This window comes from Parambassis ranga, chromosome 3, assembly GCF_900634625.1.
Source record: "Parambassis ranga chromosome 3, fParRan2.1, whole genome shotgun sequence".
Classification (NCBI taxonomy): Eukaryota; Metazoa; Chordata; class Actinopteri; family Ambassidae; genus Parambassis; species Parambassis ranga.
In genome coordinates this window covers 12,652,861-12,862,119 of record NC_041024.1, presented here as the reverse complement: position 1 = coordinate 12,862,119, position 209,259 = coordinate 12,652,861, and the positions used below count along the sequence as shown (strand labels likewise).

Here is a 209,259-nt window from a genome sequence, read left to right as displayed (position 1 = left end):
ATCAACAAAGAAAAATGCAGCTTTAGTAAATCCCCTTTGAGGTGTTGGAGTGGCACTGGCTTCCACTCTCCCACTGGGCTTGCCTAGAGTGGACGTTTGGTGGTGAGGCGGGTCTCTGGGTGTGACCTGTCTAACAGGCTGCCTCTGTATGCATGGACACATAGACTGTGTGTGTTTCCTTCTTTCAAAGTATTTTGTTAAGTGTCTAACACATGTCTAACATGTGATCAGTCTGTACAACACAGTGAAATAATCCCAGCTGTAATAAATATTTTCTGTGAAGAAAACCATGCAGTGAAAACACGTCCTAATATTATAAGTAACACTGACAAATGGAGAACAACTATGATGTTTAAATAAGTGATTGATGATTAACTTGTATGTGTGGCTGTGATGTTTTGTCGCCACCTAGTGTACAGTAAATGACAAAGCAGCTAAGGCTTATATACCTACTTTAGGACTTGCAAATACATGACACATGTGTCTTGTATTACAATTAAAGTCAACTTGTGATTTTTGTGTCCATAATCCAATTAATTAGATTTGTATATTTTGCAAAAAACTAATTAAGCAAAAAATACGGTGAAAAATTAAAGCTGCAAGCAGCATTGCGGGCCCTCGCGCACCTTGCGATCCGCAGGGTCATCGCAGTCTTCTCTCCTATGCTCTCGTCTCCTATACTGTCCTGTGCTATGCTCTCCTCCTCTCATTTCCACAGATATACAACAAACACATGTTTACAACCCAACTTTCCTGCTACCAGTAGGTGGCGCTATGACCGAATCATCCTATTAGAGGCCACTCCCCTGCCACACGGTAATACTTTTGAAAGAGTGTTGGAATGCGTCTATTCCCTATGGTGTCCTGAGTGGACACAGTGAATTTCAGCTCAATTGCATGAAGTTTGTTATGCGTGAAAAGTTTTGAAGCAGGGTCACAAATAGGCAAAAAATGGCCACAAAAGTCAAAATGGCGGACTTCCTGTTGGGTTTGGAGGAGGGGTCCAAGAGACTTTTTTGTGCGTCTTGGGGTGATACACATGTGTGCCAATTTTCATGATCCTGTGTCAAACTGGCCAGCGGGGCTACGCGTTAGGGCAAAAAATACAGGGAGTTCATTTGTAATGGCGAATGGTCAACTTTGAGGCCACGCCCCCACCACACCTTCAGACTTTTGTAAGAGTTTTGGAATGCGTCTATTCCCTATGGTGTCCTGAGTGGACACAGTGATTTTCAGCTTGATTGGATGAAGTATGCGAGGCGTGAAAAGTTTTGTAGCAGGGTCACAAATCGCCAAACATTCAACAGAAATTTCAAAATGGCGGACTTCCTGTTTGGGTTTGGAGGGGGGGGTCCAAGAACTTTTTTTGTGCGTCTTGGGGTGGATAAACATGTGTTCGCCAATTTTCGATGACCATACTCAAACCAGGTCCACAGGGGCAGGCTAGAAAAAACCTATGAATGAAACACAACATTTTTGTGTAGCCAGTAGGTGTGCGCTTCTGTCAAGCTCTCAATTTGTTGTAATTAGATGTGTGTAGGGTGCAGACTTGATCTTTACAGTGACATTCGTACGCTCGCGACAGGAAAACAAGACGTTCTAGAGACTTTCTGTGTCGCTCAGAAATGGTCCAACTTTGCGGGCCACGGCCCCGGCCACCCCGTCAGACTTTTGTAAGAGGTTTTGGAATGCGTCTATTTCCCTATGGTGTCCTGAGTGGACACAGGCGAATTTCAGCTCAATCCGATGACGTATGCGAGGCGTGAAAAGTTTGGCAGCAGGGTCACACCTCGCCAAAAATGGCCACAAACCTTCAAATGGCGGACTTCCTGTTGGGTTTGGAGGGGGGGTCCAAGAGACTTTTTTGTGCGTCTTGAGGCGATACATATGTGTGCCAATTTTCATAATCCTGTGTCAAACCGGCCAGAGGGGCTACGCGTTGGGGGCGCTATAGAGCCATTTTTATATGTGCATTTCAAAAGTCAGCTGTCACTCTCTCATGGGAGTTGTAGTCCATGGGTGGTGAACGCTAATTACAAACGGAATGTATCAGTGTTTATTAACATGTATAGAAGTGAATGTCCATTTAGCCGAGAATCTGGGCAGAATACTTCTGTGTCCTGTTTGTGATTTCCATAAAGTTCTCTGAAAGAAAGTCTCGGTACAGTTGAACCGTGGAGCCCGGAAGTAGGGCGGGACCTCGGCTCTTTATAAACATGGCCGTTAAGTCCTCTACAGCGTCAGGTACTGCGTTTGGCTGAATTAGTGAGACTTTGAGGAAGTCATTGAGGGTAACTAATACAGTAACAGGTGTAAAGAAAATGTAGACACGCAGTTGACGCGTCTAAATTTCTTTGTAGTTTTATTTCTGCGTTGGAACGACATTCATGAACTTCATGTAGTACTTTATGCTAGCTAGCTATACAAGCTAACGCCGACGTTAACTTCTGTCAACTTTTTCAACCAGCTAGCGTAATCTGCTACTTGACTGCTTATCGAAATGGAGGACTGCCGTCGCTCGGTCAGACTCGGTCGATGAATATTTTACACACGGACGGTCTGGATTTACTCAGCTAAGGACTGACCTAAACTTTATTTAAGGCTTCCTTTTGGAGTGTTTTTCCCCACTGGCAGCAGCATCGCCAGGCGCCCGTTCAGCGACCACCCAAAGGACGGACATAAACAATGTTTTCTGGCAAACCCATGAAACCAACCTTTAAATGCTATCTTCCTCCAGTACAGGTATGTATTTGCATCAGATAAATGGGCATAGCATGCTTTCTACAGTGGATGGCCAGGAAGCAGTTACATTTTTCTTGATTTTAGATTTCTTTCTGCTTAGATAGCTGCACTTCTCTGTTTGAAGCTTCAAAGATAATGTCAGGTGAAAATTAGGTGGCTAAATTTAATGACATTTTTCTGCGTTTGTACATTTGTACACAAATGAACCTTTACAGTATTTAATTATTAGTCAAATTGATGAATTTGTCACCATACTGTCACTATAGGAAATGTAGCATCTTTACTGATTGCATGGCCTTCTGTTTGCCTTATGTTGCCTACAGTTGTTTGCACTTCCCCAGACACTGAGTGAAAAGATTTGCTTTCATGCTGAATGGTAGTGGAACCTAAATAAAACCAGTGTTTGTATGGGGAAGTTTGTATTTTTAGATTTTTAGATTTCAAGTATAATAGGATTGCCTACATGCCAATAGAGCAGCCATGGTTGAATCCAAGGTGTGTTGGGAATATTAAGGCCCTTTTCTATGTCTGTTCTTTGTTTAACTGGTATTTATGTTACTGTATTTGTGTTTTTCCTGAGTTACAACTCATGGACACGTTTGAGTGACGTTGCCATAATTCATTAACCACGTGACAACCTATTGTATAAATAAATATTTTTTGTTTCTTTTAGACTGATCGAAAAACTATTGACCCACCTATTAAAAAGTTGGAACCTAACTTACTGCTAGGTAAGTGTTTATTCCCCATTTTGCAAAATATATTGTATGTATCAGTTATAACATGGGTTGTGTGTTGGATCTAAGCTGGGACAATAACCAGATGAAAGGCCAAACATAAATGGAAAGTTGACTGGTTGAGCATACAACCGCAAAACAGAATTTAGTTCCTCTTTTAATATAGCAGAACTTCAGCAGACTCATTGCTTTAATTTTCTAAATCTGTCATCACCAAAATGTGGCGGGTGCTTTTACAGGCAGCATTTTCCTTGGTTGTTTTCTGATCACACCTTCTTAGGAAAGAGCTTCATAACATCTCAGTTCATTTTGATTCAAAGGCGAAATCAAATCCCTGTAACTTGTGCCAGCTGTTGCATGTTTTATTAGAAGGACAAGTATAGGTAGTTCCTTACTGAAACAACAGGAAGGCCTTCATTTCAGTGACTTTAATGGTTTATGTGAGCAGTACTATTGTGAACCTCATGGGAGTGGCTTGACATTCCCATTTCAGTTTTGCTCATAACTTACTTGCAAACATGCTGTTCTTGTAATTTAGTCAAACAGCACTGTTTCAGTTCACATTACTATTTTGGTTTCTGTCATTTCATGACCAGGTTCTTTTAAACTGCACAGTCTCAGCTAGCTCCTCTGTGGCTGAGCTTTGAAGTGAATGTTGTGTCTGCAGGACTCCACCCCGCTGCCCCACTTTTCCCCTTTTAAAAATTTGTGGGGCAACTTTTTATAGCCGGATTCTTGTCTACGCCTTAATCGGTTTGTGATCATGTGAAGGGGCATAGGTCATGTTGCTCATAAAAGATAGTAAAGTATATAAAAAGCTGCCTCGTTAGGCTAAAGCTGGAATAAACACTATAATGTGACTTGCATGTGGCACAAATGAAGGTGGTTGCCATCCTTCTATTTACAGACATCTTGACGGTGTGTGGGGCCTTTTGGCTTTTAGATTCAGTTTTTTTTTTTTTTAACGGGTTAGCGTTTGGTTTTGCAGCACATGTAAAGAGATATGTAGATAAGTCATTGCAACTTCCTACTTGGTTGTTAACAATCATAAGCATAGTAAGCTTATCAATTCTGTTTATGATGCCTGTGTAGTGTTTTTATTATTTACTTTACCAGCAGGTAAAAGGATGTAGGAATTTTAGTGAAAGAAACAAAACACAAGTTAGACGAGTTAAACTTGTTTTTGAATAAAGCTGGTTTGAATGTAGATGTCAGATGTGTGAGGACTTTGACACCTGTACAGTTGTAAAGATGGTACTGAAGTTTTTACTGTGTCATTTATTTTCTATATGTATCATATGTAACTGTAGTGGCTATATGTTTTACACATTCTTTTTCTTCAGGGGAGATAGTAGTGAATGAGGTGAACTTTGTGAGGAAATGCATCAGCACTGAAAGCAACCAGGATGATCTTTGGGGGAAGTTGATATGCACCAACTTTAAGGTCTCCTTCATTCCTCAAGATGCCCCTCCTAAGCAGGTATTTGATGGGTTTCTTTTGTAACAAAGAGTATAATGTTGCTTTAATGCTGTCCACTATATGTAAAAAAAACATTCTCCTTCACATTTTAAAAAGTGAAAAAAAATAATTTTAATCAGCATACTACTTGAATGGAACATGTATTTCACAGTCTTGTTAGCATGCTTGATGCATCTGGCAAAGAGGAAGGAAAACTACTTTCCTGCGCCACATTGTCAGTGACGACAAGCAAGAAGCGAGAGAAGTGACGTCATTTCCACCCATGTAGCAGATTGTTGACATGATAACAGAGCAGAGCTTGATCATTGCTCAGTTTGTGAAACTTAATGCAATCTATGAAACCATTTTAAAAAAGTTTTCTGTGAGCTATGAGAGTAATGCAATCTCCACAAGATGTCAAACAGACTTTAATTTATTGTGTCCATGTTTTTGTCTGTGCTGCAGAAATCCCAATTATCCCACCTCCTGCTTGGAGAACATGACATCCCTCTCACCTGTCTAGAGCAAGTAGTAACAGGTACTCTATCATTGTTTGCTGGTTTCTTTTTGCCATGGCACACATACAGACTTCCACATGTGGAGGTCTTGTTACCAGGACCCAAGATGCCAGAAGGCCCCAAACAATTTTTAAGTCTTACGCCCAACCAAGTGATTTTGCAAGAGTGATCAGAATTCATGTTGGATGGGCACAGTCTGCTCCTTATTAATCTTTGACAGCTAGGGTGAATGGTGTTGTTTTACATGGTCAGCAATCTGATAACACGTGATGTCACAGCAGTGTTTAGTTGCAGTGCAGTCTGGTTTAGGATTAGCATTGTTTATATATCTCATTGCTGTCGATTGCTGACACTGCAAGGGCAACTGCCCGGAGCAAGGTTAGTTGTGTTACAGAGTAAAAGCATGAGGTTTTGTTCTACCCAGCATGCACTAAACCAGTTTGATCTGGCCTGCTAAAGACAAGTGTTGCAAAAATAGTGCATGCATCAAGAAATAAATAACAAATTATGTCCGGTTAACAATAAAATGAAAATGTCAGCATTCTAGCATTAAGAGACTAGTTAACAGCATACATGTACAGAAGATAATGACATTACTGCAGCAGTTTTTGTTGGATATTTGATTTGTGTGTGTTTGTTCCTCTCAGTGAATGATACAAAGGGGAAGAAGAAAGTTTTGGGTTCAAACCAGAAGCTGAAATTCAACCCTACTGAGCTCATCCTGTATTGCAAAGACTTGCGCGTCATAAGGTTCTGTTTTGATGAAGCTGGCCCTGAGAGTGCCAAAAAGGTGAGTGACTTCACAAGGGTGCTTTTAGCTAAGGTTGGCTATTTACAATAGTGGTCAATTTTCTCTCTAGAGAAAGGAAGAAGTAGTAAGTGAATGGATAGTATTCATTAAAGGATATTATGAACCTGTCCTTCAGTCTTGACCTTTAGATATTTTTTAATATGTCAGACCTCCCAAAAGCTGATTCCTCCGAATTAATCATTCCCCTTCCCCCTGCCTAGTCACTGCTGACTAAAACTTTTTCCTCAACTCTTGAACTCACTGCACACCCAGTTGCATTGCTGGGACCACTTCCTCAAGGACAAGGATATTTACATCATACAACTGAAGTGGCCAACTTTTCAAACAACAAGATGCTTAGAACTTAGGAAACATAATTTGATCTTTGATTGTATATATATATATATAAACAAAATATAAAACGGAAGTTACCACCTTGGTGTCAGTATGCCGGGTTTTTAGGTTTTACCTAACCACCTTTAATTACAGGCAAAGGTTAAATTTGTGTGGACACAGTTACATGTCTGATGTCATTTACGTTTGTGTAAATTTTGGAACAAGACATACACCACATGTGGCTAATACTGTAGTATGGCACTGTATGGACTGGGGACAAGTCACTATTGTGCATATAATCATCAAAATTGCAGTTCTTAGCTGTATATAACATAGAGTAACATATGAAAGGTGAATTATATAGATGACAAAAAATAGAATGTGACCACATGAGCTTATTTATGGACACTATGTATGTAATTAGAGTGTGAACCCTAAGAGTTTTTTTTCTTTCTCTGTGACATATGGAATTATGCCAGCCTATAATAGCTTATTTTGCCATAGGAAATTATAGACCTGGGAGCAGCCTTTCTACACACACACACACATACACACTTTTTTTCTGTGTCCTCTTGTGTTATTCACAGCTTCACTGCTGAATGGACTGCTTTGTGTGACTTGAGTAGAACCACCGAGAGATTCAGGCCTGGAAGGCTGCAGCAGTACGCTGTCTGTCAGGAATTTGCTTTCCCAGGTTTTGTTTGTGTTGTAATGATTAGAGAATGTGTCCCTGACATCAGCACTCAGCAGTCAAACTGAACTCAAGTTGTGGTTCCACTATTCAATTGTAAAAGCACCTTTCCTCCGTTTAATTTAGGTTTGCCTTGCTATTGCCCACTATTGCCATCCAGCTGATCTTCAGCTGCTGTTTGGATTTGAGTATCAAGGACGGCGATACCATGAATCAAAAGGTACTCTTACGACTATCTAATCTGTCATTTAAAGTTCAGGAGTGTGTTTTCCAAAAGTGACAAACACTGTCCATATTTCCAGGTGACTGGTTCAATGGCTCCACCCCAAGAGGCGGCTTACAGACCCCGATCTTTGATCGTCCATCTGACTGGGATCGGGAGATCAAGAGAACGGGTGCATCTGAGTGGAGGGTGTGCTCCATCAATGAGGGCTATGCCATTTCACCAAGGTTGAATTACTGTACCTCCTGCAGTTGTCCTCAGCCTATAGCTTATAAACACTGAAGTATTTTTGACGTGGCACTTTATTTACTTTGTGTTCATTGTAATGACGTGCTTGTCAAGGGGAAAAAAGAATCACGCATGTTTTGGACAATACATGCTATTCATCTGAGTGCAGTGCTGACATCACAGTGGTTTTCAATGAGAGGATTGTAACTTGTCAATAGACTCAAAAGCTTGCTCCACACTGTACCCACTGCATAGGCTGAAACAATATTTACAGTATTCTGATTCATGCTGTGTGATTTAACAAATCAAATAACACCTCAGTGCAAAAAGTACTCGGCTTAAATATGTGCTTGGGACAGACTTATAGTGCCATTAATCCAGCATTGTGGATCATTGGCATATTAGGATGGACATGGTCAATTGATACAATGTGTACCGTAAATAGTACAGCCTCTCTGCTGTAGGTGTCAGTGACAGACTATATGTTGTGGAAACATAAAAAACATTTTAGATGTGATTTGTAAAAACTTGTGTGTTTTTAATGCTGTCTTGTATTTGATTCTTTGTGACAACACTCTTTTTAATTTTAGTCTTCCAGAGTACATTGTGGTTCCGGTTTCTCTAGCAGATCAAGATCTAAAGCAGTACTCAATATTCTACAGTGATAAACGCATCCCTGTGAGTATCTCCATTAATGTGTGCTCTTTCTTTATCATCTATAACGGGACTATAACAACTTATAACTTGTTTTATTGGCAAACTAAAAGCTATTATCTGGTTTCAAATAGGATTAATTTAATTGACCTAAACATCCTTTTACATCCGTCTCTAATTATGTGTATCATTCTTTGTAGCTGTGGTGTTGGAATCACCCCAATGGGAGTGCTCTTGTCCGCATGGCCAGCATAATTGATCCATTACAGCAGAGGAAGATTGAGCAGCGGTAATTAAATGTGTTGTTTGTACCGTCTCCTTTACATTCAGGGTTCAAAGACAGCTGGCAAATGTTCAGCTGCAGCAGTTCAATATAAAAGTGATGAAGTGTGTCAGAGTTAAAAAGAAATCATAACCTATGAATTTGTTGTAGGATCTTCAGTGCCATCACAAAAAGCCACCCACAGCGCAGTGAAGTCTTCAGGTCAGATCTGGACAAAAGTCTGCCTAATATCCAGGACATCCAGAGCGCTTTTGTTAAAGTCCGTCAGATTTGTGTTCTAGGTAAGCTAGTCTGAAACTTTTAACAGAAACCCTTAACCTCTCTGCACCTCATTGCACATTACTGTGTGAATGTTCTGTAAATTCTGTAACTGTACGAGCATTTAACCACTGTAACTGTGCAGATCCCTTTGAAGAGTCTGAGGAGAGGTGGCTGTCATCCATTGAAAACTCAAGATGGCTGGAGTATGTCAGGTATGTAAACACGATGACCACATGGTGGTAATGGGCAGACCTTGAAATGTTTGGCAAGCCTACACTTTAATCATGTCACCATCATAGTTCCATCTTATTACACGTTACCTAGCAAGACATTTTGTATTGTAAAGATACAGAGAATTCAGTAATGTTACGTTTTATGTCCACATGACGTTATGAATATTCAAAGTCACTTAACGTGTGTTGTTTCTGTGATCCAAGGGCCTTTTTGAAGCTCTCAGCTGAGATCGTGTACCATCTGGATGGAAAGACTTCTTCAGTCATAATCCAAGGTGAACTCTCTTTGGTCACACATCTTTAACGGTCAACAGCGAGATTTTTTTATTTCATCTATTGTACATAATATCATACCAGACATTAAAAGTAAAGTTCACTTACAGAGATTCTAAATATTAGTTGTCAACTCTGGAAAACACTTTTCTGTTTGTTCTTTTGTACAGAGGAAGAAGACAGAGACTTAAACTGTGTAGTATCCTCACTGGTGCAGCTCATGTTGGACCCTCACTATCGCAGCATCTTAGGCTTCCAAAGCTTGGTGCAGAAGGAGTGGGTGATGGCAGGCCATCGCTTCCTGGATAGATGCAACCACTTGAAGAAGAACGACAAAGAAGAAGTATGTGTCTAACTCGAATAAATCTAACTATAAGGAAGAAGAGCTGAGATCATATATCATATAATTCATGTGTTTTTTTCTGTTTCTTTCTGTTGTCTTGTCCAGTCCCCACTGTTCATGCTGTTCCTGGACTGTGTGTGGCAGATGATGAACCAGTACCCAGCAGCATTTGAGTTCACAGAGACCTATCTGACAGTACTCAGTGATAGCATGTGGATCCCTCTGTTCAGTACTTTCCTTTTCAGTTCTCCTAAACAGCGAGCTCAGCATTTGATGGTGAGGAATGGATATTGGTTGTATATTTGGCCTTAAACAGGGACATTTTAACATAGAATCGCTGACCAATGCTGTTTTATATCTGCCAGCAAGAGAGAGCACAGATAGAATAGCATTAAGTTTCTAAATTTGTAAAAAGCAGACTATGGCAGTTCATTTTTTGCTGCATAATGTATTGGCTTCATGTGTACAGTGACATTAATGATGTATTGTCCACAGGACTTTGCCAAGAATAAGGCCATCCCTCAAGGAGAGAACCCGGCTGTGTATTTCCCTCCTGTGTGGGAGTGGTCGCAGCAGTTCTCCATCAAAGATCAAACCCTCTTCAATAACCCCATGTATGTGGGCAAAGGAGCTGCTTGTGTTCAGAATGGGGAAGTGAAAACCTTCAGACGCACCAAGGTTTGTACAACACTGACCTTTACACCACCTCTGTGTATGCTTTTGTTTTTTTACTACTAATATCTTAAAATAATTTATTACCAACTTGTTAGTTTGTTTACAGTCATTTTAAAATCGGTTTAGTCACTCACTATGAAGACCTAAGCTGCGAACTTGGAAAGAGTGTGCTACTACCTGCTACATAGAGGCTTTAATGTATCAAGTTAAAATAATTGAATCCTGTGTGCTCCCCTCCAGCAGAAAACTTACAGCTCTACATTGCGAGGAACACCTGCATCTGTGCGTAATGGAACGAGGGGTGGGGAGGATGTGCTGCCCCGGCGGGGCTCTCTGGTGTCAGAGCTGAAGCCTGATTTCTCACCCGTCAAAGATGAAAGCCCATCCGAGCGCTTCTTCAGAGACTGGTTCTCTCGACCTACAGACCAGCAGGGTGTCCTGATTCCCCTGCTCATGCCCTCACACATGGCTCTCTGGAAACTCTTCTTTCTTCGTTGGGTTCCTGAGGCCTGCATTCCCAGAGGAGGCCCCATCACCACCTTCCATAAGCTCTCTAAACTGGTTGATGAAATTGAGATACTGCAGAACCAGCTCAGGCAGTATAAGGGGCCTAGTCCAGGCAACACACCACTCCCAAGCCCAAGTGGGCCTCCTTCAGACCAAAGGAGGATGTATTTTAGGGCCAATTCTCTAGATGACCCCACCACACCACCAGATTTCTTTACCTCCACTTTTCCTTTCACTCCAGTGGGAAACCTGTGCCGCCGCAGTGTCTATGGGACTCCCATTAGCAAATTTCTGAATGGAGCAAGAATCTGGCTCTCAACTGAGACTTTAGCTGACAGTGTCTGAATATACAGCGCTTTAGGGCTCGCTTTTTCTGAGCCGAGTGCAGGTTTTTGTAACAACTAATCAACTTATTTTCTATTACCTCTTTAATACAAGGAAGAAAACAAACAGAAAAATGCCATTTTGGACTTTAGATTAAAATATTTATAAGCTAGAATTTGCACCATTGATGCTGCATGCAAATCTAGGGTAATTTCTAATCTGAGGCATCATGTGTATGAATACATCATCATCTATGTTCTTTACAGTTGAGTTATTCATATTCTTTAAAGCACACTTATTGGCCAGTGAGTTCTTACTGTGAGGTCTCCTGACTGTGAAGATCAATATTTTTTTATGATGTATTTTATTTTTGTTTCTTTCTCAGGCTTTAGTTAAGCTAACTGGTTTTTGCTGAGCTTACTGTGTATCCCACACAGAAAGTGCTTTTTTTTTAAGATTTTAAAATCGAGTTGAAGTTGGGAGCACCTTTCTAAGATTTATCTGCAACGCACTGCGTGTTTCAAAGCAATAATTAAACTGTTGTGTGGCAGTGTTATCAGTTAAGTTGTCATTTCTCTTAATTCTCATTGGCCAGCAAGGGTTTTCTACTAAATTGGAATAATGGTATTAAAAATAAGAAAATGCCCATTTTTATTGCAGCAGCAATGATGCATTTCACTGAACACTGATATTAAAGTCTTCTAGGAAATTCATTTAAAGATATACAGAAATAATTTACTTTTTTGATTATAGTTTAGAAAGAGGAACAGAAAATAACACTGCTAACAAGTATTTTACTATGTGGTTAAAACAGGAGTTGGCCTGGTTGAATGTAACTTTTTTTTTTTTTTTTTGCACAAACCTACTGCTGTTTGCTTTACACAAGTGCCCATAATTTTATGGTTGTTTTGGGGGGTGTGCTATAAGTAGTAAATGGTGTAGTTTCAGGGTCTAACTATAGATTTACTCTATTTTTCAATCAGCCATAAGGGCCTATATTTGGAATATGTAGGTGATACTGAGGGGAAGTGCACCTGTGAGGACTTCTGTGGTAGACATTGTCTCTTCTCTTTTGAAGAGGTTTATATTAGTAGCTTCTCTAGAGGCCTTCTGGTAAGGCACAGAGGAGAGACTCTAACCAGTAACTGAATGGGAAAATATTAATAAAGGGACATCTAGATACTTTGACTCAAACCAGTCCTTAGTTTAGAACACAGTGAATCAGGTGTCGTTAGCCTTAGCTGCTGATCTAATGACAGCAACAGTTCAAAGAAAGCATTGATCTGGATAATGTCTTTGATTTCTTAAAGCATATATATATATGTATATATATATATAATGTGTATATATATATATATATGTATATATATATATAATATATATGTATATATATATATATTTGTATATATGTATGTGTGTATATATATATATATATATATATATATATATATATATATATATATATATACAAATATATATATATATATATATAGTTCATCATAATTGTCTAGAAGACTTGGAGTTACTGTACACTTAGGTAGGAATTTAGCAAGATTCCTATGCACAGATGCTCCAATGTTCACTCTCTGTTCTCTATTAGCTGAACTAGGGACTGGTTGGAGACATCTGGGGGATCAGTCCCTCAAAACAGCTAAAAATTAATCACTGTAATATTTTAATGTCTTAAATGGCAACTCAGCATTTATCATTGAACCCTTTGTTTTTCTGTATATAAAACCACTGGACAAACCTCATGGCTGTCCTACTTATGTAAAGGAGCATCCGTCATGTGATGCTGGAGTGACCAGTTACCAATAATGTAGGGTGTATTCTTAAACCTTTGGCAATAACTAGTTCAGGTGTTAGTGGAGTGTGTATAATGTGAGTGCAGACCTGCTCTCCTAAATGCTATTAATTGCACATTTTGCTCAGTATGTAGGATAGATTGTTTTAAGGCTGATTGTTGAATATAATTTTGGCAAATATTATAAATACTGTATATGCTTGAAATCCAATTAATATTTTGATTACTGGTACTTAATAGCTTTTATCCTTGATTTAGTCTTAATTGTATGGAGACGTATTTATATGCTCTGTGTTTTCCACTAATTCATGATGCTCTATTTGTATGATGACTGTGCTCCCTCTGTGGCACAGTTTGATATTGATTAGCAGCAGATGTATTTATTCTCTTATGCAAATGTTCTCTAAGAGGGATGTGATTTCTAATGCACACCCTCTGTGCCTTTTTGGGAAGATTGACATTTTTTAACTATATTTTAATGTTGACCTATTTTAGTTTATAAGACTTATTTTTACCAATTATGTAAATTTAGTTAAATTCAAAGGTACTGCACTGAAGCTGTTTTTGTTAACAGAAAACAAGGCTCAAATGTGTACCGATAACCAATCATTACATTAGTTTTCAAATGATGTTGTGTTGTTTTTTGTATACTTCACCACATATAAACCATGTTTTCCCACCAAACAGTTAGAACTGATGAAGCTGCTTGGATGAGCAGTGAAACATCTTTCTGTTTCTCAAAGATTTCCAGTACCAGACAGGTTTATGTTCAGTTATCATTATGCGTGTTTTTTAATAACATATTTCCTCTTAAAATGATTGAATTCCTGTAAAATGTAGTCATGGCTCTATTAGCTATTGACATATCTACTTAATCTGGATGATAAGGAAGAGGAGAAAGTGCCACAGTAAGTGAAGGATGATTTTTAAATGCTCAATGATATGCACAAGTAAGGCTTGTGAACAATATAAATGTCTTATTACATGGGTAGTTTTGTATACACTACAGTTTTGATTGAGCAGAGATAATGCAGGGTCAACCATGCACGAAGATGAACATTAGTAAACCGCACATCTATTTTTTTGTATTTTCCATTACTGTAACAACAGTTACTGCAGCTGCAGTATGGAATTTGTTCTTTTAAAGAAAATGTTCCTTTTCTGTTCACGTTTCATCAAGAACAATACGTGATAAAACTAGTGTATCTTTCTTGTATTTACATGTAAGTTAAATGAAACTTAAAATTAAAAACAAAAAAGTAAGTAGTTTGTTGGACATTCGTGCGCACAAGAAAAAAAACAGGAAATTGAATAAACGTGGTGACGTCATAGGTGAGCGCCTCTGCTGGCCTTCGAAATGGGCTTGACTCCTTAGCCTTGGTTTCTTCAATTGTCTCATATCAACTTTTACACATATAGAAACGCCCGTTCGCGATGACATTTGGAGGTACGTGTACTGAACGAAACGAAGCAGAGGCTTTCTGCTTACTGCCATATTAGGTGTGAACAAACGTGAGTAGAGCAGGACTGAGTCAATTCATGTAGCTAGGTGTAGCTGTTTTAGCCGCGTTAGCTAACTAGCATGAATCTCTGGGATTGTGCCCAGTGATAAATTATAGCGATAACCAAATAGCTTCATGTAAGATTAGCTGTAGTGTGAACATACTATCTACATTTAGTACGTAACAGTTATATGTCATTCTGTCGCTAATTTGTGAAAACTATAACTACAAGAAGCTAGCTAACTTTAGCTAAGTCAGCCATCAGCTAACGGTAAACATAGTTATCCGCAAGTGTAGCGGCATCAGGAAGAAAACTCTTACATGTTACTAAATTGTCAAGCAGGCGTTTCCAGCTGGCAATATTGAGAGGTTTTGTTTTAGGCAGCATCTTCACACAGATTTCTGGATAACTAAGCTGAGAGATATCAGGAACTCACTGGACTAATGGACTCATTTTAAAGACAGGAGCTTTGCAAAGCTAGAAAGATGATAATCTAATCAATATCCTCATTGAAAGCTTAATACTTATCAAAATATCTTGTTTGAATCCAGCTGTGTATGAATACGTAAGAGTACAAACACATATTTTAGTGAAGAGTTGGAATAAGCTAAATATAAATGTGATACTTAGTGAGTGAAGGCATTTACTATTCTGACGTAAAACCAACGTATATCACTGTCAAAATGGGACCTCTGTACATAAAAGGTGAAGTGTTTGAATGAGGGGTGTGCATAACAGTTTACATGTTACTCTATATTTTGATTTATGCAATGTTCCATATAGTGTTACACAGCATGAGTATAAACGTAATGTAGTGAATGTAAAGACCTACACAAAGTTAAAAAAAACAGTGACCATACTTAATTGATTTTACTATCACAGCTGTAATGAAGCAGTTTTTACCAAAGTATCATTGGTAGAGAGGTTTGACTCTGTCAAATAGATGCCACTGTCATGGAAAAGTGGTTGTTGCTCAGGGTAACCTCGCTTAAATTTATCACAAAAGCTTTGTCTCATCTGAAGGTGGCACATATTAATGATCTAAGCAACATGTCTTTTGTCATCTTCTGTTCTTTCAGGTGAATTGTCAGATGAAGTCAGCCAGGTGATTTCTGAACTGGTTCCTGTGCAGGCTGACTGGCTTGCAAGTTTCAGTTCCTGTGCAGTACAGTAAAGCCGCTTGCTTGGTCAGAGGATTGCAATGAAACCAGCTCAGGAGCGCAACCAGGAGTGCCTGCCTCCTAAGAAGAGGGACCTCCCACTTAATAACAGCAGTGGAGCTGGTGGCACAGGGGGAGGTGGGGCTGCAATAGGAAGTGGTGGCAGTGCTGGAGGTGGTATCGGAGAAGATGAGGCGGTTTCCATTCAGAACTCTGCAGCCACTGACAGTCAGGGAGGGACCCAATCTGGAGAGTGGCTTCGAGCTCAACCTGGGCTTCATTATGGAGTGGAAAATGTTGATGGCATACCAGCAGTTCCCGTTGATCAATACAGTATGCTATACAAAGTGGCACTTCCATCTGTTACCTACTCACCTACCAGTCTTCACCCAGTGTTAAGCCACATTTCTCCAGCCTATACTGTACATTCTCCTCTCCTACAGCATCCAGGCCTTCCCTATCCTCCTCTTGGATATGCACAGATCCCTCATTCATCTCTTCAATTTGTTAGCTCTCCTTATGCAGCGGTACCTTATGCTCTACCCCCTGGCTTTGTTCCGGGTTCATTAATTTCTCCCTCAGGCTCCATTCCTCAGCCACACGCTGTGTCCCACCTGGTTCCCTATCCATCAGTCATACAGGAAGGGGTGGTTTCCCCACCTCCCCAGGGTCAGGTATCTGCTCATACCTTTGCCAAAGTTGCAGCTTCCAGTGGTGTCCCACTGATGCTGTCTTCAGAGCAAGCTGCCCAGCAGCACCTTGGTACTGTTGGAGTCCTGCCTGCAGCAGAGCTCAGCTCTCGAGGGATGCCAGTCTTCTACCCCCCTCAGGGCGCCAGGGCTGCCACTTCCATCAGGGACTGCCACGGTTTACAGCAAGAGAATGAACCAGAGATAAATGGGCGGGATAAGGAGCAGGGAGCTCGGGATGTTGTACAAGACTCTGTCTATATTGCCAGAAATGCACGTCTGCAGCAGGAAGCATCTAGCTCTGCAGTACAGGAACACACCCAAGATAAAGTCCAGCAGAGCCGAAGGTTGGAAGAGAGAAGTTCACCTGGTCAGCGCAGCACTCCAGACAGCGACCTAGAGGTAAAATAGCTTCCTAATGGTTTTCTCTTAGCAGCATATATGCATGCAAATGTTCTGCAGTTTAAGCTTGTCTTATAATATACCTATAGTATGTCTCTGTGTACACTTTCTCTTTGCAGCATTTCAGCAAAATGAAAGACAAAAACTAAGCTAATTTGAGATTTCCCTTATTGTGTGCTGTGGGTCTGTAGGTGTTTGGGCAATCACTCAGACTCTGAGGTGTGACTTTGCCATTGCTTTGCCTTTTATGGTTGTATTAAGATGCTTAGTGAAGCCCTCAGTGATGGGTCTCTCTCTCTCTCTCCTGAGTTTAGTTGAGAAAATCATTTTGTCTTCAATTTGAATGTACTTGTAATTTGAAAGTAATATGTAACGTCTTGTTCTGTGAGACTCAACAAAAGTAAAATGTATCAGCCTAACATTTGCCTTCTTGTTCAACTTCAAGGTGCAGCAAGTAGTTGGTCGCTTGGTGACCTCTAGCCAACATGGGGTGCGGAAAGAGGTCTCCTTTGCTCCCTTGAACCTCTCTCAGGGTGGCCAAAGGGCCAGAGATGCCCATGGAGAGAGCACAGGTGTAATTTCTGGCCGGACTGCATACACGGCTCAGCCAGGAAGTTACAGTGATCACAGACTAACCGGTCTTCAGCAGCAAACAGGACAACCAGGCCATGCTGTCATGCTTGCCAACGGGCAACCAGTTCTTATTCCCCTGGAGTATCATTCTCAGCATCAGCCCCAGCCACCACAGCAACACTACCCAGGACAGGCTAATGACGCCTCAGCCAGCCATGCCTCTACCACCATGGTTTCCACTAACCCAAGCTTTAAAGCCTCTGAATCTTCAGCCAGAGTGTGCCTCCCCGAAAGGGCAGAGCCAACCACAGCTCATCAGCAACTTGCCTTGCAGCCTCCGGTGCAACCTACAGCAGATGTGACTCAGGCCTTAGCTTCAAGTCTCACTCCTGCCCCTGCTTCCTGCAACCCATCACACTTCATGAAGGGGGCAATTATTCAGCTGGCTACTGGGGAGCTGAAGCGTGTGGAGGATTTGCAGACTCAGGATTTTGTGCGTAGCGCTGAGGTGAGTGGAGGGCTTAAAATTGATTCTAGCCTGGTAATGGACATCCGTGCCAGCCAGCAGAGGCCAGGTCTTGTGTCACTTCATTTTACTGTGGGGGAGCAGCAGAGCAAAGTGACCATCGATGTACCCCCAGAGCATCCCTTTTTTGTGTTTGGTCAGGGGTGGTCATCTTGCAGCCCTGAACGTACAGCCCAGCTCTATGGCTTAGCCTGCCATCATTTACAAGTGGGAGACATGTGTGTGTCCATCACCTTGCAGCAGCAGCTTCAGCCACAGCAGCAGAAACAGCCACAGCACCATCATTCACAACAGCAACAACAACAGAACTTGTCCAGGACTCTGAACAAAGCCAGTACTGCATCAGGACCTGGTCACCAGCTCATGGGGCCTCCTGCCCCTCAGCAGGCACGGCCTCAGTCTCATTTTAGGATGGATCGCATTCACAGAGAAAGACAGAGGGATGGAGAGAAAGATGTGGTTGATAGGGAGGAAGCTGCACATTTAGGGATCGTTGGACACACTGAATCACCCATCAGACCAAGTAGGACCTTATCAGAACATCCAAGAAGTCAGAGCAGTTACCACTTGCACTCTGAAGGCTCTGCTTTTGTGGAGGCAGGGATGGGAGCAATGCAGGCTGCACTAGGTGCCTCTCAGAGGCGCTGGTCCTCACCTGGCCTCCAAAGATACAGTGTGAAGGGAGATGAAGGGCCACGCCCCCAGATAATCACCTCCGGCCACACAAGACCTTCTTTCATTCCCCAGGAGGTCAAACTGTCCATTGAGGGGCGCTCCAATGCAGGGAAGTAGCATCTCATTTGGTAGCAACTTTAGAAGAGACTGCCATAAGTAAGAATGAGTCTGACAGAAAGGAAAAAAGAGTGCGAATGTAGCCTCAGAATGTTTGAGATTTTGCACACCTAAAATTTACAAGTGTAAAAGTTGTGGTTTGGGTTGGCTCAGCCAAAGGATACACAGCTTTAATTTCCCAGCCAGCTGAGGTCTGTCAGGGAGGTTAAAAGCTGAGTAGAAAGCATGTAGCTGATGAAATGCCTACCATAGTCCTTACACACTGCATTTCTCTTCCTCCCTCCTTTGTCTCCACTTCCTCATAACCATTCTTGGAGGTTACCATCGCATTCAAAACACTCTTCCTTTTTGAGCAAACCGTCTCTTTGGAAGACTTCAGACTACAAAAATATGTGTGTAGCACAGCGAAACTACCAACTGTGCTGGATCTGATGTGTTAAACAGATCATAGCCTTTGATCTTTTTATCTCCTCTACTCCTAAGATCCTGTTTCCATCAAAAACATGTACCTAAAAAAGAGTGGAAGAGCTGACGTCTGCGGCTCCTGTGGTGATGTTGGCACAGTTCACGCTCACTGTCGGTGTATGTTATATTATGCTTCTCCGACAGAAGGCTAAAACCTCCTTTGTCAGCACACATACTCTCCACTCGTCTTCATTTTCAGCAGGCCGGTCTGGAGAGATCGGGACACTCTCAGGCCAGGTGCAGCAAGTTCTACTTGTCTTACAATCAAATAGTGATAACTCAATCAGTTTGTTCAGCAATCAGTTGCCTCTTTTCAAACATTTTTGATTTCATTATGCTCTCAATTATGGTTGAGAGTCCTAATACATTCACATAAATGGTGCAGTTTGTAATGATGTTTTGTTCTCTGATACATTTTTGCATTCCAGTATCATCAGTGAGAATATTACTCCCCCCATATGGAGCGATGCCATCCCTCTCCTCCTTTTACCTCACAGCTGTCCTGAGCAGAGTGGTGAATTTCTGTGCAGTTTATCAGTCTGAATAATTACGGGCACACCGGGTAGCCATCATTAAAAGCCACCTGTGGAAATGAATCAGAGACATTAACCCTGTCACGTCACTAGCTGAACTCAGAGGAACAAATATTTGAGGGAAACCCTGTGCAGCAATGACAAGGTGTTATTTCTGTTCTAATTGTGAGTTGGTCTTTGTTCACTTACCAAATGAAAGCAATAGTTCTGCTAACAGTGTGTACTGCACTCCCCCAGGAATCTGTCATATAGCCCATTAATAATGCATTTAAGGTGTGACATCTCCCCCCTCAGATTAACCTGCTTCTCAGCTCACTGATACCTCCCCTTTTATGGATTTACTGACGTGCATCTCCAAAGAAGGCCTGACTAAAGTTCTGATCATTATCAATTTTTTCAAAGTTCAGTCGATTGTATTTGTTCTACAGTATCCAGTGGATCTTAAGATTGTTTTTGTTGCACATAGCATGTTGCTCATTTGTTTCACACTGACCTTGAAACATAGAAAACACAATACAGTAGTTTTTTTTTTTTGATGAAGGGAATATGTTGTGAAGTATTGTTGTTGAGATTTTGTGGAGAAAGAGGAAAAAAACTGACTTGCATTTCTAACTCTGTTTACAAATTAGCCAAGATGAATGCTGCAGTTTCTTCCTTCTGATATATTTTTTATCTGTCACTGGGAAAACAAATCCAAAAAGGGTGAAGAAAAATAAGTGCAATTAGACCACACATAAATTCATTCAGAGGTTTATAATCAGATAACATTCCTCATGAAAACATTCCCATTGAAAAGCGAATGGCACAGTAACCTCTGCCATAGGTCTGTGTGCATCTAAACATTTGATCACTTTTAAATATTTCATGCATTTTCTGCTAAATCGACATTGACTGAGTGTGTAGAGTGTCCGTGCTGGTGCTGTGTTTGCAAACCTTCAGACTAGCTGGTCCACAACAGGCCCAGGCACTCCTCTCTGTGCACCCTCTACCAGCCAAGAAAATGGGCCAATCAGCTTCTCATTACTAAAAGAGCTTTAAAGGTGAGGGTCACAGTTTAAAGTCTGTCTTAAAAACAGTTCTCTTAGGCATGTGAAGAACTTTTTGTTGCTCCAGTCCATAGTGGCTGTATAAAGATAGTTTGGTCTAAGAGATATTGGGGGTGGGGTGGGGATGGGTGTGTGTGTGTGTATTAGCAATGTATTAAGTCAAGACTTGAACAGTTATTTTTACTAAAGGGTAACTCCTCATTTTGCCATCAGATGCTCACACATTTTGTCATGGTGCAAGCAATATACATAATTCCTGAAATATTTCGTGTAGTCTTGGCATTCTCTATGCAGTAAACTCAGTATTGTACCCTTCATTGTCTTAAGTACGGCTCTCTGAAGCAGCAGGGCAGGTCAGCTGGTGCAGCCATTTTATGCTGATGTCAGGTTATCGGATTTTCTGCTTTAAATTACAGTTTTTATTGGAGTTCAAAGCAGTGTGTTTGCTTTGCCACTTTCTATTTTCTGCTCAGTGACAGACCAGAAGTCTTTTTGTCTTTTACGATGCCATAGAGGCGAAGCCAAATCTCTCAAAGGAGTGTCGCTCAAAGTTTGAGATGTTTGTCCAGCGTTCTTTTTTTTGTTTTTTTTTTGGCACGATTGCCAAGCCACTGGTGTTTTTAGGGCAAGATACGTTTTTTTTTTTTTTTTTTGATGGGATTTAAAATGGTGCGTGTAAGCAGTGCCACCTGCGACTATACCTCCTGTTAATTCTCACAGCAAGACCATCCTGTGCTACCATGAGCCTGTTTGTGTTTTGCCCTCTCCTTTGAGAAGTGCACGTGTGTTGCAGGAAAGTTCTGCTAGAACCAGGATGTCTAATGAGTTATTTTCACATCACTGATAGTCTGTTGCTGTACGTAATTGCACTAAACGCCCTCCTTTTACAGTGTTTTAAAAATGAAATCTGTTGGTAAATTGAAGAGTTTCAAAATGTAAAAGCACACACAGAATCATGGAAAAATCACAGGTTGTGTGTTTCTGTAGATAGATGTATTTTTTTGTATAGATAGCTTTGATGCTTGTTGATAATGCCTTAAATTCTGCTTTGTACAATGTGTGAAACTGAAATAATGGAGTAATGTTTCTGGTAGACTTGGTGTTCCCTGTTCAGGGTGTACAAGAGCAAATCAGAAAGCCTTGACGCTCTTGATGTGCTTATTGAGCAGAAATTCATCTTTAGATGGATGGATCTCTTCAAGGTGGAAATGTTTGTTTTTCTGTTCCGTTATGTTTCTAATATTTCACACTTAACATTTAGTTCTGGTTTCAGTGTGTGGGATAGAGCCTCATCTCTGCACTTTTTATTTTACAACACAATGCAAAGAGTGTCAAGAGCTCAGAGCAGTCCATTAATTCTGATCCTGCAGAGACAGATTGACATGCACAGATCCGTTTGTTTTTTTTATTGTTGTTGTTGCACACCAGCTGTAGTTTTATTTTCTCCCTAGAATTAATGGATTCAGTTTGGTGTCTTGTGCTCTGTCTACACAGTAGTAGGTGTGTTTGGAGAAATGGAAGCAGACAGGCAGGCTACATGACTCTGATAGCTTTCCTTCGATGGTAACGTGATGGTTTATTATGTTGTTGTGACGTTGCTAGTGGGGACTTTTTGTGAACTACTTCCTGTTGATCCAGTATTGAACTGCAATGGTGAATTTTTAGGACGGTTTTTGGCGATGCTGATGTGGAATGAAATCAGGAGAAATGGTTAAAAGTTTTAAAGAAGTCTGTGTTTTTCCAGATTTGATATTGTACTTTCTTTCTGCACAAGGTGACACTGCTTTTTATGTGACGTGTAACTATCTAAAAACAAAAAACAGCATCTTTTTTTAAATGCCTAAATCTGCAAAATATATGCAATTATGTAAATGTAACATTCAATCCTCAAGCATAATCCAGGTTGTATGAACTTTGTATAGTGAGTTTTAATATCGTATGGCCGTACCAATACGTATTGATCTTTATCAGAAGCCTTAGAGTTGTTGACCCAAAGTGCTCCCTTAGAATACCCTACACCTACCTGACTTTAACAAAGCATTAATATCTCTATTTTGTTGCATTTTTATTTGTACCCTTTTTGAATACAATAGATTTGTACTGTATATTTGTACCTCTCTGTGAACTACTTAGGGCGGTTTTTGTTTTCTTTGTTTTGCTGTTTTAATTCTATGTACTTTAAGGACACAAAGATATTGTATTTTTATTGTTACAGCTAACTTGGAGACATTGCATTTATCATGTTTGTTAAGTAAACACAATATAATATATATAAATATATATACAAATATAAATATAAACAATTATCCAACTTGTGTGGTGTGTTTTTTTGTAAAGATGTATTTAACTTGATCTAAAACTTGGATGAAGGAAGAATTCAGAATCTGCTGATTGATCTGAACATATTGAAAGAGTGCAATACTTCTTCGTTGTGGGACAAATAAAGGTTCTTAATCTAATCTAAGGTTCACAGAGATCCATCATCAGACATAATATGTCTAATATCGTTTTGGAATGTGGGTTTTTATTAATTAGTGGTTTCTACAAATTGTGTTATAGCTAAGAAAGAGCCCTTCATTTTTACAGAGGAAGAGGAGTTTCTTACGTGGAGCCTGGCATGTTTTGCTGCCATGAGTCAGCTGTAGATTAGCTGAAGAGGACAGTTGATGGAAAAAGGGCTGCTATATACAGGCTCACCTCTAGATGCTACTAAGACTCTGCTTCTAAACCACTTAGATTTTACAGTTTGTGCTTTCTCAAACACATAATTTAAGTATCAAATATAACGTCTGTAATGTCTGTACTTTTAAAGGGAAAATACTGAAATACTGTCAGTGAATCAAAAATAACTATTTAAAAAAAGACCCAAACAAGAGGGACGCTGACATTATAATAAATTCAATGTTTATTTTCCACATTCTTTACCAGGTTTTATCATGGTCTGTACATCTGTTAATCCAGTAACAGAAGATGGCATCCTCAAAGTGCCATCCAGTCAGAATGCATTGATATTACAGCTAGCATGTTGTTAGCATTTTTAGCTCATTCATTTGGCCTTGTTCAGAAAGACTTGTTTTGTAAACATAGACATTAGAGGAAAATCCTGATGGAATTAATATAGTAGAAAGGCCAACATTTGGAACATCGTTCTGATTAAACTGTAAAAAACAGGCAGGCATAAACTAACAACATTTGAACACAAGCTCATATTGAACCATTCTAGGACAAGTGCAGTTTCACAACATGCAGTGCTTTACTTAATCCAAACTGAGTACTGCTCATATAGACCAGTGTCACTTCAGAGTCCACAGTACTTCCTTTGCAATAGTGTCCGAGATGCTGAAGTTTTGTAGCATTATTCCACTGTAAGGGGTCACAGCTATTTTCAAAGAACAACTTCTGAGAATACCCAGTATTCATAGTCTAAGAGAGGAGGAGAGAAACAAATGACACCTGAAGCCTTTGCTGAGAACATTGATCTGCCCTTGGTAGAGAGTGTCATGAAGCAGATGGCAGTGAGACCCTGTTGCTTTATGTGCTGAACTTGGAAGAGAAAACACCTCAGAAGACAAAGCGTCTCAAAGAAAGTTGTACAACTGTCCCCGTAACATCACGTCACGGGTCTTTACATGAACCATATGGAGCAGGGTGTTGTATTGAGGCTCTGAGCCCTCTCACTGAGTAAAATTGCCTGAGAAGCTCTTTACTTTGAAGTCTGTTGAAAGTTGCATTCTGCATAGTTTCAGTGAAAAGTGAATTCATTTCTCTTAATAAAAACAAATCTGTTGCATAGAGGTTTGATGCACTCCTAGAAAAGTCTCTGAGGATGAAACCCTATATACATAAACAGTTTTTTTTCCTTTCAAGTTGAATTTGCTGTAACAATATACAACAACTGGGTAGGTTGACTCTCATCTAGGAGTGACTCAAACAGAACCACTTGACCGATATTTCTGAAACTGCTCATTTGACAATGTTTTGCATGTGGAGAAGCAAAGACAAGATAAACTGGAGGTAATGTTACAGGCAGGAAATTAAACAAGGGATAGTCCAAACATGGCCTCAAACAGTAAAACAGCTTTATGCAAAAAAAAAAAAACTCCAAACACTTTCACAAAAAAATATCTTCACAAATATCATATTGCATAAATATGTGCTGGAATGAGGTTAATGATTCAATAAAAATCTCCTGTTATGGGCTGTAGGCGACATGAAATTAGCCCCAGTGCTCAGTCACGGATGATTGAAGCAAATAAAATTGAACAAAAAACATATTTTTTGTCTTAAAATAACACCAACTCAGCAGATACTGTGGAGCTGATTTGCAGATATATATAAATATATGTGTAAATATTTAAAAACCTCGATAAGTGGTACACATTTTGAGGGTACTTAGCCTTACAAAGCATGTGAATGCTACACAAATTGCACCAAGCAGAGGTTGCATCATCTTTAATAATAACAACCCACCTAAATGTTTTAACTTATTCATAAACAATAAAACAAATGCATCTTTGTGGGCAGAATTCAAGTAACATGACAAATTCTGAGGTCAACAGGTAACATATTAGGTACTGGTTCATTGGAACCACTTAATGGAACATTTTTGCACAATATTCCTCAACGTAATGAGCCCAGAAATGTGTAAGAGGTAACTAATGTATTGTACAGTACAATAACAGCAGCACAGACAGTTTTTTAATGAGCCAGAAAACAGCTCTGTAACAGAAAGTTTAAAAAAAAAAAAGACAATTGGCAAAAATATTTTCGGAGTGTAAAGAAAAAGAGATAAACATCTTGGCAAAGAGAATGAACAGAGGCGGATACATTAAGATGTACAATTAAGGAGACGTGAGGAATGTTGCTCAACACTGGGCGTGTTCAATAGGACAAACATTCAGAGTTTATCTGCTAAGAAGCATATTAATAAAATGCTCCATAATCAAAGTGGAACCAGCGCATTTGTAAATCCGGTGAATGTTTGTGTCCTATTAAAGTGCCATGATGATAAACACAAACATAAACTGTGGGAAAACAACCTGCATCCTCTGTAGTCGTGTACAGTACGTATAGAGCTTTGGAAGCTTGGGAGTTGGAACGCAGTAAGCCACAGGACAGAGGGCGCCCTCCATGGCACCAGCTGAGGTAGTAGTTTGACATGAACTTCCCAGGGACCCACGGGAGGCAGCTTGAAGAGAGAGGTGTAGCTACCGGTTAATCCGAGTCACTGGGCTGGTGGAGTGGACCAGAAAGGAGGAGACTATGGCTACAAAGTCCCCACTCCCCATCACTGAAGGTCCATGTGCAAAAGATTTTTTTTTTCCTCAAAGGAAGTGTAACTGCTCCTACTAGAATGAACTGTGTTAAAATCTGCCGACGAACAGATAAATCTCTTTACAACATGCTCTTATGTCATCATCCATACAATATGAAACATTCTCCACCCTGTCCCCAAGGTTTGTCACTGCAATAAATTAGAAACTGAAGGAGTACGTTTTGTATTTAACAAAGCAGTTTGTGTGTGAAGCTGTTCCACACTGGAAATTCACTGAGACCCGGGCAGTCTGATGATGCAGTGCAGAGGTTAATAATGCTGCCTGAAGCCAGGTGGCTCCCCTCACCAGTGACCTGGTCCAATTAGGGCAGTTTCATGAACAGGCCATTATCGATGGAAGGGACCGGCATAGGGCAGGGGAACTGAAATAGACTCATGTCTGCTGTGAGGGCGGCCATTGCAGCAGGATCATGCTCTATCTGTGTCCTCAGAGCAGGGTCGATCTTCTCCAGGCGTCGTTTGATCCTCTTTGCCTCCCTCTCACGGAGCAGCCTGGCTTGCCTCTTCTCTGGTGTCTCATTGGCCCTCTTTAAACGCATGGCCTCTCTGTCTCTCTGCAGTCTGCGTGCCCGCTGATCCTCCGTCTCCTGCATCCTCTGCATGCGCTTGGCCTCGCGGTCCCGCAACCTTCTCAGTTCCCTCTCCTCGTCTGTCTCGCATGCCCGCTTGTTCTTCTTAGCTGTGCGCTCACGCTCTAAACGATGCAGACGAGCCTCCAAGGGTTCATTTTTCCTACGCAGAGCCCATTTTCGCATCGGTGACTTGGCCTCCACTAACTGCTGATAGGCCATGCAGCTGTTGCACACCAGCAGCACTCCGGCAGGATAGACCGGCATGGGGCTCAGGATGTCAGGGATAGGAGGAAGGCTTGAAGAAGAGGAGTTGAGAGCATCAGGGATGGATGCAAGTGATGGCCCATCAGAGAGGAGACTGTCAGGCAGTGAAGGAAAGGAGGGTCCTTGGTCAGTGCCTGTGCATGGTCCTGGTCCTGAGCACGGTCCAGATCCCAGGCCTGGACCATGACATGGTCTGGGTCCTTGACACTGGTTCGACATGTGGCCCGGTCCTTGGCAGGTACGTTGGACTTGACATAGGCTGGGGCTAAGTTCAGACGCTTGACATGAGCGAGTACTCTGACATGAACTGGGGCTGGGGCCTGGTCCATGGCAGGACTGAGAGCCAGCACCGGGGCTGCTCATTGGGCTGCTGGACAGGGAGTGGGACATGGAACAGCTGTCCCTTCCACCAATGATATCCATCCTGGATGTGTCAAGGACATCTTTAAGCTTCTCCCTAACACAAGAGACACAGATAAATCAGCTTGGAGAAAGTGAAGCAACCTTGGTTCATGACTGCAGATGTTCATGAGTCAAATCTGGAATACAATATATGCTTGATAATAACAACGATTTTAGCTGTTTCAATCAGTCTGCCACAAAATAGCCAGTATTGTTGCTTTGTACAGGAAACCATAACATCCAAACTGCAACCTTGTTCAGTGGGTTACATAATGTAGACAGCCAGCTCTAGTTTCATCTGTCAAGCTGCTGTAAATGTAAATGTAGTCCAAATAGGAAAATAATGACTCATTTCCAAAATTATTTTGATACAGAGATAAGGTAGTGTGTCACATGACAGATGACAGAGAAGTGTAGCATGCTGTACAGAGGATGTGGCTGGTAACTGTTGCATCTTTTCTTTCTCAGCGGTGTTAATATGTACATGTTTATGCTGTTACATGTGCTGCCGTTTCTCCTCTCTGCTTTGTTATGGCTTCTCGGTTTTTTCTTGTACTGTGTATCCTGACCTTGCCGGTGCTCTTTAAATTTAAAATGTAATGGTTGTTGCTAAGCAACATGCAAGTTTTACATTAAATCTGTCACTTCTGTTCTAATTTTATTCATCGTTCATATTCTGCATTCTAACCAATGTGTTTGAATGTGCTGTATTAAAAACATATTTACACCTGTACAATGCACACATGTGTTCATGCATTGTTGAGGGATTAAACAGCATCATATAGAACATACTGTCATCAGCCTTGTTAGTATACAAGAATCTGTATGCAGGCCACTGTCCTTTTAGATACTGATGAGGAGCTAGATGTAAAACAACAGTAATCGAGTAATCCACCCATAAGTACTTGGAAGCAAGTACTTGGACCACACCCATCTTGAAACATGCCCGTCATCCCAATCTCAACTACACACCTGTTTTGTTGTAGTGCTGTTGACACAATCTGTCCACAGACAGACAAACAGATACATGTACACCTGCCAAACTACATGTGGTTGTTCCAGGGCCACATTTTTTCATAATGACACACTCACACAGACACAGACAGCTCTTTTTCTACCTGATAATACTATAATAATACTAATGCTGACATGACTTAAACAAGAGATATTTTGGGGCCATTATGATGATCAATATAAGCAACAACAACACTTCTATCACATCTGCATACTCAATAAAGAAAGTCTGCGGTAAAGAGCTGAAGATGAGCAGAACCTGTTAAAGTTGTTGGTGTCTGTGAAGCGTGCACCACAGACAGCGCAGTTGGAGAGGCGGTCCTCGGAGTGGATGAGAAGATGCCGTCCAAGTGAGCCAGGGGAACTCAGGGCTCGCCCACACACTGGGCACACATAGCTCTTGGTGTTGCTCATCATAGTTGTGTGCTGTGAAAGACGGCAGAACAAGAAAAGAAAACACACTCACAAAGATGACAACTGTCTGCTCGGTGGTGCAGTCCGTTCTCAAAATTGAGAAAAGGACTGAACAGATCTAAATTACAATGGTGTCAATAATCACAATAATTAAGGGGCTTTTTGATTGATGGAAAGTGTAACAACACACACTCAATGCCACAGCTACACCCATACGTTTTGGTGATGGTTTTATGCAAAGCATATGTATGCTATAAGGGTGTTGAGTTGGCCTGAGTGATTCAGCTGCCAAGAACTGCTTTTGCAATTAAATTCTGCAGCAAAATCAATTAACACTGTTTGTCCGTACAATCCAAACAAGACAAAACTGTAATTGTCCCAGAAGCACAAACTGACAGACATTTGAAAATATCCAAACAATGCTAATGTACATTCTGCATTTGCAATGCTGATGCATTGAAGGTAAATCCCACTGATTTATACCTTCTCCACCAAAAATCAGCTTTTCAGTATAGTGCTGGTTCTGAATGAATGTATGACTTTTTGCCAAAAAATACTGCAATAAAGTCTATGTCTGAGGGCAGGTGAGACAATGTGAGACAATGTTCCTGGTACCTGGTAGACATGTGAGATGAGCTTCTCAGGGCTGCTGAAATCCAGCGTGCAGAGAGGACAAACAAAGTTGTTACCGTGGTCTGCTCCTTCCTCACTCTCCTGAAGGAAAGAGCAATACAAAAATATTTTAGCGAAGCTAGAGTGGCTTATCCACAGCACACCTCCACCAAAACATCCCTGCAATCTTATCTTCAACTCACACCGTCATGCCTGGATGGCAAATAGTATTTATACAATCAAAAATACCCGCACTTGCAGAAGAATCACTGTCACTAGTGTAATTTTCTGAATGTGCCGAACTGAAGTACTTTCACATGTTTCCATTAGTAGCATATTCTCATGTGTGTGGTGATTTGTTGACTGTACGACTGAGAAGCTTCAGTGACTCATTTACAGTGACACGGTGCTGTGTGCTGTCATAGATGTGACTCAAACACAAGCTGAAACACAGAACATTTTCAAGCAGAAGGGCCATGCACAAAACGTATTGGCTGATACCAAATGAAGTGCTCAACACTTTTGTTGTTGTCTACTGTACAGGCAGTACTCCAAGCAATTAAAGACTGTATAAAGATATCATAAAGATGTCTCACCTCTTTGACTCCCGCTCCTTGTAGGCGGCACTGTGTTCTCTTGGTGGTCATGTGGTCGTCAGCAGAGCCGTTGGAGGACGAGTCTCCACCGTGGTTGTCTGGGTCACTATCGCTGTCTTCTATGGAGGCAAACACAGCCCTATCAATACAGACAGACAACAGAACACAGAGCAGGGCTTACTCTCACTAACACCCGTCAGTCCGAGGACGTTCCTATAGAGTCCATCCTGTCCTCCCTGTCCCGCCCCTCCATCCTGTACCTGAGAGGCTATCCTGCCCTTGGGTTTCCTGGGAGTTGTTGCTGCAGCATTCACTGTCTTCTGTGAACTCATCCCTGCCGTCCATGTTAATAGTGTGCTGAAGTCCTGCAATGCCTGAAGTGTGAAATGGCCCTGGAGGTTGAGACAAAAAAAGACTTCAGTAGTCAGTACAATGTGCGTTTCCAATTAACTAGGAGGCTCATTTATGCAAGCTACACCTATAACGTACAAGTTCAACACTAGTGGTGAGGGAGGAAACAATACAGGAACTCTTTGTATTGTTCACAGAAAATATTTGTATTGTGTAAAGACACAATGTTACTTTTACAGCTATATAAAGTAACATGGGCAATAGTGTAAGGAAATAAATCTGTATACACCACTAAGACTGCCGATATACTTATTTAGTCTCGAGTTAAACATGTCTGTCAGCTGGCACTTTTTAACCCATACACTGTCCACCATATCAGTGACTTATCTCCATAGCAACATAGAAAAAGCATCTGCTCTTCTAGCATACCACAAAAAGGTATTCAAACTAATGCCTGCACCTATAGCTGAGGTTTTGTTTTGTTTATGGTAATACTCTTATACTCTTCATTTTAGGATGCTACAGAATGCCTATCAGGGCCACTTAGCCTGAACATTTTGCAATTCGATGAAGCACAAAATGGTGGAGAGTATTATAGTGCAAATAACCCACCAGTGTAAAACCTATGATCTAACAAACAATCAAATCAATGCCGTCCCAGGGTGTAAATTATTGATACAATTCTACATTTTCCCTAGACTTATAGGATCCACTGAAGAGACAGACAATGAGGCTCTTGGTTTCACGAGAACAATCGCACATAATGCACACTAAGCCAGCAAAGCCAGTCCACTGTCATATATGCATGCGAATTAACTTCATTTGCATCCCAACCCCCACTTTTTCACACACATATACACTCACATAGATAAATGTTAGCTGTTCCAACAGCCATGCTGCAGTCCCACGGGGGAAGCAGCCTGCACTCCTTTCCTCTAGCTAACTGCCTAGCTACCCAGTGTGTTTCTCTCTCTCTCTCTCTCTCTCTCTCTCTCTCTCAGAGTACCACCCACACACTGAACAGCCTGGATCGCCCTCTGTCCTCCATGCTTACATGTAGCTCTACTTCCATATCTATACCATCAGCTCTGTGGGGGAGGATAAAGCTTCAAATCATGACAGCTCATATGTGGCTCATTCCATGTGATGCCACTCTTTTGTGTAGCCCTTTAGGTTGCATGATGCATTACAATCACTTTTCCTTCTTATTGCACTTGACCTGGCAAGTCGTATTAAACTGCTAGCTCTGCTTCATTGGAGACAGTTTTGTTAAATGTTTCTCTGGCGTTGACACATTTGAATTTAATTTTAGATAGCTAAAATTAATGAAAATTTCAAATCCAATTTTCTTCGCTTGTGCGCCCTCTCACCATTAACACAGATCAGAGATGGCTGATGACTTCAGTTACCTGAGACTGACAGAAGTAATTACAGCCCTCATCACAATCCTGAGCTATTGCACACACACACACACTCTTTCTGTCACTCTCTGTGCCTGAGGAAAACAGAAGTATAGTATCTCGAGGTTTGTCATCTTGCTTTTTGACTACTTGTGAGAAGTTGGTATGTGAACAGAGTTTGGGCACTTTTCCCAAAGAAATCCAAGCACTCATTAGCAGTGGTGGAGTGGGCTGGAGTATTGAACTATGAACTACTACAACAAGCTGGCTTCTCGGCACATAGCCAATGATTGATGTGCGAGAGATACCCATCCCCCCACTGCTAGGGCTCTGTCTGTACATCTGTCTCTCCTTGCTCCCTCACTCTCTCCCCCCCTCTTCCCTCCCTCAGTCTCTCTGCCACACTGTGATGTTATCTCTGAGTCTGTGTGTCTGTAGGCAGGAGGTGACGCAGTGTCTGACTGAATCCAGACAAAGAGACAAACTCATCAGCCAACAGACACACAGAAGAGGGAGAGGGGAGGAGTGCTGCTGGTCGGTGGTGGTGGTGGTGGAGGGGTAGCACGCAAAACAAAACAGACAAAAGACAGAATGCCAAAACTCTACTCAAACACCAAGCAATGGGGGTCCTGTTGAATTTAAAAGACCCCGCCTTCTCCTTTCAGCAGTGGTCCCCTCCAAAACACACACATGCAGACACACAACACTGTCTGAATCTGCAGGAAGTACTGGGGCCCCTGTCTTCCATCCACACACACAGAGGACAGAGAGGATGGTGAGACAGACATGTGATCAATTCTCACTCTGGTTAACTGGTGACTGAATACTACAGAAAAAAAGTTAATTAAACATTTATATAAAGTTAGATTGTCTCTGGGTAGTTGGCACCTGCCTTCAAATTTACATGCACAAAAAAGTCCCATTTACATACACTGGGATTTTGATCTGGCCACAAAACTACAGTGTTGACTTAACGTCACACAACATTCACATAATCAGGAACTAGAGACAATCTTGCCATTTTTTTCACCACACCCATGTTTAAACTCAGCAATTACAAGTACACAGCATATGGAGTTTGTGATTGACACAATCTGTCCACACACAGACAGACAGACAAATAAACACCTGTCAAAGTACTCAGGACCATCTTAGGGCTAGTTCCTGCTTAAGTAGGACCACATTTTACAGTGACACACACACGGTGAAAACAATACCAGCTATTCTATCACAGCTAGTAAATATTATATGTTTTTACAGCCAATTTGGAGATTTATTATGAGGAGTTACAAATATATCAAACAAGAAATTGTGGGAATGGAAGGAATGTGGAACAGAGGCCCTCAGTTTGAGTCCGACACACATCTACAAGGATTTGGGACTTTATCTTACACAGCTGTGACACAGTCCACTGTCACCAGACATATAAACACCTGACTATCCTCTCAAAAACAACTTTACACTGTTTTCCACTACAGCAGGTATTTCCAGGTATCTCTATTTTGCAAACAGAGGCAAATTCAATACCAGCAACACGGTCTTGGCTGGTACACCAAGGTACTGCTGGACACGCGTACACATCTTTCTTTGAAAAACAATGGTAAAAACTTGCAAAGCAAGGTATAACAAAGTCTATTTAAACACACTTTTCACACCAAGATATATATATATCTTGGTGTGAAAGAGTTGGTGTGAAAGATTCATTTTATAGTTAATGTATTGTGTATTCGCTGTCACCTGAAAGACATATACCCCTGAGAAAGCCGCAGAAAGCATGCACTAACAACAACCATAATTACATTTTATATTATGCAGTTTTTTTAGTGTTATTATCATGTTATTATCAAGCAGGAAGCACACACACAGCTAGTCAGACGGCACTGTTGTATCATTGTCTAGAATTCCCTCTGTGTGTGTGTATGTGTGTGTCAGCCTCCCTGCCTGTCAGACTGTCTCCCTGCCTGTCTGGTCTGTCAGTCTGTCTGTCTGGTCTGACCCTCTCATGGGGGACTGCTCTGTGCATACAATTCATACCTCACAAGAAAAGACAGGTTAAAAACAATGAAGGCAAAGTCAGTGTACAAACCACAGAGCTTGAACTCACACTCCAGTGACACAACAGGAGGTTTGCCTTGTCAGTCTAAAAAATGTTGTGGCATTTTCACAGCATGAAGTGCACAAACATATGCTATTAGAGCATTGTCTTAGGACCACCTGAGGGTTTGCTCTGCTCCCACTCTGGACTCTTAGAAGTGTTCCAGGACAACAAATTAGCTCATTAGCTCACAGGGATTTGCAGCCACAAGTCAGAGATGTATTTCCACAGCAGTTTAAACAAACTATGTTAGAAAGGAGAGCTGCCACATGCACTGCTTCATTAGATTACACAGTGCAATCCCCTTCAATGGTCACAAACTTGTTGAAGTGGTTCACTATCACCAACAAAGAGCTCCAGCTGGATGGTCAGATGACAAGCCCCATCAGTGTCTCCCCAAAACTCAGATATCACTTGTTCTGTCTTAGACTCCAAACTTCAAAAATATTCAACTTTTAAACAGAAACATGCAGCAAACGTCAGAGTTAACACTAACAGAAACCAGATATGCAGTTTTTCAGATGATATTTTTAAATAAAAGACCTGTATTAATGACTTATTAACTATGGTAATAATTACTCCCTAATAAAGAAACACAGATGGCTAAATTTATTATACATAGAAAAGAAGAAACGCTGGTGTCCCAGTTTCTGTATAGTTGCAGTTAGACTAGTTTTAGTATCACTAAGTTGAGCTTCTTTTGTCGATCTGATCACAAACCTCCAAGTGCAAAAGAGATTTTTAAATGACATGAGAGAAGATGACGATTATACTTCACCACTACACAATTAGTGATTTCTGTTTTTTTTATACCTCAGACACTATGTCTCGCTCTCATGCAAGCTAAATTGTATTGTCAAAATCAAAAAAATAGAATTAAATAAATAGATATTTAAGTGTCAGTTGCTAACTATACAACAGAGAATGTGATGGCATGTAGCTATATCAACATGAACCTGTGATTTACTTACAAGGTGTAATATCAGTGAGGTAATACTGTACATTTATGTAACTATAGACACAATATTTCCTGTTGACCATCCAAAGTGTAGATGGGTGAGGACGTGATGTGTATAAACAATCAATGAAACATTATTAGACAATACCTGGTATACCTACAGTTAACTTTGAAGGGATTGGTCTGTTTTCGCCTGGACATATTATTGCCCACTCCCGATAAAAAAAAAAACAAAAAACAAAACAAACAAACTGCAATTTCCTAACCCTGGGCGGTGACCCTGAAGGTGTCCAGGTGTATTCCGCACTGAGGGGACAGATGATGAACAGAATAAGAAAAACGATCTGCTCGCTCAGCAGAATCGGGACCGTTTACGAAGATAAAAAAAAAGAATAATCACAAGCGGGTACATGTAAGAATCACATTCTTGCAGTCTTTAAATAAACAAAAAACAAAAAACGCCCCGTATCCAGCTGATCAGGGGGTTTTAAACGATGTCCAGACCCGACCTGAGAGACGCCGAGCAGCCCCGAGCTGCTCCGATCAAGAGCCGCTGGCACCGTGCGCTCACTGCAGCGATGCACGGGCTCAGCTGATCACTAACGTAAAAGCTATGAAGCCACGCCGCACAGCATTGTGGGATGTTACAGGGACGGCGAGGACTACTGCTCTGCTTCATGCCAATGATGCTACGTTCAAGTCATGCGGGGGAAAAACGAATACTGACACACATTCTGTCCCTCAGAGCGATGAGGGAAATAGAAATATATGTACTGAAAATGTGACAAACTAAATAATAAAATATACTAATGTGTTGGAATATTTAGTTGAAGGAGCGGATGTTAGGCTACGATGGAGCACATCGATAAGATTTTATTATTATTATCCTGCACAATTATTCTAGTCTCAAGTAAATATTGTTTTATTTATATGAATGTAAACAAATCACAAATACCAAATATAAAAATAAATATAAATACAAAATACTATGACGTTCATTTATTTTAACATACACGTTTCCCTCCTTCGGGAATTTATTTTCAGTATTTGGCTATTTTTTTAATTGACTGACCACACTATTAATTTACACTTGACAGCGCTCTCTGGTGGACATATTATGCAATGCAACACTAAAGTGTGAACTACCTGGCCAAAGTTTCATTAAACAAGACTGATTTTTAAAAAGGCTTGTTCTTAAAAAATAACAAAGAACGCCATTGTAAACATAAGACAACAATAAATGTCTATTAAATAGCTGCATTAGAGTATTACAGTACAAAAATCAAAATAGGATATAGTTTTAGAGACAGGTATGTCCACTTGGTCACATTCATCTATAACCATAAGCATGTTCAGCACTATAGGAAGATTTTAGAACAAATGTTTTAATAAGGGTGACACCACCTTTTAAAGTTGACGTAATGCACCACACCGAAAGAAAGTTTTACACAGGATCATTATCTGGACACCTTTTCGTAGGTGTGCTGTTTGTTCATTCAGATGATAAGCCTGCTGGCCTGTAGGCAAGTCAAACATATAACAAAGTGGCCTGAAAGGTGTGGACTGGTAGTTCTTGTTAAATTATGCAACATTTAAATAAAGGCTGAAAACATAATATTATGTGATTGATAGACCATAACATCTTCCATTATATTACTCCTTCAATGTAGAGTCTGCCCTGTGGTTTGGATTAAGACTTAACCTGATGCTTTACTGATGGCTAATAAACTATTAATCAATGATGGAACATTACACAGTACCGACACTAGGTGGTGCTACAAACCACTGAGCAGCTAATGTCATAACATTGCATCTAGTCGTCATCACTGACTGCCACGAGTAAACTGACCGCAGCACGACATTGACGGAGTAAAAATGTACTCTTCCGCAAGGTTAAGCGAAAATATGCTATCCCAACAGAATAACCTCGTCATGTCATGTAATTCGTGTTATTGTATAATACGCGACCCACTAAATGCATTAATGTGTAAACCAAAGGACACTATGGATCTTTTACCTAATCACTGAAAAATGATGATCTCGTTAGCTAACGTTACTAAGCCCATCGTTAGCCCTTTATAGTCAATGCAAAAACCAGAGACGAACAAGCTAGCTGGATTAGTAAATAAATATAATAAATACTAAGAATACAGCCACCTAGCTATATCCGTCATGATTATAAAGACGTAATTCTGTAATTACCCATGGCGTCCAGTGAATACTGGCATATCAGGTGGGAGTCTCCGGCAGAGGCTGGGATGAAGTCCTCCGGTAGGAGCTAACGTTACTGTACGCTGATGATAAACGTAAGCTGTGTCCGCGCTTCTTTCACAAACCTCTGGGATATGTCAGTGTAACCCTCCGCCTGCGGTAGTTGTGCTGAGGCTGGAGTAGCCACCATTTTGCATGTCTAGTGTGTTCCTCCCTCCATTGCTAATAGAGACGATTCCAGTCATTTTCTGGCATCATTACGGCTAGTAAGTACATTTTAAGAATAATATCTCGGCAGAAATAAGTGAAAATTGTTTTACGCATGAGTGATTACATGTGGTTTGATTGTATCTACGTTGACAACTCTCACTGTGGCGCTGCATAGGAAGTCGCAGCCCTCAGTGCACCGGGGTTGTGCCTGTCAGCAGCTAAGCTAGCTAGCATAGTTAGCATGCCATATAGCTGTAGCCTTGCTGACAACCTGCAGGGCTAAGGATGTGCAGCTCTATCGTCTTGTATTTGGCGTTCTTGTCATTAAGTCATAATTATCGTGACAACACACAGTGTCCGTATATATTGTATATATTTCTAGCCAGGTGGCACAAGCTGCATTAACAATTAATTTAGTTAGTATTCGGAATAGGTAATACATGCATGTAAGCTAGCTAACGCCACAGAGGACTCGCTAGCTTGATAATCCAAAAGCTTTAAGAAGGCCTAAACTGCATCATGTCCTGATCAATCGGCGATCAGTCAGGTGTAACGGCCTTATATCTAATTTCGACATTATTATGTAACGCTGCAAATATAACCCCTAATTTATTAGCATGATCTCAGCCAAGGTGAAGCTACCGCTGTAATGTCAACATAATATCTTGCCGATTCTCTAAAGATAGTAGTGTATACTTGAGTTAGCTCGCTGTTAGCTTGCCTTTGATGGGTGTGATTTGCGTTATCTAAGTAACCCTAAGAATATGACGTATGCTACGTGTGTATCAATTAAACTAGACATTCTAAATTTTGACAAATTGTAAACATTTCAGGCCTAAGTCATCGGTGCATTTAGATATCCAGGAAGCTAACGACAGCTAGCTTGGTTTGCTGAGGACGTGGACTTGGGTCTGTTAATATCTTGAAGCAGTTTGTGATGATGACAGCGACTTACTTAAAAAGAGGACACTGAGATACTTGCTTTTTACTAGTACCTATGTTCTATGTAAGTGAATAACGTTTTAATAGAACAATTAGCAGGCAATGTTAAGGAAGTCGGTTGTAAGTAGGAAGTGAGCGAAAAAGCGTGACGCACAGTATGGGTCATTTATATGCATATTTGTCAGTCATTTTTCATTGAATGGCCCTGTGTCCTGTATGTTCAATCTAACTCGCTAGTTCTGCTGCTCTGTGGTGCAGGGATAGCAAGTTCTCCTCAGGTCTTACTGCTCCAGTGATTCTGTTGCCAATAGTTGAACAATGGTCTAGACAGAATACAAGTATTGTTTTGTCTCCTGTTTATCTTTCTTTGCTGGAGTAATGGCAGGGATGGGTTGTGGGGCATGTGCTTTTGATGAATCAGAAAGTTGACAAGTGCATTCTTATCAATCACACTGTCATATGTTTTTCTCTGAAATACATTCAGCTGTTTTGACTACACAAGACTACACATACCATTATGTTATTGGACTTTTTTGTCCATTTTTTTCATACGATTGTGTTCTGTTGGCCAGAAATGACTTAAATAAACTACCAATCTTAATGACTATGAATGTGGAAGAGTTTTCTCATGTCAACAGGTTGGTTGGTGTCTAATTACCCTTAGTTTTGCCGCAATCCATTGGAGACCTGTTAGGCGACTCAAGAGCCCCTACAGTTGAAAATTAACTCGAAAACGACTGTTTGCTGTCCCACTGGCTTTGACATACCCGCAGTAATGTGACATGCATTCAACTATGCCTTCCATCGAATCTAATAGATAGATCTTTGTGATCAGAGGGAGTTGCAGTAATTAACAGTGTCCTGTCCATTAAATGACTAATGTGCCTGAACACAATAATGTAGCAAATGTTTTGATCTACCTGTAAACTTACAGATGTTTGAAAAGCAGAAAACCTCTTATATGAAAAGCCATAGGGGAGGTTGTGTGGGAGGCTGCTGTTACAGATGTGCAACCTCTATCAAATAAATATGCTGTACTGGTTCTGGACTTATTGTAGTCTATAGTAAGTTGATAATAATTTAAAACACGTATAAGCTGATCCAGTTCTGAGTTGATTGAAGTTGTACTCTTGTCGTCTCTTGTTACTTGAGTTTGCGCTTTAGTGGTGTGTTCTGTGGTGTTATTGATTATAAGTAGCTATATAGAGCTGATGGTAAAAGACGGAATAAGGTAGTCTGTTCTGATAGTGTTTATAGACACTATATGATTTTTTTTTTGTTTCTGCATAAAAGGTAGGACTGGACAATACATGTGGGGTTTCAGTCCTAACCAAACAGCAGCATGTGGAAATCTGATGTGGAACCCTATTTATCTATTGATATTTCTTGTCTGATGTCTCGGTTGACAGGTGGACTGGTCTCTCTGGTAAATGGGGGAGTGGCATGCTCTCTGCTTGTTGTTGGTTGTTAGGCTCTGAAAGCTAATCTAGGCTGTAGGTCTCCAAATCCCATAGGAGGAAATGCTTGTTTCACAGTGGGTGCTAAATACACCTGTAGAAAAAACACACGTGAATGAAACATTGTGCAGGTGAGGACAGATTTGTTCTGTGCCAGAAGCTGTTGCACCAAAACTACTGAATACACTAATCCTTTTCCAATAAATGCAAAAAAAGCAACCACAGTTATGGACATTAAAACTCTGCTGAATATTGATTGTAGAAGAATGTGTTGTTAAATTGGAGCTGTAATGTAATCAGCTCTCAGCAGAGGCTGGATTTTCTTTCTTTAATGTGGACACATTTTATTACAAGCACAGCATGAGGTGGGGGGGGGTTGATTTATAGCGCCCAACAGTAGGTCCATTCAGCTCAGGTCATTTAAATGGTGTTAGGACAGATAGTATTTTTGGGCCTTATTAAAGTTCGGCCTAGCCTGACCACCCTCCACATTCTTCTTTGATCACAGCGAGTTCTTATGTTCTCCACGAGCCACCACCTCATTCAACAAAGGACGTCCTTATTCCCCCTTTGTCTGGATCCTTACTTTCCTCTGTGGAGTGGAATCATTTCATAAACTCCCTTTGATCTTCTCAGATATAGATAATACTGAATGTTTAGAGGGTTTCTTCTTTGGCCATTCAGGTAGAAATACAAGTCTAACAATGACTCATACATGTTGTTTTTCTGAACAAGTATTGTCTTATTTTTTGTTATAGTAATAATAGAATTTGTACCTCTGGCCCTGCTTCACTATAAAGGATGTCTTGTGTGAAAGTGTGACAGCAGCTTGACAGGGCAGCTTTGACTCCTGCTACAAGTGTATGTTCCCTGTTGTATTTGTTTTGGATGATACATAGAAACACAAGAATTTAGTCTCACAATTAAGTGGGTACTTATAAATATTTAAATGTCTTCTCATAGCTCGTGCGCTCCTAGAAGCTCCACTAAGAGGAATTGAATTTCACCTGCTATTCTTCTTTGTCTCTCCACTTTTAATGCTTTTTTAAATTATGGGTCAATGTTTTTCAGTGAACTGAGTCTGATTATTGAAAAATACAAAGTACTTTTTTTCCAGTTACCCTGAATAAAATGTAATGACACGTTGACATGTTTTAAAGACATAATGTAGCAGTTTAAAAGTTTTATTTTTCACATTGAGAGGATGACTAGTCTAGTCTTCTAGCAAACCTTGAAGCATTTGATACTAAACTGTTGTTTGTTTTTTGTCTTTGTCTCTTCCAGAGAATGCCAGCTCCGATCAGACTGCGGGAGCTGATCCGGACTATCCGGACAGCACGAACCCAGGCAGAGGAGCGTGAGATGATCCAGAAAGAGTGTGCTGCTATCCGCTCGTCCTTTAGAGAGGAAGACAATACATACCGTTGCAGAAATGTGGCAAAGCTACTTTATATGCACATGTTGGGCTACCCGGCACACTTCGGGCAGGTATGTTTGCTAATGGATGACTGGGTGGGCAAAACGTATGGAAGCTATTTAGATTTCTAGTTGCTCATACTCCTTGATCATGTTGTGACATACTGACTTCTTTTGTAGCTGGAGTGTCTGAAGTTGATTGCATCCCAGAAGTTCACTGACAAACGAATAGGTTATTTGGGAGCTATGCTGCTGCTGGACGAGAGGCAGGATGTCCACTTACTAATGACAAATTGCATTAAGAAGTAAGTTGATTGCCTTGCTGTTCCTTATTGGTCTTTGTCTCATAATTCTATCCTTCTTCATACCTTTGTGTTTCCCTGGTTTATTTGACTCTTTTCTCCCACACCAGTGATTTGAATCACAGCACACAATACGTCCAGGGACTGGCACTGTGTACTTTAGGCTGCATGGGGTCCTCAGAAATGTGCCGCGACCTGGCAGGGGAGGTAGAGAAGCTGCTGAAAACGTCCAACTCCTACTTGAGGAAAAAGGTAAGCCTGGCCGTGATGTTTTGACTACATAACAACTTCATTTTTATTATTTAACACGGAAAGTAAGGGTGTGTACTGAATAGTTACACTAAACTCCCAGAACAACATTCGGTGTTAAACATTAAGGCATTGTCTTATTTCAATATTTGCTGATAGGCAGCGCTGTGTGCAGTTCACGTCATCAGAAAGGTGCCAGAACTCATGGAAATGTTCCTTCCAGCCACAAAAAACCTGCTGAGCGAGAAGAACCATGGTAAGTGTCAATAGTTTGTCTGGATGCAGTTGCTGGCTCATTTTGGGGGGGGGGGGGGCATCCTACAAAAAAGGCAGACTTGGTCCTATTTCCTGACATTCATAGTGCGTTGCTCAGATCAGCTGGGCTGCTGATGTCCTTTGCAGAGGAGAGTGGAATTAATGAGTCTGTCATAAACTCCAGGACCTGTGTCCCCCCCACATATGGAGTATCAGCCCAAGGAAAAGATGTTTGGTAACAGGGCTGAAACATGCTGGTATTTTCTGACACTGTTGCAATGCAGTAATAAGTGCTTTAACTAAGGAAGACAGACACATTTATTTCCCTTTATTCTTAGAGATATACTCATTGTTTACCCAGCAGTAATCAACATGCAATTATAATAATATATATTATACCTAAGCAACATGTAACCTGGTCGAGAGTGTCATCTCTTTCTGCCTTTCAGCATTTGTCTTTATAGTATGATATACTTTGCTTACATCTTTGTTCAAAGCTTATACACAGCTTTTACTTGTTAGGCAAAAGTTGAGCCTGGCTCAACATATTAAATGCACCAATGGTCACATCATTGAGAGATTACTTTACAATGCTAGGGCTAATTTTTTTAGTTAAACTGAAAAAATGTAAAGACAGAATTCTAAACCTTTTAAGTGCTTTTCTGGATCTGAATGGGGGTTACAGATGAGCAAAGCAGAGCTGTTTTTGGCACATTCAAAGCAATTCAATGTTATTTTTTCTGTTTTCGCAGGTGTTCTCCACACATCCGTTGTCCTCCTCACTGAGATGTGTGAAAGAAGTCCTGACATGCTGGCCCACTTCAGAAAGGTACAAACGGATTCTCACCATAAGGAGCTTAATGTGATTACTTATGCATTTGTCTTAAGCTCACGTCACATTTCATTCTCCTTTTGGGTGCACATTTTCTTTTGTTATAGCTAAGTTAGACAAATATGTTAACTTTGTTTGAGGTTTGGACTGCACTACAGGTTTCCTCTACTTTCAAACGTATATCTTTGTCTCCTACCGCTGTCTTTTCCTCTTGTATTTCAACTGCTGCTCTACCTCTCCCTTTTTATAGGTGTTGTAAAAGTATGCCAGAAGCACCACTCCTCATGCTCATGTTCTGAACATTATTTTAAGCTCTTTGAAAGTGAATGATTTCCAGTTTCCCCTCCCTAACATCTACCTCATATTTTTTCTGTCATTTGTCTTTGTTACAATTCCTGCATTGTGTTAGAATGAGAAGGTAAGAGTACATTCTGATCTCATAGCTGGTGCATGCTGTAAATAGTAATCACTCCTCACAGTCACTTCAGATGTAACCAGATTTGTGTTGAGTACTGTCATGTTGTAATTTAATTTCGTCTTTTAATTTTGTTAACTTGTACAGTGATCATCAATCTGTCAGTGTTTTTGAATATTATACAAGATTTTTTGGTCCATTTTTTGTCAGATGTATTTCTCACTATTGTTTTGAATGTCATTATTTGCCTAATGTGCAATTCATTTGGTCACTGTCTATTCAAAAGCAGATATGTGGGAGTGTTTGGGCCACTGCAGTTGTCCCTAGACACAGATGATTTTCATTACGTTTGTGTCACTGACAGAGCGAGGCTTACTTATTATATCAGTAACTGTGAGGTGTATGTAGTTGTAGAGAGGTGGCGTTGGGTTTTGAGAAGGACTTTGGCAAAACTAACACTGGGACTGTTAAGAAAAGACTTTGAAGGTTTATATGTATTCTTCTTTTTGGGGTTGCTTCTTTGTTGGCGTATCCACTGCAGGGAGGATTTATATCAGTTTCACCTCTGAGCATTCTGTAAAGTGATCTGGTTTGGAGTGTGTTCAGTCTGGTGAAACAGCAACTCAAAGCAAGCTGAAAACAAAAGTGCAAGAAATAGAGCTTCTAACAACCTTATAACATTTTTCCCTTACCTCTGCAAGTTTTTAGTAGGTGAGTTAATCATTATTACATGTATGAATATCCAACACCCAGGTTAGCATGCTCCCTGCTGTTTGTCTGTGTATTTTTTTTTGGCTAAACGCACCAAAGAACCATCACTGGACAGGGTGCATCAGAGTGAAAAGCAATACCCAGTCCTCTATTTTAACACCTAATACAATGTCAAGGTGTTTACCAAAAAGTAGCATCCCTTTAAGGCAAGATTTTGATGCCCTGCATTAGAAAGCAATAAGAGACTGAATCCATATAGGAATGAATATTAATTATTGTGACAAGAACATGAGTCACTATATAAATCTGTATATTTAGCAATGTCCAGAAATGACAGAAGATTGTGCAGATTCTTCTCTCAAAGCCAAATGTTCTAACCTAACGTTTGCTTAATCAACATTTTGATTTTACTACCTCAAAAGTGATACCTGAATAAATATGTGTCCCTCCATTAAATAATGTTAAATAAATGTTGATGAGGAAAAGCAGAACATGTATGTTTCACGTAGTGTTTGTGACACCTCTTCTTTTTTCCTTGTTGGTCTTTTTGTAGCTGGTTCCACAGTTGGTGCGAATCCTGAAGAACCTAATAATGTCTGGATACTCTCCTGAGCATGATGTGTCCGGGATAAGTGACCCTTTTCTGCAGGTAATTCTCCAGTTTTTTCTTTGTTGATGTGAGTAACCCCTACTATAAGTGCAGATTTTATTTATTGCCTCTGTTGCACAGGACAGAAAAATCAATAGAAACACACAGATATAAAACTATTCTGTGCAACATCACACCTACAGTTAAAGCATCTAATGTTTGCCAGTGGAAAAAATAACCAAAAATAACCGACAGCAGGTCAGCAGCAAGCAAGGGGTTGGACAAGAGAAACCTGAATTTACTTTGCTGTTTCTATGGTTTAGGTGCGGATATTGAGACTACTGCGGATTTTAGGCAAAAGTGACGATGACTCCAGTGAAGCAATGAATGACATTCTTGCACAGGTCAGATTTAAAAATGAGCGCTGCTTTGACATAACACTTCATGGGTTAAGTTTTATTCTGTCAAACTCATCATATTTATGCTTGCAGGTGGCAACAAACACAGAGACAAGTAAAAATGTTGGCAATGCAATCTTGTACGAGACTGTGCTGACCATCATGGACATCAAGTCAGAAAGTGGACTAAGGGTGAGTTATTTTATTGTAAGAAGAGTTTGATAAGAAAAGTCAACATCTTGTTAATCCCGCATAAATGTTTTCTTTTTTTCTCTCAGGTTTTGGCCATTAACATTCTAGGTCGCTTTCTTCTTAACAATGACAAAAATATAAGGTAATTGATCCCCCAACTGTACTTGTCTGACCTTGCAGGCGCTGAGGAATCCAGAGTGTTATGAGTTCCTGATGATTTGCCTTTATGAAACTATTTCAGATATGTGGCATTGACATCCCTACTAAAGACGGTACAAACAGACCACAATGCAGTGCAGAGGCATCGGAGCACCATCGTGGATTGTTTAAAAGACTTGGATGTGTCCATCAAGAGGTGATTCACAGTGCTCATTTTACATTTAACTGCAGTTTCATCTGTCCGTATTATTTAGCCAGGCTGTGTCTGATCTCATTTTTTTGTTGCTGTGAAGACGTGCAATGGAGCTGAGCTTTGCTCTGGTGAATGGCAACAACATTAGAGGCATGATGAAAGAGCTGCTGTACTTCCTGGACTCCTGTGACCCGGAATTTAAAGCCGACTGCGCATCAGGAGTGTTTCTAGCCGCAGAGAAGTATGATACACGCACTTCACCACATGTTACAGCAGAACTCAGCTGCATTAATCACATGTGCTGTCTAACCTCATCATGTTTAAGGTTATAAAAGATTTCAGATTTTTAATGTTCCTTTTCTTCTGTGCTTCAAGCATTATGGGTCTATGATAACAAACCTTATCTGATCCATTAGGAATCCAGACTAAATGTCAATAGGCAATAAACACCACAACACTGAAATGCTGCGTGATGATAAAATGAGTGATCCATCGTCTGACAGACTTTGCTGACACCATTTATTTTCTGACAGCATTCGTCTCCACGCTGTATACTGTGTATATAAGTTTATGTGTCAACAGTTTGAATCCTATGCTAGTGCTAATCTGTATTTGTTTCGTTACAGGTATGCTCCCTCAAAAAGATGGCACATAGACACCATTATGCGAGTCCTGACAACTGTAAGTATATACAACAAATCACCCCCCCCCCCCCCTTTGCTGCAGAAATGCAAATCTATATAATATTCCTCATGCTTACAGGCAGGGAGCTATGTGCGGGATGATTCAGTTCCCAACCTCATCCAGCTCATTACCAACAGTGTGGAGATGCATGCCTATACAGTGCAGAGACTTTACAAAGCCCTGCTGGATGACATCTCACAGGTCAGAGCAGTGCTGCTTTCATTAATGAAAACACTTCTGACTTGCTTAAGAATGCAGGAAAGGCTGACATGTATTTCCACTTTGTTCTGTAGCAACCTCTAGTACAGGTAGCGTCCTGGTGCATAGGAGAGTACGGAGACCTGCTAGTGTCTGGGCAGTGTGAAGAGGAAGAGCCCATCCAGGTACACTAGGAAGAATCCCAGCCAAACACAGCATTCAAACAAACTTAAGAGAAACACAGAGTCATCACATGCTGTCTTTTGTATCTTACTATTAAATGAAGGTGACTGAGGATGAAGTTCTGGATGTGTTGGAAGGCCTCTTGGTGTCAAACTTATCAACACCTGTGACACGGGGATATTCCCTTACTGCTATCATGAAGCTGTCTACTCGCTTCAGCAGTGTAAAGTAAGTCTGATTTTATAAAGTACATCTGGCAAGATGGTACTTTGCACAGTAACCACTAACATGTGACTATGATTAATGTGTCATGAGAAGCTAAAGCAGATTGTGTGCATGACAAGGTGGTACAAACATAAAATATGTTGGCCTGCATGGAACAATCTGTAAGTGAGTGTAAATATTTTATGACAAAACATAGTTATCTGAAGAAGCATCTTCAGTTTTGTTCCTCTGTTTTTACAATGGACACACGTCTTCTCTGCATTTAACTTATCTATGGTACACACACAAAAAGCAGTGGGAAGCTGCTTAAGCTATTGCAGCAACCATTGTATAGTAGGGGTTTAGTGCTTTTCTCATGGGCACTTCAGCTATTAAAGTTAAGGACTGGTCTGTGACCCATTGGTCTCAAGTCTGCCTTGGATTAAGTCACACTTAATTAGGTTATTATCAGTAAAATAAATACTGAAATCAATATGATTTTCAACAATCATATACTGCATATAACCATAGCCAGTGTTTCATTTCTCTAACCTGTAAACCTGCACGAACGTTCCGTTTTCAGCCGAATCAAGAAGGTGGTTTCGATATATGGCAGCAGCATTGATGTGGAGCTTCAGCAGAGGGCTGTGGAGTACAATGCGCTTTTCAAGAAATATGACCACATGAGGTGAAACCACATTAGAATCTAACAGAAAATTGGCATCATAGAACACAGAGTATATTCGATCAAAAAAAAGGGTGGTTGAGTTTTGTCCATTTTTCTTGTCCTTGCCTGTCCCTTGACAATAGGCCAGCACTCCTAGAGCGAATGCCTATTATGGAGAAAACTGCTACTAATGGTCCCACAGAGATTGTACAGACGAACGGGGAGACGGAGCCCTCTGTTGTGGAACCAAAACATCCACCACCTGTCACCCAGCCAACCAGCCAGGTGAGGGCGGCTTTGACGTCTTTATTGTGAAGAACATACATTGTTGTAGTTAGGTAACAAGCTTAAAGATTAGTAGGCACATGACACATTATATATTTTGTTACATAAAATCACTGCACTTGGTTATCCTAATAATAATTTTTAATGATATTTATTTTTTTATTTTTGTTGTATTGCTGTTATTCAATTGTGTTTACACTATACACACACATGCTGACGCACAATACACACTAAAGTTTGACTTGCTGTCCTTATTTTGTAGGCTAATGATTTGTTAGACTTACTGGGTGGTAACGATGTGGTGCCAGTAATTCAGACCACGATGCCCACCAAGCCTGCCTCAGCTGGAGGAGAGCTGCTTGACCTGCTGGGTGACCTCTCATTAAGTGGTAGGGTGCCTGTTTGAGTCTTTCTGTTACTCCTTTTAGAGTAAGGCTACTGTTTGCCAGCCGTGTGAATGTGATGTCCAGTGTGTTCCCAAATTATTATTTGTCATTGTGTGAATAATGACCTGGTACGACCAGTACTGTTTCATTATTTTCTGAAAATATTCAGTATTGTCTTAAGTTTATTGACATAATAAAATGAAACAAATGAATGGAGATACATGGATTAATTCATTCATGTTGTCCTTGCGTGCCCTTGTGTTGCTGTCCCCATCCCAGGTGGCCCAGCCCCTGCTCCTGCTCCCTCAGTACCCTCTTCCCAACCCTCTTTCCTCTTGGATGGCCTCTCCTCACAGCCCCTTTTTAATGATATTGCAGCTGCAGGTGAGAGTCTGTTGCTCCACCTTAACCATCATGTAGAATTGTTGCACTTGGTCTCCAGTGAAATGCTGAATCATCTGCTCCTCTGAAATTTCTATACAGGCATTCCTCCTATGACGGCGTATAACAAGAATGGCCTGAAAATAGAATTCACATTTGAAAGAGCCAACCCCAACCCAAACATCGCTGTCATCACCATCCATGCATCCAACTCAACAGAGGCAGACATGACTGACTTTGTTTTTCAGGCTGCAGTACCAAAGGTTAGCACACACAACATGACAGTTGTATGGCTTAAATATGAAGCATTTGTGCTGATGTGTACTTCGGTTTCACTCTGGTTTTACTCAGCAGATTTAATAGATATAGTGGGTTAGTCTGGTGTTTTCTATTATAAGTGATACCTTTACCTAGCAATGCTTAATCAGTTATTTGGCACAAGTACCAATTCCTTTTTATGTTTTTATGTGCTGCATTTATTTACTTACTACAGTATTTGGTAAGTTGAAATAAAGTCACTTGTTTCTACACAATATCAGACACATTTTAGGGCTGCTGAGCGCTAATTTCTAACTGGGCCAGATTTTACTGGGCAGCCTACAACTACACCCAGTGGCTCCACCCTGAGTCGATGTTTGGCCTGACATAAAGATGAGATAAGTTGTGGTGGCCTACTGGCCGCAATGTTGCAGTTTACTATGTCACCTGTTACCTGTTGAGTAGAATTATCGAGGTGCCATTTAACCTTAACACCTGTCAGTGGAAGTCGGTGCCCAAAAAAATCCGAGCATCCCATTTTAAACTGCTGTAACGACCCCATTTCTCTGTGGGTGTCATTAAGTTTTCATCTAACACAGTGTCCTCTATTTGTCTGTCAGACATTCCAGCTGCAGCTCCTCTCCCCTAGCAGTAACATTGTCCCAGCGATCAACCAGGGAACTGTCACGCAGGTCATTAGAGTCCTCAACCCACAGAAGGTGAGTTTGTCCTTTGCAGATTCGAATTGATCATATTTTTATTCCTTACTGCACCCTTGGCACACATTTAAGACATATACGATGTGTGAAAGTTTCCCATTTTATAAACATGAACATCCTCACAAAATTACAGCAACAGCTACGAATGAGGATCAAGCTGACGTACACCCACAAAGGCTCGGCTGTGCAAGACCTGGCTGAGGTTAATAACTTCCCCCCTCAATCCTGGCAGTGATGAGCTCCTCCTATTGCTCTTAAAAGCCCCACCAAGGGAACTATGAAAACGATTTTCCTTTCACCTCCCACCTTTCTTCCAACGGATCCCCCTGTGACGTCACTGCAGACCGCTGCCCTCAAGTTGCATGGGAAGCAGCAGAGCACTGAACACAGGAGACAAATACAGATGTTACGAAGACCCTGTTGACTACCAACATCACATACATAATTGGGAAAACATATCAATCAATGAACTTTTCTCTTTTTCTTTCTTAATTGGTTTCCACAATCTATTTGCTTAGCTGAACTATGTTCACCCTCTGCCCATCACCCACAGAAGCACATATGCACACCATTCACTGTGGTACACTATACCTCTCCAGCAGAGGAGTGTTGCCCTCTATGAGCACTGCAGTAACAATAGTGTCATTTTAAAATGCAGTTGAAACACTTTTCTCCCTTGATGTTAATGATTGGCTTTGCATTCAGATTGGTTTCATATATATGAATTATCAGTCCTTACAATGGCAGCAGAAAAAAAAAGCTCTGGAAGGTCTCTTTAGTGGAGTTATAATCTTGTTGAATCATCCACATCATAAATGATATAACTTATCAGAGTTGTATTCATTTTGAATTACATTAATTTGCTTAAAGCATGTTTGAGCATTGTTAAGATCACAATCACACCTGGACTTGAGCTTGAAGGGGATTTTCTCATTCTGGCAGTAGGCCTCTTTATCCTATGTTTCTATAGGAAGTTGTCTACATTTGTTTTGTCATGGTGATAAGAACATGGAACAGATCCCACTTTTCATCACCTTTCTGGCTACTTTCAGTGAACATGCTCAGATTTCCCCACGGCACTCATCTCATCTGTAGTGAAGCAACAGCTTTTAGATCTGTATAAATAAATAAAATGGTTATTTGCATAGTTTGTTTATTCATTAGGATGGAGATAATCCAGGACTGACATTTATCTGAAAACAGGTTGATCGCATTTGTGTTAAGAGATCTGTGTTTTTAACACTTCTGCATCTGTGTCCTCAGTGTAGCTAGTTACATTTTGGATTTGTTTAACCTGGTTGCATTTGGTCACCATGCACATACATGTAAATTAAGCTTGTTATGAATGTAGTTACATGCACTGAATGCTTCTTCCCCTCCTCCCCCTCTACAATTACTTTCTTCCTTTTCATGTCTCCTCTGATGGGGACGCTCATCTTATTGGCACTATTTTTGTGAAAGTATGTTTTATTTCTGCAGTGATTTGACTTAATTTATGCCTGATATCAAAGTGATGTGCCTTTCTGACTTAGCTAGATAAAAGCCCCTGAACCGTTGAGTTCTGTATGAGCTTCATTTGTAAGTCTACCTGTGTGATGATTGTGCTTTCAGTCTGAGGGAAAAGGTCTTTGTAGAGAAAAAAAAAAAGAACTGGTATGGCACTTCATTTAATTTTACCTTTTTCCACTTCAGTCACCTACACAATACTGGCCTACTTGTATATTCACAACAATGTGTTTTGTTTTGACCAAAACATGAAGTACAGCTACATGATCCTCGTGTCTTTACAGTTGGCAGATTTTCATTAAATCAACTAAAACTGATAGATCATGGCAGCTAAAAAATAAAAAATCATTAATAGACTGGCATTCAAGTTTGATACCCCCCCCCCCCCCCCCAAAAAAAAACAAAAAAACAAAAAAGCATGCATCCATAAATGCTGAAATGTGAGTCGCTCGGTGAGGTAATGGGACGGGCTGTTCTCTGGTGACTGCGTGTGATGATTTGATTTCTCTTTCTCTTGTCTTCCCCAAATCAGAATTCTGACCGTGCTGTCGGGGGACGGTAACTTTAATACCTCACAATGTTCTCTCTTTGTGTTAACTTTCTGTGGCAGTAGTTTGACCGCTTTTGTTTAGTCATGATGAATTGCAATCAAGGGGGATTATCTGCATGAGAAAGACTAACAGTAGTTTGTACATCTCATTACTAAACAACCTTAAGCAGCGCTGTAATGCTGTGCTGAGATCCTCAGATGTTCAATCAGGCTGTATAAGTCTTTTCACTATGCTTCACTATCTTCTAACTTCTGTGACCAAATCAGAGAGACTATTAGCTTTGGAAATATTTTTGAGCTATGATATGTGTATATGGAGAAAATTATTTCAGTTTAACATTTTTTTTTCTGTTGTTGACAAATGCTATATTGGCTTTTTTTTCTGTACATATTGAGGGCTTTTACAATTTTTGTCTCTTGTACTATCTTTCATCCTTTTTTTAGATACCATTTTCTAAAACAAAATCCAATTATTCACAATGTATATTGTCTAAATAGATTTAGTCGGCATCGGTCTAAGAAGACTTCCCTGTATCATCACACGTTCATTGTAAAAGATATATATGATCTGCTGCCTGTACATTGTATATAGTTGTAAAACAAACGAACGCTGATCAGATTAAATAAAACCCACATGAAGACTTAAAAGATTAGCTAGAAAGTATAACTGTATGCATATATGTACAAAAAAATCTTAAAAGGATGCAATTGAGCTGCATTTGATTTACTATTTGTCATACTTCTTTCATGATCAGACGAGTCATCTCTGCTTCTACAGAGATGGTTGGCGAGTCAGTGGGCTGCTTGGTTCCTTTGGATGTTGGAATAAGGGTTGAATCTGTCTAAACAGATGTTGAATAATGTACTGTACTACTGAGTAACCTAAGCACAGTGCTGCACGGCAGCAGAAGTGACACCTCGCTACATCTGCTTTCCCGTATCCCCCCCCCCCCTTCTCCCCCTCCTCCCCCCTAGCAGCTTTCATGCCAAGATGCAACTCTTCCTTCTGGCCTTACGTACACTCTTGACAATTCACTTCTATTAAACTCTCTTCAACCTATACGTTGTTTTGTGAAATCATGCGCCTTGATTTTGGTGTGTTTGCTTTCTGAGTTGCCTGGTTACCCTTTGTCTTTCTGCCTGCAGTGCAGCACCTTCCTAAAAACATAACCTCTTAAACAGCGACGGAAGGTTACTACACTTGCACACCTGAATTCTCCCCACATAACGGCCCAAAGATTGAAAGTGATAAAGATGGTTTTTCAGGAAATTATCTAGATTTGTGTGTGTGTTTTCACATGTCTGTCTCTGGGTCTGAAGTGCATTCTTCTGGTTTCCTTCCTTTCATGTAGTAATGTTTTGCTTACGTTTTATGTATGTCTATATGACACAACCTTAAATTAACTCTTGGTTGTCATGTGACATTGAAATACGACCTGACATTTCTGTGCATCATGGTAGGATATGAGGGAAGAAGGCAACTGATGGAGTATTTTTCTGTTAGCGCCTTTACATTTAGTTCTGCTTTACCAGTACCAAAACTCACCTGGTGGGGGAGGGGGGACTAAGTCAGTGCTACTCGCTCATCACCACAAGGGGGAGCTGTGCAAACTGGAAAGCTATCAGGTATCAATTACCTGCTCCTGAATGTGTTTGGTTTTGTGTTGTTTGTATTGTCTTATTCAACCGGCATGTACCCCTGTTATCCACATTAAATCATTTCAGTAATTGATGCCATTAAAAATGTAAAAATGGAAATGAACCCAACATATAAGTGCTGTGGACACTGTAACTTAAAATGAAGAAAAGAAACAGAAAGCAGCGTGGTGCTTTGGTGATCTGTGTGTGTGAGAGAGTAAGTTGTCATGCTTGACAGCGTGACGGTGTGCAACATGTCTTTTATCTACATAGGACATGATTTTGTTTGGCTGCAGTTTCATCTTTCAGCTTCTGAGCTGCATGTGAAAATGAGTGTAAATAATGTCATTTCTACTGCTGAGCCGAGACTCTTTTTTTGAAATGCAAGGAAAAATGATCAGTTCTGTCACGCCACCTTCATGGGTCAGTACTAACATGTACAATTAGAGAAGTGCTCACAAAACTATCATCATACTTTTCATATTTCTCAGAGGGTGATGAAAGTCTGACATTTGGATCAATTAGGTGATTTTTTTTTCTGTTGGTATGAATTCAGTGTGTAAAGGGCTTGGAAGAGCATCTGGATTGCCACCATGTTCACTTTCCCTGTTAAAATAAAAAAAAAATATGCATCCATCTTAAAAATCTGTAACTCCCCACCCACCCTCATCCCTCCCCTTCCTCACACCAGACCTGCTCTGACTCTACACAAAATGCTATCTGACTTGTTGGGGGAGGGAGAAGGCATGAGGTTCACTTTCCAGTCAAAGTTTGATTTGATGAACTGTTTCCCCAGTTCCAGGGCTTCAAGGTGAGTGTGAATGTTAGACTGAACATATGAAATGATGATTAAAGATGAGCAGTTGTAAACTATTAAATGGGATATTTTCAATTTATGCTGTGTATTCTTGTCTTTGGGTTGGAGAAAACGATCAAGCGAATAAAAAGACAAATAAAACACTAGTTGCTATGGTAGTTTCTTTTCTTGGTTTGAGTTGTGCAAAAAAAAGGATACTTTGGGTTTTTCAGTAAAAAGCAGAGTGCAAATAGTTAATTTATTTGGTTAATTCAGTTTTGATGACATATTTGGAAGCACAGTCTCTTTTGATCTTTTAGAATTTTAATGCAGCACACCATTTCGAATGATCAAATGACCATGTCTTCCAGACTTGCTCATTTTATTCAGGCAATTTTGCATTTTATGTAATATTTAATATACAATAAGTCTTAAGATTTATATTTATTTTGCTGTGACAGTGTCTATGTGTTAAGAAGTAAATTGAATGAATCTAATGAATTGATTATATTAAGTGCTAACCTTGAACATGGAGAGACAAACTTTGACCACACTGTGTTATTTAGCTGCTTCACTCTCAGGCTCTGCTCTGCCCCCTCTTACCTTACAATGACTCCAGGTGAGTAAGCATTATTCTGTACTTAATCAATTAACCAGTATTTATCAGTTTAATTGGAAGAATAACAGGACATTGGACCATGAAATGATGACAGAGCGTCTCCCAGTGATCAGTGATTATTTTATTTGGCTGATTTATTTGAGGAGAACAGGCTAATATTAGATGAAATATTAAGACATACTGAAGCCTTTATTTTTAGGCCATAAAATACAAACCCCACGTACACGTTTCATGCGTGGAAGGCTTCTAAAACTTGCCTCCTGTGTTGTACTAATATGAAGCCTCTCCTTTCTGGAAAAAAGGACCAATGGCTGCTGAATTTTGAATATGCTGAACCCGCCCACTTAATGTTTATTGATCAGCTCCGGCAGGCCCGTCTGACAGCAGTCAGATTAGTCGGGATATGGCGTCGCTGCACCGACACAGGATGCGTTTTCACCTCTCCGTGGGAATTTGCGAGTCGCGCACCGGGACGGCGCTCCGTTTTCCTCGCTGTTAGGCGGAATCATACATGGCGATGGAGGACGAGGATAACAACGCAGCGGTGGCTGCGACTAACATCCGAACGGGCATCAAGAAAGGAGGTGATGTCGGAGATAACGGGGCTTGCATAGACAGGCAACCGGACACGGTGGTCCACCAGGCGGGGCTGAATCAGACTGCAGGTCGCGGCAGCCGCAGTGGTCCCGGTGCTCCCGCTGCAACGGGGATCCGAGTGCTAAAGGCAGGTCATAACGACAGGATGCATCCCCTGGTGATGGAGAGGGTGATTCAGACAGGACACTAGTGCTCCACTCATATCTGTGCTACAAGGTTTACGTTGCAGTAGGTTGATCAAAGGAGGGCAGAGTGAAGGAGTTCAGTTAGGATGCGTTTAGACTTAAAGTGATTGACATTTTGTCATTGATTGATCTGTGGATGGTTGATGTTCAGGAGAGAATGTAGCCTACCAGAGCCAATTAATAGCAACAGACCACACACACACACACATTGGCTGTCAGAGTGTATAGGGAGGCCCACTGCTGAACAGTTTCTATGACATTTTAAGGCAAGACACATAATTTGTAATAACATACAAGTCCCATCAGGGACACACGGACACAGCTTCTACTGTCAGCGTGTCACTCTGTTACTGTATTTGAAAATAAAATAGGTATTTAAAATAGGTTATTTAATGCCATGTATTTTTATATCAATATTTCAGTTTAAATCATATTCTAGTTATCGTGGACAGCTGAGGGGCCACTCCTCATTCCTGCCTCGTTCAACATAAATAACTAATCTGCTTTTTTTTGAATCAGTGAGGAAAGGCTCTCAGATTTGTTTGTTAAATAGGATCACACATATATACTGTGCTTTAGTTCTCTCTGATTCAGACCTGCTTCACATTCACACAGTGACACACATATGCACACCAGGGAGGTGCCCAGAACATCAGTACCAGCCTGCTGAGTGTTTCCACCGTCGCTGTTCACTGCTTTAGTCAGACACACCATGACAACAGCTGATAAGAAGCAGGAAAGCAGGAATTTGATCTCTTTTTTTAACAGGTGTCATTTAACCTGTTCATCTCAGTCACACATCTCAGCAATGCTGCTGCACCAGCCGTGACCTGTTTCAGAAGTGAAAGTGAAGGTTTACTTTCGACTTTGGCCATAGGAGCTGATCAATGTGTCTCTGAAAATGTGGACTAGCAGGATAGGGGAGGGATTTATTAAGAGCCAGGGGCACACAATAACACCAGCATGTCATTGTTATCATCTGATAATATATATATATATATATATATAGTTCAGGATAGTCTCTGATGGGTTTGTAAATAATGAAGAGAATCCAGGTGTTGACTGGCAGCACAGATGTTGGGTGGAGATGAACCCACACACAGCATGTCAGTGAAGGTGGGCTCTGTAGAACATTCTGAACCACCTTCAAGCTCTTTAGGTGTCCCTGGACTGCTTTGCGGAAATGTGTCAGATTACAATCTGTGTGTTAAAAAGGACTCTTTCTGTGTCAGCAGCGGAACATGAAGCGGAATGGAAGCCGCGGCTGTGTGACGAGAAAGACCCGATTTGGTTCACGAGAGCGGGACTGGCTGAAGGGGGACACCCAGCGGGGCTGTGTGTGTCTGTATGGGGGGACGGTAGACCCGCAGCCGCCTGCCTCTGGCCCACAGGCCTCCTCCACTCCTCAGAATGACCTGCAGTTAGTACTCTGCTCCACTAGTACCACTGTGGAGGAGCTTTGTGCTCAAAGGGACGGACAGGGACTCTATGTCCAGCTGTATGGAGACCTGGTCAGGTAAGTGGACACAATATCATCATATTAACACAAGTCATCCAAAAGTGCATCTAAGTGTTAAAATGCTGAGGGTTGCTTTAGTAGCTAGAAGATGTGGCACATCTTCTCCGAATCCTAGGTAGTGGGAGTCTTTGGGGTTATGGATTAACGAGGGTCACTGAGGTCAGCACTTAGGATCATTAGCTCTATTTTTGACAATAACAATGGGGCTGTTTACTGAGAGCATTCTTGTAAGAGTGGAGGCTTGTGTGGATCTTAAGATTGCATAGCAAGTGGCTGATAGGTGCTGTCGAAGACCTCCGCCTCTGTTTAATGATGGCTGTTCCAGTTTGACAAAGAGTTCCTTGTCCTTCAGATGTACAGTATATGGAGTCTACTTCTCTTTCTCTGTAAAAAAGAAACAGCAACAGCATGTCACCTTCAACAAGCTCTTCCCTCCGCTGCATAAGACTTTACTGTATGTATACTGAAATAGCAAATGCCCCGTTGATTATCTGTGAAAGGATAAGAGGCTGGTTCACTGATCCGTGACCAGGAAGGAATCTGCTCCTCCAACCTATGTTAGAAAGAAGAGCCTAAAATAAGAGCTCAGCTGTACATCTCACTGACTTAAAGCCTGCTCTGGGTGTCCTTTTTTTTTTTTTTATAAATGACGTACCAGCGAAAATGCTAATACATTTAGTGGATAATTGTGAGCAGTTAATCATTAACAGGTGGAGGATCACACCACAGACTTGCTGCATATACTGTGCTTGAAACTTCATAGGCTGGTAGCTAGTAGGAGCATATAAAACATCCTTATACTTCTGCTGTGTGGAAGCTGCAGGCACTGCAAACTAGTAATAAATGAAGGCTTTTGATAAGCCTGCGGATTGTTCAGCAGTACAACAGATAAATTGCAGTCTGCCAGTGAGCGAGACCAGGTGGATTTAAATTCAATATTAAAGCCTTCAGCTTTCAACGTCACACTATTGGCTGCTTGAGAGAAAAACATGGAGCTCATACAATAAAGGCGAGTCTAGATTAAATAAAAAGTGCTATGTTTGTAAATCATTTTTCGTATAATCTCTTCTCAGATAATTCTCACAGTATTTACTGTGATTGATTAGCTGCAGGTTCTAAGTTAAACACACAAAGCTGTTGACAGCAGAGAGCTATACACTGAGGAGGGATTTGTGAGTATGCTGGAAGGCATGGATGTTTTTTTTTTTTAGTGAGTTTCTTTTTATAGCTTGTAGTAATGTGCTGGTTACAGGAAGATGTGGTCTGACTTCTTTCCTGTTTGTATTTTTATTCTCCTTTTAAGATAAATTTACAGATGCAGTGGAGTTGATTGGGGACATCCATCCCTCCATTCATCCATTTTTGAACCACTTATCCCACTCAGTGTCACAGTGCCAGCAGGGTGAGCCAAGCAGTCCACTGATCTTTTTTTCCCAGCAACAGGCTCTTCCTTTAGGGAGCCTTAAGTGCTCCCAGGACAGACGGGATATGTAATCCCTCCAATGTGTTTGGGGTATGCCCGGAGTTTCCACCCAGCTTGTCTTGCCCAGAACACTTCCACAGGGAGGCTCCCAGACATCTCAACTGGCTCTTCTCAGGGGAGTCTGATACCACAGGCCTCCTAAAGGGACACAGAGCTCCTTGCTCAGATAAACACAAGTGACCCTCAGTCAGGTACAGGTCAAATAAGTGATGTACGACTAATAGTCTAAATAACAAGCCAACGATGTTGTCCAGGCTGGTGCTGTTAGCCAGATTTCCTTTGAATAAACCCCACCCTTCTCTGTCTTATGGCTGGATAAAATATCTCCAGTAAATCACGGCTCCATGTCCATCGTTTGCTGCATAACTTACCTTCCCCCATGAGGATGGATGAATCTGCTGGCTGCTGTTTGACAGAGAATCAGCTTCTTGCTTTATTGCCCAAGGTTGGAGGATTTGTAAATCAATGAGGCATAGCGGTGCTAAGTGTGAATGGTCAGCAGAGACTGTCAGTCATCCTCCTGCTGCCTGCTGGGAGCTGCTTAAATCCTGCTTTGAGGTGTTTAGACCGCAGCTGCCCAAAATCAACTAACATGATCCTGCAAATCAGACAGTACAGGCTTACAGGAGGGAGGGTAGTTTTTGGATTATGTACTATGATCACTGTTTGTTACCTCAGAGTGTTTGTACAATTACAAGATGTAAGTGCATCCGTTGTAGAGTTAAGATCTAAGCTTTTATTGTGTTTGTTTTGCTGATGTGCACTCAGACTTCTGTTTTAACGGGTGTTTAATTACAGATGCCAGATTTCAGGTTGGCATTCGTTCTGCTTGGTATAAGTGATCACTGTTAGTCAACTGAAATGAATTATTCAGCTACTTAGTAGACCTTTTTATTCATGTGTTCCTGCAGGAGGTTGGATCCCTCCGAGCGTCCACTCCAGATGGTGTATGACTACCTTGCATCCATGGGTTACGCAGATCCTGTACGAGTGCAGCAGGAGGCCGCCAACTCAGACCTCAGCTGTTTGATCCGTTTCTACAGTGGTGAGTTCTCAGCCACATTAACCTCCAGTGTTCCTGGTGTCTTCTTCTAAAAATCGACAGCTAAACAGCAGCTAAAACCAGAAATCACTCTCTCTTTGGATCCTGGTGTGTTTAAAGTGCACACCATACAGTGCAAGAATGGATGTGTGTGTGTGATAAACCTACCTGAATGTGTCTGAGTACAGTTCACATGCTGTAACCCAGCAGACATCCCTAGCCTTCTACATTTGAGGCTCTGCCTGGTCTAATGATACAGCAGCAGCAATTAAGGGCTGCGATTAAGGGTAAATGGTGAACGATGCTCTGTAATGCGTTTCCACTTAACAAACCAGCTGATGTTCCTGCTGAGTCAGTGGAAAGCCTCGTTCTTGAGGTTAGAACTGCTCACAGGCCTGCTGTGACTGAGAAAGAGCAAGGCTGAGTGCACCACAACATAAAGGCCTCACATGTATTATTCCACATCAAGAAACACACTGCTGTCATACTGACTCTGGTGATGGCCGGCCTTGATGTGATTTGTTGGCGTGAATGAGAAACCTTGTTATATAAGTACACATCATTATTTACGTCTTGGTATGTATCACTCAGAAGAACATTTGATCTATATGCAGCCTTCATATTGTGTATATCAGTCTTTAACTGATGTTTGTTTGTATAGCTGAAAGATCCCAAGCTCACTGTGGCCTCCCTTTCCCACTCCCTGTGTGTCCGGTGGCCAACTGTTGTCTGCCTCTTGCCAGCATAAGAACTGGTCAGATCTTGGCTACTATGAGCAGTCAGGCCACATTGGTCTAGAGTCTAGCCAGACCCCCTTGGAGACTTCCTGCCTTCTTTTGTTGTCTCATGGGAAAAGAGGACCGGTGACCAGGCATGACTGGTATTCAAGCCCTCTTAATGCCCTTAGCTGGACATTAAGAGGGCTCGATTTGGCCATTTGATGCCTGTAGAACTGGTATAGTTGGCAGGGTGCTGCGGTTGGTGTTCAATTATCTCGCCGTGTTCACACACCGTTCTCATGCTGTTGTTCAGGAGTTTTTATTGAGACACTCATGGAGCCGGAAAACAATTCCACAAATAGTTGTCATTTAGAAATTACAGTGTCGAAATCAACATGAGATGGAAGCTTCATAAAATGGTCCCTCTGTATCTCCTCAGCTCTCCAGCTTCACCAGGCATTGTTTGGCTGCACCGGGTAACCCTGTTTTTTTTTCATTCCCACCCACAGTAACCATGTAGGTGGTTTGTGTGTGTATTGTTGAAACTGACTGTACAACAACTGCTTGTTCTAGACTCTTTAGCCAGGTGTTAGCATGCGTACAGCTGTTGCTACGGGTAATGATCAGGCCCAGGAAGACTGTGGGCCACAGTGATACACTACACAGCCACCCAGTGTTAGAGTGCTGTATTGACTCCACAGTCATGTATTTGTAAAGTTGACTAAAGAATATATAGATTTTTTGGATACTTTTGTTTTAATGTGCTAAATATTTCTGTTGGCATCACAACCTTATGGTAGCATACATCTCTAATGGAAGGCCTTTGTGTTCTGTGCTGATGAGCAGAATTTGCATATCCATGCCAGAGGTTTACAGTCTTTTTTTTACTTTAAAGCCACTGTGATGTTTCAAAGTGCATTGCTGCAGGTCATTTGGTAAACTTCACCATTGTTCAGGAAACTCTAATCTAAAAGCTTTTCTACCCTCCTACACACATGCACACCCTTCTACTGCTGTGCACACATGAAATTAAAACAAACAAGTACAAGGGAGTAAACATTACTAAACAGTGACTTAATAAAAAAAATGCTCCTAATGAAAACAGGCATGGAGACCTGAGGGCCAGCGGTCTTTTGTGTCTGTCCATGCAGCTGCAGCACAGATGAAGCCTGCTGTAAGCTCTGGCGCTCGGCCCCTGGGCCGCGCTCCACCTCCGCCTGGGCGATTTCTTACATCTTTGAGCTCTAAGACCTGAAGCTGCTGTGCACAGTTCAGGCCGGCTGTCGGGGTCAGAGCAGGAGGAAATAAGTCATGAGCAAGCACTGTGATCTCGTCTAATAAGTTATTGATTTGACTGGTGCTGATTTACCAACGGAAATTAAACCGTAAGAAAAAGTTGTGGACAGCTGTGACGACAGAGACGCTGAACTAATGTCTGAAGGCCAAAAAAAATCATCATCAGTTTTAAGACTTAAATTACCATAAATAATCAAGCACAAGGTTAGGTTCTTCATTTGATGGTTAAAAGGAGGAGGGAGTTGTTATATACAAGCAAAGAAAAGAGGCAGTCAGACTGAGATTTAGGGGGAAAATTAAACTGTATTCTTCAGATCCGAGCTTCCAGAGAATTGCCTGCAGCTACAAGGCTCTGCAGAGAGCTGTGGTTTCCTGCCAGCTCCTTCGAATATACTGTTTCTGTGATGGAGCTCTGTTTCTTCCAAGGATTTCCTCTTTTCCAGTTTGAACCTGCACACCGTCTCTCGCCCACAGCTTACACCTGCACCATATCGACTATTTTACTGGTCAGTTTCTGTCCATTCTGTCATGCCAGCAAAAGAAGTGTTATTCTTCCATGTTTTCTGCACAGTGCTCACTTGCTATATTTGATATCAAGACTTAAATTGTTGCACAAAGTGTTAAGGAGAGTTTTTTTTTCTTTTTAATAATAGAGGTAAACACGGACCACCAAGAGGAGGCATCTGGGTGGTGGGTTGAATTTGAATTTGCTGCCAAAAAGAGCTTGCTGTTCTGAGTCAAATCAGACTGTGTTTCCGCCTCCACTGACCCCCTACTGCATGCTAATGCAATCTATGCAATCTTGAGCAAGACAGAAAAGCTCTGGGATACAGGGAGTATTGTATTCAAGTGAGAGCTAGACTGTTACCATGAAAGCATCCAATGTGAGTAAAAACAGATTCAAAGAATGACTAACAATGTCTTTATTGGGAAATACAAACTAAAACTTCTGCAGAGAAGTGATAAAAATTTACACAATGTCTCATTTCAGGTATTTTTAGTCACTAAGTCTGTTAAGAATTTGAGGTAAGGTCATCATATAAAGATAACAGGCTTATCTGCAGAACATTCATTTGCTCTGAAGAAGTTATAAACCCTTAGAGTCAGAATAGTGTGCTGCCTCTTTCTGATAGAGCATGCTGACATTGACAGTGAATGCTGTACATTATATATGCTCTCATCCAATACAGCTGTTCTGAATTATGGTGTGCTCAGATGATTAGTAGTTATATAAAGCATAGGATTTCAGAGCTCATGGTAATGCCCTCAGATTTCAGCAGTACAGAACAGAAAACATTGTTGTAAGGCATCAAATGTCCGGCAGCTCTGTCTTGTGTCAGTCCCTTTCTCTGGTCTAACCTGAGCAGAATTTAACCTGTGGAGGCCTCATTGCTCATCTGACCAGTGAAATGAGATGTCACTGTGTTTGCAGGGTGAAGGCCACAGCTCCAGAAAGGAGTGGAGAGATCACACCTTTGACTTTCTGATCTGCCACTTGTCACACTGGCCCTGAGGTTTGGCAGCCTCCTCTCAGGAGGGGGTTGATGATTAGATCAGTGGATGCAGCATGACATGTCTGTGGCCCTGCTGCTTTGAGAAAACAGTGTTGCACAATGTGTGTCACTAAACCCCTCTGGAGCCACTGGGAGTGGTCAACATTATTTGTCATCATCGGGACAGAGTTGACTTGGCTGGCCCTCAGCAGAGCGGTGGGAAATTTGCATTAGACCGTGTGGAGGTTTACAAACTCAAACTGGACTTTGGTTTTGTGAACAACCCGTTTCCCTAGCAACTAGCTGGCCTTGAGGGATAATATGTTTGTTTTAGAAGTTACCTTTTTATGGCTGGGACTTGTTTGATGTTGTGTAAAAAGGCCAATGATTTTCAAATAGGAGTGAATATAAAAGTCCATAAAAAGTTATGTGTGAAATATCTTTATACTCACACCATGAATGTGCATAAACAACACCTTGCCTGCAGATGGTTGTTGTGATGGTTCTTTGTTGGGAGATGGAGACTCTGTGTGTTTCCATTGTTCTGTCATCTTACAGGATCCAGGTTTCATCCATGAAACGTCTTTTGGGATTTGCCTTGAAAATAGCTGTTGACATGTTGCGGCAAATCATCTTTCAGATCTACATAGACACACTCCTAGGAGATACCAGTTTGGTGGCGATGTGACGTTGTGTTATTCATCAATGTGTGAAGACAGTGTTCATATTATAACATGATATCAGCAGCCCAGGAGGACATGGACATGCACTTCTAATTAGTCTTTGACACAAGATTTTTTGCATAATCACTTTCTCATGTAATGAGAGCCTCGCTGTCATGTACCTTAATGATCACTCCCCATAAATACGTGCTAAATCTGGCAAAGAAACATGAATAATGAATGCTGTGTCTCATGTTTTTTGTGACATGATTATGTGATATTAAAAGCTATATAAGAAAAGAGCTAGTAGATAAAGAAATGTTTTTTCTTTCTCAGCCAATGCACTGGTCTACAATCCAGCTGTTTCCCCCTGTAGTTCCCTTCTGGTGAGGTTTTCTGCCTCTCTGAGTGAGGGAACGCAATGTATCAAGAACTTCTATTGATCTGTCAGCAACCCAATTTGTTGTCAGAAGCGCTTGGCTTGTTCATGATCCATTTTCCTGGCAAAGAAAAACACGAGGAGGCTTTTATTTCATTTGAACGCCCTTGTAAAGTACAAGGGGCGGCGGAGAGGAAGAATTAGTTAGATAGAAAGAGAGGAAGAGCAGATTGCAGGTGAGAACCTTTGAGTGGGAGGCAGCATAAGTTGGTTTGAGGAAAATTTAACAACAGAGGACAGGAGGCTGAGGCCTGTGTCTCCTCTGTGCTTATTTGACCTGCCATTAACCTGAGTGTACTTGAAGCCTGGCAGAGACAGCAGCACTGCTGTCTGCTCTGTCCTTCAGACATGGCCAGCTAAGGCTGCCTGCTGTGCAACTTGGCATAATTAAGTTGAACAGAGTAAAGTTAAATGTGACAAAACTCTGACTCATTCATCAGTATGACTTATATGGCTTGCAATATTGAGAGAAAACATAGACACTGGCTGAATGTCAGGACTCCAATATGGTTCTAATAGATTTTTAATAAGGGGGATTAAAAGATAAGCTAAGATGATATTCATGATTTTGCACTCAGATGTACAGTACATGAGATAGCAGGGCAGTGTCCATCCTAAATACTGATGTAAGACCATTTCCTGGAATTACTGCACTGATCTATAGGTGATATCATACTGACCTAAGACTGTCTACATGACTTCATTTTCTGGAAACTTCTTCTTGTGTGTAACTGCAGAACATTTGCCATTAATTAGCTGCATTTGTTTATCACAGCATGGGTGGGGGTCCTAGTACATTAGCTCTCTGCCTGTAGATCTGCACTAACCCTCTCCGTGTGTGGCCTTTTCTTTCCAGAGCGTCCGGTGAATGCAGACCAGCAGGAGCGGACCTTGTTGAAAGGTGTGTTCAGCGTCAGGAAGGGCAAGACTCAGCTGCACAAGTGGGCAGAGCGGCAGGTCATTCTCTGTGGCACCTGTTTAATTGTGGCCTCTGTGAAAGACAGCTTGACTGGGAAGATGCACATCTTGCCCCTGGTGGGAGGGAAGGTGAGAGTTAAGAGTATTCAGGGGATGTTCCCCCTTTCACTTTGTGTTGTTGTAGACACTCAAAAACAGCACATCTGGGATGAACAGCTGGATGAAGTGTAATAAGGTCAGGATGCTATGCTAGATATGCTGTAAGCAAACTTTATCACATACACTGACACGCCTGCCTTAATATTACAAAAATGAATTGTTCCTTTGCCTAATTGTAACTGTCTTTGTGTTCAGGTGGAAGAGGTGAAGCGGAGACAGCACTGTCTGATGTTCAGCTCAGCTGGATCACAGGCCCAGACATACTTTGTTAACTTTGATACACTGGCAGACTACCAGCGATGGCATCGGCAGGCCTCAAAAGTAAGCACGTGTCACCGTGTGTTCATTACACTGCAGCAGTTTGTTTGCTTCCAGCTGGTCCCTCTGGACTTGTACTTAAATCAGTGATCCTGCACCAGAACTCATGTTGACTCGTCCAGTCTGTCATTGTCTGATCAGATCCACAGAGGAATACAGTGTTGGCTATTAAGTGAACAGCATACTTTTTTTTACTTCAATTAGAGGAAGTGTCCTGTGAGTTTTTCTTAAAATAAAGCCCTCAGCTTCAGAGATTTTCTGTGGATTAGAGGAGGCTAAATGACCCATGCATTTGTGTTTTAGACGCTGTGTGAATTGCCAATTCCTGCCAGCTCTTCTCAAATCATTGTGTCTGTACTCTTGTCAATAATATCCTAATTAATGGCGGTTGTGCCACAGCTTCTTCCTGGAGCTGAGCAACCTCTGTGAGAGCCTCTACAGAGGCAGCACACAATTTGCCATGGAACAAGAAAGCCAACAGAAAAAAATGAAAATCCAATTAGTTTCAGATTCATGCTAAGTCCAGGATCTCTTTCTACCATGGTGGCATGGATTACTGGGTTAGAGCAGCACTGTATTTAGGCAGAGAGTTAGACTAGAGGTTTCTATGGAGACTGCGGATGATGACTGATGAAGGTTTTTTTGGTGGATTTGGGCCAGTGTTTATGCTACACTGCATAAATCGTGAATGTGTGTGTGTGTGTGAGGGACTCAGCAATTGCATTTGTGCTTGGACAATGAGCATGCAGGATGAGGCTAAATACTGGACTGTAGTGGTGTAGGATGACAACATTTATCTATGTAGTTTAGTTACATTTTTTAACTAATTAAGTCACAGATTTGAGTCCTTTACTACAAATATTGTTTGTCAGTTGCTGCATTATCTCTCATATTATCTTATGAATAAACATGCATACATCCTGTTTATGTTCTTATGAACTGCATTCATGAAATATAAGCAGCTCTTATTCATAATTAACTAGTGTAATTTTGCAAAATTAAGTGGAGAAAAAACAAGAACACGATGACATCAAATATCTCCAGTCAGTATTTATACTGTGCTGGGTACTCAAGTTTGTGAACAATGCAAAAGTAGATCAGTTCCCCTTTGGGAAATGATCTAACTTAATTGATTAAAACCTAAGGTGAACCACATTAACTAATAAAGACATTTCTTTACAATCAAGATGTTTATTTACAAAGCAAATTACCTTTCTTTTTCTCCACTATTCTTTTTTATCACCTTCCCTCACATCACTCATTTACTCTTTTTAAAAGAGGACTGTTGTAAGTGGCTAGCAGATGAGTTGCTGTGTGCTTGATGAGCTGTTTTGTCTTTGTCGTTTCTAAAAAAGCAGTGATGTGATGTCATGCTCTGCTGAGCAGTCGGCCCATTTTCTGAGTTGCTGCACACTGTGTAAGGCCTGCAGTTAATGGAGGAGACGGCCTTCAGACTAGACTGGATGAGCTCTGTTAGGGAGCCTGCACTGATGGCTAGCCCATAAACAATCATCTCTGAGATGATGGAGGGTCTGCAACGCTGTGGAAACAAATGCTCAGCAGATAGATAGATAGATAGATAGATAGATAGATAGATAGATAGATAGATAGATAGATAGATAGATAGATAGATAGATAGATAGATAGATAGATAGATAGATAGATAGATAGATCTTGTTGGAGATATATATGGAGATACCTCTACTATCTGCTGGCACTATTTAAGTATGAATGTGGGTTGAGCTGCTGAATTAACCCTCAGGAGTTGTAGATCTGAGTTTTAGAAAATTCTCCTGACAACTGTTCCTGTTATTGCAACGCAGCTGAAAACAGTGTTATTCAGGCCGTGGTTTGTTGTTAGTGCATCATAGCAGCAGGTCTCAGGTGTGCGCTGCCAGTTGCATGTTGTGATACTGACAAGCCGAACACAACATAGTAGCACTCTGGCTTCTTTTCTTGACTTGCTGTGTGCCTGTGTGTGTAGGTGGTATCTCAGACAGTAAGCCTGGTGGACCTGTCCTGTTACAGTCTGGAAGCAGTGCCTGAGTATTTGTTTTACAGCCAGGACATCACCCACCTCAACCTGCGGCACAACTTCATGAGCCTGCAGGGACCTGGAGGCCTGCTCAACCTCCCCAGGTGATTACTCACACATGCGAGTGTTGAAAGGATGTACAGCATGAACATTTGGAAAACTTGAGTAGATTATCTTCCCCAAATGTTGTTCATGACTGTGTATGTAATGAGGGTTCTCATAATACTGACCTCTCAGTGCAAGCATGCACAAACAATGCTATCACTGTGTTTTTGCATTGTGACTGTGCTGCATCGTAGTGGAGGTACTGCTGTGTGCAGTTACATTAAATATTTTAAAGTAAAGCAAGAAGATCATATGTTTTATACCTGTTCTTACCGTTCTGACCTGCTGCTCTCTATCCTCAGGTTTTCCCAGCTGAAGAGCTTGAATTTATCTCATAACCGTTTGGGTGTGTTCCCTGAATGTGTGTGTGAGATCCTCACCCTGACTGAACTCAACCTCTCCTGTAACAGTCTCCACACCATCCCTGTGCAGATAGGGAATCTTCAAAGGTGTGGCACACACACATGCAGCACACATCATCAGGCGCACACAACACATACATACATGTGCACAAATAGCACCTAAACAAAGAATGAATATTATTTATATTAGTTTTAAAGGTAGATCCAATGGAAATGACATAATTTAGCTTAGAGATATATTAATGTTAGAAATATTTATTTATAGTTTTGTCTTATTTCATCTTTATTGAACTTTTTGGGTGCCCACAAAATGCAGAAACTTTTGTTTTGTCCTGTTTATTGTATGACATTGCTCAGTAAACATTGGCAATAGCTACACATGGATGCTGTCCTAGCAGATGCTTTTGTCTGCTCTCTGAAATAAAAGAAAGAAAAACATGCCTGTTTTGTCCCCTTTTCATCTCGCAGCCTGCAGACGCTGTCTTTGGACGGAAACCACCTCAGCTCCTTGCCTGAAGAGCTGGGTGGCCTGTTTCAGCTCAACAGCCTGGGGCTCTCCTTCAACAACTTCACTCACATCCCTGCTGTGCTGGAAAGACTGACTGCAGTGGACAAGCTGGCTATGGCTGGGAACAGAGTGGAGAGTGTGGAGTTGTGTGCTCTGGTCAGAATGAGCCACCTGAAATGCATCGACCTCCGGTAAGACAGGCAACAAGCTGCTGTCATCCTCTGCACAGCCATCATTGAGAGAAAGATAAATGTTGTGACACAAAAACTTCTGCCATTCCTGCTGTCCTCATCACACAGCATTTATTTATAGATGCTAGATTTAGCTTTGAATTTCTTTTACTGCATTTTTCTGCTCCACACCTGGAAGCTGCCCAGAGTCATACTGTAGCTCTGCTGGCCTCTTAGCAGCTCCACAGGAACAGCTGGGTCCTCACCGTCTTAACACAAGGGGAACTGTGTGGCAGGTTATGCAGAATAGGAATATGAAATCTCTACTCACTGATTATTTTTTACTGGTCTGTAGATCAAATCACTGCTGCAACCACAGCCAAATGGGAACTCAACCTTGGGCGTAAAGTTGTGGTTTGGCAATAGGAGACTATATTTATAAGGACAAGGTGCATCTGTGGTGGATTAGTGGCTTGGCAGCTCTTGTAAAAGAGGAGTTGTTGTTTATTAACACGATGGATTGGATCGCAGAGAGCCTTGATCTCAGCACAGTGCTTGACCAGAGAATTTCACTCCTCTCCGTTTGACTTTATAAGGTCATCATGTGTATTTCGTAGTAGTTTTCATTCTCAGAATGATTTAGACTGATAACTGAGAGGCTTGAAACAGCTTCTTATCATACAGTTATTTTGTGAAACGGGATATATGGCAGTAAAATAATAAAACAAGAGTCAAATGAACATAAAAAGGGTGCTTCTAATAAAGCCAAGAAAGATTGGTGTGGTTCACAGATGAAGTGATTGCCTCTATTTTCTGGGGTTTAAAAGGAGTGCTGCCTGGAATATGGTCATAATGTTAGAGGGGTTTCCCATGCTTTCTGGAGGTCAGGGAAGAGCTCTGTGTGCATCACACCCACTGGATTTTAACGACAGTACTGAAAAATAATTGTTAGATTGTATTAAAGTGACTCATCCTGCCTGAGGTCAAACCTTAATCTCACTGACTACCATCGCTTAAATTTAGCATTCAATTGTGTACTTTATTCTTAATCAAATGCTTTTTTCCTCTGCTGAAGTGATAATAATCACCAACATGTAAACCTTGTTGTCTGTGTCAGGCTGAATGGGCTGCGATGTGTGAAAAGCGAGAGTCTAGAGGCAGTGAGCCAGGTGACCCAGCTGGACGTACGGGACAATCGCTTGGACTCATTAGACCTGAGCTCCGTCTGCAACCTGGAGACCCTGTACTGCCAGCGCAACCAGCTGGGGACTCTCACACTCAGCGGCTTCACACTGCGCATGCTTCATGCCAGCAGCAACCGTGAGTCAAATAGAGCATCAACTCACTGCTTTAATTGCTTCACTGGTCACTTGTCTGGATGCACAGGCCATTCCTCTCTAATGATGAGCACACATAGAAAGGATGCAGATGTTCAGTGGATGATTGCTGCTTATTATCTGCCCGCAGGCCTTACAACAGTCAACATCTATCCAGTCCCTAATCAGCTGACACACATGGACCTATCACAGTGAGTTCTGGCTGGGAATAAGAAGCCATTGTGCTCTCTGATATGTTAAAAGAGACCATGATGACTAAAATGAGCATCCTTATCTTTCTGCACAGTTTCTGCAGCTGTATATTAAAATACTGAACTTAAAATCAGTAAACAATCCCCAGAATGATCTTTACAGTATCTGCTTGCTTATGTCAACTCTGCTCAGTTTAAGTGTGTGTGTGTCTTCCCCTGTGTGTGACTGTGTGTGTTGAGACAGGAACCTGTTGGAGTATCTTCCAGACTGGGTGTGTGACTGCAGAAAAATTGAGATGCTGGATGTCACACACAACCTCCTATCCGAGCTTCCTTCCAGGTCATAATCACATTTTTTGTCACTAATTCTAAACGTTAGCTTTTCAAAAGGTTTTTTTTATATATCTATGCTAAATAGTAGTCATATTCATGATGTTAACTAAGGCTGTGTCTGTGTCTTTTGGTTACAACAATACATCAGATTGCTATGATGTATTGCTTGCCCTCAGCAAAGGAATTTATGCTATTTGACATAGTGGAAAAAAAGCTTTAGTAAATAAGACGATATCCCTCTGCCCCCTGTGCCCACTCTCTAAATAAAAAGCCTCTGTGCTCTGATCTTTCTCACACACACAGTGGTAAGTTATTTCTTTCCTTCTGAGAATCGTTCTCTGTAATGTCTCTTTTCTTCTCCAACAGACTGCTCAACAGCTTGAGTTTAAGGAAGCTGCTGACAGGGGACAATCGTTTGCAGAGAGTGCCTGATTTACTTGACCACGTCCCTCTGGAAGCCCTAGACCTTCAGCACAACAAGCTAGCTGAGCTTCCAGAGAGTCTCTTTTACAAGGCCTTAAAGTGGGTCTCTGTTCTTTACAGTTTCTTTATTCCTATAAGCTATTTGTGCTGCTCTCTTCTCCTGCCGTGATGTTGCAGTGGATTTATTGTGTTATTGTACCACAGCTCATCATTTTGGGAATGAAGTGTGGATTGTATGAAGGAACTGTGGTTGAGATCAATGGAGCATTTCCAGACCGTAACTGGAGCTTCATTAGGTCTCCTGTTTCCTGTGTGGTAAATCACTTAACACCCATTAGCAGATCAAAAGCACTTTACTGTCTCTAATGCTGAGGCATAATGCCAGTGACTTCTTTCTTCATAATGGGCTTCCTGGTATGTCAAACAGCCGCACAACTTACAAGTGAAAGTGGCTGCACTCAGGACTGATGGAGACATATTTGTACAGCAGGCGGCACCAGGCCTGTAAGATGTCTTGCAGTGTTTATGAGCTGCTCGTGTCTTATCGCGCTGCACTAATGCGTGACACTGTTAAACAACAGCGTGACAAGGTTCATCCCTAATTGGGTCAGAGGAACTGGTTTTATTGCTGTTCAGTGTGTGATAGGCACAGAGAATGGCTTAACAACTGCAATTACACATGACATAATTACAGTTGTTAGGTCTGCAAGCAGGGGGAGGGGGACAATATGTAAATCATGCTCCACTTGCAAGGATAAATTAACTCTATGTGTGTTTATTCACTTTAAAGAAATGACAGGAACAAAAATGAATATTAAAAAAGCCTCTTTAGCTCAGACCAGTTTTAATAATGGTGCATTTCCAGTCAACTTATTCGCTTGCAGGGAAGGTGGGATTCTATTTTAATCCAACTGTAAGGCGTCATTTATAAGCATAAGCAAATATTTGGCAAGAGGGTTAAAAATAATATGTCATTTTTTATCTGTCTTCCCACACAGCCTGAAATACTTAAATGTGTCAGCCAATGTCCTGGAAAGCATTCCTCCCAGCAGCCAATCAGAGGAGAGCCTCAGCACACTCCAGGAGCTCTACCTGACAGGGAACAATCTGAACGAGAACTGTGGTGCTGTACTGGTTGGCCATCAGAACCTGCGGGTCCTTCACATCGCCTACAATCAGCTGCTGTCGTTCCCTGCCAGGTGCATCTCCGTAGCTTTACTGTCACGTAACCGCTTCCAAGTTTACAAGTGGTTAATGTTCTAGCCTTTTTATGTTTACCTCAATCATTAACAATACTTTATTAGCATGCACGTAATGTATAGTAATTACTTTAGTCGTTTTTAGCTGTTTAAATGTGTGTCACTCCTTCTTTTTTGCTTGTTTACTTCACTTAATGTATAATGTTTGTGTGCCTGCAGTAAGCTGAGCAAGCTGGAACTGCTGGAGGAGCTTAATTTAAGCGGCAACAAGCTAAAGACTATCCCCTCCACTGTGTCCAGCTGTAAGAGACTGCACACCCTCATAGCACACTCGAATCACATTACTGTCTTCCCAGAGATCCTCAACCTGCCTGAGATCAAGGTTAGACCTGTTCTGGTTTTATTTCATCACCTGACCGGGGTATTTAACAGGTGAATATCCATCCAACATGTTTGTTTTTTTGTGTTTCTTCAGCTTGTAGATCTAAGCTGCAACGAGCTGACTGAGATCCAGCTGCCTGACTCCTTGCCCGCCACTCTACAAGAGCTGGACCTGACAGGAAACAGCAGCCTGATGCTGGAACACAAAACCCTGAATCTGTTCAGGTGAGTCACAGCATCCACTGCTGTTTAAAATAGTTACAGGTAACTCATGTAAATTGGTGAAGTGTTACAATACCATCTCCTCTCCTGACTGGATGCAGTATATTTCTGTTCCCTTTCTTTAGTCACATCACCACCTTGAAATTAGACCAGAAATCCACCACTACAGCCGGAGACTCACTCAGTGCCTCTCCTCCATGGACTCATGGTTACTCTGAAATGAGTGGCCAAAGGAACAAGTATGTTCTCACTTGTATGTTTTCTCTTTCCATTATCCCTCTCTGTGTCCTCTCTTCTGTCACCTTAAATCCACCTTAAACATGAAAATGAAAAACTAATCTGTAAGACTTTTCAGTAAGAGATTTTCATACGAATCTGACTTGTATATGACTTTGTATATGTGTAGCAATTGTCGGGGTGAAAATCCCCTTGTTTCCTTCTGATCACCCCCTGAATTAGTTTGTAAGGAAGGAGCGGATAAATTCTGGTCTCAAAATTATAATTTATTAAACAATGAGGCAAATTCTGAGTCGCAGAGCTCTGGGTTGTTGCACACACAGAACCAAACAAGAACAACACAAGAACAGGACAACCAACAAGAACAAACAACCACACAGCAACAACGAACAATGCAACAACCACTGGACATGGAATTCACACATTGATATACCCCATGGGCGTTCCTGCCTGCCGGCCCACAGGGGCATCTACCGCCCCCCTGCAGACCCTGGTTCATACAGCAACTAGACCATTAGTGTTTACTGCCAAATAAGGTAAAACTCCAATTCCTTAAATCTCATAGGTTGTGAGTCCGATCTGGGGGTGACCATAAACTGGGCACTCAGGAGAAAAACACATTCCTTTAGAATCTGGCTTTTATCAGGTCAAAGGTGCTGCTGTCCTTAGTCTGAATTTATGACCATCTCGTACCAACCGGAGCTCTCTCCAGAGTGCAGAAAAACAACTGATCTCATCTGCCACAGCCTGAACTGCAGAAAACAACGTTATATGACATACTATGAAATTACTTATTAATACATTCAGTATCCGCAAATTACTTTGATTTTCTATAAAATTTCCTAACACATAAACACTTATGAAAATCACATTATTAAGCGATAAACACATATAAACATGAATACTTATATATCTGAACACACTGCATGTTAACACCATGCAGAATAAATTCTTTCACCCAACAATTCCCTCTTTTGAGCTCTTATAAGAGCTCACAACAAATCTTCCTCGTCGTCACCTGGCACGGGCACCTCTGCTGCCAGCAGAGGCATCTGATATGAAGGAGAATGAAAACCTGAATCCTTCTTTTCAATTGCTGACACAATTAACCTGTAACCTAAACAGTGCACACAGGGAATATAACAACAACAACCACATGTAGTCAAAATACCCAAGAATGCTGCAAAAGAAGTGATTAGTGACATACCATACTACCACCTTCCAGGGTCCCAGCACCCTAATCAGCCAGTCGTCCAGGGGGTTATCTATCCCTGAGTGCTCATGCAACATACTGGAAAGAGTTCTCAAACCTTCTAAAGCTTTAGTGACCTTACCGTCGGGAGCAGTGTTATTGGGAATGAAAGTACAACACATTTCATCAAACATAGCACATACACCTCCTTTCTCTGCCAATAACATATCCAAAGTCATCCGAAATCAAATCCCCATGCATCGTCTGGATATAATGGGGCAGGTTCAGTGTACAGGTGGGGCCTCGCTGATGCACAGGCAACTCAACCTGACATATTTTGCTCCCTCACCTGTTTTACCATCCATCTGAACCAAATATTATCATCCTCATATCCAGTAGATAACGTTAATACATCGAACGGGGTAAGTTTAGTGTAATCATGGACTACAATGTCGGGTTAGGAGTCCCAACATTGGCCAGGCACTCCGGAAGATTTAACATAAGGGTTGTGGTCCAGGCCAGTAATTGATAACATAATGGGATTCTGCATGCAGCTCCAATCTCTTTGTATATGGAAATACCCACTGAACAAGATCCGCCCGCCTGAGGTGGTTTTAGCTTTTTTAGGTGCCCAATTTGTGTGCTGCCACCCCAATCCACAAACTTCTCCATACTGTCTCCACGACACATTATGTCCCCCGCATGATTACTGCGCACAAATCAAAGATAAAAGAGAACTCTGAACCCTTATAGTAGTCTAACTCTATACCTCCCCTGTTTCTCACACATACATCTCCTCCTGTCCCTGGTGCTCTCCTCACCCTGCGTGTGCTGGGCCCTGGATTTGACATACCATTGGATCCTGGAAAACTGACAAAATAAGTACACACGAAATTATGTTACACAGAAAAAGTCAAAGATACACTAACTACAGACATGAAAACACAAGCTCCCAACACCCTCCAGTTACCCCACAGTCCCATCTTGTCAGCCGGAGTCTTCTTGACACAGGAACTAGAACCTCTGCTCCTGAAACTTTAGACCTTCCTCTCGACAGCTGACCTTACTGATGACTGTGGTTCGTTTCCTGGTGGGGTGATGCGCTTAACTTCGCCTATCACCCTTAGTTGGAGTGATGCGCTTAACTTCGCCTATCACTCTTAGTCCCACGCTGATCCTGATGATTGCTCATGTATGTGTATTCACCGTCTCATCCTCTTCAACCACGTAGGGTAGACTACCTACTGGTCACACTCCTGGTTTCAGGGGATTATTCTGCCCCTTTCATTTTCTCCTCCTCCTGCTGCTGCTGGATGTCGCTCAGCGTTCTCCCTGGTTCTGTAGCTGGGGTGCACTGGCTCCAGTGATACCAGGTGTCTCCTTTGCCTTTCAGCCGCACAGCATGGGATGTCCTCCGTACCACCTGATATGGTCCCGTCCACCTAGGCTCCGACCACTTTCTCTTTATCACCTTCAGGAGGACCCACTCGGCTGTGTGTGGCTCCTTCTGGACTCTCCATCTCTCCTTTCTCCTTTAATACAAATACTAACACCAAAGCTTTAAATTCATTATATTATGGTTTATATTAATACCATACTGCATACTTCTTCAGTCTCAGCCGGCCAGCTGGTCCAGGAAACTGTCGACCTGTAAGAAGCTCATGGGGTGTACATTATATGGCGTTATTAACAGAACATCAATACAATAGACAATACTTGAACCCATATAAATTTGGTCTGTGCACAGATTTTAGCCAATTTTTGTTTTAGGTTGTAGTTTCATCCTTTCCACTTTTCCCTGTAACTGTGGTTGATATACTGCACCATACCTATGTTTTAGGCCTAAAGTCTGCTCCACCTTTTCCAAGTCTAAACTCTTAAAATGAGATCCATTCTGGGAATCCATGCTGTGGAATGTAATAGTTAATCAAACAGTTTATCATCCGGTTTAAAACTCAAATACATTAATACTTGTCTCACCCTCTTTTTTCTGAAACAGAACACCATTCACAGCTCCACCTGTTTCAGAAACATCAAGATATAAAGGAACTAAGTGATCTAGGAGAACCAGATCATTATGGAAGTTGAGACAATGAAAGAGACAAGAGTACAGGAGGCACAAAACCTACATCAGTAAATGATGAAGACCAGATGTTATGTGGTAGTGTGGCTAACATCTCCTGAGCCTTATTATGCCTCTACTGTATGAATGGCAACCTAATAAGCTTTAAAGGATGAAGAATTCTAAACACCTATCCTCTGTGCCTATTCATTAGAAATAGCTTTACATTTCCTAACCATGGAGCCTAATTCTATAATATTATGTGTGGTACAATGACTAAGCAAACAAGTGGCACACTATTATGTGCGATTTTGAGCCATTTAAAACTGTTCTGGTGTTAACTATACGTCAGCAGCTACTCCCTCCTCAGTCACAAACAATTTATCTGCTGTGATGGACCAATGTAGTCCCTCTCATTAAGAGGTAGAACCTCTCGTGATAGAAGAGATCCTCACACCTGTCATAGAAGAGAATAACCTACAGGGATCAGTGGACAGCCTATAGAGTCAGAAAGACATTATCCAGGGTTTCCACAGCTGGAATAGACTGAGGAGACTGCCCCCTTAAGGAGACTCAGGTAAAAACGAGTCCAGCAGATATCTTCACAAGACATCTGTATCGTAGTGGTTCTCATCAGCCACTGTCCAGCTACTCCAACACTCTGGGAGCATAAAAAGTCTGTCCAGTAAGAAAAGTCACCATTAATCCATCTGGGGAGCACATAATGGAGGTTCCAGTTTTGATCAACAAGTCTCTGCCCATCAAATTCACTGGTGATGAGCTGGAGCGAATGAAACAATGTCTGTGGTGCTGCTAACACAGTTTCACAAGTTCTGTGAATGGCAAAGGTTTCCCAAAAGAAGCCAACCGACGAAATGATTTGAGATGCCGGTGTGATCTTTGACAGCCATTTCCCTGGGGAGGATACCAGGGAGCCCCTTGAGGTCACTGACGGGGCTGCTTGTAGGGTCAGTCTCTTTCCCAGTGGCCAGGTTTTCCACAATAGAAGCAGTCACCTCCACTCAAACCGCTGTATCCACCCTTTCCATGCCCCCCTCCCCCACGGCCACCCTCTTTTCCCCTCCAGTTACCTCCTCTATGATATTGACCCCACCCACCTTGATAGTGGGGGCGGGTGACCCAAGATGGGGTTAAATACATATCAAGATTTCCCACAACTGGGGACTGTGGCTGAGGTGGGGGAGCAGGCTGAGGCTGAACCACCCTCTGTGATGCAGGGGTGTATTTCTTCATTTTCCTCTGATATGCTGCTTTCTTTCTAGCTTGAGCTAACTGCAGCTTTAATAATTGTGTCTGCAGCCTTTTCATCTCCATGGTCTCTGTGTCTGTGTGTAGATTCATATGGTGTACAACATGTCTCTCCCAAGCAACAGAATCACTTCCTGGTAAATCAGGGTCATTTTTCAGGGCCTGCTGAAGCAACAGGGGAAGCCCCTCCTCTGTTGCCTGTCTGTACCAGTGCTGCTGGGCACCAGGTTGACTAGAGTTCACTCCTGTCTGTCTGTCTGTTACTCGCCCCCTCCCATCAGGGACAGTCATGATGGGGTACATCCCAGGAAGTGGGGTCTGAGGCGAAGCAGAAGCTACAGCAGAGGCTGGTGAATAGGGAGGCGGTATCTCCGCCCCCTGAATTCCCTCGCTCTCTACTTCCTGTTTAATGTCAGTGGTACTACCAGACTCCTCACAATCATCGTCTATGCAGCACAGATATGCCTGATATAGAATCTTACGTCTCTCCTCATCAGCCTGCACTGCCTCCTTCAACTCAACTGTCTCTAACACTAATAATCTAATAATCTCCTCCTTTCTCTCTCTCTCTAGTTTAACTTTATTCTCCACTGTTGCAATCACACTTTTTAGTGGCTTTTTATCATCTCCTTTCACTCCCTGCTCTGTCATTGCTGTACACACTGCTGCTTCCATCTTAGCTGCAGCCTTCTGTTGTCCCTCTGGTCCTGCCTGTCCGCAGCAATGGCTCAACATTTTACTCATCTGTTCATCAATTGTCTTCCACGTAGACATGATTACCACTCACCAAATCCTTCTTGCGTACCTGCTGTATGTTAAAAATGTACCTTCTATATGTGCCTTATTCTATCCCTCACTGTGACTCTGGCAACAGAGTCACACACCTTCACTTAAACACACTTTCACACACACAGACACTCATTCAACCTGCAACACACACACTTAGGCCTACTCACACACACTCACTTCTCCGACGGCACGGAGTAAACACCTTTCCTCGACGGCGCAAGGTCAAAACAATTAAACACAATTTTCAATACATAAAACACAACTTAAACAATAGGCTATATATTTTCTTCTCTTTTCTCTTTTCTCGTGATCCTTTTTTTTGTCTTTATTATTTTGTGATCACTGTGACACTTTTCCTCTGTGTGACCCTTTTTTTTTATTTTTTAAGCTTTAGGCGGTCATCACTGTCGTTTCAGGGGTCATCAAATCCCACGGGCTTTCAACCGAGCTTTATCTATATTTGCGTCCAAATATAGCGGGGGATGCCACTCCCAATGACATAACGCTCATTCACGTTATTGTATTAACCCTTTTTTTATTCTTTTTATTTTTAATTGGTTAATATCTCTCTCAGTGTCACTTTTCCTTTTTCTCTTTTACTTCATCTCATTTTCTCTTTTACTTCATCTCATTTTCTTTACTTCATCTCATTTTCTTTTACTTCATCTCATTTTACTTCACTTATTAAGACTTACAATCTGCCTCTTACAATTTGAACTCTAAAACACCGTACCCATCCCAGTGACTACTTAATTTAGATTGTCCAATGTGCAGAATTTTGATTAAACAGGTATCTGCTTACCTTGTTATTATTGGCCAGCCAGTAGTCACTCCGTCAGGCAAGATGTCATTTGACCCACACTCCTTTCGTGTCCCTGTTCGGGCGCCAAATTGTCGGGGTGAAAATCCCCTTGTTTCCTTCTGATCACCCCCTGAATTAGTTTGTAAGGAAGGAGCGGATAAATTCTGGTCTCAAAATTATAATTTATTAAACAATGAGGCAAATTCTGAGTCGCAGAGCTCTGGGTTGTTGCACACACAGAACCAAACAAGAACAACACAAGAACAGGACAACCAACAAGAACAAACAACCACACAGCAACAACGAACAATGCAACAACCACTGGACATGGAATTCACACATTGATATACCCCATGGGCGTTCCTGCCTGCCGGCCCACAGGGGCATCTACCGCCCCCCTGCAGACCCTGGTTCATACAGCAACTAGACCATTAGTGTTTACTGCCAAATAAGGTAAAACTCCAATTCCTTAAATCTCATAGGTTGTGAGTCCGATCTGGGGGTGACCATAAACTGGGCACTCAGGAGAAAAACACATTCCTTTAGAATCTGGCTTTTATCAGGTCAAAGGTGCTGCTGTCCTTAGTCTGAATTTATGACCATCTCGTACCAACCGGAGCTCTCTCCAGAGTGCAGAAAAACAACTGATCTCATCTGCCACAGCCTGAACTGCAGAAAACAACGTTATATGACATACTATGAAATTACTTATTAATACATTCAGTATCCGCAAATTACTTTGATTTTCTATAAAATTTCCTAACACATAAACACTTATGAAAATCACATTATTAAGCGATAAACACATATAAACATGAATACTTATATATCTGAACACACTGCATGTTAACACCATGCAGAATAAATTCTTTCACCCAACACTGTGCAGTGCATTATAAGTGGGACTAATATTTGGAAACATTAGTCTAGTAATCTGTGCTTGGAGGAACTAAGATGTTATGAAGAGGCATAAAGAATACATTAGCAATTTAACATAATGAAAAGCAGTGGCCTCAGTACAGTCAGTGGTTTTGAAGCCTTAAGGCCTGTAACAGTGTTGTGTGCATCACTGTTTGTACGCCTAGCTGCTCCTCCAGGGTCATGGCCCCCACAGGGACCCACACAGCAGCATCTGTTTTCACCTGTCACCCCTTGCTGTTTCCCTGCAGCATGGCATGCTGAAGTATGTATGAGGTGTACACAAGATGCCGAGTTACCTGTTTGTTAATGTGGCTGTGTTGTTGGGGACAGGTTGTGCGTGTCTTTGCTGGCTGTAGACCGGTTTGGGGACAGCGTGGAAGCATGCTATGGTATTTTTGATGGCGACCGCAATGAGGAAGTGCCTCGGCTGTTGCAGTGCACCATGGGAGATGTGCTATGTGAGGAGCTGCAGCACTCCAGCGTTGACAGCGTATACATGTGCAACACTTTCATCACCTCACACAGGTAAGACAGGTTTTTATAGTGTTACTTGAATGTGATTCTTTATTTTTGCCTCTTGGTGTTGAACTCTGTTATTGTGGGACAGGAAACTTGGAATGGCTGGCCAGAAGCTGGGTGCTTCTGCTTTGCTGTGTTATATCCACCGTGAGACTTCAGATCCAGGAGGTTACTTTAGCCTCACAGTAGCCAACGTGGGCACCTGCCAAGCTGTGCTGTGCCGGGATGGACGACCTGTACCTCTCTCTAAGGTTTACAGTTTGGAGAACTGCACCGAGGAGATGGAGAGGGTTAAACTCAATAAAGCCATTATTACCGAGGTAATACACAACTACTAATGTGTGTCTGGAGCCAAAAATTCTGTTAATATGCCACTTTGTATGCATCCATACTTCTAATGGTTCTTCTGTCTTATAGGATAACAAAGTGAGTGGAGTGACATGCTGCTCCCGCCTGCTGGGCTGTTCTTATTTATCTCCCTGGGTGCTTCCAAAGCCTTGGGTGCACACTGAGCCACTCTGTTCCCAAGATGAGTTCTTGATCCTGGGAAATCGAGCCCTGTTTGAACGGGTGTCCTACCAGGAGGCTGTGTGCACTGTTAAAGCCATGCAGGATCCACGAGCTGCTGCTAAGAAGCTGTGTTCACTTGCTCAGAGCTACGGTTGCAAGGACAACATCGGAGCTGTGGTGGTGTCCCTGCGTATTGGAGAGGACAGTTGCACTTGTGAGCCTCCGGTCTCCACCACTGAAGCACGTGGTCCCCCTCCTGCCCCTGTGCCTGTGTCTTTGACCCCGGGCCCCACTGAGCCGGCCAACCTCTCATCCAGCAGCGGTATTGTCACTGAGTTCAGCAGTGAGACGTCAGCATCAGAGGTGGGCAGTGAGGCAGGGTCCACTGCCTCGGATGAACACACATCTTCTGGCTCTGCATCCCGACCAGAGAGACGCTGTAGCCTACACCCTGCTACTACACTGTGTGGGATCATGGTGCCGGGCTCAGTCGGCACAGGAACCCACCCAGGCCTTTTCCAGCGGCAGCCCTCCTGTGCTGCATTCTCAAGTAACCAGTCTGACAATGGATTGGACAGTGATGATGAAGCCCCGCTCGAGGGTGTTATCTCCAATGGTAGCAAATTAGAGGTGGAGGTAGACATTCACTGCTGTGCTTTCCAACTGCGGTCAGGGGCCCCTGAGAGCCCCAAAAACTTGGATCTTGAAAAGCGCGGCTCTGACTATTCCAACGGCAAAACGTACGGACGGAACAGCGTGGTGGTTTCTGCTACAAATGGCTGCTTGCTAGCTGTATGTGGGAGAGAGATTGCTGACCTTAAGAAGTCGCCTTCCACATCCAGTCTGTTTGGGAAGAAGCTGCCCAACGGCTCTGTGGTAGCCCCGGAGGACAGTCATAATCTTATTGAGGTTGCCCTTGAGGCTCCTAAGAAAAAGTCTGGCTACTTTACTGCCCCAGCACAGCAGGACCCAGAGGACCAGCTGATTGTGCCTCCCAGTCTGGAGCAGGAAGTCAGAGAGCAGCTAAGAGGCCAGAGCCCTCTAGTCTCAGGCCCCTCTGTACCATCCACACCCACCACCTTAAAGGAACCTGTGTGGGATCACCCACACCCTCCTGCATTTGCCTCCACCCTGGTCCCAGGTCCAGGCCCAGCATCCATCTTGCAACAGGAAGTCTATGATACTGCCCTCTAGAAGGGGACACAACGCAGTGCCATGTGGCTGTAATTCTGTCTTTGTGCCATTATGGTGAAGAAGAAGGTTTTCTCTCATACATGTGGGATATTCCAGTTCAAGTTGCCATTAAGATTTTGGTGAGGGCACATCACACCTGTGGGAGCTTCATATTCTCTAAACAGTAATGCGGTGCCATTGTGGTAAACAGGTACAAAGATTCCAGTTCATAACATGATGTTATGAAAGAACAGCTGGCTATCATTGGCAAGACCCAGCCTGAGCTGAAATGGGATACCTCGTGTGTTTGAACATGTCAGCAGCATTTCCCTTTACTTGGAAAATCAAGCAATCAGGAGGTGTGTGTAAGAGATCGTGTCAAATCCTCTCCAGGGGCTGTGTGGTCTCTTAGGTCTTCGAGAGAGGCCTGATGACTGAAACTTGAAAAAGTGCCTACTACAGACAACACAGCGTTGAACTCCCCACATCCAGGCTGTGTTAGGAGGAGGGACAGCGTCTCCATGAGACTGACACTGGCACAGCTTCTGCCCTCCTCCTCTACCTGTGGCTTATAGAAGGACCCCGAACAGTATAAAAGCTTGTAAGAGCGTGGAACTTAAAGATGTGAAGACTGCATTTACATTTCCAGAGATGGGTTTTATTTTTATTACATTCCCACACATTATGTATAGAGTCTACTATATAGTATAAGTCAGTTTAGAACACAATCATTACCTGCAGCCAGCTGCTGTAGCGTGCTTGAGCGGCTGACATCAAGATATTGCTATTTAAAGCAATGTATTATCAGAGCATTGAACTGTACAGAGCTGGTGTGACTTAGAGTTCAAAAAATGTTAGAACAGTATAATCTGTGGCAGTGCATGATCAAAGGACCTCCTTCAAACCTTATTCATAGGAGATTAATTTGAATTTAGTCAGCTTCATGGTCTCTAGTTCACTAAAGATTCCTCTAATTTCCACTTGAACAAATCAGTCAGAGCACAACACTGTAAAGTATTACATGGTGATACTGTCAATAATTGAAGAATATAAACAGTATTCATCCCCACTGATACTGAGATTGATACATTTTAGTCTAATCAAAGACAGTGCTAGTTATTTACATTGATGAACATCAGTCCCTGCAGGCAGATGTTTTATCTCATACCACGAAGTGATGTTCAGGGCCCATTGAAAACAGGACTGAAAGCTATATGTCTGACATTATAGCTGATACCAGGGGCCTGTTCCATAAAATTATAATACTGCTATTAAAAGCATCAGTCAGTGGTTCTTAAGTGGTTCCATAAAAATACATGAACAGAATTTATTTAAATTAATTGAGCATAAAGGCACATGGATTTAGATTCTGTATTTCTTGCCGTAATTTAGTCATTTTTTTTGTTATGGAACTCATGCTGGGCAACACCAGACTAAGCATTGCAGTTAGCAAGAGCAAGAGCTGAAGCAGTGTTCAATTTAATTTGTGGACAAAGTGGAATATTTAGTAAATCCCCTTTATGGAACAGGCCTTTGGTGGTTGTCCAAGTGGTTATTAAGTTATCTGAGTCACAAAGACAGACAGTTGAGACGATTACCTTTTTCAGCTGTATCATCACTTTCTTTTCTTTTTCTTTACTTTTTGTATCTCAGCAACAATACATCATTATTTGAATTATCAGGTAAATGTTATGCTGCCCTAAACCTCCCCACCTTGTGCCAAAAGAGAAAGCAGCTCTGCAGGGCTGCTGGTGTTATAAGAAGGCCAAAGTTGCTCATGTCCTTGATTACAACATGATATGTACTTTTTGGTTGGTAGTGTTGCAGTTTTGGGACCTTTTTATGTGTTTCCCTTTAGCCTTAAAGTTAGGTTTGTGCCAGTGGTCTTAAAAAGGCTGTTTTTCCCCACCTTGAATGAGTGACAAGTCAGTGATGAAGCCTTAAAACGCAGTGTGAGTGTGGATGTGTTCCTCTTTGCCATTTTTCTTTCTTTGGCTCTTGAAAGGAGTAAACACTGTTAAAAGCACTTTGTGGATAGAAAATAGTGATATTCAGAGTTATGTACTATATTTGAGTTTATAATACGACATAGTGATCAACATGGTAAGCTAGCTTCCCTCAGGCCAACACACCAACACCTGCAAATGAATACAGTGACAACAAAATGACGGCAGTTTCATTTGCAACCTTTCAATAATACTTCCTACTTACTTTGTTTCATCTAAATTTCATAAATATTCAACTTCCACATCACAAATATAAGCTTTCTTATCTGAATAACATCATCCTCCAACTTTATTCTATATGAATGTGAATTGTAGAAGTTGGAAATGAGGAAATATTTATTGGATCTTTGCTCTAAAATTATAAAGGTGGAGCTGCACTTTATGATAATCATTTTAGTTTGAGTCACATTTGTTGATGTCTGAATATGCCAAACACACAGGACTCTGGTGGGCTTGAGTGCATCCTATCAGAACACACACACACGGTGTCAGATATGTGGACTGACAGCAGTGGAGGGGCGCTGCCACATGGGGAGTAATGACAGATTATGATTGTGAATAAAATGTGAAATGTTTTGCAATGTCACAGAGGAGAAACTGAACTTTCTTTAAGATAGAGTTCTTCACAAGAGACCTTTGGAATTCCCTTGTAAAATATGCAAAGTGTCAAATGTATATAGTATATATCTGTATATCAGAGCTTCATTTTTCCATCACTTTGAGAATACTGTCTCTCAATATGTCTGAAAATGAATATTGACTGGTGTGTGTACGTATGATGTGTGTAGGGGTTGTGTTTGTAAGTTGCATTGATCTGACGTGGTTGCTTCCTTTAGTAGTGTAGTTCCATTGGGTTTGTTCCCAGTGCTCAAATCAGACTGGGTGCACTGTGCTGCACTGCTCCTCAGACCTGCTGGGTTTCACTTTCTACACAGTCCGTTCACATCCTGTCCTGTCCCTCGTACATGTCCAGCTTGAACTGTACCGGATCTATCAGTAGAGTAACTGGTGTGCGTGTACATATGCAGGCTGTATGCATAGGAAGTGAAGGAGGTTGGAGCACAGGGTCCAGGGCATTGGCTTCAGATATTCCCTTTAATTTGTGAGTGGAAGGAGCTCATAGATAGATAGATACATAGATAGATACATAGATACCACCAAAGTAGAGAGGGTGTACATTTGAGTAGAAACAAGCGTCAGTGCTTTTTCTGCTGATTCATTTAGTAACTGTAAGGGATCTTTTTTTCCTGTTTGCACAACCTAACAAGCTCCCTGTACAACAACAATATGTTGCAAAATGTCTGTGTTTGTGTGTAGTCCAGAGCTTTAGTGCACACATACAGTAAGTGTATGCATGCCTGTGTGAATAATGGATTGACTGTAATTCTGTGTGTGATTAGTGAATGAAACTGATGCTCCAGTTGTTTAACATGTGACCAAAGTAGCCATGGTTTAATCTCACCATTCCTTTCTGTATATTTTTTTTTCGTTTGTTTTCAAGAAATGTTTAAATTTTATTTTTTTCTCAATGCCAAGAAGCTGATGTTTATTTTTGTACCTTGTTGTTTCATGCAAAGTTTATATTTCCCTCTACGCTACAGAATGATAAGTGATTGGGATTCTACAGAAAACTGTCACTCATTATGGTACTATTTAAGGTACTAACTATACCTGTATTTAATGTTAAAAGCATGCCCTAAATATAAGAAAACATACAATACATACAAAATGTGATTTATTTGTACAAAATTGAGCATATCTAATATTTTTAGGTTTTATTATAGCATGCAGATTACTGCTGAAATTTAGTTTCTTGTTGAATGATTATAAGAAAATGAATTATTTAGGAACAGAACTAACAATGAGCACTTTGGCTTCGGACAGAACTATATGCCCTTGAGAGTGGACGATGGTCATTATTTTATTTTAAATGCTGCTATCTTTAGTTTTCAGACAAGCTGTTTTTTAAGCCAAGTAGCAATAAAACTTTTTACTGTGAATTTTTTTGTCCAGTGTCCATTTTACTTATAAAGGGTCAGAGATGCAATGCTGTCCACTATTGTGGAAATGTGTACCATAACAAGAGTGTTTACATGCACAGTGTCCTAGGTATGTGTTGCACATGTAGAAATCATCTTCCTGGTTCAGGTCTTATCACTGTTTGAGGAACCTGGAATGCTATCTAGAGTACTCAAATAGAATACAGTGAACATTTTCTATAGCTGGATATACAGGATCCTCGTGATCTACGTGAACACCATATCATTTGATTTAATGCATGATGAGACACATAATCAGTGATGTGCATCTGTAAAGATGATCCAGTTCATGGTGAGTCAAACAGCTGAAAAACAAAAGGCAGCTGAACTGGTTTGAGTTACTGTAAAGTAACTTTTTGATAGACTCAGTGCTGCCTGCATGTATGTCAGTCACAGATTGTTTGGTTTAAATTCATAAACACAGCAGATGCCATCTATTGGTGAAGTTTAGAATGACATGCTAAAATTAAATAGTTTCATTTCTGAGTGAGTCAGTGAGCTCAGAATAATTGACAGAGAATAAAGGTTCGACTTTTATTACTTTAAAAGGTTGTGCATTTTGTGTTGTGATATTTCTTATAGTAGTGTGATACTACTACTGCAACAAACATTTTCTGCTAAAATGAAGTTGAAATTACTTATAAAAATAAAGTATTATTTTTTTTTTATTGCATCTCTGTTTATACAGAATGTGACAAACACAGTAAATGTTTATATAAAAAGGAAAATCAGTAGGAAAAAATACTGTAAACTTCATAATAAAAGTGACTAAAAAACAATAAAAATTGGAAAACAAAGTTCATACACAGTGTGAAACACCGCTGCCACAGGATTCCCACTTCTGTAAGTAAAGCCATCTTAAAAATGATCATCCTCGTTTCTCTGTTGTTTCTTCAGCTCCCGCACTGACCTAAAAGCTTTTACAGCTAACACTGCACCAGCGATGAAAACAAACACACCCATCACCCCAAAGAGGCCTCCTGCGATGTCTGCCCCATGAAACTGGCACTCGAAGCCTTTGTGCCCTTTGCTCTTGTACATCTGCTCCCTTTCCTTGCAGATGGGGCTGTTGTAGGTTTCCTGCAGTTTAATAAAGTAGAAGGCAAGTGCAGGGATGTAACCAAGCCCGATCAGGAAATTCAGCAGGGCTTCCCCTAGTAGCACAGGAGGCAGGCGGTATGGCACTCTGAAGATCCCCAAGGCAAGCATGGCACAGGCGTAGGCCATTAACACCCCACCAGCAGCCATGGTGAAGACGTACGGAGGCCGCTTGAGCTGGTGGAATTGCAGGTCGAGCTCCTTCACTCGGTCTGCATCGGCTCCAGTGAAGGCGTTGGCTCCACCGTAGTAATAATAGTAGAGTCCGCCGAGGCTAGCTAGGTCACGGTAACCACCATCATTGCTGTATGGCACTCCGGCACAGATGATTAGGAGCAGATTTACAAACAGCTCCATCAGCTGGCAGAGACCTGGGAAACATGACAGAGTCCAAACAATGAGTGATTACCTGAATGAAATGAAATGTGATGTAAAACATTACATTATACAGCACAGTATATATAGAAATACATATCTCTGCGGTATCTATGAGCTGTAATTACAACCAGTACTTATTAAAAGAATAAATATACTTGCCTCTGCTCGTTAAGATGTATCTGAAATTGTAGAGAGCTTGTCTGTTCTGTTGCTCATAATACTCTCTCTCAGAGTGATATGTTGACGTCTCTCTGGACCTATAAAGAATATTTTTGAGATAAAATAATTTATTTAAATATGTAATTTTACATAAATATGTTGTGTAACAGTGCTATAAGTGGTCTTCAGTCACACAGTGAGTGCAGACTGTACTTATGCTCTCTTACAGTCTGGAGGGTCCTTCATGGTCGTGGTCTCTGTAAGCAGGTGGCTGCTTATGAGAGGCTGTTGTCATGTCCCTCTGTCTGCTTTCTTGTGGCCTCCTGTCACCGGCAGAGCCCCTCTCATCCTCACCCCTTGGCTTTTGGTTGCGGCCCCTCTGGCTGTCATACTGAGCGCCGTCCCCGTTGTATGGATATTGTGGATCCCTGCTCTTGTGATCCGTGTACACCTCACTCCTCTGATGGTGTCTTCCCCTCTCTGGCATCTTCCTCTGCCTGCAAAAGGAGATTATGGACAGGAATCCTATTACAGAGACAAAGTGGATAGTTGGCTTGTGTAGGCGTACAAGCTTAGGTTCAAGCCACTCCAAACACTAAAGCAGCATGGAGGATTATTTGATGAAGATTACGGGTTGGGTGAGGTAATGGATCACAGAGGCTCCTTCATTGATGAAGTGGCTAGTAAAGCATAAGGTGGTGATCATTTGAGACCTATTCCCAATTAAAAACGCCATAAACACTTCATGTCAGTGTTATTTCTATACGAGCCAGAAACATAGTAAGTGCCTCATAAATAAAACAGTCCGGTTTAACAACTAAAAAAAATTATCCCGTTTATAAAGAGGAAAGAGTTGGAGACTCTTGAACGATAAAAAGCTACGGTAATTCGTACCTTTAAAATGTGTACTCCGTGTGATTGTTTTCGTTTACACCGAGAAAACTACAACCCACTTTCTGCCTGAACTAACTTCCTGTTTCAAACTTCCTGCTTTACCCACCTGTGTGGAGCCACGCCCACTGTGAGCTCTGTTGTCCTGTGGTGTGTTTAAAGCAGGCCATTTGACTGTAGCCTAACAGTGTGTTTACTGTATACTATTGCACATATTTAATAAGCATGTAGTGTTTATTACAAAACTGATATATGCAGCAACATTGTTTGACTGTTTTGAGTCAGAAAATCGCACGCTCATTGCCTCATCAATAACTTTATGTATAAACCGTAAAGGAAACAATGGGTTTTGACTATAAACTCAACTTTTAAACAAGATTATGCAGTAACCCGGAGGAGAACGCACGCGGTCACGCTTCAATCAAACACTCGTGGCAATAATTCACATTCATTTCAGCATTTCCGGTGTGGCACAAAAACTTTTCAATATAAATGTCACATCGTGAAAAGTCCATGTTTTGTTGCTCTGTGATTTCATTTAAAAGTACTTTTTTCACTTCTATAATTAATGTATAATTTTGAATAGATCGAAAATGGATATAGGGGATTTTGTTTTTCAAAATACATTTGCAGCAGCTTATGAATTCCACTAAAACTTTGTGTTCACTTGACTTTTTCTAATTAAATTTCACCCTTTTTAGTGGGGGTGGGGGATGACTATTACAGGGCACAAGACAGTCGAGTCTGGTGTTTTTAATCTGATCCTAAAGTCATTTTTTTGTAATACGTCAAACACTGCACTTGTGTCAGGTTATATTTAAAGTTACAATAAATACTCTGACCGTGATTAATACACTCGTTTGCCCTGCAGATGAGATGTGTCCACGTCACATGAGGGAACTTCACGGTCTATCAAGGGGAGTAGTTGGAGACTCTTATTGTGAAATCCTGGAGCCAGTCGTCACCGGAAGCATTATACGTTACTCCTCGAACTCACGCTGCCACTACAACCGACCGCGCGCTGGTTTGGCTAGCAAGCAAGGAAGATGCTAGACGGAAATGGCGGTGACGGCAAGGCGAGCAGCATGAAGTGCTGATGCATTACATGGAGCTAAACTTTCGACTGCCAGGACATCGATGGGCAAATGACAATGTTGTCGAAATAGACCACCTTTTGTAGCTGCCATCACAAACCTGTAACCCCTTCCCGGGAGAATTTTCGTCTTGTCAGCAGAGGAGAGAAAATCTCACCGGGAGCATGGCTTCTTACAGCAACCAGGTAGCTAAGCTAGTTGGCTAACATTAGCCTGCAAAACAACTCCTGCTGAACGCACAGTAACCGTTATATATAGAGTCACGGCCGACCTTCGGTTGCACTAAATTTTGACCGAAACTAGAACTACGATATACTAACATTTTGCTTAGTTACGTGTTGTTATGTGAAACATCTAACTTGTCGTGTCATTGGAAAATGTAAGTACTGAAAAGTGCTTGCTAATGCCCCCCCAAGCCTCATTGAAACACCACCAGCATGGTAGCTAACAGGCCCCGTGTTCCTCCATTCAAATGAGCCAATGCAACTCTCTGCTGAAGTTCCTCGGGGTATGACAGCTACTTTTATCTAATTGAGACGAAATCGTGCTTAATATGTTGTCAGTGACACTTCGGCATGAAAACCCACAAGTGTCATGTGTAATTTCTCAGAGAAAAGTGACCGAAAAGTGCTGCGTGCATGCATGGCCCACCTGCTCAGTTGCGGCGGGCCTTCTCCGATACCATATTTTTGTAACTGGTCATAGCGGTGAATTAGTTTTGCTCTGGATAGTTAAAGAGCATAATGGTGTGTTTGTAGAGCATTTTGCATGTGACTTTTTGTCATTTATAAGTAGTTCATAGATGGAATATAACAGTTTTGTGCTATTCGTTTAGCTTTTAGCAAGCTAACAGCTTTGCACGGGGTTGCTTAGACTTAACTGTCAGTACGCTGGCTGGTTAGCTAAATAGGAATGCGACAGTGTGGGCCTTCGTTGACAACGAGGATTTATTAGGCAGGGAATCGGTTAAAAACAGGATCGACGTGTTATAGTGCTTTGTATATGGTGCCAAACGGCCAGCCAGGGTGACTTAGTCTAAATTGTTTTAGCAAGTTTGGTATTTCCGTGGAAGCTAGCTGTCATGAGGGAAGGCCCAATTTTAAGGTCTAGCTGTGTATGCAGACATGCCAGTTCTGAAGATTCTATTATTTGACAGAAATAAAGCCTGTAGACAATAAAGGTACTCGACAAATAGATGCTTTAAAATGGCTTATGTGGATTGAGGCCAAACCTCTGACTGACAGCTAACGAACATGGCTAACAACTAAAGGAAGGAAAATCTCCTGAAGACTTAATTCTGCATGCTTTCACACTTCTTCCTGCCTCACTACTGAGCGTTTTTATTGGCTCACTGTTCAGCAAATTGAAAGCTCAAGTGGACAAATTTTTCGGCTTATTTCATACAAAGAATATTTGGCCAGTTGAATGAATAATTAAACATGAATGTGTCTTTACATGATGGCACAGTTTATTGTTGCATTTTATTTGAATGGCATAGAATAAACAGAAAACCACAAAAATGTTTTTAACGTGCTGTTACACATGGATCCATTTTTATCACACATTGTGAATTAGTTTGAGTAGATGAATGGAAATTTTGCTTTTGTATTGACTTCTCTCTGTGGGAAATATGTAGCTGAGTGGGGTAAAGTAAAATCATTATAACAAATATCATTTTATTTGTTTAAATATCACAATAGCTGCCAGAACAAGATGAACTCACAGTAAAAAGGATATGAGCAGAAACTCAGCAAACAGGTCGTTCTGGAAATGATTATCAGTGGGGTGTATCTGCATGTTCAAAGGTTTGTATCAGCATCTGTAGGCAATATTCTGCAAATGTTAAGTTATCTTGTGAATGAATTATCCAGGAAAAGCGACATCTAAGACTACTAAGCCACATTTGTTTATTTAGTTTTTCTTTAATTGGTAAAGTTCAACCATGTCTGTGAAATTCTTAGATACAAGAAGTTTTGGTTGTTTTAGTTTGCTCAGTTTCTGTTCAGTGACATCATTGAGATCAGGAGCACTAATCTCCATTTACTGCACTAAAAGTTGCAGTAAACGTCAATATGTTTCATCATCCTAAAAGACATAAAAGGGTCTTAAGAAAAAAAATGCCAGATTAAATCCTAAGGGGTTTGGTAGTTGAAACACACACACACAAAATTGTTGCCAACCACTGCCCATGTATGAAGTAGGTAGGATTTTCTATTAATGTAATGCTGTGAAAAGCGTCCTTACTAATACATACCATTTAAGTCTAGGCATCTAGACTTAAATAAGATGTTTTGTCTTGTAAATAAACATCACTTTGCACTTTAGGTAACTTATTTATATTTGAACATAGCAGCTGTGATATTTATATTTATTTAATCCAATCAGTAAAGCAATATAAACAAGGAGCGTTTTTGTCGAGTCATCACATTGATGTGTACTCTTCAGAGATTAAAATTGCACTTAGAGGCATTATGTTCTGATCTTTGTAGTTGCCTTGTGGAACTGAAAGATAGTACTGCAATATAGTTGCTTTTGTAATGTCTCTTTCACATCTTCTCAAAGCACAAGTACGCAAGCTGAACAAACGATATGGTAACGTTTTTGGCTAAGTCATGCTGCATTTAAATGTTAATGTTTTCTGTTGGAATTTGTGCAGATATTTAAAATTCTATCAGTTCCTTGGTATTATGTATTTTTAACACCTTTGTTGTCATCCACTTGCACAGACATCATCAGCTGATATAGTGCTGCAATAATGATTGTGTTATTGAAGGGTTTATAGAAACTTATGCTGGTGTCAAAAATTGTGATAAGCTCATCTTTGTTTTTTTTGTTTGTTGTCTGACCAGCTCTCTAATTCTGGAAGTTACTAGAAGATAACAGAAAATTGTTAACCGACTGCTTTTTGCAGCTCTCCACAACATTGATTATGCCACACTGGGATGGTCCTTTGAGCTACCATATTTAGTCTATTGTCATAAGTGAGGGTCGAATCAGTCTTTAAAAGGCTTTGCAGTATAGCAAAGTAAAATTGATTCAGGAATTCTCTAAAACTGAAAGTGTTGCTAGGCAGTGGCAGCTCTGTTTTTATAGTACTTAACATGGAATAAATGAAGGTTTGATTACAGGGAACAAGAGGAGAGTCGGTCTAAATAGTGCTTGTCTGTATTAATTGTGTTTGGGATAAGTAATATCAGGTGGTGCAAGATTAAATTGTCATTACAATGCCATTATTTTATTTTCCAGGTCCAGCATTCATTGCTACCAACGAATTACATGCTGTTTATTTGATCAGCAGATGCTGTGTTTCTAAAGGCAACTTGTCTTTAACACAATAAATGGAAGTAATTCTTTTGAGTCACACTACTCTATGCTCATGGCTTTTTGATATTATTTGATATATTTTGAATTATGATATCACCATATTACTACATCATGCTGATATGCAGGCTCTGGCATGCTCCACAGATTCATTGACAACTACTGTGACCTTATTTGTAGAGTGGTGCTGCAGCTTTTTCAGGCTTAGTCAAGTTGTCCATTAATAACTCTGCATACCAGTTTAAGAGAAGCACAGACTGTCTACTCTGGTATGGCTGGAATGGATTGTTTGAACAACAACACTTTAGGGCTCTAGTAGTAAAGTCTTTTTCCTTTGATTAACTTGATATGATAGAAATTTGCTTGTCAGTTTAAGAAATTAAAGGATTGGGCTGACTCATTGCTCATATTGTTTTTACATTTTGCAAACCATGTGTGATTGAAGTTTTCATTTACTTTTTAACTGGTTTACATCTGTTGATACTGGTAGTTACAGGTAAAAATCTCAGACAAATAAGTATCATGTATACCACAATCACTCCACCATCCTGTTGTGCATCATCATACTTGAATTTGTAGCATCACTAAAAGTGAGCAGTGAATCATTGTAGTTCTCTTCCAGCCCTGTTCAAGGCCCTTCCTGTAACCCTGCTGTTGTGGGTGTGTGCACGCACATGTGTGTGGTGTCGTCATTAAACCAAGCTGAAATCATACAGATGGCTAATTTGTAGTAATCCACAGTCCAAACGGACAGCAAGGGAAGCTTAGTGTGGTACGTGTGGCACGCCTGCAGAAAGAAGCAAAGGGACATTCTTTCTGTTGTGATTGTATTAGCCATCCTGAGGCCATTGGATTATGGGTGGCTGTTTGTCGCTTGTAGTGCCATTTCAGCAATGTGGGCCCTCGTGTGGGGCCTCGTTTGCAGAGTTACATATGCTAGAGCTGCACTTTCTTTTCTATGTGCCGACCTTTTAGCGTTCCACTGTTTATTGTGGTGGGAGGATTAACGGCGTGGCTAGTGAGTTCATTTCACCTTTTCTCAGTTCCATGTTTTCCAGGCACATGTGGACTCTTAGGTGATACAGTACAAGGATGAAGCAGAATCTTCAATGGTCTACAAGTGTAACAATTTTATTTAATGTATAAAAATGTTGTCCTTTAGTAGTGATAACAAAAAACATGTCATACATTTTTATTAATGGTGTGTAGTTGGAGTGGAAAAGTGCTATTTTTCAGTAGCTCTTATGGTGTCAGTGGCAGAATGTTTTAGGAGTGTAACCTGATTGATGTTATCACTTTAATCTGAAATTCTAATTTGAAGGTGAGGTTAAAAAAAGCACTAGTTAGTTGTTTTGAATTACTGTACAGGTTGTATATCACTTAAAGGTATTGACAATGAGTTAAAGACTCATTAAATACAGTCGTAGCAGATATCAATGACATCATCACCCTCATTCACTGTATAATCTTTAGATTTTTATGTGTGTGTTTATTGTTTTGTCAGGAGCTGATTAAATGGATAACTGGGTAAAAGTTAATTATAGCCAGAAAGCAGCTTATGCCCACACAAATGCAGCCCAAATGAGTGTTAAAGGTTTGATGAGTGGGCCAATTGAGTCAGGACAGTTCAGGTGGTTTTCTGTGGTTTATTATCAGGATAAGTATTCAGTTTGGTATTTAATCATATTCACATAAATATATGTTTCAAACAAAGTTCCTTTTAGCCATTTGTGTTTGTGGTTTATGTGTAACACTGCATGACTCATCACTTCAGGTTGTGTGTTACCTTTGCACAAGCTAACATTGCAGTATTGGCTGGCTGATAAGACTCGTGTAAGAGACCCCGGTGTTTCCCCTGTCTGTGTGCACGCGCATTGGGCCGCAGACAGCAGCAGTGAATTGTGAATGCATGACCATGTAGAGACAGAAATGACATGCTGCCATGCAAATAAGATAAATAACATAACATATAACATAAGGCTATTTAGTTTGTTTGATAGAAGGACAAGGTACAGGCCTGTTCTACAGGAAAGGTAACCTTAAATGACTTCTGTTATGATCTGGCGCTACATATTAAATAAAATCAGCTTGACCTTCTTGGGGCGGCGGGCCTCCCCCCTGATATAATGGTAGGGGAAACACTGGACCTAGCACACAGATATCAAATGACAGCACCTTTTGAGTGTGTTCCAGGTTTGAGGTGGAAGGACCTGTCCTATTACCTTGTGCACATAAGACTTTCCTCTTTTAATATCTTTTGATATCAAGTTTTGATTTCTTTTTGTTATGTGAGGTAGTTCAAGTTTCCAAATGTTGCATTTCTCATCTCAGGAAAACATATTTTGAGAGAAATACATATTACAGCAGTGTCTGTCTTTATAACTAATGGTTACTTTGATTTCTCCTTACAGTACATCTTCGGGGAATTCAGCCCTGATGAGATCAATCAGTTTTTTGTGACTCCACGATGTTATGTTGAGGTAAGAAGATGGATTAGACAGAATTGATAGTAGGGGGTTATGCATTAGTAAATCATTTAATTAAATTGAAGAAGAGCCACCATGGGTGACTGAGGTAGTGCCTGAGTTCTGGTGGCCTCTACTGGTCAGCAAGATAATTTGCAAGAAGTTCAGATGAAGTGTCATTAAAATATTTTGCCATTTGTCCAAGCATACTTCTTAGAGTCTTTTATCTTGTCTCAAATGTGGTGGAATTTTAAAATGTTACTTACAAGTTTGTTTTGTTGTTACAGCTTCCTCCGTTCAATGACAAAGTACCATGCGTCAGTCAGTCTTCTGGTATGTGTTTTTCTTTTCTCTTTAAATGTTTTTAGCATCAACATCACCTATGCTATCTCAGTTATCTTCTGCTTGAGATCAAGTAATTTTCAAAGCTGGTAAAAATGTAAGATTGAAGCCCAGGCTTAGCTGATCATATGGCTGGCAAACATGTTTTTTTCCATTATGTTTTCTTCATATAGTAAATACTGTTTTTTTTGCATACAAGGCAGTTTACATTAGTTCATTAAGAAGACCATTGTTATTCTGTTTTTCTGGGCCATCTGCTAAAAAGATTTTATAGCAGCCACCTTTCTTTTAAATGGTTCCAATTTGCTCTTGACATTTGCCTTACTTTGATTTGTATTGACTATTTAGGAAGTTACTGCACTCCTGCTGTACCTTATATAATGGAGTCTATGGGACTGCAGGTTTGCGGTGAGTTGAGGAGTCTGACATCCTGTGGCTTGACTAGCTGTTGTACGTTTGCTGTAAAACTGAAAATCCAGGTCTTAAAACTGGTGGCTTTCTAAACTTTTGCGCCTGTATTCTTTCTCTTGCCTGTTGGTTAAAGCTGTAGAGCTTTGCATGCTCAAGATACTGTCAAGTATCTTAACTTCTCTTGCATTTAATGCATTTTCACTACTGCAGGGCTCCAAGTTGAGTTGAAATTGGATTGAATTTTCTTCTGATTTAACAATCACAGCTTCTTTACTAAAGGCATAGTGACGGTTGTGGTTGCTAACGTGTGTACATGTTTTTTATTTCTTTACATTGTTGAGGCTTTACTGTTTAATGCATTTATAGTAATGAAGTGAGGTTTCAGTTGACACTAACAGAATTTCCTCTAATCTCAGTAGAGGATGTAACTGTTGTTTTAATGCCCTTTAACACCTGCAGAAAATCAGGGTTTACAGTTTGAGTGACCAGTTTGCTGTGTTATTAAGAGTCACTTGGATGATTTTTCTGATTTGCACTTACTAATGTTTCCTTTTTATTCACCTTTGCGCTTTTCACTACATAATTTATAATTACAGCTTTTATTCAATACTGCCTAACAAATTATTGATAATGTTTTGTAACTATTTTCAATATTAAGTACATTTTGTATTTAAAAGGTGCAGTATATTTGTTCTGTTCATTAGAAATCAAGACATTTATCAGTCCTGTGCAGCTGTCTTCTGTCTTTGTGCCCTATGTTGCTTTTCTTTAATCTGTTATTGGGAGTTAATGTAATTATAGGCAGTAACCTTTATTAAATTAACTGTAAAGCTTTTTTCATATTTTAGATTTTGTATCAGTCAAGGCAGGGACAATATTCATGAAGGGCTTCATACACTTGAGCCACAGCTTTCCAAGCTTGGTGATTTTATGATTGACTGCACCTTGTTAAAAAATTCAAATCATTATCATTTGTTATGGAATATCTACCCCAAGACTATATTAGGCCTAATTTTGTTAAATCACCCCACTTGTGGGATTCAGATAAGCCCAAAAGGAATGTGGTTTTGGATAGACCAAAGAGTAGTTGTCAAAAATAGGTCCAGTGGAATTCCTTGTCTTTATGTTGGTAAGTTTGATCCTGTCAGAGCTCCCACGACCCCCTTGAATGCCCCAGTTCTCTATCAGGACGTAAAATGCATCTTGTGAGACTTATATTTTATATAGGCCTTAGGCTGTAAATTACAGATGTTACTCTGTATAACTGATTAAAATGTTTTCTGCAGCAGAAGACTTTCAGCACATTGAGTTTGGCGTTGATGAGGTGATGGATTCCAAGTCTGTTGGGGTAAAAGATTCTTTATACAAAGTGTCAAGCACCCTCAACCCACAGGCTCCAGAGTTCATCCTGGGCTGTCAACCGGCACAGAAGACTCAACAGGCAGCCCCACCAGCAGCTGATGTCCCTGATGGAACCCACTTCAACTCGCTGGATGGTCCTGACTCAGAGGCTTCAGTCCTGGACAATCACCAGGCTTGCCAGGAAATGGACGGACTTCCTGGCAGCCTGGGGCAGCGGGAGAGAAAGAAAAAGAAAAAGCGCCCGCCGGGGTATTACAACTACCTGGACCCATCAACTGGCAGCAACAACACCAGCGTGGCAGATGGGCCGCCTGTGACAGCACTGGTGAATGGACATGCACTCAGTGGCCCACACCACAGTACTGAGGATGTGGACAGTAAGGCATTGTCAGGGGCTGAACTTTCCACCCCTGGATCTGTCTCCACAGCAACACCAACAGCTGCTGTGGCGCAAGCCAAGTTTGGCCCCACATCCACTGCCAATCAGAGGACTTGTGATAGCCCTGATGACTCTTCTTCGGACTTAACAAGTGGCGCTGCCTCTTTATCAGGTGGCAACAATGCAACTTCCTGTTCTTCATCCTCCTCTCAAAGCAGAGGGATGACAGAGGGATCAAGGACTGCAGACCAGCAGCCAGATCATTTGGCACCACAGAGCCCTGAACTTTCTGATACTGCACACAGCCCTCGCTCTAAATCACCGCTTCCTTCTTCAGCTGCTGTGGCCACTCCCTCTGTCACCACTTCCATTACAACTACTGAACTAGACAGACAGGAGGTAGCAGACAGTGGGGTGGCCAATGGCTTAGCTGAGCCTAATACTTCTATCAGTGCAGATGGATACAAAGAAGACTGTGAGAGTGGGGACCCCGCTCAGCAGGTCACCCCAGACTCTGTTATCCAGCCGGTAGTGACAGAGCAGGCACATTCGCCTGCCATTCCAGCTGCACCTACTGCCAATCTTCCCAAATCCTGGGCAAGCCTCTTTCACAACTCCAAGCCTCTGCCTGGGGGCCCTCAGGCCTTTGTGGAGGTCAAGAATGTTGTGGAAGTTGCATCTCCCCCACTCTCTATGCCAGAGCAGCCTGAGAAACTTGGGGAGGTAAAAGAAGGCCCTGTCCACGTATCGGAGGATCCTATGGCCCCTAAACTTGCAGGTATTATATGAAGAACACTCATTGCATACCTTCTTAAGAACAGCCTGTTGTAAATGTTTTATGCTGTGTTTTGCAAGAAGTGTGTATCTGCTCCACTTGGTGGCAGTGTTGAGTTTACCTGCTGCTACTCATATTTTTAATTGAGCGTGTGCTTTTAAACATTTGATATTTAAGGAGGGACAAACCTTAATATTTTGCTCACTATAATCCAAAATTGTCAGTACATGAAGGGTAGGGCTGCTTGTTAACATCTTGCTACAAAATAAGTTTATAGGCATTCCATAAATAGAACACTAGATGGTGGTACTACACCTACAATAACTGACTTAAGATATTAAGTCATCAGTTACACTTGGTCCCTTTTCCTAGCAGGCCCCACATCTTGTGAGCAAAGGAATGGTCCTACAAACAATTGCACATGTGGGTGTCTCTCAAAACATCTTCTGTTTTGTGTTAGAAGCATCATCTTTCCTCTTTCAAAGGAAATGTGGACCTAATAGCCTGACACAAACATTACGGCATCAGCTTTTATCAAGGTATTAACAACATCATTGCAGCTAAGTTCAGAAAGTACTTTCATTGATCAGGTCAGCCTAGTTTGGCTTGTGTGTTAGAATTTTCAGACTGGTGCTAGGTGAATAATGTTGTGTAGCTTTATTTAGATGAATCTGGTTAGACCTAATGTATGTACACATTTGGGCTGGAATGTGGAAACTTGACAGACACTGATTTAGGTGTTATTTTGGCAGCAATCCTGAAAGTGCACAGTGTTGTTCTTTTTGCCAGCTCATATGTGTAACTGGAATGGCAAAGGTTTCATTTTGTAAAAACAATGGGTTCCCCTTGAAATGGAAATTGTAACTTCCACATGCAAATGCACCAGAAAACCTTGTGGATGTATTTGTATCTGAAACACAGCCCTGTTCTGAAAGAACATTGTTTCCTTAGCTTGGCAGACATCAGTCTATACCAAATATTTTGAAACACTGCAAACTCTAAACGTTTTTTCTACAGGAGAGGAGTGCAGCATGGCAAGAATATAGACTGTAATTGTTAATGCAATTACAGACAGATGGAAATGTAGCCCCACTGTTGCATACTGTTGGTTCCCAAGCAGTATTATTTCAATGTGTTTATGTGATGGTGTTGAGCTTGGATAGGTTCATTTGAACTCAAAAGAAACCAGCTTACTTTGAAATACATCAACATGGAGCCACAGACGAGCTGTTTGTATAGTCTATAAAACGTATTGATTTACTGTAAATGGAACAGTCCAGTCCATCCTAGCCACTACAGTTTTTTTTATTTACACAAAACTTCTGTTTAATGTGAATGAGCTGCTAACTTAAGCCTGGTTTACATTTCTACATTCGACTGCATTCAGGTTTCCAGTGTATGAGTTTAAAAAAAAAAAAAAACTTTTTCACTTTTCTCCAAAACCACATTTTAGTTAGAATACATAACACCTGCTTGACAAGAAGTTGATCACTGCAGTTACAAATGAAAAATGGGTCTTGGGAAAGAATGACTGGTACAAAGTGAGCTTTTTTGATAATCCAGAGTCATTTCAGTTAAATTGCTTATGCAAGTACATGTATGGATTTGTCTTGGTTATGTTTTTATGAATCATTTATATAAAACTGTGTCCACGTTACCATGGGAGCTGTGTTTCTGAATGACAGTCTCCCTTCCTAGGCGTGGTACAAAAAGATCTTTTTTTTATTGACAGTCTCTTGTGTTGTTGTCACTAGAGACAGAAATAGAAGAAAGAACATTTGTTGTGTTCAAATGAAATTGTACTTGTTATTCAGCCGTGAGTTTACTTTATAATGGTAAACACAATGTCTGTATGACTTAAAGTATGTACCTTTTAAAATGACGCTCATTGTTTGCTGCGGTTGTGCAGGACTACCTTTTTAAAGACTGTTGTGTTTGTTTGAATCCCTAGAACTTATTGAGAATGTGAAGTTGATACATAAACCAGTGTCTTTGCAGCCGAGAGGACTGATCAACAAGGGGAACTGGTGCTATATCAACGCTGTATCCTTTCACTGCTTTTTGCTGAACAAACAAAGGGCTACCTCCAATTAGAAGTTATTCAGATATAGAAATTTACAGCAGCTCGTCAAATGCTTCTCCTACATGTGGTTGTCCTCCCTGACCCTAAACGCTCAGACTCTACAGGCCCTGATTGCGTGCCCTCCCATGTATCACCTGATGAAGTCCATTCCTCTGCATAATGAAACACAGAGACCATGCACCTCCACACCCATGATTGATAACTTGTAAGTAGCTTTTCCACAGGCTGGTGTCAGTTTTATATAATATATCATAACACATCACCATTGTGTTTTTTTAATGTCTCTGGCAGTGTAAGGCTTATGAATGAGTTCAACAATATGCCTCTGCCATCAAAAACCAAACAAGGTAAGCTGCTGGGTAAGCTGACCAAAGACACTTGGTAGGATTTGTATGTTAGCCTCACTGATGAATTGTCTTTGTATTCACAGCTGTTGGTGAAAAGAAAGACATTCGAACTGGTGTACCTTTTGAACCAACGTACATTTATAGACTTCTCACACTCATCAAATCAAGTCTTTCAGAGAAGGTAAGCTGCAAAGCATTGCACATTCACTGTGAGGCAATGCGTCATTGTGGTTGGTGTTTTTTAATGATCACACTTTGAATACATTTCTTCAGGAACAGACAGTGCTTGTGGGAGTTTTGAAATGTGTTCATTTAGAAGTGGGCCACTCTTCTGGATAATATTTCATGTGTTACACATGCTGACTCAATTCTGATTTAGTTTTAAAACGGGAAATGCTCCTTAGAATACTTTGATATTTAATGAGGCTTAATAATATCCTGTCCCACTGTGTACATGCCTCCTTGTCTGTTTACCTCAGTCAATGACTGTGTGCACATAAAGCATGTTTTATTTGATGGTAGGCAGTCTTGCTAGTGTGTATTCAATTGGTGCCCTGCGTGTTTTGCTCTCAGGGTCGACAAGAGGATGCAGAGGAGTATCTTGGATTCACACTCAATGGATTACATGAGGAGATGCTGGCATTGAAAAAACTAATCTCGCCTCAGGAAGAGAGTAAGCAACTTTCACTAATGATATAGTCACCCATTATAATGCCATCCACATATGCTGACATTTTAAAATGTGCTAAAGGCACCTTGGTGCATCGTAGTCCTGTGACCTCTGAAGTGTCTTTTCCTGTCTTTTGTTGAACAGAAGCTTCCACACCTAATGGACCAGAGTCCCAGGCTGGCGTGGAGGACGATGTTGCTGATAAGGATGAGGGTAGTGAAGATGAGTGGGAGCAAGTCGGTCCCCGAAACAAGACTTCCATCACTCGACAGGCTGACTTTGTCCGTACACCCATCACTGATATCTTTGGCGGCCACATCAGGTATGTTGACAATGATTTAAAAGTAGTAAATATATCCAACTAAGAGTAGTAATTGTAGCAGTATGCAGTATGGTCTGGCTGTGCAGCTCAGAGGCTTTGACCTCTGTTCATGGTAGATTAGTCTGCCGCCTCCAGCTTTCTCTAGCAAGCACCACAGTACTTCAGAATAACAGGCGCTGTCGGTCAGTTGTGGTTAGAAGTCCTGACGGCAAGACGTGGGGCATCCATCCACAAACAAAGCTCTTAACTTTCAGACAAATTGGAAAGTTGAGGACCTGTGTGGCTGCAGCCTGCCTAAATAATATGTTCTGTGAGGGTTCTGGTCTGGCACAGTCCTGATGTACACTGGTTGCACACTGTCTTAAAGGATTATTTTCTCAGAAATTGTTGTGCCCAGAGAGAAATGGAATATAGGAGTGTGTGTTTACAGAGCGGTGTGTACACCCACTGAGCTTGGCTTTAACCCATGACTTTCTTAGACGCACCTCACAGTAATTGATTTGTCTTGGAATTCCAGCAGTAAATACTAATGCTAAAGAATAGTTTTGCCTGAATTTACAGTTATACACCAGCTATCACAAGCAGTCCTTTCTGCTTTTCATCTTATTTTTCTTCATATGTTAAAATCAACATAAGTTGATGTAGATTCTGTCATCCAGCTCATACTCATTCAGAAGGTTGAAGCAAGGCAGCTGGACTGAATTTTTTTCCATTGGCTCCAGTTGCTTCAACCATCTGAATGCCCTTGGAATAAGAAATAAACTGCAGTTATTTAATGTTTTACTGATGGACTGTTTATCAAAATAGTATTTATCAAACCCTGTCTAGAGAACAGGTCTAAGTCACCAACTCTTACAGATATAATTTAAAAACTCTTGTGTTGTTTATCTCAGATCGGTGGTGTATCAACAAAACTCTAAAGAGTCAGCCACTCTTCAGCCTTTCTTCACCCTGCAGCTGGACATACAGTCAGACAAGATCCGCACAGTCCAGGAGGCTCTGGAGACCTTGGTGGCTCGAGAGTCTGTCCAGGGCTACACTTCTAAAACTAAACAGGAGGTACAGACCACACATTCAAGCTTTAGTTTAGATCATGTGCATTACTGCAAAATTATGAAGTATTAATCATGTATTGTTTTGACTCACTGTATTTAAAGATAGAATTTATTTGGGGAAATTACTTGAAGACAATAGAGAGACATGTATGCACTGGTGGTTAATTAACAAAGTTCAAGAACTGCACATTATAAAATGCATAAATCTTGTAATATTTTCTGGTCTCAAGACTAAAGAAAACAGAAAAATGTGCAGTCTTTGAGCATTGACATTTGAGTTGGAAAAACTGGTGCAGGGAATGTCCGCACTACAGCTGGGTTTTTTATTAGAAAGAACTATCATTTTGTTTTGTCATTTTAGAGACTGTAAACATTTAGTTCATGTTGTCTCCTTAGCCTTTAAAGCCAGTGTAAGCAGTGTAGTGTTTTATGAGTTTTAAGAGCTCAGCAAGCTCTTGTATTTCCAGCAAATTGGTACCTTTTGTTCTGTGCTTGTTTTCTTCTTTCCTGTTCTGATTAGAAGAGTTTCATTGGGTTTTTACAAGCAAATCTACCATTCACAATTAAGTTTTAAGTAGTTTTTGATTTTAAAAGTACAACACATTCTCTCACTGCATATCTTTCTTTTTTACCACCTCACCTTCAGATCGAGATAAGTCGGAGGGTAACTCTAGAAGAGCTTCCCCCTGTGCTGGTGCTCCATCTCAAGAGATTTGTTTTTGAAAAGACTGGAGGCTGCCAGAAACTGACCAAGAACATTGATTACCCTGTTGACCTGGAAATCAGCAAAGGTATGGCTGGATATATCTGTGTTGTACTCAGTTCTGGGCCCCCAGAGGATCCTCTCTGCTGTTTGGTCATTTAAGTATTTGAAAAAGGGTTGTTCTCAAGGGTGATCTGCTCTGACCGGGGGTGATGCATGTAAATGTCACCTCTTTAATGTAGTAATTACATAACATTGTTGGGCATAGCTGAAGTAAGGGAGCTGCAGACTTCCTACAAGGAATTAAGTTGAGAATTGAGAATTCTGCTGCAGTGAGCTGTGCGTCTTTTTTTTTTTTAATGTAATGTTTTTTAAAGTTATGATGTGGCTTCAGTTTCAGCAGCTGCTGTTTTTTTTTTTTAAAACTAGCACTTTTCATATTATTCATTTTGTACAAACATTGCTCAACCTCAATGTGACTAATGTTCCCAACTGACTCTGTCTCTCCTGCTGTTAAGCTAAGCACAGGAAACGTCAACATGAAATAAATTATTTTAATCTCTTGCATTTTATGCTACGTACATTTTAACAAGCAAACAGGGAAACATACTGAGGTACATGCTAAATTAAAGCAATGCCCTGAAACATCTTGGTCTAATGTGTGGATTTTTCTTTCAGATCTCTTATCCTCTGGAGTGCGAAGTAAAGTTTTGAAAGGCCAAAGAACTTACAGGCTCTTTGCAGGTGCGTTTGTTGTTGTTTTTTTTATAAATGGGTCACATTATCACATCTGCTGCAGAGCTGGTAATTTTGCCTTATTGGGGACTGTGGGAATTGTTTGTTGACGATGACTTATTTCTGACATTCAGGAAAATAACACGGGTAAAAATGTTTGTCCTGTTGTTTGTTGATCCTATATACTTGTGCTTGATGTGGTTCTTTTGTTTTACCACGAGAAGTTTTCAAGCTGTTATTTACATCTAAGTATAAGCCAAATTATATCAAGGAATGTTTATTAAAACAGACACATTTTGATTTGGGAATAAAGTAATTCTGATTCTGAAAAACAAAAAGTAATGCTGACTCTGCAGTGGTGAGCTTTGAAGTCATGGATGCGAAATAGCTTTTAAATAAAATATTCCATCTTGTTCTAATGTGTTTTTTTTTTCTCCCCCTGTATTGCCACTTCTACAGTTGTCTATCACCATGGAAACAGTGCGACAGGCGGTCATTACACCACGGATGTCTTCCACATTGGTCTTAACGGCTGGCTGCGCATTGATGACCAGGCAGTGAAGGTTATCAACCAGCCACAGGTGGTGAAGCAGACTGCAGAGCGCACTGCCTACCTGCTGTACTACCGCCGCGTTGACCTGCTGTAGACACACACACAAACATGAACATACACACAAATATACACACACAGAACATACATGCTCAAAATGCACTCGTTGACCGTACATACACTCATGACACAAACACACCCAAACTAATGAACATGAACACTGCCCAACACTTGTTCTCTTGCAAGATTTTCCTCTTCTTCCCTTCTGTCTCTGCTTTCCTGAGAACCAGCTTTTCCAACACCTTTTTTCCTTGTCTCCTTTTTTTGCCCTTTTCGGAAGAAGAGAAGCAAGCTGCATTCACAAAGTTTTCCCTGTGACTGCTCTCTCTTCTCTGTGCACCACTGCTGTTTTTTTCCTTTGTTTTACTTTCAAAGCAGCAAGGAAGGACTGTTGAATAGACAGAGGTGGGGTTGGGGTTAGAGTTTAGGACCTGAGACTCACCTCTGACTGAGTCCACAGCTTAGCGAACAGTGGACTCAGTCGCACAGAAAGAACTGTATACCACAGGCTGCAAGTGGAACTGCTGGGGCAACTTTCTTGTTTCAAAAGCCCTTTTTTAAGGAAATGACCTAGAAATATCAGTGTTTGCCTTTTAGTAAAGGAACCTAATGAATTTGCAGCAGTTTGAAAAGCCTGTTATTTGCCCTTGTGCATTGAAAAGGCCCAGCACCAGCATTATCATGAGTCTCTCCTCCCAAGGCCAGATTGTTTTCTTCTTTGCCACCACCAACTCCTCTTTGTCCATTTCCTCACTTTTACGATGCTTTTAAATACAAGTACAATATAAGTACAACTTGAGCCATCAGAAACAGGAAAAAAAAACGATGGTGGTACATTGAATGGAAACTGAACAGCTTCCTGGTTTTGAGAGATTCTTGTTACGGTATTTGGGTTTAGATTTAGAAAGACTCTCTTAAAAAAACATTAATGCGCTTTAGAATTTAATAACAAATAAGCTTTTGTGCACAAAGTATCAACTGATTGATGATTACAATATGACAGGCAAATGCATATTTTACAAATATTTAGATTTAAATGTAAAAAAAAAGAGAAAAAAAGAAAAATTCAGAGATTTAGCTGACTGATGACTCATTTGGGTTCTAAAGGACTGTGCCAGTTTTTAGACTCAGTTCTTGCACTGGAAAGGAGGTGGCAACAAATCAAGACAGATTCCACTGCAAAACCTGCCTTTGTACATTTCCTTCTCTATCCATTCATTTGTTATTGTCTTTTCCTGTCTAAAGGTTCCACCTGTGTATTGGTGGCTTATCAGTGTAGTTCTGAGCCACACCACCCCTCTTAACCCCCCAACTCAGCAGAAACGGGGGCTGCCTTAGGTTCAGTGTGTGATGTTTTTTTTCCACTCAAGTGTACGAGTCTAACCTTAATCAGGCAGCAACTGCTAAAGTGTAATGTCTGTGATGAGTTAAGGGAATGTACCGGACACCTCTGTATTTACTCGTGGTTCAGCGTTTTCCTTCCGGTCGAGGGAAACTGGAGTGTTGAGGGGGATGTGGGACTACATCTGTGCTAAGCTTCGAGATCCTGGACATGCGCACAAAAGGCAATAGTGTTTGCTTTTGTTAAAGAGAAATGATTTTTGGATCATTCATTGATTGTGATGATTTTTGTTTTGCGTTACTAAAAGATTTTTTTTTCTTCTTTTTTGTCATTGATCATGTATTGGATGTCCTAATGCTCTCGCTCCCTTCAGAAAAAAAAATGCTTGCATTTGAATTGGTGTTTGAAAAGAAATTACACAGGCTAAAGCACAACAACAAATAAAATTGAACTAGTTCTTTGCTTGACATTTATTTCCATTTCGTCGTTTTTTTTCTTTTGACAGTTCTCTCAAGCCACCCATTTCATTCCAATCATTAATTCCAGACTCTCAGTATTAACACTTAGGCTCAAGTATTCTTACACAGTTTTGATCCAAAATGTCTTCTTTTTTGTGTCTCATACCTGTTGAGTTATCAGAATGCACAGGTAAGGAGGGCAGGCATATTTTTCTGCTTTGGTTGAAAGAAAAGCTGGAATGTAAAAACATTTCCTGTATTTTAAAAGTGATGTGTAGACTCAAGTCAATCTAACACGTCACCTAAAGAAGATGTTTTTCAAAGTTACATATTAGATTTAGCATTTCTTTAAGGATCATTATGTGGTGTCATGTTATCTGACGTTCCTTAAAGGTTTCAGAGTCAGAGACCTTTCCCAGATAAACCAAAGGAAAACTTTATATAGGCCCTGCTGCCTTTCATTTAGCTTATATCATCACTTGATTTTTGCCTTTTCCATCAGAGATCTTGTTGCCATGTCTCATCACAGTCTTCAGCTCATCACACACAGGCATGCCGTTTAGACAGTCAATCTTTTCACAACACTTATGGTTGTGCTATTGTGACATTGTTGATTTGCAATCCCCCTCCCCCCAACCTGGATCAGACACCTTGAGCTTTCTGTTGTACAGTTTTATCTCAGTCTGATGGCTGGTCAAGACATGTGCTGGTGAAAATGCTTCGATAATGTGTTTTTCTTTTCAGTATGTGCTCCTAACACAAATGTCTGCTGGAAACTGTTGGGATATTGACCTAAAACTCTATAGGCTACAGTCTTTAATTTTAAGCCTCCAGCGTTCTATTTTTGTTTATTGTTCAAAATAAAGGATTGTGCAAAAAGCAGTTTGCTAAACAACTATAGTCCAAAGACTACCTGGCTTTCTTAAAACACTACGGCAGCCTCTACACCGTCAACTGGCCTACAGAACAATGTGCACAATAAACCAAAACAACAAAACGATCTGCAGAGTCTTGGTCTACCACATGTGCCTAATTGGTCTCTTCTTCCTGTATCTCAACATATAGTATGTGTAGTATTTGTAGTATGTTACCTCCTGCTGTGGTCGCGCTGGCTGCCTCGGTGCCCGCAATGCTCTTAAGGGCTGAGGCTGAACTCGCCTCAGTTTGGTTTAATGGGAAGCAGGCCCGTCATTGAAAAATTTGCCATGTAAGGTTTTTCAGTATTCCTTACTATTTATTCCTTCCTTAATATAGCTCGGCCTTCCACTGAAATGTGGCTTTTCTCTAAAACATACAATCAAGCATATTATTTTCCTTGTTAATGTCTGAAGGCAACTACAAGAACTCGGCTTTTACAGGCCTGCAAGAAAATTACATGTTGGGACACCTACTGATAGACCACCTATACTCACAAGTGTCCCTTTCAGCCATGCTTAGAGATGATGTTGGATGTGTGTGTGTTGGCCTGCTGCTTTTTAAGGGTTTGAGTGGTTTGTGGACACTGTCTTTCAACATAAGCCAGTCATTTTAACGGTCTTAGTATTGCAGCACAAACAAGAGCATCTGCTCATGGATTCGATTTGGTAATGCATGTTATTTAATGCTGGTGAGACATTAAGGTCGTTCACACATTTAGTACCAAAATGATTTCAGAGTGGAGATCAACAGCCCAAAACAGAGTGCTGCTCTCTATGGGCTACAAAGTTAAAACACATGTAGGGGCAGATGAGAACAATAAAACCTTGTCACATCTCTGTTCCACATACAACTCTAACCCTTTAAACTGCGGTGAGTCATGTGTTTTAATAAAAGGCAGGCAGCCATTCAAGCCCACTACTCAAACAGCAACCACAACGGCAAACATGCGTTGTGATGGTGTGATTATGTAAAGGTACCAACTGATCCTGCATTAAACCCAAGCATCAGTAAATTAGTGCAAATAAAGCTGATACACACAGGATCAGCATACGTGGGTAGTTGTCAGATTGTTTTAAAGTAAAAAAGTATTGGGTAGCAACATTTTTTATCATTTTTTCTTATTAGAACATTTATTGAACTACCACCCTGTGAGGAATTAACAGGAAAAATACTATTTAATGAGCAAATGCCAACAGAAGACAGAAAACATCAATTTATCTTCCATAATGTGATATTTACAGCATGTCCTTGAACTGAATCATGATGGTAATCAGTTGGATTCCCACAATGCCACAAGCCTTTCTAAAATCTTCTTCTACTTAGGCAAATGTACAAAAGAAAGAACCAATATTTGTCTGAAATAGGGTGAAAAGTAACAAAAATATATTTGTATGATTTCCAACACTGCTCAGAATCATCTTCCCAATGTCTAACATACAAATTGTGGTTTGCGGTGGATTTCCTTTTATTTGTTAAACTTTACAGTACATATGCAGCTCATGCATGGACATAGAAGGGTTGTATATGACTTACAGAAAAACATTTTGCTGCCTCTATATAAAATAAAATCTTCACTTATGGTGGTTTTCCTTTTATTATGATAGCTCTCCCACATTAATGACTTCCTAAAAGTACGTTACAGACACTTTCCAGGTTGACAAAGCAGTGTTTCTGCCCCGGCTCTTGCAGTTTCTTTGTGAGTCACCTGACCTTGAAGCAGGTACATGAAGTACTGCTGTGTGCCCTGCTGGTGCCAGTCCTCCGTTAAAGATGTTACAAACCACTAAGTCTTCAGGATCCTCTACACTGTGTTTTTTTACTTCCATTTGACTCATCTGGCCTTCTTCACCCGTTTGGAAGGGTTCTGTGCATTCCCTGTTCCATCGTGATCCACCCGCCGGTTTGTTTTTATAATCAACCTCACACACCATATGGTCTCTTCATTTAGTCTCCGCCGGTTTTTCCCCCTGCATCTCATTTTCGTGTGTCTTGTTTAGAGGTCCCCTTGTGCTCCTCGCACAGTTTCTAAGGAAAGTAAACATTATGGCAACCAGAGTTTCAAGGACCTCCACGAGCCCCCCTGTCCAAACAAACCAGCTCTGAGAGAGCGGCGTGTGTGGTGGATGGTGCTTCCTCTTGATCTTTACAAGAAAAACTTGTGCCCCCACCTGCTAAATATTATATAATGTTAAAAGTAAACAAGAGAGGGATGTTTGTGTTGTGTAATCCATCTGTTGTCTTCATCTGACACTAATGTAGAATGTGGTAGATTTCCAGTTTCCATTTGGCCTGGGATGAAATTATAAATCAGTGTTGATGCAGCAGAGTAATGAGTAACAGTTCTAAGAAGAGGTTGCTCCACTTGGGACTTTACTAATGTTTGTCAAAAACTGACTGGGAGATTTGATCTCTTGTCAAAAAGAAAGTTGCTGGTTAGAATTTACATGGAAATGATACGTTTCTGTCCTATTAAACAATAAAGCAATGGATATTTTGAATATTATTTGCATTATAATAATGAGATCAAATAAAAAGTGTTCTCAAGATCGACCTGCTGTTAGACAATCAGAGGTCTGGATGATGTTACATCAGATATACAGAATATGACCAAGACAGAGCATGGATACACCGAGTTTGTAAACATACTTACGTCAACACAAAGACATAAGAAGTCATATAATAATATGTGTGATATTTCATTATTTCCCACATGTGGATGAGTTTATGTTAATGTGAGGTGATATGTAACATTGGTTTCAACCAGCTTTAAAAGTATCAGGATCCCATTGAACAGTTGTGTAAGTGGTTGGAAGAAGATGAACAGGGTGTGCATCAGTCTGGATTGGAGTATTTTTTCAGTGAAGACTTCTCTAATATCCCCTAATGACAAACTGCAGCAGGCTTGTCATGTCGAGGAGGATGGATGTTAGCTGTGGTTCTAGAGCTCTAGTTGTTGACACTATACACCCATCGTGCCACAGCTTAAGCTTCTAACTCTTCTCAGAAAGATCATAGACATCCTCATTGGCCTCTCTGCTGGATGTTTAAGAAAGAAGCCTGATGCATGATGGGCCAGACTTCCTGTTAAACAAGTATTTGTTTTACTGAGTCCAAGCTGGCAGAGTCTTTGTGGGAAGAAGGTCTGTCTGAGGGTTCAGTTTGCTGGCATTCCTCCCGGGTGGCAGTGCTCTTGTAAATGTCTGAGATGTCTCAGACAGAAATCATGCACATGATAGAATAATATGTGAGCTATTTGGGTCACTACACAGCAAGCCCTCTGCAGGTTCAGTAAGGAGATACGACGGTGACACACGATGAACCCTGTTTTCAGAGCAGGGGAGCCTGTAAGGCCCAGGGTCATAGGAGGAGTGATTTCCTTAGATTCACCAAGTGAAATTACAGTCATGTACACAATGGAATTTCCTTACACTCACTGATAAGTTTGTGTTTCATTAAGTATTAAGTATTATCCTGGGATTTATGCTATAGTGTCTTCTTTGAACGTTGGCACACCTGTGAGGGTGATCTCAGGTTTTCAGCAGTTTTAAACTGAAGTGGAAGAGTGTAAATGATCCTGAAGCCAGTGGCCACATAAAGAATCAGTAGTATGGAATATGATAAGGGCCTATAATGGACTGATGGATCTTTTATTTTTCACAAATTAGGAACACTTATAACTCTGTCCAAAGAATACATAGGCTATAAGATCATATATCAATAATGTCCACGATTGACACCCTGTTACTTCAGAGACACGTTCTTGATTTATGGAATGACATGAAGTTCCATTTTATGATCATTACGTCTCTTTTTTTGTCAGTAAGTTCTCCCCGTTGAATGCCTTCCCATCCACTGCTGCCCTGTTCCGGCTCTGGAGATACATATCTGGGTAATAACTGTCACCCAGACGTGATTCAAATACGCTGATCTAAGTGCCTGCCGCTGAGTCCTCTGACAGTGCGCTGATTTACAGTATTTGTAGTTTTCCTCCTGACATTAGGCTGCTCGTCAGTCTGCGCACTCGGCGCGCAGCGTGCCAAGAACATAGCCTACTTCTTCAGGGAGGCAGGCAGGCGAGTGGTGGGGGTGGGGAGGGGGAGACAGTAATTTTTTCCTTTGGTCCTGAGGGGTCTCCTTCTCTATATAAGGCACTGAGAGTTGCTCAGGAGTTACACTGTTCCTGTGTGCTTCAGGAACACCGCCAAGCAGCAGCAGCAGCAGCAGCCTGGACCTCTCGTAAGGGAATAATCCTGCTCTCCAGCGCGCAGAGGAAGCCGCTCCGAAATATTCAAGCAACTGGATACAAATTCAAGAAAGGCAGAGGTGAGAGAGAAAGTAATGATTTTGAGAGTGTTGCATGGCCTGTACAGCTACTGTGATTTCTAATTCAGGGATTCAACCTGCATAAATACTGCCTGACCGATTTAACCAGAATGACCAAATAAACAGTAAGAACAATGATGTGTTACTTATTGGACAAAGAGTAAGAAAAAGAGGCTGCTGGAAAGACACTGCCATTCATTGTCTGCACACTCACTGAGTGTGTCAATGAGAGCAGCAGCAGCAGCAACATGAAGGAAAATACTGTGCAGGAGCCTTATGAGCGAAAAGCATTTGAAAATTCAGTGCAAAATATTTGAATTTAACTATAATAAAGTCAAAAAGCCGTCCACATGTTTTATAACCTAGTTGTAAACCATAAAAAAGGAGCAAGTAGCCATTGATGAGTTCAAAGAGCTGTAAAAATGTGTGTAAATGAGAGTATCAACACTGAGGCGTGGGTTGGTGTTTACATCCACCCTCATGTTGGGGTGGTGAGGAGGTCAGACTGAAGCCCAGCAGTGACGGAGAGGACCCAGTTCCCAGAGACAAGATGTGGAAATGTGCATGTGCCCAGGCTTTCTGCTCTGTCTGTCACTCTGGTATAAAATTCATGACAGCCATGAGAAGGGCCCAGACTGAGAAAGTGGTAGAGGTTCAGTGTGAAGACGGGGCAGAGGGGAAAGGAGCAGGGTGTGGTGCCTGGGCTGCCCGCTGGCTTACAGTGCCCAGAGCTGGCACAGCATGTTGACACAGAGCCTGTGCCAGACCTCAAGCTGCCTTTTCAGCCAAAGGGAAAGAGGTGAAGGGATTCCAGGATAAGAGCAACCGGTGCAAGTTAGAGCTTGGTTTGTTTATTCTTTCATCTCTGATCACACTGACTGACTGCTCCTTATAAAAGTTTGTGATATTTGTTTTAGCATTAATCATGGACGTCCACTCTCTTGCTTGTTGCTTTTCAGAGGTAGGGTCAGATAGAGAGTCAGTTACAGATGTGTCAGGAATGAAGTGTTTTACTAAAGTCAGTTCAGCAGGGTGAAAGCTTGTCTCCGTCCTCAGTGTCTGTCCCTGCGTCTCTGAGTGAGACAAAGATGGAAACATAGGAGCTACTTCTCAATATAATGTAAAGGCTGAGATGCAACAAGTGTTCCACATAAAGAAACCATCCGTCAGACAAAGAAGCTGTGAAGGTTTTATATGAGGAGGACAGAATATTGGAAACACCTTTCCGTGTAATAGCAGCCAGTTCAGTGTGGGTTTCTATGACGATGATGATGATCACATGAATGGCAGCTGATCATGAACATCCAGGACTTTTTAAAGGAAGGATGTGTTGCGTTGGATTGCATCAGAATATTATTGCAACTATTAAACACTTTTTAAAAGTCACTAAGGGCAAAAAAAAGCAAAAGCAGAAGAGACACCTTTGAGCCAGAGGAAGAATAAAGAGCTACACATTTAAGGTCATATTTTTTATACCAGTTTTTAAAAAAGAAAAGCAGGTTTAATGAGAAGTTTTGCCGGGCAGTGGTTTCTATGTTTTTGTGTGTGTGATGATAAATAATGTGTTAGCCTGTATTTTGTAATCTGTACTCTGCTTTGTTGACTCACATGGTGACGACAGATTCATTGAACATTTCCTCCCTGCAGGCTGTATCTGGGACTCACACGCTGCTGTCTACTGCCTTAAAGTACAACCCAAACAGCTAAGGAGTAAGAATGACCTGCGCCACCATGACCTGGCTCATCATCCTCTCCCTGGTGTGCATCAGGGACTCGGCTTCCCTCTTCCTGCCCGACTCCAAGGAGCTTAGGCAGCTGCTGAGCCGCTTTGAAGAGGAAGCAGACCAAGGCGGCACCAGTAACACAGCTGGCAACCGGACCCGCCGAGCCATCCGCTGGTCGGACCGCGAGGAGATCCTCCAGCTGCACAACAAGCTGAGGGGCCAAGTTTATCCTACTGCCTCAAACATGGAGTACATGGTGAGACATGTCCCATTACTTAATCACCAGAGATAATCAACTTTAATTTCTGGCTTCACCTCACACAGATCTTTTTTTAATGTGTCAGCAACAATGAGGACTGAAATGAGGCTGGTAATTAGGGCTTAAGGTTTTATTCTCCCTAGAAAAGTGGCGTTGCTGTAATAAAAACAATCCTTTCTCTCTGCTGGAAACATGCAGTCACGATGCTGAGCTGTTGCCAGCTTTCTGTGCCGCTCTTTTACAGGGAGAATAATAATGCTGACTCTGTCTACCTGCAAACATGCTGAAGGAGTGAAGGAGGGGCTGGGTCAGAGGAGGACACAGAGAAAAAGGCTAGAAAGGGAAAATTAAGGGATTACGTGGCATGTTAATGGGTAAAGTAGGAGAGGGATTATTGTCGGGACACACAGAAGGTTATTGAAATCCACGTGGTCCATAAAGTTGAAAGAAGCAGTGGTGTGTGTCTGTGTGTCTCTGGAGTGCGGTTATAGTGTGGAGGAAAGTCTCTGAAATTCCAGTGGACAGGCAGAGTGTGTGTTTGTGTTGGTGTATGAGTGTTTGGGGTTACAGTGGTGTCTGTGTGTGCATGTTTAAGCGACCACCAGAAGGCTGGAAATTTACTGAGGGGATGTACTTCGAGGGGCCACGCTGTATGCAGCCCTCACTCCCTTCGTAGCGACCCCCCTCCGCAGTGGGAGTCAGGTGTCTTCTCTGCTTTCCACCCTCCTCTCCATCGCTGTAAAGAATCCCACTCAGGAAATGTGGATAATTCAGCTGTGATTGCTGGAGATTTGTAGTGGACCAGGGCCAGGCGCCAGCAGCTCCGCTCAAATGTCACCATCTAAGGTTTAATGCTTTACTTGTGTGCAGCTCAGTTTCTGCTCAGGGGGAAGGAAGGAAGTGCAAGAGCAGAAGCCTTGAACAGGTTGAGGTCACTCATTTTCTGAGTCAGAACGTGACGTGGATTTTTACAGCATACAGCAGGTGACTGTTGAAACATCCCTCTAATATGTGTGTGTGCAGGTGTGGGATGATGAGTTGGAGCGGTCTGCTACTCACTGGGCAGAGGAGTGTCAGTGGGACCATGGACCACACGACCTGCTTATGTCTATTGGACAGAACCTGGCAGTCCACTGGGGCAGGTAAGATGTCATAACACACACATGACAGTTTGTTAAAAAAATTATAAACACTATGTAGTTACAAACATGGCACATTTCACCTCAGGTTCCAACTTTCCAGTTTTTGAGTGTTATGCTATGATATCCAGGCTTAAGTGGTGAAAACAGCAGATGTTCTAACACAGATGGGCTGCCTGTGTTGCAGTCATCAGCTGTGGCAGCAGGAAACATGCACTGCACCACTAAATAAATCTCACTCTGCATGAAGAATAAGGGTGCTATCCAGTGTTATTGTACTTTTTTTGTAGGAATATGTGTGTACAAAGACATCCCACAGTAGGCCTGTGTGTGTTTAACAGCGTATGGCAATCGCAGCAGGTGCCCTTCCAGGAATCTGCTCTCATTCTCACAGTCCTCCCTCCCTCCCTCTTCCCCTTCTTTTCTTCCTGTGCCAGCAAACCCTGACGTGGAGTCATTTTTTTCCATTCCCCCTCCACTCTCCATTTATAAGCTCAGCACTTTTCAATACCGTAAAAAGAGATGTTTATAATAAGAGCTAGAACTAATTTGTAGTGCTGTGGAGTCCATGTTTAGGTTTGCTCTGATTCTTTTTTTTTAACCTGATTTGATTTCCTCTGTTATGAAGGGAACAGACTCTGTGCCAGGTCAAAATCAGACTCATCCTTTGAGGACTGTGGGGGGAGGAGCAGGTCTCATGCAGTTTTTCTCAAGTTGGGCCAAAGCACCTGGCAGCTCCCTGGTTTTGCCCCTGGTACCTGGATGGCCTGTGACTGAGCCTACTGTTTGTCTCTCTGTGTGGGTCTTTCAGGTACCGCTCACCTGCCTTCCATGTCCAGACCTGGTATGATGAGGTGAAAGACTACACCTACCCCTACCCACATGAGTGCAATCCCTGGTGTCCAGAACGCTGTTCCGGCCCCATGTGCACCCACTACACCCAGGTGAGAATAAAAAAAAGATCAACTAACTCCACACTGGGAATCTGTACCTGAACGTCAGTGGCCAAGAGGACTGAAGACATGTTTTACAAGGAAGAAAAATGCTTGAATGTCTGGTTTCAGGGCAGCGTGTGTTTTGAAATCTTTTTGTCAACTCAGTACCAACCTGAAGAAGCTGTCTGCAATGAGTATTGATTGCATAACCTGATCAAATATTGCTTGAAGCTAGCTTTGTGAGGGGACAGTACAAAGTCATTATTCATTCTCTCCCCGAGAGCAGTAAGAAATCATTTCAAGGAGCCAAAAATAGGTGAGCTGGCTTCCTCTTCCCAAAGACTTTACTTTGTAGCAGTTGAGATGAGTTTACAGAAACATCCAGACTCCTCCCTGTGCCTTCACCCTGAAACCTGATCACTGCCATCTGGTAGTCATTTCCAGGCACACCAGACATCCCTCACTGCTCTGACCTGGATTCTTTTGAAGATGCTGCAGAGAGAGGAGACAGTGCCAAATCTGAGCATCATCACTTCGTCTCTGCCTTTCATTTGCTCTAAGTGCTGATGTATCTGCCATCCAGGTAGTCAAACACCGTAACCAGCAATGATTGCATTGTGCTGGACTATCGGCACTAAGCACACATCAGTCTAAGTGCTGACTCACTGCTTCCAGTGGCCTCTGAGCAGGAAAAAAAATTCCTGAGGAGGAGGAGTGTATGTTTGGGAGGAATTCGTGGAGGCGTTTTGGAATATGTTGCGTTCTATTCCCTGTCAAATGGCACATCACTCATCTGTAACACCGCTGCAGCAGCTATTGGTTTAATTAGCCGTTTTATTTTACCTTGGACAGTTGTGAGTCTATGCTGACTCCTGCTTTTTTACGTTTTTAAATCTGTCATTTATTGCACTGCTAACTGGATGACGACAGTACTCGGGATTGTGTCACAGAGGGCAAACTGGGTTCACATGACAAGCACATGACTGGGGCAGAAAAACACACCAGGCACTCCTAGAAATCCCAGTGGCCCCATTAATTATAAATGCCAATTTAGGTGCTTCCTCTGGAATGACTGGTTAAACCATGAGCTGTGAGAAAAGCAAGGCAAGAAATCTAGGCTACAAGTTCAATAGTTTACTGTGTCCATTCAAATAAATAAAACATTTATTTATTTTTGTCTTCACAGCTGGTCTGGGCGACCACTAGCCGAGTGGGCTGCGCTGTCCATGTATGTCCGAGGATGAACGTGTGGGGAGAAATATGGGAGAACGCTGTTTACCTGGTGTGCAACTATTCCCCAAAGTAAGATCAGTCCTCCACGTTCCACCATTCTTCAACACCTCTGGTCTCTGGACTCTTGTTTACATTCCTCCTCCTGCTACAGTGTGTGTTCCTGATATAGCTGTACTGCAGATATGTAGCTGTATTTGCTCGAGATGTTTGCATGACATATTGTTGCCATTAAAATTCCTCCAAGAAATAATAATAAAAAAATAATAATGAAGCATGGGCAAAGAAAATAAGAGCAGAGAAGGCGTTTGTTTTCCAGGCAGCCCACAGGATGTAATGGCCTGAGAGACAACGAGCAGTGGTTTTATGAGTTTGTGAGACTAATGACTTTTAGGAGTGTTGACCATGGGCAGAGAGGGCTGAAGTAATTACAAGGCCATGAGCCAAGTGAAGGTTGATGGCTGATGATTCATTTCCACCTTAGTCAAATTGTCCATTGTGCACTGTTTCTGCAGGGGCAACTGGATTGGAGAAGCTCCGTACCAGCATGGTCGGCCTTGTTCTCAGTGCCCTCCAAGCTATGGAGGAGGATGTAGAAATAACCTGTGCTACAAAGGTGAACAACCTCCCACTGTCTTCAGCCATTTATTTTCATACTCTAAACATATTGCCATGAACTCAAACTCTGTCCATTCATAGACTCTCAGCACTCAGAATCTGAGGATATGAATGAGGTGGAGAAGCCTCAGGTTCCACTGCCGCCTCGCACCACCGCCAAACCTGCACCCAAACCTAAACCATTCGCTCCGAAGAAACCCGTCTCCAAACCCTCCACTCCTAAACCAGCAACTCCCAGGGCTCCATCTTCAAAAACTCCCAGCAACACATTCCTTGGTAGCTACAGGAAGGATTAAAAGTAGCTTTCATGTTTTGGAGTTTTTCTTATTTTGCTGTGTTGTTCTTGCAGCTCACAACATCAAGTGTGAAACCAGACTACGAGATAAGTGTAGAGGAGCAACCTGCAACAGGTCAGGTGATTTCCAGACTTAATATAAATGTATTTTCGGGATGTCTTATCGGCTCAGCCAGGTCTCACTTTCTGACTTTGCAGATACAACTGTCCTGCTAATTGCCTGAATAAAAAAGGGAAAGTGTGGGGAACAGGCTCTTATGATGTGGTGCGTACATCCAACATGAAACATCACACAGCATATGTAAAGCAACTTTATAATTAAACATTCAGTTTCATTTCTTCAGCTATCGAGTATTTGCCGAGCTGCCATCCATGCTGGTGCCATCAACAACAATGGAGGAACAGTCGACATCACACGGGCGGACAGGTTTCCTTTCTTTGTCAGATCCATCAAAAGTGGCATCGAGTCAATGAGGTAGATTTCCCCGCTCTTTTTTCTGATGCAGCGTTTTACATTTTCCTGCTCCTGTGACCAACGTTTTGGGTTTTCCTGTTTTATGACTTCTTTTACAGTAAATATAAGCCCAGCAATGCCTTTTCGGTGGCCAGGGTGGAAGGTTAGTGAAGGAGATATGAATCATGATTCCCTAAAGTTTGATGCAGCGCACAGTCACTGTTTTCTTCTTCTCTCACTGTGTCTCAGAATTCACAGCTGATTGCTACACCACTGTGGCTGAAATCTGCCCCTTCAAAAAACCCTACTCACACTGTCCAAGGTGATTTTAATCAATTTTCTAAGATGTAAATATGATTTGTCTCTGGTTATTTGACTCTTATCTGTTGCTTCGCAGAGTCTTCTGTCCAGCCAGCTGTAAGACTCAGCCTTCTTACTGGTCACCAGTTATTGGAAACAACATCTACACAGATGTGAGTAATAGAAATGTTCTTTTTGTATCTTCTGAATGAACTTTGGTGTGAAGTGATCATAAATCACAGTGGAGGTCTTCCAGGTCTTTGCTAATTCCTTTATTTATCTAGGTGCCTTTAGTTCAGACAGAATGGAAAAGCTATCTGGACCTGTTACATGGTTGCATGGAAAGCAGCTGAATCATAATAATGGAGAATGGGAGTTAAGCTGCAGGCTGTCAGTGTTAACTGGTAGCTGGTTTCGATCATCACACTCGCTGTGAGTTAGTCTCTGAAATGTTATCAGCAAACTCAACTCATGTGGAAGTTTTAGACTTCAGTTCAGGTTGGGTTTATGGAGCTTTGCCTCGGATGACAGTGACCCCCCGATGACTTCCAGCTGAGCACCGCCCCCCTGTGACAGAATTGTTTTTCAGACACATGAAGTGTTTCCATAGTGTTGTGGAGGCTGGATGTGACATAAACTGTGGGGTGTATGGACAGTGTGATCCGTGTTTAGACTGAAAATGAATGATTCCACTCCAGACTGTTGATAAGAGCTTATGGTCTGTTGAGCTGCAGCCAGGGTCCAGCTCTGACAGCCTCCTTGTATGAGTCTGCTTTTGAGCAATAAAAAAAGTATTTTGTACTTGTCCTGTAAAATTTTTGTTTGCTCTTCACAGAACTCCAGCATTTGTAAAGCAGCCATCCATGCAGGGGTAATCAAAGCAGACGGCGGGTTAGTTGATGTTCTGCCGCTGGACAAGAGAAAGAACTACAATGGAGTCCTGAAAAATGGCATCCAGTCTGAAAGGTACTGCACATGTATTTATGAACAAGTGTTTTTACTGGGTTATGCTTTCCAGATCAGGACCGGTCCGTTATGGCTACAGGTCTCTGTTGCACGGTGAACGGTTGCAGCTTTTGAATTCCAGACATGTATGGTTTTTTTTATTTTTAGATTTGGCTCCTTGAAGTCTAGCTGTACAGTATTTTTGTGTGACAACTTCTAAGCAACAATTTGTTTGGCATCTGAGAAACTGCCAAGCCTCCCTACTTGTAAAGTGAGATATCAGTAAGTATTAAGGTATTTAAGGGAGTATGTTCAACAACATATGTTAGTACAACAGTATTAGCTCAGCCCTGAACCACGTCACTGGAAAAATCCCAGCAACTGATCTGAAATGATAGATGGGGAGCAGGACCTGTAGCATTAATTAAAAGCAGCATTCAATCTGTAATGAGAGCACTGTCTATCAGCAAGAGGGAAGTCTAGCAGATCCATGCAGGTAGTTTCTGCTCTTATCTTTTAACACCTATAAAAAATATTCATGGAAGTTGTCCCCAGAGGTAAAGCCACACAAAAAGTGTTCCACACCTTTATTAAATGCTAAACAAGTCATGACATATGATGATGGTTGTGCACAGAGCAGGAAATGTTACCATTAAATGCTAATTGAGGAGGATTTTGCTTTTTGATAACTGTAAATATGGATAAAAATGAAGCTTTTAGCTTTGTAGAGAAATAACATCAAAGTCTGCCTAAAAGGCATGTTGGCAAAGTGTGGTATAGAAAACCCTGAGACACAATTGAAATGAAAACATAAAGCTTGTAGTAAGATTTATACAAATATATCTAGGATGTTTGAGTATTCACTATATGCTATCGTGATTTATATCCACTGTAATGCTGCTTGTAGCTTCTTTGCATGCACACCATGTTTCTCAAATCACTCTCACGTCTGTGGCCAGCTGCAATGGACTAAGCTCAGGCAAGGAAGCCCATGCGGTCAGTTCTGCTGGCATATAGGGTTGTAAGAGTAATGGTGTGGTTTGGTGTGTGGATGGCCCACACATGGGATCTTTGCTTACTTTACCCAGGCATTTCAATTGAGTGTGCAAAGTGCTGACTGGCCAAAAACAATCTAGGTCTGATCCTATGAAATCTAATGCAGAGCAGTGAGGGCCTCACTCAGGGCATTGGGATAAGAGGTCAATAAATGACTGAGAGAGAGAGAGAGAGAGAGAGAGTTGGTGCCATGTGCCAACATCATGGCAGGCCGGGCAGTTTGGATTGCACTCTGTTGCTGGGGAAGTAATCACAGCCTATCCAATTACTCGAGGATGGAAATGCTGTCAACCACTTAGTGCTTTTCTGTGCAAACAATTATCTGCGATCGGATACCAATCACACCAGCCTATCATGATTATTGATCATGGCAGACTGTCAAGGTCTCTCTACTAATGAACTAATTACAGCCATCAAGTTTAACACGCGCGGAAAAGTTAGTCTCAGACATGCGGCAGGAGTGAGTCATCCTGCCAACGTGCCATTGGTGGATGTTTTTTTTCCAAAAGTATCGTGAGCACAGTCAACTTTTCGCAGTAAGAAAAAGGCAAAGGCTTGTTAAATTTCTATAGAAAGTGGCAATATCACTCTGAAATTATGGAAGTAACGAACCATATTACTCAAGCATGATAGCATCTGTAGTAGTACCTGTAATTTGTTGTCTGTAATCTCTGTTTGCAGTAAAAGCAACACAGAGGGAGGCTCCTTCCGACTCTTCCCTGTGAGGGAGTGAGACTTGGGTTTGGACATCTGAAGACCAACAGAGACACCTCAGCTGCCCTTGAAGAGCAGGGAGTGCCCACAGGTTGGATACCATGGCTGTTCATCTGTCTCTGTGCCTTCAGTGGGCTCAGAGCGTCCCTGCAGATCGATTCCTCTCAGTAAATCTAATATCCTCCAATCATCCAGTACTCTGATGGGGCTCTTCCCATCTTTTTTTTTAAAATACATAATCTGTAAATGCAGACTTGTTTATATATTTTATGTTGCATTGAACAGCTGGTGCTGGAAGTTTTGAGTTAGACAGAAAGTATTATGTTTACATTGATGATCCTAATACAAATATAAGTTGTTTTCATACACAGGAATGTATACTGATCACACTGTATTTAATCATTGTGTACAGAAATTATGATATTTTGTTTGTTGAGTCCAATACATTGCGCTTCCATTCAGATTCTTTATTATTTTTCAGATAGCCCTTTTTTTCGCTCCTAAACATTTAGACGGTGAAGCCATATCAAAGTCTAAATTGTATTTACAAGTTAACTGGAGCAGTAAGTAAGTCATGGGGCAGACACAGAGGAGAAGAAGCGGTGTGGGAAATGAAAGTGTACACAGGCAGCAGGCGCTGCTGGAGGGGAATCATGGTGTTTCCTTTAAGAGGACCTGTGAGTTACTTCAGTGCCAGGCATGTGTAGGTGATCAGGTGAAGGGGAGCTGGTGGAGCGTTGTGGATTTGTTGTGGATTTAGATATGTTTATAACTATAAGCAGTAATATCCCATTTTATATTTATTATGCTTAGTGCTTTCCTTGTTTCTTGATTTCTCTCATCTTGGTTCTTTGTCTGATGAAATCTGCCTCCTTCCCACCTAAGACAGTTGAATGTGTTGCATGTTTCAGGTTTAGAAGGAGACTTTTGTTTTTGTTTAGAGACTAAACCACATTATAATGAGTGTCAGTGTGTTCAACAGACAGCAGCTAATGCACGTTGGAACAGATGACATCATGCACAACACACATAAATAATGTCTTTCAGCAGAGTGAGGCCTAATACATAATACATTTTTCTCCCTTCACCTGTCCTCATGTAGGTCTGGACTTTTCCACTGTGTTCGTTAAATGCACAGAAACAAATGGTTGTCGTCTTCTAACCTTGGTTTTCTCAAGGTTACAGAACTCAGTCAAGACAAAGTGTATGTACTCGAGTATGTTCCATCCTTCTATCTCTTTATTCTACCTCAGTCCTATCGCTACGCAGAACACTTCGGTCTTTTCTATTTGGGAATAAATTTTGTAAAGTTATGGGAACTGTAAATATTTGTTTAGTATTTCAATGCTCCTTTATGTAGTAAGGTTATACTTAAAATGTGTGAATTTGTTTAATTTGTCTTGGTCATTTTTTTATACAGGTGTAGGTCCTATATATATTTTTTGCACAATTTGAAAATAAAATACATCTAAAAATGACCACTGTTGATGTTTTTTTTCCATCAAAGTCTTAAAGCAACTAAATAATATCCAGGAATATGTTACTCCAAATCTATTGTATAGCATAAGCTATACGTATATAAGTGAACCAAATCCAGCGTTTCATTCTTACTTGTGTGAGTTCATGACTTCCTGACCAAAGACATTCTTAAGTCATATCCACAGAACAAACCTCAGTGTAAGAAGATCTCATAACTGTATTAAATCTGCTCTGACCAGAACATCAGGCTAAAATCTGTGTGATGTGAATTATGAATGAATTTTATACTTAGGCCACCCAGGCTGCGTCCGTTATCTTTGGAAGAATATCACTGACCATGTTCATAACCTGGCTCTGCTTCTTGTGGGCACACACATGCCAAATAAAGTGGAACAACAAACAGTGGCGATCACTCATTTTCAAGGACCACATGCACGATCTGCCAACACATGCAGGATGAGAGAGACAGAAATCCACAGTGAACATGTCATGACCTCATAATCTTCCATTTTACACCTTCAGACTCAATTTGTTGCATCTGAATGAGATGATAATACCTCTTCGTGTGTCAAATATAGCAAATGTCTCAATTGCTTGAACTCTAAGGAAAAGGTGTGGTTGGGGTCACTGGGAAGAGGAAGCAGACTGGCAGAGGAGGTCTGTTGCAACATTGAAAGCACTAATAACTGTTCATACCTCCAAGGCTTCTATTAGAGGCAGATGTTCAGTTTCAGTTAAGCCCTGGTTGGACAGGGCTCTGGCCATCTTGCTGATAAACAGCTGCAACTGGCTTGTGTGATGACTGTTTTATTCTCATTGTCAGTGGGGATAAAGATTTGTACTCACCCTGTAAATCCCCTGGCTGCTTAGAGAAAAAGCTCAGGGGCCCAATCCAACTTTAGGTTTACTTGTCCTTAAATGTGCTTTACACAACGGAATATACAGCTGCATGGATAATAGCAGGAAGGATTCATGTGTTCGCTGTTATTGTCATGAAAGCCTCTGGAGGCTGGATAACAAGTTATTAAGACAACCTGTGCACTGATGACTTGTTTTACACTTAGCACGTTTTCCTCATGCACAGCTGCTCATGGGATGAATTATTATATAACTCACATTTATGCTGTGCATAATTAAGGGCAGAGCTGCTTTGAGTGACAGGTGGGTACAGAGGCCAACATGTTTAAATACCCAGACATATAGAACAAATAAACACGATCACAGACTGGTACATATGTCATGATTTGGTTATTTGTGGTTTGGGTGACTCTCTTGTTTTTCTGATTTCATTCTTAGTTTTCTGGTTATTTTTAGGTTTTCTGGAGTTCCCTGTGTTGTCCTGTTTCTGGCTGTCTTTGTGAAGTTACTTTGGTTCTGTCCTGTTTCCTGCTTTATTTTGAAAGTCCTGTCTCCCTTGTGTGTGTCCATGTGTTTTACTTCCCCTGTTTGCCCGCCTTGGTGAGTGTTTGCCACACCCTAATGTGTTTCACCTGCGTCTTGTTCATTTGTCTATTTAAGCCCTGTGTTCCCCTTTGTCGGTGCTAGATCGTCTTGTCACCTTTCCTTTCTCCTGAGGTGTTTTTTGGTTTATTTGTTACTTGGGTTTTACTTAGGTTAGTTTGATAATTTTTTGGTAATAAACTTCACCTGGTGAGCTAAATCCTGCTTGCACCTGAGTGCTAATTCAACACTTTCTGACAATATAAAAAAATCATCTATTGATTAGTTATTATTACATTGTAATTACATCTTACAATCACATATTCAAGGACTTGACCACTTTGAGTGACAACATCACAAGCTGCCTCCTTACACAACTTCTCACAACTGTTCTCTACCTCTTTGCCTGTATTTGGATTAACTTTGACTTAGGCTGACTGGAAGGTTTGTACTTCTTTACTTTACGATCAATGCCTCATCTTTGTAATCAATTCATAATTTGTTGTTTCACTGTCAATGCTCACTTTGACAGCCTCTTGTGCTTTACTTACAAGTCAAAACGTCTGCCATGAAATAAGGTCTATTGATCCTGCCAAAACATATTCAAAAACAGTTTTATCACCTGTTGTTCCTTTCCCTGAAAAATCCCACACAGGTACAGACACTCGTAATGGATCCTTATGAACTCTATTGGAACATTTTGGTGAAATATCTCATACATTTGGTGCAGGAGATGAGTTCTGGTGACAACAGTAATCCCTTTACGTTTCCTCAAGCAGCAGTTTGACATTTGTGGTTTTGGTTCTTCGACTCAGTCTTTAAATCTTGTTGAAAGATCGGCGCCACATTTTACAGAGGCATTCATGGTTCTTAATGGTTTCTAATGAGGTTGACGATGCCCTGCCTTTTGGATGACATTTGTGGTTTTGAGACAGCTTTGACTCAATCCTGCACAAGTTGTTGTCTCCATCCAGTGAGCAGGGTGATGCAGAGAGATGGCAGTCCTGGAATCAGGCAGGAGGTTAACTATGACTTTTTTAAAATATTAATTTACTGGATGAAGTCAGAGTAACATATACTGTCGATGTGCCCATATATAATTTCCCATGGTTCTACTGTGAGAGCCGTGTGTGTGGCCATGCTAACAGCATTTACCAGAAATGAACGTTGGGGATTTTTTTATTGGGGTTTTGGAAGGTACTGTAGGATGAGAACTTATTTCTCATGTATATACTAGACAGGACCTCCAGACGAGTTTTTGATCACTGGAGAAAAAAAATAAGTAGCAGAGCACAAATTATATGATTGGGATGCTATTTTTTCTGGTTAGAGGGGCCTGATAGGGTTTCAGGGAGTCAGTTGGGACAGGCTGGTTTTTGTGGAAGAATTTTAGATTTAGAGATACTTAAATGGAATTGAATGCATATTGTTCCAAAAGACATGAAACAGAGATGTGGCTGACATTATGGCAGGATTGTGTCTGGCTTGCTTGCTCATCATGAGAATTCTCTAAGAGTTGTTGATACAAACGGAAAATAAAGACTTCAAAAAGGTCGTCCATCTAAAACATTTGGAGCAGATTTGGCATTGATAGACTGAAACGTCTTCTAACATAATTTCTTGAATATTTATTGTAATCTAAAGGTCATAGTGCAAACAAGGGCTAGGTCCATGAGTTCTTCTTCTTCAGTCGTTTATCTTCGCTACTTTTGATCAGGTTCTACATATGTTAATAATAAGTGTCTTCTGTCAGGTAGGATTCAAGGTTTTACTTTTTTAAGGCTCTTTTTTTCTTATTGCGTTTTAAGTGACATCATTCAGTGTTAAATCCGCCAAGACACTGAAGGAAATTCATGTGATGACGCTCTACTAAGTAATGAATCCCCATTGCTGTTTGGTTTGGTTTGGTCTTCTTTGTTTTTACTCAGCATGAGAGCCACCGCAGTGAATCCCTGGCTGCCGTCCCGCAGGGATCGGTTTGAATTGTGGCCCAGAAGGAGGCAATACCAAGCAAGAGAACAAAGGCTGTTTGTCGGAGAGATGATGAGGAATCTGTGGTGATGGTGTGTAGTCAACCAGTGGGGACTGGAACAGCCTGGGTAAATCTATAGGCCCCACATATTAGTCTGAAATGATAAGACCTCAGCGGTCTCTGTGCTGACAGTCACACAGATGTGACGCACTTCATTCTGGGAAGAGTTTGCTAAGGTTTCAAAGCCCAGTGATCAAACATGGATGTGTGCACATGCAGTATGCCTCACTCCATAGTCAGTGTTTTGTGGTGTAAACCATAATCCATGTTGTTTGGAAGAGATAATTTTGTCCATCTGACGATTAGGATGATTGAAGTCGTTCTGTCAGTAAGAAACCAGATGAGTGTTGTGTTGCTTAAATACAGAAGGTCATGTGATGTTCAGACATGTTTTAGTAGATGGATTTGTGATGCGTGGCCCAATATTTACCACATGGGTATTTTAGTTTTTATTTTAAATGTATCTTTATATGGTTAATTTTCAGGTCTGGCAGAAATTACTTTTTTAATCTTCAGCCTTCCAAAACCTGACGACTTTAAGAATATCTCAGAGCTATAATTTTCCACTGTTGCTTCTCACTATGACCTTGTTGTAAATGTGGGTAGAAGACCTCCTCCTCATGACTCCTCGGAGGATTCCCATTAGTCCAGTTTAATAATGGGTTCACGAAACACTGCAAACTGTTACATAAAGCTGCTGTCAGTAAAGCAGTCTAAAGATAGAGAGCCTCGTTATAGATGTTAAGACAAAGGACTCACTCATACCCCAGTTTTGTTTTTCCAGAATCACACAGCAGAGCTAACACATAATCACATACACACAAGTAATGGATGGCTGCTTCTTTTGTGCCTCCTCTGCTGCTCATTGCCCTGCTTGGTGAACATATGAATTCAATGCATAGCAGAAGTCGGCACTTTGTTCCGCCAGACAAGTGGAAAGTGAGGCTGAAGCAAACAAGGCTTGAGGTCCAGTGTTATTGTCTGTTTAAATAGTTTAATCCTCAAAGGATTTGTATAACGACATGACCACTGTACCACAGAAGAAGAGGAGCTAAAATGTTTTGGTCGGTTTAAAGTTTTGTTTCTGTGAGAGTTTTTGGTTAAAGCCTTGGCCTTCTATGGACTCAGTCTGATAGAGATTAAAACCGGGTGAAACAACGCCGCTACATGATCTAAGTGTGACGTTTGTGGATGGTGTCTCATCTACTGTACCAACCTAGCTAGCTGTTGCTGCTGTTGGCTTCTGTCCCATAACAGTAAATATACAGGAATACACACCAGTAGCATCGTCCCTATTTAATCTCTTCAGCATATATACCTTAAATCTTACCACCATATCTTGCTCAGGTTGTCACTTTGGGCCTGTTTACCTTGACATTTGCCTTTTCTTGCCCCTCTTTCTGATTCACTCGCCTCTTTCTAGGTCATATCTTTCATTTTCTATGGATGTAAAATGATCCTTTAAGACAGAAAGTTGAATTAAGTAGAAAAGAATTAAATGCTTCTAAAAGTAGCTCATACAGTTGAATGTTTTTCACCAAAAATCTAACATGTTAACATGGTAAAGCCTGATTGTTTCCAGCTGCTCTTACAGTGTGTTTTGTTATCTATGTTACATAACGCTGCTGCCTCCCATCCTGCATGTCACATGCTGCAGAGTAAATTGTGTGTTGGATTGTAGAAGAGCTAATAAATCAACTTTTTAGCACTCCTCGTCACCCTCAGACTGTATTCAAGAGGGGAAGACAAAAACTGTCTCTGTCTCAGCTAGATATGGAAAACATCTCCAGAATCACTTGACCTTTGAAATTCCGAGAAAATGGATTTTCTACCTGTAACTGCTAAAGTCAATGCAGCAGCTATTAATTATTGGGCACTCAATGGAGCGCACAGCGCAGATGTGGCGCATCCATCACACACATGGAGAAGCAAGAAGGAGTTAGAATTTGTTATATAAGAGAGTGAGAGAGAGAGAGAGGTAGAGAGAGATGTCCTGTGCATACAGTAAATTGAACATCAATGTCATTTGAGATATGGTAAAAAATTCAGATCATCAGCTCTCTGTTACAGCTCTGTCATGAATAGTTGAGATTCTGTTGTGTCTGCAGTCTGGAGTGTCAACATATATCATTGATCCACAAATCATGACTTTGTTGCGCATGAAAATCCCCAGACATTGTTGTAGGGACTTACAGTTGTCAGGTGTTGTTCCATAGAAAACAGTTCCCACACAAAATATTTACTGATGGAGTCAGTTGTGATGCATGCAAAGGACTATCATTTTACAAACAAAATCCTCCACAGCTGCAACATTGTAAATAAGGTCATTTGCCAGGCTGCGTTGGCTCTCACAGGGCCTCACTGAATCATCAGCATCTCCATGAATGTCTCAAGGACACTTTTCCCATGTTACTAATGTCAGCGGGCCATCCGCTCTAACGTGGCGCTGACTTCTCATGCCAAGATAAATGTCAGCATGGGCCTTGCTGCCCAAGTCCCAGCTTGTGGTGCTGAGTTTGTTGTACTAGATTCTGAAAATCCTGTCTAAGCTGCCTTTTGTGAGGTGATACTGTAGGGGCTCTGGGAAAGGTTTGGTTCCCAGACAGAAAAGGCAAAGTTGTGTGTTGGTGGCCTTTTCCATGAGTAGTTTAAACAGCTGATCGGCGGGTGCTGCAAAGAAATTGCTCTGTTTTTTAACTCTTATGTTAATAATGCATTTAAAATTCACAGATTTTATCGCACTCCAGAACAAGTTTGTGGGTCACTGTCAGTTTTTAGGGTCATTGAGATTGCATTGAAGTTTACACATTAGGTTCAGACGGCTGTGATGTGTGTTGTATTTGCTTTTGTCGCGTAATTATGCAAGATTTAGTATGAACAGGTTTCACTCTGCAGGAATGTTTCTCTAGCTGTATCTGGACTTCATTTGACATCCACTGTTTCTTGTTAAGACAGCCATCCAGTGTGTTATCATGGTATAAAACATAAACCAGAAGTGTTTCTTTTTCCCCTTCTATAATTTATAGTCACTAATTATGATAGTGGGTGGATGGCTGTGTTTGTAAGTGCAGTTATATTTGAAATCAGATTCAGACACAGACACAGTCTAAAGGGGAGAAATGAGGAGGAAAAAAAATGTGTGTCTGTCCACGAACCATAAATTATATTATGGGAGTGGTGGTTGGACGTTGACGTCTGGGCTAACCAACTTACTCACTCATTGTGGCGCTGTCTCTTTGGAGTAAGTGCTAAGCACTAAGAGGAGATAAATGTGCTGACACGAGCTTGAAGCCATCCTGACACGCCTGCTGACGCACATCAACTTCAAACCAGTGGATGCCGCTTCAGTCAAGCTGCTTTTGTGGAGCTACTCATCCTAAAATATGGATGTCCCTGTAGAGGGATCCATCCAGTGTGTTTGTCACAGATTCTGAGATGGGTTTAGGACATTCAGTCTGTGTTTGCATGCCTCCATAGCCCCCCTTCAGAACCAAGAGTTTCTGGTTTCTGATTCAGGTGAAGGTCTGGAGGTTTTACATAAACATCTATACAGGAAAGACATCAACATGCCTGAATGAAGAAATATGGGTTTAGAAATGAGCTGAGAGGAGATGTGAAGCTGACAAATTGTTGAGTCCAGAAACCATCTGATCCCCATCTGTACACTGTTCTCAGAAACTTGAACACTTCGGTCTGAGATACAGTATATAAAACCTGCCAAAGGCTATGCTCTGTGAAAGACTTGGAAAATACTGACAGTCCAGAGGCTGTAATCACAGGGTTTAAATCAATAGAATGATAAACTCAGACTTTTGTTACTGCTGACTCTTGTTGTAGTTCTTACAAATTGAAAGGTTGTGTTGTTACCAGGAAGGGCAGAAGAGAAACTTCTTCTTTTTCTTCACAATATAATGCACATACCCAAACGTGTTCTTTTCAGTCTGCAAGTTCTACATCAACCCCCTTGTCATGACACATTTTAGAGGGAAGACACCAGCCTGGCTAACATTAGATCAGTATTTCAGTCTTTTAAAATGTAATGTGAGCCTATTTCTTCAGCATAAACATAACCTTGTGTCTTTTTTGGAGGATGTATCATTGACCATATGTGGTGTTTAATCGCGAGGACATGTCAATAAGAGAGTTCTCTATATACGTTCTCCCTCTCTAATGCCATCAGGTATACTGACCCACAGTCTTTGAACTGTTGACCTGTCCATGTCAGGAAGCTTCTGTCCTTCTTTTGAAAACACACCAGCTCTAGCTGAAAAAGCCAGGGAATAAAAGAACCTGTTGCAAACTTCCTTCAAGATATTTCTCTCTGGCATGAGTCTTAAGAACATATCAAGAATCAAAGCTCCCACCAAGGGGAAATTAACCAAATGTACTGGCATTGGACCAAGGCAGAGGTCGAGTGGAGGGTCGGTACATGGAGACGTGAAGGCCAAATTCTCAGCAGAGGATGATAAAAACTGATAAGGCTCAGGAGGACAATATACTTGGGAGGTCTGGGGACAGAAGTCGGACGTGACATAATAATCCTTACTTAATATGGTTGTAGTTCTCTGTAATGCCACTGTGTTAGCAACAGATTAAAGCCTGTGATCACAGCTTCTGATCGAAGTTTGTTTATCTGGACTGTCAGTATTTTCCACGTCTAGCAAAGAGCATAGCCATTGTCAGGTTTTATATACTGTGAAGTATGGATTAAAAAAAGGCAGTAACAGTACTACACATGCCACTTCGGCACACTGATGATGAACACATTCATGAACACATGGACAGTGTCTGTCATCATCTTCCTGCATTTATCTTTCCACTGCTCCACAGCTGTGAGTCCTTCCCGGGAAAAGGAACATAACTTCTATTCGGTGCTGGCAGCTCGAGCGCTATTGTGGATACTGCTGTCCTGGATGTACTCTGTCACAGTACAATCGATCACCGGCGACACTGACTCTCTGAAGTGGTTTTGTAACACAGCAGTAAGGGCAGCAACAGAACTGTTCTTTAGTGTGACTCAGGTCCAGATAACACATCATTTCTTTGGGTCACAAATGTGTTTTTTCAAACCAAGAACATGCTCATTATCACCATTGTGGACATGTTTGACTCGACTGCCAACTGCAAGACGCTGAAATAATAAAATAAATGAAAAGTAAAGCAGGGTGAGTAACCGACAGTAAAAATGGCTGACATGAATTCAAAACAAAATTTAAAAGTAGCAATATGTCCAATCCAAATCCAGTAGTCCTTAAACAAATATGGCTATAAAATGTGTTTGAAGATGATGCATGAAAGATGACTCATTCTGAAGGCTTAAGCTCCTGGAAGGTCCCTCGCGTTGAGGCCTGCATGGAAAAAAACATCTGATTGACAAAAACACAGCGTCGTGGAATGTTTTGTTCCACGCTGGAAATAAAATGTCAATTTCTATATGAGACACATGATGTACAGAAAGTTACTGCAAATACCAAATTTAGTTAGCACATGTTAGCACATGCAGATAAATGTGTTTTTTGTTATTTTTATCTTCTGAAATCTCGCTTTCTTGCTAAAGGTCAAACACATGTTTTCAGATTTTAGCCAGATGTAGCTCCAGGTTCAAAAAAGTGCCAGACAGGATTAAGGTGAAGTGTGCTGCAGTCTGTAAAGCCTTACTTTTCTTCTGTTTTGCTTGTTAAGTGTCCAAATCAATGCTAACCATCTAATGTTGGCATCAGTAAGTGTTGAAAGGAGGCAGGCGGTTGAGTCAGGTTGTATACTGTCTGTGTTTGTATAAGGACAGAGTTATCAGAGGTGAGCCAGATTCAGAGGTACTGTAGGTCTTTTCTTTTTTCAGACACAGAAAGGTTCACTGAAAATTTGATATGGTCGAATGATAATTAGTTTAATTGATTAATGAATTGCAAAGGATTTAAGAATATGGCAATATCAAAAATATTCTAAGAGGAGGATAAGTAGGAAGCTATTCACGTGTCGTTTATCCCCCCACAGATTTGATAATCCTCTGTTTCAATGTGATGAAAAAACACTGTGCTGCTCATTTGACTCCCTCTCCCTGCTCTCTATCTGAGCCTGGACCACAACATTTTAATCCTCACTGTCATGTGTGACATTCAACAAATCTGCTGCCAGCAACCACACTGGAAACCAAGATATAAATTTAAATGATGCACTGCGTTGGGAACTGGAAGATGTTACACACGTATATACACGTGTATAATCAGAATTGTGCCTTTTTTTTAGTTATTGCATTTGTTGCTGTGTTTTTCCCAGTGTGCTCCTCAGCAGTGGAAAAACCCAAACTCTAAAGGGGCCATGGTTCCGTGGTTGGCTCTCACTGCAGTTGCTCTGTGTATCTACAGTATGTAAGCAGGTGCTTCCAGAGCGCTGCTGCATCATGGTGGCCAACAGGCCTCTCACCAAACATCTACTTTTACTCTCTCTCTCTCTCTCTCTCTCTCTCTCTCTCTCAGTGTGTGTGGATTGGCCTGCTTCCGATGTACAATCAAGTGGATTGTGGCCAAAATACAGCATTGTGGATCTGTTGGAAGGTATACAGAGGAGAAACTTTACACACATCTGTGCCTTGTCCTAGTAAACACAGCTGTTCCTGCGTCCCCACGTCAACCGCCTCTGTCTGAACTCTTTTGCCCAAGGTTCCCCCAGCCAAACAAACCATGCAGGTCAACACAGCGGCAGTGGCCAACATTTTTGCTGAACTAGGCTAAACAAGCATAGAGGCTACTCTGGTGAGTTCAACGAGGTTTGTGCCTGATATGTTTCTTTATATTATATTATATCTCCTCATAACATGATTAATTGTAGAAATGTCAAGCTTTGGAGTTTTATTAGTGTAGTTGTTTCTCCTGAGGGGACATTTTGGAAGGTCACAGGTCCCAGATTTAATGATTACACCTGGACCTAGCTGCTATGAGCAGTTATTTAGAGTGACCTGTAAGATCTCAGGTTATTACAGCGACATAACTCATACCTTCAGATCACACATGTTGAATGATGAATGACAAGGTTGAAGGTTGTGTCTGTCACAGGAAGGCTGTGTGTCCTGAGCTGGTTTTGTTGTACAGTAAGATGTGGTGATCCCTTTGAGCTTATTATAACTTTGTGAAACTTTACAGATTTGACATCTCATGAAAGAGGGCTTGAATGTTTATTTAGTACAGTGTATACTGCATTTGAGACCACAGAGCTTGTCTACATTCAGTAAAAAGGCTTTATAGTTGCTCTTAATAGCTCACTGTTCTAAGAGCCTGAATGTGCAGTGACACTGCAGTGTGTGTCTGTCTTTTTAGTGGTGCACAGTTTATTGGATTGTACAGTACACTTAAGTTTCTGAGAGTACCCGAAACAGCCATTTTGTTCTCGCTTGCTTTAAAGTCTGTAAGCCTGCAGACAATATGAACTGAGGGCACCTGTCTTTTGTTTGGATTTTCCTTCCAGAGCGAAGGGTATAAAAACGGCTCCATTGTCTCCTCAACAGGATGATTTGTTGGGCCTGACAGCAGATCTTATCTTGCCTGAGTTTTTTCTGCCTCAGCAGAAATGACTTGTACTTCAAAAGGCCATTTCTTTTCTTGAGAGTTTTTCTTTTTAGAACTATTTCGTCTCTGAGTTGAACATCCACAAGTTCAAACTTGAAGTGTTGCCTCTCCTTGCAGGATGCCTGATTGAAATTCATACCACGGCGAGAGCAGCCCTCTGCACGGCTATATTTAGATAGAGTGGTTCCTAGTTATAAATCCAAAACACAAAGAAGACCGCTGTCTGTCTCTGCTACCTGAGAGGGCAGGAAAAACTTCTGGACGGAGACCTCAGTAGCCTGACTGCAAAGAAAGACAAAGAAGTGTTACAGGATGAACATGAATTTATTATCTATCATAAGCTTATGTAGAAAGTCACGGTCGATACATGATGATGATATATCAAAACACCAACTGTACATATATTCATTGGCCAAAATAAACTGACTGGGGGAAAAAAGGAAAAACAGAAAGGCGCTCTTGGAAAAAAATGCTGAAAATTCCTTCTTAAGCCCTTTTAATATGAGTAAAATGATGTCCAGCAACATCATTCTGAAAGCAGGCAGACAGCCCACAAGATGGTTATTAAGTTTTACAATCTGTCTGTGTAACATTTTGAATCTTGGAAAATAGCAACAAGGTGCACTCATGTACTGTCGGTAAAATATTTTCCATTGTTATTGTGAGCTGTGGCAGTCTTCATAATCCTGCTCTTACCACAACAGTCTCTTATAGTCTTTTATTCTATTTTCAGTATGTTTACAGATGTGGCCGAAGTAATCTGTGGGATGTTTACCATTCTTGTTTTCATGTGATCAGAAGAAGTTCAGAACTTTTATTTTGGCTTCAATACGCAGTTTCAACACTTGGACTGCTTTGATTTGAACAGCTTTTGATTTGATGATGTCAGTGTTTCCACGCAGTCATAATCAAAAATTGTCGTGGCATAACCCTTCTTACCCTTCACTTGGGAGTATCAGGTGTTTGGATGATATTTATACATGAAGACATGGTTGAAGCAGAACAGGACAGTTTGTGATGCAGAAAAGGGGATTTTTTTTGAAAGAGTTTGTCCACAAAAACAACATCAGTTCATACAAAAATCCCCTGACTCCGATGTGTGGAGGATGACACAGACAGTGTTCAGCTTTTGACACGGATCACTGTGCTCCGTGCTGAGCTCCACAGATCAATAGGCTGCCTCACAGCAGGCCCCTGGGAAGGAAACTGACATCACAGCAGAATCACTGCTGAACCTTCTGTCACAAACAGTTAAACCTGAGAGCCCACTTTCAGCTATCTCATGTTTCTATTTAAAAGCCTAATTAAGTGCCTGAGTAGATGTGAGTGAGTAAGCATGTTCTGTTCTGTGATCTGAGGAATGTCTGATAAGTGTAAGGGCAATGACATCTTTAATACAGTGTCTAATTTACTTTGCCCAAAATCAAACTGCACAGACTTCAATCACAGAATAAGTCTTTGTGTATTTGACTGCACTCAGTGCTGTAGATCTCTTGTTATATATCATTTTTTAATGAACCTTGGCCTGAGATGTCACATCATGCTGTGTTTACAGAAGGAATGTGCATCTGCACACACACTCACTCATGTGTTCGTTTCCAGGTTTGCTCCAACAGGATGAAATATCTAACTTTATGGTCCTCCCACTGCTGCTGATGGTGAAATCAGGTCAACACACACAGTAAATCTCAGGATGATGGCCAATTAGTTCATTGACTTTTCATTCAGGGAAACCTTGAGGAAAAGGGCAAGTTGTAATGCATCAGTTGAGGAAGCAGATTTGCACCTCCTGACTGTGTGGCTGAAATACATTTGTTTACAATGGCCTGTTGTCTTTTTGTAGCCATTGCTATAGGCCCAATTCTGATCACTGAGAGAGCCACTGCCAAATTAACCCTGATTTCTTTGCTAAATAGCCATATACATGATTGGGAGTATGTGTCCCAAATTAATCCGACCTTTCATGTCACCATGTTAAAAAAATTATAATGCCCAGCAAAATTTTAGTAGTAGTAGTAGTAGCAGTGTATGTAGAGTATTAAAGCCACCACAGAGAACTGGGGCTGTCGGTGGCTATAAGTCAAAATATATTTTGTTGGTAGATGTGTTTGCATTTTGTGAGCATTTTAAAACCTAATTGACACAGTCAGCTCCATGCTGTCCTCCTCCACTGTGTCTCACTCTCTCTCTTTGCTGTATGTCTTCATTGTGAGGAGCTGGGCTGCTGTATGTATGAGCCAGCTTCACTGTATGTGGAGCGTAGGCACACAAACGCATGCTGTCAGGAAAATGTAAACTTTCCAAAGATGTCCAGCTTTTCTTCTTCTCTCATTACACTGAACCACATAATGTTATGGGATTATATAATGGTTTATGTAACATCAGGGACTCCTGCACTGATTAGATTCAGGCTGTCACAGACCTGTTAGTGCCTCAAATGGAAAAACATGTCACTATTTGACTAAACTAATTTAGTACTGTTTATGAAATCTCAGTCTTTAGAACAGAGGACTTAACAACCGGTGCTTTGTTTATATCTGAGTTTGGTTGTTCGTGGCTTCAGGGGAGAGTGAAGGATGGAGGAGTGGGTTCTCTGTTTTTGTAGCAATTCAGTAATTAAGATATGAAAACAAAGAGAGGAAAGGGGGGTATTAGGAATAACACCCTGTTGCCATCAAGTAATGGTGAGTCATTGGAGCACCTTTTTGCTTCTGTACCAGTGTTCCCCCCTCATTACTCATCATGTCAGACCATCACAACCAAGCAAGTGTTCTAGCATGTAGTGTTTTTAAAGGCCTTTATCATGAGGTCACAAAAAATGTTTACATAGTTTACAATAATGTTTTCAATTCTTCTATCTTCAGAAGTGATTGATGTTTTACTCTTATTTTATTTACAAAGAAACGTTTGCTTCACATGAATGACAAAATGTTTCAGAACATGCTTTTGCTGCCCTCTACTGACAAATATTGGGTTTTACACTCTGAAAGCCAGACCTACTAAAGTGTGTCAGGAAGTGTTGTGCTCTGAAGCCAGTTGGATTGGATTTGAAGCCAGATGTGCATTCTGTTCATTTAACAAGCTTCTTCTTGGTTTAGTTGTTAAAGCGTTTCTCATGGGGACAGGTGTCTCCGGTATGCAGTGGGCACACTGGCAGGTTCTGTGTGTGTGTGTGTCTGTGTACACCTCAGTGCCAGTCTGTGTGGGCAGCATGGAGGCTACACGAAGATGCTGTGTGAGACAGACAGACATCAGCCTCGGCATTTGGCACATACAAGTATTTGTTACTTTGTTTGAAGGTGCCGCTGTTCTGTTGCAAGGCACATGTTCAACACTGCTGTGATTGGTTGATTTGTGAATGCTCAAGTGCTGAAATGTGAGAGATGACAGAGGAGAAGTTAGAAGGTGAAGTCCTCAGGTCATTTTGCTGGTCTGGAGTCAGGTCGTCGCCTAAAAGGAGGGAAGAAACTTGAGGTGGCAGCAAAGAAAGATAGCAAAATGATGATTTTGCTGGATTTACCTGTACTCAGTCCTTGTCCTGTTTTGGTTCCCTCCCCTAGCAGCATCTCCTGCAGCAGGCTGTCCATTCTGGCCTCACCCAGCAGCTGTGCTAATTGGAGAGACTCCACCATCTGCCAGGCCACACTCTGCAGGGGAGGCAGGATCAGCAGGAGCTCTCCAAACCTTCCTCGCTGCTCACAGGTTGCTTCTTCTAGCAGAACATGGGCCTGGAAACGCAGACGTCGAACCACCTGAGGACTCTCCAGCCCTAGACAGTCTGCAAAAGATGGTAATGCATACTGTTGCAATCAGGTTTTATAAAGATATATTGTTTACGTATACAGAATGTATACAGAAGAACACAATGTTGCTTTTTTTTCTAGAAAGTAAATTAACATTTGACTATGCTCTTCGCTGAACAGAGTAGATTTAGAGGTGAATCTACTACAGCACGCCTCAGATAAATGGACCTTTAAGGTCAGCAGGCAGCCACCTGTGCCTGTACTAACTTCAAAGAAGATCTCCACACTCCAACACACTAAAGCCAGACCACACAGACTAAACTATAGATGAAAAAAAGATGTAGGATAATAAACAGTTCCAAAAGAACATACATAAAACTGTTATTCTTTGTCTGGTACAAAGAAAAAGGTCAAATAGCGACTGAGTGAACCGACCTGGGGCAAAAAAGACAATGGCTCTGAGGCAAGCAAACTCTGTGTCTGTGACATGCAGCTCTCTGAGGGGTTTGACCAGCTCCTCCTGGATCCTGAAAGCCACTCTGGACATCTCCACATCAGCAGATCTCAGTGGGATCACAAAGTCATTGCCTGCTCAGTGAACACACACATATCCAGTCAGATGTTTGTAGATTACTGGAGGTGCGTAGAGGTGGAAATAAATACCTAGAAGAATGATATTGTTGTATGGCAGTGAGCGTCTTGCTGCCCCTAAAATGAGATGCTCTGCTGAGTGGGCTCGAAGCAGGGTTACCTGTAAAGACAGACATGAGACAGACATGATACAGACATAGGACAGACATGAGGCAGCTTCTTGATGAATTCATCCCCCTTCATACCCTGTCATCTAGTGGGAGGCTGGAAAACTCAGGGATGTGTTTTGCCCACTCCACCAGCAGGAGGAGTTGCTGCTTCATGGACTCAAACACGTTTCCAACACAGGCTGTCTTCTTGGTGTTGATGTCCTGATATCCAGGTGAGAGCAGCACTGGGAACTAAGAACAACAAAGTATAAGGTAAGTTCACAGTGAGCTCAGGTGATGCGGCAACCTGGAAATGAACCTCAGACAGGTCATGAGAGTGTGTGCAGCTACTGGGAGATAAATAGAGGGAAGAGGAAGGTGATGATGCTGCTGGGTGCATGAGTGAGTGAAAGCAAGACAAGACAGGCAGGCGGGTCTTTTTAACGTTTTTATGGATCAGTGGAAAACAATGGTGGAGGAACAGCATCTAATTTATCCATTTCTATTCATTTTTTTCATGTAACAGGTATCTGGTTCTTATTATGCTTTTCAAGGTCAGAATGCACAATCCCAGGCATGGTGGTGCAATTAATGGGCCATGATTAGACGAGGTCCCTCTGCAATTTTGTCATTTCTGGGAAGTAACTGAATCCTCTGACCTTACTCCACATGGGTTCCAGAAACACAGAGGGCACAGAATGCAGTCTGATCTGAGATGTTAAGGAGTGTGTGTGCGCGTGTGTGTGTTTTACCTGTTGCACACTGGCTCCTGCCTGCAGCAGCACACTGATGCTCAGAGTCCCTGCTGTCTGTCCCTTAGCTCTCTGAGTGTTGATGCAGTCTCTCTCATTCTGAACAGCTGGAGATTAAAGAGGGGAGAGAGCCATCAGAGACATTTCTGTGCCAGGATCAGACTTGCACCAAATAAATCCATAATGAAACAAATAGCTGTAGCTACATTTGAATACAAAATATTTCAGAATTATGTACACAAATAAAAAGACAGGTAGTTTATTTTACTGAATGATTGTAATCCTGTGAGTATTTGACATGCTTCCTGTGTTAGCTGCATGCCTCAGACTGATTCAACTACAGCCTGACAAAGTCAGACAGCATGTCAAGTGTCGGATTAATCAGCCATCAGAAACCAGTCAGGAGAGTGTTAATCAAAGTCCCTCTGTCATGGTCCTGCATGAAAATGTCACAAGCCAATCTTCTTTCTGTTTGATGCTCTCTGAGCTTAAGTATAAAATGGAGTCCTGTGTAATTTTGTGCTGCTGCTTCTGCTGTATTTAATTTGAAGGTGACATCACAGCATGTTATGCCAAATTAAATTTGTATCCCTGGTATTCACTGCAGAGGTTTGTGATCTGTGTAAAATGTAGAGCAAATATTTGCCCACGATCAGGCATGTTAATTATTTATGTTTGGAGACTCAAGGCTTCTGATTGCATCTCTTCCTCCCCGAGTCAATGGAAGATAAGGTCCACAGTACACATGCTGGACATAAACACTGACACAGTTTTAATATTGACACTGGCACTACTTTTTCTTTATTGATCGCCTGCTTTAAGTACACAAACATGAAGACGTTTTTTATATCTGGACCATTTGTGGTTTGATTTGTTTTCCAAACTTCTCCATGTGTTCTTGATTGTGATTTTACACACCAAGTTTCTACAGTAGCTCAGAATGTTACAGTTAAACTGTGATGTCTCTTTTTGCATTGACATGGTGGCTCTTCATGGTTCTCCTACAGGTTTGGTTGCAATCTTCAAAGTGAGTGCTCCTTTAAACATAAAATCTGAAAACAGCTCTGACCTTCTTTTCTCATTCCAGCCTTGAAACACTTGCGCAGTCTGCAGTACCGACACTGGTTCCTTTTGTCTTTGTCGACAATACACTGCTGGTCAAACCTGAAATATTGTATATTATGTTTTAAAACTTTGTTAAGACAGTTGTGTAGACAAAAGGTTAGACCCTGCTTTATTCCTCACATTTTTCTTCCTAACCCTGCCATACACCGATGACCTGATTATCCACAACCTCTCACCCACTGACAGATGGGACAGGCTCCTGTCCCCCTGCAGCACTGTGCAGAGTGGGTTGAGACACAGAATGAATTGATGTTTTTTCTTCCTTTCTTTTTTTCCCCAAAACATGGTGGTGTCTACATTACCCACAATTCAACTATTGTTAGTCTCGGTCATTGTTGGACATCATTGTGTTATGATTGGAGCAGCTAATGAAGCTTTGCTTGGGTAAAGTTAAAGGGAGAAGAGGACTGCAGAAGTTTGGTAATCTCTCTTCTTACTAACTCAAAATGCAGAATGCATCATTGTCTTTTTCAAAATGTAATCTTCCAGTGACATCCATTGCAGCAATTTTCACTCAATTCATAACTACTTCCCAGAGCTGGATGTGTAAAAATAGTGAAGCCTCCCTTTAAAATGAGTTGCCACATGTTGAATATTCTGAGATATAGAAAATATATCTGTCTCTCTACTCTGCAAGTTTGAACTTGTTGCCATGGTTCAATCAGAATAAAGTATAAAGATCTTCCAGCTCTGATTTAGAGTCCACTCTATAGGTTATTATCTCCATGCCCGGACTAGTCCCAGCGACTCTGACCTTCTGTCTTCTTTTCTGTTGCAGGGTGCAGGGTTTCTTTTACATTATGTTTCACACTAAGCTAACACCACAGAATAACTTCTCACTTGAACAAAGACTTTTTTCCTCTAGTTCTGTGTTTTTGCTCCCCATTAGTATCATGTATAACAAAGATATTGTAATATATTGATGGATATTAAGACACAAAATGAATGCACTGAGGAGGATGTGTTAATAAACTCACCTACAGTTGTATGAGTGATTGTTTCGAATGCTCCTCCTGAAAAAGCCCTTACAGCCATCGCAGCTGAACGCACCATAATGTTTACCTGTGGCTCTGTCTGCACAGATGGAACACTGAGGCTTGCCTCCATCGGGCTGTGACAGTGATGAGATGGGCGCCACCACTGCTGAATCTGCCGATTAAAAAGGGAACAATGTCTGATAAAGTGCAGTATACAGTGAGCATGCTTAAGGGGAAATGGGAACTTTTATTGTGTAGCTAATAAGAAAATATGTCACAGATTTAGATCAGCTTTGTGAAGAGCCAACAGAAATGTATGAGCCCTTTGATTCTACTCAGAATCACGTGGGCACTGTTTGACAAATCAGTCAGGAGCTGTGTGTTCATAATAGAAGCAGAGTTATCAATCCTCTGTGTGAATGGCACTGACCTTTGATGAGCACTGCTGGTTATTACCCAAGAGGAAAAGGAAAATCCACATTTAATTAAAGCAGTTAGAGGTCAGTGGCAAACCAAAGTGCACGATTCTCCTCTGGCTTATTTCACATCAACCATCCAGACTCTAAACTGCCAGTGTTTGATCGCTACAAAATCTTGGTGTTCAGTTTCTGTGCTGACGCACATACTGCACAGACCCCCAGGCCATATTCATAAATTGCACTTTTAGTTTTGGGCATATGAAGCAGCTAGGGATTACAATTTAACAAGGAAAAATGCTTTTTTTTGTGGTCAAAGATCATTTAGATTGAATTAAGAGATTAGATTACATTTGCGTGTGGATTTGAAGAGCAGTCTGGTGGCGAGGAAATGCCGGATTCTCCTCAGCAGAAGCTTAATTAGAATGATGACTGAGGGTGAGGGAAGATTATGGTGGGAATTTGACCAGAATGTAATCTGATGTAGGCCTGAAGTTATTAGCTGAACTACAGAAGCATGTATTTGTTCAAATTTATACAATCAGTTCTCAGATTTGAGCAGTAGGAGCCTTTGAAAAGGTGACAGGTAGATATAAAATAATCAGTGCATACACCAGAATGGTTAGATGAAGTCGTCATACCTGTTGTAGTTGTTTGTAGCGGTATCAGCATCATGTTGTTTAGCTGAGTCTCTGTGTTGCCATGATTGGACTCCAAATGCAGGATATTTCCAGTGAGCCTCATGTTTCTGATGAAACTGAGGTCAGTTAAGATCTTCCAGTCTCTGTCCTTCTCCCCCTTTTTTAGCAGCTTTTGTTTTTGTTGTCTTGATCCGGTAATCTCCCTCAAAAATCACTTCTAACATTTGTGGCGGTGTGTTTAAAAAGCGTGCTTTGCGAGGGCCCTCTCCTTTGACTTCTTAACACTGTAATCTAACCCACTGTGTGTTTACTTTTTTCTTATCAGCAAAGCATATAAAGGGGAAAGTTCAGAGACAGATAAACTAGATTCACTGTGAGGAACACTGTTATACGATCTGTGAAAAAGATTTGTTAGCACCACTTTTCTTTAATTATAAGAAGATAAATGTGATCAAAAAAGTCAATAAAGTCCAAAAGTTTCATGCTGGGATGTCTTTTATTGAAATTACATGGCATTTTTTTGTGTCTTGGACAATCAATGGGGCACAGTGCACAAACACACAGAGTAGGAGGGCTGTTGACATGGTGCCAGATTAACCTTTTGTTTTACTTTTCAGGTAAGTGATACCTCATCGCAGGGGGCACAGCGGCTGACATTTGTTTACACTTGGTTGCTTTTTTGTGTCTTCCTGCATAAAAAAATGTTTTAGCTGCATGATGAGACAGACATCCCTCTTTTGTTCACCTTTGCACATTAGCATGCCATCATATCTTCGGTGTCATTGATTAGCTAATCAATACTGCTTTGATTCAGATAACACAAGTATGCAAGTCTGTTCAGTCTGTTCTAGTGAAATGTCATTATGGCCCAGAAAGAAAAGCTCTCCAGTAAAAAGGAGAAGTAATAATTCATGGAAAAGCTCAGGTTAGTTTGTTTCGAACATCTCTGTGTAATTTCAAACAAAGCACAGCTGATACATTTCAGGTGTTTACGTCTGTACATGTGCTGAGTTTGAAAAATAAAAGTATAAGACAGGGATTATGGTGAACAATATCACACTTTTCCCCCCTCACAAATTATAACAAATTATATGTCAAACCACATATGAGCTTACCCATTACTGACATCCATCATACTTTGGTGTAATGGGATTTCCTGGGTGAGTAGCACTCCTTCCTTCAATGTCATGCTAGGCCGCAGGTCAGACCTCCACTGGCAGTGGCCCACCCTGCACTCAAGCTTTGTTTAGGTGATTGATAGATCATAAAAACTCAAGAGTCGTAAGAGGACTGCAGAACAGGCTTCTCTGGTCCATGAGATTCTATCAGGGAAGGATTAAAATTGACTAATGAATATTGATTGACAGGCTTGTGCATCTGAAGGCATAAGAATAAAATTCTTATATATAATTGTAAGATACTACACAGAAACTGTACTTGTATTTTCACTAAATGTAACATTGGTCCATCACAACAATAAGTGTCATGTTTGACTGTTGTCAATTCCCAACAGATGAGGAAATCAGTCATGCAGATGAAAATCAGTCACGACACCTGACACGTGTTCTTCATCCACTAGGGGGAGACAGAGTACACCACATATTGATTGCTGAATTAAGTTACACATGTTTAAAATATACACATACAAAGCATTCTTTAATCGACCTTATATGTGGTTCACAGCTGCTTAGTTTTACCTCGTAGCCTACAACACAATACAGTCACTTTTTATATAATTTGAAAAGTTATTCATAGCTGATACATGATTGAATTAACTACAGCATGATGTACGTACATCATGTGAGCTTACACCTAAAAATGTATTGACACATGCAGGTTAGATGAACAATACGACTTTTTCATGATTACAATGAAAATAATAACTTAACCACAGTGATCATTTGCATACATTTCAAGTTTGTACCAGCTACAAATATAGTACAGTGAATCATAAAAGGAATGAACTGAATTTGTAAATTGAACTTAAGACTGTTTGACATGCCAACAAACTAACATATAATCATTTATATTTTGTAGAAAAATAAATATTAAAGCCTGCAGTGTGTGTGAAAAGAAGAGTTACATCTTAGGGATTCCTCACAGTGTGCTGACAGAAGCATGCACAGGACACACACTGTCTCACACACACACACACACATAGCAAACTCCATTGTCAAGTCATTTATCAGACCTCAGATGAAAAGGATTCTGTGTCTCCTCAGGCCCTGACATACTGTCAATCTCTGGGTTCTGACCAAGTCTGAGTCCGAGTCTCATTCACATGAATAATTTATACTGTTTTAGAATTACAGCAGAAATACAACACGAGACTACAGAACAACATGTACAGTTTAGAAAACACTATGAATATTCTGGAAACATTTGCTTTTAGATAAGAGCATTTTCGGTGCATCATTTCTCCACTCCATCTTTAGTGAATTTAATAAATATTGCTTGATTTGAAATCTCCATCTGAATACCAACACCATGAGTAACCCTCAAAGATTAATTTGATGTTCAGAGCAAAAATGAAACCACCGCCTTTGGAGTTTCATTCAAAAAAAATGGGAGGGGAAAGTAAAACAAAGCAGCAAAAATTGGTCATAAAAGCATGGTAAGCCCATGATTTAGTGGGGCGATAAAGAGTGGAAAGGTGGCCATTCATCATGGAGGCTAGCTCACCAGGAGAGAGTCTGTCACAGACACCACCAGGTCTGGGAGGCATTTAGAGAGAGAGAAAAGGAGCCTCCGGTCGCCCCCTGCAACCTGTTTGTTCCAATGTCTTTTCCAGATGGACACATACAGATGGGTGATGAACGCTCTGTCTTTACTGCTCTGAAACTCCATGTCACAGCAGTGTTGAGGGATGGATGTTAACAAAAAAGTAGAAGTTCAAACTTATGATAGTAATGATTTTATAGATACCATCTGATACCATCTGTTTTATACCATCTGATAGCCAGATGGTATAAAACAAGGAGAGAAAATACAGTAATACAAGCTCTGAAGTGAATTGCAAATGCCTCTGAAAAAAGACTTCAAACTCCCAAAAGGCACGAACAACACTGCTGTGCAGAGCATGACATACCGAGTGCTTGGCTCGGGTGCTTGAACCTCACCATTGTTGTTGTAAGTGGTGTACATAAGGATTGTTTGTATTTATTTACTGCTGCTGCTGAGTCTATGAGGTTCAACACTAAACTTAGGTTTTTGATTTGGATTAGATTGTTGGATTGTCATTGACTCAAAACTATTATGCATATTTTAGTCCACAACATCTTTCATGTGCTATTAACAACTTTAAAGCAGGTTTATTTGTATTCCATAGCATATTTATAGAGTTGCATGATAAATAACATCAACAAGTGTGTTTGTGGTGACTAAACATCCATCCATCCAGCTTCTGAACCTGCTTTGACCTGTCGTACAGAGTGACAGGAGGCTGGAGCCTATCACAGCTATCAATGGGCGGGAGGCGGGCACACCCTGAACAGGTGTCCATCACTCAACATGACAGATATTCATCATATATTAGGTATATATATTAGGTATAATTACGTTGTTTTTTTCATATAAATTATGCTTAGCCAATGTGACATGTTTCCAAACACATAGGCCTATTCTCTTTATGTACCCCTTCGTGAAAGGGTCACTTCCGGGTGTCATGTCTGACCTAGTTGAAGCGCAGGCGCAGGTTCTGCCGAGTTGATATGATTGTTTTTATCGTTAAGCAGACGAAACAACATTTTATCAGCCGGAAACCAGAAATGCAATCACAGCACGCTGGTGAGTACTGTCGAACTATGTCTTTCTGCAGTGTGGTGGTTAGTTCTGACAGACTTCATGAAGCTAAAGGCCACAAATCAGCGCTACAACCAGCGGCCGTGGGCAAGAGCGGCGGTGCAGCTAGCCTAGCGGGCATTTAGCATCCTAAACCACTAGCCTAGCGTTTGAGTTGGAACCATCACATCCGTGGGTGACAGACACACCTGGGCCTGCAAAAGTTTAACAGAAGTCGAACTTTAAAACTCTGTAGATGCTAATCCAGCCTGTTAGTGTGCCCAGATTATGTGACTGTCTGAAACCACCTGATTCTGTTGTGATTACATAAACACTAAAACGTAAATTTAGTTTTTTATAGCGTTGAAATAGCTGCTAACTGGCCCAGTAAATTAAATGCCCACATTGTCTGAAGTGATGGAAGAATATAAGTTGTTTTTTATTCATATGGTGGATGTATAACTTTAAAATTTAGTAGCTGTTGTGTTGCACTGGATTGATGTCTGAACTCTCTAATGCAAAACATTGTTTGAGCATCACATAGAGTCCAAAATATAAATCATTTGAAATATCTAATGTAAAAGTATGATAGAAATGTATTCAGATAGGTCATGATGACGTTACATGGTGTGCATGTCCTCATGGGTAACAACCAGAGCAGCTCCATTTTGTCGGCTTGCAGTTCATCCTTAACTAGAGAACCTTGTTAGTTTTGTCGATAATGAGGTTTGGGTGAGTTGTTGTTTCACTCTTTCTGCAGTCCTTAAACCTGCCTTTTTAAGAAATGTTTTTGCGTTCAGTGAGTGAACATCAAGCTCCCATAGAGCAGTTTGGTTCTGTTGGTTGACAGCAGTGAAACATCAGAGTTTCAGTTTGCAGGCCCTTGAAGTTGGTGTGCTGTCATGGCGATTATGTGTTATCCTCTAAAGGTCATGCTGTCACTGTGACCTTGATATTTTGATTGTCTTGAAGTGCATTTGATGGAGTAAGTTAAGATGTGGGGTACTGCAAACAGAAGTTCAAGAATCTCTTAAGTGGAGAGCCTCCTCTGCCTCTTTCCCTGTCAGAATTAATTAAGTCTTTGTGTGGTGTGGCCTTCCACAGATTGTTTCACATACCACCCATCTGTTTTAAGGACTTGCCTTGTTTTGTAAAGGGAAACCCAGCATCCTTTAACATGTAGGGGCTTGATGTGTGGAGGTTTTGAAGTCCTATGTTAGCATTGTTGCTGTTTCTAGAGAAAAAAATAATTCAATTAAACATGAATACTTTCTTTTTGCTTTTCTTGGAGTGTGTCCTCATTGGCAATTGACAATAAAACACTGAGGATACAGTAAGATATTATTTAAAAAAAACACAAAAAAAAAAACACACACACTTTTTTTTTTCAAGGTCCTCTGTGAACCAGCATTTTAATTAAAACCACTTGTTCCCAAACCTGTACTTAGTGTTTCCCATCAGTCACATTTGAGGGATTACAGACGGCACCATTCAAAGTCAAAGATTAAATGGAAAATGCAGATGTGTGAACGTGTGGCTTGTTTTATAGCCATCGCAGCTTTTTAGTAATTTTGAAAAATTAACTGGCATTGACGAGTTTCCCCAAGACCATTTACAAATAAAGTTGACATTCTCATGAAAAGTAACTCTGGAAATGTTTTTTTTTGTGTGTTTTTTGTTTTGGTTCATCGGTCATCAAGGATTTCTTCAAAAACTTTATAGGGGTACATTATCCTATAAAACATCAAACTGCTGGCTCTGAACTAATCTGTTTCAGAAATGATTTTGTATTACATTTATGCTAATCGCAGATGACATGATCTTCTTTTGTGATCATTAAGCTGAAACAAAATATACACAAAATGACGCTTTATATAAAGAGTCATTGTGATCATACAGAGCAGAGGGCTGCCGCACAGCACTTTGATTTCCTCATCTGCGTTGTGTGAATAACTTTCATATGGGATACAAACGCCAATAATAATGGCCCTGCTCTCAGATTTAATATTTGTTAGCCTGTCTTTGTGCATTGTGACCCCTGATTTCGGGTTAGTACCCCCTGTCATTCAAGCCTCGCACAGCCTCTTCCTCAGATGTTCTCACATGTCGCAGGATTGAAAAAAAATAGTGGCAGACTGGATAGCCTTTGCCCCTTCCTCATTTCCTCGTGCCCTCTTCTCAAATATCATATCCACACGTGGTGGACCCGGCAGAGGGTTCGTGTTTTTTAAAAAGCATGCTTTAATTAGGCAGTGCGTGTGCCTTAGGTATGTCTTTAAATATGTGCAACTTATTTGATCTTTCAGAAGTTTCTTTTTTTAATCCCACCACCTGTAGTGGTGTATCAGCAGTGTGATTCAGCATTTAAAATGCAGTGTGAAGAGAATTATTCAACTAAGGCAGCAGATAAAACCATTTTTCTTGCTTGTGTCTTGATGAGAGACTGTGGAAAAACTGAAAGATGGAAAAGCAGAGGAATGATCAGTAATGAGTTTGGCCGTTGGCCCACTATGCTTATTGAGAATTGTTACTGATAACAACACTCACTGTATGAATTATATCATGGCACTGGGATTTGCAGTCACATATTTGCTTACCCTTTCTGTTTGTGAATTAGCACCCTGTCAGTGGTACAGCCAGAAAAGAGGAAGAAGAGAAATGACCGTGCACCAGTTTCAAAACCAGGTATTTTTTGGGTTCTTTTTGTGCTTTTCAAGATTTTGGCAGGTTTATGGGGTATTGCTGTAGGAGTGGGACTTTAATGGTATTTGCAGAAAGCATGCATTGTTCACATCAAGCTCACAAAAGCTGAAGGCACAGCCATGTGATCGTGACCTCGTAGCTAAAGGTCCAAACTGCATGAGGCAAATGGGATTCAGCATTTTGTGAGACCTCCATACAATTAATAAAAGAACCAGGTTATGAAAATAATTGTAAAAAAACCCAGAGCATTGCAGCCTTAAGGAAACAGTGCTAAAGTGGAGAGGCATGTTATCATGAAAACCTACATTTTAGCAAAGAGGTTAAGAGACAGAAGGATCAAAACTGTAACTGCTTGCATTGTCACATTACCTTCGAACACAGTCATGGTCTTTTTGACCCTGAAAGATGTCACTTTATGATATATCTGAAGTCTGATGTGGTGCAAAAAAATACATTTAAACATCATAGATGACAATAGATTCCAACATGACTTCTTTCTCTTCAAATGATATCATGTTGTACTAAATCTGTGTGACTGTCATGATGGAAAGAGGCCTGCATTGTCCTGACTAAAGAAATGTAACCACTGACTCTTGGGGCTGAGTCAGATGAAAATGTGGTGTGCTTTCACTCTGCTCAGCCAAATGTGAAATAAATAAAAAGAAAGGAAAATGGCTGCTCTCTTGGCTGTACCCTTGGTCCCTTGCTCTTTGTTAAAACCATATCTCTGCTGCTCCATTGCCCCCAGCTACATTAAATCCCATTAAATTCACCTTCATTAAAGCAGTCCTCTCTCTACTCCTCGCAGCAGCCCTGGTGCGGGCCTCTCAAGGACAGAGCAGTAATGAGGGTGGACTGGATTTAACCTTGAAGAGTACAGGTTTTCATTTCCAAATCAATAACTTATGGTTGAAAACTGCCACTAGATCCAGGCTATAATTTTCAAGCATTAATTGCGTGGATTATGTTTCTCCAGCAGTGAGAAGGTATTTAGCTTTAAGCTGCCGTGTACTGTAGATATTGCATTTATCATTATATATTTTTCTCCCTTTACTATAAGAATTGACAGCTTGCACGTTTTCTATGTGAGTGGGCTTGCGTGCGTGTGTGTGCACTTTGTCGCACAGATGGGATAACTTAAGGAGATTGTATTTCAAAGCGTCTGTATGAGTATAAGTAATTAGGCCGTTGGTGCAATTTTCTACAGTGAAACCAAGCAGAGGGCAGCATGCTGGAGTTTCTCCTTCTCCTCAGTCCGGCATTGCAGTCTAGTGTCATCATTCAACTCTAAAGAGGTAGAAATATAAGAAATCTCCTTTACAACCGTGTAAGACAAGTTTTGACAGTCACCTGCTGTCAGAAAAAAGCATGAAATATGAATTATGGATGAAAAAATTAACACTTGGATGATGGGCAGGCAGTAGGGACCGGGGGAAAGAAGAAGAAAAAAAAAGCCTGACCTACAGTGAAAGAGTGAAATTGTTTCAACTCCTGTCATTTTCTACATTTTAGTGGGACGTTCTCTGTAGTGGGGTTTGCTGTCATCGTCATGTGATTGTATGAAAAGCATTAACTTGTCCTGCGGTGATAATTTCTGCCCGACATATTCATAATATGAAATATCAGATCTTTTCATAAAATGGGGAGGGCTGAGGCTGTAGTGATCACTGGAGCTTAATTTTTTAATCAACTTCTCTTTTAAATGAAGCTTTATTAAATTACAAACTCACACAGTGGGAGTAGGACACAGGCAGAGACGGACCAGTGTTAAAAAAAAAAAAAAAAGGCTTTGTGGGATAATTAAATAAAATTAATAAGAAAACCCTCCGCTAGCACAGACTGAGGAGAATGGGAAAGAGACAAAACCCGGTAGCTATTTCATGCTTGGCTTTTCTTTCATTCTTTCTCATTAGGGCCACAGGAAATTTACCATGTAAAATTATAAAAAGAAGAAAAGGATACAATGTCTGCATGATATTGATGGATGGTAAATGGGGAGACAATTACATTCATTTTTTCTCTCACACTTCTTTCATGCACAGTGTACACTGAATTTTAATGTACTTTTTGTTGCTGCCAGACAAAGGCGATGTGATTGTGTTTTGCAGCTTTGGTTAAGCCTAAAGGTCTAAAAATTCTAACCACACTGACATCCATCACAGGAGATTCAGACAATATGAAACAGAAATATGTTACTTTTTCAACTTTTTTTTTATTCAACAAATTGTTGTCTAGAAACTCAGCACTTGGATAAGTGTGTTCAAAGTCCAAGTACGGCTGTGTATGGACAGGTGAGGCATCTCCTGCACTGTCAAAGAACCACTGACGGAGTACTCTTTAGCTCTTAGAATTCTAATTTTTTTTCCAGCAGCAGAAGGATTGGCATTTTCAGGAGAGTTCACTGTTTTGAGATCTTCTGACCTCCTAAATTGGAAATCTGGAAAACTACTTGGGGGTTTATGCAGCTGAGGTTGCAGTATATGAGATTGCTTCATCAGTCCCTACCTCCCTTGGATTGGATGATGCTCTGAAATAGTTTATGAGTGACATAAAGGCCAATCCAATTCAGAATTTTCGTTTTCTGTTCAGGTATATCTTTCTTTTAAAATGCTGTTTTGCACTAATCCTGTAACCCAGGTGCTGCTTATCAATGCTACTTTGACAATACTCAAAAAAAGGACACATTAGTTACTGGTGTGGAGAAAAGATGGTGTTTGAACTTTGCTAGTTCGAAACATTGATGATGTTTTGATAATTATATTGTTATTTTAAGCCTGCTAATGACATATTGATAGTGTGTCTCAATCTGCAAAGTTAATGTGGAAATTAAACAGCTCCTCTTTCAATCTGCATGCAGCTAATTAGAGCATTGATGTCCCTATGTGGACAATCACGTAGGTCACGTTTGTCTCCCATGGTAAAATATGAGATGGTTGTTTCCTCTTTGTCTCACGCTTCCTGATAAGAAGGATTTAGTATATCCTGCTCTGTGAAGTGTGTGTTTTATTCACTATAGAAAATGCCTTTGGCCTGCTTGCTTTGTTTCACTGTTGCCTTTAACATATCGCACAGCTGTCCTTGACATTTTGGAGAACCTTATGATTATTTATAGTCTCTTAAGAGGTCCCACATTGTGCTGTGGGCTGTTGCTGTAATATGTTGTCTCACTTACAGTTCTGTGTGTACTCTCACTGTTCTTAATTCTCAGATAGTCCGAACAATATGTTTACATTGTCTTGTCCAGTGGCTGTGTGAAGATTTTACAGTTTATTGTTATTGTATTGTTATTTTACAGGTTTAGTATGACATTAGGACACAAAGATACTTTAAAGTTTGTTAACTGACTAAGGCTGACCTTAGGAGTATACTTCCAGTGAACCAGAAAGGGTCGACTTCAGCAGTGTGTTTTGGATTGGTTTTGTATTTCCCATTCAAAACTTAGTGCAGATAGAAAAACACATATATCATGTTATACGTTGCACTCAGCTGCACTTGAGCTGGTGGTAGATTGTTGGATCAGCTGCAGATACCCAAAAGCGCGTTTTCCTTTGATACAAAATTGTCACTTTGTGCATTCCTGTAGTAGTCTTCAATTGTGGCGTTACGCAAAAGTAAAAAAAAAACTGAAATGAAAACACTTTAGGTGTACAAAGCGCAGCTCTTTCTTTCATAGCTTGACATCTAACGTCAGTTCCAAAATCTTTCCATGCACTTCAAAGCTGAAAATATGGTAAATCTCCAGCACCTAATATTGTGCTTATAGTCACCACAGAGCGTGTAGCTGGGCTAATTTAGTTAGCCTGAACCTTTTCCAGCCAAGGCTCTGAAGTTTTACACTTATGCCCAGTATGTTGTGAAATTGCAAACACTTTTATGTCTGTCTCTCTATCAAACTTTTTAATGCTCTGATTTCTAACCCACTGGCAGTATCTGTTAATTAGATTATACTGAAGAAATAACCAGAGTTCAGAATGCCAATTTGTGTCCCAGACGGTGTAAAATTTGTTGTTACACTCCAGCCAAACAGAGCAGGTGAGAGCAGACAAGGTCCTCAGGCAAAGAACAACTGCTCCTCTGTCTCTCTCTCTCTCTTCCACTCTCCTACCTAACTCTTCCATCATTGCAGTCAGACATTAGAGGCTTGTGAGGACAAATAAACATGTTGTTCAGGAGCCTCACAATCCAAGTACAATACTGAAATCTTTTGTACAGATGTTGTCTGCAGGGTAGTGTGTTTTTATATAGAGAACAGTGTTGTTGGCAAACAATGAAAGAATACATAGTGTATGTTATATATCGAAAGTGACTGTTTGTTAGTTCACTCACATTATTTCTGATTCTGCCCAAGAAAGAGGTCGAACAAATGTTTACAGCTGCAAGTGCTGTAGCAGCATATATATTGATGGGTGTGTGCCAATTTCTAGTAATTGAAAAATATAACATTGGCTGGTCTTGTGAATGCATTTCTTGACATTTATATGTATTTCTTTGTGTTATAAATGTGTAATTTACAATGAAACCCCCCTTTTTTAAGAATTTAGCAGACGAAAGCAGCAAAGTGAACAGCTGCAGGTAATTAGAGCTGGACCAGAAATGGCTTGGGATTCAAAGTAAACATGGATGGTTTCCACAATCAACAACATTTACAAATGCAGAAGAAGGAAGCTACTGAATTTGTGAAGAATGTGCAGTGGGAATGGAAAGCATAGAAGCATGAAGCCAGCAGATGTTGAAAATTAAATACATGCGGCATGTGGCTAACAGGACTGTGGGCTTATTCTTCTGATGGTGGAGCCTGGAGTTCTTGAGGGCTAAAGGACAGCTGTTCCGGGTTAATACTTACAGGTTTACATCCAGCCAGGCATTGCTAAGATTTTTTTTTTTAAATGAATTTCCTTCAAGGGAAACTGACTTTAGTCTTGGTGCATACCTGTGCCTGCTACTGTTGTTTGCAGGAGTACACATATCAAGCCTGATTCCAAGAAATCGGTCAGGAGTTTTCAACAACTGGCTGTTGAATTGATTGACTTTAAATGGTCGGATGAAACCAAACTCTTAAAGACTCATATCCCTAGAGAGCTCAGATTCTTTCTGGTGTAGTGCTGAAATACTTTGCGAGTGCCAACTGGTTCTCCTTTAAATTGCTGCGAAGACCTGAATTATAGATGATTGGCAGCAAGAACTTGATGCTCACTTTCGGCTTTGCGTGTGCCCTCAAAGTTTTCAGTGATGCACAATGGCAGCGCAAAGGAGGTTCTTTCTCTTCCATGAGGTAAACAACCTATGTAAAAGTGCTTGAAGGGAATTACGAAGTCCATTTGTGACCTACTGGGTTATGCAATACAACTCTGCATACTAAAGGAGGATGTTTTTGTACATTTTTGGTGAAATATGTTTGTAATTGTAAAGGAAATCACAAAATATTCATGATTATCTCTTGTATTGCTACATGTTCTCATATGTTTGAAGTCTTTGAAAGTTTAACTGGCTAGTGGAGTGCTTTGTGTTGTTCAGAGTCGGACACTTTATAGAAAATTAGGTTTAACTTGCTTGTGGTGGGACCCTGTAGAGTTTCACAGTGAAAGAAAGCCAGACATTTAGAAAAAACAGTCTGGTATACACTACTCATTTCACTTTCAGTTCACAGGAATGTAGTTTTTCTTTACAGCAGTGCTGTTTTTTCTGGACTTTATGCAATACATAAAAAGTTGGTAGAAGGGTATATCAATATATTTGTTAAGTATGTTAAGTATTATTTTCATTATTATTTTTAAATAATAGCAAAAGCCCTGATTTTTAGTGCAAAAATGACTGCCTAGCTTTTAACTCTGCAGTGCCACTGGAGCAAAAAGACTTCAGTACCTTTTGTGACTTGACCCTGCTCCCCTGCCTCCTCCACCACCTTCTCGCCCCTGATACCTGTATGACAAGGTGTGTCTGTTCAGTCACACAATTCACACCTGTATATTTATAGTATTGGGTAGTTTTGTTACTACTTAATTGTTGCTGGCATCCTCCATCAGGGTTAAGGATGAGTGTTACTAGTTGTATTCCTGTCCTTATTTTTGTCCTTTTTCTCATCATATGGTAACGCAAAGTACTTTGTTGTAGAGTAGACCCAAAAAAGTTCTTTGAACATTTTTAAAGACCTGCCCAATACATCCAAAAGCTTTACAATGCACTAGAAAGGGAGATAATGGTGTTGTTTCATTTCTTAGGGTTATATTGTAGGATTTATTTGCCAAGAAGGAGCTAGATGTGTTGGATAAGGCAGTACATATTCACCTCAACTGCTCCCCTGTGGATTCATTGATATGGAGATATACATTATGCATTTCTTGTTAAATCACTTTTAAATGCAGTGGTAGTAGGGTTGGGCGAATGGTCAAATCTCCATTTAAAGGAGTGATGTTTTTTTGTGGCCAGGGGGATGTTGGACAAAGTTGGAGCCCTCCTCTTTCCCTGAAGGTGGGCTAGGATCATTAGTTTTAGTTTTTGAAGTGTTTGGCCTTTTGATGTTCCTATGTTCTCTTTAGGCACCCTGGCCTGAAGGATATTTAATATCACTCCTACAAATTTCCAGTTAGGAATAATTTGAACTGAGCATCTGTCAAAGAAACAGCCATTTAAATACATTGGTCATGGTTAAAGAGGCATAAAATGAAGCCAGATTAGACGGAGCACCTTTCTCTGAAGGCTGGCTGTGGTCGAGTGTGGGCCAACCTGGGGCACAGGGACCCGGCAAACGTCTCCTGCTTCCAATTCATTAAATATAACTATCAAACACTGCTGGGATTTAAACTCTCCCCTGGCTGCCCTCGTCATGATCAGCCGTGCTTGCTTCTCCTGCCACTGTGGCATGGTGGAGATTGTCTTAGGGTCTCAGTTACTTGATATTTTATTTATGGATGTTCAGGGGAGTTGGGACTAGATTATATTTCTCTCTGTCTCTGATGCTCTGAGTAACAGGGGACTGGCGTATGTCTCTACTTCAAACACTCCCCCTGTGTTTCCACTAGGGTGTGCAGGAGGACCTTTATCAGTGTGTAGAATCTTAGATTTTGTCAGGAGATTCATAAAAGAGCATGCATTACTTCCTTTGAAAGAACCTTTGTGTGCACATTTATTGTGATTGACTGGATTTATCTGTAATGTTGCTCAGCCGTTCTTCTCTCCCATTAACTTAAGAAAAAAGGAGTTCTGTAACCATTAAAAATAAGTTGTTTTTGTTTTAAAATTACAATGTACATCTTAATATAATTGCCATTTAACTCAATATATTGTCCCCGTTAGAACAGGATATCATATTGCAAAACATCACTCGTGGAAATATGCGTTCACAGAGAACCTTCCGCACATATATCCCCTTTTGTCTTCAAATAAAGACAGGTTGCGTGAGGATGGAACACCTATCTTTGGGGGGGAAATAAACAACACATTAGTTCCACGTTGACTTGGAGCAGAAACAGAAGGAGGAGGAAGCCCACTGCAGGAGGGAAGCCAGGAGAACTACAGGGTAGTGACATTTTGAAAATGTACTCAAGCACCTCTCTCCCTCACATTCTCACTCTTTCTGTTGGTCGTCCAAAGTTTTTGGCTGTCTTTGTTGCCATATGATGTTGATTAGCTGCGCCTCATCTGTCCTTTTCTTCTTTCTTTAATATAAACAAGGATGATCTACTGGTTATGTTATGTAGTATTTGACCTTTTTGACCTAAATCTTACCTGGGGAATAAAACTAACTTTTTTTTTTTCATCAGTGACCTACATGTTGTGAGGGTATAATTAATGATATCATCCTGCTTCTGGGGGCATTAGTTCAGAAAAATATGCATTTAACTTAGTGCACATGTTGAGTAATCTATAATCCCATTGTCCTACCACAGCCTTTGCACTAAAGAATTTTAAAACTTGAGGTTCACTTCAAGACTTTTCCTCCTCCTCAACATGGTTGCCCTTATTCTATCACACAACAGCACCAACGCAATTAACCCTAAGAATGTTCATTAAAAAATTAGGTAAGCCCCAAGTGTTAATTGTCTAAAAATAGTTTTCTCTACGGTAAATAGATCACCTAAGGTCTGAACTAATCACTAATGGATAGTGAGGGGAAATTCTAATCTTGTGTCAAAATGACTGACTGTCTTTGACTTTGATCACCAAAATACATTTCATCTTGTTCAAATCGGCTCTTTTCATGGCGATGCTTCACTTTGCAGTGAAAATACATTTAAAAAATACAGTCGTATTATTTCTAAGGATCGGTCTGATTTATGAGGTCAGATTCATATTATAGTGCATTAAATTTGCAGATTTTGTGGCATATGCAGCAATTACACGGTAAATTGTGAAGATCCTGACTTGTATTGCTGTTTTTAATCTTAAGGTAATGGCTGCAATGTGGATTAAGTAAAACTCGGTTAATTGTGCAGAATGAGGGAATTTTCAGTGCACTTTGTGTGAGAGTCTATGCTGCCACTGCACACTGCAAGTTCGAATGGGTGTTAAATAACTGGATAACAGGGAGTAGTTAATCGGTGTGAAGTTGTAACTTTATCCTCTCTACCTTGGTTTGTCCTGGTGGTGGGAGGAGACGGTGTTGGAGGTGAATGTGCTGTAAGTGTGGAACTGCTGTGGAATAGGCTGTCAGGGTTCATTAGTCCAAGCCATCTCTATCTCAGGAGGAATGTGGCCAGTGGTTTAAAACCAATTTCCATTACCTGCCTTCATTTTATTAACTTCCGTACCATTACCAGCAAGCTTCCCTTTGACAATTGTTCCTCCTCACTGTCTTGTGCGTCTAAGAGATCCCTGAAGGAGCGAGGTTGTGAAACCTCACTTATCCTGTACTCTCTGTTCCCTTTAATCACCAAGGACCACTGTGCTTCAACCTGTTCCAGACTTGTGCCAAAAATGCTTGGTGTGTATCACAGAATTCACATATGAGGGCACTTAGATCTGACACAAGTATCCATCTAAAAGTTTACCCCCCCCTGTGGATTTTGGATCAGCTGTACTGAGAAATTCTGCAGTTAATATGAGTTAGGCCATCTCAGAAGTTCAAAACAGGTGTCAGCCTAGTTTGAATTGTCACTATCTTGATATACTGTGCTGGGATAATCCTGTGGGGGCCAGGGATATGTAGTAAATAGTAACTGTGAAATCTATCTACTCCATGACCCCAGTCCGCCATCACTGATTAGATCTTTTGGGAGCGTTTGTCCATGAATACGATGGGATTTTACTGCCGCCTAAGTAAAGAAAAGAAGTATGAAGCTTGTGAGACACCCTTCTTCGGGAATGTCGCTTGGGAGCACAGGGAAATGGAGGAGGAGGTGAAAGGCCAGGTGTCTGCCACAGAATTTAATTAGAAAGACTGGATGCTTTGTCCTCTGTTAAGTTGCTCCAGGCATTCTTTAATTGCCCCATTCCCAATTTTCTTCCAGCAGGCCCTTCTCTAAAGTTCATTAGTATTCATCTCGCACAAGCATTTGAATATTGATTTCAAGGAAATTTTACTTTACTGTGCCTCATGTTATTTTCTTTACTCGTGTACATTGAAAAGTTGAGTGTACCAATAGAAACTTTAGCTTACATCATGAGCTCAGTAATTGACTGGGCTGATGTTTTGGAGAGTAGCAAGATAGATATGGAGCGACTGAGAGAATAGGTATTGACAACCATACAAATCTCTTTTCTCTTTCTTGAAATTATCACAATTAACTTTGGTTTTTCAGTCAATTTGGTGATGGTATCAGAAACGTACCTGTCAAACTCACAGAAATGCACTTTGACTCCTCTCCTCACTACCTCTCTACTTCTATCACAACAGTCTGTTTTGAATAAGATGAATTTTGTGATCAATCATAGATTGATTTAACATTTAATGAAATCCGTCAGAGGGATTTGATCTGAGCTTCTGATAGATCAGAATGTGTAATATGCAATTAATTGTAGCATTTGCCTGATTCATGTGATGGTATTACCACGTGTGTTAATAATGTAAGAATGCTTTTAAAAGAAGAAAATTGCTTTTTCTGAGGTCTTTCCTCAGTCACTAGCCTTGAGCTTTATCCACAGCGTTTAACCCCGTTACCAGCATTTAACAGAGAGAAAGCTGGGATTAACCTCAGAAATAACACTGACCATCACTCATTAAAACTGTAATCATGCGTAAAATGAGAATGATAGAAAATGTTCTGAGAGGTGGAGAAAAGTGTACGGAAAAGAAATTATGTATCCTGAAAGAGGATTTAATGAACATTAATTTAGCTGCTTTCAAAACATGGTAAAGTGCAAAATCCTCCTCAAAAACCCTCTCCCTGTTCGTCATAACCATACAGAGGTTATGCCTCCTATACTCACACTTAAACTGAACTCAAAACTGCACACACACCAACACATATTCCGCTCTGCAATATAATATCTGGTTTATATAGTTGCTGGGAATAGTTAAATCCTTCATGGGGGAAGCACTCTGTTGGTAGGATTACCTCAGTATTCGCCCACCGTTTCTCTCCTTATTATCACATTTTTTTTCTCAACAGGCGAGTTTAAGGCCAGTGTTTTAATGTTCAGCTCTATTCAATCCCCAGCTTTTACACTGGATATAATATTTATTTTGGTTAATCACTTAAGTATCATAGTGAGCTCAGTACCTTCAGCAGTTGGTAACAGGATCGACCATATGATGGGTGAAAGTCAGGGCACAAACAGACTTTTTATATATACTGCATAAAAAGTTGCCAAACTATTTTTTTTTTGTTTTACCTTAAAACACCTCTAGCTGATGGCTGGAGTCAATTTTACCAGCTCTCTTGTCTTTAAACCTGTAAATGAGATGATTTTTTTTCTTTCTTTAAAACGAATATGTGTCAGAAAAGACCCACAAAAATAGGTTTAATGTTGTATAACATCTTTGCTGTGCCTGTTTTTCTGTGCTCATATTTTCTTTATTAGCTTTTACCACAGCTCAGGTCCCCCCTGCATGCTTCACTTAGGAGTGGACTCTGTACCTGCTGTTTTAAAGGTTCATTTTGAACTTACAACCAAGGCTGACACCTGTGGAACCCTGCCTTTGATTGATTGTTGAGACCATTGATCTAATTTTAAAACCTTTGAATTTCTCCTCTGCATCCTTCCTTTTTTTTGTAAGGAGTGGAATAAAACTAATTTCCTTGTGCCTCATGCAGGGCTTCGCTCTTGAAGGTGGAAAGAACGAAACAAAATTAATAAATAAATACACCAGAGAAACAGGTCCTTCACAGTGGCACAGAGATTTTTATAGACTGGATCAATTAAATTTGTCTTATTTGGAACGATGGGACGCCATAACTCGATAAGAGGTAATGTGGTTGAAAATGCCTCTCACTGTGCAGCCATTAGGTGAGAGAACGTTACCATGGGAGTTTTAACATGCAGGGAATACATACAGGCATAAGACTAGTCTGAGCCAATTAGAATCAAGAGCAGCCTAGAAAGTGGAGATGTGGGTGGGCATCCTGGGCAACCAAATCCTGCTGCGAGGGTGAGTGAGGGAGCGAGAAAGAGAGAGGCCTTCACAGCCTGGTCTTGATGGAAACCAGTCATGCTTTAAGCAGAGACACTGGCTTTTACTTTTTGCATAATATGTGAAGCAATGAGGACCCAGCACCCTAACTATACTCTTTTATTATAATACCATGCCTGACTGTCAAAGTGTGCTGGTTAAGATACTGAATATGTATAATTTGTTTGGAATGATAAAGGTTTTTTTAAATGAAATGCAGCATTGGCATCACTTACACAACTTCAAGAATGATGCACAAATGATAGAAACATAGTACAGATCCATACACTATTTGCCTATCAATTCAAACCACTTTGATTGTGTACATACTGACAGATTTTTAGTCCCTCTCTGCTGCTTTGGTTCATGGCAGGTTGGAGCCTATACTTAAAGTGATATTGTACCCATAATTTATTTTCTTGGTCTCTATAATCTATACCAAACATTGTAGAGTTGAAAGGTGGTTGTAAAAATGTTTTTCTTCACAGAGCACAGCAATGTGATCAGCATGGATTCACAGCAGTAGATTTCTAATACTAACAAGATTTCACAGCAGGGGGAAAAATATGGCTAAATAAACATCATATTATATTCGTCAGACACTCTTTATCCAAACAGACTTTTTTTTTTCTGTCCTCCTCCCGTAATAATATACATATCTGTGTCTTTTTCTACTTTGGCCTGTAGATTGGAAGAGAGGGGATCCAGAAAAAAAAAAAAAACCAACAACCCTTTATTTCTGTGGATGACCCATCCTACCACCTGGGCTGTAGACATTCATCGTTTTGCGTCCCATTGACTTGAAGAGCTGGTAAGAGTATGTTTGCATTTAAAATAGTGTTTGCTTTCTTCTCTTTCGTTTTGCAGGATGCATCATATCCCACAGGTCTGCCATATTCGTGGTTGCTTCCTTAATAAGCAAAGGCAGAAAACCGGTGATTTGCCCATGAACACATTAGTTTGTTTGATTTTCCTCTTTTACCGCTATCAGAACAGCCTTCAAAACAACAGCAGCCACGTCCAAACTAGTAAACTTCACACTAAAAATGGAAATTTTTACATTTGATTGATGTGTATGTGTGTGTATCTATATATAAAAAACAACGCTGCATGAAAAGTTTTAAGATGTTGGGGTGTTGCTTAACATCAGAGCCAGCAGGGTGGGTATGCTACATTGCACCCTCTAATTCCAGCAGACGACCTAAAAGCACACAGTGTTGTTGTGGCATTGCAGCATTGTTAACGAGCAAAGGTTAAAATAAAGCAAAGGTCTCCTTATTGACATTTTAAAGCAATCTTTGTGTGAAGGAGCATTTAAAAGATTTGCCAAAATGCTTGAAATGTATCTGACCTTGCTTGTTTGAATTCCCTCTTTTCCTAACGTTCAATCAGTCAGTCCTTTTGAGTGTGCATGCTTGTGTGAGGGAGAGAAACACATTCCTATCAGTGAGCTCAGATGTGTCACTTGCTATGTCGGGAAAGGATGGAAGCACAGAGTGCCTCAGGACATTGTAACAAACTCCCCTGTGCCACCAGCCCCCCCGACACAATTACCCACTCATGTCTAATTGGCATTTGAGGCTTCTCTGCTTGATCGACCATGTCCACATCAGCATGAAGTGGCAGGGCAGCGCTTGCCAAACTGTGACTTAACTGGTATCACGCTTTGTTACTCTTGTAGCGACTTACATAATTTGTTGATGTAAATTTACTCTGCCTAATTAACATCGTCAGCCTCTCATTTAATCCGAACAGACGTGGGATGCAGTCGGTCTCTGGTGCTACTGTCCGTTTGGCTGATTTTTGAGCAGCAGTGCCTAGGCTTGTCTGTGTGCTGTGCTGCTGCAATCTAGACAACTTGGCTGAACAAATCCATTACTCAGTACATACACAACTTAGTCTTGGCATGTGGGGTTAAGAGGAGACGGTGAAATAAACTTTCCAGTGGAGTGCTGAATTAAACAATTAAGTTCATCCCAGTCGTTGGTTAATTGAAGCTGAGCACTTAACTTGAGAATGGTTCAGACGGTGGTTCATGGATGCGAATCTGACTGACAGGCCTTGCTGTGAAGAAGAGCTGTGTGATATTTGAGATGACTGCTTTACAGACAAATAATCATTCTCTCAATTAGAGTCCCTTTCTATACTTTCAGTGTTGACAATACTAATGGCCTGTTTCCACACAACTGTCTGTGGATTCCTGCACAGTGATCATTATCCAACCAGATCTCCTGTGTTAATAAATGACAAGCGTCTGGAATATTGATTTGTTAACCTTCATAGTGGCGCCATCCAATACAGTGCTGCAGACTTGTATGAATTTAACGATAGGAAATATGCACAGTGTGTGTGTGTGTGTAGGATGTGTGTGTGTCCAAATTGCTGGAGTTGCTATACTGAACTGCTTTTACTGTTATTTTAGACATAGTCTGGGCAGAGACCTGACCACCTCTGCCCATGAGTTGTTGTAATTTTGTGGTGGATGCCCAGTGATTGCATTTTATAGAGAGTGGTTGATGCCTAAACAAGAGCTGCAGCTGGGGAGAACTGGTCTGATATGAAGCCACCCACTCATTCAGCCAGTCAGGATATTAGATCAGACTGGTGGTTTGTGATGGTGGCAGGGTCAGTGAGCATCTCCTTCACATACCTCCCACCCCGCTCCCTCCCGTTGCTGCTCACCCATTTGCTTCTGAACTGCACTGCAGGGTAATCAGGACAGCAACACTTTATGAGAGGGGGAACGACAAAAGGATTTACACACAAAGCCTGACGGAGGAAGAGAAATGTACTGGATCTAATTTGCTTCCAGAGTTTGAACCTGAGTACGTAAGCATTAAAGTTAAAGGGAATTAGGTTGGAATACCTAAAGTTTGGCCTGTAAGTTTTTCTGTGGCATGATTTTTAGTTCCCTTTGCACTCAATGCAAGTCATACTCATTAATTGCAGTAATTCACCTGACCAAACACCATTCAGCTCTATGGAAAGGTATATTTTGCGTTTCATTTTTTCTTCTATATGGTGGTTCTCATTTTGCATGTATACAGTCATCATATCCCAAAGATATGTTATGTTTTAGGATATTAGTGGCAATCTAGAGTAGCAGGCCAGAAATTAGAATTGAAAGTATTAAAATATTAATAAGACCTCTCTGTGTCCATTGCTAGCCCATTTATTATTCATTCTACCTTAAAGGTAGCATGCGAGACTGACCCCTTTTTATTCAGGCCTCTGCCTGCTAACTCTTGGTCTCATAAATTTTGAGTCTATGTGGCTCCACTGACATTTTGATTCATTCAGCTGGTATCAAAGCTTGGGTTTGTTTTGGTTACATTTTTTTTTGTTTTCAAATAGGTCTTTTATAGACCCTAAGGCCTATATGTTTTTGTGCAGAACAAATGTCAATATTAAATATAGGTCGATTTTTTGCTTCACACTCGTGCTTGATTGCCAGAATAGTACATCTGGATGCCTGATGGAGAAAGTCCGAAATGGAGGTGGGGTGGGTGGTGGTTATAATTTAATGACTTTCACCCAGGAAGTTGGTGTTGGTCTTCTGTACTCGTCTTTTGAAACCACTAATTTGTATTGCTGTGGAATTCTTTTTGCATTATAGTAGTAATTTATCAAGAATGCAAGTTGACTTATCCATAGAAATGGAATTATTTCTCATTTCCAGCAGCTCTCTCAAGTGATTTGTATTTCATCAGGGGCATATTTGCCGACTGCTTTTCTGAAGATCTCTGCAGGGCTTCTGCACAGACTTAGGTCAGTAATAAATAGGAATTCCCCTGAGGGTACGGCTCATAGGTGCTGTTTATGTTGACCAATGGGACCACAGCCTGAAAACCAAGGAGTAGCGCTGTTGGGATTGAAGCAGGTGGGTTCTGGGCTTCAAAGACCAAAAGATAATCTTGTGAAAAAAAATCTAAAGCCAGGCTCTAAAATGTGCTGAACATCTACGAGCTTCTGCTCACAAAGACACAAGGCTCATCATGTGGTTTGAGCCAGCCCAGGAATGCTTTGATGCTGCTGATCTCCTAACTTTTGTTAGTTTATTTGACTGAGTTTTTATGTATAATATGTATTCCAAATGCCAGCTCTTCTTTAAAGAACTTAAAGGAAATCCTGAAGAAATAACCTTGGAGTTGAGGGCTTGTGCTAAAGCATCAGTTGATTCAAAGGCTCAGCTGCAAAGTCGTCCATAACACAGAGGGAAAAGTTCCAGGTCAATCGCTGGATAAATTGTAGCAAAAATGATACCACATAAGCACCGGAGATTTTTCATATCAGGCTTATATCTTTTTAATTTTCTGAGAAGAATCATAATGTAAAAATATAAACAGTTATTTTAAAATGGTTCAACATTATGTGATATCCAAACCTATGTCGCACAGATATACATAATCAAGTTGTAATTTGTGTTTTTGGAAATGTGTGTTTTAGAGGTTTTTGTCTACTGCACTGCTTTACGATTGTAAAACATGTTCGGTTAGCAGACGTCTCCAAGAGGGGGAAATAAGACGATATTTTATTTTGTTTTTCAGTATTTGTTGTAGAGGTATAAGACAGCACAGGTTTTCTTGTCACTGATATTTATCTTAAGACACTCAAAAAGCCCATATGCAAGACTTTGCACTTTAAAGCGGACTTTCCTTTCACCATTTCCAACCTTCTTCCCATTGCAGTCCTAAGATGAACATACTACATTTCTCAAGCTTATTTGAATTGAAGCTGCAGACATTCAATTTTTATCACCTACTAGGTGAAGATTCAGAGGAGGCCTGAAAATGTGGAAGTACATTTATGTGTATTCACCTCTTTCTGCACTGTCAGCAATATTTGAAAGTAGTAATTTCAGTTTCTGAGATTTCTGAGTTTTGTCTGTGGCCCATTAAATCACATAAAATACATTTATCTCCATATGTATAACAGGTTAAAACCTGCAGTATATTAGTATTTATGTCCAATGTGATATTGCTCTGCTTATTATAAAGTCAGAATGGATTGGCTGTGAAGGAAATTGGTAAAGTTTTATTTTCTGTTTTTTTTTTTTTTTTTATTGAAATATTCCCCTATTATAACCTCTGTGGACTGAGGTTTCCTAGATGTGTACCTTTTGTGATGGGCAGCCGCCTATATACCTTGACAATTGTTTCTCATTTTCTAGTCCAAGGAACATCTGTCTTGGTTTTAAAGTGGACTTTGTGTAAATTCAGGCTAAATAGATGTAAACTAATAAAGGAAATGGCCTCCAAGGTTCCATCTTAGTTCATAAACCAGTTTTTTTTTCATAGAGAGTGATTGTGTTTCTTTTGCCTGCAGAGGGGGATGTTGTCCTGGACATGAGCTCATGTCCCGTGTTTTAGGCAGCATCACAGGCTGCTTACTACAATAAACCCCCCCCACCCACCACTCCCCGTCTTTCTGCTTGATGTTTTTGTATGCAAGTCCAAAGCATTTCATTACATTATGAAAACCTGTGTATGTTCTTATTTTGTTGCTGTTTTTGTCTTCAGCTGCACTGAAGCAACATGCTAACATGCTGTGGATCTTCTGATTGTATTTTTGTTCACTTGTATTGTTTTTGATAGAGGACAAGATGCTTGCTTTGCTGACACACAGACAAATTAGAGCATACCATTGAATGTAACTGTGTATAATTTCCCAGAACATTAAACTGAACTTAAAGAAATAGTAAGGATTTCCATTTGGAATAAAATTGAGCCAGTAAAAAAAAAGCCGCTCAGCAGAGTGTTGTATAAAAACAGTCCATAAATTTGAGAAATAGTTGAGGTTGAAGAATAGGCTCCAGAGGTGGGAGTTGAGATAGCGGTGGTTCAGATGCCCCCCCCCTCCTGATGCCGGCCGTCAGAAGGAACGAAGTAGCCATTTTGTGGCGAGTGCGGTGGTGCGGTAGATATGAGATGGTTAACACCCTTCTGCAGTATAGCCACCCTCCTTTCTCTCTCTCTCTAATTTTCTCTCTCTCCCTCTTTCTTTTACCTTGCTCTTCGCTCAGTCGACTATGAAGACACTTCATCTTCTCTGACAGTATGACCACTGCTGCATGTTCTGATGCGTTCAGCATACCTTCATTGCATCATAAATAAATCAGAGAAATGACTTTTTCTTTCTCTTTCTCTCACATGTTCCTTTATCTCTCCCTCTACTACGCCTGTTATCTCACTGAGTCGCTGGAAAACGGGAAATGGTGTGCCGGTGGATTTCCTGTGCGCCTTCCCTTTTTTCACTACTTTTACTGCATGTGCAGGATCATCACCCTCCAATCCCCTTTTATATTATCTCAAAGGAAAGAAATTATTTTTGCCCCATAATGATATTCAGTTCATGTTATGACATTATCTGCTTTAATTTTAATTTAAATGTCATGGATGTGAGGGGTTTGCTTAATTAATGCATGGAGAGAAGATGCAAAATACAAACTTGTATAATGGAAACAAAGTAGTGTCATTTTTCTCTGTTTGAAATAGGGTTTGGGGGCTGCATTGTCACATGGGGCTATACAAATAAACCTGACATGCTTTGTTATTCGTTGCAAAACCAAGAAACGCACACCAGCCAGTAAGCACATGTGTACGTTTGTGGTGCTGTAGATTACATGAGCAGGCGGGGTAGGGATGGGTGGATGTAGGAGAAGGGGGATGTGGAGAAAGATTGTCAAGAACCACTCCCTCCCTCCTCCCTCACAACCCCCACCCCTACTGACTCCCAGTTACCCAGTCCCTCCACCCCTTCCTGTAATCTCCACTCCTCCACGGGTAGTCTCAAACCTTGTGTTCGTCCACCACCAACCAATTACCTGGCAACCCTGCCCTTATCCCCAGCACAGGCGTGATGCTGCTGCATGATGGGGTTTTTGTATATTGAATTCCATCTCCTGGTGAGATAAAGGGTGTAGGAACAGGGCTCTGCCGCTGTGCTAGATAAGTGTTTCTCACAAACCGTTCCTCACTGCTTCTTCTGACACTGATTGTGGAGAAAAGAGACATTGGGGATGGCAGGGGGGAAAGGCGTGGAGGGTGGAGGGTTGTTGCAGTGAGATGGGACCCAATTTCAGTAAGATTTTCCTCTTGTTTTTAATTTGTTACAAAGCAGCTCACAGAGTGAGGTTGGATCCAGCTCCTAAACCCTTTCCTGTTCGTGGTTGTGATGTATACAGTATTTGTCGCTGTTGAGATCAATATTCAAAGCAAGAGTATATTTTCTGTGACTACTCGTCTTCTCATTGTAGACTTACCAAACAGAAGATATTACTCCGTGGATCGATAGTTTATCTTCATTTAGGATGGCTGTTCAATCTGCAGAGGTGACAGTTATGGGTTGAGCAGCTCTGTGGAGTATCAGCTTTTATTCAGCTTCATCCCTTCCCTCTCAGTCCTATTTGTAAGCTGTCCTGAGAAGTGTCCCTTGGTACCTATGGCCTGAGCCAGGCCCATCTATCTGTCTTTGTCTGGCCCACTGCAGGGAACCACACACTCATTGGTTGTCCTGGGGAACAATGTAAGTGATGGACCACCGTTCATATATCAAACCTGCAAGGCGTTTGACAGTGCAGGACAGAAACATTGAAAATAATGACCAGAGCAATATGTATCAGAGGTTAAAAATAGAGCACTGCAGAGAAGTGCTGGCAAAGTTGAAGCTGAGAGCTTTTTCTGTGTGACCCACCCAACCCTGGCCCTCCCACTGTTTTAGAGGTTAATGGAAGCTGCCTTGAGCGCAAAGGAAAAGATGTTTCCAGTTAGCTAGAATGAGTGATATTCAACTACTTCGACACTAATATGCTTCAATTGAATTTCTCCCTTTGTCAGAGGGGAGTCTGTCCTGCCATGGACCCTCCCTCACAGCTGTGCCCTTGCTTCTCTCCGCTCCACAAGCACTGAGCCAAGCCCCAAAGGTCAAGTGTGAGGGGTCAAGTTTAACCTGAAACCAGACAGAGTGAGGGGGAGCAGAGACAGGCTGGGGTCACTACTGTGCAGCATATTGCTCAGCAGCACTCTGCATGTTTGTGTTTATCAGTGTACAGCTTTATCTGCTGTGTACTGTTTGGTTGTGGTTTCCAGTGTGTATGTACAGTGATTAAGCCTCATGGCTGTTACAGCTAATAGGAGGCTTATCTGTACAACACATCCTGGGGAAGGTTAGCATGCTAAACAACTGGTTCAAAATGTGTATCACAGACTCCAATCCTTCTTCTGCAACTCTATGGCAATATTGTCTATTAGAAGACATCAAATGGGAGTCGAGCAGGAAGGAAAATCTAATCACACTGGTTAACTGAGATGCATTCTGATGCTACGTGTAAACTGCACTCTCTCATCTGTGTGTGGACACAGAGTCTCTCTGGATACTGGGACAATGCTGTCCTTCTGCTGTCACATGTTAGGAACTTAATGGAGATTTTGTATTGCTCTCCTGTTTTCATTTTGTAAATTACTTGTGGATCTTTAATCTGTTTATGTACATAAACATCTGTGTCTCTCTTCACTCACTTTCTTTCACACACACACTCACAGCATGAGTCAGCCCACAGCTGGAACAGATAAAGGGTCTTTCATGTTTTCAGGGCTATCCTGAGGTCAGCGAGTACTGGTGTTGAGAGCTAGTTTTTTTACTAGAAGTGAGTGGAGCTGGAGAAGAAATAAAAAGAAACGATATATATCCAGGTGTTGCAGAGTTAAGGAACTTTTATTAGTTGCAATTCCTTCCTTGATTCCTTCTTCCATCACTATAGAGATAGCCCCTTGGCATCATACCTTGTCGATCTATTGGATTGCTGTCTTTTGAGCAGGAAGATGAATAGTAGTCTGCATGGTGCCGTTTGAATTATCAACAGTACGGTACATAAATAAAAAGTCTGTTTTTGCCAAGCTGCAGTTTTTAGTCTTATTTCAGGCAGTTATGGGAGAAGGTGTGCTTTTTGTTGAATCCTCCGCCTCTGTTAATATGAATCAAATTAACCTCAATCTTCAAGGTTTTTTTTCTGTCTGTAATTTTGATATAATTTGGGGCAATCATAAACAATTTTCTGTTCTCCAAACACCTTACACCCATGAATATAAACAGAAAAACAATCAACTAAATATATTCGGCAGATAAACAGTACTGTATGCAGCATTTGTTATATGTGATTTTTTTTTTTTTACTGATGTCTTTAAAGAGCTCATATGATTCTAAATTTGATCAAATACAGCACAGGCCTCTGAACTAATTGTGTTTTTTCTTTTTAAATCTATTTTAGGAAACCTGTCACAAAACAACACATCGTCATATGCAAAAAAAGCATTGTGATTGTTACTTTTTAGTCATTTTGAGCAAAGGATTCAACATTTTGCTCAGAAAAATTGATGCAATGCTTTTAAAAACCTTTACATAAAACATAACACAACTGCATGTATATTTTGTTAATACTGCTGGTTAAGCTAAAGTCAATTCTCATAATATTGGCCCCTATCCTTCTTAACTCATGCATTTGTTGCAGTGAAGTTTAATTATTAGCATAAGGGTAAAATGAAACTTTGGTGAAGCTGCAGTCTACAACACTTACTGAAAAACCTTTGTTTGAGTTACGTCACGTGTCATCTCTCTCTTTCTTTTACTCTTGTAGTGTTTCCTGTAACACCACTAACAGTAGTAAAGGTAAAATGCCATATAAATACGCTTAGAAAGTGTTTCTTATAGATCTGTTTTCCTTTGAATGTCACAGCGGTTGGTACATACATTTCTTTTGTGCTATAGGGGGAAACCTCTGTTTATATGACCATGCGAGTGCACACTTTAATGTGTGTGATTGAATAGAGCCCTCCATGTCCAGTTTCTCACAGTACTCTGGCAAAGAGTGTGTGAGTGGGCCGTGACACCTGTATCCCTGTAAAGTTTCCGGTGCAGGTGTAATTCCCTGTAAAACGCCCTATAATTTACTGCCCTTTGGGAGCACACTGTCTCTGGGTGTGAAAATCAATAGGATGGCGGAGAGGGATTGGGCACGGTGGCTATGCTCAGCCACAGTAAGGCAGCAGTTAGGGTAATTCTGTAATGGCAGGGGATGGGGTTCAACCTATCTAACGCTCTATCTGAAGCAGATAAATGTTTTACAACACCATCGTTTAACCCTTCCTACCCACTCCACCCTGCCCCCAACTTCTCTAAAGGCTCTACTCAGCGACCGCCCCTGGAGCTGAGGTGCAGATTGGTGTGATGGTGGTAGTACTTTAGTATATGTATTTGTGTGTGTATATGGGGCTAAACCCCTCGCCTCCCTGGGTGTGCATTCCAACTCTTAATGCTCTATAACCTTGTAAAGATAGCCTGAGGCTTTTTAGCATATAGTCTATCTTCAAAACCCCCTTAGTTGTAGAGTGAAACCATGTGGAAAACATGCATTGAACCTTACAAGATGCTGCATGTATAATGCAGCATGTATCAGATCATATAAACCACTGAATAAAATAACCCGTATTCACTTTAAGCATGCAGAGACAGTAATTTTACTTTAAACCAATCAGCTTGATAAGTGTCATCATAGAAGACGTGGGCTAATTAGGAAGTTGGATGATAGGGGATAACTCCAGATATCAATCAGAATATAGTGCTACTGCCTACACTCAGTTTCTAATAAAAAGCAGAGTGATGCCTTTGTGTGAATGAGAGCCAGAGTGAGTGTGATGGTGAGGAAATGGCTGAAGAGGGAGATCCCACATGGACTTACGGCCCAGTCTGCATGACGTCCTCAGCTTCAGCAGGGACGCGCAATTCATTCTGTCAGAACAGAGCTCAGAGATCTCATTGTGGCTGCCTGGATTGGCACCAACAGCAATCACTTGTTTCTGATTTATTAGATAGCCAAGGAAATTAATTTTGTTCCAAAATGCATGGTCGGAAATTAGATGGTGAAATTGTGTGAAAGAATCAGTGATTGTTTCTCCCTCCCCCCAGCGATCCCTCCGGAGGTACTGATAACTGCTGATCTCTGTGACACCATTAATGAAAAACTTATTCAGATTCAGTTAAAAAAAACTGTCTTCAGCGATGTTGTAATTAACTTGGCTATCTCTATAGTCCTTAACGTGATTTGAACCACCTATTAATATTGCCCCAAAATACTGGCCTGACTCGGATCACGGCTAGTTTCGGACCTTAGGAAGTTCTGCCCTCATTTTACTTCCTGTTCACATGTCTGGAGATCCGGTCCTTTGTAGTGATGTGCACAGATAGATTAGCTGTCTGGAGTGGTGTGATATATCATTCATAGTATCACATTACTGCTGCTCTTTCTTTGCTTTATTGTGGTCAATGTTATCATTATGGAGGAGTAGCTAAAACAGCCTTGTTAATATTATCTTGTTTGATTGTGCCGCTGTATTGTATTTCACCAATAGTTCCACATTATTTGCCCTTGTGGTCACGCTTAATCATACCATGTCCACAGATGGTCACGGTGATTCTTTGCCATAGTGTGTATCGGTAGCTAATAATCTGTGTGACACGATTGACTGTGGAGAAAACCTTTTGCTAAGGCTGTGCGAAATGAGCCACATTTGTGCTAAAGTTTAAAATAAAAAGAACTAGTTTATGATGGTGCATCCATGCATCCATATTTAAAGCCATGACCCTTGTATCTTTCCTCTCTTAAAGGGAACAGCCTTTATGATAATGCAGTGTTAATGCTCTGTCTAAAGGGTAAAAGGTCAAGTTTATTTTCTTTGCTCATTATCATTAAATGGAGAAAACGCATCCTTACTATCAGCTAGCTAAGCAGCAGTAAATTCACATTGTCACCTGTCTCTTTTAGTACTTTAGGTTTTGTGGCTGAATGTAAATAAGTATAAAAGACCAGTCAAGATTTTTTATTTGAACCACTTAGCTGTGAAAACACTGACAGAAACCATAAACATGCAACACTTGGAACCAAAACTTGCATCACACAACTATAAATTTTCACTAATCCTCATTGCATATTTGATAATTCACTCGTATTCCCCTGAGCTTCTCTGCTACTCTACCCCACCATTTTCTCCTTCACCAAGCCTCCTCCACCATTTTCTCAAGATTGAATGCAAATTGGTTAAAACACTGATCAGAACTTATTACAAAATGGAGCCTTGCTTAGAGAAAGAAATGGTGCATCACTATGAGTGTGTAGAAGGGAGGGGCTGGGGGGAGTCTGAATGTGGGCCGGGAAAGGGTTGGGTGGGGCTACTGGGGTGTAAGGGTGTGTGTGTGTGTGTGTGTGTGTGTGTGCAGGGGGGGTGGGGGGGATATGAGGCAGGGATGGGAAAATTTGATTTATTTTTTTCATGGGGTGAAGAGAGGGAGTGGAGGAGGGCAGTTATGGGGTTCGGTAATGGCACCTCACAGTATTTTATATATGTACAGATGGAAGAAAATGAAAATGTTTTCTCAGTAGATTTTCTCCATGCATTTTTTTCATCTTTCTATGTGTGTGTGTATGTGTGTCTGCACCTCTCTGTCTGCCTGCATTCAACCCCCCCCCCGCTCTTCTTTTCTTTGCTGGCAGGTCCCCAAGGTTATATCATGTCTGGACATCTAATCAGGCCAAGTCTTGATGCTGAATATGTTGTGCCACTCATCCTAAAATCCTATACTGTTTATTCTAGTGCCATATAGTGCCATTACATATTCAAGTCTTTGTCCAGTCTCCACTGCACACCCCGCTGTGATAAATGAACACGACCTTGGAAAATAGAAAGGTTGAAGAACAATAATCCCACTTTTTTTTATGAATGTATTTTCTTTTATGTAGCTTGTATTCAGCAGGTACAGAAGTAAAACGTATCTTACTCTTGTCCATGTCTAATAAAGGTTTGCATTTAAACGTTTGAAATAAAATGAACTGAAAATGAGGCACAGGCTACATATGTGAGCCATTATGTGTAATTTGGGCAGTTAAGTCTCTTGTCCCTTGACCTAAAGGTATTATTTCTGCACCTTGTCAGTGATAATAAAAAAGGACCAGCTCCCTTGTGATTGTCGCTGCTTTGGTTTTTTGAATGGTTTGATTTCCAGTCATTTTGTAACAATGCTTCTGTATGTATGTAGGTGGTGTTTTAGACAAACTGCACTGGAAGTGCGAAATCACAGATTTTCTGGCAAATTTGGCTTACTGTATGTGAAATAATTTAAAACTGTCACTGCTAGAAGAGGGGGGCAGTAGCACACTGAAACCAGTACACAGACTATGTTATTGACCTCTTGGTGATGGGAGAGCTCTGTTCTTCCCTTTACAGCAGACTGCAGTACCTAAGCCTAGCCAGTAGATGGTGTGCCTCGTTCAGGTTTTCTTGGTTCCCACTCACTGAACCTTGCTTGCTCACCCATGACTTGTGAAAGTGCTCTGGGGTAGGCCTCCCTAACCTATCATCCTGCACCCCCTCTCAACACCCCTCTGAGCACCCCTTCCATCTCTGCCATCACCCCCCACCCTCGTCTCTCTCCATCCAGGGGGCAGAGTCACCGAGGTGGCAGTTCTAACAAGCTGCTGGGGACTGCACTGCTCAAATGAGCCAAATCAAAGAGAAAAGGGGGAGTGGGATAGGTAGCGCCATGAACCCCCTGCAGAGAACAGCCATTCTGATGAATATGAAATGAATTTGTATTGCTTGACATGATAAGCCCAAGGATAACCCTTTGCTTAGACGACATCTTTACCCTGACATTTCTCAGACATTAAAAAGATGCACACGAAACCATCGACAAAAAATTACCAGCAACAACTGACCAACTAGCCGTGAACTGTTCATGGGCAGGTTTTTGAAAAGGAACACTGGAGAGTCAGTGAATTGCAAATTAACAGGATGCAAATGTCTGTTTTGTTACAGACAAGGTGAAGTGTGCATCTAACCTTCCCATGTGTGTCCATGTCCTTTCTGAAAGGGACACAGGACAGGTGAGTGACGCAGGCATTACAACACCGCTGAGGTTTTTTAGATTCATTGACTGGTCGACTGGCATTAATAAGAGAGCTCTCCTGTATCATTTTCTGTTTTTCTGTCAAGTTTCCATCCTCTCTTCCCTCCTGTCTTCATTCTTCATTCTCTCTGCTCCTCCCTTTCTCATTTCATTTGTGGTGCAGTTGCTATCCTTCTGTGTCTTGCATCTCTCTTGGGCTGTCGTCTTGGAGTCCTGTGATGTCCATGATGAAGTGGTGTCAGGTTGGTCCACCAAAAAAAAAAACTATATATATATATATATATATATATATATATATATATATATATATATATATATATATATATATATATATATATATATAAAATTCAGGATCATAGAACAAAAACAAATGCCACATTGTGTCTTCCCCCATCCTGCAGCCTTAGTCTGTCCCTTCCTCTGCACACATTCAAACATGTGTGAGTGACCATGCAAGTGCCTGCACACAGACACAGATGCACATACACTCATGTGGTCGCTGCACACTTCATTTAACACATACAGATGCAGGGTTTTATGGGTTTTTTTTTTAAAGCCAGAAAACAAGGAAGTGCACAGAAATTGTAAAAGCCTGTGTTATCATTTATGTTCACAAATGCTCCTGGCATGGAAGAAGAGCCATTGAAATTGCTCATCCAAGAGAAGGGAATAGGAAATGTTGTGTATAATAACGTGTTGGTAATGCTTCAGTTTTATGCCCCTATTTCATCTGTATGTGTGCAGAGCCTGAACTTGGATTTCACAATGATTTCACAAGTCACAAAATGTAATGCATACAGAAATGACAATATCAGAAATGTTTTTTTTCTTCCTCTCTGTGTTTTTAGGCTTTCTGTGAGGTTAAAGAATTACACAGTCAGTGTGGTTTTACCTGCACTTCTTGGCTTTTAATTTCCTGCACGATGTTCCTTTGGCTGGTAGATTCCCATCTCAAAGAACCTTGCGTAGTTTATGCAGTGCCTGCTGAAAGTCAGTAGGACCCCTGATATTACTTAGACATGTTTCTTGTGCCTTCGCTGCTCACATTTAGGTGTTTAAGATTAGATTTAAACTTTTATTTGTACTGGCTGTTTCCATTAATGTAATCAATAAAGAAATTTGCATATTAATATTGTTCAAGATAAAAAAAAATCCATATTTAAAATTAAATTAAACCATTGCTAAGGAGAATTGTGTTTTTCTCCTTTACAGAGCAATTTAGTTAAGTTGCAATATTTACCTGGGTCTTCGGACGTTAATGAGGTACTGTTGACCCCTCAGGTGACCCCTTTCTAAGCAGCAGGTCAGGAAAGCACTGCTCTGTGCTTTGCTTACTTTGGTACCATTATAAAAATCCATATCAGAAGGAGCATCTGACATTGAGAAAGTTTTCTTTGGGGAGCAACATGTGGTGAGTTATCCTGTTATTAAGAGTACATTAAGAACAGCAGAGCAAACCTCTACTACACATTGTTGATTTTCCCATCCTGGTTGGAAAGTCATTTCCTCATTGGTTTTGTGCAGCATTGTCTTTTGAACGCTTGTGGTGTTTTTTTGCCTTTGGTTTTCCTGAGTGGACACAATAAAAGCAATTTCTCTGTAAAGCCACTCAAACATAGAGTGAACGGACAAAAGGGATTGGAGAAAATCTGGGCCGCAGCAGAATCTAGCCTGCCCCTCTGCTAACCTCCTCTCAAACAAACACAGCAGCCATTTCCTCCCTCTGTCCCTGGAGCCCCTCGCCCCTTGCTGAAGCACCAGTTCAGACGGCTGCGGCACAGGTGTTGTGGCATTTGCCATTTTTACCCTGCTTGTAGTTAAACAGCATGTTATCCCTAAAGTTGTCATTGCATTATAGAATGCTGCCTTTTGTCCAAATGGACTGATTACATGATAAAATTGTATACAATAAAGATGTCAGATATTTGCTGGTCTGTAGCATACAGACTGTATTTAACAGCTAAAATTTCTAAAATATTTTTGAAGAAATACATTTTTTTTATTTACATGTTTTTTCGTATATGGGGAAAAGAACAGCATGCAGGAACAAAATGCATGCGAATTACAATTGAATATTTATTTTAAAAATTAGTTGCTGTATATGTAACATTAAAATTATGACATCTTCGTCGTCTGCTTTTTTTTATCCTGACATGTTTTACTGTTTATTTAAGTCTAACTGAGCGACTTCCCTTTGCCGGGTCTAATGTAGTATTTTATGTGCAGATGCATCTGGTTGGAATCAGTTGACCCCGCTGAGGGAGCTGAAAGTGAAAGAGGCTGTTATGCTTTAGCACTGGCCGAACTGCAAAAGTCACAGCCCGATCAGAGTAAATCCCTAGCGTGTCTGCAAAGTCGAGCATGATGGACCCATTGCCGTGCTGCAGCAGTGAAAAAATACCACAAAAATAATCCCAGCAAAAGGAGAGAATATTCCAGTCTTGTCCGTTCTTAGACAATTTACATAGTGTCTAAAATAACACAAATTATCTGAAATTCTTGTGTAAAATTTTTCATTTGTTACATAGATTTTTGCTATATTTTATAACCAATTCAGCATAATTATTTATAAAGATATAGTATTTTTTTTGCATAAAACAGACAACTGAAATTACAAAAGTTATTATATTTTAAAATTGTTTTTGCAATTAATACATTTTTTAATTATATATATTCAAATTAAATATATATATATATTTCTTGTATTTATATATTTTTTTGTCTAAGAATCTTATTTGTTTTTGCTGTTGACATGTTTTGGGGACAAACGGAGGGGGTGGTGTGTTACTTTATTTTTATTCTCTCTCTCTCCCCCCCCTCTCCTGACATATCTGTGTTCCTCATCTTCGGTGTCCTCTTTGAATAGGGGAAAAAAAGAAGGGTTCGTTTTTTTAGAATCCTCCTTTCGCCTTACCATTTTCATCAGCTGCTCTGATAGCCATGAATCTTGTCACTCATGTTTTTCATCAACTCATGGCCATGGAGCGTGTGGCGACTCCAGGAGATGGCCGCTGAAGCGAATGCACTGGTCAGAAAGGAAGTCACAATCCGAGCCAGAGAAAAACACAAACACGCACACAGGCAATATCACTGTGTCCATAAGACTGTGCTTTAGACATGTACCGGCATACAAAAGAAACAGCGTTTTGGAAAAAAAAGAAAACATGGCAGTAAAAGGTGTGCACATCTGTGAATTACATGTTCATCTTTTTGAGGTGAACTCGACTGAACAGACAAAAACTGGAACACTGTGTACACTTGACAAAAACACATCCTCGCGTGGACTTTGGTTTTTCGCTGGCAAAATGTTTAGTGTGACGTGCAGGAATTTGGTAGGATGAAAACTGTGTTTTCTTGTGAATACTGGTAAAGGGAGCAGAAAACAAGAGAGTGGAGTGTGTTTTGTAATGTTTCCTCCTGGTTCGATTCTCAGATGGCAGGAGCCAGTTACTATCACTCTGCTTTTCCTCTCTGCATTTGGGCTCTGCTGCTTGTCAGCTCAGCTGTAGTTCATATGTGAACCATGTTTCTTTTGGTGCAATTTTTTTTCTGCCTTCTAGATTCTTTGTTCTTTCAACCTGAACTTGACATTGTTTTCCCTGCTTATGTTCAAGGCTGGAATGATTGGCTGTGACAAAAGGGGTATCTCCTTCCATTCTCCAAAAAGAGTGATGGCCTCTCAGACAGCTGTCATTTACTATTAGTCATACACCGTTCTCCTCAACTAATTTTATTTTCTTGCCATTTTTTGTAGCCATGGTGTTTTTTTGTTGTGTTTTTACTAATAACAGAAAGCACATTTTATGTCATTTTCCTAAAGCCCACAAATGTCTCTATGAATGAAATAATCACTCATTCTTTAGGCGTTAATTGCAATTTAATTGCCCTAATTACTTCATTATCTGGTACATGATTAAGATAATTAGCTTAGTGTTAAATACAGTGACTTTTTCCTGTAAGACAGAAAGAATTCCCCTTGATTAGTTAATGAGATTAATTATACTCAGTGATATACCAGGTATAATTGTGCAAATTCCCACCTGCAATTCCACTTTCACACCATTAATGAAAAATCACTGTAAATGAAGACATGCATGTGTTTTTTTTATCAGGTAATTAATTAGAAATGATGGCTCACAGTTCAAATGTGAAATGTGGATAATATATTCACGCATCATGTGCCTCATGTCTGACTTTTTTCTTTTTGTGGTTGTCCTCTCTGAATAACCTTAATCAGAGCTAACATTTCTCTGTTATAAATTTCTTTTAACCAAAAAAAAAAATATAAATATATATATATATATATATATATATATATATATATCTAGCTTCAGAAAGAGATTCAGATGTTTTCCTTCATATTTGATTTAACATATCTCAAATTGTAATTACATGGGATGGAGTTTGAAAAGTGACCTAATCTCTGTCTCCCTGATGAGTTTGGAACAGATATTAGGCCTCTTTCACAGAAACAGCTGCCTGAATAAGGTCAGCATGCATTGAATAAAGCTGAATCAATCAACATGGTTAGGCTTTAGTGGAATTTAACCACTGAGAACATAACAGTCTAAGATTAATAAGGGATGCAGCTGAAAAATCTTAACAGTGTGCTGAAAATCAGAAGGTGTCTGGCAGTCTCGTCTGTCTGTATTTCTGTATCTTTCCTTCCTCCACCCTCTGTGTCTTTCCCTCTGTGTCTGCAGTTGGAGGGTAGAGTCAGTTTTACTGTCACTACCTGTGAAATTGTATTCCACGAAGATGGATGCTTTCTCTTATATTCATGACATCCAGGGAAGCACAGTCACCTCCAAAACTGTTTAATATGGATGCCGTGGAGGCGGACACATATACACATATATGTGCACGCACACAAACATAGTGCACATGTGCACACATAAACACACGGACATAAATGTACTCCTGCACGCTGCACACACACATGCACAGGCGCACACACACATTTTTTGCCCCAAAGACAATGCATGGCTGGTGTTTTGCTCCCGCTGATGATGAAGAGTGGTAGTGACAGTGCTGCTCTCTGTAGGGTTGATGCATTACAACACAGTGCTGCCATGTTGCGTAAATTCTCTGTCTCTCCTCATTGAGAACATGGAGGCTTCTCATCTAGCATGGTACACCAGTGCACTTTAGCTTCTCTTCTCTTCTACTCTCTTGTTTCATCTCTGGAGTTTCTTAAGGACGTTTACTCTCTGTAGGATAGACATCCATGTTGATGGCGGTGTTTTGTCTTTGGTGTATGTGTGTGTGCCCATTTTCTTTTCTTGGCTGTGTGGCAGTCCAACATTGTATTGAACTTGTGCCCACCTTCCTCTGTTCCTATGGGGAAACCATGCAGAGTAATCTGTTCAGGATGGACTGTAGGAGGAAGACCTTGAGTGGATTTGTAGGTTTGTGCATGCACCGTTTGTGTGTGCACATGCACGGTTTCATGTTTGTGTATTTATTTGCACTGGCAGAGACGATGGGGGGTGGAGGGGTGTGGTCTGTGGGTCAAGAGGGCAGAGGAGACTCACTGTTGAGGGGTTTGCGGGCAGCAGACGCAGAAATACACAAGATTAATAAAACAACACCGAGCACAGGATAGGACTCTGAGGCTACCAGCAGACCCTCTCTCCCCTCCCTTTTCACTCTAACCCTCCCTTCACTCTTCCACCTCTACCTTAATATAACCAAGACATGGATCCTCATGAGCCCTTGAGGGTGGGGTGGGGTGGGGTGGGGGGCATCATTATACTTCTTTTGGGCTTTGTTTTTCCTCTCAGCGCAATACTGCATTACCTAGCCAGCACCCTGTTTCTGTCTGCTTGAGGCCAGCAGGGCCTTCCAAGTGTACAAGCTTCCTCCTGACTGTGTTCTCTTTGCTGTCTGGACCCTCAAGTATTTTCTCCTGACATCCAGATTTTACAGGACAGACACAGCTCTTTCCATGTACGTGGATACAAAAATACACAGTGCATGTGCGCTCTTTTAGGAATATCTCCACGGAGAAACTCCTTGAACAGTTACAACGTTGCTACATTTCATTCTCTGTGAGCCTGTTTGGTTGAGCTGTATTGTAGAACTAAACTTAGGCACCATGCAATAGCTGCAGGTTGTATGGAGTTTCTGCTGCTCGTTCTTTGGTGTGGGGGAGGAGAGAAATCACAGAGTCTGTAGAAATGGGGGTTCTGCTCAGAGGTTCAGAGGAAAGGTTTTGTGTAATCCTATGCTAAATTCAGCATCAGATCTTTTGGGGAGCTGTGTAAAACCAGTATGTTTTTCTTGTCTTTACTTTTCCTGCACACCTAAAAAATGATGATAGCACATGGCTTTTCAGCTATCTCACCCTCAAGGCAAAATGTACAAGGCTGCTAGGCGGCGTTACCTCTTCCTCTTCCTAGAGACAGCTAACCCCCTCAAAGGACGCTGATGTCTGGAGAGGGAATGCCTATGAGCAGAAATTGGGAAGAAGGAGCGATGTTTGGTATGGGGTGGGGGTAAGATGGGGTTGGTGTTTGGGGGGTGGGTGGGGGTGAATAAAAAGGAGACAGGAGGGAGGGAATATGTGTTTGATTCAAAGAAAAAAAAAAGTCAATTCAGTCCCCCTGTTCTTTGTAGAACATTTAGCTTTGACCCTCCCTTGCTTTCTCTACTCCCTCCCACCACCACCCCCCCAAACACATACACACACACACAGACACACAGGGTCCAGCAGATCTGCAGGATATCACACCAGCGAGCCTTTTCTATCTCCTGCCCAGAGATGCATGCTTCTTAATATATATCTCCACTGTATAGTGGGTTTATGTCCACACTGTTGCAACAGGCAGACACTGAGGGAGGAGAGAGGGAAATAGGGAGAGAGAGTGACAGGAAGGGAGTGAGGGAGGAAGAGAGAGAGAGGTAGAGTTGGAATCAGACTGAAATAGGAAAGGGGAGGGGGGAGAGCTTTATATGTTGGTTTCATGTTTATGATGCAGAGAAATATATCAATTTAGATTTTTTTTTTAAATGTGGCTAAAGGATAGAATCTGAGAATTTCTCATATTTCTGGTGAACTCAGAGTCTACATAGCTGCAGCCAGCAAAGCCCTGACCAGACCTCTACTTGTGCTGAGCAGACTGGAGGCGACCCAGGGTAAGTTATGGGCTTTTTTCTTTCTCTCCCTCTCTACGCTGCTGATTACGATGCTGCTGATTGATTGGTTAGAGGCTGTGGATTATCACGGGCCGCTCGTCACCAGGTACCTGATGATGAGAGGAGAGAGAGACGAGAGGAGAGGAGGAGAAGGGGTGGGAGGGAAAGGAAGGAGGGGTGGAAATTAGATGAGCATGGCCAGTGCTCGCATCACCAGATCTCACTAACTCTCTTTCTGATTTCTGTTTACTCTGCTGTTGCACATTTGTATACAGCATGTGCAAAAATTGATTTTGTGCATATGTGTGTATTTGTGTATCGTCTCGATGTGCATGTGTGGTCCCAGCCAGCACACGTTGCCAGCCCGTCTGCCTTTCCTTAGTCAAACTGGCGTGTGCTGATGAGGCCATGGGGAGGGGTTTGCTGATGAGGGAAAGCCAGAGGGGCCTTTTTTGTGAATATGCAGATGAGGGGCATGTGTAAATGGGAGGAGGCTCGACGTGAGTGTGTGCCACACGCTTTACTGTTTATATGTTCTCCATAGGGAGCCTGATCCTCAACAGATTGCCGGTTTTCGTGTGATCTTGCCGCTGCTTTGTTTGGGGCATTCGCCGACAAAGATATGGAAAGAAAAGAAGAGAACCCGGGTGGGGAAAAGTGGAGGGCAAAAAACAGATACAGTTAAAGAGACAGAAAAATACAGTTAAAGAGAAGGAGTGGAAAAAAATGGTAGAGCAGCTTCAGGGCATATTTTCACCCCATTGACAAGACGTGATGATTGCTGTTTTGCCCCCCTCCCCTTACCTCCCGAGACGTTTTTCTAAGCCATTTGCATGTCAAAGCAGTGGAGGCCACTGTGCAGATTAGTATGAGATGACATAATGATGTAATGAATTAAATGCTCCTGTTTAAGCCCGGTGCTTTTCCTTTAGTGGGAGGCAAGGACAGCAGCATAAGGGACAAATAAGAAAGGAAGGTGCACACATGTTAGAGCATTGAATTCTTTTTATCATTCATCTTAGGAATGCTGATTGATTTCAATAAATGTCCCGGTTAATTTGATCACTTCTTCTGTGTTTACAGTGACCCTAATTATGTTTGCATATTTTAGCTTGCATGCATACCCTTGACACATCTGCACCCAGAGTTTGCAGCCTGCATTTTGCATCTGTGCTATACAAGTCCAGTAGGCAGTAACATGATAAATAAGGCATTATGTTTAATTCGATTTTTTTTTGAAGATGCAATGCTAACTGTAATTATTGTCACATTTGGGATTTGTTATTAATTCAGTGAAAATATACATAAGGAAAAGTAAATTCAGTTTTTTCAGAACCTTTTTTTTTTAGCTGTCCCCACTTTGAAGCAGTTTTGTATTTTTAGAAGCATTTTGTATTTGAAAAAAATCAGTTTAGATTTGGCTTAAAAGTGGGTAGAAAATCAGACAAGGCTAATCGCTGTACCTTCATCTTCTATCCCCTCTTTCAGTTCAGTCTGTCTTCTTCATAGTTTTCTTTGGTTTTGCCAGATTTATAAGTTTTTGCTTAAAATGTAAACTATAAATGTACATTTTATTTTTACTGACTCTCGTTGTAAATTGCGAAGGCCTTCATACTGAGCTCTAAAATGACCGTGTGTGGCAACAGTAAATACGTATATCGCCGATTGATGCACTGGCTGAAGCAGTGTTTTTATGAAGCCGAAAAGATCTGAGACACGACACCTGGGTCTCTATGGAGAAACACCTACTGTGTGACAGAAGCTGGAGTGTGTCACTCTTGTCATCTGACAGCAATGATAGAAACCCTCCTACACACACACACACGCACACATTCACACACACACAGACACCTCAGTCACCTGTAACAATTGGGATGGTTGCCTCATTGAGGGCGAGGGCAGTGCGGGGGGCTTGTTGAGGAGATGGATATGTCTTTTATCTCGCTTAACTTTGTAGTATTCACACCACCTTACTTCCCTTCATTCTTATTGATTTGCTACCCAGATTCAGTTTTGCTATTTGTTTGGTCCGTCTCTCAGTGGAATAAAATGACGCCAGAATCAATACTTAATGAAGACATCATGATGCTTATTAGAAATTATAGATTTATCCACAAAAGTCTAAATTATTAAAATAATTTGATGCATGTTTAAAAAAAGTCAAATGTGTTCTTTTTTTCTTACAATAAGTGATATAAGCCCCAACATTAGGACACGTGCTAGTGAATATGGAGAGAGAGAGAAGAGAAAATGTGCAAATGTATTTTTCTAGTTTGTGATTTCTAGCCGTCCCCAGTCTGGCCCTGAAGCCGTGTCCAGGCGGGTGTGGCCGCGTGGAGTCAGCTGGCTGGTGCAGGGGGTAATGAGTATGCACTGTGACAGCTGGGATAAAGTGTATGGATGTGTTTGGTGGGAGTAATCAGCTGCCGACCACGGGGTGCAAGAGGGTGATGTGAGGCTTTATGACTGCAGAGCTTACACACATGCACACACTCGTGCACACAGAGGTCCATTGGGACTGTATGCTTCACCTCACCCTTGTCCTGCTGAACATATCCTGAGCTTCACACCTTCTCCTCTTAGTCTTCAGTAAAATATATGTTTTTAACAGTCTATGAAAATGAGGCTTTTCTGCTTAATTACACATAATTTAATTATCAGAAAATAAACCTTTAAATTAATGAATCACAGTTCTAATTTGTGCTCAGATGATAAATAAAGCTGTGAATGAGGATTGAGCATTTGCTTGTTAACCAGCATACCCAGCAAAAATATTGAATATGTGGTGTTTTAAACAAATGCTTTTCCAATATTGCAGAAGAAAATGAATAATGTGGCATCATATATTTGTTGTGGTATTGTGTAATTGCATTACTGAACAGATTTGCTTTGTTAAAAAAACACATCTCAATTGAAGATTTTTGGAGCCTGTGGCTACACTGCTTTACAAATAATTGATATAAAGTAGGCCCTCCTGGCCGGTGAAATTGAACACACTAATAAATGCATAAAGAGAAAATAAATATTGATCATGCAGTACATAAGAATAGGATAACCCCCAATTTAATTCTTAGACTTTGTGGGATATTTGTTGCATGTTGGTTTTGGAAATTGTAGGGGGCCATGCATGTGTGTTTATTTGACCATCTGGGTGTTTGTGTTCGACTGTCTGCAAATGTTCAGCTGTGGTCTTTACTATTATGTTAGTGTCTGAGAAAGGTGATAAAATGTCCATGCGGGTCTCTTAGTGTCCTAGTGGTCTTTTAGTGTTTGATAACCCTGTGTGTGTGTGTGTGAAAGTTTGATTGCATGTGTGAGAGTTGAAGCCCTTGACTTGAACTCCTGGCCCTGTCACTCTGGGCTGCAGTTTTCCCCAGCTCTTCCAGGTTCTCTATAGTCAATGAGGAGGATAGGCGGGAAAGAGGATTATTGGTATTGATCTACCCAGGGGGATCATTAGGCATCACTATCAATTCACAGCTCCTAGCACACAGCACCGGTCCGCACAGACATTGCCAATTTGTCCCTATTAGAGAACCCAGTTTCTGGGTGTCTGCTGTGAGAGACTGCACAGGCCGCACTGGAGAGCAGCCAGCTTTGGGCCTGGTTTGGGCTTGACCACAGTGAGGCTTGGCTTTTGTTGGCTGTAGGGTGATAAAACACTTGCTGGCTGTGATCTGCTGTTTTATATGCTGAGGTATACACAATGAGCTGTTGGTTTTTTTCCCCCTCTTTGCCATATTTTGGATTAACATGTCTCCAGCATAAAATGTTATTTAGGGAAACACAAGACAATAAGATTTTTTTAGACTCTTTGTACACATTCCACTTCCTGTCAGTAGCTTCCTCCACATCCTCATATTATTTACCAAGGGGTAATTGGCACTGTAATAGAATACTTCAGTGAGGCTTATCCAGCCTGGCCCACTTATCTGTGTAAGCTGGCTGTTCTGGGGACTAAAGCTGCTAGATCCGTTGTCGCTGACTTTAACCCTCTCTGCTGGAGTCAGGTGTGCAGGGAATAGCACCACTGACTGCCACTGCATACCAGGATAGGTAATCGATGCTGGTAGGTGTCTCTTCTTCAGATGGACACCAAAATGTATTCATATTTCATTAACTATTACCGTAATAGTAATTTTCAATTTTACCAACAGTTTGTTTTTATTGTGTGCTAAGTTAGCCTGCCAAGCAGATATAAATTAGTTCACTAGAACTTCATTTTATTTTTCAAAATAAAACATTTTTATAAAATAAAAAGCAGAAATTTCAACTGAAATTTACAACCTGTAAATACATTTGATTTTTGCTTCAGTTTTTCATAAATAAATGAAAAGAAATATTTATCTCACTGACACACTGACACACTACTGTGTAATCAGATCATTGGCTGTGTCTGTGCACTCTTGTAGTTTATGGTGAAGCATTAAACCAACTGTAAATAGATCATAGTGCAGTTACTTGTATTAAGTTACTTGCAGTAACTTTAATATATCCCTAAAATGCTCAAATGCACCATAGTGGCTAAATTGTTGTGGTTATAAAACTGAGAATCGAACTTGCATCCACAGTCTGTTTCGCTATGACTGAGTTCATGTGTCAGTGACTGTGAGTCCGCACAATATATACTGACAGGGTAACGCACACAAGGAGCAAGCCAGACAAACCTCACTCGTTGAGCAGGCGGGTCAGTGAACAGCAGGTGATTTTTTTCTCACGCCCCTTGACTCCTGTCCTGGCCTCTTTAGCTGCGACCTGACAAAATCATACACATGCAGGAAGCGGTAACCTACCACACTGATTTCACTCTCTGCAGCCACAAACATGTTATAATGATTGTGTATTTAAGAATATACTGTATACATGTGAGAAGCAGATCAGTCTGACTCGGTAAACAGTGCTGTGGTTAGTAAAGACAGTGTCATTTCACACGGCGGCCTATTAGAGGGTGAGCTGAGTGTGAAGGACATCCTACAGATCTTTTAAGTGCTCTAATAAATCATCTTCAACACATTCAAAATTCATCAGTGCTAGCACTTTGCCCTCTCTCTTTCTGAAATGGTCCTGCGTGGACAGACAGCCGTACAACATGAGCACACTCAGTAGAATCGGTCCTCCAGGGGAGAAACACATCGGTCCTCAACCTGAGGTTTTTTGCATGTGGAATTCAAAGGCTCGCTGGTAATGACTTCAGTCTGGGCAATGTGTGGGGGTCCTTAAGAGCTGCTATTCCCTAGTGACTGTACTGCATTCACACATCCTCACTCACAGGCAGTTCATATGACGCTGTGTAGCTTTACCAAGCTAGGTCAATGATCACACATGCTGTACAACATATGCTCTGCTCAGCTCTGTTTTAATCTGCCTGTTCAGTCACCAACATTTAAATAAAAAATATAAAATATTTTTAAAAGTAAATAATCAGAAAGTAGCAGGACTTTGTGAAAATGCTTATCCAGTTTTTTTAAAGAATTAAATAAGAATAGGTAAGTTTAATTTTTGATGTAATAGCTGTTCTGTTTAGACTAAGCAGCACTGTTATGGATCTACCAAGAGAGGGCACTGTGGCCTGCCCAAGAGCATGGCTGGCAGCTGCAATTCATGGTTGGAACATTGTGATCACCTGACATAAGCAGGCAGCCGCACACATGTGCACACACACTCACATGCATGCACACCCTGTCTTTGCTTGGTTGTTATATACATAGATGATATACAGACATGGATGTCCTTTTTTTTTCTTCATGGTGGTGTGGAGAAACTGTCAGATCTTCGCTCTGGCATGCATGCCTTTCATTTAGGTTATGGGTAATTTCCTGTGAATTCATCTTTAATTGATGTTTTGTTCAAACAGAATGGAAATATTTTAGTTAAAAAAAATAAAGCCAGTCTATTTATTTGCTGAATGTTATAAATGATTTGTCTTCAGAAAATTATTAGAAGCTAAAGCAGAGGCACATTTGTTAAATGACATGGACTGCATGGTTGTGTGCCATTTTGTGTCTATCCTTTGTGTTTTTATGAGGCAGTGGAGGCAGACTGTCTGGGTGTAATCAGATAAAAACAGGAATCATTCATGATCCTTAAAAATGTACAAATGAAAAATAAACAGATCACACAGAGCCAGTGGGAGCGGTGTGTGTTCCCCCTTTCTGTGGAGTTTACCTAGAGGGCCAGTCATTGGTGGATCACACTGGTAGACTTTCAGCATCATCTCGATATGCATTTGTGTCATCTTGTATGATTTGTTATGTTAGAATGTAACGTGTGTGATTTTATTTCATTTTTTATTCTAAGGTAGAGGGAGAGGCTTAGTGCAAAGGAAAAGAAGGAGAGAAAAAGAAAGGAGAGATGGATGAGGCCAGTTCAGGGGCCCTGGGTGTTTTAATTATCCACTGCTCTGTCGTTGGGTCAGAGCTTGCTATCTCTTCCTGGCTTTATCCCTGTCTCATGATTTGAGCAGTACCTTTATCCCTAAGCCTTCAGCTCCTCTGGCCAAACAAAGAAAAAAGGGAGGGCAAAGAAGGGGTTTTACAGCAGTAACTATGCCACATTTACCATTAATATCCTTCAATCTCCTCCTTTTTATGTAGTGCAGAGCAGAGTAACCTCAATAAAGTGACCCCAGTGAGGCCTGGTAGTGTATGAATATGGCTGTCAGGATGGAGGACCCTCTTGCACTAGGGCAGAGCTGGTCTAGTTCTGCTCAAAAGCTGAAGCTAAGTGCTGGCAGCCTCCTAAACAAGTGGGGTGAAGGAGCACATTTTTTATCTTCTTTATCCCTTCACTTTTTCTTTCCGCCTTTTTTTTCTTTTTTTTGTAGGAAGAGATCATCGACATGCCAAACGTTCCAGGATCACTGTTTGTCTGACAACACTATTGGCTGAGGAATGGCTACTGTGCATGGGCACAGAAGTCACATGACCGTGCTGTAGTATCTCCCTGAAGATGAAGCATTTTGTTTTGTTGTTTTTTTTATTTGAACATGGAGCTTTTTTCACAAATTAATATAATTGTTTAATAAAAGTGTTTTTTGGGGGAAAATATACTGAATATTTAGTCTTTTATACACACACAATGAATGTGTGCATAAACGCTTCCCTGTGTATACTGTATATCCTGATGTGTAGTATCTGGACTGTACTGCATCTCCATGACAACATGGTTTTGATGTGGGTTCCCTTCCTGACATTTCCCTGTTTGGGGAGGCTTGTGAATTGCCTTGCCTCTCCTTCAGTCAGCATGTCACATGAAAAAAAAAAAAAGGTGTTGGGGGTGGGGTGGTGGGGTACATAGGGGGGCAGTATGAGGAATCTAATGGGCGTCTGGTCTGATTGTCCTCAGCCGTGGCAGTAGAGACAAAGCAGATGAATTGTGCAATGGATTCGAAGAGATTGGAGACAAGTGCATGTCAGCAGCTCCTCCATCTCTCCTCCTTTCCTCCCCCATCCTCCAGGATCCCTCCCTCTCCATCTCTCCTCTGTTTTTGTCTGACATCCAGAAAAAAGCAGGCATGACAGCAGTGCTCTGCTTGAGCAAAACATTAAAAACAAAATGCAATCCTCACCCATTTTGCTTTTATATTAGATATTCTGGCAGACATTCAGTGTGTTGGACCCATATTAATTGTGAAACGCTGCATGACAAATTTTCCCAATATTAATCACTAAGCAAACATCAAGGACATTTTGATTCATGCTATCTGAAGTGCTAGGAATAAATGACAGCATTTATAGAAAACACATTTATAGATAAAGGCACTTATCTAATCATCTTAAAAGAGGCTCACTGGGCTGAAATCTGATAGACTTTTTTCCCTCTAAATGTTTTTTTGTCTCTCATTCTTATGATTTGTATCTTTTTTTTGAGATGTAACACTCTTCATGTTGAGTAGATGTCTAGCCTGTGAGTCTGGCTAGTATCTATACCCTGGACGCTAACCTCCAGGAAATCGTTGATCGTCAGCGTATTCGGTTTTAAAAATGCCTTGCTTCTGTCCTGAAGCTGGAGGTAAAATAGCGATTTATTATGCTTACATGAACACACACACACACACAAAGCCACTGCCACCATCTTAGTCTTGTGCGGTTCTGGTCTGTGTCTTTATTTATAGATGAACTATTTGGTGTTTCAGAATGGCCCGGGACTGCAAATGTCAGGATCTAAGAAGTCTCATGTTTCTTCCGCACAATAAGTCATTGAGCTACAATTTTTTTTTTACATATTTTAATTAAAATAAACTGTCAAAGGCAACAAGAAGAGTGCTGGAACTAGTTTCTTGAATGTGTTATTTCTTTAAATAACCTTATTATTAAGAGGAAAAAACACAATACATTTTCATTTCTATCATTTAAGTGACCACCTTGACAGCACTGGTCTGCCAGCTTTTGTTTTGTGTTGACTGCATTTATTATTCATCTTTACATCAGTCTGTATTTTAATATGAATAATGGAAGAGGTATCAGAGGAGGAAGAGGGATGTGAGAGAGGGGTGCCACACAGCATGTGTCCTTGGCTGTTCTCTTCTGCACTCCTCGGAGTGGAGCAGGTGAGGGGTGGGCGAGAGGAAGAGGAGGGCTCTTGGACTCGGAGTCTGCCTGGTGCAGGGCCAGGATTATGGGTCCTGCTCTCTCTCTCTCTCTCTCTCTCTCTCTCTCCCCCTCTCTCTGTTTCTCCTCCCCACCTCCCTGCTTACCTGGCTGGCTCTCTTGTCGGATTTAATAACAGTGTATAAATCAAAAGCCTCCTGTCAGCCACACAGCCTTCATTAAATTCAAATGGGGAACGGGTCTCTTTGGATCCAATTTTAATAAAACCAGGTAATCAAATATGGGTTTAAAATTGGGTCATCATTTCACAGCCACACAGAAGTCTGGTCACCATCGGTTTCTTGTATACACATTTTACATTTCAGGAATGAAGACCTTGTACTCAGAGTACACTTTAGGCATTCTCTGCAAGCTCACACTGTATTGTTTCTTTGAAACACAATACATTCAGTTCAGCTCAGCATAACAACTTCAATGGCTGTGTGCTTTCTACTTCTTGGTGCAGTTCACGTTGATGCTGTGTTTATTTTTCTCTTAAGCAGTGTGTGCATCCCTGAGAACAACTTGATAATTGATGAATGTCATAAATGTCATTGTGTCATATTCCATCATTTCTCTGCTCTCTAATCAAATATGCTGAGTAAAAACTCTTGAAACTTGATGTATGGATTAGGCCAAAACGTTTTCCAGGTTCCAATGATAGAATAATTATTATTATTTTTTTTCATTTTAAAGGGAGGTATCTATCTGCTAAGATTCTGTGTGTCTCAAAAAGTAAACAAGCTTGTTCCATAGTTTCATTGTGGCCAGTTTGACACTTGTGCCTACATCTGGACTGGCTCAGGGGGGTTAAAAAGGTATATAAATCATAACATATATTCATAACATACTGAAGGAAGAATCAAGAGTATTGTCCCTTTTTAAAGTGCTTATAATTTTATTTTTGATCATCAAAAGAACGGAAACTGTCTGTATCATACAGCTTCTGAGCAGAAGAGGGCACTATGAGTCGCTGATGTGCATTTTCTCTTTCTCTCTCCCTTTCTGTGGATCTCATGTGGATCTCATCCCACTTTGTGTTGCTCCCCTCTGTTTTTGTAACATTTTATCATATAGTGTATGTGGACTTCAAAGCTGCATGAGTTTATGTTAAACATGAGAGCGTATATAAGATCATAAACAGAATGCATGCTGTCAGACACAGGTGGAAAGTGATGTTATGGTATGTATTTGTGTTCACTGGACAGTTGTATGTTCATGAACTTTACTCAGATACACTGAATTCCTCTTTTTTAGGATTTATATATACAAGAGGTGAAGGTGCTCTTCTAGTGAGTTCAGATTTTATACAAAGGATATGGTAGAATATCGTTTGCACTATGTTATCAGTGAAATGTGTCCTTTGACTGAACAGTGGTGTTAAATAAAATCTAAACTTATGATTCTAGAAATGTGTTAGAAAATGTGTTATATCCTCTGTGTTGTATTTTATAGAAAGACTTACTGTGGCAGACCGGCCTCATGCTTTTTTTTACTGACGAGTAGAGAAGAAGCTCTGCTGTAGATATTTTCTCTACAATTTTTAAGAAGCGCCTTTTTTGGTTTTCCTGGCCATCCTTTGTTACAAAGAAGGCTGTGGTCCCACGATTATTTGTTCTCTTTTAACAGCCAGATAATCACGGTCAGCTCTACCTGAGCATTGTGTCCTCTACAGGCGGGTCAGAGGAGTTCCCATCACCCCCTGGTGTGTCTCCCTCCTGCCTCTGTTCTTCCTGCCTCCTTTCCTGTTGCCATCGTGGCCTGCCATGTTAGTGCAGGCTCCCGCTGCTCAGCTCTCTCCTTCAATAAATCTTCATATGTGTTGGAAGGGAAGGTGGAGGGTACAGACAACAATAACCACTGGTACTCTCCATCAAAGGGTTATCTGGCTTTCACAGGCGCGCTGACAGACTGCTCTCTGACATGGAGCAGAGGCCAAGTGCCATGTCTCTGACGGGGAAGAGGCCTAGCTTTGGAGACAGGAAAGTCATTCATTTATAAGAACTACAAAAAAAATCTGCAGAAAGTTGAAACATCAGAAGAAAAGAACGAAACAATCAATTGAGTAAGATGTGATAAAGGCAGAAAAATGCCTAATAAAGTTTGAATGATTACCGAAAGATACAGGATTAATTTTTCCAGTTGTAGATTTATAGGTCTTATTGCATGTGTTTATCTGTAATTAACCTATATTAAAATAACAATTTTAAGTAAGTTTGACTATGCAGTTTTAGTGGCACAGATTTACTTATGACAGAGATACACACACACACACACACACACACACACACATATATATGTGTATAATATATATATGTATATTTTGAGTTGAGTTGCAGGGGCCTATTCTTCAGTGCCGTATTAGCTTGTCAGCAAGCACTGCTGTTATGAATTACCAGCCCCAAATTTTGCAACTTAAAAAGTGGGTATGAGAGTAAACCTTTTGTTTATGTCACCTATCATCTTGAAATATTTACCATTCTGCGCCTCTCAGCTCCCTGTCTCCCTCCAGTGTGATAAAAGGTTGCAGGCACCCATTCTTAACCCCTTCTTGCTTCATCCTATCTCCAGCCCCATCTCTGCTTGGAACAGACATCGTATAAACCTCATCTTTCTGCTCAAATCCGCTGCCTCCATTTTTTTTTCTCTCTCTCTCTGTATCCCGCAGGAAGTAGTTTATTCAGGGTGGTTCCTTTGGGAATCATATGCGCATTTGACCAGGTGTCTGTGACACTTCTCAATATTTTATTCCAGAGCATGTTTGTGTGTTTAGTTTGTGTATTTGAGTTGTTACATGTTTGACTACTCGGTTCCAAGAGAAACAATACAGGCTTGTACTTGTGCACTTTGTATGTCTGTGTGGTACGGAGAGAGGCTATGTGCAGTGTTTGAAATAAAAAAAAAAGAAAGAAAGGAAATGAAATTCAATGTTGAATGAATTATGGAGTATGTATCGTTACAGAGAGTGCGTTGTTCAGATTGTGCAAGTGTATGGAATTCATGTGCAAAAGGTGCAGGAATAAAAAGAAAAACTGCAGTGTGTTTTAGACATTGTGTCAGGTACTGTATGAATTGCCTGCGGTTGCCTTGCAGGACTGATACCTCTGAAATCCAGCATTTCTCTCCATTCGCTTTCAACAAAAACATGTCCCCCAGCTAAGGTGCACCTTCACTGTTTTACCACCACTTTTTCAAGAGAAAACAAAACTGTGAGGAGAGGCAGCCAGATAGCAGGTTTTTGTAAAGATGGATCGTGGTGCTTTCTAAGGTAAATTGGCATTGTGCTTGAGTAACATCCATACATCTCTTTTCACTGTGATGGGCTACCTGAGATCAGAATTACTGCAAATTATTGAAGTGGCGTCGCTTTGTCGCCTACAGAACAGTAATGCTTTTTCCAAAAGTGTACTATTTGATTTCTTATCAAAAGAACAAGGAGCTTACAGTGGCTGCAGTTTCCTTCAAAGATAAACCAGTATGGTATTTTTGACAATTTATTTTGTCATCAACATAAATTGCATCTTCTAATAGTCAGCATCTGTTACTGTTTGACCTGTTTAGTTTTACACTTTCTTGCAATTTTCTGGTTGGAGACATAGCAGATGGTGCTCAACAGGATTGTGCTAATAAGTCTAAAGCCAGAAATATATTTTCTAATGAGGCACTGTAGGGAAAATACAATAGAGGTACTTTACTTTAACATTAGCCTCACCAATTCATTCCTTAGTCGTTTTTTATCATCTGTGCATCACCTTGATCTCTGTCCTCGTCTTCTTCTTTGTCTTCTACCTCCCCTGTGTGCCCTTTCTTTTTGACCTCATCTTACTCCCCCTTTCTGAGTGGATGTTTCTAAAATATTCTCTATGTTGCATTGAAACCTCAGGCTCTAACTGTGGCTCTTCTCCCTGCCAGCCTTGTTGTTAACTCCCGTCCAGGTTTTTTTTTTTTTTTTTGGATTGGCGGGCAGACCTGATGTGGGGGTTATGTCAGGAGGGGTGATCATAAATATTAGGAGCTGCAGGGAGACAAAGAGGCTAAAATGGAAAGGCTTGGCTGGACGAGGGGACCTGGCCATGTCATGTACCTCAGTCATTTTTCTTGTGCGCTTAGAACTCAGTCAGGGGTTTAATTGGAATCTAGACTTCAAAGAAACCCTCGGCCCATCCAGCAGCCCCCCCATCCCAGCTCCACCCCTGCTCTAACTTCCTTGGCTGGATCCACTCACGTCCACAGCACATACACACACAGAGCGTGACCACTACAATATCAGAGAGAGCATCACCATGCACGACCCTGGCTGAAATTGACTTTGCTCATATTTGCACAAGATGTTTAGGTGTTGTGCACAGATTTGTGCTTCAGTTTGCACATCACAATTTCTTTTACACTTTATAAAGATGACACATATTGTTTGCCTTTGATTACATCTGGGAAAAAATATAATAAAAGAGAATAAGGCTGACTTAAATGGTACTTCGAAGTTGTAGATTAATTATTGTTTTGTTCCTCAAACGCAATTATTTGTTGTGACATTTTTCAAGAAGTACAATGTTTTCAAGTTAGCCAAAAAGACTCATTTGGATTTCTCATGTCCCAACAGAGGGTTTCAATGACACACAGACTCTGTGATGTTCTAGAAGTACAAGAAGTTAAAAAATGTTTTTAGAGTATTTGTTTTTGTTAATTAATTTCTTGTTCTTCATTTTCCTCGTCAAATGTTCTGACTCAATTGTAGTGTGCCATTATTTTTCATTTAGTCTAGTAAGTACACTTTGGTATGTTATTTGACACTTTCAAATAGTTGTGTATGCTGAGTTATTTCCACTCTGAATTGACTGGTATTTATGCCATAATTGGAAGAATTAGAAATATGCTATACATGGCTCAGAATTAGTGAGAGAAAGTTAACTTTGTAATAGGAAAAGCCTGAAGAAAAGGGTGGAAGAAAATGTCTGTTGTACAGTATAATTAATATTGGAGCAGCAGGGGTTGATAGGTAGTAATATATGCACCTGTGTAATTAAGGCTTCTGCCTGCTCTTTTGGAGTTTCAGTAGGCCTTGTTAGCACTATGCAGAAGACACTTTTGAAGCCATACCTGTAAGATAATATGTTTCAAAGCTATAATTATAAGTAGGGAAAGAGGACCTATTTTCAGACCTAACGAACCACTTTTTCCATTACACCTGGTAAAGGTGTTAATGACTCCTTGTCTTTTTGATTTTTCCATTTGAATTATGAAACAGCTGTATCATTGAAGTACAGTTAATAGGTGAATTTCAAGTAGTAAGGCATAAAAAAATGTGTATCCAATTTAAATAGTTTTCACAGAGAAAGACCATCTTAGCCCCAATCAAAGTGTAAAAAAGAGCTTTTTGTTAAAACTGGGTACAAAGTGAAACACTGAAAATTTTAAGCTGTAATTTAAACAGAAATGGGGTTAAGGAGGTCACCTGATCAGTGCTAAAGCTGAGATTTAATTTCAAGATGGTAAAACAGGTGAAGTAATTGTCTGCTCTATAGTTTGATATAGAAAGCCTTCATGTTTCCACTTGAGGAAAATAAGTTATATAAAGTCATATTTCCTTATATTGTTTTCTATCTATTTCATAGATTCATTTTTCCGAGGCATTTGATTATTAAAAAAGCAGTTGCTATCAAATGTTATTTTAGCCATTTCCTTGTCATTACTAAGCAATTTCCCTCTGGGATTAATAAAGTATTTCCCATTCTGATATATGTCCAGATATGAATGCTGTATTCAATGTAAAGAATTCATTCACTTTTAAGTGATACCTCTATTGACCTGACATATTATAGTAGTTTACAGTCTGTAAATGTATTCAGACAGATCAGTGATGACAGTAGCGATGATGATGACTGATTGTTGTTTAGAAGAAAACAAAGAGGTTTTTTTTTTTTGCAGTTCTACTGTCTTGTTCACACACACACACACAAAAAGTATGGCCGTCTTGAAGAGAAGCGTAGGCTCTGAATGACTAATAGAGCTGCCCATACGGAATGGTTTGTAATGGAGGTGTTAATGACCATGTTGCTTAAAGGTTACTTCTGAGTGGTGTTTTCTTTCTCCCTCACGTCAACACCTTTATGCTCCCACCAACGTGTACACTTTGTTTCCTATTATCTTCCCCATTTCCAGCTCAACCCTTAGTGTAACTGCAGCATCTGACAGATAAAGGCTTGACAGACTTAGATGAGAATAAAAAAGATAATGAGAGTGAAAAAGAGAGACAGAGAGCTATGTATGGAGAAAACAGCAGCCCAGCAGGATTTTGAATTAAAGGGGACTCGGGCACCTCGACTTGTCTGGCATCCGTGTCTTACATGGGCCTTTGCAGGGGTAACACGTGGTGCTCTGAACACAACAAACATAAATATAGTACAGACACATGAACTTACATTTGGTTTCATCAAATACATTTAAATCCAGGGAATGTTGCTTCCTATGGAGCTCCAAAACTGCAGAACACAAAGGAACTATTTGAGGGAAATGGAGGATTTTTTTTGGAGAGGCAGATGGAGGTCAGAGGAGGTGTGGGATGTGTACATAGAGAGGTGGTGCTAGTGAAGGTGGGGGCTAGCTTTTATGATAATTGCATCTCAGCGTCCCATTGTCCGTGGGCTCAGTAGTGGGTCTAATTTGGGAGCAGAGGTTGTTGAGTTTTGCACCACGACATTCAAGACTATTGTCATATCTATTTGAGCAGGGGGGTTCTGATAGGCTTCGGTGTCTCGTCATACAGTTCAGACACAGGTGAATATTTGGACGCTTTCTGCAAAATAACTGTGAATATTTGAATAAACTAATGACTCATTGCAGATTGCTAGTCATATAGTGGTGTCTACAGCATTTTAACAAGGCATTTTACAGGTCCAGCATATGTGGTATCTTAAGGGACAACTGGACCTGTTAACAGCAATGAGATGATGCACGCCATCCTCTTGATTGTCTGTAATGCCTGCTGAGCTTCTTCCTTTTGTTCAGTTTAATTAAATGTGAGGAGCACACATTAATTAAAAAATCCTCTCATACTATTTCCGCACACTAACCTGATGAGGTATCTGTAGTCTTAAAGATTCATTTCATAACTTGACACTGACAGAAATGCCTGTTAGCCTTTTCTCATAGCCAGCAGTCTTGACAAGGCATCATGAATGAGAAAAGCCTGTTGGTAGAGTATCAAACCCAAGTGCTTTTTGTGCACTGATGCAATTGTGTTTGTGTATGAGGGATGATTGGTCAAAGGACTTCAAGGCCCCAGACACAGACAAGATCCAGCCCGCTCCGGGCCGTCACAGGTAGAAGTATGTTTATCTGGCCTAGCTCATTTAGTTTTTAATTTGGTTCCCTGCTGTACTCACATACACATGTAGTCCAGCAGATGTGGATGCAGATCCCTTCTTTATTTAGAAAGTGCTCCATGGCAGCAGTGACATCATCATCATCACTATTAGAATGATGATCACGAAGCTCCACCTCCAATCAATCAGGTGAACACTGTGAGTGGGTGTTTAAGTCCACATTCCTGGGTGGCTTCTGGGTTGAACCGACGTCTCGGTCTCTGCTTGTTATTTTTTATCATTTTTAAAAATGGCACTTTAAGAAGCACTTGTTAGAATTTTTCCAGGTACTCTTCAGGCAGAACTCCCTTTTATATCCTAAAAAATGTACAGTATTGCCTGCAGAGTTCTAGGATTTCATTCTGTTGGAAGCTTGAGACTCTGTGTTTCAACAGTTGTGAACAAATTATTGGAAAAATGTTAGGATCTGCCTTTAAAAATGGCAAAAAAATCCATTGATGTGCTTTATCGATTCCCTTTCTCATGAGAACCGTGAAGTTTTGGCACCCTGTTGGTGATATCTGGTGCCATGTTAATTTTTATGGCTTATTTTGTAAATGGAGTGGCAATATTTGGACCCCCCCCACACTACCACCACCACCTTTTTTACAATCTCATTGGTCAAAGGACTTTAATTCTCCTTTTTTTTAAGCTGTAGATAAATTTTAGTCAGCAGGGTATTTTGGAATGAAGAGCCGTGATTGGCCAGCATCTAAGCGAGGACACACGACTGCGATCTGTCATGTGAGTGCAGATTCAAAGTACAGTTGAACCCAAAACAACACAGACTCAGAAACACACGGGTGTATCTCTCTACATCATCTTGGTGATAAGAAAACACAGTGCAGAGGAGCAGCGAGTGGAGATACACAACTACACTTTTCACCTTACAAGCGCATACACAGAGAAAGAGACCAGCTCTACTAAACAGCATAGACTGCCTTCACCTGCCACTTGCCCCCAGTGCAAAAATCACACCCTGCTGCTTTATCATTGTGGGGGAAAAACTCACACATAACATATATATTTTTATTTATAGTCCTCTAAGCCTCATATTTTGGCTGAGCTCATATAAAGGCTGTCGTTTATAAATGTCAGGAAGAATATTCCACAGCACAGAATCTTCAAACCATAAATCTTTCCCAATCACACCTATGGTGGTATTTAAACAAAATGACAAGACTGGCTACCCGCATCACAGTCAAATTATATTTGTTTGGCCTTTTCCTGATGTCTTTTAAAGGGTATGGCATTACAGCCAGTGCAGAAAATTACATGCTACATATTTTTAAATGACATAATGCTGTAAGCATAACCACAATTAATATACTGTAGCACATAAAATTCCAACCCTTTAAATATGAGGCAAATATGCGCATTTGCTATTTATTATTGCAGATTATTCTGCAGACCTGCAGAGCACTAAAAGCTGTTGTTGGAAGTCATAAAACAGCCAAAGACATTCACCTCCTGCTGAGATATGTGGTTAGGTTTAGGTAACAAGAGCATATTAGCTGTAGCTAGCATGTAGCATTTCATGTTTTTTTTTTTAAATCTGTTTTCATAAAACAACTTTAAACGAACAAAACAAACAAATTTAAAGCTACATTTCCTACCTATAATCAGTGTTTCCCATAGGGGAAGGGGGGTAAGGTGTCTGGCATGACCTTTAGCTTAGCTTAGCGTAGTCAATGAAGCTCAGTCTAACTAGCATGTCATGAGCAACAGTGAGCTGTGCCATTGGGGTCTGCCCCCCAATGTAATGGTAGGGTAAACACTGTATAATTATTCTTTTTTTATTCTTTTTTATTCTCTTCGTACAGGTCATTATAAAATCCATACCCAGTTTGCTACCTATTGATCTAGATCAACATATGTAGTCTTCCTTTTGTGTAAGATTTATATAAACATTTCAGAGCTTTTATTTAAGCAGCCTGTGTTCAAGTGGCACCTGACTATAAAGCCCCTTTCACAATAGTCCATTGATGTCAGGCTTTTGTCTTAAATGACCAAAAATCCAACATTCAGTCTCTGTTCAAATGACTCTGCAGTATAGTCACAGGTGTGCTTTGGCGGTAACGCTGATATATTCTGTATAATCATGTAGCCATGACACCAGGGTGGAGAGGCTGATTTTCATATGTGTTTGTAAGTTCTGCACCCGTATCCCATGGCAGCTCAGTAATAATGATAATACAGTCATTGGTCTCCGTGCTGCTTTTACTTTTTACTACTAAACTTGTAGATTTGTGATGTGACACAAAAACTACATATGTAAACTAATTTCTGTGTAAATTATTTTGTCAGGGCCAAATTGTACAGGTTAAATTCAGATATAATATTGTGGTGAGTGGTTGTATTTTATTTTTTTTTCTTACTAATGACCACATTTTTTTTTTAGCCTGTAGTGGCATTTTTCATGCATCCTGCTGAAACCTCAGGCTGAGCCAGCTTGCCAGTGAGGCTGTGACACAGGAGGGCCAATCTGCTCCTCCTGTGGTTCTGTGTGGTAACAACCCCATGTTTCATGCCTCTACCAAGAGGATTAGGCCTACCAGTGGGGAGAAGCAGAGTGGAGGCCTGTGTTCTTAACATGGGAGTGATCCTCTCTGCTGGTGGCTTTTGTGGGTGGGCTTCTCCAGCTTCTGAAGCAGCACTCCACATTGTGGCTGTAACCACATATTCCCCAACAAGGAAATCACTTATAGTGATTACAGTACTTGTTGGTTTTATTCTTACTTTTATAGTGCTACAATACACATTTCTGCACAAGTCTGTCCGTCACTCAATTTAAAGGGTCTCTGCAGTCCATTTAAATTTCTCTGCCTCTGCCTTGTGGTCATTCTTTTCTGGTCCATACCTGGATTTCTTTGCACCTTATCAGGACTGAGATTACAAGTTTAGAAAGGAAGAGTTTGTTAAGTGCCAAACCCACAAACAAAGACAGACTAGAAGAGTGCTGTGCCAGCCCTCCTGCAGCAAAGGCTCCATGTTCCATAAAACCCTTAATTGGTCTGTTAAACATTAGACTGTAATCACATGTGGTGAGCCTGGAGAGATCTGTAAACACCTTGTATGTGGTGTTTCTCTTCACCCTGTCCTCTGCATCTTAACTACATCACACCAAAACAGAACCACGTGTTCCTTTCAAACCCAGAGAGCCCACTTGAAAATGTATTTGTGCTAAGTTTGCTCTAAATACATATGAATAAAATATTGTATATGACTCCATGGGTTCTTATGTTAGTCAATAGACTCTAAACACAGTGGATGAAATATTTCTAATAACTATATTTGTGACAGTGGCTGCTCATGTTTTCCATAGCTAGGTCTAACCTCACAGGTTACACTTGTCACGGTCCCCTTGCTAACATGTGGTCTAAACTGTATTGTTGTGAAAATTGAAAGTTAATTTTAGTGCACCACTGCATGAAGGACTAGGTCATTTTAAGGACACTGTGGGGAAAGGCTGGGAAAAAATCCACAGAAGGTGGAATGCTGTCTGGGTTCAGGTCAGTCAGTTTTCTTCCCCCCCCCCCCCCCCCCCCATCTCCCTACTCACTCAACAACTCCATCTTTCTCTCTCTCTCTCTGGAGCACTGGAAGCAGTCACCATGGAGTTAAGGTTGGAGTTCAAAGTAGTGTTGAGGACAGAGTGAACTTGTGACAGTTTTACTTCTAATGGGAAAAGTTGGGATACTTTTCCCTATTACTTTGGTATTGATTTGGAGTTTCTAGCTGTCAAACCCATGTTCAAACATAGAAGTATTTGTTTATATATGTATATTTGGATCTGAATGCAGAAATACATATTGCTATGAAGGACAAGCTAGATGCTTAGGGTTAGACCTAAGGACGGTGTTAGAGATCAGCGATTCTAAAAAAACGATCTTTTCCTGTATGGGAAACAAAGAACTAGTCATTTATCGGCAATCAGCCCATTCGTCTTTAATGTGTGAGGGTGTGTTGGTGAAAAAGCTATAGAACAGCTCTATTGAAGAAGTGCACCATAGGCACTTATGTGGATGAAACACACAGCAGTAGCTCACACTGTCTGACACTGGATGCTGTATTGAGATCTTTCAATTTAGTTAAAGGTGGCTTTCCTAACTCCTGCTCCTCCCTGCAGTATAGTGCACATGGGAATGTGAGATCTGCATGTCTTCTGATGTGCACAGTGTATCTTCATGTGTCTTTGGTGGGGTATAATCCCCCTTATTTCTTTACCTCTGTATTAAATGTGATTGCTTTGACATTTCCATGAAAAGATTGTCATAATACAGAATGCATGTAATTGCCAAGCTGGAACAGATACATTTTCCCGCTATTATTGCTCTTGAGGGTTTTTTCGTCTGATGCAGGTGAGGTGGTGTCCTATTCTGTTATTACACCCAGAGAGCTGATAGCTAATGTAGATACACGCTGATAGAGGAGGTTTATCACAACACAGCACAGCAGCATTGATGGCTGCACTCTCCCAGAGGGTAGAGGTGCTTATTATGCATCCCATATGAAGGCACAGTGTTTGCTCATAAAAGCTCAGTCTGGATAACGATGCTTGAACACTCACTCTCATCTGATTTCATCTGAAGACTAATGACGAGTTTGCCTTCTAACTTCATTTCCTCTCAACATTACAGTGCAGCTGTGTGTTTTTTTTTCTCAGTGATGAAGTGTTTTAAAACTGGGGACAAAGTGTCTGAGGTACATTGCTGAAATGAGGCATCACAAGTCCAGCTTTTCCAGGGGATGGAATGACTGCTTTAACGTAAGCTGTTGAGTATAATGCTGAGTGGCTTTGTCTTTTTTTTCCTTTTCTCTTTGTTCCTCCACTTCCTGCATTTAGTAAACCCACGCAGACATGGTAGTGCTGATGACAGCATGAGTCCTTGGTTTCCACCTGGGCCTTGATGTTATGCTGCCATTAGGTACTATTGTCCGGTTAATGATATATCTGTAGCCTGTAATAAAAATGGCTTAAAATGTTTAAACCAGAAGCTGTTATTCTGTATATTGCATTACATGCTCTGCACAGGATGTGTCCTAAGAAGCTATATTTAATTTTAAATTAAGTTATTCTAATCTCTAATTCTACTAACTTTCTAACAATTTCAGTAATGTGCAGCTGCTCTGCGTGCTCACTTTGTAGTCAAGTGCATGTTTTGCTTTCAAATATTAATATTAATGGTGTAGAAAAGTTGCAAACTGAAGTACTGACCATACTTTCTAAACACAGTTTTCATCTTTCACTGAGTTTCAAAAGCTGTATGTCTGAGCTTGTTTAGATTCATTTGTAGATGGATGCGTAAAACTCCAATATCATTCTCCTATTATAACCACGACAGCTGCTTCTTCAGCGGATTTTATTATCAGAGAATGTTAACATTTGATATGAAAAATATTGAACAAACTTTATCCTTCTGTCTGCAACAATGGAGGTCTTATTCATCAGTACCAGATATAGTCTGAAATGCAATGCAATACTAAAACAATGTGGTGTAGACATGGCAATGTTCAAGTGCTACAGGAGCAAGGAAGAAATCAAAGCACTAAATGGCGTCACGAGGAAGAAGGTGAAGCGTATTACATTAAATACTATGGTAACAAGGTAAACCCACTAGCCACAAAATCTTTGTTGATCGCATGCTTTCCTGTAGCTGCTAAAGTGGAACAACTGTTTTCACTGCAGCTTCTAACCAGCCTTCCATAAACATTGACCTTATGCCAGAAAAATCAATTGCCTCTCTGAAATCTTGCAGTTAACATCACTGGTCTGTGGTGGATGGATTAAAAAAAAACTGAAACAAGCTTATTTTTTTATTTTGTCACTGCGTAGCTAAGGCATTAATCATAAAAAGAGTCTTTAATGATTTTACCACTACTAATATACTAATAAATACAATGCAGAAACTGCTGATTGCAAACTGTTTATTTGCTCCAGTTTTGAAGGGCTGCCAGTCAGTAAAAGCATGCTGAGGCTTGAGTTAGAGGATAGTGTGTCCCTTCCCCCTCGTCCTTCCTTTGAGCCACATTGAAATTTAATATTCCATGAAATAAGGCAGCCCATCAGGCTATTGTACTCACGCCAGGTTAATAGAAGAGATAAAAATTACTCTTACTTACTCTTCTTTGTCACTTTCTCAACTGCACCCTTTTTTCCTCAATCATAAGCACATTTGAAGTCAAACTCTGTATTTTATTCTTCTTTAAAATTCTTTATTCGCGCCCCCCCCCTAAGTGTTCTGATTATTATTGGGATTTTTTTTGTCCCTGAATGGCTGATGCAGATCCTTTTGAGAGTGAGACGGCTGATTTTCCACTGCTAATTGGATGTTCATTTTTCCAGGAAATAATCTGAACCCTCATTCTTTTGTCACAGATTTTATTTTGTTTATTTATTTTTACACTAATGTGTCCCTTTTCATTTTGCACGCTGTTGTGTTTCACTCCCAGGCGTGCTACACGCGCACATTTGCCCACATACACACAGGCACACACATACAAACATGGCTGCAGCCTGTGGGCGTCAGCCTGTCAGGGTTCTAGATGTCATGTAATTGTATGTATCACCTGCAGCATTCCTTCAGTGTAAAAGCATTCTCCTGCAGCACGGAGGCCTGCTGCTGTTCCATAGTGATACAGCAATGCCATACATGTGACACCCCCACATTGCTCCCTGTGGATCACTCTTTATTACTCCCATCTCACCTCCATCAAGGCCTGGTCTGCTGCCATTATGACACCTGAGGAGAGAAGGAGAGAAGGGAAAAAGAAGGAGAACAGTCACACTTAAGGCAGTACAAGCCTGACAGACTGTCTTTTGGACAGGCTGGGGACAAAGAGAGTTTCCAGGCAGCTGCTCCCTAAGTAGGATTTCCCCCTTTTTATAGCATGCCTTTTCACAATAAAGATCCGTGTCTGTAAACCTGCAGCTCAGAGTTTGCTGACTTAAGTCACACATATTTCTTCAGATAAGTCAAGGAGATGTGTGGTGAAAGTTAATCATATTCAGACTTGGGCTTTTTGGTGTGCTTAATTTTGATTTTGTGTGAGGTCGTGAAAACTGTCAAAATGAGCTGTCAGCAGCGTTCTTTTTTCCCCAGAAATGTTTCAGCAAGTGAGTTTTTTTATGTGTTTTTAAGCTCTCGCCTATTGTTAAAGGAAACTAGTTGTAGCCAGTCTGCACTCATTTATTTATTTTTCCCCTAGCTAGCGTCATGTTGAATAAAGCACACTACATTAAGTTATGACTTAAGGTCATGGGTTTTTTGACTTACTTATAGTATGTGTAGTCATGTGTATCAAAATAATAATAGCATAAAATAAGGCTTTAGCAGATTTCAAAGATTCATTGACTAATGAAGTCACTGTTTACTGTTTTTGTTTTCATTGAAGCTTCATCAGCCTGGTCAAAATATCTACACCTGAACACACACTTAGAAATGCAGAAGATTATTAAACACAGCCTTTGGACTTTCTTTCTACCTTTAAAAGACTTTACACAGGAGAAGTGACTCTGTCATTGTAAGAATGGAAATTATACAGCAGCAAGAAGGGCAAAAAGAAACTCGACAGGAGTGCTGGCATCATGGCTTTTCTAAAACCTACGTCTGATTGTCAAACACAAAACAAGGAGGAAGAAGAAAACCATCATTTACACAATTTTATACCAAGAAAGGTGGATTTGTAGCCACACTTGGCTGCTTGTGGTGCTGTTCAATAACTATACACCTATAGTATGTAAAGTATATTGAGAATTGGTGGCACTAGATTATGTCTGATGTGTGCAGAATTTTTTCTTGCCAAGTCTATTTTCTAGTTCATCATAGAACATGTAAATGAAGTGTACAATTTGAGCTTTCCTCATTATCTGGTACTTAGCACAGCATTTTAAAAAAACACATTCCATTGTATTATTACTTCGGGTTTCAGAGACTGATACAGTATTACAATGTTTAATGTAATAGTGCACCTTTAGTTAAGAAGGCGGTGTGTAGAAAAAAGAGAGATGGGGTTAGATGGTGTATGCTGATTTATAGCGAGGCCAGAGAGCAAAGCCCTGAAGCAGCAAATGCAGTGCTTCAAATAGAGATTGCCGGTGGCCTTTGGTGTGATCGGTGACCCAAGGTGAGGCACTTAGTGATTTATCTCTCACATATCCCCTCATCTCTCTTGCTCTGTAGTGGGCCAGGGCAGGCTAAAACATGTAGCACCTCACTCGGAGCTCTGGCCCTGGCCTTGACTCTGACTGGCTCACGAATGGAGCCTAGCCTGGGTTTGGAAGCACAGGACACACAGCCCGGCACCTCTGGCAGTTAGGGTTAGCAACACACAGATGATGGGTCAGAGATGCAGGTCAAGCTGGCAGACCTCTTACGATACCACTGCTGGAGTGTCCCTGCTGCAGATCTGTAATGCTGTGATTGCTTTTGTTTTCTACTTTCTTTTTACAAACAACAGTCTTCTTTTGTTTTTCCTTGCCCTCACTCTTTTACACACACTAACGCTTACACTATACTGTGATCCTTGCTCCCCCTTACACACACACACACACTTGCTGTGCACACCTTCATATATACAGTTATGAACATGCTCTGAGCCCCACAGCTGTCGAAAGCTGAGGTTGGCTAATGAGGAAATGTCTTCGCAGTTGAGTGGACTTGATGCCAGGAGGAAAACCTGCAGAATCAGCCCAACAGCTTCATCTGTCCTAGCTCTGGTAAATGTGTGCGTATTCACATGCACATACACACACACACACGCTCTCTCTGTGAGTGAGTGTGTAATCGAACGTGGGTCAGTATGAGCAGTGTGTATTTGCGAATGCCAGACCAAAAGAACTCGACTCAACTCTTAACATATTTCACTGCATGGGACTGGGGCTGACATCTCCCATGCCCTGGGATCCTTTAGGAGCATATTTAGGGTGATTTTCAGTGCAATTATACCTGTCAACTTTGACTGGTAGACTTGCCCTCTTCTTGGATCATGTCTTCATGGTGGAGAGCAGCTCCTTTAGTGTCGAGGAGGCTGGTGCTGAGGCTGAGGGCCGACAGACAGACAAAAGGAAGCACCCAATACCTCCCCACCCTTTGCTCCACAGCCCTCAGCCAGGGTCCGGTGTGGTAGCCTGGACAGGAAACCATTCACAGCCAGTGGAAAGTGATAATGAGCTCCTTTGCTGAGTGTCAGTCACCACTGCGCCTTGTCCTTGTAATGTGTGAGGGTGTGTGGGTGTGTACAGGGATGGTTTTGGTGGCATAATTGGAGTGGCCGTGTATGGAGGTGCAAATGACAGCATTAGGTCCTGATGGGTGATTAGTGACCTCTGCACCTCTAAATAGTCTCTACTCATGTGTTATAGGCTTGTAAATGCAATTTTTGAAGCTAAATTGTTACATAAGACCAAATGGATTATCATGGTATAGTAGATATTTAAAAATATATGACACTTTTGTCAATATTACAAAGATTAGGGTCTGTCCAATTATACAGAATATTGCTCAGTGCAATCACTGCATGAGCTGTGTGTGCATGTTTATGTGTGTGTGTATGTGAGTGAAAGTGCAAGTGTGTCATTTCCCCCGGCCTGGACCTCCTGACCTCTGTCTGTATGCTTGTCTGGGGGCAGGCTGCAGCGTCTCCAACCCCATATATCAGATTAGCCATAAAATCCTGCCTTGGCCCCACTCTGTTCCGTGTACTGTAAAAATCTAATGAGAGCTGCACAATGAAGCCACTGGCTACCACCACTGAAGTAGCCCAAGTAATAAAAAAGGGGAGGGGTGTTGAGGACAATTTGATCCCTTACAAGAAGTACATTACCACTTCAGCTGCCGTGTCCATATGGTGTCCATTTTACCTGTTTCGGCGTAGATGGTAAATGCACAGACTCATTTTCTAGGTGAGAAGAGGTTCTGCGCAGAGACTTGAGCACTTCTTGCTAATTTCACAGATATTTCACAGAAGCTCAGAAGAACATTTTTTGTGTTATGCTGGTGTTTCTGGAGATTAGGAGAAAAGAGTCTTTGCCTGGCTGTGGAGGAGCTTTTTCCAGTGTCTAGAAGGAGAAAATGAGACTATGCTGAGGCAAGTCAGGGACAGGCAGATTATACACAGGTGCTCTGTCTGGGAGGGAGCTAATCAGTCGGCCTGGTTTGAGGAGGACAAGCACTGTGGCACGCACACACAAGCACGCATGTGGTCTCATGTTGTCAATGAAGCTGAGCTGTTCAGTTATAGGGTGAGAAAACTGGAGGCCATAGGGTCACACTCAACATTACACAGAGAGAGTTAATATGTGTGTTTATTGCCTATAGTCTGTTTATTGTCATGTGATAAACCCAGTTCTCCTACGGCTTCTCATCCCTCTTTCTATTATCTATTAATGTACTGCAAATCTGCTGGATGGATGTGTAAATAATTTTTAAAAGTGGTAACAACAATTTACGTAGTGTTTGTTTACTCTGAGGTTTACTCTCCTCACAATGCGTTCCTGCCCAGATAAATAATAGAGCCAAAGAAGCTTTCTCCTGTCGCTCCACACCATCAACTCCAAACGCCAAACTTGACGATTCAGCTGTAAGGTGTCCATTATCTGCTGTGGACACAGGGAGAACAGGCTCGTCCCATAGGGGCCACATGTGTTAAAGCATGGAATAGTGTCCCTTGGCTCCTTTGACAACTCACTTCTTCCTCTGCCCTTTACAGTCACAGCAGAAGCAAGGCGAAGGAGGGAGGCATCCCTATATATTAACATCATCCTTTGCTCAATGTCACGTTTATCTGTCAAGGTCATGATTAGGATGAACTGTGATCAGATATGCTCACACATACACAGAGGGATGCAGCACCCCCGTCTGTCCTTCATAATGTACCTGCAACAAACACACACTCTCCACTGTCACATTCCTGAGTTGTTCATGCCATCAACAAAAGCTATTCGACAGCAAAGTGTGTGATTCCCCTGCTCTTTCTCACTATTTATTCTAATATCTTCTGGCATTATAGCAGTAGCTCATAATGAGTTCTGATAAATTAAAGGTTCTATTGTTCGCCTGCCACAGCCATCCTTGATCAGGATGCCAATTATGGAGGGTAATTTTCCTACTCTCTTCTTTTCTTCCATATGTTCCTAACAAAAGAGGTTTCTGCAGGGTGGATCAAGTTGACACATGGTGACAGATTCTTTTTTAAATCTCTCTTCCCTAATAATATTTCAATGTTATGATGGCACTTTCTGCATTTTTATTAAATCCAACCCCCATTTTGTGTTCTTTCTTTAGGGGTAAAGTACAAAATACTGCTTCTTTGACTCAATTGAAGATGTCACCCGAGAATCTTTAACGTGAATAGAATAGTTTTGACTC

At 41.0% G+C, this 209,259-nt stretch overlaps 9 protein-coding genes across 17 annotated transcripts; 6 read left to right on the top strand and 3 right to left on the bottom strand.

Moving 5' to 3' along the window:
• The first annotated feature begins 2,208 nt into the window (after nucleotides 1–2,208).
• mtmr10 (myotubularin related protein 10) lies at nucleotides 2,209–13,710 on the top strand. Of its 2 annotated transcripts, none has more exons than XM_028402079.1 (16): nucleotides 2,209–2,742; nucleotides 3,416–3,473; nucleotides 4,823–4,959; nucleotides 5,404–5,476; nucleotides 6,104–6,246; nucleotides 7,400–7,493; nucleotides 7,576–7,723; nucleotides 8,315–8,402; nucleotides 8,579–8,667; nucleotides 8,812–8,942; nucleotides 9,065–9,134; nucleotides 9,360–9,430; nucleotides 9,599–9,771; nucleotides 9,877–10,047; nucleotides 10,267–10,449; nucleotides 10,687–13,710. In XM_028402079.1, exons 1-16 carry the CDS (start codon nucleotides 2,686–2,688, stop codon nucleotides 11,296–11,298), a joined length of 2,298 nt encoding a protein of 765 aa, XP_028257880.1. In that variant the 5' UTR covers nucleotides 2,209–2,685; the 3' UTR covers nucleotides 11,299–13,710. The 2 variants fall into 2 exon arrangements, with proteins under 2 accessions (XP_028257880.1, XP_028257881.1); XM_028402080.1 differs by having other exon boundaries at nucleotides 10,690–11,298.
• Nucleotides 13,711–14,406: 696 nt separating this feature from the next.
• On the top strand, nucleotides 14,407–23,012 carry atxn1l (ataxin 1-like). Of its 3 annotated transcripts, none has more exons than XR_003670365.1 (4): nucleotides 14,407–14,528; nucleotides 15,664–16,835; nucleotides 17,281–19,118; nucleotides 19,210–23,012. XR_003670365.1 is itself a non-coding variant. In XM_028402123.1 (3 exons), the coding sequence occupies exons 2-3, from the start codon at nucleotides 15,786–15,788 to the stop codon at nucleotides 18,724–18,726; spliced, it is 2,496 nt and encodes an 831-aa protein (XP_028257924.1). In that variant the 5' UTR covers nucleotides 14,407–14,528; nucleotides 15,664–15,785; the 3' UTR covers nucleotides 18,727–23,011. The 3 variants fall into 3 exon arrangements, 1 of the variants encoding a protein (XP_028257924.1); XR_003670366.1 differs by having other exon boundaries at nucleotides 17,281–19,428; nucleotides 19,620–23,012; XM_028402123.1 differs by having other exon boundaries at nucleotides 17,281–23,011.
• Nucleotides 23,013–23,718: 706 nt separating this feature from the next.
• Nucleotides 23,719–37,099, bottom strand: znf821 (zinc finger protein 821). 2 transcript variants are annotated; one of them, XM_028400975.1, is made up of 6 exons: nucleotides 36,986–37,099; nucleotides 30,240–30,371; nucleotides 29,980–30,098; nucleotides 29,387–29,485; nucleotides 28,617–28,783; nucleotides 23,719–27,398 (listed from the first exon to the last, which is right to left on the bottom strand). In XM_028400975.1, exons 1-6 carry the CDS (start codon nucleotides 36,987–36,989, stop codon nucleotides 26,408–26,410), a joined length of 1,512 nt encoding a protein of 503 aa, XP_028256776.1. In that variant the 5' UTR covers nucleotides 36,990–37,099; the 3' UTR covers nucleotides 23,719–26,407. The 2 variants fall into 2 exon arrangements, with proteins under 2 accessions (XP_028256776.1, XP_028256777.1); XM_028400976.1 differs by lacking the exon at nucleotides 36,986–37,099 and having other exon boundaries at nucleotides 29,980–30,118; nucleotides 30,240–30,375.
• Nucleotides 37,100–37,106: 7 nt separating this feature from the next.
• On the top strand, nucleotides 37,107–51,212 carry ap1g1 (adaptor related protein complex 1 subunit gamma 1). 2 transcript variants are annotated; one of them, XM_028400973.1, is made up of 24 exons: nucleotides 37,107–37,260; nucleotides 40,888–41,091; nucleotides 41,200–41,324; nucleotides 41,432–41,573; nucleotides 41,730–41,826; nucleotides 42,578–42,654; nucleotides 43,067–43,075; nucleotides 44,337–44,432; nucleotides 44,696–44,776; nucleotides 44,864–44,962; nucleotides 45,049–45,104; nucleotides 45,204–45,317; nucleotides 45,415–45,555; nucleotides 45,941–45,995; nucleotides 46,077–46,199; nucleotides 46,292–46,381; nucleotides 46,483–46,607; nucleotides 47,167–47,271; nucleotides 47,394–47,535; nucleotides 47,798–47,924; nucleotides 48,201–48,305; nucleotides 48,405–48,565; nucleotides 49,181–49,279; nucleotides 49,413–51,212. In XM_028400973.1, exons 2-24 carry the CDS (start codon nucleotides 40,891–40,893, stop codon nucleotides 49,512–49,514), a joined length of 2,472 nt encoding a protein of 823 aa, XP_028256774.1. In that variant the 5' UTR covers nucleotides 37,107–37,260; nucleotides 40,888–40,890; the 3' UTR covers nucleotides 49,515–51,212. The 2 variants fall into 2 exon arrangements, with proteins under 2 accessions (XP_028256774.1, XP_028256775.1); XM_028400974.1 differs by lacking the exon at nucleotides 43,067–43,075.
• A 3,572-nt stretch (nucleotides 51,213–54,784) lies between these two features.
• phlpp2 (PH domain and leucine rich repeat protein phosphatase 2) lies at nucleotides 54,785–85,866 on the top strand. Of its 3 annotated transcripts, none has more exons than XM_028402630.1 (19): nucleotides 54,785–55,112; nucleotides 56,406–56,686; nucleotides 59,084–59,217; nucleotides 64,680–64,870; nucleotides 65,096–65,221; nucleotides 67,203–67,357; nucleotides 67,661–67,807; nucleotides 68,189–68,419; nucleotides 69,516–69,718; nucleotides 69,866–69,926; nucleotides 70,171–70,266; nucleotides 70,626–70,781; nucleotides 71,681–71,881; nucleotides 72,101–72,263; nucleotides 72,357–72,487; nucleotides 72,610–72,723; nucleotides 80,087–80,281; nucleotides 80,364–80,595; nucleotides 80,693–85,866. In XM_028402630.1, exons 1-19 carry the CDS (start codon nucleotides 54,900–54,902, stop codon nucleotides 81,977–81,979), a joined length of 4,317 nt encoding a protein of 1,438 aa, XP_028258431.1. In that variant the 5' UTR covers nucleotides 54,785–54,899; the 3' UTR covers nucleotides 81,980–85,866. The 3 variants fall into 3 exon arrangements, with proteins under 3 accessions (XP_028258431.1, XP_028258430.1, XP_028258432.1); XM_028402629.1 differs by having other exon boundaries at nucleotides 56,403–56,686; XM_028402631.1 differs by having other exon boundaries at nucleotides 54,872–54,972; nucleotides 56,403–56,686.
• A 784-nt stretch (nucleotides 85,867–86,650) lies between these two features.
• Nucleotides 86,651–88,634, bottom strand: marveld3 (MARVEL domain containing 3). The gene is made up of 4 exons (XM_028402635.1): nucleotides 88,533–88,634; nucleotides 87,866–88,135; nucleotides 87,639–87,736; nucleotides 86,651–87,472 (listed from the first exon to the last, which is right to left on the bottom strand). Exons 2-4 carry the CDS (start codon nucleotides 88,123–88,125, stop codon nucleotides 86,862–86,864), a joined length of 969 nt encoding a protein of 322 aa, XP_028258436.1. The 5' UTR covers nucleotides 88,126–88,135; nucleotides 88,533–88,634; the 3' UTR covers nucleotides 86,651–86,861.
• An 887-nt stretch (nucleotides 88,635–89,521) lies between these two features.
• On the top strand, nucleotides 89,522–107,898 carry usp10 (ubiquitin specific peptidase 10). Of its 2 annotated transcripts, none has more exons than XM_028402634.1 (15): nucleotides 89,522–89,808; nucleotides 95,356–95,424; nucleotides 95,697–95,742; nucleotides 96,100–96,159; nucleotides 97,452–98,681; nucleotides 100,630–100,721; nucleotides 100,857–100,966; nucleotides 101,053–101,108; nucleotides 101,192–101,289; nucleotides 101,682–101,781; nucleotides 101,923–102,100; nucleotides 102,994–103,159; nucleotides 103,802–103,946; nucleotides 104,537–104,602; nucleotides 105,053–107,898. In XM_028402634.1, the coding sequence occupies exons 1-15, from the start codon at nucleotides 89,788–89,790 to the stop codon at nucleotides 105,238–105,240; spliced, it is 2,625 nt and encodes an 874-aa protein (XP_028258435.1). In that variant the 5' UTR covers nucleotides 89,522–89,787; the 3' UTR covers nucleotides 105,241–107,898. The 2 variants fall into 2 exon arrangements, with proteins under 2 accessions (XP_028258435.1, XP_028258434.1); XM_028402633.1 differs by having other exon boundaries at nucleotides 97,449–98,681.
• A 4,184-nt stretch (nucleotides 107,899–112,082) lies between these two features.
• Nucleotides 112,083–122,827, top strand: crispld2 (cysteine-rich secretory protein LCCL domain containing 2). The gene is made up of 15 exons (XM_028402462.1): nucleotides 112,083–112,244; nucleotides 113,892–114,224; nucleotides 115,251–115,369; nucleotides 116,178–116,310; nucleotides 117,488–117,603; nucleotides 118,047–118,147; nucleotides 118,231–118,425; nucleotides 118,499–118,559; nucleotides 118,643–118,709; nucleotides 118,789–118,919; nucleotides 119,018–119,061; nucleotides 119,148–119,220; nucleotides 119,296–119,371; nucleotides 120,034–120,164; nucleotides 121,881–122,827. Exons 2-15 carry the CDS (start codon nucleotides 113,961–113,963, stop codon nucleotides 121,930–121,932), a joined length of 1,563 nt encoding a protein of 520 aa, XP_028258263.1. The 5' UTR covers nucleotides 112,083–112,244; nucleotides 113,892–113,960; the 3' UTR covers nucleotides 121,933–122,827.
• A 14,382-nt stretch (nucleotides 122,828–137,209) lies between these two features.
• On the bottom strand, nucleotides 137,210–143,110 carry hnf4b (hepatic nuclear factor 4, beta). The gene is made up of 9 exons (XM_028401804.1): nucleotides 142,821–143,110; nucleotides 141,764–141,935; nucleotides 140,731–140,825; nucleotides 139,662–139,768; nucleotides 139,006–139,161; nucleotides 138,833–138,920; nucleotides 138,605–138,757; nucleotides 137,947–138,204; nucleotides 137,210–137,876 (listed from the first exon to the last, which is right to left on the bottom strand). The coding sequence occupies exons 1-9, from the start codon at nucleotides 142,921–142,923 to the stop codon at nucleotides 137,755–137,757; spliced, it is 1,254 nt and encodes a 417-aa protein (XP_028257605.1). The 5' UTR covers nucleotides 142,924–143,110; the 3' UTR covers nucleotides 137,210–137,754.
• Nucleotides 143,111–209,259: the final 66,149 nt, after the last annotated feature.

What these genes read in the sequence shown, in the direction of transcription:
- znf821 (XM_028400975.1), bottom strand. An exon ending in AGGGCAGGATAGCCTCTCAG is followed by an intron (nt 30,099 to 30,239) that starts GTACAGGATGGA and finishes TTGCCTCCATAG; the next exon opens with AAGACAGCGATAGTGACCCA. An exon ending in GACACCAACAACTTTAACAG is followed by an intron (nt 27,399 to 28,616) that starts GTTCTGCTCATC and finishes CTCTTGTGTTAG; the next exon opens with GGAGAAGCTTAAAGATGTCC.
- atxn1l (XM_028402123.1), top strand. Translation starts at nt 15,786, where the DNA reads ATGAAACCAGCTCAGGAGCGCAACCAGGAGTGCCTGCCTCCTAAGAAG. An exon ending in CTCCAGACAGCGACCTAGAG is followed by an intron (nt 16,836 to 17,280) that starts GTAAAATAGCTT and finishes TTCAACTTCAAG; the next exon opens with GTGCAGCAAGTAGTTGGTCG.
- hnf4b (XM_028401804.1), bottom strand. Translation starts at nt 142,923, where the DNA reads ATGAGGCTCACTGGAAATATCCTGCATTTGGAGTCCAATCATGGCAAC. An exon ending in CATTGTCTTTTTTGCCCCAG is followed by an intron (nt 138,205 to 138,604) that starts GTCGGTTCACTC and finishes CATCTTTTGCAG; the next exon opens with ACTGTCTAGGGCTGGAGAGT. An exon ending in AGGACAAGGACTGAGTACAG is followed by an intron (nt 137,877 to 137,946) that starts GTAAATCCAGCA and finishes CCCTCCTTTTAG; the next exon opens with GCGACGACCTGACTCCAGAC.
- phlpp2 (XM_028402629.1), top strand. Translation starts at nt 54,900, where the DNA reads ATGGCGATGGAGGACGAGGATAACAACGCAGCGGTGGCTGCGACTAAC. An exon ending in CAGATAGGGAATCTTCAAAG is followed by an intron (nt 67,808 to 68,188) that starts GTGTGGCACACA and finishes TTCATCTCGCAG; the next exon opens with CCTGCAGACGCTGTCTTTGG. An exon ending in ACTTTCATCACCTCACACAG is followed by an intron (nt 80,282 to 80,363) that starts GTAAGACAGGTT and finishes ATTGTGGGACAG; the next exon opens with GAAACTTGGAATGGCTGGCC.
- usp10 (XM_028402633.1), top strand. Translation starts at nt 89,788, where the DNA reads ATGGCTTCTTACAGCAACCAG. An exon ending in ACACCCATGATTGATAACTT is followed by an intron (nt 100,967 to 101,052) that starts GTAAGTAGCTTT and finishes TGTCTCTGGCAG; the next exon opens with TGTAAGGCTTATGAATGAGT. An exon ending in CTTCTAAAACTAAACAGGAG is followed by an intron (nt 103,160 to 103,801) that starts GTACAGACCACA and finishes CCTCACCTTCAG; the next exon opens with ATCGAGATAAGTCGGAGGGT.
- crispld2 (XM_028402462.1), top strand. Translation starts at nt 113,961, where the DNA reads ATGACCTGCGCCACCATGACCTGGCTCATCATCCTCTCCCTGGTGTGC. An exon ending in TCCCAGCAACACATTCCTTG is followed by an intron (nt 118,426 to 118,498) that starts GTAGCTACAGGA and finishes TTGTTCTTGCAG; the next exon opens with CTCACAACATCAAGTGTGAA. An exon ending in GAAACAACATCTACACAGAT is followed by an intron (nt 119,372 to 120,033) that starts GTGAGTAATAGA and finishes TGCTCTTCACAG; the next exon opens with AACTCCAGCATTTGTAAAGC.
- mtmr10 (XM_028402079.1), top strand. Translation starts at nt 2,686, where the DNA reads ATGTTTTCTGGCAAACCCATGAAACCAACCTTTAAATGCTATCTTCCT. An exon ending in TCTAGAGCAAGTAGTAACAG is followed by an intron (nt 5,477 to 6,103) that starts GTACTCTATCAT and finishes TGTTCCTCTCAG; the next exon opens with TGAATGATACAAAGGGGAAG. An exon ending in GGCTATGCCATTTCACCAAG is followed by an intron (nt 7,724 to 8,314) that starts GTTGAATTACTG and finishes TTTTAATTTTAG; the next exon opens with TCTTCCAGAGTACATTGTGG.
- marveld3 (XM_028402635.1), bottom strand. Translation starts at nt 88,125, where the DNA reads ATGCCAGAGAGGGGAAGACACCATCAGAGGAGTGAGGTGTACACGGAT. An exon ending in CATGAAGGACCCTCCAGACT is followed by an intron (nt 87,737 to 87,865) that starts GTAAGAGAGCAT and finishes TATTCTTTATAG; the next exon opens with GTCCAGAGAGACGTCAACAT. An exon ending in ATACATCTTAACGAGCAGAG is followed by an intron (nt 87,473 to 87,638) that starts GCAAGTATATTT and finishes CATGTTTCCCAG; the next exon opens with GTCTCTGCCAGCTGATGGAG.
- ap1g1 (XM_028400973.1), top strand. Translation starts at nt 40,891, where the DNA reads ATGCCAGCTCCGATCAGACTGCGGGAGCTGATCCGGACTATCCGGACA. An exon ending in GCTGAGCGAGAAGAACCATG is followed by an intron (nt 41,827 to 42,577) that starts GTAAGTGTCAAT and finishes CTGTTTTCGCAG; the next exon opens with GTGTTCTCCACACATCCGTT. An exon ending in GTGTTTCTAGCCGCAGAGAA is followed by an intron (nt 45,556 to 45,940) that starts GTATGATACACG and finishes GTTTCGTTACAG; the next exon opens with GTATGCTCCCTCAAAAAGAT.